Source organism: Leptonotus elevatus, chromosome 3, assembly GCF_054856555.1.
Source record: "Leptonotus elevatus isolate MCC_2025b chromosome 3, RoL_Lele_1.0, whole genome shotgun sequence".
NCBI classification, from domain to species: domain Eukaryota; kingdom Metazoa; phylum Chordata; class Actinopteri; order Syngnathiformes; family Syngnathidae; genus Leptonotus; species Leptonotus elevatus.
In genome coordinates, this window is record NC_141241.1 from 684,399 (window position 1) to 959,304 (window position 274,906).

Here is a 274,906-nt window from a genome sequence, read left to right on the forward strand (position 1 = left end):
TTACTTTCTGGACCTGGTTTTGCCACCTCTGATCCCATACAATCAAAAAAAAAAAAGGAGATAGACGACTGTGAGTGAATCCAGCTCAAAGTAGGAATCTTTTGTTTTTTTTTAACTTTCATAGCATTTATAGTCAACTTTAGCTGAAATAACTCATTCGGGACAAGCAAAAAAAACAAACAAACTTCAAGTTGGTAATGAGATGTAGCGACCTGTACAACTAAGTACATAAGTGTCATAAGCATAACAATAAAAATGGAATGCATCCACATTCCACATTGTAACCAATTATTTATTTTGTTTACAGCCAATAGTAGTGGACGTAAGAGTGACACCTGGGGAATTCCATTACAAATTATTTTCATCTTTCTCTCAAAGTGTCACCTGAAAGAAAAACATTACAGGAAAAAAAAAGAAGTCTTAATTGTAATAGCAAGAATGTTTGAATTTGATCACTTGTTCCTTTGTGGATTACGGAAGCGTGTGGCGGCCATTTTGCATCAAATAAGCGCCACTCAAAAATGAACATTTTCAAAAATAATAAGCACACAAAGACAAACTTTCTTTGTAAAATACATTTAATCCCTTTTATATTTGGGCAAACAAGTCAACAGGAGCAGGCTGGCAGTGGGAGGGGCCTGTGGGCTCGTGGCCGCCAATCAGAGAGCAGCGACTTGAAGCGCACAATCGTGGCCCCACCCACGGCCCCGCCCCTTTGGGGACGTACCAGACAAACGACAAACGAGGCCTCTGCTAATTAGCTGCTAATTAGTAAGTACGTTTGAAGGTAAATACGACAACGACGACAAGAAGAGGAAGAGCCGTCCGATTGGTCGACGGCTCGTTGAAGTGGATGGACTCGTTAGTGGCATTAGCGATGATGGCGCTTAGCACAGGCTATAAAAAAAAATTCCTTCATGGGTCACAAGGCAAGTTGAATGGAAACTTGGAGATCAGGCAGGGGCATCCGAACGGCGTTTCGTAAACATGCTCACGTGCCTCAGCAGTTAGTTGGAAAGTTACATAAAACAAAAAGAACAACATCTGCGTTCAACTCTGTTGTCATCGTAATCCTTCATCGCACATAAAAACATTTAGCCACTTTTGTTAAACACCAACATGTGAGTGAGGCTCGCTAAGCGGTGAAAAAAAATAACAGCGTTGACCTTATCGACAGCAAATATAATTTTACAGCATTCAGCGACGCCATTTTTTTTTTTAAATCGAAACATTTGAGCTTGACTTTCTTCAGTGTAACATATTGACGCAAATGATTTTTTTTTGTCAAACATTTCTTGCCACTTTTTCCCCCCAACAAAGCATGTTGCTGTTTTGTGTTACCGTTAAAAGAAACAATTCTTGACTTTTGCCCTGCTTTGCCTTTTTTAAAGTCAAATATTTCACCACTTTTCCTTGTTAAACATGCTAATGATATGCGCCGCAAGTAATAAATATTTGCTTTCACAATACAGAAAAAAAATATTTATTACTTATTCATCATTCATTTAGTTGATCCTTTTTTTTTTTTATCATTTGGGAATGCGAAGTATTTTCTTTCCACAACCTAACAAACATTCAAATGATCTTTTTTTCGTTAAAACAAAAACCTCAAAACTTTTACCATTTTTTTTATTCAACATGCTGACGTCAGTGAAAATCAGCTAAGTGTGTGTTGTCGTCAAAAGGAAATCTCAAAATGATTTTTCTTTTATCAATGTCATAAATCCCTTTTAAATGCGCGTAGAGCATCTTAATAATCAATTTGAAATACACATTTTTGTCAAACATGCTAAAGTAGTGATGCTAGGCTAAGCGAGTGTTATCATTGAAACAAAAATCATCTCCGAACATTTTTTCTAAAACCTTCATAAACATGCATGGTGTATCTTAAAAAGTATTTCACAAATTTTCAGCTCAATATTTTGCAATTTCGTCATCATGCTAACGTCGGTGACGCTAAACTCTGTGTTATCGTCAAAGCAACATTCAACTTAGAACGTGATGACTTTTCTGGTGGTCTTTTTTATTTTTATTTGAAATATCTCATTGGATGATTAAAAAAAAAACATTTTCATTGAACATAAAGTTTGGCATTATTGTTGACGGAGTAAAAATCTTGTAAATTGACCATTTTTCCTTTGATTTTTATAATCAAACATTTTGCCACTTTTGTGTAAAGCAGAGTTAAATTTAGTCTCGTTTAAAGAAAAATAATTGAGTTACATCTCACATTCAACATTACCTTTTTTTTTTCTTGAATCTTTTTTGGGGGATCCTTCATATATATGCAATAAACACCAAAAAAGGAATTTGGACACCCGTGCCTGACACTTCAACCAATCAACTTCATCTTTTGAGCTTTTTTTTTCCTTCTTTTTTCTTTTTTTCCTTTAACGTACGCGAGCATGCGAACGAGCGCCGGACAGCATCCGGACTTTGGTTCCAGCTTTCCCAAAAAGTGGGACAGGAAGTGAACGAACGTGACGAAGAGCGCAAACGTCTGGCAGTGCGGGATATATCCATGCGCTCAAAAAGCACTGTTAATATATATTTATAGATATTTACACACAGTTTATACATCAAACAGTGAAAAAAAAAAAAAACGTCAACATGTTATGAACCGATGTGCCCTCCTCAAATGTGGCAAAAATGTACGCACGCACAAATCATCATACAGCAAGATTTTTCCAGATTATTGAGAAATGCAAAAAAGAAAACCAATCTTGTTGCTAAGTGTTGTTATTTTGAAAAAAAAAAAAACGGATGAAAAAAGCCTTTGTAAACCACTGCGATGACTAACAGACGCCAGTAGATGGCAGCGTTGCAGCACTTTGCATTTGAGATCTGCTCAAGTTTCCTCACTCATGGCACGTTTCTTAGTTTTGTAATGATGGATTAAAAAAAATAATTGCCAAAAGCAAAACAATTTTAGCACAAAGTCACGCTGCTGTTTTCTTATCACAAAAAAAACCCTTCTCCACTTATTGGTCCCAAATTGGCGTTTTTGGTGAAACCTAAAGAATGGAAAAAATTAAAAACTATTTCCAGGAGCAATTGTAATAAAAGAGTTTGGCGCCTATATTGTAACCAAATCCAGTATTCTGAAGTGCGTTTTGTGCGTGTACATTTTCAACATCTAGAACGAGCACAAAAGTGTCAAACGTGTCAAAAGGCATAAAAGAGTAAACCATTTAAAACATTTACTACAAAAAGGATTTCCGACAAAACGATGGCCAAATGAAAACATTGAAAATCAATGACCTCATAATGTCGGAGGAGGGCACACGGGTTTTCTTCAAAGGAGGATATACTGTTGTGTATCTACACGTGGGTCGGGTGGGCTCCAGCACGGGGAATAAAAGACGGGCGCCACCAAAGCGCCGTCGTACGGGAATCCAGCAAGCTAAATAGGAACGGCGCCAGGGGGGAGGAGCTTCTAGTAGACGGGACTGTTGCGGATTCCGCAGCACAGGACCATGCTGAAGATCATCTCGAAGATCTGAAAAACACAAAAAACAAACAGAAAATAGGGCATTGCAATGGCCCAGCGCGACTGAGCTGGTCGTCACGGCGACGGTGCACTCACCATGATGACGGCGACCACCAGGGCGGCGATGCCGATCAGGTAAATCTTGTCGGAAAACAGCTCGGTGATGCGGTTGTGGCAGCTCTGCGACACATAAATTTAAAAATCATCACAAAACATTCTGCAAAACGTACAGTAAATGTATACTAATTATTTGATACATATATGACTTATTAAAAATAATAATACAAAAACAACAGAAAAAACGAAATTTCAATTAAAAAAAAAGTTGCGTACAAATGTATTTTTTACATATTTACAAAATATGTAAAACATTTGGGAAAAAATACTCTATAGTAAAAATATATTGACGTTAAAATGGAAAAAGTGTGCAAAGGCATGGTGTTAAAATTATGTAAAGATGAATTTAAAAAAAGGCAAAGAAAAATATCAAAATCCATAACATTTAAAAGCTAAAAGGATGAGGGATTGAAAACTAAAATGAACACATGACACAGACTATAAAAATATACAATTAGAATTTTTTTTATAAATAAAATAAGCAAAAACAAAAAAATTGAAATAAACCGTATAACGTATAAAATGCATTAAAAATACACATACAAAAATCCATAAAATATAAAACTTCAAATAAATAATAATAAAATGAGGAAAATATTTACATTTATTAAACAAAAATGTAAAATAAGTTGCAATTAACAAGATGGAAAAAAACCTCGACCTAGAAAAAAACCCGTTTAAAATAAATAAATAAAAGTATTACATGATTTTTTTAGTTAGCTTTTTTTTTATTTTTTAGAAATGAAAAATGTGAACTTGTTTTAAAAATGCAAATACAAGTCAAATAAATACACAAGAACATCACACGAATGTGATAAAAAAGTACTGCATATGTAATCATACTCGCATGCAAAATAATCACGAACAAATTGCAAATCAATTGCGGGAAGTGGCATTAAAACGCTGACGAACACGAAGGAATGAATGACTCATTTTGTTGCTTATTATTATTGCTATTTGCACCGCAGCGGATCGTGAACTTACAACGGCGGTTGCAGAGCTGGGACAGAGGTCGGTGACGCCGAGCAAGTCGGTGAACTGCGTCAGGATGGACGTGCCTTGACCCTTGCCGCAGCAGCTCAGCTAAAAAAACAAAAACAAAACACACATTTTAGGATTGCATTGTTCTCATTGTTATTGCGGTGTCGCTCGTCCATTTTTGTTTTGTTTTGAGTTGCAAACAAGCAACAGTTTGCCAAGTACAATTAGTTCACTAACATGAAACTAAAACAAATTGCACGTTGTTTGCATATTTCATCAAACCACTTAACTTTGTTGTATCAAAGTTTGGTAGCTTATAGATAAGACATATGGGAAAAAACCATAGCTAACAAAAGTAGCATCAACATAGTAATCCTTTTTTTTTTGTATCCTCTGTGAAAAATGACAAATGTTATGGCAGCTGACTTGTCTTCTTTGTGTTCTTATTATAACGTGATCAATTGTTTTAATTTCATGTGATAAAACTCACATTTTGAGAGAGCAGCCGAGTTATGTAGCCATTAGGTTGGATTTTATGGAGGACCAAAAATGCCAACATTTTAAATAAATAAATGAATAAAAGTGAGAAAACTAAGAAAAAAATGGATAGAAAAAATATAATTAAAAAAATAAATACAAAAAAATTAATGGAAATGGGGGGGGGGGGGGAAATCCATAAATATATATATATATATATATATATATATCTATATATATATATATTATATATCTATATATATATATATTATATATTATATATATATATATATATATATATATATATAGTTGATTTAAATTTATATTAATTTTTTGTATTTAATTTTTTTATTATATTTTTTATATCCATTTAGATTTTCACTTTTCTTCATTTATTTATTTATTGTTAATTTTGTCATTTTGGTCCTCCACAGGATTTGTAAGAGAAAAAAAAAGGTTGTTGTCGCAGATGAGCTAAACAGGAAGTGAAAATGATTGCGTTTGTTTAAAGCAGGATTTGCGTTGCGGCTATCGAGACCCGGCGTCGCGTCCGTACCGTCTCGTGGAAGACTTTGAGCACGGAGGCGGCCGCCTTCTTCTTCTCCGTGTCGGCGGTGACGCTCTCGGTCATGGCTTTGTCATAGATGGAGTCGTAGAAGTTGATCATCTCCTTGGAAACCTGACAACAAGAACAAGAAGAATGATTTCATAATGCACCTGAACGCAAACCAAATTGGATCCCGTTATCCCCCATTTGCTTCCTTCTTTCCTTTCTTGCGTAAACTCATGTCAAACACATTAACTCTTACGGTGTCTTTGTGCATGAAGCCCCAGATTCCGGCGGCCACTTCGCAGGCAAACAGGATGACGAGGCAGGCAAAGAACTGAACGAGAGCACAACAAGACAACGTAAACGCGGGCGACGCCGTCGGGCTTATTTTCCAGATTGCAGCGACTGACCGTTCCCAGCAGGCATTGCGACTCCTGGATGGCGCCGTAGCATCCGAGGAAACCCACCACCATCATCACCGCGCCCACCGCGATCAGGATGTGCACGCCTGGGGGACAAAAAATGAAAACCACACATTAACCGTGGGAAAATAAAACCACATAATTATATTTAACGTGTGACGTGTTGTTTGACTTTCAGATTCAATTCTGTCAGTCAGGGTATAAATGTAAAAAAAATATATAAATAAACAACAAGACTCGAAAGGGATTCCCAGTGATGCATGTAATGATCCCTAATGGCCAGCAGAGGGCGCAGCGCTGTTTAGTTAGCAAGCGTGAGTCATATCTCAGTTATGCTCACAGGAAGTCATTTTCGTTCTTTTCATTCCTTTTTTCCTTTCTCTCTCTCTCCACAAGTCATCTGTTGTACAGCATTAAGAGGAAAAGTGAAGACTCATAACATTATTAGCATTCTTATTTAAAAAAAGTGACCCTACACAAGGGCATTCAAGTCCTCCTTACCTGTTGCTATAGACTAGCATAGTAACTGTTAGCATGCTAGTATTCGAGCAGGTCTAATTTGACATAGAGCTACCTGATAATAGCGACATTTTTAAGTCCATATCCATCTTCCTTTTCGCTTTCCATACTCAGGTGGTCGTCATTTATTAGCCATATGTTAGCGTAGCAATTGTTAGCATTATAAGAATTTCCAAAGTTCAGTTGATTTATTTCCAGGACCATGAGTTGCACGTTGACAGCTTTGAAACGTCAGTGGCCATTTATCTATGTGGCGTTGTCATGTCTAGCGTAACGAGAAAAGTACCAAAAAGTCTCAATGACCCATGTCCCAAACGGAACAGGAAGTCGGCCATTTTGGTTTCAAGCTGTATTGTTATGGGGGAAATTCCTGTTTGACAGTCAAATTGAAACCGCAGAATGGAAGAATGCCTTAAAAAGTGTCTCAAGGACCCATGCAAAAGATTGAACAGGAAGTCGGCCATTTTGCATAGAAGCAGCCATCTTGAGCCAATTCCAGGGCTGGCGTTTTGACAAATTAGCGGGAAACACCGCCTCAGTGATTGATGATCATTTGAAGGATTTGCCGCGAAAAAGGGAGCGCGGGGCCCCCCTTCTCCTGAACTCGGCTCGTATCTGCGAAAGACGAGCAACGATGATGTCACTGTGGTTGGAAGCAGAGCCCAGGCCATCATCATCATCCTCACCTTCATCATCATTAGCCGTGCTTGTCAGCTGTAATTCAATTGCGGGCCAGCATCCCCACTCGGTCCACAGAGCCACTCTCACTAATGCTCATTTCAAAATCAATACCTTGGCCAAAAGCCTTGCCGCCATCTTTCACATCCCGCCCCCCCGCCCCCGCCCGCCCTTCACTTGCTGCCATAATTCCATTTTCCTTAAGCGTCCTTTCCTGTCCGTCTTGATTTATCTCATCTGCCGCCCGCTGCTCCTCCGCCATTAAGCGCAACGTCTGCATCCAGCGGTGCGGCGGCGGCTGCTCACCACCTTGTGGAGCGTTCAAATGGAACGCGGCTGCTGATGACCGAGCGCGAGTCTTGGACAACACAAATATTCACAAATGATTTGAGGTTGAATATTTCCCAAGTACAAGCAGTCTTGAATACGTCAGAGCTAACTCTCGCTCGCTAGCTCCAAAGATGGCGCTCGTAGGAAATGTGTCACCATCGGAGAATTTTACACAAATATGTCGTCCAACAAAACAAATGACGAGCTTATCTCAATTGTCATATCATGTTTTTGTTTTACCAGTTTGAGGTGGAATGTGGACAATATTTCAAACAAATATGAACAGTTTTGAACGTCACATGAGCACACAGAAGCTCATTTTGCTCATTTCTACTGCGCCAAAAATGTATCAAACGTGTCGCCAGGCTTGCAGACAAAAAAAGAATCACAAAACAATTTGAGGATGAACCTGTGGAATATTTCCACCATACGCGAGCTAATGTCGCAACATAATGATGGCGATTTGAAACATTTTGTCGACAAAAATGTTCGTCAAGTTGCTATGAGCGGGAAAATGTTTTATGTGTGAGCGTCACAATCTATTGTGGCGTTCTTCCTCTCCACGCCACAGGTGGCGACGCGGCCGAGCCGACACTTAATCTCGTCTCCAGATGTGTTGAGCTAGCCACAATTAGCCACCTATTGTGAAAGGACACAATGAAAGGCCTCTTCGCGTTTCCTGCCACGTCACAGACGTGATTTGAAAAACAAGTTAAAAGTTCACATTTTAGCCTCAGTCATCGTTCCTGGATGAGTTTTTGCCACAGATTGCAGAAATGCTCCGCACAAAAGGAGCATTCCTGCCTTGGTTGGCACAAGAACATGATTATTGTACTTGGATTTCTTTTTTAGGTATCGGTACTTGAACATTTTCAAATGAACTTAACTTGTCAATTATTTGGGTAAGAATTTAAATCACAATGTTACACATTTATTGGTACAAAACAAGAAAATGTTTAAATGTAAAAAATATTAAGACAGATACATTTTTTTGAAGCACTATAATTTATAGAAGTAGTAAATAGTAAATACTTAACAACAACTAATCCTCATTGCTCCAAAAACACTTGCCATAGAACTTTCAAAAAATAAATAAATACATTTCAATAGATTTCTCAACTAGTGCAAATGTTGAACTCAAGTATGCTTACTATAGCATTCGACATTGTAAAATGAATACAACATTAACAACATTGACAAAAGTGCAACCTGTAAAAACATTTTTTTAACTTCATCAGAATAAAAAAACAATTTTTTAACGATTATGCCAATTTTGTGATCGTGACGTGTAATAATTGAATTTCGATGAAGTGTTATTTGTTCCGTGATATCCAAAGATATAATACAATATTTACAAAAACTGCACTTTTGTAAAAAAAACAAAAACATTTTGACTTTTGTACTTATCAGTCAGTCGAGTCAGCGGTTGCACTTTGACCAGCGTTTTTTTTTTCTTTCTTTTTTTCTCCCCCATCTGCGTTTCTACTGTAAGTGCATCCTGTGAGCACTTTTGCAACCTCCGCTCTGCTTACGCTTGCGTCGTTCGTCCCAACAGATTTTGTTTTGGGTTTGCTAATTGCCAGTGTGTCTCGCGCCAGAGCGGCAGCGACGGCTCGCCGCGGTGCATGCAAATGGAAGGCCAACGTCCTGCGACCGCCTTCCCGGGGGACGCGTCTCGCCACTCAGCAAGCAGCCGCGCTGGAAGCGGCGGTTTTTTCGGGGCGTGGCCTTGCCGGAAGCCATTAATCGTTTGTCAGAGACACTAAAAGCCTAAAAACTAAACTAAACTGAACGTAACCACAACATTTTAGCGGATCATGTCGAATTCCTGACAATCTTGCAACGGCAGATGAGACGATGGCATTGATCGCAGCCCGCGAAGGAATGTTGGTGTCATCTGAGGACTTACTGGCGGAGGTCGACGCTAAATTTCCAAGCTGCGCAAATAAGATCAAATGCAAATTAGGTACACTAGAAAGATGGGTGGTGCTAGCTAGCTAGCTAGACCTCATGGTGCTCGTTTACCTGCTAGGGAGGTAGCTAGCTAGCATCAGGGGCTAAAGCCAAACTGTGGCAGGGTTTTTACTTTCTGGACCTGGATTTGCCACCTTTGTTGATATATATATCAGCAAACCCTGATATATATATATATATATATAATATATATATATATATATATATATATATATAATATATATATAATATATATATATAATATATATATATATATAATATATATATAATATATATATATAATATATATAATATATATATATAATATATATAATATATATATATAATATATATAAATATATATAAATATATAATATATATAAATATATAAAATATATATAATATAAAATATATATAATATAAATAATATATATAATATAAATAATATATATATATATATATATATATATATATATATATAAATATATAAATATATATATATATATATATAAATATATATATATATATATAAATATATTATATATATAATATATATATATAAAAAGACCACCTAACTCCATTTAGCTAGCTCCCATGGTGCTCGTTTACCTGCTAGGGAGCTAGCTAGCTAGCTAGCTAGCAGCAGGGGCCACCTCCTTCTGCCCGCGTCGTCTCCGTGTTAGCGGTCCAGCAGAGGTGGCAAATCCGGGTCCAGAAAGTAAAAAACCCTGCCACAGTTTGGCTTTAGCCTCTGAAGCTAGCTAGCACCATGGGAGGTATGGAGCTAGATAGCTAGCTAGCATCAGAGGCTAAAGCCAAACTGTGGCAGGCTTTTTTACTTTCTGGACCCGGATTTGCCACCTCTGCTGGACCGCTAACGCGGAGACGACGCGGGCGGGAGAAGCTTCCATGGTGATCATTTCCAGGCAGCTGGGAGACGGGTGGGGGGGGGGAGGGGGTGTTTGGGTGAAGGTTTGGGGGAGGGAAGGAAGAAAAAAAAAAACAAAGGAGGCGCGAGACGGCGTGACTTGCATGCTAACCAGCAGCAGATGGGGAGGAGAGAGAGGGGCCACAGTGGAAAGAAAGAAGGAGGGAAAGGAGAAAGAGGGATGAAGAGGAGGAAGAGGAGGAGGAGGGGTGCGGCCAGTGAGGAATTTTTTCCGACACCAACGAGGCCTTTTCTCCTCTCCTCGACTTTCTCCAACAGGGGACGACGTCATCGGCGAGGCGTTTCCTTCATCACAAGACGCAAAAAGAAAAAAGGAAAAAAAATCTTTCCACTTTGACTCCGATTTTGATTTGGAAGGTTTTTTCCCTCCGGGCTTCCTTGCCAGTCAATTGGACGCGCTCATAAGAGCAAGCGCGTGAGCGGCGCTCACGGGGCAGCGACGGCAAACATTTCGCACCACTTCGCCATCTTACAAGACAACGACGCCAACAAGCTCATTTTGGAAGCAAGACTTTTCAATCGCAACCGAAGCCATCGCACAAAAACAATGGCACGAACGCAACGACATTTGTAGAGTTCGTGACCAAGCCCCGATGCGACGAATCTCGGCGGCCATGACGGTGGCGCGAGAACGCGACCCATTCCCTGCCGTAGACGAAACAGCGGCGACTTTCTGTACCGATTTCAAGCGATCGCGGATCGCGACTTCCTGCGCGTTCCGAGCGGAAGCAGGCGAGGGATGCGCATGCATGATTGATGGTGCGATACCTTTTAAAGTTGTAAACGCTCACCTTTTATACGAGCGCGTCGATAATGGACGTCACATTTGTCTTCATCAATGAGACCGCAGGAGATTGCGTCCACTTATCGGGCCCATTAATACTTCATGTCAATTTGACGGAGACGCCAAAGCAGCTAAAAGGTGCTTCAAGTCGGCCGCGTGCGCCGACGGCGTCGGTTAGCGCCGACGTTGCTTTAAGGCGCATGGCAGAGGACGCAAACGCAAAATAGAATTCATTAGAAATGAAATGACAGAAATGTCCCTCGAAAACGGCTTATTTAAAATGTTGTTTTTTTTTAACGCCCAATTGGCTGCTCCGGTTTGTATCGACTTTGAATGGTGTACATGCATGTGAAAATAACAATAAAAAGTAATAATAATATTAATTACAATGCATCAGATTTATATTGCGCTTTTCTAAACACATGCAACTCCAACACGACAATTTCAAATCATTTTGAAACTGAATCAAGTTGTAATAGTGAAATTGATTTTAAAATAGTAACAATAATAATAATAATAATAATAATAATAAATGGATAATAACAACAATAATAATAATTTAAAAAACTAAGGAAATAAGAGCAGAAACTCAAGCTTTGCCAACGGGTTTTAATCAGTGTTGTTCCGATACCATTTTTTGGCCCAGATTCAGATTCCGATACTCAGCTTTGCAGTATCAGCCGATGCCCCAACATGAAAAAGCCGCCCTGCCATTGGTTCAGAGCATTCAAGGGCCAATAGGATATCTTGGCTCGGCATGCAGTGAACACGCCACACGTCAGTGGATGTCGTGCATGAGCAAGACACAAGATGCTGCATCCAAAGTCCCATATTAGCGTCGCAAATGGCGGTATCGGCATTTTACTTGTTAGTAAAACACAGTATCGGGGCCTCTCCCCGTCGCCTGTTGTTTTTCTTTTTAGGAACGCTACGAGGCTTACCTTTCTTTCTTTTTTTCCGTTTCACGTTGCTCGCCAGCCGCCATTCGACGTCACTACGCACTCAATGCGTCGCCACGTAAATAACAATGGCAGGCGAACGTCCAAATAAAGTTTCTACAAAATGTATTCAACTGGAAAATATTTTTGAAAAATGAATCTCATAGTTATGTTTGTAACAAGCAAATAAATAATATAGAGCAAACTTGTCGGGGTCCTTTTTAAAATATTTTTATCAATTGTTATTTGGTCATTGCAAATAAAATGAACATAGCGAAAAATGAACAATTTTAGCTACGTGTGTGTGTGCTGTTGATTTGAACAAATATCGGCTACTGTATATAACATACAATTAAAAATACGGGTGAATTATTTCCTGTATTAAACGAAACAAAAATATATGTTGCATGTTTTGTTTTGCTAAAATTATTGAGTTAAAATCTGTGGATTCAGCTCATTTACTGTAAATTAAAACAAGATGAATTTTTACCCATGCATTTATTTGATTAAGTAATAAATAATTGCATTCATGATTCAAAAACGATTTGACATATTTGACATTCAAATTGGAAGCATTTCCCCGTGTATCCATTTTGAAATAAAAGCGGCCTTTGCCCCCATTTTGAAGAGTTCAGCCCGCCCGCGCGTGTGTGTGTGTGTGTGTGTGTGTGTGTGTTCATTTTTCCGCCGGAGAAAGCAGAATGAAATGCGGCGGATGTGGGCGAGTTGCTCAAAGAGTAAAAGAGGAAGCGAGCTCGTACTGATGTAGAAGGTGCTCGGCGCCTGCTGTCCGTCAAAGTTGATCTCCAGCAGGCTGCTCGTCTGCGGGTCGTGTCGCAGCCACAGGGCCACGCCCAGAATTACGCAGCCCGCCAGCTGAAACACAACAAGGGGAACAAAGTCTTACATCGTCGCCGTCGTCATGTGCTCATTCGCTTTAGCGCCTCTATGGCATTTCCCATTAGACGTTAGCATTACGCTAGCGCACGGCCACCAAATGTCAAATGTTTTGTGCGTCACTTTGACAATAAAACACAAGCCGGAGTGACAGCAAGCGCACTTTTCCCCACATTGGAGATCGACGAGTCAGCTTTTGACTTCCTCAAAGTGATGTCATGTGACAGTTTCGTATAGGCGCTAACTGCTAACCGCTACTTTCAGGGTTTTTTTAATAGGTTGAAATGTGTAACGTGTGGCGGGTTCAGAAAGTGAAAACCTTGCCGCAGTTTGGCTTTAGCCACAGGTGCTAGCTAGCTAGCTAGCTAGCTCCCTAGCTAGCTCCCATGGTGCTCTTTTACCTGCTGGTACTGATGAAATGTTTATTGGGATGACTGATGTGAACTTTTGGACGCTGATTCCGATATTTGCCAGACTCAAATTCCCCCAATTTTTTTTGCGGCTGATTAATTAAAATAATGTAATAAATGAAAACAGCCTAACTTCGTTTTTCCACCCTTAACACTTACAACAATAAAGATGTGAATTACAAGCAGGACATTTGACAATTTTACTAGCCCTTTGGTATTTATTTTTTCTTAATCTGTACATATTTGGCACATTTTTATGGGGGATATTTGCATGTCATTATCTTTAACTTAAATTGTAAAAATGCTGATTTAAAAAAAAGCTAATCTCGACCGAGGATTTGACATTTGTCTGATTTGAGTTAGAAGAGCGTTGACGGATCAAATTGATGGACGCGTCGCTTGCGAAACGAGGACTTGATCGTACGAGGCGAGTCGGACCTCGCCGTGACGCCGCCGATGTTGTGTGTGTTGTCGCCGAGACAACGCGTGGCCTCGTCCCCGCTCGGCCCGGCCCCCTCGCCGCTTTGCTGAGCGAGCGCCATTCTAGAGAGGAAGGCTGCTGCCTGGCAACTGTGGCGGCCAACAAACTCAACACACACGCACACACACACACACACACACACACTAGTAACCAAAGCAGGCGCCACCCCCCTCACGGGAGTTACCAGCGAGACAAGTCGGAGGTCTGCAAGAAGCTTCACATGTAAACACACTTGCTGCCTCATAAACTTTGGAAATTTATTTATAGAGCAGAAAACCACAAAAGTGCAACAACTTGGAGGTTGAACAACATTTTCCGGAAAAATACGCCTCTAATCTTTGTCACGCAAGGGCCAAATGTTTGTTTGTTTTTTTAAAGGCCAGCTCGTTCGTAGATAAGATGATAGAAAAAGAAAACTAAAAGTCACAATATGGATGTACACGTTTTTTCCCCATTTTGATGATGAAAATGAAATGATATTTATTTTTTGGTTTTGTTATATGGAGTATTTTTCTGGTTTTCAGATTTTTTTTCAGTTTTTAAATATTTTTCCTGTTTTTTTAAATAATTTTCTGTCATTAAAAAAAACTATTTTTAAATAAATAAATAAAATATAAATCAGAAAAAATGAAAAATTCAGAAAAACACAAAAAAATCCCCCCCCAAACGGATTTTCCTCAAGGGGGGGGGGGGGGGGGGGTCGCAAAACAAAAGCAGGGGAAAAAAGTTTCAGAAAAGCAGAAAAAAATATTCCATGAAAAAAAATATTGAAAAACAGAAAGTAAAAAAAGCACAAAAATGTTTTTTTCCCAAGTGGATGCAAAACACTTCCGTGCATAAGTGATCACTCGGAATGTAAACAATTGGAAGAATTGTATAGAAATAAAGTGTTACACATGGTATGCATCTGTTTAATTGTGAAAAACCATTAACATGATCAGTGTCTTCATAGAAATAAATGTCATTATTACTAATAATGACATTTACTTTTATGATTACTAATAATTGATGAGTAATAACAAGGTTCTGTCACTAATGAGTTGTTAATTAGTCGGGCAATCGCCCCCGCTCCCGTTCCGAGGCAGACATTTTTGAGTCAACCGAATTTTGTGGTCAATTTTCTTTTCCAGTCAAACTGGAATCTCTTCACACTAATCAGTAGCTAAGAAGTAAGTTGGCGACATCCGCTGCGCAGGATCGAGTGACGCGCGAGTGTCGGGCTGACGGTCTTTTTGGATGAAATTTGTATTCTTTTATGCCTGCTGCTGCTGTAAAAGTGGGATTTCCCCACTGCTGGACTAAGAAAGGCCGCTTCTATTCTATTCTATTCGACTTTTTTTTTTTATGCTTTTCTTCCAAACACCCATGCGGCTCATTTGTACGCCAAGTGGCGCCGGACGAAGAAGCTTGTGGAACACGTGCTGATTGGTCCACCATCTGTTGCTGGCACATTCCACAGCGCAGTGGCGGGTTTTTTTGGGGGGGGGGGGGGGCGCTCACATCACGCCTAACGTGTGTTGCAAGACGGGAAAACTCCGCTCAAGACGCGAGCTGGGCCAGTCCCAACCACAAAGTCACGTTGACCAATCAGAGCGCGGCTGCTTCAGTCATGACCAAGCTGGGGTCTATTTCAGGAGAAGGGGGTGACGGTTGAGGGGGGGGGGGGCTAACAGAATGTGGGGCATGTTGGCGGAGGAGTGGGGGTTGGTGTGCGGCCTCCCTCTTCTCATAAGACCTTCTCCCCGGGAGAGGTTTCCCTCCCACTAGTGCCACCCCGAAACCCTCTCAGTGTCCGCTCGGCCGTGATTTATGGAAACAGGAGGTTTGGTAGCGGCTAATAACGCTAAAAGCTCTAAAGTGGGCCAGCTTGTTAAGAAACCAGAAGGGATTGGAGGGGGGGGGGGGGGGTTGTCGGTGTCCATCAATTTAAGAGACCATCAGCCTTACAAAATAACACTTTGCTCTTGCCCACTTCTCAAACATGTATTAGACATGTTTTGGCATCACATTTGTGTCAAGCAAATATAAGCACGAAATTGCGACAACAGCCAAAATGAGTTAGCAAAATGGCGTACTTATGTGTGATGATGTGTATTGCTGCTGGCAACGCTGCGTATTTCTCCACTGTGGGCTAAATAAAGGTGTCTCTTATCTTACCTTACATGCACGCACATACATACATAGAATTTTTAAATGCTATTTTTTTTATAACAATTTGTATTTTTACTTTTATTCATTCATTTATTATATTTGAAATGTTGGCAATCTTGATCCTCCATATGAAGTTGCAGCGAAAGAACGGATAAAGCTCGGAACACTTGTGAGGAAAGAAGCGAGCCAACATTTGCTTTTGGTACGTTCAGAAAACAACATTGTGCGTGTTTTCAGGTAAAATGCTGTCAAACGGCTTCGAAAACGCCAATCAGTAACAATGCTGACATTCTCATTAAACTTGTTGGCTTATCGTTTTCCTGCGAGCGCTCACTTGCAACCGAGGCAATCATTTTGTTTTATGAGGCACGGCAAGACCGGGACAGGAAGTTCTTCTTACGCTCGTGTGCCAGCGGCAATCATGTGACTTCTAACTCGGAGCTTGTCAAAGTTTTCGACTGAGGGTCCAAAATTGCTTCCAAAATGCAAACAAATGGAGGCGTCCGGCATTTCCCGCTCAGACGTACAAAACGGAGCAATAACAGCGAAGAGCGAGGAGATAAGTGCCTAAAAGCCGCATCTTGTCGTTTTTTTCTTTTCGACCGGAGGCACTTAATGCCCCGAACGCGAGGAGCGATTACGGGAAGGGCCGCATCGCCGCCGTCTGTCGCTTTAATTGGAATGCAACAAATGCTATTTAAATTTGCTGCGCCGGCGCGTGGAAATATGTGCCGTTTCGTGGGCTTATTATGATTTGGTGTCAGGAAATGTTGGAACAAACTCACACTTGCTATCTTTATGAGATAGCACACAAACAAACGCAACACGCGCAAGTGCAGCGATGAGTCACTAACTTTAAGGCCGCTTTTATGGATCAAAGTCCGCCCCCGCATTCTTGCTGTTCCATGTTTGCACATTTTGTTTCTTAATTTTTTTCAATAGTTACAAACAAACAAACAATCAATTCTTAGTTAGTGTATTAGGGCTTCGTATGAATAGAGTTTTTTTTAGAGGGCAGGGGCAATGTTTTGAGGGAAAAAACGTGCAAATTTTGCGACTTTTTAAAGGGAAAAAACGGGTAGCGTACTACTTAGATTTCTTTGTGCCAATAATCGTTAAAAAATCTCGCAAATTTGCCACTTCATAAAGTGGGAAAAAATTTAAATTTGCCACTTCATAAAGTGGAAATTTTTTGAAATTTGCCACTTCATAAAGTGGGAAAATATTTAAATTTGCCACTTCATAAAGTGGGAATTTTTTTTAAATTTGCCACTTCATAAAGTGGCAAATTGTGACTTTATAAAGCAGCAAATTTGCGAGTTTTTTTCTCAGAACATTGCCCCCGCCCTCTCAAAAAAATATATTTCTACGTGGCCTTAATACACCGTCGTAGAAACCCCATAATTTGTCAGTGTGCATTTATTAAAGACAAATAACATCCGCTATTCAGCCACTAGATGGTGCACTAACAAAAGAAATAAAGAACAGATCACAGTTGCCATTCAATACTGAAAAAAATAAAGTCTGTGTGTAAAAAACATGGATGGTCCAAACATGGTTCCAGCACCGCTTAGAAGTAGAAAACTTTAGTCAAACTATTTTAAAAGTCGATTTATCCAAATTGCTGGACTTTTTTGCCCAACTCTACGTTCATCAATATTTCAAACTGACGCAGTATAGCGCCAACTACTGCCCAGGAGGACTTGATGTCAGATTTCCTTTATGTATTGTGATTGATATCGGCAGCCTCCATGACAACCCGATACAAAAAAATAACACCGGTATCCGTACTCACCCATAAAATGAAAATACTTTGTCAATGATGTTGAAAGTTCCCGGCTGCAGCATGTTTTTCATTCATGTGAAAAACACGCCCTTCCTGCCCCCTTAATAGTCTGTGTAGATTGTAATATGTAAATGTTCAATTAACTGACTCAGGATATTTACTTTGACTTTTATTTTAGGTTCTAGTGGCTCTCACAGCATTTTTGGGGGAGTTAATGTTTCTCTTTTATGTCTCACATTAAAGGCAGATCTTTGCACTGGCGACCAAAACGCACATACAAACCAAGGGCAAGGATACAACACACACACACACACACACTTGTGGACGTTAACACACACGCGGTAAGAGAATGTGGAAAGAAGGAATCATCGCCGTGATGACTCAGTGGGAAGACCCACAAAATCTCAGTGACGACCAAACATGACTTTTTCAACACACACTCAATGATTCACATGACAACACAACAATAACAGCAACTTCTTACTGGAGGAACCCACGGTAGGAGGCGTGAACGTGCACGCGCACACTAGAGTAATTAACACCCTGCTTCAAAATGGCGCCGTAAGAGGTCAATCGGCATTTGATACCGCCACACAGAAATTTGCAAAACTTCTCCGCACACACACACACACACACACACACACACACACACACACACACACACACACACACACACACACACACACACACACACACACACACACACACACACACACACACACACACACACACACACACACACACACACACACACGTGCACGAAGCAGCAAAGAAAAGACGTTGCCATCCAACATGGTAGAAAAGGGCGTGGCCAGACGCGTGTGACGTCACGGGAAAATCATTTCGCGTTGCATTTTTGTGTGAACCTCAAAAGTGTAATGCCACACTTATAGAACGACAAGAACACACACACACAAAATCACTACAACACAACCCCACACTGAAACGCACGCTCACAATCGAGGCTGATGGAAACCACAAATTCACACACACACCATTTCACTCAAACACCCACGCGCGCATACACACAAAGCATTCGTTGTAAAGTAAAGGTAGGAAGGTGTAAAGGCTTGTGTCACACTTGAAGGCTAAAAACACACCAATCCTGTCAATAGCATCTTGTGCTAAAATCAGAGGAGGGGGTCAAAAGGCTTGTCCCGCACTAGCAGAGAAAAACAACACACACACACACACACGCGCGTCGACGACGACGACGAGTTTTCGTGAAGAATGGTAAATGGGATCATCAAATTGCGACATTTGAAGATCTGCAAGCCCCCAAAACGGGCTCGGTGTGAATCTCCACGCGGAATTTGACGTCCTATTGTCGATTTAGCGTTTATGAATTAGCATAGCGGTAAATCAAAGTCTCGTGTCCCTCAACAGCATTACATGTCTTCTTTCATTTCATCATTCGATTTTTTTTTTTTTTTAGGGGCTCAACGCGCTTCTTGTTTCGGGATTTTCGCGTCCACGCGTTGGCCCGAGCCTCGCGTGCTTTTGCTTTATGGGGCCCCGAACCCAACGAGGCGAACCCGCCAACCCGAAGAAGAAGAAGGAAAAAATGGGGTGGGGGCGAGCCAGCACACACAAGCACAATAAGGCCAGTAAAAAAAAAAAGCATGTTTGGTTGTTAGCTCACCCAGAAGATGAAGTTGAAGAAGAAGAGCAGATACTTGATACATTTGGTGCAGCCTTCGACGCCCATGATGACGGAGATTTTGCAGACGACTTGACTTAACGGGACGGCAGCGAGGCGAACGGCTCCACACTCGAACAAGAAGAAGAAGAAGAAGAAGAAAACACCCACACCCAACACGACCAACTGCTCCGGAGTTCCCACCCCACCCCCGCTCCTCCCACCGAGCCTTCCGCCAATCCAAGGGCGGCCACGCCGGCCTCTTCCGGGCACGCCTCTCCCAATCAAACCGCTCGTGAGTGATGGCTCTTCCGGCCATTTTAGCTTCACAACCTCCTTGTTTTGCCGTCGTTAAATGCATTCTTTGTTTTTCTATGCTGCTTATCGTGTCATCTGGGGTCACTTAGATATGTTTATGACTGTTTTGTGGATATATTTACTATTTAAAAGCCCAAGTCGTGCAACTAGAGCACACATGGTTGATACTACAATTCCCAGATTGCACCACGATAGCCCCTCGCGGCTCAAATGCAGACAAAATATTAATGTTTTGTTTAAATGCAATTATTAGTTTTGTATGAGATTTATGATATAATACACGGGCAGGTATATATGTTTATTATTACTGTCGTGACGTGACGTATTATTTACACCCAAAAACTCTCCAAAACAAGCACGCACTGCTGATACTACGATTCCCAGAATGCACCGTAACTATTGCTGCCCCGTCTTGTCGCTCTCAGCTCCACTACCTTATTTAAATGCATATTGTTCCTTACCCGGGGTAGCATAGATATCTTAATGACTGTAAATTGCCCGAACTACCACATGGCACTGATACCACAACTCGCAGAATTGATACAATTGAACATTGATACTCGCGACTTGCGGCGCAGTCGCGAGTATCAATGTTTTGCACTCTTCAAATAATATGATATATTTGTTTTCTTTGTCGTACAAAACGACTGTTTTAATGTACTGTATTTAGTAGAACCCAAATTGGCTAAGGTGGCGAACACGCAGCTGATACTACAACTCCCAGAGTGCATTGCAACAGTTAGTGCCTCGTCTCTTCTCTTCACGAATATCGGCAAATATCAATGTCGTACAGGGATTCGGTACATTCGTCCTCTTTCTACGCCACTAATGCTGTCATCCAAGGTCGTGGAAAAGCTGAAGTCTATACAAAATGACTGTTTTTATGGTCAAAATGTCAAAGAGCTGATACTACAATTTCCAGGATGCACCTTGCCCCTCGTACAAAACGAGGTTTTTCTCTCGCACATTCGCCAGTTTTTATGCTGCTTATTGTTTTTGTGTATCACAGATGATACTGACTGACAGCATATACAACATGTATTACGACTGGTTTTAAAGGGCGCTCAATTAAAACGAATCTAACGTCACTGGTACTGCAACTCCCAGAATGCATCACCGTATAACTGGTCGCTTTTACTTTTGCGTACAGGGACAGATCAATGTTTTGGATTTATAAAAAAAATACATTGATTTGGTCTTTTTTGTGTAGGCCTAAATTGTGCGTTTTTAATATAAATTATTATGTAAATCAGCCTAATTGTGACGTCACAGTGGAGGCAGAAGGGCTAACTCACATATAATCATAGTATAATATAATATAATATAGTCATATAATCAGAAATAGACAACTAAGACGGACTTGGTTATTTAGTTTAACACTTGATGGGTTAACAGACACACAACTATTTGGATAAACACATTTAAAAGTCTATTTTACTTCCTATGTCCACTTTCAAAGGTGGTAAAGGTGCACGTATTGTGTGTGCTCCCGGGCCAACAGTTTTGCCGTTGACCCGGACTGTGATTGTTCCGTTGGGGAGTGTTCAGGTCGGTACCAGGCGCCGCGGATCGCCGCCGCCGCGGATCGCCGCCGCCCCTCAGGAGAGCAGAAAGGAATTTCTCTGGATTTGGCCGCTCACATCAAAGGTGAGCAGGAAGCCTTTTGGGTCTTTGAAAGAAAAAATAATAATGATGGCTCTGAGTGTGGATAATATTAAGGGATTTAAAAAATAATAATAATAACCTGAGAACAATTTTAGACTCCTGGGAGAATAACACAGAGAGGGCGAGACACACCTCTGCTTCAGAGAAAGTTGCATTTTTTCAGCACGGACACCTGCTTGCGCACGTTCTGGAAATGAAAGCGCCACTGCCACCTACTGTAGTGGATGTGCAATCACGCTTTACAGTAAGCCACCTCCCTATTTCAGAAGTACTGTCTTAAAATCATGTACTTTTTTTTAAAAGACAAATTGACCCGTTCTAAGACGTAATTCATCGTTTGCGGTGGGAGTATTTTCATTTCCTGACATGAGTGACAATAACAACACGAGCGTTCAGTAAGCGAGGAACAACAATTGCGTCGTAAGTGCTGAACTGAACTGATCCGGCTCCATCCATTAGAGCGCCTCGTTGTCCGACAAACAATTTGGTAACATGGCATTTGAATATTTGGGCGTTTATTTCAGATTCATTTTATGTTTATACATGACAACAATTACACTCGGAGAACAAACTAGAAATGACATCATCACATAGCCCAATGTTAGCATAGCATCAGCGATCACACGGAGGCGCTGTGCCTGGTGAGTCTGTTGAGAGCGTCGTCCACCACGTCCAGCTCGTGGCGCAGATCTTGGACGAGGGTTCGGATGCTGCCGCTGTCCTTCAGCACGTCCACGCTCTGCGTGTACGCGTTGTAGCGCACTGAGAACGGACGGCGGATGCACTTGGCAAACTCCCTGCAAGCACGCACAGGTGCAAATGCGCACAAAAAGTCTTCAAAAATCTGATGTGGGGGAAACAATTCAAGTTCTTTCAAGAATAGTTTGTTGAGGAAAAAAACTCGTGTGTGGTCATTTTTTCAAGGAAATGCATGACAGAAGTCTTTCTTTTCTTGCTATAGATATAAAAGTCATAAAAGTTGTATTCTTAATGGAAAATTGTCATCCTACGAAAAAATGTCGAAAGAAATCTGACTTGTGCGAGATTATTATTTCAGGATGACATTTTTTTTTTCAAGAAGTTGTGTTACTCAACTGTTTTTGAAGACAAATTCAGAATGTCCCCCCCCCCCCCCCCCCGAAAACGTTGTAAAACTACAACAATAGTTTTGTATTCTTTTAGTAAGAAAGTCTTATCCTTACAAGAATAACATGTACAAATATCATAATCATATAAGACTAAAAACATCTTAATTTAACGACATTAAAGTCGTACATAATTGTTTTCAATAAGTGTATTCTTAGAAAAAGTCACAATAAACCAGTATTTTTTTTAAAGGAAACTCTCTTTGCTTTGTGAGCACACGAATAATGCAGCCACAGTGAAGCGTCTTTGAGTGTCCCAAAAAGCACTACATAAATCCAATGCATTATTATTATTATTATTATTATTTGCTATAAGGGGGAAAAAAATAAGAAAAACGTCATCTTGAGGGACTAACTTGTACTATTTTGAGACAAGGATGAAGCAACATTTTTTTCATTAAAGTCAACATTACAAGAAAAAAAGACGTAAACTCTTTTTTGAGGAAACATTTGCAATTTAACAAGCTTTTTGTTGTTGTTTTGTTTCTTGCAAGGAATGACAGGAGAGCAGCGTTGTGTGTGTTTTGATGTTTCTTTTTGGCCTGACCTCATCTTGATTTTGGCGTCATCGAAGGTTTCGGCCACGAAGTAAGCGTTCTGGAAGTCGGTGATGACGCAATCCTCGACACACGTCACATGAGGATCGAACGGGCGCACGTCAGCCTTACCCGAGAGGGCGTGCTTACCATAAAACAAGCACACACACATTTTTCAAAACAGAGGCAAAAAATACAGAATTATCTCAACCCACCAAAATCACATTCTGTACGCGCACTTTTGGATTTGGCCGCTAAGGGGCAGCAACATCGCCAAATTGAATATTCCCCACACACACACATGGAGAGTGATCATGTGCAGCCAAGTTCAGGCTCATTTCGAGCAGATATACAATTGGTGATTAATCGTGAGTTAACTAGTGAAGTCATGCGATTTATTAAGTTTAAAAAATATATAATCGCCTGATGCCCCTAATTTTTAATAATCTTTTTTTTTTTAAAGAAAATATTATTAAAAGTTTTTTTTAATTTAAAAAGAAAAGATTATTAAAATTAAAAATTACTTTTTTTTTTTTAAGATTATTAAAAAAATAAAAAATATTTTTTAAAGAAAAGTTAATAATAATAAAATAAAATAAAAATATTACTAAAAAAAATCCATCCATCCATTTTCTTAACTGCTTGTCCTCACAAGGGTCGCTGGAGCCTATCCCAGCTGGCTTCGGGCAGTAGGCGGGCTACACCCTCAACTGGTTGCCAGCCAATCGCAGGGCAAAATATATATATATATATATATATATATAAAAAAAAAAAAAAAATTATTAAAAATTAGGGGCATCAGGCGATTACAATTTTTAATTGTAATTAATCGCATGACTTCACTTGTTAACTCACAATTAATCACAAATTTTATATCTGTTCTAAATTTACAATATATATTTTTTCTAGGTTTTCATACTCTTGTTTTCAAAAGTGGAAAAAAATGTGAACCTAATAGAAATAGTTCCAATGAATTTTTGACGTCTATAGCCGTCAATGGCAGTGAATGAGTTAACAATCAAATTAAACAACATGAAGATATTTTTTCCCCAAAATACAATTTCATAAAAAAAAATGTAGATGAAAATATGAAGGTGAAAGGACGCTTTGAAAAGGGCCGGTGAGCGTTACCTTGAGCTCGCCGGCAGACGAGAGCAGGCCGGCCCCGTAGGCGCGAAGTTTTCCATCCTGCTTGCACAGTCCGAACTCCACCGTGAAGAAGTAACACTGCAAGGCCGCGTCAAAGACTTCCGACAACCGTCTCTGCCTCGGAGCGTTTGCGCGTTTGCGTGCACTTACCGTGGCCAGTTTGCGCACGGCGTCATCGTCGGCCCCCAGCGACGCCAGGCCCATCTCCTGCGAGAACTGCGCGAAGCTCGGCTCGGCCAGCAGGGGGACGTGGCCCAGCAGCTCGTGGCACGTGTCCCTGCGCGTCGCCAACGTCAGCCACAAAACCACAACATCGGACACAAGAACTAGTGACAAAAACCACGACGGAACCAACAGCGAACCTCAAGGATAATTTAATTTTGCAACAAGTTAACCGTCAAAGACAATTTAGAGTCACCAATGAACATAATGTAAAAGTTTTTGTACACAGCAGAGATAATTTAGTCTCCAACTTGTCTTAACTTTTTATTTGTAAACATCAAAGACGATTTAGAGTCAAACTAGCGTAACGTACAGGATTTTGCAAACATCCAAGATTATTTTAAGATACTTAACTTGTCTAATGTGCACGGTTTTTGTGGACATCAATTTTTTTTTTAGTTTCACAGACCCCATTTGTTAGTGTTTAAGACTTCAATGTACACATTTTTGAAAATATCAAAGACCATTAAATGTTGACATCATAGACAGACTGTGTTGACTTACGGTTCAGGTGTGTAGAAGGGGTCTGAGCTGTGTCGGACATACTGAGTGCAGTGGAACACTCGGAAGGCCAAACCTGCCAAGAACATTTGGAATCAATGTGGGTTGAAGGCACCAAAGAGGTAAAAAAAAAAAAAAAAAAAAAGACACGAGAAAGTCACAACCTGCCAGGAAGTCTCGGGGGGACAAATAGCCCGACACTGGACGAATGCTGAAACCTGAGCGCTCTACCACACACAAATCAGTTAGTGGGTCTTTGATGTCAACAAAATGTGTCACTGATGTTCTCAAAAACACGCGTGTTCGGTAGCTGCCAGGTTAGATACCAAATTGTCTTTGATGTTTGAATCAAAGACTAAAACATCAAAGACCAACAGTGTTTGATCTGGTTTGTAAATAACGAGTAATTGGTGCCTTTGAGGAAACGCGAGACGTCCTCCAGCTGGGGGATGTTGTCCTCCTCGTAGTTGCAGTGTTGGGCCAGCAGGGGGAGGTTGTTGAGGAACTCCTTGCAGGCGTGGCTGGGGTAAAGTTTGTTGAGTTCCCGGAAGACCCGAGCCCAGGTTTGGACCTCCTCCGCCGTGTAGTCCACACGGGGGATCGGGTCACCGCTGCGGTTTAGTAGGCCCAAATGATTAGGAACACCGGTCGCCCCCCCCAACCCCAAATATTCCAACTTACTGTTTGTAGCTCCGAGCCAAATCAACAAAGTAGTTCCTTCGTTTGCGGTAAACGCTGTCTTTAAATCCCTACAAAGACACCACATCTCTTTGATTTGCTGTTTTGACAAGGTGACGTTTTTTGTGTTTTTTGCCGAGACCAACCGGATGGTCGGCGTCCAAGTCGGAGCCGTACATCAGAACCTGCTTGCAAAGGTCCAGATCAGAAATCTTCCTGGGGAACCACGGGACGGACCGCTGGTCTGAAACAAACGTTCTTTTGTAAACAACCCCAAGTGTCTTTGATGTTTACAACACGTATGCGCTTCGATCGCCTCAATTTGGTGAAGACGAATTTGTCTGAGATGCTTGAGTAAGAAAACAAAAGATGCTTTAGTTGAAAATTCCAAATTGCCTTTTAATGTTCACAACAAGTTTTTTTCTTATTCTAAATCCTCTTTGGAGTTTTTCCTCAAACACGAAGACTCGTTTGTCTTTGATGTTTACAAAACAGGTACACGGCTCGGCTCAAAGACTCCAAATTGCCATTGATGTTGAAAGAAAAGTTTTTTCTGACGAAACCTCTTTGATGTTCTTCAAAAACACCCGCTCAACTCGTTGAAGACTAATTTGTGTTCATTTTTACAAAACACATACAAGGCTGTGCAATTTTTTTAAATTGCCGTTGGTGTTTACAAAAAAGGGTCATTGAGGCGTTTCTAAATCATCTTTAATGTTTACAAAATCCTCGACATCATTATTAAAGAGGTTGAGTCCAACTGGTGCTCTTAGGCAATGAGGGAACATCCCGCTCGTCTGAAAGCGTAAGTAAGCGTCTTAAGTCATTAGTTTCAGCCAGCACGCGGCAGACGGCCAAAAACACTTTAGGTGATGGACGAACCTCCCCCAAGGCTCATGCGGAACACGAGTGGACCTAAAACCTGTGTCAGGTTCGCTGGAGACTCTAAAAAGTCCCTAATTTGCGATGCCGATGCTCTTTGTTAGCCATTCTATGGGATTTCCAGTTATGCGTTCGCGTTAAGATTTGGATGATGTTTTTCTTATGTTTCGTTTTTGAGTAAACTTCAGCTGGGAATGACAATAAACCGCTTGATGGCCTTTGAGAGATCGCAATCAACCGAGAGGCTCGACTTTTTTTTTTACGGCAGGTTGAAAAAAGGACATTGTGAAAGAAAATGGAAATAAATGACTTATCAAGTGGATAAAGGAACATTTTGCATCACTCGTTCTTATACTTATATGAGGAGACATTTTCTACTTTTATTTCCTGGCAAAGTGAACTTTTATGAACAACTCAAGGCAATAACAAGCCTCCCCTTCTGCTCAGCAACACTCGAGCAACATATGCCGTCAAGTCGGGCCTTCAAAATAAAAGCTCAACAGTATCATAAGCACAATGGATTTGGCCCCGCGGTGGTGTGTTTGTTTATTGAGTGCGACTCGAGCGACTTGAGTGGAAAAGTTTCTCCACTGTTTGCTTTTATTTTGAAGGCCGGAAATTTGACAGGATGTGTCACGCTGATGGTGCCAGAGTGCTGCTGAGATGCTGAAATGTTTTTACAAAATGTACAAAATCCTGACCAAAAAAAAGCATGAAGAAGCAAATCATCAGGTCCAGAAAGCCAAAACTCTGCCACAGTTTGGCTTCGGCCCCGGGTGCGAGCTAGCTAGCGAGCTCCCATGGTGTTCGTTGACCCCCTAGGGAGCTAGCTTGCTAGCATCAGGAGCGAAAGGCAAACTGTGGCGGGGTTTTGGCTTTCTGGACCTGGATTTCAACCTCAGTACGAGAACAAAAGAAAAGTTTGAAAAGCTGCAAAAGTCAACTCAAGTTCAAAACAGCAAAGTCACATGACCTGTCGGGACGTACCCTCTGCAATGTGGTCGTCGGCGGCGGAGTGGGCGTGGCTTTGTGACATAATCTCGACCACGTTGGCGTGCTGCGCCAAAAGCTGCGTCAACTCTCTGAGCTGATGATGATCGCTGTCGCAGTCCACGAAGATCTCAAAATCGGAATTCCTGCGCTTGGACTTGCGGGACTCGATGTGAACCAGGTTGACGTGTTTTTCCTGCGGGCCCACGCCAAACGCTAAAGCTAACGATTTCTCATGTCTCGTCGGGCTGCTTTACCTGGAAAGTCCTGAGAGCCTTGACAAGACCGCCTACTTCGTTCTTGAGGGAGAAGAGGACGGTGGCGCCGTTCGTCCTGGCGCCACCTGCCGTCCCGTTGGAGACGCTTCCAAAAGCCGCGGCCATCTGCGGGAACGATTTTTTTTCTTTACCCAAAGAATTCTTCAAAAATCGCTAATAAACCTCCAATATGCATTTTAAATTAAAACATGGTGTTGTCAACCCATAAGAATCCACAAAAAAATAAAAAAATGAAAGTGAAGCCACGGGTGTCATACCGAAAGTATGCGCAGGTCCACTGTAGTCGAGAAAACGTGTTTATAATTCAAAAAATATCTATTTGGGGGGGGGGGGGGGGCAAAATGACTTGAGGGGTCATGAGAGTGTCGTCGAGTGCGACATGCAGCGTTTACAAATCAAATGACTTGAAAAGCTGAGTCTGATAAATATTTGTAATTATTTTTATTGCGATTTTTTTCCTACTCCAGAGATGACAGAAATGACAACAAGGCCACTTGATTAGGTACACAATGTCACGAAATTGAGCCTTTGCAAAGATTTTTTGTGGTTACAAAAATGCAAGCTTTCTTTTTGGTACTTTAAAAAAAAATCAATCAACAAAAATATCATGAATGCCATTATGATAACATTACTTTTAAATATTTGATCAAAATGAGCTTCACTCAAGTTTAGGATCCAGTGGTCACTTTTATAACATTTTAAAAATGAAAAATGAAAACAAACACAACAACAAAAAAGTCATTTCTTCTACTTACTGTCTTGTTGTTATTGAGCTTGTGGTCAGAAAATGATTGTCATCCACGTCTTTCGCTTCCTCGTGTCGACTGAACCTCTCAAGAATGATCAACAACGCGGCTGTTAAACAGTGATCTCGTCTTCAGCTTTATTTGTGTGTGTGTGTGCGCGTGTGGAGGGGGGGGGGAGGTCATTCATCATTATGACTCAAGGTGTGGCCTATTTATTTAATTGAATGTGTTTAACACATGTGGTCAAACTACATGACTAAAAAAGAAAACACCCAATTGAGGTCCGTTAATTGTGGTTGAAATCGACCGCGCTCCGGTCTTCAAAAAGAAACGAAAGGTAGATGAAAAGTAAAGAAAAAATACCCCAAAAAAATTCCAAAAAGTGACCATAAATGTCAAAAAGGAAGACAAAAAGGCAGAAAATATTTTAAAAAAATGCCCAAAAAGTCAGAAAATGTATTATAAAAAAAGAAAGACAGAAAATTACTATATGTCTATAAAATAGCTGAAAATGTCAGAAATTTGACAGAAAGGCAGGAAAGTCTAAAAATCCCCAAAACTGAAGATGAAAAGTAGAAGAAAATGATTATGAATATCTACATATTAAATGCTGCCTATTTTTTTGTTAACTCTTTGCAATAGACTGCGAACACAAAAGTGTTTCCTTCATCACAATGTTCAAAGTGATTTTTTTGTTATTTATTTGACAGGAAAGGTTGCTGAGCCCTGATCGAATGTAAAAGGCAAAAGCTGAGCAGCGGTCACGTGCTCCAATACTTTTGCTCTAAACCTCCGAATTGGACAAACAGAAGAACGCCACATTTGAGCGTCGTGAATATTGTTCTGCTGCACGCCGTTGACCCGCCCGGAGCCGACAGGAAGTCTCCGTGCCATCCGTCAGGCACCTTAACGACCTCTCAAGCTAAATGCGGACATGATTGAGGACGTGAGCGACGGGCGGCCTGCAATCTGAAGATGAGATCCACCGCGTCGTCTGCTTCACCTTCATGCGATTACGCGCACGCTAATTGAGGCGCGCACGCTGCCTTGATTGCGTTTGCGGAACACAAGGAAACATGGCGGGCGATGATGAGCCTCGGAGCGCATTTAAAAGAGGGCATCGGGTCAGAACGGTGCCCTGGTGCGTAACACATTTAAGTGCACGTCTTCTTCTTCTTTTATTCTTTAGTTTTTGTTTTTTTTACAACTTGCATGCATTTCAATGTGGAAAAATTACATATAAGTGTTATGAGTCACGAAATCAACCACTTCATATGAATTCTACATTGCGTCTGAGCAAAATCCTTCAGGACACTATTGACCAAAAAAAAAAAGAAGGTTAAATTTGACCAATCAAGCTGAATTCAATTCTCGGTTATTTGAACCACTGTTTAACCTCTAACCACCGGTTAAATTCTTAACCCGACGTTAACTAACCGCCCGTTAAATATGCATTGTTCAAAACATGGTTAGTCACGTTGTTTGTTAACCGCACCGTCCAAGTTAACAGTGTCGTTTACGTCACCGGTTAGCACCGATATATCCCACAATTCCTTTTCTTTTTGTTTACTTTTGGGCCGGCGAAGAAATTGACACGACCCAAACGACCCCTGGCGCTCGCGGAATAAAAAAAGCAGGAAGTTTTCTGCTGACGAAGAAAATGTTATTCAATCAATGGTTGAAGCAATTTAGGAGTTTTTGTGAGATCTTTTTTTTTTTTTTTTACAATTCATTTTTTCTACTGTGTGTATTTTCAGTGAATATTTTTGTATTTTTGTAGCATATAATATTGCATGTTTTTGTCTGATTTTGTTTCTCATATGTATGCCTGTTTTTTTGGTCTACCATGTTTGTATTTCTTTGTATTTTTCTTACAATATTTTGATAATATATTGTTTGATATAATTATTATTAATATTTATAATTACTGTTTTAAATTAAAATTAATAAAAAAACTATTTATTATTATTATTATATTTTATTTGAATTCAAATTAATTTAACTGAAATAATTAGCCGCTATTAATTAACAGTGGTGTTGTCTGTTTGATTATTGACGTGAAAGCAAACAAGAAACATTACAGGTAACCTCTCTTTGGAATCACCTCCCACAAAATGTTGGGCAAGCCCCCTTCTGTCCATTTTTAGAACTCGTCTTAAATATATATATATTTTTTTAATTATTTCTCTTTGACTCCGAATGAGACTTGGCTGTGCGTTACTCTTCATCAGAATAATCACCAATGTCAAAGTCAAGCCAAGTTAAGTAAAGAAGACATGAAGGCAGTTGGTGTGAGAGCAGAGGATGCAGAGGATGCAGAGGACAGGGTTAGATGGAGGCAACTGATTGGCTGTGGCGACCCCTGAAGGAAAAAGCCCAAAGGAAAAGAAGAAGAAGACTCTAAATAAAGGTATTTTTCAAAGTGATAAAAAAATTGGAATGTTGAGAATTGCTCTCAAGTTGACTTTAATAAGGTGAACAATTTGAATTTCGAATGGGAACAAGGTTTATGATGCATGCCACTGCTCCTAATACGCGACATATGTAGTTTGTCCAAGTAGAGTTGCCGTCCTTCTTTGCCTAAAATGTACTTCCGCATACGTGTTGCTTAGCTACACGAAATAAAGCTTTCCAAATGAGTACTGAACGGACCTAAGCGTCAACACAGCAAGTCCAACGCGATTTTATTGGACTAAGGAATCATATGTTGAATCTTCGTGTCCGGTTTTAAAAAAATCTTCTCGGCGCACGTTGAAGAAGCTTCTCAGCCTAGCATAGCCTAGCTTGCTAGCCGCTAACTCAAAGAGAGAGAGATGTCTTTGTTAGCAACACACCGCTAGGCAGAGATCAAATGCGAGTGACAATTGTTGTGATTATAGTTTGAAAATGTGTACAAAAAGAGAAAAAGAAGAAGAGTACGACGAGGAAGTTTGTGAAAAGAAAGAGGAGAAGGGGCGACGAGGTCAACTGTTCGACGCGCTTCGCAAGCAGCCTCGAGATGTGTTCCGCAGAGCAGGTCTGGGCACTTGCTTTCTTACGCGTACTTGCTTACTTTATTTTTTTTTTTACGCGCACTTGCTTACTATTTCAGTCCGCATTATTGTATGACATCACACGTCATCAGTCATCGTTGTGAATGAAGTCATCGCCTACGATGCAGGTTGGCGTGGGTTCGCTTCCCCGCCCGGGAGACCATGTTTGTATGTGTGCAATTTTTTTTTTTTTTTACGAGTTCATTCGATTTCTTCGTGTTTCCTAACTTAGCCAAAGTGAGCTTTTGTATGGCCATTCACAAAGTACTTAAAACCATGGCAACAATTTAAAAAGGAAATTACCATGTTTATTATTGTAAAGACTAATTTAAATTATTATAAACCAAATAAATATTGGATGTGTTATTTACTATGTATGCGTAGTAATTATACATATTTGTCTGTTATGCATATTAGAAAATAGATATTTTTTAAAGTGCACAGAGAGGCGTTTTGTTTTGTTTATAATAGTCATAAAATAAGTGATGAATAATAAAGGAAGGGAAAAAGTGTTGAGCATGTTCAGATCTAACATTACTGCTGTTACAAAAAAAGTTATTCATTCATGTGTGAACACAATCTGTCCTACGTTCATCACATCCTCGTTTTAATTTCTTCACCCAAGCCGCATTTTTCAACAGTAAAAGTTGAAGCTTATTCATTCAATTCTGACATTTCACCGATCTGATTGGCTGATAGTTTGCATTTTATTTAAATTGTGTGATAATAATAATAATAATAAGTGACTGCCTGGTTAATCGAATATTACAGGGCTGCCAAATGTTTCAGATGGTCTGTATTTTGGGACGGAAATCACTGAATACTAATTAGTGGAGTAAGAATTGAGCAGACTAATCCACCCGTTTTGATCCAATGAAGGAAGTTGACATTTGATGCAGCGCTGCCACCTGCTGTGGACTGAAATTGTCATCAAAGTGCCCACGGGCTCGTCTTGTGAACGTCATGGCTCAACTGTTTTCTGGGTTTGGTCATGGGACGTTTGCAAGGCGAGCTCATGGGCACTTTGATGTCGGTATCAGTTGACAGCAGGGGGCACTGCTGCGGCTCAAAATACTAATCCATCCGTTCTGAGTCAATACAGTCTCATCGTTACAAGTATGGTCAATAATTACAATACCAAACATTGAAGCCAGAATTTATGAAACGATTGTTTGTTATAAATGGACTCGTCATCTTCCAGTCAGGAGTCCTTAACAGATATATACCAAGTATGATGACTGATAATTGCCCAAAAGTAATAAAATGTTGCTCAAGTGATGTCTTCTTGTGTCCAGCAGAAATCGGCAAAGATCTGGATCCTGATCCGCAGGAGCTGGCGTCTCCCCTCATCAAGGAGGAATCCCATAACGTCAAGAAGGAAGAAGAGGAAGTGCTCCTACACATTAAGGAGGAGGAAGAGGAGGGGCCAGATACTATTTACATTAAGGAGGAAGAGGAGGACATCACCAAGTGGCCATTGAGATTTGTCCCTTTGAAGAGTGAAGACGATGAAGACAATGTTGCAAGCGAGGAGTGCAGAGAGGCGGAGCCTCCAAGCAGCAGCTCAACAGAGGGTGACGGAGGAGCATATGCAGACGGCCTCTTAGCGCCACTGTCAGATAATGATGACATAACGTCACACTCTCCTGACACTGACGATGATGACGAACACTCCCAAAGTGATGCGACTTGTCAAACTGACAACGAAAGCACAAAATGCTCCCAGTGTGGGAAAACATTGAGTTCAAGGTGGAATTTGAAATTACACTTGAGAACTCACGCTGGGGCGAAGCCTTTTGCCTGCTCAATTTGCGGGCAAAGATTCACTCAGAAGGGACAAATAAGAACACACTCAAAAATACATACTGGGGAGAAACCGTATGCCTGCTCAGTTTGTGGTAAAAGCTTCCTTCGAAAGCAAAGTTTAGCAACACACACAAAAGCGCACACTGGAGAGAAACTATTTGCCTGCTCAGTTTGTCCTAAAAAATTCTCTATTAAAGGACATTTAACGAGGCATACGCGAATACACACAGGAGAGAAACCCTTTGCTTGCTCAATTTGTGGTGAAACCTTCTCTCAAACGGAAAGTTTAACAATCCACACAAGAAAACACACTGGAGAGAAATCCTTGGCCTGTTCAGTTTGTGGTAAAATATTCTTTTTAAAGACAAGTTTAAGAGTGCATGAAAAAACACACGCTGGAGATAAACCTTTTCCATGCTCAGTTTGTGGGAAAAGATTCTCAGGAAAGCACATTTTAACAACACACTCAAGAATACACAGTGGAGAGAAACCCTTTGTCTGCTCAGTTTGTGGGAAAAGATTCTCTTTGAAAGGACAGTTAGTGAGTCACACAAAAATACACACGGGAGACAAACCTTTTCCATGCTTAGTTTGTGGGAAAAGATTCTCCAGAAACGGTCGTTTAGTGAGTCACACAAGACAACACACTGGAGAGAAACCATTCAGCTGCAGTGTGTGTAGTAAAAGATTCTTTAATAAGATTGATGTAAAGAGACACAAATGTGCTGGCTAGAGCAGCAGCAGTCAATGAAATGTGGAATGTGACTGAGCAAATTTGCTGTAAACTAGAGCATAGACAAGAGTCCAGAAAAGGCAAGAGTTGGCATCAGAAGGTCAGGCCGAATGGCAGTTGGGAGTGGGACCCCTCAAGGCTGAGTGCTGAGCCCTATTGTGTTCACCGAGAACTGAATCGCCTCTGCTGTCATCAACAGCCATTGTCCTGATCACTGGGTCATCAGTGGAACTCCGGTGGAGAGGGTGAAAACCTAACCCACAAACCTAAAGCAAACACAGTGAAGCAGCATTTAGTTGTTATGCTGCATTGCACATAAATGCAAGAAGCTTCGAACAGAAGGAATGTCAGCCCCGAGTGTGAACGCTTTTGAACACAGATTAAAAACTGCTTTGCCCATTATTGAGATATTTTCAAGCATTTTTATTGCACTGCGTCTTATTTTAATGTTTTTCGTAAGCTTTTATTTCTGTACTTTGTTTTTTTTTAATGTCTTTAGTTTGTTGTTTGTAAACGCTCAAATGCACTTTAAATCATGTAGCACTTTTGAGTTAGTTTGTGTATGAAATAGTGTTGTTCTGGCCACATCACACCCAGCGATGCTGCAATAATATATCAAGCCAACACAATGTGGAAACGTTTCTTTATTTAAAAAGTAAAAATAATTGTTTCTGTCAAGCGTACACTTCCGTCTTGTTGGAGCTTTGCAATGTGTGTGTGTGTTTTTTTTTTGCCTATAAACTCCATTAGGACATTTAAAAATGGCACAAAGTGCACCTGTCGTTTTTTCTCACTTAAGGCTGAAAGTCGTTTAAACGATGCAAGCTTTAAGGTGTGCAGTTGCGCTTATTGAAAATGGGTTCAGTTCTTGAAGCTTCAGTTATAGTGCCGTCTCCTGGCCAAAAGCAGGACTGCACCGCCGAACGGTGGAAAGCCACCAGCGCACTATGGCAACCAACCACTTTCTTCTTTATGTTGCATCCCAGGGTTCATCTTCAAAGATTGTTCTGTTTGATTTAATTGACCTGTATGGTTTATATAGGTTTGAATAATGAATCACTAAAATAAATAAAGGGATGGATAAGAGAGCGCGTCGGCTTAGTTTGTCCAAGTGGGAATGCCGTACTACGTCAGATCTACTTCCGTGTACATGTCGCTTGGCTTTATAAACAATTCTCTAAAGACTTGTTCTAAATGTACTGGAGTCTGAACACATGACGTCTATACTTGTACTTGACTGGACCAAAACACAATTTGTTCAATCTTCGTATTCCGTTGAACTCGCCTCGGCGCACATTAAAGTCATCAAGCGCTTTTAGCTTAGCTTAGCTTTGCACGCTAGCCGCAACTACACGGTAAGTCCGCGTGTGTAAAAAAGCGTCGTGATCGTCCTGTGAAAATGTGCGCAAGAACGACCCCAATTTCCCCAAAGCACTGGGAGGAATTTCGTCGCGCAAAAGAAGAGAGCGAGCGACAACGGCAACTGCTGGACGCGCTTTGCAAGCAGCCTCGTGTCGTCTTACGCAGATCGGGTAAGTTCGCGTCTTGCTCTCAACTTGTTGATCGACTACTTTCTATTTAGAAGGCGTTGAGTGGCGTGTTGGAAGTAACAACTGGCTTCGACTGGTTCGTTGAGAGCGTGGACACGTTTGACTTTTCCGTGTACTTTCCTGTTTAGAGAGAAAGTTGTCGCGAATCAAGAAGCAAATGACATGCACGCCTATTTCATTCTCCATCTTTTTTCAACATGACTGAAATGCTCTCATGCCGCTTTCAATGCACGGCAACTTTCACTCAGTAACATCTTATTTCACCGGCTGTGTTGTGCACTCTGCTAGTGGAAGAGAGCCAGATTTTTATTCCTGCCATTGTACGACACCGGCTTCGATAAATGAACAAACACACGTTATTTGGTGTTTGTGTAGACACACTACCAACATCAGTTTCGCGTTACTGATCTGCATTTCGATGTACAGTGCATTTTTTTGTGTGTAAAAACTGTTTTTTGTAGGGGAGGAGGGGGCTTAATCAGTTTGTTTCATTTCATTGAGGAAATAAATTGATCTGCCATACCAGAGATGTAATGTGACCAAATCATGTGTGTTGGTCTTTTTGTGTCCTGCAGACTTGATTGAAAAATATCTTTGTCACGAGCCAAAATGTCCTCACCTTAAAGAGGGAGAAGAAAAAACAGTCCTTCACATTAAAGAGGAAAATGAAGACGAGCCTCCCCAGATTAAAAAGGAACAAGAGGACGATGTTGCTGAGGTTCCACTGACCTTCGCCCCCTTGAAGAGTGACGCTGATGAGGACAAAGCTGCAAGTGACGACAGCGGAAGGGCAGAACGTCCAAGCAGCTGCTCAAGTCAACATATGACAGCTGAAGGGGACGAAGGAGCACAAGCGGATGGCCTCATAGCTCCACTATCAGATAATGACAGCATAACGTCACACTCTGATGATGATGATGATGATGATGATGATGATGATAAACACTCGAAAAGTGAAAGGACGTCACGCACTGACGACAAACGTTGCACATGTTCTCTTTGTGGGAAAACATTTAGTCGTAAAGGGAGTTTGAACGTACACATGAGAAACCACACCGGGGAGAAACATTTTGCCTGCTCAGATTGCGGTAAACGATTTGCCACAATGTCAAATTTAACAAGACACACAAGAACGCACACTGGCGAGAAACGTTTTGCCTGCTCAGTTTGTTGTAAAAGATTCTCCACAAAAGCGTACTTATCGTCACACACAAGGACACACACGGAAGAGAAACCTTTTGCCTGCTCAGTTTGTGGCAAAATATTCTCTATAAAAATAAACTTGGCAACGCACGCAAGGGTACACACTGGAGAGAAACCTTTTGCCTGCTCAGTTTGTGGTCAAAGATTTTCCAGGAAGCAAGCGTTAACAACGCACACAAGAATACACACGGGAGAAAAACCTTTTCCTTGCTCTGCTTGTGGTCAAAGATTCTCTGAAAAGACGCATTTAGCAAGACACGAAAGAACTCACGGTGAAGATAAACCATTTGCCTGCTCAGTTTGTGGCAAAGGCTTCTCTGCGCAGCCGAGACTAACAACACACAAAGTTACGCACACTGACAAACCACCAAAAAACCAATCTGGAAAAAGATTCAACTTTAGTTCGGTTGCGGCGTGTTTGCAAAAAGATGCTAGCATGGTTGATGCTAAGAGATGCAAATGTGGCGGTGAGAAGAGCAGTCACAGATAAATCTCGAGATCATTCCAAGTAACGCTAAATTCAAAAGCGGTCAAACTGTGAGCGACCATTTTACTGCAATTGGTAGATCATAAAAGTTTGACAGCTGGAACTTTTTTCATTTCGCATTCAGATTTCCTTTTGTTTCGTGATTGTGTTTGGAAGGAATTAATCTTGTGGGATAGAAACACGGACTTTCATATTTATGTAAGGAAATCTTATCTAAGTCCGTGGATAGAAACCTCAGTCAGGATGTTCAAGAAGTTTCCCGTTGTGAACTTTCAGTACGAGTTTTTCCAGCAGAAGATTTCCTTCTTTTTTATTTTGTTATTATCGTTAACTGTGCGATTTGTTTTTATCTTTATGTTGAACATTGTATTCAGCCAATAAAGAGTGAATAACTTCATCATTGACGGAAGGACCTTGACGTTGTGTCATGTTTCCCCGCAGACGTTTGGATACGAGGGCCCGGGCTGGACTGGATGTTGATCACAGCGGGCAGTTGCTTTCTGGGCCGGCGACATATGTGATGCTAATTATTATTGATTGATTTTCCAGGAAACCGACCTAGAAGTGGTCCGTTCACAATTGACAGTAAACTGAAGCGGTCAACGTCTGCTGAACGGTTGAAGGGGCGGCTCGGGGTGGGGTGGGGTTCAGTGAATCACAAACAGCTGATGAAGGCTTTTGAAAGCGCAGGACAGACTGAGTGTGACTGTGGAACTGTGCCAGTAAGCAACTTGTAACATTTTGGGGAAGCCACTTGAAAGTGATGGAGGGAACATTCGCCGGACTTCGTGACATTCCTCGATTGCTCAAATCGTCACGTGCACTTTTAACAGTAAATCTTGCGGTCACAACATCAATCAAGCAGATTTTTGTGGATGAGCAGCAACTGCACATTTTAGGCGTCATTATAACATTGGAGATATTTTCATTATTGTGTGGAATCAATGGCTGCATATTAGTTTGAATTCGCAGCAGCCGTCTAAATGCTAAACGGGCTGAACATAAATAGCGCTATTATGTTTCTGAAAGCACACATAAATGAGAGTTTAAGAGGTTTATTTTTTTCTATTTTTCTGATGGGCGTGTAAAAACAAAAGAAGCAAAAAATGCCAAATCTGGGTTTTTGTTTTGTTTCCCTTCACAATCAGATGAAAGTTGTTTGTGTCTTTTTTGGTGCTTGCGTGTTTCCCAAATATGTTTCTGTGAATGAGAGGCATTATTTTTGCAATTAGCAGATGAATTTTTCACCCCATACTGTATGTTTAATTTGTCATCCTGAATAATAAAAGTATCTTGAAGACAAATCCCCCTTTTTTTTTTGAGACATGGTTCCAGAATGAGATTTTCCTGGTCAATCAATGTACAGCTTCTTTCGCCTTTATGATTTTGTTTTTTTTAATTCGCTATTATGTTCTAGATTTATTGTATAAATGTGCAGACCAAATATTCTCCTTTTACTGTATTCATTTTATCAATAAATAATTTGGTGATAAAGCACCGGCGTCCCACGTTTGACGTCACACGAAAGTGTCCTTGTCACGTGACACGGAGTAGCGCATTACGCCGCCGCGCGCGGGGATGATTCGGCACATAATGGCCGTTGAAACGAGCCATCGGAAACACTTGAAGGTGACGTGTGCGCCCTCGATTCTTATTCAGTCGTTAATATTTTTGGGTTAAAGGAAATACACGCCAACCGACTAGCGTGGGAGATTCTAGAGATGATTCCCATAGGTTGGACATACCCGTGCCCGGGTTGAGGTCCAACTTCCGCTGCTGCTGTACTTGTTACCCAATCTTTTTTGTTTGTTTTTTGTTTCGCTACGTGGCAGACGCTTGACGGTTCGTAATTCTTCTCGAATTATTCTATCTTACGGACTCAAGGAGACGCAGGATGTCCAACAGGACTTTACTGGACTTTGACATCATTCGCGACATTTTCTTGTCCGGAAGAAAACTCGTCACGGTGCACGTTGAAGCTGCTCTGACTTAGCTTAGCTTGCTAGCCGCTAACAAAGAGCCGCTTCCGTGAGCAACACAAAGATCAAGCGCGTGTTGGGATCATCGTGTGAAAATGTTTTCACGAGGCCCAGCGCCGTGCGAGGAGGACGTTTGTGGAGCCAACGAGGAGGAGGAGGAGCAGCGACGAGGTCAACTGCTGGACGCGGTCTGCAAGATGCCCCCCCTTGCGCTCCAAGGAGCAGGTTTGTTATTTTTTTCTTTTTCTTTTTTTTACTCTCATTTAGCAACCGCCTGCGTCTTTTCGCCAAGTTTTCATTTTGTTTTGCTGTTATTATAGCATTATCATCATAACCGTCAAAACACAATTATCAGGCAGTAGGAAACAATTTGCGTCTTTTCAAAGTCAGCAATCGCGTCTTCTACTTCATTAAATGTGCACATTTAAATAACCGTTCACTTGAAACAAAACGGCTCGTTTACAACTCCTGGAAGAAATTGTAAATTGGCAATGTATATTTTGCCGTGACCGGCAACTCTCCTGCTAGCGCTATTTCGCCGTGAACGGCTCTGATCGCTGGATCCAGTCATGCACTTGGCGTGCTTGGCTTCACCTCCTTCTGTGTCTTTACACCAAATGTTCAATTTGTCTCGCCACCGAAGATAGGCCGCTATCTGCATTACCAGAACACAAGAGTGGAGTATTTTCGACCGCGCAGACCTCCGGCAACACAAGGATGTTGTCCTACCCTACATCAAGCACAGTGAACAAGCGTATCCCAAAAAAAGCAACCTACCTACTGGATGACTTCTGTGGCAACGTCACTCCTGAGGGCTAGAAGGGCTCGGCTTCAAGACGGGAGACAGAGCTCAGTACAGCGCAGCAAAGATCTGATCTCAGGAGAGGAATCAGAGCAGCGAAGGTGGAGTACAAGAAGAAGAAGATCGAGTCCCACTTGGAGGACAACAAAGCCCGGCGTGGGATCCACCATGTGACAAGCTACAGGGGCACCTCGCCGGCCGCTGTTGCCCACTCTGATGATCCCTTGCTCGCAGAAGAACACAACCGCTTCTTCACTGGCTTCGAGTCACTTTCTGCTGCTGCCTCAAAGTCCGGCCAACGACCCGTCAGCCCACATGCGAGACGAAAGAAAGCGCAGGTGCCAAAAACGTTCAAATCAACAATTGCCTGACAACAGCATTTATGCTCTGAGAACACCCAGAACAAAGATTTCATGATTGTGGGCGGGCCTTTGTATCCATTTTGAAAGAGGAAGAAATACAGCAAGAGTTGGAACGCATGAAAACAAAGAAACGGTAGAAAAAAATGGCAACACTCGGCTTGACGTTTTGCCAAATTTAAAAAAAGAAACTGAAACACGGCTGGCGGACAGTGAAAGACCACGACGGCGACAAGATGGATGCCAACTACGGCCACTGAGCCGTCAGTCAGCCTTGGACTTGTCACGCCTGAAACTGTACCCGAAGGCGACTTTGGGAATTCTTCAATTTAGTTCATATTTGCCACAGCGTCAAAATATAGATTTTTTTCAATCTCTTAAAAAGCTACTAATAGTTCTTAATTCATTTGGCACAACAACAAAAAAACATTCCCTGAGGTCACAAATCCTGCACACGGTCGGTTGTGATGAGCGTCCGACTGAAACAGACCTTTTTGAGGCCGATGCAAATTTTGGTCAGAAACTAATATATTTGTGTAGATGATAGATGCCCGGCTCTTAATCTATGTGACCGGCACGATTGCTTATGCATCACCCACCAAACTGGCCACTAAGATTTGTTCTCAACGCCTGCCAAAATAAATTTGAACCTGCGTTTGGTGGTTTGGCTGTTAATTTAGAACCCCGTTTGAATGAATTTATTTGTTATGGACTCTGCATTTGAAGTGCTAATTTGAAAAGAAAAAAGTGCTTATTTGATTCGATTTGAAGCCAAGTCACAAAAGAGTCTCAAAGTTGACAAATGTTAACGACATCTCTTGATCGAACCACAAGAGAGCACAGAAAAACTCAGAAACCTTGAGAAGGAACCGCAAATGTGGAAATGGCCAGACTGCAATGGATGCCTAATGGGCAACAATTTACACAGTGTGGGACGCCCCATTTCCACTCTGGGGATAATATGAGAAACAATTCCAAAAACATGCAAAAACAATAACATCCACATCACAATATGAGACTTGACTGAGCAAATCGTGTTTGTCTTCTTGTGTCTTGCAGACGTTCGTCCCGAGCAGCAGGAGATACAATCCATCCACATCAAAGAGGAGGAGGAGGAGGAGGAGCCAGAGCCTCGTCATGTTAAAGAGGAGGAGCAGGAGGATGAAATCACCAAGTTTTCGTTGACTGGCATCATTGTCAAGATTGAAGACGGTGACGGAGAAGAGAGCGAAGGATTGCAAGCAAACGGTAAACTGTCGGAGAGTGGCAACATCACGCCACACTCGTCTGAAGAAGAAGAAGAAGATGAAGATGATGACGACGATGATGATGAACACGCTAAAGGTGACACGAGTCCCACCGACAACAAACGCGTGAAATGTTCTCAGTGTGACAAAACTTTTATCTACGAGTCCAGGTTGAAAAGACACTTCAGGACACACACTGGAGAAAAACCCTTTGCTTGCTCCATTTGTGATAAGCGATTTTCTTTCAAAGCGCATTTGACAACACACATCAAAATACACACTGGAGAAAAACCATTCCTCTGCTCAGTTTGTGGTCAAAGTTTCTCCAGAAAAGCACATTTAACAAGGCATACAAAAAGACATAGTGGGGAGAAACCTTATCCCTGCTCACTTTGCGGTAAAAGATTTGCTGAAAAGACACACCTAAGAATACACACGGGAACACACACTGGAGAAAAACCTTTTGCATGCTCACTTTGTGGTAAAAGCTTTGCTCTGAATTCACTTTTAGCAAGGCACACAAAAACACACACTGAAGAAAAACCCTTTGTCTGCTCCATTTGTGGTAAAAGATTCACTCTCAACGGAGATTTAACAAAACACACCAGAACACACACAACAGAAAAGCTTTTTGTTTGCTCTGTTTGTGGTAAAAGATTCACTCTGAAGGAAGGTCTAACAAAGCACACCAAAACGCACAGTGGAGAGAAACCTTGCACTTGCTCAGTTTGCGGTCAGAGATTCTCTGAGACGGCACGTTTAACAAGACACTTAAGGACACACACTGGAGAAAAACCTTTTGCCTGCTCAGTTTGTGGTCAAAGGTTCTCTGAAAAGGCGTGTTTAACAAGACACACAAGGACACACACTGGAGAAAAACCTTTTGCTTGCTCCATTTGTGGGAAAACCTTCAACAGAAAGACAACTTTAAAGGCGCACACAAGAACCCACAGTGGAGAAAAAGCTTTCGCCTGCTCGCTTTGTGGTCAAAGATTCACAACAAATGGAAATTTAACGAGCCACATGAAAAGACATGACGGTGAGAAGCCTTTTACGTGCTTGTTTTGTGGGAAATCATTCAGTGAGAACGGACTGTTAAAAATACACACAAGAAAACACACTGGAGAGAAGCCATTTGCATGCTCACTTTGTGATAAAAAATTCACTCAGAGGGCCGATTTGACAAAACACGCGAGGACGCACACTGGAGAAAAACCTTTCGCCTGTTCAGTCTGCGGTAAAAGATTCAACGAGAGCGGACACTTAACGAGACACGCGAGGACACACACGGGCGAGAAACCTTTTGTCTGCTCGATTTGCGGCAAAGGATTCACGGAGAACGCACACCTGACGAGACACGCGAGAACACACGCCGACGACAAGAAGCCGTTCACTTGCTGTGCGTGCGATGAAACATTCTGTGGGCAAGATCGGCTGAACGAGCACAAATGCGCCGCTGAGAACAAAAGCAGTCAGTGAAGTTGAAGAAGAAACTCGCGCCGCCTTGGGAATCTTTGACTACAAATATACATGTCTATACTGTACGCATATAAATGTGTGTGTGTACTGTATGAAAATAAGCACTTGCTGTACAGTGACATAAGTCTTTGATAAGCATGTCAAATGTGTATTACTGCCATCTACTGGCCGAATATGAACTACCTTGCAGTACAGTGTCCAGTTGTCCTTTATTGAGGTGACGGAAAAGAAATTTGCCGGCTCGGGTTTGAGTCCGCCACTCCAGTTGCATTGTAATATTTTGGAGTGCTTTTCAACTTCCTGTGCTGATGTTTAGAAATCGAACTTTGTGTGCCAATCAGAAGAACGGTTTCAAGTGTGTTTTGGTTAATGTAGTGCAAACTTGTGACGTCAAACTGTTGATTTGATTGCTATGTCTGTATAAATATGATATTCATCTCCCGCTGTATGTTTTATTCTTTCAGCCTTTGCTTCATTAAAGCTGTAAAACAACATTCAGAGTCTTGATTGGTGTAAAGCGCTTGTCTGTCTTCATCGCGTGCGTAACGTTTACTTAATGTATATGGGGTGAAACCGTACACAACATTTCCTCCTCAATACATATTTTATTGCATTTTTTTCATGATTAGGTTTAAGAATGCTTTGCTGCAGTTGAGCGTCACGTTGGATTCGTGTGAAAGGATGACGGACAAAATAAGTTTCTTGAGCCAAACATAGTATTTTTACTGACGAACTCACAGCGCCCACGCACGCTCCTGCTGCTTTCGATCAAATCTCTCTCAACACGGAAGTGGAAAAAAAAAAGTGTGCGTGGTGATGACGTAGGCACCAGTCTCATATTCGGTGTGCTAGCGCCTCACTGTGGCATAAGCATAACATTGCACATCAACTTGTGACCGTGTTTATTGATGTTATTTTGTACAGACAGCGTGTAATGTAACTACAGGGATGTTGTTCTCATTAGTGTATGAAATGATTGCTACTTTTGCTGTTACATTATTATGACTTTTTCCGACACCCAAAGTAACGTAAGTCGTTAGAGAGAGAGGGAGCAAGAGAGTGTGCGCTGTTCTAAGAAAATCTCAAGAAAAAGCAACTTGAATGGCAAGTGTGTCAACGTGACGTCACACCTGCGTGTAACTGCTCAAGTATCGCTCTCTGCTGGGATAGTGCAGCTAAATGATGACACTTTGGTTCTTGTGTCACTTATTGAATTTATTGGCTTATCCTCTTGACACGATCACGCCTGAACTGTTCAAAATCCAATATGGAATATAAACGTGTATGAAATGTCGAATAAACTCAATTGAAATACTTTTCTGGCCGCTCATAATCAAGATGGAATGAATGCAAAACTACTAAAGATCACAACGGAAAACTTTTTCAATAGCTTCTGTCGCAACTTTAACTTCCTGACCAAAGATCCTCACTTCTTGCACGAGTCACTCTCAAGACTAATTATTTACAAAACACTCAGCCACTAGAGAAATTTGTATCAAAAACTAAACAGGCAAAAATGTTTCTCCCCAGTGTGTGTTGCACACATCAGCATCAGCTCGATTTGATTTCATCTTACGGGCGCCGTGAGGTTCGAGGCTCATTATTAAGCTATAAGCTCAGCCGACGTCCTTTAAGTTAAGTGCCTCTTTGATAAACACTTGTGTAGTTCTGCATCCACGTCGAGTCCTGCTTTGTTTGTGGCCATTCAGCGGCAATCTCAGTACGTTGATACATTTTCCATCTTTAATAGATCCGGCATTCTGCCTCGATCACGTTCACGACTTGACACTTTTCATAATATGTACATTTGACACTTTTTAAACTCTTCACGGTGCAATGTTTACAACTCCGAGTATCTGTTCACAGCCCCGCCCACACCGTTATTCATACGCATTCAAATACTTGCTCTTTTCCAGAACTACTACCTTCCCCCAGGGCGGCCATTTTTTTTTTACGTGGCCGGCCATCTTAAATTTCAAATGGCCCGCGTGTTTTTCCCAACCAATCGAAGCTTGATTACTTCCGTGTTTGGTGCTTGTCACACAAGTTGGAAAAATGTTTCAGTTATCTACACCAACTTTTGACTTGCTGACGATTTGCACGTTTGTGACTTAATATCTGTGCAAAGCTATTGTTAAATAAAAGTAAAAATAAAGTGAACAAACCTGTTCTGTGGAACACATATTGGCGTTGTAGCTCCTTCGATTCACAATCTTCTTCCTCATACTCATCTTCTTTCACTCGTTTTGGCAACATTTTTACACGAAGATCCCAACACTTTATATTCACAATTAATGAGTAAAGTTCCAAATGTCGCCGCTGTCCGTCCGGTACGAATTCGGGAACAACTGGGAAGTGAACCTCGCGTGATCACGTACAAATGAATTAGTAAGCGGAAACGAAGCTCTGCACCGGAAGTTGCAAATGAGGGTGGGCGTGTCGCCTCTGTGCCAAATTTGCATATGCAGACAGGACAGAGAACTCTCTACTCCAAACGACCAATCAGGAGCGGGCGTTCGCACAGTGAAATTTGCACGCGACTCGCCTGGCGTGGAGTTCCTTTCCACAAATATCAATTTTAACTAATAAATAATAGGTTGGTGCATATTTCTTTCGACTGTTCCCGATGTTAACTTTCAAACTTTAAAAATATGTATCCAATTAGGTTTTTGTGTATAAAACACAAAATACTTAGTCTGAATCAATCATCAATGTATGCAGGACAAATTGGTCATTTGTCTTTTTTTTAAGGTTGATGTCATCTGGTGGCGGATCCACAAAGGACACTTTTTCTTCCTTTGACTTTTTATTATTACATCTTTACATGAAGACAGCAGGTGCACATCAACAATCACAATGTAACTTGTACTTGTTGATGATCATTCAAGCAAAAAATAAATAAATGAGCATCAAAGCAACACTTAACTCAATCGAAGTTTACTCCAGTTTGACCGTTGACGCGACGACAGCAAAGTTGGCGATACTAACTAGTCAAGCTATTAGTGGGATCATGACATATGATGTAATGCTGAATATATATATATTATATGTATTTTAATGAAAGTGGCGTGGCTAATGCTACATGCTAACACCAAGAACGTCACCATCACAAACGGGGCGAGCCGACGGGCTTCACGTCCTCCTGAAGCTGGTCAAGATGGCGTCCAGGTTGCCGAACGCTCTGTAGAACTCGCCCTCCGTTTTAGCGCCTGCGAGTCGACACATCGATCAGACAGGAAACCGGAAACGTGGAGCGCGGTCAGCTTTAGCAAGGCCTTCGTTCTCTTTTAATAATCCATTAATAGTCATTATCAAAGCGTTTCTCTTGTCTGAATGAGGATTTTTAATAGCCTGGCATGAAATTTCAGACAGGAGCTTATTTAAAACGGGCTTTAAAAAAAAAAGTATACTATATTTGAGGTTTAAAAAAGGCTTGGCGAATAAGCACTAATACAAGTGAATGACATTTATTACAATTTATATTTGCATCATTCCAATATTTACCTCCAACAACTGAAACATCGACTTTGAATTACTTCAACAGCTTTTAGTACAATCTTTTCAAACTTATTGAGACTCTTGAATTTAAAAAGGAACTTTGAACTGAGGAAGCGATTGTGTTTTTGCTCTGAACACGATTTTCATTATTTTATGATAGTATATTACTCTTCCCACCTATTGGCTTCATACGTCCATGTGTCCCGTGCACTTACCGACCAGTGAGACGGAGCCCGAGGAAAAGATGGACGCCGTCATGCCGGGCCGAAAGTTGTATTGCAGCGCAGGAAACAGCTCCGGCTCGTAACTGAAGAAAGTGGAAGCAACACAAACATTGACACGAATATCGAAACATATTCAAGCAGCAAGCAGCCGATACCCCGAGACGTCGATGCTCATTTGCGTTAGCCTATCTGCAGCGTTACGCATTGCATGTTAGCATGAAGCTAGCTGATTTGTGGTAAGGTTTGGGTGAACATTTTACTGCTTAAATAAGCAATGTTGTCTTTTTTTATGCGTCTGTCTTCAAAGTAATGTTATATGAGGTTTTATCTCCCATTTCTTGACGAGAGTGTAAACTTTTTAAGAAAGCGTTATGAGAACGCACGCTGGTTCACTCTCGACACATTTTTTAGTACAATGGAGAAAAATTGATGAGTTGGTCGGGATGACAAAAGTACGACGGCGCGTTATTAGGGCCATGTGTAATTTTTATTTTTTTTAGAGGGGGGGTAAGTCATATTCTGGAAAAAAAATCATAAATTTGCGACTTTTGTGGCAAATTTGTGAGAGAAAAAACTTGTAAATTTGTGACTTTTTAAAGTGTTCCAAGTTTTTTCTCTCTCACAAATTTGCCACTTGAAGTCGCAAATTTGCTTATTTGAAAACGTGAGCAAAAAGTATCGCCACAAACATCCGAGTAGTACGCTACGTGAAATATTTCTACATGGCCCCAAAACGCCGCCGTCGAAACGGGCCTTCTGTTGAGAACTTGAGCCGACCTGCAGTGATCCTGGTGGGCCAAGAAGAGATCTTCCAGGTTGATAGGGAAGCTCTTGCACGTGCCGCCGATGTTGAGCACTTTGAAGTCCAGGAAGCGCACCGGGTAGCCCAGCTTGAGGATTTTGAAGGCAAACTTCCTGGCGGCCACCCGAGACTCGTCCTCGCTGCCGGACGACAAAAGTCCTGACTCAACTGATCACAGACAGACAGACGGACAAACGGCAGACCTCTTGGCTCCCGTGCAGAAAAGGATTCCGGACTGGAAGATCCTGGCCGTGGTCTGGGGCTTGCGGATCTTCATGACCAGCGACTTGAAGACCTGACGCACAGCAGGAAGTCCAAGTGCAAAGACAGACAAAATGTACCAAGTGGCAAAATTCTACTTTTGCTGTCAAGGGTTGCTGTGGAAGCAGGTGATCTTGGGAGGGGGAAAAAAAAGCCATCCAACCCTCCAAACCTGCAAGCTAACCAGCCTGTCAGCCTTTTTGCAACTTCTTTTATTGTCTCTCGACGTATAAACGCTCGGATTTAAAGATTGACAAATACTCAATTTACTCCGTCTTACAATAACTTCTACACAAATGTCACGAGTTTCTGGCATATCAGAAAAAAAATCAATCCTTTTTTTTGGTAATTTTTTCAGCTAATTTAGCCCATCCCCTTCTCTTCCGCCAACTCCCGTATCATATGCACACTCATGGTAGACAACGAGGCACTCTAAGGCAGCCGGGCCAGCAGGGTATTCGAAGAGGAAGATGATTTTCGGAGTCTCGTTTTTTTTAAACCCTTCATTTTTCATTTACACAAATTTCTGTAACAATACTTAAGTATTGAGTGTTGAGTACGTTCACCACCGCTGGAAGCTAGCTTAGCATGTTGCTAACAAGCCTCCTAATATTGAGCAGGTCTTTATTAACGAGTTTCTTTCGCGGTACCGTTGACAGGTGCTGCACGTTCCACGAGTTCCGAGCGATGAATTCCAGATCCAGATCACAACCCAGCTTCACCGAAGATGTCACGTTCCTGCACAGAACTTGATTCATTTAGTTCAAATTCTACTAGTGCACTGCATCATCCATGCACTAGTGAACTCTTTGTGCTCGCTATATAGTGAGACACAGTGGAAACAACAACACAACTGCATGTTAGTGAGACAATAATTGTACACTAGGCACAACTGAAAGCTACTAGTGGCATTATTAAACTACTAATACTACTAGTATTTCTAGTGAGGGGCAGATGTTAACTAGAGCATCGTTTTCCCACACTAGTAACATGTAACTGCACAGAAATTCCAGACAGTAGTGGAAAGAACGAGCGGGGGGGGGGGGGTGTTACTAGTTCTACTATTTCACTCTAGCTGTCCTACTAGTGTGTTGAATTGGCTTACTAGTAATGGCAAAGAGGTTACTAGTTCATGGACTTTAAGATGGACATCAAGGCTTGGAAGCTGTTTGTACATTGATACACAATCCTTGACATTGGTCAACTGCTGGAAAAAAAAACCCATTACGTACTAGTAAGACACTTGTTCTACTAGTGAGGACTTGGGGACCATATAGTACAACGTAGCGCTCTAATTGCAAATAAATGCTCAAATGGCTTGGGAAGCTATTCACTCTCTCTGATACTAGTGGGGAAAACGTTACGAGTTGTTCTACTAGTGAGTGGAATAATCTTTTTGAGGACAAAATGTACTAGTAAATGCTCACGCAGCTTGAAAGCTATTCATGCAAAAATCCTGATAAGAGGGGAAAAAAGGTTCCTAGTAAGACAGATATGTAAAGAAGTGTAATGAGTCATTCAACTAGTGAGGACAAAAAAGCGCACTAGTGCATGGTCCTTAGAATGATCTTTCATGTGCACAAATCAGGTTTAGAATAACAATAATGTTGTTGTTCGCGTCTTACTGAATCTGCGGGCCGGCGCGCGGCTTGGCGGCCCAGCGGGCGGCGGGCTTGCGCGTGGACGAAGAAGGGGAGGCCCGAGGAAGCGAGGCCGGCCCGGGAGGAAGAGGAGGAGCCAGTTGCTGCGAGGAGTCAAAGACCACCGGCAGGAAGGAGCCCACCGGGTCGGGCGTCCGGCACAGGACCTGCCAAGGATGCGCCGTCAGGGCAGGCAGGAGAGGCAGAGCCCCCCTCTCGCCACCCCTGCAAGTGAAGAGGAAAAAAATAGAAAACAAACATTCAATTATTGTCCATTTTGATCATCTTTTACATTTGTTATTATTTTTTTCAAAATTGTCAATGATGTAATCATTCAACTTCACAAAAAAGAGAAATTTGTGCAGTTCAAATACTTTGATGAGAAGAAAACAGGCAACGAAAGTTCGGTGCCTCCACACATGATTTGTTTTGGCAAAAATCATCACACGTTGACGTTCAACCGTCTGTCCAATAAATATCACGAAGGCGTCTTTCGTGCTTCTCGCGCTGGCCAGAAAAATAACTCAAAAGAGCGAGTCAAGGAAGCACAATGCCTCACTTGAACCCGTGCAGATCGAACCGAATCTCTTCCATTCACTTGTATTCAGGTAACGGTGTTAATTCGTCACATTCTTTACCAATATTTACACGGATTGGTTTGTTACCATCATAAGACATGCAGCTCAGAGCCAATTTCATAATTGGGGCTTTCATAACATAAATGTAAAGGTAAGATTAAATATTTTAATTAAAAAAAAAAACAGCAACTTGAACTTATATGAAATATTTTTGTTTTTCGACTACAGAATTGAGTGAAGCCTTATTAAAAGCTTTGAAATCACATTGAAATATGCACGTACACTATAAGCTTCTATATTTTTGGACTTGGTCTATCTGGATTTTCTATCCGAGCGCAGAGGACTCAAAATGCCTCAAAATGTCTCACCAGTTATTACGATCAGCGCACGTCACTCTGCCGGCCTGCATGGCTAAAACTCTGCGGTCGTTCTCCGACAGCTGCCGGCTTTCCACCGTCACGAACATCCTCAAAACAACAACAACAAAGCAGAACTAACAACGCGAGGGGGACTTTTGGGCGATCCGCGCGGCACGTGAAGAGAGGAAGGAAGGAAGGAAGGAAGAAAGGAAGGTTTGAGAGTCCACGCACGGCGGTCGCAATTGCTATGCGGACTCGTCTGCAGCCCCTCACCCCACGCAACACGGAATAAAGTGCACTGTAACAAAGTCCCTGACGGAACACAAAGACCGACGTTCATGTGTAGGAATAGGGTTTATGACGTCACGCGGTCTTTGAGGACCCCGAAAAAGTCCACCAGCCAACGTCCCAATTTGCTTACGTACATTTGCTTGACAGCAGCTGTCAAGGGTCAGCTGACCTTAAAGCCTTATGCGACACACAAAGAATACAACTTTTGTCAAGACAATTACCATTTTGCTGTATCCACTATATACTGGATTTAAACACCAAAATATTGAACCAGACTAACAAAAGTCTGTTAGCTTCATGCTAACATTAATGTGCAAATCCCATCGACAGGCTAACGGAAATTAGCATTGATATTATGTTAATTAGAAAACTTTCAAACATTGTTCTTAATTATGCTGCATGCCTTCCGGTAGTGCTCAGTGCTGCCAAGCAAGTTGTGGTATAACGTAGTACTACACTGACGGAGCATATCTCCGACATGAGGCTCCTTTTCGGTTTCGTTTTTGCCGAGGAAATTTCCTTTCCTGGTCTATTCAAGCGACACCGGAAGTATTTGGAGGATAGGAGCGTTGGAAATCTACAAATGCTGAGGAAAGTTGCCTGGATGCAAAAGGTGACCAACCTTTACGAAAATATATTACTCATAATTATTTAAAGCAACAGGACACCAACGCTCGAGTTTCATGCTCAAGATTTTTAAAGGGATACTTTGCTTATTTATTCATTTTTAGCAGAGAAAATAAAACTTAAAATTGTTTCACTTGATGTCGACGGGAAATGACATCACCATTTCTCAGAGCTTAGGTAACGACCAATCACGACTCAGCTGTTTTCTGGGTTTGGACATGTGACGTTCGCAAGCTGAGCACGTCAGCGGTCGACGGGCTGGTTCGTGACGTCACTGCGTCGCGTTGCTGCGTGGGTCCACATAACAGACACACTTGAAGGAAAGTCAACCAAAAGTTGATGAAACATGGCAGACATTTGAGTAAATACTTCGTTACTGTACATGAGTAGCTTTCCCAGTACTTTGTACAGTACTTCTTTATCAGCCTGCTTTGTAGCTTTACTTGTTGCATTTTTACACAATAGGGTTGTGACTTTAGTTTTGAGTGTTTTAAAGGATAACTCAACACCAAATCAACTTTTTTTTTTGCTGCTAAACTGTATAAACTGATGTCTACAAGTGCGGTCTACATGTCCTGGTCATTACTGCGACATTTTAGTGCACGTTTGTTGAAAGCTTGAATTTGGGGCAAAAACCGTGTGTTCGGCGCCATCTTCAGGTAACTCACTGGGATCAACTCAATTTGGCCGTTTGTACTCTCATTACACGAGACAATACATACTACGTCACTTGTTCCGCATGACGTGTTCGCCCCCGCCACCCACGTCATTCTCGTACACGCCTCCTTAAATGTCTTCTTAGCGAGTTGCTGCTGTCAATCATAGTCAGACCACGCCCAACCCTCTCCCCCATTCGTAACCCAACGGCCTCCGGGTAACACCCCCCTTTGAGCGCCAATTTCAAATCTTAGGGGTGGAGCAAGAGTCTGACTTCCTGTTGAGTTATCCTTTAACGATTAACCGGAGAAAGAACATGAACGATAAACCCGCTGGTGTGCTGGTCAGCACCAGACAATTTGGTGGGATGAAATCTTCAAGCGGATACATTTTCATGGCTCAAAAAGTTAGTTTGAGAAAGATGCTAGATGATGGGGCATCCATTTTTGAGTGGGGCGTGGTTTCATACATTTAGCGGACACGCCCACAAAATTCAAGAGTGGAGACGATGGCTTGATTTTTCGCCATTTTGAAGCCTCATTTCAAGACGTGCAGGACATTTCTTTTCACTTTACACAAATTAATATTTCAATATTTATCACAGTGACACTGTTACATCAATTGTAAACAAATCAATTCATTAGGAAAAACATGCTGGTTTGGGGCTTACTAAATGAGTGATATCAACTGTATTTGTGAATGAATTAAACTTATTTTTGAAGATGTAGTACAAAAAGATTGAAAATATGTATCAAATCTCCATAATGAAACCTTGTGTGCGCTGACTGTCCTATTGGCCCGAAAAACAGGTCGAAAGATGCAAATCCTTAATGAATTAATTTTTTTATTTATATCAACAAGTGCAATCGGGTTTACGTGCAACATACTGTACATGTTTAACATGGCCATGAGGTGCGGTCCAGTCGGGGTCTGGCACACGCACAAGCCACCGTCCCTCGGCCTGAAAATCAAAGGCTGGGGCCTTATTCAGTCTGTTGTCATGAAATCAGTCATAGGATTTGTTATTTGTGCAGCAAAGATGAATATTTTGTGACATGACATACGTGTGAAAGTAGACAGACTTGTCTCAATGAATCAAGCTGGCCGAGCCCATACCACAGAACCGCTACAAATGGTCACCAGCACATTTGTTTTTCTTAAAATGATGCTCACGAGAGAATTTTTTAGCTTATGCGCACACACGCACGCACAAAGTGCAACTCCATAGTTGTTCCAAGTGTGGGTTCTTAAGTTTCACCTGCCGGGCAGAGAACCTTTTGCCACAAAATGAGCAGGAAAATGTTTACGCCCAGCGTGTGTTCTTGTGTGTGTTGTTAAATTTAACTTAAAAGTGAATCTTTCACCACAAATTGAGCAGGCAAAAGGTTTCTCTCCGGTGTGTGTTCTGGTGTGATTTGTCAAGTGTCCCCTTTGAGAGAATCCTTGACCACAAACTGAGCAGGAAAAAGGTTTCTCTTCAGCGTGTGTTTTTGTGTGCTTTGTTAAATGAGCCTTCCTGGAGAATCCTTTAGTACAAACTGAGCAGACAAATTGTTTATCTCCAGTGTGTCTTCTTGCATGTTTCTCCAAACTTACCTTCAAGGTGAATTTTTTATCACAATCTAAACAGGCAAAACCGTTCGCCCCAGTGTGTGTTGTCTTGTGTGCTGTCAGACTCGTTTTTCTCGAGAATCTTTTCCCACACGCTGAACAGGTAAAAGGTTTCTCTCCAGTGTGTGTTCTTGTGTGTCTTACTAAATCTGTCTTCATCGTGAATTGTCTACTACAAAGTGAACAGGGGAAAGGTTTTTTTCCAGTGTGCGTTTTTGCGTGCCTTATTAAATCTGTCTTCATAGTGAATTGTCTGCCACAAACTGAGCAGGCAAACGGTTTTTCTCCAGTGTGTGTTCTTGTGTGTCTGACTAAGTATGTCTTCAAAGTGAATCGGCTTCCACAAATTGAGCAGGCAAAAGGTTTTTCTCCAGTGTGGGTTCTTGTGTGTCTTATTAAATCTACTTTCAAAGAAAACTGTCTATCACAAACCGAGCAGGCAAAAGGTTTTTCACCTGTGTGTGTTCTTGTGTGCCTTCTTAAATGTCCCTTCTCAATGAATTTTTTCCCACAAAGGGAACAGGCAAAAGGTTTCTCGCCAGTGTGCGTTCTATTGTGTGTTACTAGGGTTGTTTTTCTCGAGAATCTTTTGCAACAAACTGAACAGGCAAAAGGTTTCTCCTCAGTATCATCGTCCTCATCATTGACAGAAGAGTGCAAGGTTATGTCGTCACTGTCAGATAGTGGAGCCAAGAGGCCACCCGATTGCGCTCCTCCACAGTGGCTGCCATTACTTTCCGTTGTCGTGTGTTGACTTAAGCGGTTGCAATGAGGCGCCGCTACTCTATTATCCTCACTTGGACAAATATCTTCATCTTCTTCACTCTTGAAAGTGACAAAGGTCAAATGTAAATTGGTGAGATCCTCTCCGTCCTCCTCTTCCTCTTCAATGGAGGGTGGCTCTTCTTCCTCCTCTTTGACATAGGTGGTCTCCACGTCCTCTTTAATGTGAGAGTGGTCTGGGTTCTCCTCTTTTACACAAAGGAGTGGAGGCCCCTCCTCATCTTTGATTTGGGGGGACGAAGGATCCTGTTGCTCAGAAATGAGAGTTTTTTCACCATTGCCTGCAGGACAAGAAGACAAGCAGACATCGGTCGGGTCAAGGCTCATGTTGTGTGTGATTTTTGATGTTAGTAGTTGGAAAAGTGAGGTGCACACTCATATCTCGCCACTGGAGGGCACTGTCTTCCGACCAAGGTTATTCCAGTTAGGTTATCTAAGGTTTTCCAACTCACACGCTTTTCAAAGTTCTCCTATCTGGCAAACGCTAAAGAAGCGTCACAACCAAAACAACAAGCATCATGCTCACTTGATCATTTACACTGCGCAATAGCCGAAGTGGATATTTTTTGCCATGACGGCAACTCTCCTGCGTTATTTGTTATTGTGCCGTGAATCGCGCGAGAATTGCAAATACAAATACAGTAATGGCCGCCAGTGAACTTGTACCAGCTCGTGGCATAGTGGATAGCACGGCCATCCCGAAAGTGCTGGTTCTTGGATCGAATCCCTCTCTGTTCTTTTTTATTATTATTTTTTATTTTATTTCTTGCAGCCAATCGGTAGTTGTAAACTAGCTGTTTTGTTTCACGTGTTTATTAGTTGTCTTTTCCACATTTCAAGAAGTGGAAGATGCTTGATGCGCCTCTATAACTTTGCTCTGCCGGGTATGGTTAGGGTTAGGCTGGCAATGATGAGAACAGCCTGTTTGTGGTGGCAAAACAAAATGAAAACGTCATGAAAAGACACAGCTAGTTGCTAAATAAGAGTAAAAAGTGAACAAACCTGCTCCGTGGAGCGCAACTGGAGGCAGCTTGCAGGGAGCGTCCAGCAGTTGACCTCGTCGCTCCTTCTCCTCCTTTGCTCCACAAACCTCCTCCGTGCGCGTCGCTGTGCCTCTTGAAGACATTTTCACACGATGATCCCAACACTTGATAATTTGTTAGCGATGTGTTAGCTAACAGAAGCGGCTCTGTGGTAGCGGCTAGCAAGCTAAATTAAGCTAAGCTAGTCAGGGAAGCTTCATCCGGACAAGAAAATGTCGTGAATGATGTCGAAGTCCAGTAAAGTTTGATTGGAGTTCCTGTGTTTACTTCAGTCCGTCAGGTACAAATTCTGGAAGAATTGTGAAGCGTCAAGCGTGTACCACATAGCAAAAAAAAAAAAAATCGGAAACAAGTAACCAGCAGCGGAAGTTGAACCTCAACTCGGACGGTTGTGTCCATCCTGTGGTATTCATCTCTAGAATTTCCCACGTTTGTCGTCTGGTGTGTATTTCGTTTGACAAAAACATAAAAAAATAACGATTGAATAAGATTTGATGGTGCACGCATCACATTCGAGTGTTTTCGACGGCTCGTTTCAACGACTATGTGCCGATACACCCCCATACATAGCAGTATTGCACCGGTCCATGTCACGTGACAAGGACACGTTAGATGTGACGTCACACATGTGATTGCCGTTTACCCCCCAAAATATTTATTGATACATTGGTCATATACAGTAAAAAGAGAACATTAGCGTACAAATTACAATTAAAAAGTATTGAAGACGATGACAAAAAAGATAATATAAGTCAAGCAACATTTATTACTACAAACGGACCTTCGGCCCATTGAAAACAATAAAATCCTTGGAATCTCTGGAATACAGACCTCTACCGATCTAAAAACAAACAAACAAAAGACGTCATAGAAAAGGATCCAGTAGGTGTCGAGTCCTTCTGAGCAAGGAAGAAAACCTTTGTGAGCAGTTCCATTTTAGATGTCACATAACTTCATATGTGGAACAAGGCAAGTGAGTCAATTCTCTTGGTAACACCATATGAGAATTTCCCTTAACAGTCATTAGTTAAGTTGGTTGCATTTATTCTGCAGCTTCACTGCTGCTCTTTTCACCAGTCAAGCCAAATCACCTTTATTTTTAAAGCACATTTCACACACACGAGGCAACTGTGCTTCACACAACCAAAAGCACACCTACATTTTTTTTTTTAGAACAGCTGAAGACATTAAAGGCAAAGCAAATAGAACATTGATTTTATCAATCGCTCATTACAAACAGAACATAGGTAGCTTATTAAAAAACATACATTGACATTTAAAATTAAAATAGTCTCAACTGAGTGGCTTCTCACCAGTGTGTAATCTTGTGTGTCTTGTTAAATTCCTCTTTACAGAGAATCTTTGACTGCAAACTGAGCAGGCGTAAGGTTTTTCTCCAGTGTGTGTTCTTGTGTGTGTTGTTAAATTTGCCTTTATAGAGAATCTTTGACCGCAGACTGAGCACACAAAAGGTTGTTCTCCAGTATGTGTTCTTATATGAGCTATTAAATTTGCCCTCTGAGTGAATCTTTTATCACAAAATGAGCAAGCAAAAGGTCTCCCGCCGGTGTGTGTTCTTATGTGAGCTGTCAAAGTGTTACTTTGTGTAAATCTTCGACCACAAACTGAACAGGCAAAAGGTTTCTCCCCTGTGTGTGTTCTTTGGTGTGTTAGTAAATCTCCTTTCCTGGAGAATGTTTTACCACAATCTGAGCAGACAAAAGGTTTCTCTCCTGTGTGTGTCCTTGTGTGTCGTTTCAATGATGACTTGTAACAAAAACATTTGTCACACTCAGAACATTTTGCATACTTTTTGTCAGTATGAAACGTCATGTCAACATGAGCGTGCTCATCGTCATCTTGTTCATGATCATCATCATCATCACCATCAGTGTCAGAAGAGTGTAATGTTATGTCATCACTGTCTGAGAGTGGAGTGAAGGGGCTGTGCGATTGTGCTCCTCCACAGTGGTCTTCAACACCTTCCGTTGTCGGGTGTTGACGCGAGTTGCTGCTTGAAAGCTCCGCCTCTCTCTTCTCCTCACTCGGATCTTTGTCTTCCTCTTCTTCACTCTTCAGGACGACAGCGGTGAATGGAAACCTGCTGATGTCATCCTCCTGCTCTTCTTCTTTAAAGGGTGGCAACTGTGGATCCTCTTTCTCTTTAATGTGGAATCTTATCGGCTCTTGAAACTCAGGATGGAGACCTTCATCTGCGACGTCTACAGGATACAAGATGTCAAAAACACATGGTTTGCTAAAGTCGTGCTTTGCTCAGTCTCGAAATGGAGTTAATAATGTTTAAAATGAGAGAAGCGATCCTTTAATGACCCCATAAGAGAAATATATAAATACATTTTAGCTTCAAATAACCACTGCTCAGTTTCATTAGGTCAAAAGACTCACATGCAAAGTCATGAAATTAGTGTGCTGAAAGATTTATTTATTTATAGATATGTTTTTTTCTTGGTTTTTAGCGGTCTTGGGAAAAACAGCAAAAATGACAACAACATAAAGTTGACAAAAATGTGCCACACTGATTTGCAATAAAAGCGTCACAAAAATCTTGCATTTTAAACTGGGGTGTGTAGACTTTCTATATCCACTGTAGACGCCATCAACTAATAATCAAACTGAATTTGAAAAGAAAAAAACAATATAAAAATCATCAATAATTAATCCGTAGGCGGTATTGTGACCCGTTTTGGGTTTTTTGATGGTTCTGACCAGGCCATTTCAAAATAAAATACTGTCCACGGGAACGTATTATCATGAGCGATGCACATACAAGTACGCGTCCTTACATATGACTACTTGTGCTCCTCTTTAATTTGTAACCGCTTCAAACAACAATGCGACGCATATGTACGAATGTTGGAAACATAATTGTTTGCTGTATCGTTACGTGTGTGTGCAGTAAAGATTTCAAAGCAAAGATATTTAAAATCCACTGCAGTCTTGCTTTTCACCAGGAGAGGGCACTATTTACTGAAGCTTCACAAACTAAACCCATTTTCGAAGCAATTCATCCAAGTGGTTCGGTGCTTCACAAAAGCCTCATTTGGTCACTCATCACTTGCTGCTAACTAGCAAATCAGTGCATCGTTCTAGAGATACTAGTAGACCATGAGACGTAAAAGCCACGACAAAAAAAATGGCATTATCTTGTAAATTAAGCTCAGCAAAATGTTGCTTTTTACTTTGACTCGTTCCTGCTTGATTATGAGTGTGATGGGCATTCTTCTGGGTGTGTGTGAGGCAGGTTGTGTGTAGTTTATTACACAGTCTGTCATTTGTTTTAGCAATATATGATCTGTTTGTTGATCGTGGAACTAGATGGACGTCATACTACTGCTGCGTAGTACCACTCTGCCAAATGCCACCTTTCACTAAAACGTCACCCTGGTCACCCCTTGAAAAAGTTCTGGCACTATATTAGATTGCTGTATGAAAATAAACAAAATCATAAATAACAGTACAGCATGTCAATGATTATTTCTGATTTAACAAAAAAGTAAAGAAGCGAGAGTAAGAAGAGAGAAAACCTTTTCCGTGGAACACAACTTGAGGCTTTTTGCAACGCGCATCCAGTCGGTGACGTTGTCGCTCGTGCTCTTTTGGCCCACAAAGTTCCTCCTCGAACTCTTCTTTCACAATTTTTGTACACATTGTTGCACGATGAGACTAACTACTCTTGAAACTCACGTTCGTTCTCCAAAAAGCGCCATGATGCTAACAAACGCAGTGTTAGCGACTAGCAAGCGAAGCTGAGGTTGTCTAAAAAGCTTCGACGTGCATCCAGACGAGTTTATCTGGGCACAAAAGTTTAATTGTTATTATTATTAGTTCACTAAACGCTTGGATGCGCTTAGTACTAATCAGGAAGAATTAGTCAATGAAGCGCGTTCGGATTGTTGCAGAAGCAGACAGCAGTAAGACAACTTCTTCTTCTTTGTTTAAGTTACTGGCGGCTCACATCTCCACGGTGTATGCCGCCACCTAGTGTGGAGAGCATAAAGATATCTGTCGTTTAAGAAACGAGAACACACACATTCTTCACATATATAATACATAACTATAGTCTTATTAAACCGGCATAATTCAGAAAAATAAAACCAGAGACCAAGTCCTATCAATACAGAGCCCTTCCTTTGATATACTCTGTATTTGTACGGCAACGCCACTGTTTGTATCTACCATTCAGAAGCTAGCTTTACGTTTTTATAGGAATGGTACAAGCTTAAGACACAGACTGTGATATTCGCCGTATAGACAGAAAATAATGTGAAATCAACGTATTCAAGTTAGGCTGTTATAGCAAGTGGCAACGTAATATGGCCGCCGGTGGCGTTAGTCTCGTGTGTCTGAAAACCGAAGAGAATCGCGGCTGATACGTGTACATAAACTTGCGCATTAAAAAAAATCTTGTGTGACTACTTTGCTTTTTGGAGAAAATGTTCTCCTCGGCTATTTTTGAGGGACTTTTATTTCAAGACTCGATATGTGGTGTGTGCCAGCACCGCCGCTCGATGGCAGCATTGCCTTGGCCATTGTGTTCTACGAGCGGATGTTACCTTGAGAAAACCGGAAGTAAAAAGGCTTTGACGACGCGACTTGAGTGTGTTACGTTACGAGCAGCATAGTTTGGAACGTACTGAAACCTCGACACGGGACATCCATTACTACTCTACGGGATATTTAAATATATAGTGATACATACTGCGAGTATTTTTATTAATATTCCTGTCCAGATAAACTAAGCGCATTGCACGTTGAAACTAGCGTAGCTCGCTAGCCGCTAACAAAGAGAAGCGTTTGTTAGCAACACAGAGAGCAAGTTTGAGAGTAAAGTGTTGTTGATTATCGCGTGAAAATGTGTACAAAGCGTGTAAAGCAAGAAGATTACGAGGAAGACATTTGTGGAACGAAAGCGAGTGAGCTACAACGTCAACAACCGGACGTTGTTTGCAAGAAACCGCGAGTTGTGTACCCCGGAAAAGGTTTCTTCACTTCGCACTCTTACTTGTTTTTTCATTCATTTCTTAACAATGTGTCCGGTTTTCGTGTTTTTAATCACCGTCAATAGCACATTTTTATGATTACATAACATTCTGTACTCCAACTTGTGAGTTTTTAATGACGTCCTCCTGGCAAATGACTTAAAGGACATAATGTGCGCCTTGTGTTGGACCGAAATGCAGAATTTGGACCACAATATTTACACTATTGTTGAATCAATTACACCACCTTGTAGACACGATTTGGATCAGTTAACAGCGTCTGCGCTTTTCTTCTTGTGTCCTGCAGACTTCACGGAAGAACATCTTCATCTTGAGCAGCCAGAAGCCCCTCACTTGACAGAAGTTGAGCAGGAGGACGAAATCATCTCATTTCCACTTACCGGTGTCATCGTCAAAATTGAAGAAGGTGATTGAGCACTCGGTGGAAGGAACAAGCTCACATCCTTTTAGCTTCATGATCACTTAGTGACGACGAAACGTCAATTTGGGGAGAAAAGGTTGAATTGCGGTTTTGAATCGAGTCACGATTTTCTTCTAATCAGGCTTCAGTCGTGCAGTCTTAATAATGTACCGTAACATTTTCAGACATGCTAAATAAAATTGTAATGCGATGATGAAAACTAAGTTGAAATGGCTAACAAATGAATTGATTCACAAAAAACTAAAAGACAGATAAAAGTCTTAACTTTAAAGAAGAACATTAAAAAAAAATCCTATTTTGTCGTTAAAAAGTAAAATAAAAAACAATTACAAGTTTTATTAGTAATAATAACATTCAACAATTGTGTTGTTTTGAAATTGACTAATCAGTAAACTTGTACACTGTAAGATTTGTATGAAAATGTATTTATCTGAAACTTCAGGCTTCTAATTGAGCGACTGTGTCCAGGTTGCAGTCTGTCAGCACTGAAATAAAATATTAAGGCTTAGTGTTCCATTAATATAACATTCTTCCATGCTTAAAGTGTGAACCCTAATCCGAAGCAAGACCTTTTGCTGAATATTTCCATCAAAAATTGATGTTTAAACGTCCGCATATTGAATCAATTCGAGAATTGCGCACCGTAATATCGCGATATATTGCAGAATATATATATATATTTTTAAATAACCCTACCAAAAACCAAGATGGATGGTCACCCAAATGTATGTGCACATCTCTATGCATGCCCACTTCATGTTATGAAAATATTGGAATGATGATCGGGGCAATATTTGTGCTTTTAGGGATGTTGAGAGAGGTTATGAAGAGGCAACGGTTTTACGACGTCTATCAAATAAAACATATCGCGACCGTCGTTCTCATCTTTTTGGACTATGACGTGGGCATACGTGCACATAAATAGTGGTGATGATCCGTTGTTGGACATTAAGCAACGTTGAGTTTCCTTTTGGAAGCTCGGCCGAGGAGAACGTGGAACCTGAAATGGTTTGGATTGCTTTATCTATATTACGCCAAATGGCAAAACTTGGTAATGCCACGTGGCATTTTCATAGCAAAATGGACCAGAAAACAAGTCAATAATGAACAGCAAGCTGTTACAAGGCGCGCTAGTTTGCCGTGACAAGATGGCGCTGCACAGATGATGTCATTATGTTAGATCCACGCAGGGAAACGAACTGGCAGTGGGTGATTGGCAGGTTCCACTTGACCACTTTGTTGTGTTTAGTCCTCGTTTGACAAAATTAGCCTGAAACAAATGACCTCTATTTGTGTTTTTATGCATATCGCCATGCTTTAGAATTTTTGAGTATTTCTCGTAAGTCCTAACGTTGTCCTTTTGCTCATTTGAAGCATCGGAAGCAGAAGATGAGGAGGACAAAGAGGCCCCCCGCCATCAAGAGGAAGAGGAGCTGCCGTTTCCTGGCATGAAAGAGGAAGAGGATGAAGATCCTCTGCATATGAAAGAAGAGGAGGCTTTCACAGAGTGCCCGTTGACCTTTGTCCCTTTGAAGAGTGAAGTTGACGGTCAAAGTTGGGAGAGCGGAGAGGCGGAGCCTCCAAGCAGCAGCATTAGCTCAAGTCGACACACGACAAGGGAAGGCGATGGAGGATCACAAGCAGACGGCCTATTCGCTCCACTATCGGATAGTGATGATGCAACGTCACACACTGAGGATGAGGATGAGGAGGATGAAGCTGATAAGACATTCCACACTGACAGCAAACGCTGTGAATGTTGTCAGTGTGGGAAAAGTTTTGCTGACAAGTGGGTTTTGAAGCGACACATGAGAATACACACTGGTGAGAAACCTTTTGCCTGCTTAGTTTGTGGTCAAAGATTTGCTTACCAAAATCATTTGATGAAACACACAATAACACACACTGGAGAGAAACCTTTCGCCTGCTCAATTTGTGGTGAAAGATTCTCTGTAAAGAGAGAACTGAGAAATCACATGAGAATACACAGCGGGGAGAAACCTTTTGTCTGCTCAGTTTGTGGTCAAAGATTCTCTATGAAGGGAAACTTAACAACACACTTGAGAACACATACTGGAGAGAAACCTTTTGCCTGCTCAGTTTGTAATCAAAGCTTCTCTCATAAAAGTCAATTGACAGTCCACACAAGGGCTCATACCGGTGAGAAACCTTATGCATGCACAATTTGCAGTCAAAGTTTCTCTGAATACAAAGATTTGAGAGAACACTTAAAAACACACACTGGTGAGAAACCTTACGCATGCACCGTTTGTGGTAACAGCTTCTCTTACAAGGGACATTTGACAATACACACCAAAATACACACTAGGGAGAAACCTTTTGGCTGCTCTATTTGTGATCAAAAGTTCACTCAAAGAGAGGATTTGACAAGCCACACAAGAACAACACACATGCGGTAAAGAATGCTTTGACCTGCTCATCTTGTCAGCAATGATGCCGATTGTTGGAAACTTCAATCTCATACTGCTCGCGGTGTCACATATAACATGCAGCAACAGGGAAGACAAGTCTGCACCGCCTGTATGTGAATTGTCAATGTAAAGAGAGTTCTTGCATGTTTTAAGCAGAAAATATGTTATTTAGTTATGATTGAAATATCTTAATAATTTTTTTAATTTTTTTTTTTAATTAGATTATCACTTATTTAAGTGAGTTGTCATTGCATTTTGGTATTGAATGTTTTTGTTTTGCCTTTCATCCGAGCAGGCTGCATCACTTTAGACACCTTGAACCTCGTGCTGTCCTCTCTCGACTGCTTCAATGCCGTGATGATGAAACGATGAACTTGAAAATTCACAGCCGTCGATTTTTAATCTGAAACCTTTTTACTAACTATCTTTTTGCATTCTGTGTACTTTCTTCACGCTTCCTACGGCTTTGTCCAACGTTTTGGGTTGTGCATGTCAAATGAGCGAGACTGACACGATCAACTTGTACTGTATGCAAAATGTGACATTCAAGAGACATAAACATCTGAAAGTGCATTTCTATCACATAGCGCTTCTTGGTCACGTGCCAGGGCGTTGCACTACCTTCATTGCTATGTTTTTGATTGATTGGCTAATGAATATTATCTTTATGTTCTCGTAAATGTTTGCGTGGTTTATGGAGCGATGTCGCACGGTGCGAATATTTCTGTTGACCGCTAGCCTTTTTTTTTCTTTCTCTCTAATCATCATTTGAAAGTCAAATAAACCCCTCAAACTGCAGTAATACGCTTTAAGTGTCCATTTTTGATTTAGCGTGACAGACTGACTATCTTGTATTCTGCTCTCGCAGATCAATTTAGTTTTGATAATCACAAAATATGCTCGATGGCGTCTTTTTTTAAGCAGCAACGCGGACCTGACAGAAAGTTCACCTGTCGGTTATTCTCCCAATATTCTTGGGAATCATCATTTTGCTCCCCCAAAAGTAAGACGAGCAGCGATTCTTGTTTTTGCCTAGATGGGAACTCTGCCATAGAAGCCGTTTTTGTCCCGCAGTCTGTAATTACTTAATGACCTTTAACGAGGTCAACCAGAACTATTTTCTTTGTTCTGGGTTCCTTTCTGACGTCCTCGATGACTTGTCGCTGCTCGTGGAGCCGCTTTTGTTCACCACTGTTGCGTCTTCTCGTGGTTTGCTCGAGTCCACAAGGTTTACGAACAGCTTTGTAAGAACTTATCCAGATTGGATTTCTCATTTCTCCTTCAATGCCTTTTTGTAAGGGATTTTGGCGTTGAGATCTTTTTTTTTTTTTACTTGATTTTGCCGGATAGGTTTTATTGAGGTGATTTGTTGATTGAAAAGGTCTGGAGGTCACCAGGCTTGGGCGTGCTCAGACAAAATACACTCAGCTTTCAAAAAAAACAAACAAAAACAAGATCACCGCAGATTACGAACAAGGGAATTCCTTCACATAGTGCCAGGTAGCTTCACCATTTAAAATAGCGCTTTAATGTTTGTTTACTCGCGCCTAGACAAGAAAGAAATATTTCCCGGAGCTATTTTTAAGCCATCCTTTGTCTGTTTGGGTAACTTGGCACTTACCCGTCGAACAGCAAGCAGGCCAACTCTGCGTCGCTCTTCAACCCAAGTCGCCTCTTCAGAGCTCGCAAGCGAGTAAATGCCAAGCCAAGATCGACTCTGCACGTTTAGTTGTGGTATACTTTATTTTTTTTCCACTCGAGTCACTCAACTCAACATCTCGTCTGCCTACAGTGACGCGCCCCCGTGAATGGAATGAAAATCCTTCCGTGGGCGTTTTTTATCCATCAAAGGGTGCAGCCATTTTGACATTGCACGTCACGTGACCACGCAAGCTCAGAAAGTAGGCGGGCATAGAGCTGAGCGGCCATTTTTCACTTGACTTCCACTTTTAAGTGCCTGGATGTTGAAAAAAGCACTACACGAACTACATCTCACAGTTCTGATTAATATTCGTACAGATGGCACAGTTTGACAAACCAAAATACAAAGACAACACGTTCTTATGTTAAACCACGATTTCCTTTTTTTATTCTGACAATAATACAAATAGGCCTACTAATAACAATACCGTGAGTAGTTTTCACTTTCTTTGGAGGGATTCTCAAAGGGGTCATTTCAGAAAGAAAGAAAACGACGACGATACAGTATCGGTGCTGTATGTGCAACGCATGACACAAATAGTTGCTGTTTATGTTGTGTTTATGATGTTTACCACAACTGATCCTTGCACATCTGTGTGACGGCTACTTGCGAACCGAAAAAAAAAACCCCTGTAAATGGAATGCATGTCATTCAGAACAAGAGATGACACTTTACAGTGTGATAAAGGTCAGCGATTGCCAAGTTTCTTCAGTTTCTTCTCCAGCTTCACTGACTGCTGCTCTTCTCACCAGCACACCTGTGTCGCTTCACCTCACGCTTGACGTAAAAGCTTTTATCACACACGCTACAGTTGAACGGTTTCTCACCAGTGTGTGTTCGTGTGTGTGTGGTCAAATTTTTCTTCTCAGTAAATCTTTTACCACAAACTGAGCAGGCAAAAGGTTTTTCTCCAGTGTGCGTTCTTGTATGCATTGTTAAATCTCCCTTTTGAGTGAATCTTTTCCCGCAAAATGAGCAGGCAAAAGGTTTTTCCCCAGTATGTGTTCTTGTGTGAATTGTCAAATTTGTGTTTTTGGCAAATCTTTTGCCACAAATGAAGCAGGCAAAAGGTTTTTCTCCAGTGTGTGTTCTTATGTGCATTGTTAAATTTGTCTTTAAAGAGAATCTTTTCCCACATAGTGAGCAGGCAAAAGGTTTTTCTCCCGTGTGGGTTCTTGTGTGCCTTATCAACAATGACTTTCTGTCAAAAGTTTTGCCACACTCCGAACATTTCACGTGCTTCTTGTCGGCGAGACTCGACATTTCCCCTTTCGCGTGTTCATTGTCATCCGTGTCTCGAGAGAGTGAGGTTGCGTCGTCGCTATCGGATGATGGCGGCTCGAAGAGGCTGTCTGATTGGGATCCCGCAAGGTGGTCTTCATCGCCTTCCTCACTCTTCACAATGATGGTCAAAGGAAATGCGGTGACATCCTCCTCCTGCTCTTCTTTTTTAATGTCTGCCAACTCCTGCCGCTCGACGTGACGATCTTCTTCATCCAAGTCTGCTGGACACAAGAACGTGCAAGGTCAGCTGAAGTCAAGCGTTGCTCATAAAAGTCTCAAGCTGTGAATTTGATGTTCTCTAATATTGTTTGTACATGATTTGGGAATTTAAATTCAATGAAGTCGCAACGTGTTCAATTCTCAGCCATTTTTTTTGCCTGCCAGATCGTTTGCTATCAATACTGACCATTTGAAAAAAGAGCCCAAATGTTGTTTTCCCAGTGAAATGTTCTATGGCTTCCTTTTTGGAATTGCACGAACAAATGCAGCATAATGTTGCCACATCCACCGTTTCGGTTACGCTGCTGTCCTTTTGCCCCTCCTAGTTTAGCAACGGTCGTATCGAGCTCGCTTCATAAGGAGGCGACATAAACACGGAGTAAACACGAGCGGCAATCGTGTATTCACATCCACCATGTGGTCGTTTTCCAGGTTTATGTTCGACGCTTAGGACACGCGGATGTTCCTTTTTTTCTTGGCAACACGCAAAACACGCCCGAGAAGTAGAAGAAGACCGCAACGTTGACTGCACAAGCCGAGAATGCTGGCGCGTCAGCTTCCGGTACGTCAAATACGTTTCAACGTCTTCATTTTTAGTGGAACACGTGCACGCGCTAAACTAGCTTAAAAAAGTTGCTCGTCAGCCAGAATCTATTTGAGGCTATTTCAACGTAATTTTTGTACTTAGTTGATGAAATCAAGTCTGTAAAATTTGCTTTTGAATCAATCAAAACGTGGAGAGCAGGACGACAGCTGGGGAAATGAATCAGAGCTGCTGATCTTCACCTCGCGGTTGGTTTTGCCAAATTGTTAGGAACTCTCACATTTGAAAACGTTGTTGGGGCAATAAATGGAGGCCACCAAGATGCCACAAGTTGGATTATCTTAATCACGAGCGTTTCCACTCCGTCATCATGCCGGCAATATGTGATGCAGACGGGAAACTTTTGGACATTTTTGTGTTTTGAGGAAAAGCCCCTTGTACAGAACTCAACGTTTCCCTCCTCTTTGGTCACGTCACACAAAAGCCCAGCAACAGTTCAGCCGTTATCATTTCGGAGCGCGCGGCGTCATCGATCGAGCGTTTGCGAAAATGAAGGCAAGATGGAGGTCGATGCGCTTCTGAGCTCTCAAAGCCAAATCCACCTTCGCGCCTCTGCTTTTTGCGCAATGTGTGCATCGACAATGGTGACACGCTAGAGCCTGATGAGGACATTGCCGGAGATGACCTCGACCCTCAGCCTCCGTGGAAACCGGATGACGGCGAACCACACGAGGAAAGGTCAGGCAACGCCACACGGGACATCGCAGCTGCGCTCGTTTCTCTCCACTATGGATAAGGCAAAAATGCTTGGGTGGATTTGACTTGACAGCTAGCTTGAATTGAATTGGACATTTGAAGACGAAACTGTTTTTTTTTTCTTGAACTGCGAAGGGTGTGTTTCCTTTTTAAAGTCATATTTTCAAACTTTTAATGCTAAAATGTCTTTACTGTTTCAGATCTATGGCACATATGTGCAAAAACAGCTTTAAATTGTCTGACAATGCATTGTACTGAATAGCAAATAGGCGGGGTCACAGTGGTCGACTGCTTAGCACATCTGCCTCGCAGGTCAGAGGTCGTGGGTTCAAATCCGGACTCAGGCCGTAGTGTGTGGAATTGACATGTTCTTCTCAGTTCTCTCTCACACACCCCAGAAACAATGTCCGTAGGTGTTAGCTCTCAATGTGGCTGGTGACCATTTTAGGGCGACCCCCCCCCCCCCCCTCCGTCGTAAGGGGGCAAAAACGGTAAAGAATGGATCGCACTTTATTCAGCGTAGACACGCAGTGAATATTTGGCGTACCACCATGTCCGCATTTTATTAATCTATAAAGTTAAGTTATATTATTAAACACACGGAATGAACATAGTCATATTGTAAATGATCAAACTTGTTAGTGAACCAATCAGCGTAACAAGTCAACAAACCTCCTCCATGGAACTCAACTGGAGGCTCCTCGAAAACCACGTCCAGTTGCTGACTTTGTCCTTCGTTCCTCTCTTTAATTCCACCAACTTCTTCCTTGTACTCTTCGTCTTTCACACTTTTGGCACACATTTCCCCGCGAGAACCGCAGCCTTTTACACTCACACAGCACACTTGCTCTCTGTCCTTGTTAGCTGTTAGCAAGCTAAACTAAGCTAGCTCGAGAAGCTTCAACGTGTACCAAGGCGAGTTAATCAAACCGGACTCGAAAACGTAATGTATTAGTCCCGTAGAATCGTGACGGGCGTCCGATGTCGAGGCTTCAGCACGTTCGGTAATAATTTAGGAATAAATCTAAAGGGAAGCGCGTGCGGCAACGTTAAACAAAACAAAAACAGTGAAGTAGCGCCGTCACGTGGTTGGTGATGTACAGCAAGTCCACTTGGACAAACTACGTCTGTTGAGAACTTCAGGGAATACGTCTAAAAATTGCAAAAGAAAAAAACGCCTAGGTACAAGTAATGATATTGATTTTTAAAAATCACTTGTGATACACGTCTGTTCATATATTAAACAATAAACGATTTCGTCTACATATTGTTGTGTGTTGCCATTACCGCTAGATGGCAGTAATGCATCTCAAGAGACAAGGAGATGTGGCTCCGAAATTTTATTTTAAATGTATATGCCCGACAGGAGGCTTCAACGTGCATCCAGACTACTCTATCCGGACACGAAGTTTGAATGTTTTGAGTGTTATTAACTAATGATGGACGACTGTAGCTTACACAAATGCAGACATCAAATACTCATTTTGTCCAAGTGTTGTTGCCGTAGGTTAGCGACCAAAAATTGAAGCATGGCGATATTTAAAATGGAAACCAGACAGTACTTTAATATCATTTTAAGATGGGACATTTGTGTAAAGCCCCCCACGATAAATTACGGTAATACCACTTGAACAAACTTAGTGGTATCGCAAACGAGTGAAGTTTGTGCCAGAGGGGCTGCCGTACAGCCGTAGTTCTTCCTTTTCTTCTGCATACGTTTTTGTAAGTGACCACAGGCGCCTCACGCAATAATTCATTTCTGAATCTGTACTGAACGTAGTAAAGCCCCAACACAGTACGACAATCACTACTTTAGTGGAGGAAAACGTCGTTTTTTGAATCGTTTAGGTGCGGATACACTCGTCTTGGTGAACGTCAAAGCCTTTCAGGCTAGTTTATCCTTAGCTTGAAAGCACCAAACAAAGAGACGCGCTTGTTTGCAACACATCGTGAAGACATCAACTGTGAGTTGAAAGTGTTTTGATTATCATGTGAAAATGTGTGCAACAACGACGTCAGCGTACGCGGAGGAGCTTTGTGGGCCAAAAGAGGAGAACGAGCCGCAATCAATCGCTGTTTTCGAGGAGCCTCCATCAGGTTTGGTCACTTCCTACTCAATGTGTTTTTATTCCAAAGCAGGGGTCACCAATTTTGAAAGTGAGAGCGAAGGCCTTCCTGTCCCTTTGTAATATATTTTTTAGTCCACTTGTGTTCTATACAAAATGGGCATTTTATGAAAGAATTGGGAAAAAATATAATATAATTTGTCATTAATTGAATTCAATTATAAAGAAAATGCTATATTGGGTTAAAAAGGGGAGCAAAAATAAAGCACTATTATTTATTTACAGTTAACCGCTGCTCTTTCCCATGCATTGATTGGGGATCTTTTTTTTTTTGCATTATATATTTTAGTAATGAATCAGCTGAATATTGTTTTCTGCCCCATAAATCTGCATTAGTCCCCCCCAATCCATATAAAGGTTACCTCAGGAAATTGACCTAAATAACATGCAAACTTGTCTGTCATGTCCATCCATGGTCTCGTCTACTGCCACAGCCATAATATTTGCTTCTTTGACGTTTTTTCAGTAGCGTCATCCAAATGTCAAGCCTGCCAAAGTTTGAACGGTTGTTGCTTTGTGAGCAGAACCGGAGACTTGACTGAGCAAAGTTTGACCTCACCAGAATAAGTGTGTGTGTTTTCTCATGTCCTGCATGCATCAAAGAAGATTTTTGTCCTGAGCTGCAAGAGTCAGAATTGTCCATCATCAAAGAGGAGGAGCCAGAAACTCTTCACGTCAAAGAGGAGGAGCTGGAGTTCCCTCCCGTTAAGGACGAAGAGCAGGAGGATGAGATCAACAATGTTCCGTTCATTGCTGTCATTGTGAAAAGTGAAGAAGGTAACAGAGAGCACAGTGGAGGATCCCAATCATGGTGATGACATAACGTCACACTTTTATAACTAATTGTTTCTCAAGCAGGTCTTTTGTCATTCATTCTTCCATTGTATCAATTCTTTGCTTAGATTAAAACGTTTTTTACAATGTGTATGTTGGCAGCAGGCAGGAAAAGTCGAACACTCGCAGGAGCCAATGTTGCCGATTTCCTGATTAAAGACCACTTACTCTAACCTCTTTCAACTCAATTGCAACATTTCTTGAAATATTCCCCGCATGAGACAGTCAGTTGTGGGACCTTGTTGCTATGACAACCGTTATCTGCCGTTACACGCTGGTGGTGGAGAACTTGCTTCTTCTGCCTTTCGTGCAGACAGCGTGGGTTCGATTAATTGCCAGTGCTAATCTAAAACCCGGATGAAAATTTGTTGCTTTGTATCAGGGAAGGGCTTCCGGAGTAAAAAAAAAAAGGGAAAAAAAGCCAAGCAAGTCGTGTGTTGATGCTGATGAGGCGAGCTGAAAGTTGTAGAAACCGTTAACTATTCTAAATATTACGGGCTGCAAAAAAACAGCAGTTATGCACAATGAAATACTTGAGTTTAGTGCTATGGCGTTCATCTTGTCTACGGAGTATAGAGTTTCTTTTCTTCAGACAAAATTTTATTTTTTTCCAGTAAAGATAAACTCCTCCTGTTGCTGACAGTTTTGACTGTCACTTCAGCCTTCGTCAGAGCTGTCAAACATCTTAAAAACACAAAAGGAAGTTTGACAGCTCCGACGAAGGCTGAAGTGACAGTCAAAACTGTCAGCAACAAGAAGAGTTTATCTTTACTGGAAAAAAATAATTTTTGTTTGGAAAAAAACAAAACTCTATAATTAAGACTTGAGTTGACCAAAGTCTTCTTGTGTCCTGCAGACGTCAGTGAAGAAGATCTTCATCCTCAGCAGGAAGAGCCGGCATACCATCATATTAAGGAAGAAAAGGAGTATGATCTCGCCAAGATGCCGCTGACCTTTGTCCCTTTGGCCAGTGAAGAAGGCGAAGATGAATGCCAAAGTGAGGAGAGCAGATGGGCGAAGCATCCAAGCTGCAGCTCAAGCCAGCACATGGCAACTGAAAGTGACGGTGCAGCCCAAGAAGATGGCCTCTTGCCTCCATTCACAGACAGTGACAACATAACGTCACACTCTGATGAGACGGAGAGTGATGATGATTTTGATGATGAGCACTCTAAAGGTGCTGTGACAAGTCACACCGACGACAACCGCTGGAAGTGTTCTCAGTGTGACAAAACTTTTGATGCCAAGTGTCATTTGAAAGTACACATGACAAAGCACACTGGAGAAAAACATTTTGGCTGCTCGGTTTGTAGTGAAAGATTCATTGAAAGAGCCACGTTGGCAAAACACAAAAAAACTCACAGAAAGGAGAAATGTTATGCTTGCTCAGTCTGCCTCCTAAAATTTAAAAAGCATTGCAATTTAAAAGCACACACAAGAACACACACAGGAGAGAAACCTTTTGCCTGCTCAGTTTGTGATAAACGATTTACTGAAAAGGGACATTTAAGAACGCACTCAAGAACACACACTGGGGAGAAACCTTTTGCCTGCACAGTGTGTGATCAAAGATTCTCTGAAAAGGGAAGCTTAAGAAAACACACAAGAACCCACAGTGGAGAGAAACCTTTTCCCTGCTTAGTCTGTGGTAAAACGTTCACCCAGAAGGGACATTTAAGAAGGCACACAAGAACACACACCGGAGAGAAACCATTCAGTTGCAGTCTGTGTGACAAACGATTCTCTAATAAGTATCAGGTTACGATACATAATTGTTCTGGTGAGAAGCGCAGCGCTCAATGAATCTTCAAATAGACTATTAAGAAAATGACTGCACGAAGCTGTACAAGTGAATACAATCAAATTCTTCAAATAGTTCACAGTTGCTTTAAATGTTCTATTCCACATCTTGACACGGTTCTTGAATTTGAACAGAAATATACACGCACTCAACATGGGCATGACTACTGGGTGGTGTCGGTGAGTTCATGTGTGGATGTTTGGGTGTGAGCTGTCGTCACCAGAAGCTCCTGCAGAAGTTTTTATTTTTTTTAAATTTATTTTACTTTTTTGGCATTCAATAAACGACTGAGACTCCGATTTGTTTTCGTGTTTTATTGTCTTTACTGTCTGTTAAACTGTCTTTTTCTAGTCTATGTGTGATTTTTACTTAATGTACAGTAATTTGTATGCATCTGTGGTTGCAAAGTGCTCTATTAATAAAAATCTGAGTTGTCAGTATCATATTGTCTCTTTTTTTGTTGTAAAAGCCCCGATTGTAAAATGACAGATATCTTGTATTATGGCTAAACGTGTGATGTTTTTAACAAAGCAATCCCCGTGTCAACCTCGCTCAAGTATTCGACGAGTTCTAATGATTTTATTGAAGCCAGACATTGAATGGAAGAGATGGCAGCTCGGTCTGCACGGCCTCAACTGGCCATGGTTCTCTTTAGTCGTTATTTGTCTACTCTATTAGATTCCGACTCCGAAGAATAACGAGGTTTTACTAACGTACATTTGCGCAATGCAAGCTTGTTTTATATGAAAACTTAACAGTTTTTTTGTGCCCAAACACTGAAATCAGTCAGTCATCAAATAGGTATATGGGTCACGCAAATAATAAGCTTTAAACATAAACACAAGATGAAGTTTGTCCAATTGGACTTGCCGTACTGCCTTCTACTCGTATCGCGTACTCTGTACACTTTACGCAAGCACACGTTCATCTTCACGAAATGTTTTAGATTAATTTCCGGATCCTTACTTACTTGAACGTACCGACTGTCGATGCAGTACGTCTAAGTGAACTAAAAAAAACAATTTGTTGGAATATGATGTGGGGTTAAACTGCGCACGTTGTCGCTGTTCGGCCTATCTTAGTTTAGCTTAGCTTAACTCGCTAGCCGTTAATAAAGAAGCGAGAGAAGCAACACGTCGCGAAGCAGAGCGCAATGTGAGTGTAAAGTATTGTGGTTATCGCGAGGAAATGTGTGCAAAGAGGATGAAAGAAGAACAGTACGAGGAGGACGTTTGTGGGACAAAAAAAGAGAACTCGCGTCATCTGCTGGACGCCGACGACGAGCAGCCTGCAGTTTTGTTCCATGGAGCGGGTGTGTTCACTTCAAGAGCTTAGGGTCACTTTGTTGTTGTTGTTGTTGCTGTTGTTGTTGTTGCCAATTACAGTATTTGCCGCTCTTAACAATATTCAAGTGTTATGTCATTTGAACCGTCAAAAGCGACGGTTGTCTTGTAGTGAAGTTTCACACTAAGGTTTGGCCTTTAAACGAGTCGTAGGCTTTCAAAATAGGGTTCGCTTTTCAAAGTAGGGTTCTTTGAATTTCTTCAAAATCACCCGACTTCTTGCCAAACCTGCCTGTGGTCCGTAGCACAAAAAAGGCTTTATATTCAGGATTCAACTAGCTTCATGCCACTGCATCTTGATTATATTAAAGTAAAGATCTGTTATTATTATTATTATTTAGTACCTGCTAGCCTGTTACACATTAATGTGACATTTGTAGCTCAATGAAAGATAACGTAAACATTGGCAAAACCCTGCTTAGTACACAACACCGAAGTCACAGCATGAGACTTGACAGAGCAAAGTTGTCTTTACCAAACAATGTGCGTTTTGCCTTCTTGTGTCTTGCAGATGTCAGTGAAGAAGACCTCGGTTGTGAGCAGCTGCCACTGGATTTCCCCCGCGCCAAAGAGGAAGAGGAGCCAGAGCCCCCCCATGTTAAAGAAGAGCTGCTGGATCCTGTTCACATTAAAGAGGCGGAGGAGCCAGAGCTTCCCGCGAAAGAGGAAGAGCAGGAGGATGGAATCACCAAGTTTCCGTTGACTGTCATCGTGAAGACGGAAGAAGGTGATGGAGAGTACGACGGAGGATCACAGACAGCTGACGGCCTCGCAGCTCCACTATCAGATAGTGACGACTTAACGTCGCACTCTTCCAACTATGATAATGATGAGCAACATTCTAAAGGTGATGCGACATTTCACACTGGCAGCAATCGAGTGAAATGTTCTCATTGTGACAAAACATTTAACAAAAAGTCTGTGTTGAAAGCACATATAAGAACGCACGCAGGAGAAAACCCTTACGCCTGCTCAGTTTGTGGTAAAATATTCTCGAGAAAAACACATCTCACAAATCATACGAGAACACACACCGGAGACAAACCATTTGTCTGTTCAGTGTGTAATCAGAGATTCACGACAAAGGCCAATTTAATACGGCATACACGAATGCATGAGGGAGAGAAACCTTTTACCTGCTCGCTTTGTGGTAAAAGATTCACTCAGAATGGAGATTTGAGGATTCATGCAAGAACACACACTGGAGAAAAACCTTTTGCCTGTTCAGTTTGTGGCGCAAGATTCACTGTGAGGAAAAATTTAACAAGACACGTAAGAACACACACTGATGAGAAACCTTTTGCTTGTCCAGTTTGTGGGAAAACATTTAACAGAAAGACTAATTTAAAAACTCACGCAAGAATACATGTTGGAGAGAAACCATTCAGTTGCAGTGCGTGTGATAAACGATTCTTTCGGAAGGATCAGCTGAAGAAGCACAAGTGTGCTGGCGAGAAGAGCAGCAGACAGTGAAGCCGCAAAATCAACTTGACAACATCAGCCTGTGTGTGGAATACAGGATTTGACTCATGGGCTGTTTGTGAAAGACGATACTGGTATTTTTCTGTTGTGAACTTTTACACTGGTCAACAAATTGTTACTACATTTTTCAATCAGAGATGCAAATAAACTGATCTGGATTTTTTTGCCGTGCATTCCAAATCTACTCTTGTTTTTCCTCTAGGAACAGAGATTTAAGAGTACAGTACGCACAAGAACACACACTGGACATAACCTTTTGCTTGATAGATAGAAGCTCTACTATAAAGTGCATGTTGAGTTATTAACATTGTTTTTCAGTTTCAATTTATATTTTAGCCGTTTTGGATTTAGTTATAGCTGTGTAGCTCAATGAATAGAATTGTCTATTGTATTCTTATCTGTCTCTCTCGCCTGAGAAGAGAAGGGAGTGTAGCCTGGTACCGGTCTCAGTCCAAGGACAGGCTGATTTATTATTGTTTAGGTCTAATCTGATTTGTATTCCTGAGAACTTTTTGCCTTTTTGTGAAGGGGAGGAGGCTTTTCGTATTCACCCACTTTTCAATAAATAATTATGTGCAGGAGGAGGAGGGACACACTTTTGAACAGAACACTGCTTGGGTGACTTCAATTGTGTGATCAGAAGCTTCTGACTAATTACTTTTGCAAAGGGACTTCTTCACCAGAATCTCACCATTCAGTTAATTGAACACGCAAAGAGTAGAATACAAATATTGTCTACTCTAACATGCACACATAGTAGACATAGTGAAAATACGTACAGTAAAAATAAAATAGATAGAAAATAAATAAAACCAATACAAAACTACTGTATCCACGATACATATTGCTGGTCTTGTGTAATGCTGGCGGTACCCAGGCAGGTTGGGAGTAAACAGAGACACTGGTTGAAAATAAAGGAATTAAAGATTGAAAGATTCAATGAGTGGACATTTAACAAGACACTAGAGGACACACTGAAGGTCATGGGGATCAAAGGTCATGGGGTAGGAGGAGAGATGAAAGGGTGCTTCCTTAGTAAGATGGGGGGGGGGGGTACTCCTTCAAGGGAATTGGACTCCACAAAAGTGTTCATTGTAGCACGTGTAAGTTCTTGTGTGATGTTGTATCTATTTTTTTTTAACTAGTAACCAGTTGGTATGCTAGCATTATGATGTATTTTTATGTATGTCGTGCTCCCTTTATGATCCTTTTTGTTTTATTTTTTTAGGCGGATGTTTCTGTGAACTTTGCTACTTTGTGTGTCTAGCACATTCGAAGACATTAACAGTCAAGTTAATTGTCTTTAGAGACCGCTTTTGCCCCGCGATCATGCCGCTGTGTAAGAGTTTTGTCCAAGTAACGTTGCCGTAGCTGCTCCTCCGCAAAGCCGCTTGAGGCGTTTGTGTGTGTGTTGTGGCTAAAACGCAAACTACGCCAAATGTTTCTATCCGAAAGTCGACTTGAACGTACGCAAGCGTCGACGCATGACGTCCACCTCGAGGGAACTCGACTAAATCGTTTCGTGCGACGATAAACTCGCTTCGGTGCACGTTGAAACTTTTCGAGTTAGTTTAGCGTAGCTTAGCTTGCTAACAACGAAACGCGAGTGTTAGCTAAGTAGAGATCGAAAGAGAGTGTGAAGTGGTCGTCGTCGTGTGAAAATGTCTGCAATACGCGTGAAAGAAGAGTACGAGGAACTTTATGTGACAAAAGATGAGAACGAGTGTCAACAATTGGATCCAATGTTCAAGTCGGAGCCTCGAGTTGCGTCATGCGCGGAAGGTTTGTTCTCTTCTTCATGTCACTCGTGTGTTTTTCTTAACAAGATTGGTCGCTTTACTGTCAGCCTTTATGTTACACATGTGCAACTTAACATAATTAACGGATTTGTACTTGTCGTTCCCGCGCGATTCACGGCAAATTTGCTAGGTGGCGAGTTGCCGGTTACAATGAAACAAACAAAGAAACACTTCGTTCGTTTATAAAAACGTGTTGTGATCAAGAAGTGATTCGACTTTGATCCGAATTTCAAAATACATCTGGAAATGTTGACAGCCAACAACCAAATGTATTAATGACGTACATATTCACAGTAAGTGCAAAATTATAATTATTTTAAATTAGCGGCAAATGTAATAGTTACCCAGGAAAGTGGCATCAAAAGATGGTCTATTTTGTCCCCAAAGACAGAAAAAGTCAAATGTACTTATATAGCCCTAATTCAGAAGAGTCTCAAATGGCTTTACAAGCCCACAGATCCGAAATATTATTGACATCAATAAAGCAATATACATAAGATTAGCATTAGTATGCACAAACAATTCGAATCTCCAACTGTTAGCACGCATCAACATGTGATCTGACCCAAGTGACAGCTCAAGCACATTTTGGGCTGATAAGAGGTCGTGACCCCAGATCGGGGCCGAGAGGCGATTGCGAGCTCCACCACAAACAAACTCATCATCGTCACTAGCGTTAAATGTAAAAAAATAAAAAGTCTCGTAAACTAAACAGCAATATTTGTGTTTATCGCGTACTTGTTTGTATTTGTGCTAAATTTGGCACATTAATACTTGAATCGCATAACTTTGCTTAATGTGTTTCATGAAGGTGTTTCAAATCAACAGAAAGAAAGAAATGCGATGATATTCAACATCAAAGTCACAAATTGTTACTTGACCGAGGAAAGCGTGACTATTTGTTAGTTTTGTTTGTATTTGTCTTCTTGTGTCCTGCAGGCAGCAGTGACGATTTTCATCCTAAGCAACACGAGTCAAAGCTTCCTCGCCTCACAGAAGAACTGCCGGAGGACGACGTCGCCCGCGTTCCATTGATTGGCGTCGGTGTGACAAGCGAAGAAGATGGTGGCAAACGCACACAAACGGGCGGCAAATTCCTGACCAAGAGCGCCCAACGGCCGTCGGATAGTGACCAAACGTCACACTCGTCTGACTATGATGATGAAGATGATGATGAAGATGATGATGATGATGAAGAACACTCAAAAGGTGGCGTGCCACACTGACGACAAACGCATGAAACACGAGAACACAGAAGAAAAAAGCTTTTGCGTGCTCAGCTTGCGGTAAAAGATTCTTTCAGAACCAACGAGACGCACAAAAACGCACACTGATCATAAAAAATTCATTTGCAGTGCGTGTCATAAAAGTTTGAATGGAAAGTGTCAAGTTAGAAGACGGCAGCAGTCAGTGACGACGTTTACATGCCGTCAACATTCGGGTTGAGGTCAAAGTTCATCTTACTGACGCCGATCAATTGGAATCGAAAGAAACCGCGATGCAAATTGACGTCATTTCCATTGCTTGCTATTTCCTGACAATAAAATAAAAACAAAAAATTCGCATTAACTCCCATTTTAAATCATAATTTCCAATATGGTCTATACCTCGACGGCGTATTAAGGCCACGTATAAATATATTGTTTTCAGAGTTTTTTTCTCGCAAATTTTCTACTTTGCGACTTAATAATGTGGCAAATTTGCGAGTTATTTTCTCTGAATATTGCTTTTGCCCTCTAAAAAATATATTTATACATGGCCCTAATACGCCGTCGTAGCTTTTCCTGTGATTATTGTTGAGAGCGTTTACACCCCTAAACCACCAGGTGGCGCCAGAGTAAGTTTGTTAGTCTTTTAATTGTTTTTTAAAATTTATTTATATTTGTTTAAAATTGTTTCCACTTTTATGTTAACAAGAGTATGAAAACTTATTGTACATTTTTTTGTACATTTTAGAACAGATATAAAATTGTTGATGAAACTATTGAAGTCATGCAATTAAATACGAGTAAACATTTATTTTAGTTAGCTTTGTAAACAAAATGTAGTTTCAATTTTCAATTTTAACTACTTCTTTTCTCACCTTTTTTTTTCCCACACCGCTGTCACTTGCAGCCGTCAAGAGAAAGTTCCGGTCGAAAGCCGGACTGGAAAAAGACTCGCATGCAGCGATCGTCTCCGAATCGTCTTCCGAGACGTCAGACGACGACGACTCGACGTTGCAACATCGCAGCTCGGAAGAGGAGGACGCAGAGGTCGCCAAATGGCGCTCAAAGAACAAACAAACCCTGTGGTCTCCCACAAATGAGGCGGCCGCGCATTTCGCCGCCCCGCCCATTCCCAAGTGCGGCCCAACCATGTACGCGAGCGCCCGCTTCAGCAGCCCCGAGACCGCATTTGACCTTTTCTTCAACAAGGACATTGTGAAGGGCATACAAGAGCTGAGCGACCTGCAAGGCTGCAAGTCGGTGGTTGGTTGGAGCACGTTGGAGGAGGAGGAGCTGCGGGTCTATTTGGGGCTGCTGATCCTGGTCGGGATCTACAAATCCAAACACGAGCCGACCCAGAACCTGTGGGGGAAGCAAACCGGACGGCCCGTCTTGATGGCAGCGATGTCCCACGGACGATTTTGCCAACTGAGCCGCGCCCTCCACTTCGATGAGCGACTCTCCGAGCCGACGCGGCGTCGCAAAGCGTCGCCCGTCATGGACATCTGGAACACGTGGAACAAACTCCCGGCCAGAATGTTCAACCCGGGGAGAGACGTATGCGTGGGTGGGCAGCGGCTCTCCTTGAGGGGCCGCTGCCCACTCAGACAAGCCCCGCCTTCAAAATCAGCAAAGTCCAGCATCAAAATATGGACACTTTGCGATGTCGCCACGTGCTACGCCTGGAAAATGCAGTTGGATGGCGGAGAAGCTGCCGGAGCGCAGACGGAGAAGAAGCAGGACGTGAACGTGGTTTTGGATCTGTGCGACACGCTGGCGGGCCACACGGTGACCACGAACCGTCGGCTCGCCTCCTTCGCTCTGGCCGCACAATTGCGAAAGAAAAAGATGGCTTTTGTGGGAGCTGTGAAGAAGAACAAGGCGGAACTTCCTCGGCAGCTGCTTCGAATCGGCGACAGGCAGACCCTCTCCAGCCTTTTTGCCTTCACCTCCAATCGGACCTTGGTCTCCTACGTGCCCAAAAAGGGGAAGAACGTCCTGGTCTTGAGCACCAGGCACCAGAAAAAGGAGGTGGCGAAAACGGCGAAGAAGAAGCCCACAATGGTTTTGGACTACAACAGATGCAAAGGCGCTGTTGACCTCCTGGACAAGGTAAGCACAACTTCCGCATCTCAAGGCTTCGTCTTGCTCAAAGCGCTCTCATGTTTTCTTTTCTTTTAGGGATAGAGCGATTAAAAAAAAAAAAAAAAAAAATCCATTCTCATTTAGTACGATTCAAAATCGATGTTAAATGTCCCCAAAAATAGATTTTATTTCCTTTTCTTTTTTTTACTGTCTTGCCCTTGTTCAAGTATGTGTGTCTTTATTGGGAGCGCTGTTCATGTTGTATACAATTTGGCCAGTTAGGGGCAGTGTGGGTCCGCGTGCTTTGATGCACTGTTAAGTTGTAGCCACATTAGAGAGAAGAAGTCACCATCAAGTTTTTCCAATAAAAAGGTTTTCTTTGCAGCGCAGGAAGAGCAAGCGCCGGCCGGCGTGTCATGTTAGCATGCGACCCTGACAACCCTGACCAAAACCCCAAAATGAGCTCCATTCGCATGCATTTGTCGCTCCCGTGAGATGCAGGGAACTTTTCATTGATGGATTTATTTACCGTAAATTTCCACTTCATAAAAATAACGTTGACCCTGGGAAGTTAGAAAACGTTATTTTCAGTAGAAAACTTTGGGGAACTATTTACATGCTGATGATCCTGGAAGCTTTTTATATATTTTTAAGATGTCAATTCTTTCTATGTTTGAAATTAACAGATTTTTATTTTGACGCTAATATTTTCTCTTTTACTGCAAACGAATATCGATCATCGGACATTGTCGACTACTAATCGGTATCAGTATCGGCCTTGATGGGTTGTCTTTTGTGTTCTTGCAGCTTCTTGGCACTTATTCCTGCCGCCGGCGCTCGCCGCGGTGGCCCGTGTGCCTTTTCTTGCACATGCTGGACATATCGTGCCATAACGCATTTGTGTTGTTCACCGGCATGAACCCGACTTGGAACCAGCAAAAGGTGTACAAGCGACGGCTCTTCCTGGAGGAGATCGGCAATGCTCTCGTTTGGCCGGCGCTGCAAAAACGAAGACATCCTGACAAGGTCTTCTTGCGCCAGGCAAATGAAGAGCGGCAGCATGAGGACGACCGGACCCGCGCGGAACCCGCCGGCAAGCGACAACAATGCAGCTTCTGCCCGATCAAGCGCAAGGCTTCTAATAGATGCGCCAAATGTGGCAAGCCCGTATGCAAAAAACACATCAAGCGCATTTGCCCGAGTTGTTTCTGTTACATGTGACAACAACGCAAGGGGTTCGTTCAGTGTGTTGTTTTACATTCTGACATTTTTATTGGGTCAAAATCAATGTGACCTCACTGATCTTTTCAAGGTTCTATTATATAACATGTCACACTTGTTTGCAGCAGTTTTCTTCTGTATGCATTGCAATATTTGTTTTACAAATGTTCACGCAAATGTAATGTTCACGTTGCTACGCTTCACTAAAACTGTTCTTAAATTTGTGTTGCTGCTATAAAGGATTGCGGGTGAAATGCAAAATGGTTTTTGTTTTTGTCTTGTTTTTTTTTAAAAATACAATTGATGTTTGTGCGTCAACTAGTGTAAATTAAAATGTCTTTTTTTGCAATACAAATTTTACAGATCAATTTTCATCCATCTCAGGACTGTCATGTTGGCAATATCGCCCTCTGGTGTCAACTGAAATTAACGTCATGCTAACATCACGTGACCACATATCGTCACCCTCTTAAAATTGCCCAAGTCTTTTTTTGTGTGCAAAAATTGCCTCGTGATGCAAATGGTTCATTTTTTTGTGAAAAATCCCCTGCATGAATTTCTCCAAACAATCCAATTTATTTGTTTTCATTTCTCCGCCCTCTTTGTTATGACGTTTGCTGCCACTCACGCAAATGAGGCAAGACGTGTTTCGAGCGTGGCAGTTTGCAACAGGTGCAATTCATCAACATACATGACTTCGTGCTTTGCTAAATGTGTATTTCTCACAATTCCCGTCGATGCATGAATTAGCAACCTGCTCGACGCACTTTTTGACAAATGAGGCTCCCGATTTGGCAAGAGTTCTTTCCGCTCTTAAAGGGAAGCAAGATTTCAGAGCATCCACGACGAATTTCCAACAGGTGAGTCACATTTGAGTCATTTCGAAGCAAACCTTTACTATTGATTCATTGGCTGACCCAATCATTGTTTTTGAAGAAAGAAAAACAACTCTTTTCTGCAATTGATTGAAAAATAATTATTCAAAATCGTGGACGTTCATTACAACAAACCTTTTCCCATCCGTAGTATTTTTCTATCTGAAATGAAAAAGCAGCAATAACGAATGTTGTTATTTACAAATAGAGATTGCTGCATATGTAAAACAAGACGAGATAATCCTTCCACTTTTTTCTTTTATTATTATTATACAGTCACTTATATATTCAAAGGTGTTAAATGGCAACCAGAATATTGTCAATAGTCCAAAACATGAAATGTGCAGAACAAAACGGTTCACTTTTAAACATCTTCTCAATTTTGTTACAGCAAAAGTTTCACTTAAGTATGACAATGCACTTGTATTTATTCATTATTTTTTACATAATATATATTGCAACATAGTTACAAACATTAGGTTTAAGCTTGATAAAAAAAAACGAAAAAAAAAAATTAAAGGGCGTGTAAAAAAAAAAAAAACTTTTTGTATATGTAATTTCCCAAAGAGTAATATTAGATTTACTACATAGCTAAGCGATATATTTTCAGATGAAAAATCAGATCTGATATCCTTGAAATCAATCACGACAAAACAAACAAATTGTGGTTTGATCAAATCCTTCCGCCATCGTCAGTTGCTACACAAACGGTGATGTCGTCTTTAGTCACCATCCGATGACAACATGGAGGAGCGATCGTCTCGTGACCTCCAACGTGGAAAGGAAGCACCTTTTCATCTCTGCTTGACCCCATGACCTTTTCCAACAAAGGTTAAGGGGCAAACTGATTCGCTGAGCTTCTTCCCTTTCTTGTGCAGCATCATTGACTCTTGTCATCAGCGCACTTGTGTGTCTTAAGCTGATCCTTACGAGAGAAGCTTCTCTCGCACGCGCCGCAACTGAATCGTTCACCTTCACTGTGCGTTTTAGTGTGTCTTGTTAAGTTTGAGTTCTGAGAGAATCGCTTACCACAAAGTGAGCAGGCGAAAGGTTTTTCCCCCGTGTGTATTCTTACGTGTGTTATTAGATCTTTCTGGTAAATGAAACCTTTACCACAAACTGAGCAAGCTAAAGGTTTCTCTCTCGTGTGTGTTCTTGTGTGTGTTGTTAAATGTGACTTTGAAGGGAATCGTTTATCGCAAAGTGAGCAAGCAAAAGGTTTTTCTCCAGTGTGTTTTCTCGTGTGGATTCTTAAATCGATATTTCGAAAGAATTTTTTACCACAAACTGAACAAGGAAAAGGTTTATCGCCATCATGTCTTCTTGTGTGCCTTGTTAAAGTTACTTTATGGCCGAAACTTTGACCACAAATTGAGCATAGGAAAGGTTTTTCTCCAGTGTGTGTTCTTGTGTGTTTTGTTAGATCTCCCTTCTCATTGAATCTTTTATCACACACTGAGCAAGAAAAGGGTTTCTCTCCATTGTGTGTACTTGTGTGCCTTTTAAAATGTTCCTTCTTAGAGAATATTTTCCCACAAACTGCACAGGTAAAACATTTCCCTCCATCATGCGTACTTGTGTGTCTTGTCAAATTTACTTTCTGAGAGAATCTTTTTCCACAAACTGAGCACACAAAAGGTTTCTCCCCAGTGTGTATTCTTTTGTGTATTACTAAATCTCCGTTTCTAAAAAATCGTTTACCACAAATTGAACAGGTAAAAGGTTTATCTCCATCATGTCTTCTTGTGTGTCTTGTTAAATTGACCTTATAGCGAAATGTTTGACCACATACTGAGCAGGCAAAAGGTCTTTCTCCAGTATGTGTTCTTGTATGTACTTTCAACACAGACTTGCTGTAAAACGTTTTGTCACAATGCGAACATTTCACCCGTTTGTTGTTTGTAGGGCATCTCGTGTTACCTGGAGAGTTTTTATCATCACTATCATCATCATAGTCAGAAGAGTGAGATGTCACGTTGTCAATATCTGATACTGGAGCCAAGAGGCTGCCAGATTGGGATCCTCCATCACTTTCTTCACTCTTCACAATGACAGTCAAGGGAAACTTGGTGATTTCAGTCTCCTCCTCTTCCTCTTTGAAGACGGAGGGCTCTGGCTCCTCCTCCTCCTCCTCCTCCTCCTTCATGGAGTGGGGCTCTGGCTCACGCCGCTCAGGACAAACATCTTCACTGATGTCTGCAGGACACAGGAAGACACATTTGTATCCATCTATCTCAAAGGACACAAAACAGGCTGGATAGGGGCTCTTGAAGACCGGACTTTGGCATCACTGGTGTACACTACATAGCGCCCCCCCCTCTAAAGGAAACTCCACCAGCCACCAATGATTCTGGTTCTGGCCGTTGCCAACCTTTTTGTTGTTGTTGCAAAATACGTTGAAATGGACAATTCCGAGGTTACGTCACAAAGTCAAAATGGCAGTCAACTCGGTGAAAGGAAGCTCTCCGCTCATTGAAAAGCTTTGGATGGTTGTAGTTTGATTTGTGAGGATTATTTTGATTTCAAAATGTGATGAAATGTCGTTTGACTACTATAACAATTTGCCTGGTTTGTATGATAGTCACTGGCAAAAGCAATACAATGCGCCGTTTGTTTTTACCGTCTAAATGAAGTATTTGCATTGCGGAAATATCAGAAATGTCGGTTGTCTGGGAGATCCCCGTGACCAGCATTACGTGTTTATGCCTCAGTGAGTGTTCGTTTTCCATCGGGGTGGTCAACAATAGGGTGTTGTTGCACCGTTGCTACTGAAATCCAGAAATCTTGTGTGGGGGAGAAATCAGGGAGAAAGAAGTGAACAAACCTGCTGTGCGAAACACAACTCCAGGTTCCATCTTGCTACTCGGGTTCAGTAGTTGACTCTCATTCTCGTCTTTCGTTCCACAAAGTTCCTCCTCGTACTCTTCTTTTACGCTTCTTGCACAGATTTTCCACTTCTTCTTCTTTTTTAAAATATATATTTCACATTTTCACAAGATGACCATAGATCACAACACTTTACTAGAGTCGTGACTCGCGTTACTGGTGCATGTTAGCTAGCTAAGCTAAGCTAGCTTGAGAAGCTTCAACGTGCACCGAGACGGCTTTACCCAGACATGACGATTAAACAAATGCTGTTTGAGTCCAGTTAAGTATAAACGAACGGACCGCGTCATCGCTTCGGTGGTTCAAATCATCCTGAAAGAAAGATTCCGTGAAACTCGCGTGGCTGCGGTAAGCGCACGGCGGAAGCAGAAGTAGTACGTACGGCAACCTCACTTGGACAAAGTAAATGTTTTATTTATTATTTATTTATTTCAGTCTTGTTCTGTAAACTATGCTCTGTTAGATTTAAAAAAAAAAATTGCGATTTGACCACAATCCAGAGTCAAATTTGAGATTTGTCTCAAAATTATTCGCACAAATCTATCTGCCGTTTGCACGTGCTTTTAAATGGCGTGTGTGTCATGGCTTATCTTTGGCAAATATACATTTCTGTTAGTGAATTGTTGAAGGCATGTTTGTGGATCAGCGGACACACGCGTTTATTTTTTTCGACATACATCACAGTGTTTAAGCTATTCACACACACAAACACTCTTGATCATCAGCGTTATCTCTTTGAAATCTTAGCTGCAAACCTTTAAGTACAGTTATGGTATCCGCCGATTAATGAGGTATCTACTGTTATGATAGTTATTGTATTGTATAGTTAAAATACAAGCTTCACTCATAAACAAACTGTATGTTTATATACCACCACATCAGCAAGAGGCAACATGGTTTGGTAAATAGTCCTAAAGCCAGTTGGGCTTAATAAGTGAAATACTTATCAAAATATATTTTGTTTGTTTAAAAAAAAAACACCAACGCTGCAGCAAATTTCATTACGGTTTGATGCACTGATTTAACATTTATTCACGCTTCAATGTACAGCATACAAGAATTGATATTAAATAAGATCAGATCTTCATATATGTGCAATGAAGCATCTGAAAAGTGTATTGAGGAGCAGTTTAATGAAATATAAAAACTACATTCAGGCAGACAAGTCAAATTTTGCTCGGCTATAATTGGACCTCACTTGGATTTATTCACATTATTTGACATTAAACAATTCAGTAAATCATCCTTCAGCATCATTATTTAACACTTTAAAAAAACAAACATATTTGTGTCATTGACATTTAGAACAAAATGCTGCATTCTATATCGGGATGACCAAACTACGGCCCGCAATCTATTTTACAGAATATTCTAAAAATAACTTTGGACACCGTTGCAAGGCCAGTTTTTTTTTTTTTAAGTGGAGGGTGATGGAAAAAAAAGTTCCACTACTATTAATGAATTGTTTTTAATACTTAGAGCCTTTCTATATATGCAAAGATAGGAATCAAAGCGGCTCTTGCAACCTTCCATTTTTTTATATGTGGACCTCAAGTGAAAGTTTGGACACCGTTGGTCGCTATTAAAGGTAGAGTCCAAAGTTTTGACCGTTTCTGTTTGTAAACAAACAATTCAAAACAGACTCCTCCCACGGCTCAACCCATACTAGCTCTGAAACAAAACATTGCCTTTCTGCCCAGAAACGTCCCTCTTATGGCAAAACACAACAAAATGGCAAAATACAGGCGGGAGGGGGGGGGGGGGGGCTGGTTGATGACAAAATCCCCACCACACATCAACAGAGGCCCAGAGGTGTTGATTGGGAAGGAATTCAAGTGTATACATCCAGTGTTTATTTTTGAATGAAATCAATAACATTACCTTTAACATAAATACAAAAACTATTGAGCAAGCATTTGACACGTACTCAGCCAACAAAAGACATTTTGTGCAGGGAAGTGATGAGGCATGCGTGCGTCCCGTCGTTTGGAGATGAGTTCAAAGGAAACAGCTCATGTCGATGAAATAATTGTTTATTCCAACAATAACATACAATTATTTGTTGCATGATGTGAGCGATTAGTGATCTACTTCATGACCAGAGAACATTATGAAGACAAATGATTGACTTGATGAAAATGCTGTTTGATCACAATAGATTTTTTTTTCCTCTAATCGAGCAGGCGAGGTTCTCAAAGTCTGTTATGACGTCATCTGAGTTGGAATTTCTCTGACCCCATTCTCCGAAACGGGTTGATCGCTTCCTCCACGTCATCACAAAACCTGCTTGTTGAAACACTCCTCAGTTCTTCTCACCCGCACACTTGTGTCTCTTAAGCTGATCCTTTCGAAAGAATCTTTTGTCACACACGTTGCAACTGAATGCTTTCTCTCTAGTGTGAGTTATTGCGTGCTTTGTCAAATTGGACTTGGAAGTGAATCTTTTGCCACAAACTGAGCAAGGGTAGGGCTTCTCCACAGTGTGCGTTCTTGTGTGCAATTTCAAATCTCCATTTCGAGAGAAGCTTTTACCACAAAATGTGCATGCAAAAGGTTTCTCACCTGTGTGTGTTACTGTGTGTCTTGTTAAATTTGAGTTTTGAGCAAATCTCTTGCCACAAACTGAGCAGGAATAGGGCTTCTCCCCAGTGTGTGTTCTTGTGTGTCTTGTTAAATGAGTCTTTGAAAAGAATCTTTTACCACAAACCGAGCAGGTGAAAGGTTTCTCACCAGTGTGTGTTCTTGTGTGCATTTGCAAATCGCCATTGTGAGTGAATCTTTTTCCACAGATTAAGCAGCCAAAGTGTTTTTCTCCTGTGTGTGTTCTTGTGTGCGTTGTTAAACTTGACTTCCTAGGATATCTTTTACCGCAAACGGAGCACGCAAAAGGTTTTTCTCCCGTGTGTTTTCTAGTGTGTATTTTTAAAGCTCCGTTTTGAGTGAATCTTTGACCACAAATTGAGCAGGTAAAAGGTTTTTCTCCGTCGTGTCTGCTGATCGTGTGCCTTGTTAAATTATTCTTAATGGAGAATCTTTGACCACAGAGTGAGCACGCAAAAGGTTTCTCTCCAGTGTGTGTTCTTGTGTGTGATATTAAAGCTCCCTTCTCAATGAATCGTTTGCCACAAAAAGAGCAGGCAAAAGGTTTTTCTCCTGAGTGTGTTCGTGCGTGTATTGTTAAAACCGCCTTTAAAGAGAATCTTTTACCACAAACGGAGCAGTCAAAATGTTTTGGTTTAGTATGAGTTCTTGTGTGTGCTTTCAACGCTGACCTGTGGCAAAAAAAATTGTCGCAGAGAGAACATTTCACACGTTTTTTGTCAGTGGGGCATGTCATATCACCTGTGGAGTGCTTATCATCGTCATCTTCATTATCATCATCATCATCATCAGTGTCAGAAGAGCGTGATGTTTTGTTGTCACACTTTGTCAGCGGCGGCAAGAGGCCATCTGATTGTGGTCCTCCGAAGTCGTCTTCATCACCTTCTTCACTCTTCACAATGACAGTCAATGGAACCTTGGAGATTTCATCCTCCTCCTCTTCCTCCTTGATGTAGGGGGGCTCCGGCTCCTCCTCCTCTTTGATGGAGATGGATTCTGGCTCAGGATCTTCACTGACATCTGCAGGACAAAGGAAGATAAAAAAACACACGACATGGTTTGGTAGTCAAACTTTGCTCAGTCAAGTCCCATGTTTTGATGATGATGTCTATGATTGCATTTCTTTCTTTGATGGTCTACAATACACGTGTTGTTGGGGTTTCACAACTGCGACGCCTGCAGACGGCCAGTTTGGGAAAAAGTATTCCAGGTAGCAAAAGAGCAAACTTGTTTTGTTATGTTTTTGCCGTATCAGCTGTTAAAAAAGGTCCGAATTGGTTCAAATTTTGTGTGTCAGGACACTCCAGCATTTTCCGACTGAAGACCACGGTCTCAACTTTGGAGGTGCTGATTGTCACCCCAACCACCCAAGATTCATCTGGAATCAGCTCTGGCTCCCCGTATCTCAATTTTAAGCGTGAAATCTCTCTTTGTGTGCCCTGGTGGGTGTGTCTCCTCTCCTGGTTGGCCAACAAGGGGGTGCTGCTGTTGTCCGGTGTGGTTAGTGAAAGCCCGGTGAAAGAAATGTAATTATAGTGAGAATAAGAAGTGACCACACCTGCTTCGTGTAACAAAACTTGAGGCTCCAACTTGCAAAGCGCGTCTAGTTGTTGACTTTGTGGCTCCTTCTCCTCTTTCGTTCCACCAAGTTTCTCTTCGCACTGCGCTGTCCCTCTTGCATACATTTTCACACGATGATCACAACACTTGACACTCACCCTCGATCCCGTGCTCTTAGCGATGTTGCTGACGAAGAATTGAATGAATCTCTTTGTTTGCGGTTAGCAAGCTACGATAAGCTAAGCTAACTCTAGAAGCGTCACCGTGCACGAAAATTAAACAAATCGCGTTTCATTTTATTTAGGTAGAAATGGGTGGACTGCAGTGACGCTTGTGTACGTTCAAGTATTCTTTCAGCAAAAATCATTTCGTCAGGTTGCATGAAACGTAAACGCAAAAGACAGAGTAGCACTAGCAGCCTCTTCTTCCTCTTTTATTTGATTTCTGACAGACTAAGCACTTTTAGTGCAGTGCAGCCCCCTACTGGTTGAGTGATGAACACCTAAAACCGAGTCAAATAAAAAGAGTGGCGCGAGACTAGATTATGTTCTAATTTGACTCATTTATTGACGAATGCTGCCAACGTTGTAATTGTATTCATGTAACGTGGTGCAGGCAGATTTTCACAAATGTGGATATGACCAACATAACGTGTTGTTTTTCAATTGTGTCGTGTCTCTTCACTATAAACATTCAAATAATGTGTTTTGAAAGCCCCGAGTAGAAAATTACCCGAGTGCTTTATATAAATGCATGTCTGATGTTTCTTCCAAACCAGTAAAGAATTAAACAATCCATCATTTATTTGAGGCAAGTGAATGCAATAAATGGCCGGGGGAGTTCAAGATGGCAAATAAGGCTCCCTCTAATCTAGTGGTTATTTCTATGACGCTCAGAGACCATTATGGAATTTAGAGAAATTCATTATTATAAAAAAAGGGGGGGTAGATGTTTTTATAATAGCTCCAATAATTGTATATGATTACACTCTTAAAGGTTGTTAAAACTATACACATTGCGCATACGTATTTTTATCATTAGGCACCAGTTAACAGTAGCTAATTATGTAGTTTGTCCAAATGGCGTTGCCGTATAAAGTCCGCTCTCGTCTCCTCTTGACGCAACCAAACGAGTTTTACAATTCTTCCTGAATTAGGATTGAAAAGATGGAATCCTCGACACTGTTATTTCGACGTGAATCTACAAGACTAAAATGCATTCGTTAAATCTTCTTGTCTGGATAAACCGGTCAGGGTGCAACGTTGAAGCGTCTCGAGCGAGTTAGCTTAGCTTAGCTCGCGAGATGCTAACCAAGCTTTGTTGGCTTTACGTACATAGCAAAGCGCAAAAAAAGGTGTGAGTGAAGTATTGTGTTTATCGTGTGAAAATGAGCACACAAGACGTGAAAGAAGAAGAGTACGAGGAAGAGATTTCTCGACCAAAAGCGACCGAACGTCAAAAAGTGGACGCTGTTTCCAAGATGCAAAGTCCAGTTGTGAAAGCAGGTTTGTTCACTTCTTGCTCTCACTTTTTTTTTTTTTAACTGCTTTCGTTTTGTGGTCATTTGATGGTTTTCATCATTGTCACTGACATACAATCACACAATTAACTTCGTGCTACTTTGACCTACAAGTTTAATTAGTTCCGTCCCAAGTTTAAATGTAACTCAAAATGTGCATGTATTTCAAAATACCCCCCTCTTCCCCCAAATGAAAATAAATGCCACAAACTCTGAAAAACAACATTGTTTTTGTCATCTTGTGACTTGCAGACATCAGTGAAGACGTCCATCCTGATCAGCAGGAGCCAGAGAACTCTTACATTAAAGAGGAAGAGCCGAACCTTCTTCATATTAAAACAGAAGGAGAGCCTGAATCTCCACACATTAAAGAAGAAGAGCAGAGCAATGAAGTCATCAAGTTTCACTTGACTGGTGTCAGTGTGAAGAGCGAAGAAGATGATGGAGACCACTCTGGAGGATCCCAATCAGACAACCTCTTAGCGCCACTATTAGATAACAGCGACGTTACATCACACACTTCGGAATATGATGATGACGATGCTCAACACGCTAAAGGTGATGTGACATGTGACACTGCCAACAAATGCAGCCAATGTTCTGATTGTGACAAAACATTTGACAAAAAGTCATTGCTTAAAGCACAAACAAGAACACACGCTGGAGATAAATCTTTTGCCTGTCTACGTTGTGGCAAAAGATTCTCTAGAAAGGCAACTTTAACCAGACACTTGATAACACACACCGGTGAAAAACCTTTTACTTGCTCAGTTTGTGGTAAGAGATGCTTACAGAATGTAGACTTAAGAATACACATAAGAACACACACCGGAGAAAAACCTTTTGCCTGCTCAGTTTGCGGCAAAAGATTCTCTTCAAAGACGCATTTAACGAAGCATGTGAGAACACACACTGGAGAAAAACCTTTTGCCTGCTCACTTTGTGGTAAAAGATTCTCCGTAAAGACAAATTTAACAAGGCACGCAAGAACACACACGGGTGAAAAACCTTTTGTCTGCCTAATTTGTGGTAAAAGATTCACTCAGAATGTCGATTTAAGAGTACACACAAGAACACACACTGGAGACAAACCATTTGCCTGCTCGGTTTGTGGCAAAAGATTCGCGCAGAAGGGAGATTTGACAAGACACACAAGGACACACACTGGGGAAAAACCATTTTCTTGCTCAGTTTGTGGTCAAAAGTTCTCTGTGCATGGACAATTAATAACACACAAAAGAACGCATACTGGAGAGAAACTTTTTTCCTGCTCATTTTGTGGTAAAGAATTCACTCAAAGGCGCTCTTTGACAGCACACACAAGAACACACACTGGTGAGAAGCCATTCAGTTGCAATGTGTGTAAAAGAAGATTCCATGCCAAGTACGAGATAAAAAGACACAAGTGTGCTGGTAAGAAGAGCAGCGCGCAATGAAGCTGCAAAATAAACGGAAGAAATTGAAACTGTGTTAACAATCACTGACTGATTCCCTAAAATGTTGTCACCATGCATACAAACAAAAATCTGCCAAGAACATTTTTCCTTGGTTTTGGCACTTTTCGTTTGCAAAAGCTTTAGGAAGTCTTTCAGAAGGAGTTTCGTGTTTGTATTATTGTCAGGAAAGAAAAGTGCAACGTGTGAGAGCATGGGACAACTGCTGACAAGAAATTCAGCAAGTTGAAGTTGAGAACTACAACGAGACAAACGAGGCCGGCTTCAGTTGACTCTCAAGCTCGTTACAGGCAAGAAGTGGCCTGTCTGGAGTTAGTCCCTTGCTGTCAACATGTGCAGTTAGAACTAAATGGCAACAGATGGCGTTGTTTGACCATTTTAGCAGGCTTGAACGAACCTTTAGAAAAACAAACTTTATTACACTGTACTGAGCAAAAATCACTCATTTGCATTTTGAAAAAAAAAAGTTTAGTCAAATAATATACATTAGGACTATTATAGAGACAGTACTCCACAAATTTGAAAATCGCTGCCTGACGATCGTGTTCGGAGGCTGAGTCTGTGTTTTCAGAATAAAAAGTATTTATATTCATATTTTGTGTTTACAACTAGTTTTGTCTGTATGGATAGTTAGGTTTGTTTTGCAATTATTGAGGTAATATTTTAATGTGCTCAGCACTGTTCACTAAACTGTTTTTTGATGCATTTTTGTTTATGTATACTATTCTGTACTATCTTTTAAATAAAAAGTAAAAATATTTGTAAATCCCCAGTATAAAACTGGAGCGTCTTTGAGGCACGGACTTGCATACATGGACGTAAATATGAATTATTATGCAAGTCCGTGCTCCTTTCCGTGTAACCTTCCCTCCAAGTACTTCCGGGTCGTCGCTCTTGGCAGTGGAAAGTTCCTCACCAATAACGAGAATATGTAGAGAAACGTAACTTTTTCCCCCGAAATGAACACTTTAACGTAACGAAGCGGCGATGCAGTAAATCATTTTTTAATTATCTGGACCAAAACAGAAACAGTCTTTGTTGAATTCTCAAATCCGGTGCGCATGGAAGCTTCTCGAGCTAGCATAGCCTAGATTAGCCGCGAACAATGAGACCCGTTTGTTAACATAAACTAAGCAGAAATCAAGTATGACTGTCGAGTGAAAATGTGGACACAAAGCGTGAAAGAAGAGCACGAGGAGGAAGTTTGTGGACCAAAAGAAGAGAACAAACTTCTGGACGTCGTTTGCAAGTTGGAACCTCAAGATGTGTTCGTCGTACCAGGTTTGTTCACTTCTTTCGATCACGTGCTCTCAAACAATGTACAACTCAAACAACAATATATTTCACTGATTCTAATTGGAAATGTAATATCTAACTATGAAGTATCTATATACAAAAAAAAAAAGCATCATAGCTTTGCTTAGCGTTCCTTACACTGGGTTCGGCCATTGCAGTCATTGGGTAAATTAAACACGTGACTTGGCTGGTTTCCCCCAGGTTAAGGTAGTATGAACAAGGATACACAACATCAAAGCATATGTGTTTGTCTTTTGATGTCCAGTAGACTTCAGTGAAGACTTCAGTGAAGGGTCACCCCACATCAAAGAGGAGGAAGAGCACCACCACATCAAGGAGGACGAGGATTTTACCAAGCGGTCGTTGACTTTTGTCCCTTGGAAGAGTGAAGATGATGACGACAAATTAGAAAGCGATGAGAGCGGAGGGGCGGAGTCTCCAAGCAGCAGCTCAAGTCGACTCATGGCAACGGAAGGTGATGGAGCATCACAAGCAGACGGTCTCTTTGCTCCATTATCAGAGAGCGACGACATAACGTCACATTCTTCCGACACTGATGTCGACGGTGGTCATGATGACGAAGAAGAAGGCGATAGAGGCCACGGTGGACACACTGGCAGCCGCAAAAGGCTTTTGGCCAGCTCCGTTTGTGATGAAGGATTCCCCGATGAAGAACAATTAACAAACCACGTAAGAACGCACACTCGCAAGAAGCCTTTTGCCTGCTCAGATTGTGCCAAAAGATTCTGTCACAAGTCACATGAGAACTCATACTGGGGGAAAAAACTTTTGTATGTTCAGTTTGTGGCAAAAGTTTCAGTCAAAACTCACATCTTAACAATGCACACGAGAACCACACACTGGTGGGAAACCTTTTCCCTGCTCAATTTATGGCATCAAATTCTCTACCAAGCGAAATGTAACAATGCACAAAAGAACCACACACTGGAGAGAAGCTTTTGGCCTGGATTTCCTGACGAAAGAAATTTAACAAGGCATAGAAACAGAACACACACTGGCGAAAAACCTTTTGCCTGCTCATTTTGTGGTAAAACCTTCTCTAAGAAAGGATACTTAACAAACCACACGAGAACTCATACTGGCGAGGAACTCTTTGACTGCTCAGTTTGTGGCCGAAGCTTCTCTTTAAGGAAGAATTTAAAAACACACACAAGAACGCACAACGGGTAGTGCATAAGATGAACAATGCACGAGTAATTTCCTCAAGAAACAAAAGTGTGCTGGCGAGAGCAGCAGTAAATCATTTTATTAAATTATATGTCAAATGAGATCAATAAAAAATAAAGGGTTTATGGCCGTAATTGTAAAGAAGGAGGAGGAAGTACAAATATTGGAACATCAAGAAACAACTAAGGAGTAATATAATTGTTCAAATATCACAGATCTTGTTACTTGAGGAAATTGTGCATCGCCAGCTTTATTTTCTCTTGCTCCAACTTTGTTGTTTTGGCTGCAACAATCTAGTTTGCATTATAGCCATATTTGATGAATTGTATTCCTCGTATAAGAGTAATGAATGATCCTTGTCCTTATGTTTCGTAGCGGTCACGTGCGGAGCACGCGAGCAAAGGCTGCACGACGGCGGCTCGTATCCCATCAAGTGAGGATGACGTCAGCGGCGGCGATGAACGCTTACCGGAAAAAAGAGAATTGGCGGATGGCAGCAGTAGTGACGGTGAAGATGAAGAAGACGAGTACGTCCCGCCTGACAACGCTCAAGAAGACAAAAAAAGCAGACATGTCTGGAAAAGCAAAGACAATGAGTTTGCGGGACAGCTGCCTCCCTTTTTAGGAGAGTGCAAAGTGAATATTGAGGGAACGGACCCAATAGATTTCTTCCTGCATCTGTTTCCCGAAGATCTGATTGATGAAATTGTGCTCCGATCGAACCTCTACGCTCTGCGGAAAGGAAAAGAAAATCTGGCCATTACAAATGGCGAAATGAAGCAATTCCTAGGCATTAATTTGGTCATGTCATACCTCAAATATCCAAGATCAAGAATGTACTGGTCATCGGAGAAAGGGCTGCGCTTCGATTTGATCGCAAACGCCATGTCGCTCAAAAGGTTTGAGCAGATTCTGCGCTACATTCACTTTGTTGATCATTCGTCACAGGAGCCGGCAAATGTTGATAAGCTCTTCAGAATCAGGCCGGTGTTGGATACGCTGCAAAAAACCTTCCGCTCGGCAGTGGACCCGGAAGAATTCCAATCCATTGCTGCGCAGATCATCCCGCTCAGGGGGCATTCGTCTCTCAAGCAGCACAACCCGAGGAAAGCCAAAGCCTGGGGTGTGAAAGTGTGGGTTCGAGCAGGGAGCTCTGGATACGTGCACAGATTCGAAGTGTGTCAGCGGTCGGAAACGGCCGCCGACGTCGTCATGCGCCTCTGCGACGACATCCGGCACAAGAACCACAAGGTGTTTTTTGACCATTTCTTTTGCACCATTCCACTTCTTGGGGCGTTGAAACAACGAGGCATCTATGCCACGGGCGCCTGTCGCTGCAGCCGGCTGCAGGGAGCGAAGCTCAAGCTGAAAAGTGAAAAGAAACTCCGAGAGGAAGGAAGAGGATCTTGCTCTGTGGTCACCAACGGCGAAAACATCAGCGTCACGCGCTGGCTGGATCGCTCGCTCAATCACGTGGCTTCGTCCTGTGTTGGCCGCTGCCCGCCGGATTTGGCCAGCAGATGGAGCAAGAGAGAAAAAAAGATGCTCAACATCCAGAGGCCATTTTCTGTCAAGTTGCTAAATCGGCACCTGGGGGGGGCAGATCTGACGGATCAATGCGTGGCCATGAACACGCACAGACGCAAAAACAAACAATGGTACGTCCGAGTCTTCTTCCACTTCTTGGACGTGACCGCTGTGAACGCTTGGCTCATCTACAGAATGTGCGCGTTGGAAAAGAAGCATCTTCTGCATTTCAAGGCCTCTGTAGCTCGTGCGCTCATTCATGCAGCTTCCATCCCCGCACCGAGAACGGGGAGACCCGGTGCCGGCCCACCTCCTTTGAAGCGCAGAGTCGTGTCCAAGCCCACCCCTGAGATCAAGTTTGGTCCCGGAGAACATTGGCCCCAACTCAGCGCAGCAAAAAATGCAAACAGATGCCAAGACTCGGCCTGTACCCGAAAAACTAAATACATCTGTATGCAGTGTCTTGTGGCTTTGTGCCCCGGGTGCTTCGCCAATTTCCATACAAGATAACATTTTCCGCTGAAGACACGCTGGACTGATGCACATTTGGAAGAAAGAAAGTGTGCCGGAGCAGTCGGATGATATGTAGTAGTTGGGTTATTCAAGTTTATTGTTCCTTGGCGAAATGTTTTTGCATACATTCGGCACTTTTTAAAAATGTTAAAAGTGAACACAATGCTGAAGATCAAACAAAAAACATATTTACAATGTTTACAGTATTTGTTGTTTTCTTACTAAAATATTTCATCAGTTGTTGAAATGCACACTGTCCACCCGAGTGGACATGTCAGCAACTCCTTGAAAAATGCATGCAAAAAAAAAATCAAGGTCATTTTTTTCATGGCATAAAAACAAAACAAAAATCCTGTTATCAGAATTTGTGCATGAGAGGTAGGTTGCACTACTCTTGTACTTGAAAGAAGCATTTCCCAACCAATTGAGCCAAAGCATATATTTCACATTTTAAAAAATCTCATGCCTCACAATTTAGCAAAATGTGGAGACGCAGGTTCTTTTTTTTTTTTTTTTACCTTTTGTCAAGAATAGCATTTGATTGTTCTGCCTGTTCTTTTATTTACGTGCTTGGCGTTGATCAAGCTTTTTGAATTACGAGCTACTTCATGTCTATGGTTTAAGTTAAGGGCCGGCAGTTTGATACACACTTCTGAAATAAATTTACTGAAATCGGCAATTGCCTTTATGCTATTAATAATTCATTATATATATATTAGTGGGAAGACACATATTACGTAAATATTTTTGTTTCAATAATTGCGAAACAGATAAATATGAGTAAACGACGCTTAATTTCAATATTCTTTACCTTTTTCAAATGATTACTTGTAGGCCTACAATATTCCGAGAAGGATGTTCCATCGCTGGTGAGCTCGTTTTGGAACAAGTTACTCATGCGGTGAGCTCTTTTAAATTAAAATACGATTCTTATTACTAATATTGTATATGTTTACAATCCCGAGTGTGAAACTCACCGGCACGGCATCCATCAAAGCACCTTTTTAAAGCGTGGTTCCAACGACCTTTCCTCCAAGTACTTCCGGGTCATCCCCATTTAGCACAAAAACCGAATTATTATGTAAACGCGTCGATGCAGTCGATCCGAGTCTCATTTATTATCTGGACTAAATGAGCGTTCGTTGAATCCTCGTGTCTGAACGAAGTCGCCTCGATGCACGAGGAATTTTCGCGACTTCTGAGATAGTTTATCTTAGCTTGCTAGTTGCTAACAAATAGACACGTTTGTTCGCGTACTCGTCGCTGAGTAGAGATCAAGTGTTGCGACCATCGCGTGAAAATGTCTACAAAAACAGTGAAAGAAGAAGAGTGCGAGGAGGAAGTTTGTGGCCCAAAAGAAGAGAACGAATGTCAACTTCTGGCCGCCGTTTTCAAGTTGGAACCGCAAGATGTGTTGCTCAGAGCAGGTTTGTTCACTTCTTACGATCACTTGTTGACTAACTTGTGGCATGTCATGAGAAACCAGCTCTCTTTTCTTTTCTTTTTTTTATTGGACGTAAATTGTGTGTTGCCATGAAAATAAAGGATATGCATTCAAAAAATATATAATTCAAACTAAAAAATAAAACGTCTGTGGGATATAAATGATAACATTGACTACGACAACAACAACAAAACTGGAGCACCTTTGAATGAGGCCCCTTTAAACCTTTTCCAACAAGTCGTCGTCTTCTTTAAACAGGCATTTAAACTTTCAACATTAGGAACAAATACTGAACAAGAAGAATATTTAGAGCCTTAATTGCAGTTTGACTTTTCATCAGCACATCTGATCTTGAATGGGACGCGGGACAGGCTGTTGTGGTTTTATATCCACGTTTCCACGTACTCCTGGTTAGGAAATACAGTCATATGAAGGTGGGGCTTCAGGGGCTTCACATGTTAGCGATCAAAAAGCAACATATAACATTTGAATGCAAGTATGCCATTTGTAGAGCCACACCACGGAATTTGGCTTTACCAAACTGTGTGCGTTTGTCTTTTTGTGTTCTGCAGACTTGAGTGAAGACCATCTCAGACCACCTGCCCTTCTCACTAAAAAGGAAGCAGAGGCCAATAAATTCATTGAAGAGGACGAGAAGGGGAAAGTGTCTTCCCTTGTCAAAGAGGAGGAGGAGGAGGATTTTACCAAGCGACTGTTGACCTTTGGCCCTTTGAAGAGTGAAGATGATGAAGACAATGTTGGAAGTGAAGAGGGCAGAGGGGTGGAGCCTCCGAGCAGCAGCTCAAGTCGACACGTGACTGCGGAAGGTGACGGAGGAGCACAAAGCGACGGGCTCCTCGCTCCGCTATCAGACAGTGACAGCGTCACGTCACGCTCTTCTGACACTGACGTTGACGTTGCTGGCGATGATGATGATGATGATGATGATGATGATCACTCGCAAGGTAATAGGACATATCACATTGGCAACAGATGCTGGAAGTGTTCGCAGTGTGGGAAAACGTTTCGGTCAAAGTGGGGTTGGAGATTGCACACGCAAATCCGTACTGGAGAGAAACCTTTTGCCTGTTTAGTTTGTGGAAAGACAGTCTGTACAAAGACACAGTTAGCAAAGCACACAAAAACACACACTGAAGAAAAACCTTTTGCCTGCTCAGCTTGTGGTAAAAGATTCCATACAAATGGAACATTAGCAAGTCATACGAGAATACATACTGGGGAGAAACCTTTTGTCTGTTCAATTTGTGGCAAAAGATTCTCTGTCAAGAGATATTTAACAATGCACACAAGAACACACACTGGAGCACAAACATTCCGTTGCAGTGTGTGTTCGAAAAAATTCTCGAGTAAGAACTATGTGAAGATACACAAGTGCACTGGTAAAACTGCTCTCGAAGAATCAGAGTCAGTTTGTAGTAAAGGTTTCTCTCCAAAGTCAACTTTAACATCACACACACGAACAGACACCGGAAAGAAACATTTTTCCTGCACAGTTTGTGATAAAAGTTTCTCTAAAAAGTCAACGTTAACAGTACACACAAGGACACACAGTGGAATTAAACCCTTCTCTTGCTCAGTTTGTGGTGAAAGTTTCACTCAAAACGCAAATCTAACAAGACACACAAGAATACACACCGGAGATAAACCATTTGCTTGCTTAGTTTGTGGCAAAAGATTCACTCGGAAGGAAGATTTCACAAAACACACAAGACGACACACTGGCGAGAGGCTTTTGTCCTGCTCTGTCTGTGGGAAAAGATTTCCCGATGAAAGAAGTTTCACAAACCACGTAAGAACACACACCGGTGAGAAACCGTATGCCTGCTCAGCTTGTGGCAAAAGGTTCACGCAAAATGCAAATTTAACAAGACACGTAAGAAGACACACTGAAGATAAATCATTTGCTTGCTCAATTTGTGGTCAAAGTTTCTTTAAAAAGTCAACTTTAACAGTACACACAAGAACACACACTGGAGCTAAACCATTTGTTTGCTCAATTTGTGGCAAAAGATTCATTCAGGAAGACGATTTAACAAAACACGCAAGAAGACACACTGGCGGGAAACCTTTTTCCTGCTCATTTTGTGGCAAAGGATTCCAGAAAAAGGAAAACTTAACAAGCCACATGGAAACTCATACTGGGGAGAAACCTTTTGTTTGCTTAATTTGTGGTCAAAGCTTTTCTGTAAAGCGACATTTAAAAACGCATGCAAAAGCGCACAGCGTGGAGAAACCTTTTGCCTGCCCGGTTTGTGGCCAACGCTTCTCTTTGAGGGAAAATTTAACAACACATGCAAGGACACACATTGGCAAAGAACCATTCCGTTGTAGTGTGTGAACAGAAACATTCTCTACTAAGCAACTGAGTGAAAGCTTATTTCCCATCAGCCAAGAAAACAAACTTTTCTCAATACCACTGATAATATCAGATAGTTCCACCTCTATAGTTCCACAACGTATAGTTATACCGCAAGTTGTTTGTATCGGGTATTTATTTTTATTCTTTATTTTCTTTTTTGGCAATCTGTATGGAATTTATGGCCTGTTGGTGGAATTTTCTCCCTCATTCTGAAGTTTTACTGGAAACTGGACAGTTTGTCATATTGAGATGAGAAAACTTGAAAAAAATCATCTTTTACTTTTCAATTTCTCTTTCTTCATTAAACATTTTTCAGTTCTGAATTTGCCATTTGGTGTCCCTTATTCTGTTTTTAACTGTCATATTTGTGTTTCTATTTTACACTGGATGAGCTCAAAGTGCCGGAAAGAAGAATTTTATGAAGGAAATAAACAATATACATTCACATACAACATCTCACTAAAAGAAGAATCTAAGACGACATTTAGCAGAATGCATCTTAGTGATTTCTCACGATAATTAGGAAACAGATCAAGTTAAATGTGCAACACTTTATTTTCATATAACTCTTGTAAGTGTTTACATTTCGAAATAATCACTAATACAACATTCCTACAAAATAATAATGTTCTATATGTGGTGAGACATTTTTGGAACAGGCCCGCGGGCTCCTCAGGAAGTCCTCGGGGGTTTGCTGGTTTCTATAGGCAGAACGTTGGTGACCCCCTGATTGACTGACGTTGCAGTAATCATTACAGGTCAGTAGGTGGCAAACTACTCTCAAATCTACAAGCATTTTGACCAAGTGCTGTTGCCGTACTTTTGGAGCGCTGGTCTGCGTGCGCACACAACCACGCTAGTTTTACTAAAATATTGTTTGTGAATTACTACTTATGGATGCAGTACGCCCATCTCTACTGAACTGGACACAAAGAACATTTGTTCAGTCTTCATGGCAGATAAACTCGTCTCCGTGCACGTTGAAGCTTCTCAGCCTAGCTTAGCTTATTTTAGCTTAGCTTGCTAGTTGCTAACAAAGAAGAGACGCCTTGTGTGCACGACACATCGCTAAGCTGAGGTTAAATGTGAGTTGGGAAGTCTTCGTGTCAAAATGTGTGCAAGAACGACAGCACAGTATATGGAGGAACTCTGTCGAACAAAAGAGGAGAAGGAGCGAAAACGTCAATTACTGATCGCCATTTGCAAGCAGCCTCGACTCGTATTGCACAGAATAGGTTTGTTCGTTTTTCTTTCTCGCTTGTTTAATCACAACGTTCATTTCTTATCAACGAGTTCTTTGTTCATTTAGTGTTTATTTTTTTTGTTATCAGGCACATGCATTTACAAAAAAAAACATTTTTTCGCAGTGGTTCTATTTCGCCACCTAGCGTTAATTTGCTGTGAATCGCACGAGAAATTGTTCAAGAGAGCGGTGATCAACGCCATTTTTGCCACATTAGATCGTGAATGCTTTGGGGGAGGGGGGGGGGGGGGTTGTATAAACATCGTGGCATTGAACACAGGTCGATACAACCAAAGTGCGGTTCACAGGGCACTGGAAAAAATATCACAAAAAACAACGCACATACGCACACGCGCGATATGGTCTTCAAATATGTGTGAGTCTTCGTGACAACATTTGTGAGTCTTCATTCTTCAGGGATAGGGCATTTTTACATGTTTCAGAGCTTTACATAGTTGACTTGCATCTGTCTCTTCGAGCTGTGAATATTGGCTTTACCTTTGACCGTGAATGCTGCCGTGATGGAGTCCGATTCGGTCTGAGTCGCTGATTACCTTTCTCTGAGGGTTATGGTTAAGGTTAGGCCGGTAATGCCACGAATAGCCTATTTTCAGTGACAAAGCAAAAAGTTCATGGAAAGAGACAGAAAAGGCGAAGCAAGGTAAGCACCACGCACGCTGTGACAAAGTGAGCTGCACTTGCGCTGGTTCATCTTGGCCTCCTATGGAGCACCCGCAAAGCGTCATTGTAGGCCACCTCCAGCCTTTGCAAAACTTCCTTTCTTGTAATTGGACCAAAGGTGAGTGGTGTGCAGTATGATTGAAACAACGCAATCTTCACCTCGTCCGTTCAGGAACCAAACACACCCAACATGGACGAATGGAGGTTGCAATTAATTCAAGTTTCCTTGTTGAATGTTGAAGAGGGAGAGGCGCTTCGTACATTTTTAGCCTTCCTTTCCTTCCTTCCTTCTCATTTGACTTCTGATCATAGCTCACATTATTGCTGGAAAATGATTTGAAATTGCATATCTTGGTCTCGTTTTCTTTTTACGCAAACTGGCATTTGAACAATTTTATGATCGGGACTGTATCTTCATTTTCTAAAAAGGGGTGTATCATCACCGTTATCAATCTTCTTCCTATTATTACCTCAGCAAACCATGTGTTTGTCTTATTTTGTCCTGCAGACGTTAATGAATATCTTCGTCCTGAGCAGCAACAGCCGTCAGAGTACCCCCACATCAAAGAAGAGGCGAAGGAGCCAGATTTCCCTCAGATTAAAAAGGAGGAGGAGCAAGAGCACCCTCACATTAAGGAAGAAGAGCAGGAAAATGAAATCAACATTCAAGTGGCTGGTGTCATGGTGAAGAGTGAAGAAGGTGATGGAGACCACTTTGGAGAGTCGCAGTCAGACGACGGTGACGTAACCTCACACTCTTCAAACTACGATGAAGATGATGATGAAGTACAACAGGCCAAATTTCATGACAAATGGCACAGATACAAACATCGTTATACTTGTTCTCACTGTGACAGAATTTTCCCCTCAAAGTCATCGTTGGCAACACACGCAAGATCACACAGTGGAGAAAAACCTTTTGCCTGCTCAGTTTGTGGGAGATGTTTCTCTCTGAAGCCAAATTTAACAAGACACAAAATCTCACATATTGACGATAAACAATTTTCTTGCTCAGTTTGTGGCAGTACATTCACTCAAAAGGAAGCTTTAAAGAAGCACTCCATGGTGCACAAAGGAGAAAGACCTTTCGTCTGCTCAGTTTGTAGCAAAAGATTCAGGCGAAGTGGAGATTTGAAAATACACACAACAACACACACTGGAGAAAAACCCTTTTCCTGCTTACTCTGTGGCAAAAGATTTTCTTTAAAAAGACTCTTAAAAATGCACACAAGAACACACACGGGAGAAAAGCCTTATCCCTGTGAGGTTTGTGGCAAGAGATTCAGTAACACGGGACATTTATTAAGGCACACAAGAACCCACACTGGTGAAAAACCTTTTCCCTGCTCAATTTGTGGTGAAAATTTCTCTATAAAGGCAAATTTAAGAAGGCACATAAGAAGACATAATGGTGAGAAACCGTTTGCCTGCTCAATTTGTGGTAAACGATTCTGCCAGGATGGTCTTAAAATGCACCTGAGAGCACACACAGGAGAAAAACCTTACTGCTGCTCCGATTGTGGTAAAAGATTCTCTTCAAAGACACATTTAATAAGACACACAAGATTACACACTGGAGATAAACCATATGCTTGCTCAGTTTGCGCTAGAAGATTTACTCGGAAGGAAGATTTAACGGCACACACAAGAACGCACACTGGTGAGAAACCATTTGCCTGTTCAGTTTGTGGTAAAAGATTCTCTATTAACAAGTCTTTAGCCGTACACACAAGAATACACACGGGCAAGAATGTTTTTCCATGCTCAGATTGTGGGAAGATTTTTATCAAAAAGTCCAATTTAAAAAAACACACAATGATACACACTGGTGAGAAACCGTACAGCTGCAGTGTGTGTGACAAAAGATTCAATCAGCAGAGTCTTGTTAGCAAACACAAGTGTCGTGGGCTGAAGAGCGGCAGACAATGAAGTGGCAAAATAAACCGTTCCCGCTTCGTTGGGAATCATTCTCTACTACCAAATTTTCAACTCTAGTCTGTATAGTTGACTCAATTTGGAGAATTGGTGAAAGTATTGATAGATGGAAAGTTGCTGATCATCTATTAGGATGAAAAAGCTACGAAGCTTGAAAAAGCCCTTTTAGAGGGAAAAGAGATGGTTCACTGAATTTGGTGACATCGTTTTGCATGGATTAGGGTTAGTCAACTCAAATTGAAAAATGTCCAGATTGAGAACATTTCTGGAAGCAAAGGTCCGAAAAATCATTTAGTGTGTGTTTATTGTGATATGTATGATATCGAAGTAACCTTGTTGTATTTGCATCTGCATGGAATCAATCGGTCAAATTGGTGGACTCCGGGAAGAATAGTGATGGTTTCTGGACAAGCTAATAGAGGTCTCAAATAAGTCACATGGGGAAAAAACTGCTGCTATGTACAGTTGTTTTTTATTTAAAAAAGATGACTGAATGATGACCATCGCAATATTTTCTTGTTTTGTAGAATTTGTTGATAGTTTTTTCTGAAATGCTTTGTACTTTCATTTGAATTGTATTGAAATGAACATGGAATGTGTTTTGCATGACCTTTCATGTTTTCTTAAAAAAAAAAAAAGTTCACGTTACAAATTCTGCCTGTGTAATCAAACGTGTGAGTAAAACTGTGTATTGTTCTCTTCTCTCATTTGGTAAATTAAAGTTAAGCTGCGTAATAAAAAAAAAAGATTAAAAAAATGAGCAAGTCAGCAAAATGTGAAAAACGTATGTAGCCTATGTGTTGAAATAAAGTGATCTTCAAAAGAAATAAAGTTTGAGATTCTCCCTATTTGTTTAACATATTGGCACAACAATCAAGTCTCAAATAATTTGATCTATTTCAATTGAACAAATGTTGACAATTGAACATTTTGATTTGATTGACTTTTGTATTTTGTTTTATATAAAACGGAACCATTTTTGAAACGTTAGCCACTGCAGTCAATAATCATTACAGACCGATAGGTGGCGCAGTCGGAAAATAGAAGAAGGAGACCACGACGAAGAAGAAACGGCTACTATTGACATTTTACGCGACCAAGCGAGCATCGCTAAGTCATTCTTTCCGAATTACTTCTGTAAGGTACCGAAGAGTCGATGCGGTACGTCGATGACGTCAGACATAATTTGTTCAATTGTACGTCTGAACAAATGAAGACAACGAGCGTAAAGACGCCATTGGCGAGAAGCCTCGAGCTGCAGGTTTGTTCACGCCCACTCTGGTTTCAACAGTGACCATTTTGTGTCGCGTGTGTTTTAGGTACATTAGCACTATTGCCCAAATGATTAGAGTTATCGAAAGTAAATATCCCATTTGTGTAGTCCTCCATGAAAGTGGAAGGATTATTTTTGTGTTGAATTAAATGAAAACATTTGCTTTGACTTTGGAAAGCAATTAGGCTACAACATACCCCCTACCCCGAGAAAAAAAAACAGTATCCGAAGCATAATTAATTTAGGCTTGTCAATTTTCTGCATTGTTAATTTGAAATAATGTCGTGTTTTTCAATAAATTAAAACATATTTAAAATAATCATCATCATCAAGAAAGTAATAAACAGAATGATTAAACTGTTATAAAAAAAAGAAGAAGTCATATTTGTGCACACGGGTCGAAATGACGCGATGAAACACATTTTTGTAGCCTAAAAATGTGCAGAACAGTACAAAATAATTGTAAATAGATATTTTTAGAAAACTTGAAGCTGTTTATGAGCGACGATGTCATCCCTTCTTTTTTCACCTCTGTAACGATGATATGTCATATACAAGTGCTGTACCGAAACTAACATGCTCGAAAGAGGAATACATGATTAGCGCCTGAGTTAAAAGAAAAAGAAAAGAAAAAAGACTTAGATATGAATAGGTGGGTATGACCTGCTCCTCTTAGGGCGTCCATGCTTTCAGGTATTGTACAAACTTTGATGGGACAGTGCCCCCCCCCCCCCCCCGCTAATATGGCCGCCATGCACAGTATGTCCATGCATTGCATTGAATGGACACAACAGCACCACTGTCAACATTCCTGCTCCTGCCAAACCTTCACATTCTTGTTTTGCCGAGGAACTTTCCTTTCCTATTGTTGCACGATAATGGGGATTTATTGCATAAGAATAAGTATTCTCATCAAAAGTTGGTTTGCTACAAATATTGACATACTGAGTCAATTCTGACATTATCCTGCCAACTTTTTCATCCATCCCCGGCGATTGCTTTTGTTTGCGTAGACTTGCTTCTGTCAAGTGCTGTGAACAGCCCTTGCGGGTAAATCCGTTTTTCATCCTTTCGTAAGAATTATAACCAAGCCATCCATTCAAACGTTCCACAGTGAGTTTAGACAAAAGACTATTATTGCTGTTCAGGTCTCCTTTAAAAGTAAACACCAAACTGTCCTGCAAAAGTGTTTCATAACAAATGCACAGCTGATCACTCTTCCTGAAACGGTATCCTCTCTCTTCTGTCATTGTGAGTTAACTGTGATAACCTTAACGATGTTTGAAGAGGATTCCATTTTTGGTTTCTTTCATTCCTTTATTTAACCATGTAAGGAACTAAATGACACTCTGCTTTTTCTGTATTTTACAAGGACTTTGAATTAAATGTATTTAGATCGGATCTTATACTTTTTAAAATATATATAAATAAATAAAAATAACTATAATAATAATAATGATGATGATGACGACAACATCGCGGCCTGTGTCCAAATTCACAAGGCTGAGTCCTCGTAAGGCCGAACGTGTCGGTTGCATGACGTCACTCGCCCAAGTGACAATTGCCGAACTACTTCCGCTAAGATCTACTTCCGTGCACTTTTAACGTAACTACACGGGTTCACGAAATACTTTTCTCGAATTGTGCGGAACGTACTAAAACGTCTTCAAGACTCCCGTTCCTACTTTACTGGACCAAAGCATTTTTCATCAAATTTTCGTGTCCTGGTGAACTCGTCACGCTACTCAAGCGTGTTTATCTTAGCTTAGCTTAGGTTAGCTTACTTTAGCTTAGCCGAGCTACGTTTTGTTTGCTCTCAGCACTTCGCTCAGCAGAGATCCAGTGTGATTTAAAATGTTGTTGATTCTCGTGCGAAAACGCGCACAACAAGCATGAAAAGAGAAGAGTACGAGGAGGAAATTTGTCGGACGAAAGAGACCAAGTTGCAACGTCGTCAAGGGCAGGACGCGATTTGCAAGCAGCCTCGAGTTGTGCTCCGCCGATCAGGTTCGTTCTCTTCTGACTTTCTCTTGGTTATTAACTAGCGCAAATATCCATGTTTATTTTGTCGTTTTGGTCAATGTAACTAACTTCCATACTTTGAAACGACTTTTTTTTTTTTTTAATACAATTGTATGGTTCCTTGATTTGCGAGTTTTATTCGTTCCGTATCCAAGCTCGTAACAAAAAAAAAAGTTTACCCAGTTTAGATTAAATGAAATGTCATTCATCTGTTCGAAGGGCTACACTTCTGGGCGTCAGGTTCAACTACATGTCACTTACTCGTTATTCTGACTAGGACTGCAATTAACCATTATTGTAGAAATTGATTAAATTGGTGATTGTTTTCTCCATAACTTGATGATTATTACTTGTAAAGGAACCTTATTGTAAAAAATACCCTTTTAATTTTCTAGGTTCCACACGTGTTCGTTTTCGTGAAAGGACATAATAACAACGACCAGTTCCAAGCCAACCAAATTATTCCTGACAGAGGAGTCTATTCATACAGAGCTGTGGTCTTAGATGATGTAGACTGACACAAACTAGCTGTCCCTTGACCCTTTTCATACAATTGTTCAAAGCAAAAGTGAGGCAGTTGTCAAGCCGCTTCGAAGGTGGGTGGAGGTGCAGTCATCGTGAAACTCGGGGTCGAGTCTTCGTCTGAAACGGTCCATTGTCGCGGAATCGTCGTCTTTATCCTCCTTCTGCAGATGTTTCCTGTTGTGATGACTGCTTTGCACGTCTACGTCCAATTACGCAAGAAGCTTTGATTCGTTTCAATGTTAGCTCTTTTTAAATGTTACACTGGTTAAATGATTTCTTCCCATTACTGGTTTGGTCCTAACATTGCTGAAATGATCATGTTGATCGACCGTGGTTCTCGAAGCAGGTGTTTGCAAATGTCTTATTTTGATTCAACACAAAGATGATCAGTCTGCTTTCTTGAAGGACTACAGAAATCAGAGTGCTTTTGTGTGTGAAAGGCTGAAATCAGAGATTTGGACAATTTTAAGATAAACGCTGACTTGAGAAAGATTTTTTTCGATTATCAAGTTAGTTCTTCATTAATATTAGTGCTAATTTACCAGAACTGTTACATATTGTCCATATTTTGTTAGTGAAATCACTCAATTGTGCTTTTACGGATATTTTAAACATTTTAAAGTCATGAATAATCACATTACTCAAACAGGTTGAAAGAGCTTAGCTTTTAATAAATGCAATTATGTCTCAATAATATAGGGTCAACATAAAAAAAAGAAGAAGAATGAAATACAACCTTTAATTTAAGTGAATTTATTCAGTGGGTGGGAAAAAAGTTTGGACTTTATTAAGCTATGTTTTTGTCTTGTGTCCTGCAGACATCATTGATGAAGTTCTTCGTCCCGGGCAGCAGGAGCAGGAGTTTCCTCACCTTCAAGAGAAAGAGCAAAAGGATCAAATCAGCGAGTTCCCATTAAGTGGCGTCACTGTGAAGATTGAAGAAGGTGATGGAGAAGACGACTGTGGAGGATCACAGACGGACGGCCTCATGGCGCCACTTTCAGATGGTGACAACATCATGTCACACTCCTCCTCCTCCTCCGATGATGATGATGACGATTATGAAGACTCGAAAGGTGATAGGACATGTCACGCGGACAGCAAATGTTTGAAATGTCCTTACTGTGGCAAAACTTTTTATAGGAAGTATTTGTTGAAATCCCACGCAAGAACACACACTGGAGAGAAACCTTATCGCTGCTCAGTTTGCGGTAAAAGCTTCTCTCTTAAGACAAATTTATTAACACACACAAGAATACATACAGGAGAAAAACCTTATCTCTGCTCCTTTTGTGGTAGAAGCTTCTCTCTAAAGTCCAATTTAACAAGGCACACAAGAACGCACACAGGGGAGAAACGTTTTGCCTGCTCTGTTTGTGGGAAAAGATTTACTGATAAGAGAAATTTAACATCACACACTAGAGCACACACCGGAGAGAAACCTTTTGTCTGTTCAATTTGTGGCAAAAGCTTTTCTGTAAAGGCAAATTTAACAAGGCACACAATTGAACACACGGGGGAGAAACTTTTTGCCTGCCCAGTTTGTGGGGAAAGTTTTTTTACAAAGAACAAATTAATATTGCACACAAAAACACACACAGGGAAGAATTCCTTTGCTTGCTCTGTTTGTGGGAAAAAGTTAAATCGACAGATAGATTTAACAATGCATGCAAGAACACACACAGGAGAAAAACCTTATCTCTGCTCAGTTTGTGGTAAAAGCTTCTCTGTAAAGTCAAATTTAACGAGGCACGCGCTAAGACACACAACACACACTCTGGAGAAACGTTTTGCCTGCTCAGTTTGTGGGAAAAGATTTGCTGAAAAGAAACGCTTAACAATGCACACAAGAACACACACTGGAGAAAAACCTTTTGCCTGCTCGGTCTGTGGTAAAAGCTTCGCCATAAAGTCAAATTTAACAAGGCACACATTGAGCCACACTGGGAAGAAACTTTATGATTGCTCTGTTTGTGGTAAAAGATTTGCTGAAAAGAGAAGTTTAACATCACACACAAGCACACACACTGGAGAAAAAGCATTTGCATGCTCAGTTTGTGGTAAGAGATTAACTCAGAAGGCAAGTTTGATACCACACATGCGCAGACACACTGGGGAGAAACCGTTCCGTTGCTGTGTGTGCGATCAAACCTTCACTCATAAATACCAGATGAAGAAGCATGTTTGCGCTGGCGACAAGACTGACGACGACGGTGAAGATCAAACTGAAGCAAGTGAGGCTGTGACGTAGGGCTTAATTTGACTCAACACGGGAAACCTCGCCCGGACCCGGACAGGATTGACCGCTCTTTCCGGATTCCGTGGGTGGTGGTGCATGGCCGTTCTTAGTTGGTGGAGCGATATGTTTGGTTAATTCCGATAACGTACGAGACTCCGGCATGCTAACTAGCTACGCGGCCCCCGAGCGGTCGGCGTACAGCGAGATTGAGCAATAACAGGTCTGTGATGCCCTTAGATGTCTGCACGCAAAAAAAAAAAAAGAAGTTGATCAACTTGTTTGTCTCAACCACAAAAATTGGTGGACACGAAAATGTATGCGTTCAAATAAAATGACGGACTGACGATGATGGACCAGCAAAATCCTGTAAATTGCCCACCTGGATATTTTGTTAAGCAATGTAATATGTCCTCTCATTGCGTGTTAGAATGCTTAGCTTAGCATAGCATAGTGTGCTCCAGCGGAGTAGCCATTAATGGCCGTGAGAGCCAACAACACCCAAACCTGCTTTATACGAAAAGCAATATTCAAATGTTGTTTATTCTGAAGTTAGTCTCATGTTCAAACATCAATTTGGCAAACTCAAGTGTTGTGTGTTGAGGCGTCTGTATCAACTGTATTAGTTTAAAAAAAAAGAAGAAGAAGTAACGAGCAGTAGTGAAGGGATTCCCTGTGTAATCGATAGCATAATTGATAGGATCAGATTTGTTGGTGATTGTCTTACTGTCATGTAATTCTTGACTCATTCCCAACATCGCTATCCAGTGGAATCTGAATTTACAAATGATCAGATTTATGAAGAATTCCCCTTTGCATGGTAACATTGGAAAGAAAGAAATGGCTTGGGTTTTGCCACTGTTTTGCATTGATATATATAATATTTGGTCCGGACATGCGGAAGGATCACTTGTGCGTTTCCTGGCACGTCGTAAACCTCATTAACTCGCCCAACTGTCTCCGATATTCGTCATCTGTGCACGCTTTGTGTCTTTTGTACTTTTTCCAACAATAAATATAACTTGAATAGCTTTTTGTGTGTGTGGATGCGTTTAGGCGAAGACTACATTGATCTCTCGTATTCGAATTTCCACACCAGCGGGAACGAGAGCAGCAGCTTCATGTTGGGCGGCACCGCCAAAAGGTTCTGTCTGAAAAGAAACAGACGACAACTGTGCACCCATGAGAACTTTTTCTTCTCACAATCGGTTCACTTTACAACAACTGGGTGGTAATATTTGTCACTGTGAACACGTTTGACCCAAAATAAAATAAAACAAAAGCACAAATGGGGGGGGGGGGGGTATTTATTTATTTTGCCTGCCTACATTACAGTATTGCATCAGCAAGACCTGCTGGTTTGTTGACAAAAGTCATAATTACTACGATAAGACAATAAAATGAGTTGCGTTCTTATTTTTATTATTGTTAGAGTTTAAAATTAGGATTTTCAACGGGTTAGGACAAACTCGGTTCTCGAGGGACGAGGTCCTGCATGTTTTGGCTGTTTCCCAGCTCCAACGCACCCGTGGACCTAAAGGGTGGCCGGTGTTTTTATTTTTTACCTTCTGGATGTGGGTTTGACACATCTGCCGGGACTCCAAAGTGCATTGTAGGTTTTTGTCGTGTGGTGCGCGTCACATTTAGTTTGTCCAAGTGGACTTTCCGTACTGCTTAGCTCTTCGGCCTGCGTACGCAACCACAACAACACGAATCTCACAAATAATTATTCCTGAATTAAGACTGGACGTACAGAATCCGCGTCCCAATACGTTCATCATGACGTCACTGTACTAAATCATTCTTTGCTAAGTATTTGTGTCCGTATCAAATCGTTTTGGTGCACTTTGAAGCTGCTCGGTCCAGTTTAGCTTCGCTTAGCAATGCCTGCTAGCCGCTAATCAAGAGCGCGACGCCAGAACTTAAATGCAAAGTGTTGTGATTATCGTGTGAAAATGTGTGTAAAAAGCGTGAAGGAAGAAGAGTACGAGGAGGAACTTTGTTGGACCAAAGAGGAGAAGCAGCCAACACTGGAGGAAGCAGCAGGTTGGTGCACTTCTTAGTTCTTACTCTCACTACTTTCCGCAAAGTATATTGTCTAAAAACACAAAACCAAATAAAGTGTAACAAATTGACTCGTTAAATGCAGATAAAGGTAAGATCAATTGTATTAGTCCCTCAATGGGCAATTTCGCCATCACTGTACGTACCTTGTTGGAAGTGTACCTTTCTAAGGGGCGTGTTCTAATTTTGTAGTTTTTATTATTATTATTATTAGATCTTACATTTTATTATATGGGTCAATTATTGTATTTTCATCATCGTCATTATGATTAATATTATTGTTGCTATTATTAAAATAATAATAATAATGCTGCACTACCTGATTCTCTCCTCCTCGGCATGATGTTCTTTTTCTGTCTTCAGATGTAACAAGACGCACAGCTTTATAAACGTCGAAAAATCTTGGGAATACTTCAGATTGTTTTTCTTTTTTTGGGTGCAAAAGTAAGACAAGCCTTTAGTTCTTATGGTCGATGGAACTGTGCCATGAATGCAGTTTCTTCTTCAGTGTTAAATCATGAACACGGACCTTGACTGAGGCGAGCGCTTTCCGAGATGTTGCTGTGCTCTTGCGCTCGTGACGCAGACTTAATGAGACGCAACTTAAGAGTCGCACCGCGACACTCGACTTGAGCAAAGCTTGACCCCACCAAACCATTTGTGTGCGTCTACTTGTGTCCTGCAGATGTCCCAGAAGAGGATTTTCGTCCAGAGCAGCAGGAGCTTGAGCGGCTCCTCATGAAAGAAGAAGAGCAGGAGCACGAAATCAGCACGTTTCCATTGACTGCCGTCTTTGTGAAGAGCGAAGACGGGGACGAAGACCACCGTGGAGAGTCAGACGGCCTCTTCGCTCCACCATCAGATAGTGACAACTTAGCGTCACAGTCTCCCGACGCTGAAGACCAAGGCGATATGAAAGGTCACACTGACAACAAATGTGTGAAATGTTCGGAGTGTGACAAAACTTTTTACAACAAGTCATTGTTGAAAATACACACAAGAACGCACACTGGAGAAAAACCTTTTAAATGCTCAGTTTGTGGGAAAAAATTCTCTCGTAAGGAAAATTTGAACATACACGCAAGAACGCACACTGGAGAGAAACCTTTTGTTTGCTCGGATTGTGGGAAAACATTTTCTGTAAAGACAAGTTTAACAACGCACACAAGAACGCACACTGGTGAGAAACCTTTTGTCTGCACAGTTTGTGGTAAGAGATTCGCTCAAAGAGGCACGTTGACAGCTCACACAAGAACACACACAGGAGAAAAACCTTTTGCCTGTTCAATTTGTGGTAAAAGATTCTCCAAAAACACAAATTTAACAGCGCACAGCAGAACACACACTGGTGGAAAACCTTTTGCGTGCTCAGTTTGTGGGCAAAGATTTTCTTTAAAGACAAATTTAATAATGCACACAAGAACACACACTGGGGAAAAACATTTTGCATGCTCAGTTTGTAGTAAACGATTCTCGAGAAAGGGAGCTGTAAGAAAACACAAAAGAACGCACACTGGTGAGAAAACCTTTGTGTGCTCAGTTTGCAGCTTCAGTTTTCTTGATCGTTCAGGTTTGATGAAACACATGGAAACGAATCACTTACCCTTAAACAAAGACTGAAGTACATGAAATTAGCCGCTAAGCTCAAATCATGTATCCTTGTTAATCTATCTGCCAGTGACATATAGGCGGTATTCTGGACCCATTTGCTTTTTTATGACTTTTTTTATTGGCTCAATAAAGGTCGGAAAAGACCAAATGTATTTTACTTTTCAATTTTGGGGTCATCATTCAGGATGTATTTGACTTCTCCACACTTTATTTCTTCGTCAATCTCCACATCCTGTAACTCCTGCTACCCTCATTTCTCTAGGTTTAGAGCGCCCCCTGCAGGTATTCACGTTCCAGCCGGTGAGCGCTGGTCACGTGAGGCGCTAGACCAATCGCAATGCTGTTATAGTGATAATGATATAAGATGCCGGTGTGTTCCCGGAAAGGACACGGTGGAGAAAATAATAAGAATAAGAGCGAGTTGGATGCGCCGTAAACCCGCACTTTGAATATGTGAACTAAGGAGCAAGGAGGACTAATAAACCTGGGACCTGACGAACCACCAACTTCACTCAACGCCTTCTACTGGCCTGGTAGGAGACCGTGATAGCCTTTTTTTTTTAACACATTTTCATTTGTTCGCACACTTATTTGCCCCCCAAAAAAACACGCAAAAACACTCGCACGCGCTGCGTTGGACTGTCGTCATTCATTCCGGTTGAAGTGAACTGAGAACTGAGAACTGAACTGCCCGTGAAACCAAGTCGAGCTGTGCAAAAAGTGAATATTTGTGGAACTTGAGTTGTGGGATACGTTGGTTGCCTGTCATATTTTTTCACCCCTCATGGATAAATGCTATGAAAACATGCCAAGGGAGTATTTAAGATGCGTATGTTTTTGTTACGGTTTTCACTTACTGCTGAGGAGGTCCGGAATGTAACTGGCGTTGTGTGTGTGTGTGTGTGGGGGGGGGGGGGTAATGTGTTGATAATAAATGTATGCTCATGCTCACTATATGTTCAGAATATATATCATCTTTGGCCAATTCTTATTTTTAAAAGTCACTGAAGATGTACAGTATGTTCCAATTCCAATTATTTCCCCAGGAAAAAAGAACAATTAAAAAAATCACCAAAAGAGAAACAATAATGTAAAATGTCATGTTGCATGTAAACATCTGTAATGACTCAAGTATCAAACCCTCCCATGGATGCAGGAAACGGCACCATGCTTCTTTTGCCTCTCATCAATTTATTGAACGTCTTTACATCATCAAATTCTCAGTTGTTGTTTTGTCACGATCACACATGCAATTTTCCAGCTTCCCGCGGAGTCACTTTCTTCCGTCTGCTTCAGACTTCATTAAATTCTGCTCTTCTCCCCAAAACACTTGTGTCTCGTGACATGATGCTTATTCGAGAATCTTCTATCGCACACACTGCAACTGAATGGCTTCTCTCCCGTGTGTGTTCTTGTGTGCCTTGTTAAATTGGTTTTCATAGAGAATCTTTTGTCACAAACCGAGCAGACAAAAGGTTTCTCCCCAGTGTGTGTTCTTTTGTGTGTTGTTAAATTTGTCTTCATAGCAAACCTTTGACCGCAAACTGGGCAGGCAAAAGGTTTCTCTTCAGAGTGAATTACTGTGTGTGCTGTTAAATTTCTTTTCAAAGTGAATCTTTGATCACAGACTGAGCAGACAAAAGGTTTTTCTCCAGTGTGGATTTTTGTATGTGCTACTAGACTTGCCCTGAGACTGAATCTTTCATTACAAACTGAGCAGGCAAAAGGTTTTTCTCCAGTGTGTGTTCGTGTGTGTCTTGTTAACTCTGTCTTTAACGTGAATCTTTTTTCACAAACTGAACAGACAAAATGTTTCTCTCCAGTGTGCCTTTGTGTATGTGTTGTTAAATTTTTCTTTAAAGTGAAACTTTTCTCACAAACTGGGCAGGCAAATGGTTTTTCACCAGTGTGTGTTCTTGTGTGTGTTGTTAAATTTTTCTTCAAAGCAAATTTTTTCTCGCAAAGCGAGCAGGCAAATGGTTTTTCGCCAGTGTGTGTTCTTGTGTGTTTTCTTAAGTTTCCCATTTGAGAGAATCGTTGATCACAAACCGAGCAGACAAAAGGTTTCTCACCAGTGTGTGTTCGTGTGTGTGTTATTAAGTCTCTCTTCAAAGTGAAACTTTTTCCACAAACTGAGCAGGTAAAAGGTTTTTCCCCAGCGTGGATTCTCATGTGTGTCTTCAAACTGCCCTTATGACTAAATGTTTTTCCACAAAGAGAACATTTTGCACGTTTGTTGTCAGTGCAACATGACACATCGCCTTCAGCCTGTTTATGTTCCTCATCATCATCATCATCATCATCGTCAGTGTCAGTAGTGTGTGATGTTATGTCGTTACTATCAGCTAGTGGAGCTACAAATCCGTCTGCTTGTGAACCTTCATCACCTTGTGATGCTGTCATGTGTCGATTTGAGCTGCTGCGTGGAGGCTCCGCCCCTCTGCTATCCTCGCGTCCAACTTTGACTTCATCATCTTCACTCTTCAAAGGGGAAAAGGCCAACGGCAACATGATGAACTCTTCTTCCTCTTCCTCTTTAACATCGGGGTACTCTGGCTCTTCTACTTCTTCAATGTGAAGGAACTTTTCCTCATCTTCCTCTTTAAAATAAAGGTGCTCAGGCTGCACTTTCACTTCAATGAAGGGGGGGTCTTCCTCTTCTTCCTCTTCTTCCTCGTGGTTGTGGGAGTACTCGGGTTCCTGTTGCTCAAGATCAAGATCTTCACTGACATCTGCAGGACACAAGAAAGCAAGTTCACATTTGCTTTGGTTGAGCCAAAACTCTTGGTGTGATTTATTTTTTATCTGCAAGTCAAAAACATGCAAGTCCCAAGCCGAGGGGAGGCCAGGGTGCGTTAAAATGTCATTCATGTTAAAGTCTGATTTTAATTATTTCACAGACTTTGAATGTTTTTGTATGTTGTTAATTAACAGCACATTTTGTGCAAAAATCTCCTACGTGCTTAAATATATTTCAACATTTAGACTCCGATTGAAATTCATTCTTTATGAAACAAATTATTTGGCATAATTTTTGGATACCCGGAGGTATCTTTGGCCACCCCCCATTTATAAAAGTCTGGCTCCGCCAGCGGTTCCAAGTTACTATGGAGGGAAGACAATATCAAGCAAGTCAAGTTGAGTCACCACCAAATTTACAGCAACTCGAATCAAGTCATTACTTGGTTCAAGAAAATCCTAAATCAAGTCATCAAATCTTGCTCAGTCGCGCGCACGCACGAACGCGCACAAAAGACTTACTCCTACCGCTGTAAAGAAACTGTACAAGTACACGTGAGAGTAAGAAATGAACAAACCTGCTGTATGTAACACAAGCGAAGGCTGCTTGCAAACAGCGTCCAGTACGCGACGTAGCCGTTCGTTCCTTCCACAAACTTCCTCTTCGTAGCCTTCTTCTTTCACACTTCTTGTGCACATTTCCACACGACGATCACGACACTCTCACTTGATGACCTGTTGCAAACAAACGCGCCTCCTTTGTTAGCGGCTAGCGAGCTAAGCTATCCGGCGCGACCACAACGTGCACTGAGACCAAATGATGCGGACACGAAGATTGAACGAATTATGTTTTAGTGCATTAACGCTGTGGTGGACGTGCTGTGTTGAGTCTTCCGTACAATAAGTTCAGTACTGTAACCTGAATGTAACGATACGAATATTATCACACCGAATTCGTCAGGACGCTTTTACTTCCTGTTTCTTGCCGCGTAACGTCCGGTCATGGAATGTCATGCCATAAGCAAGACTGCCATCTAGTGGCAATGAAAGCACACAATAGATACTGAACACACAAGAACGCACACTGTGGAGAAACCCTACCACTGCTCAGTTTGTGGCAAAAGATTCACTTCCAAGTCCAATTTAACAAAGCACGCAATAATTCACACTAGTGAGAAAACATTCAGTTGCAACGTGTGTGAGAAAATTCTTTCGAAAGGATCATCTTAAGAGACACAAGTGTGCGGGTGAGAATAACTAAGGGGCGTTTCAACAAGCAGGTCGGTCGGTCGGTCGGTCCGTCTGTCTAATTTATCTAATCTATCTCAATATAGCGAGTCCTGCATTTGCAAAACCTGATGAGAAGGGCAGTGGTCATTATCTAGTTTTGTCACAACAGTACACGTACGATACTGCAGTTGAATTATTACAGGTGTGGTCCAAAGCTTACATTCAAGCTCATCGTGGCTCATGGCCATGAAAGCAACACTGGTCTGTGTTGTGGCAAGGTTTTTACTTTCTGGACCTACTTCTAGCAGTAAGTTGGATTTGTTTACCGTGTGAGTTGTACTCCACAAAGGCTGTCCGTTGTCACCAACTCTGTTCATAACATTTGTACCGAATTCTTCCGTGCAGCCTGGTCACTGAACGGGACGCACATCTAATTTTTTGCAGATGATGTGGTTCAAGGAACTCCTTTTTTCTGAGACTGAAGAGGCAGCATCTCCAAGCATTATCCTCAGTCGGAAAATGGTAGACTGCCGGGGATTGAACCCACAACCTCCCAGTCTCAGGGTGGACACTCTCCCACTAGCCCATCGAGCTGGTAGCGAGGCCAATGGATATCAGTCATCATGACTTTTCTGTTTATTATGTTCTATTGGACTGAAATGGAAACAATAGTGTAAAGAAATAAAACTGAGGAAGAAAAATCTCAAATGGTTTAACAACATCATTGGCAAACAACAATCATTTTTGCTTTACTGCATTCAAGTTCCTGCAGTTATAAATAATGAACACAATCCCAGATTGATGACTTATATTTTATTCCGGCTCACATATATATATATATATACTTTTACAGCTTCTTTAGCTACATTTTATTTACAGCTTCAGTGACTACTGCTCTTTTCGCCAGCACACTTGTGTCTCTTAACCTGATCCTTACGAGAGAACCTTTTCTTACACACATTGCAATTGAACGGTTTCTCACCAGTGTGTATTCTTGTGTGTGTTGTCAAACTGCAGCTTCGAGCAAATCTTTTACTACAAACTGAGCAGGAAAATTCTTTCTCCCCAGTGTGTGTTTTCATATGTTTAAACAATCCCGAATAAGCACTGAAACTAAAATTGCAGACTGAGCAGATAAAAGGTTTCTCTCCAGTGTGCGTTCTTGTGTGCGTTATTATACTTGCCTTCAAAGAGAATGTTTTACCACACACCAAACAAGCAAAAGGTTTCTCCCCAGTGTGTATCCGAGTATGTGTTCTTAATTGTCCCTTGACATAGAACTTTTTTCCACAAATTGAGCAGGCAAAAGGTTTCTCACCTGTGTGTGTTCTCATGTGAGTTGTTAAAATACTCTTTTGAGTTACTCTAAGACCACAGATTGAGCAGCCAAACGGCTTCTCCCCAGTGTGTGTTCTCATGTGTCTTTTCAATGATGACTTGTTGAAAAAAGTATTGCCACACTGAGAGCATTTCACACGTTTGTTGTCGGTGCGAGACGTCAAATCGCCTTTGGCGTGTTGGTCATCGTGAATGTCACGAGAGTGTGATGACGTGTCATCACTATCTGATAGAGGAGCTAAGAGGTTGTCTGCTCGTGATCCTCCGCAGTGGTCTTCCCCTTCATCTTCACTCTTTACAATGACAGTCAATGGAAATTCAGTGATATCAGGTTCTTCCTCTTCCTCTTTGATGTGATGGGGCTCGTGCTCTTCTTCCTCTTTAATGCGTGTGTGCACCTGCTGCTCGGGATGAAGGTCTTCTTCACTGATATCTGTAGGACATAAGAAGACAAACACCTGGTATGTTGTGACTTGGATACACGGAACATGTGTCAGGCCAAGATTTGAGAGAGAGTTGTGGGGCCCACCCGTCCATGTGGGGCCATTTTGCTGGGCCCCACAAGTTTAGACCTCTTTTTGAGGGTCAAGACTTGGTTTTAGAGTTTAGGTTTGAATTGTGTTATGGTTGAGATTAGGGTAAGGAATAGGCAATATTTTTTTTATGATTGGGGTTAGGGGAAGGAGCTAGGAAATGCATTATGTCAACGAGATGGCCCAACTAAGATAGTAAAACAAACTCTGTGTGTGTGTGTGCGGGTGCAAGCACAATATCCAGGCCGGAGTCCGGTTAAGAAAGATGTCACCCAAAATGGGAATATTGCTTAAAAGAGAAAGCAGCAACCGAAAAGATAGAAAAAGTGAACAAACCTGAACCGTGTAACACATTGTGGCGCTTCTTAAAAACAGACTCCAATAATTGACGTTGTCGTTGTTCCGTTGCACAACGTTTCTCCCCGTACTCTTCTTTAACCATTTTTGCACACATTTTACGCGTAAATCGCAACACTTTGCACTCGCGCATGGGCGCTGCTGAGCGACGTGTTGATAATAAACGCGCCTCTTTGTTCACGGCTAGCAAGCTGTGCTAAGCTAAACGAGCTGAGAAGCTTCAAAGTGCACTGAGACGAGTATATCCACTCACGGCGTTTTATTCCGCGACGTTATAGTACTAATGGATTTACTGCGTCGAGGCTAGTATGCTAAGCAAGAATTATTTAATGAAGCGCGTGTGGTTACAAACACGTACACGGAAGTAGATCTGCAGCGAAACCAGTACGGCAAGTCCACTTGGTCAAAGTACGTGTCCCTTTTGTGAACACGACAACAAGTTAACACTCAAACTAATCGAAATTTATGTTTTGCTTATAGATTTAATTAAAAAAAAATATTGATTAATTTTCGTTTATAGTACCGGGACACTTACACTGGTAGTGAATGTATTTCATGTCTCAGGGGTTCGTGACTGTAGCATGTTTGTTTAAGCAGAGTTGCCGTACTACTTTCAATCGAGGCTTCCGCATACCTTTTTTGTTTGTTTTTGGCGATGGTACTCAATGAGCGTCACTAAAATCTTTCCAAATTACGACTGTACGTACTGCGGCCTCGATTTATGACATCCAGCCCTACTTTACTGAAATAAAACAACACTAGTTAAGTATTTGTTTCTGGGCAAACTCGTTTTGTTGCACGTTAATGCTTCTCGGCCTAGCTTAGCCTATTTTAGCTAAGCCTGCTAGCCGCTAATAAAGGGGAGCGTTTGTTAGTAACACATCACGCAGCAGATCGCGTTGTGATCGTCGTGTGGAAATGTGCGCAACAAGTGTGGAAGAAGAAGAGTACGAGGGGGAACTTTATCGGTCAAAAGAATTGGACAAAGATTGGACGCTGTTTTCAAAACAGCCTCATAATGTTTTGCACAGAGCAGGTTTGCGCACTTACTCTCACTTGTTTGGTAATAAATTGCAAAGGTGGTTAAGTCATACCTATAAGTGTTTTCTCGGATATTCCTGAAAAAAATGGTCAGAATCAATTACATACTTAGCTTTACACAAATTACTTTTTACACATTTAGTATATTGTGTACTACATCGCATGTAGAGTGTCATTGAAATTAATCGATAAACTGATCTTCAAATTAATGGATGACTATTTTCATAAAATAATCTAAATCCTCTAATTTCAGGATCACAAAAGTAAATATAATTTGATTTATAGGCTATAGTGCTTCATGAAAGCAGATAGATTATCTTTGTGTTTAATTAAAATAAGACATTTGCTAATGTCTAATTTACTTTGGCGAACAATGACAACAATTTTTATTTTATTTTACTTTTTGTGACATGTTACAGACCAAACCAGTCACATCTGTGACTTGTCTGTGAGTTGAGCATGTTGCAGCCTTTTCTTCTGCCGGTCTGCTTGTCTTCTGCTGCATTGATCAGTTTCTCCTCTCCTGACATCATTTGTTTAGTCAGCGTCCTTCTCCACCCACAACTTTCAGTTGCGAGATTCTCCCAGTCGTAGTAGAACTGCTAACCGGGGCCTACAGTATATGGGGCACTATCTTCAAGTCTTAACACGATACTTGACTGAACAAAGCTAAAGGTTACCAAGCCATATGTTTTTGTTGTGTGTTTTGCAGACACCAGCAAATATCTTCGTCCTGAGCAGCAGCAGCAATCCCACCAAATCAAGGAGGAAGAGGCAAATTCATCTCACATTAGAAAGGAAGAAGTGCCAGAGCTGGACCACAATAAAGAAGAAGAACGGGAGGGTGAATTCGCCAAGTTCCCATTGACTGGTGTCCTTGTGAAGAGTGACGAAGGTGATAGAGACCACTGTGAAGGATCACAATTAAATCGCCTCTTAGCTTCACTATCAGAAGGTGATGACGTAAGGTCACACTCATATGATGATGATGATGATGATGATGACGAACACTCTAAAGGTGAAATGACACATCACACTGACAAGAATTTTATGTTCAAATGTTCTCACTGTGGCAAAACATTTTCCAACAAATTCTCATTGACTCGACACACACAAACACACACTGGAGAGAAACCATTTGTCTGCTCAGTTTGTGGTGAAAGGTTCTCTTTAAAGGCAGGTTTAACGACGCACACAAGAAGCAGACACAATGGAGAAAAAACTTTTGCCTGCTTAGTTTGTGGCAAAAGATTCTTTTTAAAGTCAGGTTTAACAAGACACACTAGAACACACACCGGAGAAAAACCTTTTGCTTGCTTGGTTTGTGGCAAAAGATTCTATTTAAAAGCAAACTTAACAACTCACACAAGAAGCAGACATGATGGAGAAAAACCTTTTGCCTGTTTAGTTTGTGGTAAAAGATTCTTTTTAAAGACGGGTTTAACAACGCACATAAGAACACACACAGGGGAGAAACCTTTTGTATGCTCAGTTTGTAGTAAAAGATTCAGTCAGAATGGAGATTTAAACATACACACAAGAACACATACGGGAGAGAAACCTTTTACTTGCTCAGTTTGTGGTGCAAGTTTCTCGTTAAAGGCAAATTTAACAACACACACAAGAAGACACAATGGAGAAAAACCTTTTGCCTGCTCAGTTTGTGGCAAACGATACATTGACAGGGGTGAGTTAATAATACACACAAGAACACACACAAGAGAAAAGTCTTTTGCTTGTTCATTATGTGGTAAAATATTCTCTAAAAAGGCGAGCTTGATAATGCACACAAGAACACACACTGGTGAGAAACCTTGCTTCTGCACAATTTGCAATTCAAGTTTCAGTGCACGTTCAAATTTGACTCAACACATGAAAACGCACACTGGGGAGAAGCCTTATCCCTGCTTAGTTTGTCTTAAAAGATTCTCTCGAAGGTCAACCTTAACAACGCACTCAAGAGCACATGCTGAAGAAACAGAAAAGTGGGCAGCTAAGAAGAGCAGCAAAAACTGAGGCTGTGTTGGGAATCATTGACTCATTTTGCCTCATAATCACGACACAGCGGCTCCTCGGTCTACAAATGACCCGATTTACGACCAATACCAATTTTAAAAAACAACCTGTTTTTTCTAACAATTATTGGCTTGCAAATAGGATCAGTTGAGCTTTTTCTTGCACAGTGTAAGCATCATCGCATTAATATATGTAACTTTGCTTTTAATATAACCAAAGAAGTGTTGTTAGAATGCCTAATTGTATTACTATTGAAATAAAGGAAATAATGGTCAAATATGATAAACGTGTTCTCCTTATCTGCAGGTTGATTTGTCAAATTCTATTGTTTCCTTTTGAAATCATACATTTTAATTGCTTTGATCTGATTTGGGGTCACTATAATCAATATTCAACTATGTGAAGACAATGATCATGTTAATGATGGCGGCATCTCAGTATGCAACTTTATTTCTATAAAGGGTTACATTTCCAAATGATCACTTCTGCAACATTCCTAGGAAATCACAATGTCCCATCACTCTAAAACTTAACAATTTAATGAATTGATGGAGTTTAACCGCCTTAAATAATGTATAAAGCCCATCATGATTTTTTACCAATTAACATGCAAATCAAATTTTAAAAAACTAAAAAAAAAAAAAAAAAAGGGTAAGTGAGTACAACTTAAGTGGAACGGATATTTTTTCCAAACCTAAAATATTCAACAAAAAGAACGATGTATTCAACTCAATGTCATGTTTGGGTTCTGTTTTCCTTGTGTGTCTTGTTAAATGTAATCCCGCCCTTCCTCGTGTGAACCAATCAGTGCCCTCAGCCACTTGTGTCTTGCCCCAGGTGTGTCTTGTTGTGTCATTAGGGTCTGTGTATTTAGTCTCATTTCATTTAATTGTTACACGGAAAGCGTCTTGACTGCTTGCTGTCATTTATTTTGTGTTGATCTTTTATTTGTGTGTTGATCCGGGGCAGATATAAATTTTACTTCTTTCTGTCCCCTTTCGTTTCTTTTTTTAAAGAATGAAATAATTTTTTTGAATTGAATGTGGTCCCTGGGGGTCTTTCTCGTACCTGGTGGGCACCATGTTGTTTTTTGGTGCAGTGAAAAAAACGAATTCAAAACTTGGCTCTGCAAAACTTGTGACGAGTTCCAGCTTCTGCGAGGTTTCGTAATCGAAGAATATTTGACTGTGCAACTCGCACAAACTCGCTCAAACTCGCACACATCGACCGGAACGTGCAGCCAATGGGTACAAGGGCATTAGCACAAGCAGCTGGAAGTCCCGCCTCCTCCGTGGCATACAATACAACAGCCGAAAAGAAACGGTTCCTCCAAAAATATATTATAAAGCCCACACAAATATGAAGTTGTATTTACTTTCCTACTTGTGGCGTGTCCAATAGTTCTATAAGTGACCACATTCCAGCACAGTAGGTGGCGGTAATGCGCCATCTACTTGCCAATAAACAAGCCCGTGAGCAAATGTGACGTAACACGTTGCGTGTCTGGCAGACATTTTGAAGAAGGCCATCACGCACGCCGCAATTTGAAGAAGGCAACCGTTGCAAGGAGCCGTTTTTCCGGGTTACGTGCTAACATGTCCACCGAACATTTTCAAGCCCAGTACGCCTCCTTTATGGATGTTCTGGTGAAGAGTACTGTCGCGGGAACAACCAAGCTTTTTGAAACGGTGGTGGACGACTTAAAGGTTGAAATATCGAAGCTGAAGGCGGAGAACGAGACCCTCAAAACTACATGCAGACTAAATGCGGATGCGAGAAGCGGTTTGATGAGTGATTCCGGCCAAAGTCGCATGTCGACGAAGCGGGATTCAGCCATACAATGTGGTGAGTTTAGATACTTTTATCCTTATAAAAAATGTTACATAATTGTATTTGATTCTACAACTCAAAATTATGCACGAAATATCATTTCGTTCGACGCACGTTGTCTTCCAAATTCAAGGGTATTTTATGAAGCAACCAGGATATCCCAACTATGTTTAACTTGGTCCTGATTAGTGAATGGACATCCGGACCTTGACGTCACGCATCCCAAAATGGCCGCTAGCGCAACCATTTTGGCAGCATAGAAATCACGTCTGCCACTTAGCGTAAATGGCAAGCGTCACACTTTGACAATGATTGACAGCTGTTGTGGTCTGGACCAGCTGCCAAATTGAGAAGAGGCAAAAAAAAAAAGGGGGGGATTGAGCCTTTTAGCATCTGCTAAGATGCTAACGTACATAAATAACATGGCAACACTTGAGTGAAACTGCTAACTTGGATGGTATTTTAACCACACTTACAGGGGAAATAATTCCAGTTATCATTTTTAAGTATGTTGGTTGCCAAAGTAAAAACAGATTGCTAAGAAATAAATAAAAGCAAGTTGCTTACAGAGTACCAATACCACCTCAGTATTTTTTTCATTTTATATCCTACTGTTGTGCCAAATAATGCGAATCATATTGCATGTTAAATGCTGTGAATCATATTGTTTTCTAATCAAACTTGATGGTATTGTGATTTTAGTCATCTGTATTACAAATACTGAATGGATTGTTTTGCTGGCAGTGGATCAAGATACCTTCTCTCAGTGATGGAGATGCACGACAGTGCATACATATAATAAGCATGCTTAGTTAAAGCTAATTCGAGTTTGTGTAAATGTTTGCAGACCTTGGTCAGCTTTTCCTGCTCGTGCAACCAGTGGGGCAAATCACAAATGAACAAGGCAAGCAATCTAATGAAGAGGAAATGGTGTACATCATGCTAAACAACGTTGACGCTCCAAAAGAAGGAAATTCAAACCTAGCAGGTCCACTTCTAAACCGTGAGGTGCGTACGTCTCTTGTGGCAAAAAAAGTCTACAACTTGTTCAAATGTTGTGTTGATCTGTATACACACCAACCGGTTGAAGGTTGTGTGCCCTGCGATTGGCTGACAACCAGTTGAGGGTGTACCCCGCCGACTGCCCGAAGACGGCTGGGATAGGCTCCAGCATCCCCGCAACCCTTGTGAGGAATAAGCCGTTAGGAAAATGGATGGATGGAAAATAGTATTTGATTGGTAGTGTTTTCATACTTTCAGTAGCAAAAATAAACGAAATCATTTGAAGAATATATCCGACGCCCCAAACACAATACTGCGTTGTGATTGGTCTGTACAAAAAGTGTATGGATCGGTGAAAATCAGCGGGCTCTGTGCAAGATGGTTCTCTGGTCCACGAGTATTTAGTGGTTAGTGGTAAATTCGTTTTAATGAGGCTTGAGTTGTTTAGGTTTGCTTCGCCTTCTGTCTTGTGTTACGGATTGGCGCTATATAAATAAAATGGGCTTTGTCTATAAAAATATGTTATGTTTTTCTCTTGTTTATTTGAAAGAATTCTGCACCCACCGAGGTCAGCAGAAACGTATCGTGTGCAGCTGCAGGTGAGAAGTTAAATTTGATTGGCAATATTGAGGCACATTTTGAAATCATACTTCAAAAGGTTTACAAACTCATAATGTCTTATCTGTCTTGTTTCCCTTTTACATTTCTTAGATCCAGCATCTGCACGTGGAAATGAAACCGAAAGTTTACATGCGACACAGACGGAGTCAATAGAGGCAGTAAACGATCGTAAATTACTTGCTGCAAGAAGTGACAACATGGAAGCGGCATCGAATGCTGGTCAAACCTTGGCTGAATTGGGGTCGAAAGAGTTGGAGACGTCACAGGTTCAAATTAAGGTCCCATCATTTGGGGAAACGGCAGCACATAAACACGATGAGGAACACAGCGTTCAACCAACAATGCCGGACGAACCGCAACGAGAACAAATAAAATGTGGCTTGATGGAAAATAAAAGCAAGTGTGAAAAAGTAGTGCAAGTAAACAAAAACAGACAGAAAAGAAAACAGCCCTCAGAAAAAGTCAAACACCTGCCAAAGCCCCCAAAGGGAAACACCTTTGTTGCCTTCAACTCTTGCTTGAAGTGAAGAAGAATTCATCTCTTAATGTTAACGGCTTCATCGCCGCAAGTGCCATCGCATGCGCTTTGGGCGACACAAGCTCTGTAATGCTCCAGGATGCTCTGCGAGTCGTTGAAGTTACCTGCCCAAGCGTTGGCATCACAGTCGCAACAAGACAAGTCAACAAATGAGACACTTTGTGACACTTATACAACAAAACCCACAAATTGCCGGCCCCTCGGAGTTGCGAAAGCGCCCCAACCAAAACACTGTGTTGGTTCTTCTGACATGACACCCTCATCATTGTTGACCGCTACAGCAAGCAAATCACTTGAACAGTGCACTCCTAATCCTCCAAATATATTGACAGAACCAATCCAGACAACGGTCAGCGCAGACTCCGCCCCCCCCCAAAAAATCTTTGTTTTTTCCAAATCGCCAGCCACGCATTCCGCAAGGTGCAATTTCCCGACTGTCCCACAATCAGATGTTCGCTGTCGTGTCAACAGTTGCTTGCTTCCCAAAATAAGCGTACGTCTCCAGCATCTTTATCCGCAGGACTTTCTCAAAGAAAAAAAAGGCTCAGGTTTGCCTAAGAAATAAAGCTTGTGCTACACAAACCCTCCTTGCTGTGATGACCGGAAAGCCGAGCACGGCTGAAGATGAGGATAGCCCAAACGGGTTGGAAACCTCAAGTGCGTGTCTCCAGTCGAGTACAACCAAAGATACCATCACCACGCTCAAGACAATATTCCCGGCTGGGAGATGTAAGAGGTCTCTCTCTCTCCAAAAAAAAAATCCTCATGTTAAAAAGACACTTTCAAATTGTCCTCAAGACCTGCTGCCCATAAAAAGACTTCTTCTCTTTCAAGTACAGAATTAGCTAGCAATGACACCAGCCCCCAAAAGTCCCATTTGCCTTCCGTCAGTCAGACTGATTCCAGTCTATTTAAAAAATGTTCACACACCTAAACCTTCCAATTGTGACTCTCTCAGAAATTGCAACTTCTCTAAAGAAGAACAAACCGCAAAACGAGAATCCAGTTCGTTACTGGAGAAAACTGCAAGTGCAAAAGTGGCGGAAAATGGGGCCAGTTCAGGTAAGACCGGAGAAAATATTGCTAAGAAGGCTCCTGTTGAAGAAGATCATGGAAAAGTTCATAATGCAAAGAAATTAGCCAAAGCAGCAAAAGCTAACGATGTAGGAAAAGATGCACAGAAAACTTAAGCAGGAAATGAACCATCATGGCAGCGATAAAACTGGAAACAAATCCACCTCTCAAACTCCTCCTAAAGCGCGAGCCATTAAAAAGTGACGCAAGTTGAAACTCCAGCTGCTGAAGCACCCGTGCGGTCTCCATCTGTCACTGGTAAGAAGCCGCTTGAGAGCCAGTGTGCGGAATGTGGTCGTGTTCTTAGCGGCAAGTATGCCCTTGGGAGCCATGTCCGCCTCCACACCGGTCTTAAAAGACCATTCTCTTGCACAAACTGCCGAAAGAGCTTTACTGGCGCCAGCGGCATCTCCGAGTGCATCGCAATGGCAGGCTCCGTGTTTGCCAGCAGCGTGGGAAAGGTTTTGTCTACTCTGTGGCTTTGGCCTCGACAAACATCTCCAGATGGTACGTGGGAAAATTAGGCCCTTCGTCTGCCAGCTGTGCAACAAAGGATTCTTCACAAAACGAGATGTGGAGATCCACACACGAACCCACGCAGGGGAGAAACCATTCCGCTGCCGTTTATGTGAAAAGAAGTTTCGAAGGAGCATCGAACTCAATGCGCATCTGAGGTGGCGTCGGGGTGAGAAAAGACACCGGCGCCCATATTGGGGCAAAGGATTTTTCGACCAGAACAACCTGAAGAGACACAAGTATATCCAAACAGGAGAGAAACCATTCTCTTGCCCACATTGCCCCAAACACTTTACACAGTCTGCACACTTGAAGAAGCATGTCAAAAATGTGCATAAAGTACTACGAGAGGCAGTATTTGGTTGAGTTTTTTTCATATTTATTTTCCGTACAAATGTCTCATGATATATTTTGTATTATAACAATTGTTGTAGTTGATATTAAACATAAAGAAAAGGAGTTTTCTTATTTTTTATTTATAGTATATATGTTATTGACAGAATCTATTAAATAAGAAATAAGATGAGTTACGTTTTCTGTCTCGTTCATTGTAAACATTAGTGTCTAAAATATTCTCAAATTGGTGCATAATTATGTGATCAATTGTACTGAATGTGAAACAAAAACAAACTAATCAACAAATGTTTACTAAAGTATGCTGATAGGAAGTTTATGGTCGAAGGTGGTTTTAAAAGTTGCTGGTGTGAAGAAAAGAGGCCGGAACCCGTGTCATGTATCTGATGGTGATTTTGCGTATATGTTCAACTTGAACCTTTCTATGCATTTATTAGCGAATGAACTGACTGAAAATGTATAACACGTAATGATGTGAAGATACAAATAGAAACAAGTGACGTAGGATATGTATCACGTGAATAAACTGAGAAACGATGTCATTGTCGTGTCATTTTATGGGAAAAGCACTATATTGATATCTGCCTATGAAATGACCTGCATCGCAAGTTCTAGTCCTTTTTATTTTTTATTTTTGTGCTACAAGTACAAACAGAATGTTTACTTTGTTTTGCAAAATTATATTTCTGTTGTGAAAACATTCTCTCCACAGCTTTGCAATCTGATCGTTTTCCTTTTTTCTATGTTGTGTGTACGACTGCTCCGTGTCATTTTTCTTTTGATTGACTCGAGTTCTGGTTTGAAGCAAAAGATTGGTTTTGCAGGAAGAGTAGGGTTTTGTCGATGTCGTTTGAAATGTTGGATTTGTGCTTAAGGTTTGGAGGAAATCGGTGGTTTCTAGAAATGCATTTAGCAATCGTGAAAGGCAGAAATGCTTTCTTGAAAAGTGATGATTTCTAAATGCAGTATGAGGATTCCACTTCATGGCAACAAGGGCTTTATTTAACCTGTCCCATTTCTTTTTGATTAGTTTATCAGATTCCTAATCAGATTGATGTAGACTTATACGGGAATAACATTTCAAAAGAACACTGGAATTCAAAGAAAATGTAATGGTTAATATTGGGTTTTGGTACAGGATTTGTGTGTGCGTGTGTTGTGGCCCTCATTTTGTAATACAGTACTATCAGGAGGAAAATGAGGGCCACCGGACCCCAAAACAAAGGGCTGACAGCACGCATCAATAAAGTCTGGGCTTCCAGGACTCCTCGGCAATGCCACGGCGCATTAAGGCAAAGGGAATCCAACCAACTACTGAAGATCGACATCGTTTTGAAAACACTATCCATCCATCCTCATGCAAAACACTGGGAAGTATGCATGGGGATTTTTTCACATTATTAAATTTTTTTTGACATGCTGTTTTCATGGGTTTTATGAGCTGGAGGCCCAAATAATGTAAAAGTAAACAAATACTTGAATTCACTTAAATTGTGGGCCCTGAATATATTTTTTTGACGACAACCTGTGTGTTTGTGTATATGTGTGTGTGCGTATATATATGTATATATATATATATATGTGTATATATATATAGATGTGTATATATATATGTGTATATATATGTGTATGTATATATATATGTGTATATATATATATATATATATGTATATATATATGTGTGTATATATATATGTGTATATATATATATATATATATGTATATATATATGTATGTATATATATATATATATGTGTATATATATATATGTATATACATATATATATATATATATGTGTATATATATATATATATATGTGTATATATATGTATATATATATGTATATATATATATATGTATATTTTTTAAATAGCAAGCTTCTTCTCAGTAGAAAAAAAAGTGTAACGTGTGTTTTGAGTAGAGCGATAACATCCACATTCAGGCCTACTAATGTCGACTATTTTAAACAACAATAAGGGCTTTGTTTTAGAGGTTCAACATTTTTGAAAGTTGGTTTTTCAAATCAGAAAAAAATACAAAATTACAGTACGTTCATTGTGGGAAGTCAACACCGGCTTCGTGTCGTAAAGACGCGCAAAGAATTCTGGGACATTTGGTGTGTCCAAGGGAAGTTGCTGTACTCCTTATGCGAAACCACAAACGAATCAGTTACTGAACGCACTGAAGACTTAACACAGGACTCTGCCACTACTGGACTTAAAGCTAATTTTTGTTAAATAAAATCTTCGTTCCCGGATAACCTCGTCTCGTCGCACGTCCAAGCCTCTCGAGCTAGCTTAGCTTGCTAGCCGCTAACAAAGAGACGCGTTTGTTGGCAAAACATCGCCAACCGGAGATCAAGTGTGAGTTCAGTAAGCGTTTGTTATCGTGTAGAAATGTACACAAGAAAGACAGCTGAGTACAAAGAAGAACTTTCTGGAGCGGAAGAGGTCCAAGAGCCGCAACGTCTCCAAGTGCACTCCGTTTGCCAGCATCCTCGAGATGAGTCTCCCAGAGCAGGTTTGTTCCTTTTATTTTAGACTAACATGGCATATTCACATGCCGATACGCTAATCAGAAGCCGAAATTTGAAAATGAAGTCAAACAATGTATGAGAACTATTGGACAATGCAGAAATGTGAAAGCACATAAAACTATGTGTGTGTAATGAGTTACCTGAATGTATTTGACTATTATCCCGACCTGTGCTGGACTTGGCAGCTACAGTTAGATTTTACGAGGTGGTACATTGAAAACTTGGTGCTGGTAATTAAAATGAATAAATAAAACATATAGATATTTGGGCATTCGTGTGGCCTGAATTATTACTAGATAATATAAAATTCCTTTCAAGAAACTGCACTATATCACGGTATACAATTTTATTATCTGTGCAAGCAATTTATTCAGAATTGCTCTATCATTGTCTTATTGTCTTTCTATCATTCTATCAGTTGAAGTCATCTTTGCTCGTCTGTAAAGAGTGGCCTCTTGCCAGACGAGTTTCTGTTCGCTCATGCACGAGCATCATGGAGGCTGCATTTACACTTTAGTCCAGAGGTGGCAGTCGTGTGTAAAAAAAAGTTTCAAACTCATTAATGCAGCTTTTAATGTATTGTCCTTCATTGTTGTTTTTCTGTGGGCAGTAAGCGACTGGCAAACTGGCTTAATGATGCATTAGCACCACCAGTGCTGCCCTTTTACTGCAAAGAAGCCATTGTCAATTGATGGCGGCTGGTTGTGGTATGTATCTAGGGGAGGGTGTCTCAAGTGCAGTCTTATCTCAAATTTTGCTCGTTTGTCAAGACAAATACATTGGACAAGTGACGACTCATGTCACTCAAAATGTGTATGTCTAGGCACTCGTAAAGCTCACTGCATTTATAATGCTATTTTTTCAAACATTAAAAACCTAACCCCCCCCCCCCCCCTCTATCAGGCGAATAGCATTTCAATGGGGAACATTTAATTGACATAAATGTAATTTGAACTATAAGCTCAGTCACAGACCAAATATGTTTGTCTGTCAAGGTACCACCAAATGAACAATAATACACAACATACAAGTCACAGCTTGAGATTTGACTTCACCAAACCATGTGTGTTTTGTCTAATTACGTCCTGCAGACGTGATTGAAGATATTCGTCCAGAGTACTTCCACATTAAAGAGGAAGAAGAGGAAGAGCCCCTCTTTGTTAAAGAGGAAGAAGAGCCCAACTACAGTAAAGACGAAGAGGAGCCAGAGAGCCCCCACATCAAGGAAGAAGAGGATTTGCCATTGACTGTTGTCTATTTGGAGAGTCATGATGAGGATGATGAAGGTCAAAGTGAGCAGAACAGAGGGGTGGAGCTTCGAAGCAGCAGCTCAAGGCAACACATGACAGCCGAAGGTGACAGGAACCGCCGGAGAGGATCACAAGCTGACAGCCTCTTTGCTCCACTATCAGATAGTGACGACATACCGTCACGCTCTTCTGATAATGACGACGACGACGACGATGATGACGACGATGATGATGACGATGATGATGACTATGAAAATGAGGATGATGACGATGACGATGAGGAGGATGATGATTACATAAAAGATGATATGACATGCCACACTGACAAAAAACACTGGAAATGTTCGGAGTGCGGGAAAACATTAAGTTCCAAGCGGGTTTTGAAAGAACACATGAGAATACACACTGGAGAGAAACCTTTTGCATGCTCAATTTGCGCTCAACGGTTCTCTTTTAGGGAAAATTTAAAAATACACACACGAACACACACCGATGAGAAACCTTTTGAGTGTTCCATTTGTGGTAAACGATTTTCACAAAAGACAAATTTAAAAAAACACACAAGAACCCATACAGAGGAGAAACCCTTTGCCTGCTCGGTGTGTGGTAAAAGATTTACTCAGAAGACAAATTTAACAACACACACAAGAACGCACACCGGAGAAAAACCTTTTGCCTGCTTGCTTTGTGGTCTAAGATTTTCTGTAAGGGGAAACTTAAGAAGACACACAAGAACACACACCGGAGAGAAACCTTTTGTCTGCTCGGTTTGTGATCTAAGTTTCTCTACAAAACCAAATTTAACAAGACACACAAGAACACACAAGGAAGAAAAACCTTTTGCCTGCTCATTTTGTGATGAAAGATTCAATTTACAGACCAGTTTAATTACACACACCAAAATGCACACTGGACAAAAAACATTTGCCTGTTTAGTTTGCGATAAAAGATTCTCTGTAAGGGGAAACTTAACAAGACATGCAAGAACACATACTGGTGAGAAACCGTTTGCCTGCTCAGTTTGTGGTAAAAGAATGTCTACAAAGGCAAATTTAACAACGCACATGAGAAAACACACGGGGGAGAAACCATTCAGTTGCAGGGTATGTGCTAAAAGTTTCTTTAGTAAGGCTTATGTTACGAGACACAAGTGTACGGGTGAGAACAGCAGTGAGAAGTGAAGCTATTAATAGACTGAAAGGATTGACTGTTTGGTGAGCTGCAAAGTGTATATGCGATCCTGGATTAAATGTGACTATTTGATGATGTAAAAATGGTCAATCATTCAAATCAATGACAAAAGACCCATGGTGTGGTGTACTGTAAAGCTCTCCAACATTAAATGAAATACAATGAAAATGAGAATTATATCACCAAGTTACCATTGACTATTGTCATTGTGAAGAGGGAAGATGATAAAAAAAATTGTCAAGTCATGTTCATGTTAGCATTTTCATTTTTACACACAAATGTGAGGAATAAGCGGTTCAAGATATGGATACAGTGAGCTAGTGCTGAGTCCCTCTGCTGGGTGAATTAAGCACTACAATGGCAAACAAAGCTTCCACGGCGAGTTCCGTCGTCAAATAGGCAGCACAAACACAAATGATAACATTTATCACGAAAGTACATTCCTAAAATACTGGATTGTCTTTTTTCTTTTTTAAAGTGTGTGTGTGTTACACCTCAGTAGGGCCGCCGTTTGGCTTTTTGTTTATTTATTTATTTATTTTTTATTCCCATTTTTTTAAAATCTGTGGGCATTTCTAGGGAAAAAGGTCGATTTTTGTTTAGGCAGGCGAAGCACCACATTAACAAATATTTATAAATTTACGATCGCAACTTGCTTTTCTTGAGGAAATATATTAGTCTCACGTATTTTGTCCCAGTGGACTCGCCATACGACGTCTACTACTCGGATTTTTTACTTTCACGCGCTTCACTAACCCTTTCTCATATTTCTTCTCGAATTAGTCCTGCTTCGGTACGGTACTGAAGATTCGACATAGTACGACCAGCTCCAAATTCCTACAGTGACACATTTATTACATTTCCGTGTCCGAATAAAGTCGCGTCGGTGCACGTTGATGCTTCCAGGCTAGCTTAGCCTGTTTGCCGCTAACAAAGATGAGGAGTTTGTTGTCGTGACGTAAGCAAAGCCCAAGTCGTGTGAAAATGTAAGGAAAGTGTGAAAGAAGAGTACGAGGAGACATTTTGTGGAGCGAACGAGCGACAAGAACAACTACTGGAGGATGTTTTCAAGAAGCCTCGCGGTGTGTTTCACAGAGCAGGTTTGTTCACTTTCTACTCGTTTGCTACTCCAGTACTTTCCACTTGACACAATGTTTGTGTGTGTTTATTTCCTCTTAAAAAATATATATATATTTTATGCTAGAAAGTGGGTGATACAATTGCTTCGCATAAGTGCCTTTCAAAGCCGAATTTAATTCAATTCAATTTAAACATTTTAAAGTTAACGTTTTAACGTCAAAATAAACTAATTATCGCAGCTGCTGTCATGTATAACTTTTCTGTTTTTTAAGGGAAATATTTTTGCCACAAAAAGCAGACATGTGAACTGAATATTACTCATTTCTTATTTTTTTAATTAATTAACACTGGGCAACAGCAAATTTGAATCCGAGCTCACTTTGTGTGTCCCTAAACGTATTTTTGACCCTGATTTAAAAATGTGTTTACATTTCTTTTTGCACATCAGGTTTTTGAGATATTTTCATTTATGGTTGCTTCCCCAAGCTGGCCACTAGTACACATTTCATGAATAGATATGTTGAAATCAACACATTCTTTCTTTTTTAATATCTAACATATTTTTAAAAAAAAATAGTTTAATCCATTTAAAATGTTCAATCGACTTTACTCTTTTAAACTTTGTTGTGCACCTTCAATCGTCCCCATTCAAGGACGCGTTGTGTGAAATGCACTCGTGTGCATTTTGGCCATTCGGAATTTTGTTAAGTATGGTTTAAAATCTGGGCCAGTGGCAGAACCCAGCACTGTCGGGCCACCACACAAAAAGTGCATATACAGTAGGGCTGTCAGCCTGTCACTATCGATTAGTTTTAGAATCAATTATTCTATCTATTATTCTATTGATTAATCGAAAGGAATAAAATGTTATTTTGCATTAAAGTGCATTACAAAACCTTTTCCCCCCTAATTACTGTTTGTTACTCAATTATTGTTTTATTAGTGTTTTTTTTAGTGATAAAAACCGACAAAACATCAATTGAGCAATATTAATGAGAGGAATTTATGTTGTACTCACCGACCTTTTTGAAGCGACTTCGGTCGCTGGTCTGGTCATTGTTTTTCAACGCAAAAGTAAATGTTTGCAAATGTCAAAATTTTGATTCAATACAAAATATAATCAGTCAACTCTGATGAACGACTACAGAAATCAGAGAAAAAATAAAGTTGAGATTAATTTAGACAGCTCTAATATACAGTATCACAGTCGTAACATGAAGCTTAATTTAGGGCAGTGCAAATAACCGAAATTCTATTACAATTTCAATTATTACACTCCACAATTACAAAACCAGCATAATTGTAAAAAAAAAAAAAAGATTATTATTACTAAATTTGAGTTGTTTGAGTTGTTTAAAGTGATACATTTGCACTTAAAAAATAATAATAACTAAATTAATATAAATGTTTCATCACCAAATAATAAATATTTGTCTTAATAATTTTTACGTTTAAACATTTTCTTGTTTTGTACCAAAAAATAAATGAGCGTCCTTATTGTGATGAATATTTTCTTCATAATCAAGCGGCCCTAGCTTGATTGGTCAATTTTGACCTTGCCAAGTAATGTTTGTCGCCTTTTGTCCTGCCGACGTCAGTGATGACCTTCACCCTTTGACCTTTGAGCAGCAGCGTGTGGTAAAAGATCAACTCACTGGAGAAAAAAACTGCCTGTTCATTTTGTTTGAATAAATTCACTCATAAGTCTTACTAGACTCAACATATAAGAACGGAAAGTGGACATAAACCTTTTACCTGCTCAGTTTCGGTATTCACGCGGAAGGCACATTTGCAACAACATAAAAATACACTTGGGAGAAAAACCTTTCGTCTGCACATTCTGCATCTAAGTTTTTGTGTGTGTTCGGGATTAGTTCAACATGTAAAAAAACAAAACAAAAAAAACTTCAATTCCTGCTCACTGTACTTCGAAATGAAAGCCAAAGTGACGTCAGTCACACAAGTGTGCTCGAGATCGTTCGAGAAATGAATTATTTCTGAGACTTTGGAAACAACACATCTGACACATTTTCACAAAAGTCTTAAATCTCACTTTAGCTCAAGGTCGAAACAGAACACAGGTCTTACAGTAGCTCTTTGTAGCTTAGCTTCTTTGGCAAGTAGAACAACGTTTTGTAATTTGTGTTATAAATCAAAATTGAAAAAAAGTTTTTGTCCTGATTTCATGTTCATTTGTACCTTCTGCAAATAACGTGGTCAACATAAAAAACAAAAATGATCAAGATGTCGCTTTGCAATTATGGCACCTTGAAATGATGTCACTGCAGCGGTCGTCGTCGGCGTTGGCTTTTTGGAGTGATGTCGTCGTGCTCAAGCTTCAAATGCAATGTTAGGTTAAACAATTGCATGTGCCGATGGAAGGTGAGCTTTTCATGTGTTTGCTGCCATTTTTATTGTCCGTTTTTTATCTCTGCAAATAACTTGATGTTGTTTTTGTAATTTATGAAAAGTGCTGTACAAATCAAATGTCATTTGAAACATGAGCTTTCTGTAGTTGCCGGCTTCCGCAAAATTGTCAGTAACAGCGTGACAGGCTAAACTCGTGCATGTGCGCGTGCACATACTGTCAGTTGTCCTTGATACACCTGCAAAATTGAAATAAAAGCCTGACAACGGACAGGCTGGACTTGTGTTTTTATTGCGACAGAACAATTTTTAAGCGTTTGAAGTACTCTCACCATCTTTATGGATCCGTATTTGTTCATTTGAAACATGAACAAACTTCACATGTGCTTTGAATTAAAAGTCCAATTAGTCACCCAGCATGCTTGCTTCAAGTTGTTTGCCATAAATGCAAAACTGACATAAAACAAAAGAAAATGAAGTGTTGCGTAATAAAATGCTAAACCAGGCAACGTGTTAACAAAAGTCCGCTAGCGTTATGCTAACATATAACAATAGATGACTTTATGTAAATGAGCATTGATGTTACAGTTCTTATAAACCTTTAAGGAACTGCTTTTTAACAAAAAACAGCGCAGTATCTTACACACGCAAGATCTTTTTTTTTTTAACTACTAAAATACAGTACACAGCCGAAAGTCATACGGTATATTCTTATTAGTTACATAGTCTGCTTTACATCGTGATTACTAGATCACTCCTAAACATTGTTATCAGTCATCAGTGGTTAAAGTTGAAACAGCAACAATTTGATGGGACTCGATTCAAACAAAATCAAATTTTTTTGCCGTCTTGTATTTCCATCAGGATCACGTCTCCACTTTTACATCTTACCACAATTCCGCCGTCTTTCTCCAAACGTTAAAACGTTGCAGCTTCATTGACCACTGCTCTTCGGCCAGCGCACACGTGTTTGTTCATCTGGTACTTGTAAAAGAATCGTTCATCACAAACACTGCATCCAAATGTTTTCTCCCCGGTGTGTGTTCTCCTGTGTCTTATCATATTGAGACTTACAGAGAAACCTTGCCCGCAAACGGTGCAGGAGTAAGGTTTCTCCCCAGTGTGCGTTCTCATGTGTGGACCCAAGGACGCCCGTTGACTGAACGTTAAGTTGCAGACGGAGCAGGCAAAGGGTCTCTCTCCCGTGTGGACCCGCATGTGTGCTCTTAAATGTATCTTCTGAGCGAAGCCTTTGCCACAAACTGGACAGTCGAAAGGTTTCTCCCCGTTGTGTGTACTCGCGTGTCTTTTTAATGTTGACTTGTACTTAAAGGTTTTGTTACACTGCGGGCACTGCCAGCGTTTGTCGTCAGACCGACGCATCAGATCACCTTTCAAGTGTTTCTCATCGGCAGTGTGAGGAGAATGTGACGCTCTGTCGTCACTATTTAACAGTGAAACTGGCAGGCTGTCTGCTGGGGATCCTCCACGGCGGTCTCCATCACCTTCTGTTATCGTGGATTGACTTGAGCTGCTGCTTGGAGACTCCGCCCCTCTGGTGTCCTCACCTTGAGCTTGATCTCGATTTTTCCACGGCACAAAGGTCAAAGGCCATTTAGTGACATCGGCCTCCCGCTCTTCCTCTTTTATGTGAAAGCCCTCCAGGTCCGTTTCTTCTTTCGTTTGAGGAGGCTCTGGCGCCCGCTGCTCAGGATGACAATCTTCGTCAGCAACGTCTGCAGGACACCGAAAGGAAAAACGCGTGGTTAAGAACGCTAACCGTAGTTTGACACTCCAATTTGTAACCCTAAACCTGGTTTGAAAACCTCATTCTAAACCCTAACCCTAATTTAAAACCCTACTTTGAAATGCTAACAATAGTTTGAAAATCTATTTATAAATATATAAATACAAAAGAAATACTTGTACACACGCTTCTCAGGTATCAAGCTTTTTTTTTTTTTATGTAGAAAAAGTAAAGTAAAATTAGAAAAAAGCACCGTACTTGTCATGTTTGGGTTCTGTTTTCCTTGTGTGTCTTCCTTGGTCTTGTTAAGTGTGTAATCCCGCCCTTCCTCGTGTCAACCAATCAGTGCCCTCAGCCACTTGTGTCTTGCCCCAGGTGTGTCTTGTTGTGTCATTAGCGTCTGTGTATTTAGTCTGCTGTCTCCTCTCTGTCTGGGTCGGTTCGTTGTCTTTCCTCGTGTCATGCTGCCCGTTTTTGCCTTGTTGTTTTCACCATGTTTTGGTTGACCTGGTCGTCATTTGGAAGCTCGCTTTTGTTTTATAGAAATTAAAATCCCTTTTTGTTTCATCAACTGCATCCTTGCCTGGCTATTTTTCCTCCCTGCATTTTGGCTCCTCCACCAAATCGCACCCGTCGTGACAGAATGAAAGACACAAGTGGCCGAGGGCACTGATTGGATCACACGAGGAAGGGCGGGATCACACTTAACAAGACACACAAGGAAAACAGAATCCAAACATGACAGCACTGAAGAAAAGGTAAAACAAACACTTGTATTATTTTTTTTGTTTTTATGTAACCTTTATTTATCCAAAGTGTTCCACTTTACTTCACTAGTATGAACAATTGAAAAGCATTCAATTGGTCAACAAAATCAAAATAAGGTATGCACTCTGAAAATGAAAAAAAAAAAAGGCCTTAAAGGTTAGAAATAACTTCTTTAAGAAAGAAAGAAAAACACATGATTGTAACATAATGCAGCATATTGTAACTGGTTTATGGATGTATGCTCTTATTTGAGTTTTTAAAAACCTGAATAAGGCTTACCCCTTTCTGAATCGGAATTCTTGTTCATATAAACGTATTTGGAATGTGGCATTAGTTTGTTGGCCTTGAGCGTATTCTCCATTCTCCTTCCTCACTTAGTTCTATTTGCAAGGGATCTTCATCTTTGTGATACAACATCGACTTGCATGCGGCGCCGTCCCACTCCCCAAACGAGCCTCACTTGAATACATTGATTTCCCGGCGACGTTTTTACATTATTTTCTGTCTATGTGGCGAAAATGACCGTGTGTAGCTATACAAACATCTATCCGAGTATAGAAGTCCAGACTTCTGGTGTGCAAACATTGGAAATAATACAGCAAAGAAGCGCACTTTTGGCGCGAGGAGGAAACAAGACTACTTTATTCGCCATGGTGAGCGACATAAATATGTTTTTTATTGAACGTAGAACATGAATCTATTCGCGGAATAAAGTCTGTGTGTTGTGCTTTCAAACGGGTTTTCCAAGTGAGCACAATGAGCAAGTATACGAGAGTCACTCTTTCCGCTCATGCAAGTAAACGAACTATGCCGATGTTTCAGAAACCGGACTTTTGAACCTAACCCAAATATTGGCTGCATGTAAACGTAGTCAGTGTCATCATGTCTTGCCGTTGGGTGTAAAAGCGAGAGAGCGAGAGATATTCACAACAGCAATCCAGTGTGTGCTCCGTTGTAAAAAAAATAAAATAAATAAAAGTGCGCGTACTGTCTAACGTCTCCCATAAACCTGCGAATATGTTACAATGTATTGATTTCAAAACATCGATTATAGCCAGGCGCGTAGCTGCGACGCAAAGATTCATTGCCAACTGCAGGGGTGGCAATGGAGGAGAGGCAAGGGATTTGGTGAAGGTGGCAGCTACCACCCTTTGCCACCCTGTAAAAGCGCCTATAGGCCATGTAGCTGGGCAGCAATGAGTTAAACTGCAAGATATGCAGGAGAAGGAGAAGAATAAAATACGTGTGCAATTGCGCGTGGCAAAGCCTGGGTCAAGTAAACATATCTTTTTTTTTCATGACAAGAAGAGAAAAATGACACTAACTTTGATGGAGAATTTCTTCAGATCAGAGTATTTAAAAAAACGTACGACATTATTTATTACTCAAATGTTTCAGTATTAAGAACACTACTGACTCTGGCGGTTCGCCGATGAAAATGCCTTTAAAAATATATAAAGACTTTTAAGGGCAAAAAGCCGACAAACCTGCACTGTGTGGTCCATCTCGATGCCAGAAAAGAGAATCCAGGAGCTGACGTTGTCTCTCGTTCTCTTCTTTTGTTCGACCAAGTTCCTCCTCGTACTCTTCTATCGTTCTTTGAAACACAACGCAGATTTCTTCCACGGCCGCGCCTAATCGCGCATTCAGAAACGCTTTTATCATTTCCATTTTACACATTTTCACACAATCCCAATTTAGGCCCACACTTGTCGTATACTTTACGATCGTGTTGCTAACAAACGCGTTGTTCGCAGCTAGCGAGCTAAAGCTCAACGGTTCTTCATCTTTTTCTTCTCTTGGTGTTTAATGGCAGTTGGCAAATAACGTTTAGTCGTATTAGCGCCACCTGCTGGTGTGCAGTGCGTGGGTTATATCTATGTCTATTAAATTTGCAGTGTGATAAATGTTTGTGTTGAGGTGTAGAGACTGACTCACTCGTTTGTATGTTTCGAGATACGTCGCCAAGTAATGCTGTGTTATCGTAAGAAGGTAAACGAACACATCATTTAGTCACGTTTGAAGTTCATTAGATGTCCACAAGATGTTGTCATTTTTACGACGGATTTAAATATTTAAGTCCGTGTGGTGACCCAAAATCATCCATGTATCCCTCTCCCTGGTTTAACATGGTTCTTAGTGCCTTTTGTGCTGATTAGAAATCATTTAGTTCAGTACACGACCCACTGTCTGAAAAAGACGCAACGGCAAATTGAACAATGAAAGTGCCAAGTTAAATAAAAGGCTTCAGGAAAACACGTTAATTGTTTTCTTTAGTTTTGTTTAAAAACATTAAACCTTCCTTATGAGTATAATTTTTTAGGATTATTGGTACAGTGAGTATACAGCAATGTAGCCAAGCAGGTTTTAAATGACATATCATGCAATCTTCGAAATAGTGTCAGACAGCAGGGGGAGACAAACACCCGAGGAAAGCGTCACAGCAACATCACGTGACTCTCTGAAGACGCAACAGCACGTTGATCAGGCAAAATAAAACCTTTCTTATCCTGTCGTACAATTTGGAAACCTAAATTGTGACTCTCAAAACACTTAACCAACGAAAGTAAATCCAATTTAGCTTTAGTGAACCCTCATAATAGCGTAGGATACGTTCCAAGACACTTCCAAAAATCTTTTAAAATGAACAATAAAACATTAAAACACATTTGAACTTATTAAAGAACACTTTTTAAAGTATTCCTTAGGGCCTGCTCGCTCACAGTTGCCCCCCCCCAAAAAAAAAAGATGCAACTGGTGCTTGTTTTAAGCTCTTTAGTTGCTACTCCCAGTTAACAAAATGACATGCAAAACAAAACAGAATTCAATATTTGATATTTACAAAACAAAATTGTTCAACTATAATATTTAATTTCAGTTGACCAAAGTGCACCAGATTAATGCTAACATATAATAAAAACACCACAAAAGTTAGCATACATATTACGGTAACCTAATCATTCAAACAAACTGCTGGTTTAACACACAGAACATCAAAAAAAAAAAAAAACGGTTGACAAAATTCAAGGACATTCTCTCACTGCTCGGTGGGAATGACGACTATTACTGGAGTTTACTGTAGTTGAGTTCTTAAAATTAATTGCCTCATCTCCAGCAGTTGATACACTGCATCAACATCTGTAGAGTTTGGTGCTTGTCAAAATGCATTTCTTCCAAATCAGTGTTGATTTTTTGAATTGTTTGCTTAACAAAAGGGTACCAGAAATGTTGCCTGTGCAAGTTGTACAAAGAAAACACTGTGCCAAAGTTTGAAACCTGCATCAGGCTCAGTTATGTTCTGGGGCTGCTTTGCTAAATCAGGCACATGGTGTCATAAGCCTGTGCTGGGTGCAAACAAACCTTAAGACTATTAAGGCATTCTCAAGCATCATAATAATATTTTCCTAATGTGGATATTCCCGTGATCTGGTTTGATGCATCATGTGACCACCCCAATGCCAATAAAAGCCCTCTCAAGCTCCTCCCACTTTCTACCAGGCCTGGCAGCACCCATGACAAGAAAATAGAAACACACAGAAAATATTATAATTAAAGATTTGTACTTTATTTACTATTTAGCATCACATTTACACATCTCCATCTTGCTTCAGTGAAAATGTCTTTCTATTTTTTTCTTCAAGCTTCATTTGCCACTGTTTTTCTCGCCAGCACACTTGTGTCTCTTAATCCGATCCTTTCGAGAGAATCTTTTATCGCACAAATTGCAACTGAATGGTTTTTCACCAGTGTGTATTCTTACGTGTTTGTCCAATATGCATCTCTGCGTGAAACTTTTACCACAAACTGAGCATGAAAACAGTTTCTCCCCAGTGTGCGTTCTTGTGTGTCGAACCAATGCAGTCCGATCAATGAAAGCTAAGTTGCAGACAGTGCAAGCAAAAGGTTTCTCTCCAGTGTGTGTTCTAGTGTGCCTTATCAAACATGTTTTCACATGGAATCTTTTACCACAATCTGAACAGGCAAAAGGTTTCTCCCCAACGTGTGTTCTTGTGTGCCTTATTAAACATGTTTTCACAGTGAAACTTTTACCACAAACTGAGCAGACAAAAGGTTTCTCCCCAGTGTGTGTTCTTGTGTGTATTCTTAAACTTCCCTTCAAAGAGAAACTTTTACCACAAACTGAACAAGCGAAAGGTTTTTCACCAGTATGTGTTCTTGTGTGTGTCTTTAAATCTGCCTTTATACAGAATCTTTTATCACAAACTGAACAGGAAAAGGGTTTCTCACCAGTGTGTATTCGTGTGTGTTTTATCAAATACGAACGTCTCCCAAAACTTAAGTTGCAGACTGAGCAGACAAAGGGTTTCTCTCCCGTGTGAATTCTCATGTGATTTGTTAAGCTACTCTTATGAGTGACTTTAAGGCCACAAAGTGAGCAGGAAAAAGGTTTCTCTTTAGTGTGCATCCGCATGTGTCTGTTCAAATGTCCCTTATGAGCAAATGTTTTACCACAAACTGAGCAGGCAAACAGTTTCTCTTGCTTGTGCGTTCTCAAATGTCTTTTCAACGCTGACTTGTTGAAAAAAGTTTTGTCACATTGAGAACATTTCAATTGTTTGTTATCAGCGTGACATGCCACGTCACTTGTAGTGTATTCATCACCATCATCATCAGTGTCAGGAGAGTGCGACGTATCGTCATGATCTGATAGCGGAGCCAAGAGGCTGTCTTCTTGGGATTCTCCACAGTCATCAATATCACCTTTTCCATCTTCATCGTCATCTTCATCGTCATCGTCATCGTCATCGTCATCATCTTCACACTTCACAATGACCGTCAATGGAAACTCTGTGATATCCAACTCCAGCTCCTCCTCTTTAATCTGGGAGGACTCTGGCTCCGCTTCCTCTTTTGAATGAAGAGTCCCCAGCTCCTCTTCCTCTTTAATGTGGGCGGGCCCTTCCGCCGCCTCCTCTTTAATGGAAATGAGCTCTGGCTCCTGCTGCTCTGAATGAAGCGCTTCTTCATCTGCAAGACACAAGAAGACAAACACAATTTTAGCATGTTCTTTTGGCATTGTAAAGTGATGTCATAAGACATGAGTGTAACCATATTTTCTCTTCAGACATGTCCTCGCTGTTATTGTTGTTAGCAGATAACTAGACACATAGCTTCCAGAGATGACTGATCAGAAATGGAATCAGCCACAACAAGTCTTTTTTAGATGCAGATACTATATGCGAGTACCAAGTAATGTAACTGGTCAAACCCTCTCCAGTCTCCAGTGTCTGTTTTGCACTTTCTGAAGTCACTGATAAGTTATTTTGTTTTGTTTTTAGTTCTTGTGCATTTTAATGATGTTTATTTGTCGAGCACCACTTGAGCAATTCCCAAATCTCATGCTTGTACAGAGCCTTATCCCCTCTTGATTTGAGTCGACTGCTGTATAGTATTGTCCACAAATTTTATGTTAGATTTTGTTGCGCGGACAGTATCGGGCTCAGCATGCAGCCTTGTTTGTTGTATAAGAACAGTATTTTCTTTTCTTTTGCTTTTCCTACTCTGCGATCGCAGCCAGGTTGGCATTGCAAATGTGTATTTTTTTGTCAATCGTCTCGCCTGGTATAAAAGGTGAATAAATAAAATCTTATATAAAAAAAAATTGTCACGAGGGGACACCATCAGACCCAAACAGTACAAATTTCAGATGTTACCAATGTAACAATTAAGTAAACATGCAAATGTGGCACATCTGTCTCAAATATTAAACATAAAATTCCCACAGCTGACAATAATGTCTGCCTCCAACACAAGACGGATTTTCGAGAATTCAGAAATAAACAGTTATCCTGTTCAGAAATGAAACGAGTTAGTAAACAAATTAGAATAAGAAGAAAACAAACCTGTTCCATCGTGAGGCTTCTTGAAATCGGCATCCAATCGTTGACGCGCATTCTCCTCTTTTGTTCCACCAAGTTCCACCTCGAATTCCTCTTTCACAAATTTCGTAGACATTCTCCTACGATAATCACGACACTTAACAACCCACTGAACTACTTGATCTCTGCTTAGTTATATGTAAACGGTAAGCGCGACTCTGACTTTGTATGGTTAGCAAACAAAGCTAAGCTAACCAGAGAAGCTTTACCGCGCACCGAAAAACGTCTTTTCGGACACTAAGATTTAATGAATGATATTTTACTCCACTTAAGTAATGATGCACGTACTATGTCGAAACTTCAGTACGTCCAGTGCAAATTCAGGAGAGTTATATAGTGAAGAGCGTTTGGTCTCCAAAGACGTATACGGAAGTAAAGATACAGAAGACGTTGGACGGCAACCTCACTTGGACAAACGTTCTAAAAGCGCTAGAAAAATATGTTTTGGGAGAAAAAGAAACACACCAGCAGAAGCATATGTATGAATCATTTAGGTAGGAGTTAGGAATGAAATATACTTCGTCTATTTTGAAGTACAACCCCCTCCACCCACATTTGCTGTTATGTTGTAATGTGTCAACTCGGCTTTAGTTCCCGCCCCGGTTCATCATCATCATCTTGTTTAATCATAAGCTTGATTGTCTACCTCGCTCGAGTCGATTGTCTCCTCTCCACTCTCCACCAGTGTCGAATTTCCTCGTGAAAAATCGAAAGTCCGAGTCCAAGTCTTGTCTTCTGTCACTTCTCGAACACCATGCGCTTTCTGTAGTATTAGTCACTAGTCTTTATCGTTCCCATAGGCAGGCCTATTTTAAAAAGAAAGTGGGAAACCTGGAAACGGTTCGCTACAAAATGTACCTGTGAGGAAGGAAACACAGGGAACGGCAGACAAAATCATCACCAAACACTTGTGAAGGACTGATCACGGCGAGTTTGCAGTTCTGCCAAAAAATGTCCAGTAGGTGGCAGCAACACACCTAGAAATTGTGTGGCCAGAGGCCAAACCACACGCGCGCGCGCACACACACAGTTTCATGGTATTGACTTCTATGTACATTAGTGATTAGTTTGTGTTTTCATTAAGTATAATTTTATTAGTTTTTTTTTTAACTCCAACACGTATCAAAGAGGAGTAAAGGTATTGAAATATATTTTTCATATTATCCAAGCTTTTTACGAATTCGTACCACTGGCATTACGTAGATATTTTGTCCCCGTGTGCCGTAGGTTAGCGAGCTAAGATGGCCGACCTGCCGTGCAATTGCGCCCGGATGGTGCTTTCATTTATCTGGATAACTGATCGCCCATAGATGCCTGTGCTAGCCGTTGAAGCCACAGGGCGCCCATTTTACCACTCCCATCTCGCGAGCAGACTACAGGTTAGCTCGTAGGCTCGAGCCAGGGGGCGGGGTGGTCACTATTTTTTAACAAATGGACGGTATGTGCTGCTTTTAAGACCCCCTTTTTCTTCTATCAGTCTTTTCATATTGAGATATTTTTCTTTTTTTTTACAGTTTCAAAACTTGTAATTCTTTCTTTTTTTTTTTTTTTTGAGTTTCAGACTTTTGACCCTGAATTTTACATGGGGGCACGGTGGCAACTGAGAGGGGCGTGGAATCATGAGTGACAGCTGCGCAAAAGTGCTTTGGAACCTCCCCCAGTGACAATGCCTTCTTAAGATCAAGTGTCGTGTCGTGTGTAGAAATGCAGAAAATAAAATAAATCTAACTCACACTTACATTATTTACACCATATTCATGTGATTGTCAGAATAAGATTTTTTTTTCCGGCCATTCGTATGGATATTGCCGTGACCGGTAACTCGTCAGTGCTGCCGTGAATGGTGTGAGAGCGAAAAGGACAAATTCTGTCCAATTGAATGTCTTCTTATTCGTGGTAAAGTAGTTAAGACGTAAGTGTAACATCACGGGTTTGGTTCCCGTCTCTGTGTGTGTGCTTTTTTTATTTTATTTTTATTCTTACATTACTAAAATTTCTTTAACAGCCTGTATGTTTTGAGGGTAATGGGTAGGGTTCGGGATAACTGCCTATCTTTGATGACAAAACAAATCATTTTGCATTTTTGTTGTCTTTTTTTAGCTAACTCTGGCGAGGAAAGCACTATGTACGTGAAACTCATCCTGCTTTTATTTTCTGTCACATTAAATCTAACGTATCCTGTTTTAACAATTTTGGGTCTATTATTTATGGTGTGGAGTGGCGCCATGTACGAGCCACATAGGCTGCAGTTACATGTTAGGCCAAAGGTGGCAGTAGCGAGTAAAAAAGCGATCAACTCCACAATGACCCATTAAGTCAAAAAAGGCTCTGCTGCGCACTATTTTGGCTGCGCAGATTCTCCCATCGGCGTACATTGTACACAATAAAACCCTTTGTAAACTAGCATTTTTGTCATACATCTGGTTAGGAAGTGTGCCGCCTTTACATCAATGACAACGCAATCATGGCTTTATTTCATTCAAAATCACATTAACACTTTCCCAGTTTATCACAAAGTGACAGTTTTTCTTTACAGTCCATTTAAAGCTTCACTGACCACTGCTCTTCTCAGCACACAAATGTGTTTTTTTCTACCACAAACTGAGCATACAAAAGGTTATTCCCCAGTGTGTGTTCCTGTGTGCTTTGTTAAATACCTCTTTAGGGAGAATCTTTTACAACAAACTGAGCAGGTAAAAGGTTTCTCCCCTGTGTGTGTTCTTGTGTGCCTTAATAAATCTGTCTTTAAAATAAATCCTTTAGCACAAACTGAACACGTGAAAGGTTTCTCTCCAGTGTGAGTTTTAGTGTGCCTTGTTAAATCTGTCTTCATAGTGAATCTTGTACTACAAACTGAGCAGGCAAAAGGTTTTTCACCAGTGTGAGTTCTTGTGTGTCTTAATAAATCTGTCTTCATACTAAATCTTTGGACACAAATTGAGCACGCAAAGGGTTTCTCTCCAGTATGTGTTCTTGTGTGTGTTTTCAAACTGCATCTTTGAGTGAAATTTTTACCACAAATTGAGCATAAAAACGGTTTCTCACCAGTGTGTATTCTTGTGTGCCTTATCAAATCTGTATTCAGAGCGAATCTTTTACTACAAACTGAGCAGGGAAAATGTTTCTCTCCAGTGTGGGTTTTTGTGTGCGTTCTTAAATGTCCCTTCAGAGAGAAGCTTTTGTCACAAACTGAGCATGAAAATGGTTTCTCGCCAGTGTGCGTTCTTGTGTGCCTGATCAAATCTGCCATCCGAGTGAATCGTTTACAACAAACTGAGCAGGTAAAAGGTTTGTCTCCAGTGTGAGTTTGTGTGTGCGTTCTTAAACTGCACTTCTCAGGGAATGTTTGACCACAAATTGTACAGGCAAAAAGTTTCTCTCCAGTGTGAGTTACTGCATGCCTTCTTAAATTTTTCTTTTCAGAGAATCTTTGACCACAAACTGAACAAGCAAATGGTTTCTCTCCAGTGTGGCTAATGATGTGCTTGGTTAAATTTCCTTTTTCAGAAAATGTTTGACCACAAACTGAGCAGGCAAAAGGTTTCTCCCCCGTGTGTGTTCTTGTGTGCCGAATTAAACTTTTCTTTACAGAGAAGCTTTTACTACAAACTGAGCAGGCAAAAGGTTTTTCCCCAGTGTGTGTTCTTGTATGCCTTATTAAATCAGTCTTTAGAGTAAACCCTTTACCACAAACTAAGCAAGTAAAAAGCTTTTCCCCAGTGTGTGTTCTTGTGTGTACCTTCAAACCCCATTTTGAACAAAATGTTCTCTCACATTTCAAGCATTTCCAGTGTCCCTTGTCAGTGCGACATTTCATGTCACTTTTAGACTGCTGGTCATCAGTATCAGGAGATTGTGACGTTATGTCGTCACTATCTGAAAGTGGAGCTATGAGGCTGTCTGCTTGTGGTCCTCCACAGTGGTCTCCATCACATTCTGTTGCCATGCATTGACTTGAGCTGCTGCTTGGAGGCTCCGCCCCTCTGTTCTCCTCACTTGGACCTTCATCATCATCACTCTTTAAATGAACAACAGTCAAATGAAGCTTGGTGCTATCACCCCACTTCTCTTCCTCCTTAAAATGGGACAGCTTTGGCTCCTCTGTTACGCGGAGGTGATCTGGCTCCTCTTCCCCTTCAATGTGAGGCGGCACTGGCTCCTCCTCTTCCTCTTTAATGAGTGGAGACTCTTCGTCATCTTTCTCTGTATAATAAGTGAACTCTCGCCTCTGTTGCTCAGGACAATGAGATTTTTCATTGATGTCTGCAGAATACCAGAATACAAACACACATTCGTTGGTAAAGTTAAATCTCATGCTGTGACTTTTTGAATCCAACGTCTATATTACTCAAATGTCTCATTGTTCTAAACAAGTACAAACCTGCTCCTCTTAACGCATCTTTAGGCTGCTTGAAAACCGCATGCAGTCGTTGACTTTCTCGCTCGTTCTCTTCTTTTGTTCCAAGAAGTTCCTCCGTGTACTCTTCTTCTTTCATTGTTTTGCAAACATTTTCACACGATGATCATAACATTTAAGATTTGCTTGGCATGTTGCGGTAAACAAAGGCGTACGCTTGTTAGCGGCTAGCAAGCTAAATTAAGCTAACTCCGGAAGCTTCAAGTGCACCGAGACGAATTTATCCTGACACGAAGATTAATGAATGGCGTTTTTGTCCGTAAAGTAGTGATAGACGTACCGTGTCGAGGATTCATACATTCAACCCTAATTCGGGAAAATTACTTCGTAAGGCTCGACTCGACTGCTTATGCAAAACGTCCATCTATCTGTTTTGGATCTTGTACGGCAACGCCATTTGGACACATTACGTATGTGGCTAAACGCGTCATGTCACAGTTCTAGGTGCATGGTTTAATTACGAAAAATGTATAAATACTGTAATGGTGATTGTTTATTTGATAAAGTAAAAACACACATAAATACCTAGTCAATATAGGTGAAGAAAATGTTGAATTGTGTCTGCATTCTGCAAAATAGAAGGTTTATTTTCATGTACTAAAAATCCTGCACATTTTTATTTTTAATTGATTCAGTCAAGAAATTGTAATTTTGTAGCGTCTGCTTGGAATTGCCCGCCACTGAATACATAATATATCAAAGGACAAAAAATCCAATGTGACCCGAGAGGGCAAAATTAAATTGGAGCGCCCCGGTGTGTTTCAAAGGCTGCGGATTAAGATTAGTTTGACCAAGTGGAGTTTCCGTACAATTTTTGATGCAGCTCCGTGTTGGATAATAAAACAAATCTCCTTGGATTAGTAGTGAACAATCAGAATCTTCGACGCAGTACGTTACTGAAGCAAAACATCATTCAGCAATTCTTCGTATCTTGAATAACTCTCGGTCGGTGCACGTTAGAGCTTCTCATGCTATTTTAGCTTACTTAGCTTGCTAGCCGCTAACAAAGAGCCGCGTTTGACGCATCGTTTAACATCAAGTGTGGGTGTAAATTGTGGTAATTATCATGTGAAAATGTGCACAAGAATAAAGGCAGAACACGTGTGGGAACTTTCTGGAGCAAAAGAGGACAACGAGCTGCAACGACGGGACGCTGTTTTGAAGAGTCATTCAGTTACATTGTACAGAGCGGGTTTGTTCACTTTTTACTTTTATTATATTATTATTAAAATATGTATGTGACCAGGTAGCAAAATTAGTCCTCCCTCTGTACATTAGTCGTGCAGTTTTTAAGTCTCCAAGATCGTGGGATTTTAGGGTTGTGGATGGTTAACCCGAACCCAAAAACATATTTGATGTGATCTCTATTCTCCCGAAACCATCATCTCTGATCTGTTACCTACATATCACAGAATTATTAAGTAATGTAGGTTTAGTTGATGTGTGTTTAATTATAGAGATAGTAATACACTTTATAATAAATATATATGAGCATACACAATGCAAAGTATTAAAGTCACAACATAATATAACTTGACCAAACCATGTTTGTCTTTTTGTGTCCTGCAGGCTTCAGTGAGGAATATCTTCATCCTGAGGAGCAGAAGCCAGAACACTCGCACATAAAAGAGGAAATGGAGGAAGAAGTTTCCTTCCATGTTAAAAAGGAAGAGCAGCCCGAGACAGCCAACATTAAAGTGGAAGACGAGTCTTGGGCGAACCATATTAAATGGGAAGAGGAGCCAGGGCCCTCCTTCATTAAAGATGAAGAGGAGGAGGCCGATATCACCGATTTCCCATTGACTGTCATCGTCAAGAGTGAAGTTGATGATGAAAAAGAAGGTGATGAAGACCACTGTGGAGGATCACAATCGGGCAGCCTCTCAGCTGCACCATTAGAGAGTGACACAACGTCACACTCTACTGACACTGATGATGACGATGATGATGATGAACACTCTAAAGGTGATATCATGACAGGTCACACTGACAACAAGTGCTGGAAATGCTCCGAGTGCGGGAAAACCTATATTTCAAAGTCCAATTTGAAAGTACACATGAGAATACACAGTGAGGAGAAACGCTTTGCCTGCTCCGTTTGTGGCAGAAGATTCCATATGAAGACAGATTTAATAGGGCACATAAGAACACACACTGGAGAGAAACCGTTTGTCTGCTTAGTTTGCGGTCAAAGATTCTCTTTCACCGGAAGTTTAGTAAGACACAAAAGAATACACACTGGGGAAAAACCTTTTTCTTGCTCAAATTGCGGTCAAAGATTCACTCTGAAGGCAGATTCCATAAGGCACGCGAGAATACACACTGGGGAGAAAGAGTTCTTGTGCTCGGTTTGTGGTAAAAGATTTGCCCAGATGGCCGATTTAGGAAGACACGCCAGAACACACACCGGTGAAAAACCATTCAGTTGCAGTGTGTGTGATAAAAGATTCTCTCGTAAAGATAATGTGAAGAAGCACAAGTGTGCCAGTGAGGCGAGCAACACTGAATGACGATTTTGAGGGATAGTCAGTTTGATTAAACCCTTTGTTCTCAAAAGGTTAGTGATGTATACTGTACATGATCTCTGAACCTATTGATGGTTATGGTAAAGGAGGTTTGAACAGGAACACAAGTAAACATACCAGACAGAAACCCTTTACGGCTTCATTCTGCAACTTCACTTCGGAATTGGAAGCTCTTTGTCCTAAGAAGCAGATGAGATCGCCAGAGTGGAGCAGTGGCAGCCAGAGACCCCAAAACTTAAAATGAAAAAAGAACCAGAGTACCTTAACATCAAAGAGGAAGAACTGGAGACTGGGTTCACCAAGTTTCCAATAGCGAGTGTCATTGTGAAGAGTGAAGATGAGGACCAATGTCAACGTTCACTGTTTCATCACAGTCAAAGTGAGCAGATCGGAGTTGTGGAGCCGCCAGGCAGTCGCTCATGTCAACCTACGATGACAACAACACAAGATGATGGAGAACGTTGTGGAGGATCAGCAGACAGCTTGTTAGCTTCACTATCAAATAGTGATGACTCAACGGCACCCTCTCCTGACACTGATGATGATGAACATTGTAAAGACAACAAGACTGGGCTGGCAATGTTCTCAGTGTGAGAAAACATTTACTGCCAAGTATAATTTGAATGTACACGTGAGAACACACACTGGTGAGAAACCTTTTGCATGCTCATTTTGTAGTAAGAGGTTCTATCATAAAGGGCATTTTAGAAGACACACAAAAACACACTGGAGAAAAACCTGCTCAGTTTGTGGCAAAAGATTCTTTATAAAGGGGAATTTAAACACACACTGGGGAGAAACCTTTTGTCTGCTCAATGTGTGGTAAAGCGTTCTATATAAAAGGCAAGGCAGGCAAAAATACACTCTGGAGAGAAAACTTTTGCATGTTCAATTTGTGATAAAAGAAAATCTTCAAAGGCACATCTAAAAACACACACAAAAACTCTCACTGGGGAAAAAGCTTTAGCTCGCTTAGCCTGTGGTAAAACATTCTTGAGAACAGAACAATTAAGGGCACATACAAGAGATCACACTGGGGAGAAAGCTTTTGCATGTGCAGATAGTGGTAAAAGGTTCATGAATAAAGAATTGAATAAATCATTTTGCTTCTTAGACATGAGTTGAATGAATTAGCTGTCTATTGGAGTATCCAAAGTGGCATCAGTTGTCAATGATATATCCATCTATCATCTTTTTCATTTAGCAGGACAATTTGAAAGTGTGGCGCAGCATCACTTACTTGTTTTGTCCTAGTGTAGTTGCCGTTGTGGTGGGTTAGCGAGCAAAGATGGCGGACCTGCTGCGCATGCGCACGGAAACCGTCCTCCAGCGTCACTTCTTCGTCAATCTGGTGACGTCATCGATGTTGTCTCACGGCTCCCACGGGACGCGCTAACATGTAAACAGAAGAACGAGGGCGTAGGATGTTGCAAATAAATGGATGAAATGAGCCCAGTCCTTTTATGAAGCCTCTTGTCGCATTCTGAACTTGCTAATGGTATTTTCTTACATCTGGTTTGCTGTCAACTGGCGCTGTGAGCGCGTCACTTTTTAAGCTCCTGGCAGGAACGCTGATTTTAAATGTTCCTGTTTGCTTATTTAATTGGTATGTTGATGTTGTGTTTTGTATTTTGTCTTCTCTCATTTCCTGATAATATAATCATTAATCCTGTCTTGGAGGCCCTTGAGGTTAAAACGACATGCCAACACTCAGTGGATGTAAACCGACCACAAGTTTAATGACTCAATTATCATGTAATGCTGTAACAAACATGGAAACAGAAAACAGAAAGATACTGAACACTTTCGCTCCTTGACACCTTTTTCAAGATCACAAGTGTACTTTTCTATCTTACCACAAAAAGTCAGTTTCTTCATAATGTATTTAAAGCTCTAAAGCATTTGGAAACATTTGTTCCTCTTAATGTGATCATCAACAGAGAATATTTTCATCTGACACACTACAAAGACAATTTTTGAGAGAATATTTTACAACGAGTTGAGAATATCCTGTCAGTGAATATTTTTCCAACAAAATGATCAGGCAAAAGCTTTGTCTCCAGTATGGGTTCTTGTGTGTCTTTTTAAATTTCCCTGGTCAGAAAATTTCTTCCTGCAAACTGAGCATTCAAAAGGTTTCTCTCCAGTGTGGGTTCTTGTGTGTCTTCTTAAATGTCCCTTGTGAGAGAATCTTTTACCACAAACTGTGCAGGCAATAGGTTTCTCTCCAGTATGAGTTCTTGTGTGTAACATCAAATTTCCCCTTTCAGAGAATCTTTTACCACAAACCGAGCAGTCAAAAGGTTTTTCGCCAGTGTGTGTTCTTGTGTGTAACATTAAATTTCCCCTTTCAGAGAATCTTTTTCCACAAAAAGAGCAGTCAAAAGGCTTTTCTCCAGTGTGGGTTCTGGTGTGTTTTCTTAAATCTCCCCTGAGAGAGAATCTTTTACCACAATCTGAGCAGGCAAAAGGTTTTTCTCCACTGTGTGCTCTTATGTGTAACATTAAATATCCCTTCTGGGTGAATCTTTTACTGCATACTGGACATTCAAAAGGTTTCTCTCCAGTGTGTGTTAGTATGTGGTTTGTTAGACTTTTCTTTATAAAAAAGCTTTTACCGCAAACTGTGCATTCAAAGGGTTTTTCTCCAGTGTGTGTTCTTGTGTGTGTTTTCAAATGTCGCTTTTCAGTGAATCCTTTCCCACAAATTGAGCAGGAAAAAGGTTTTTCTCCAGTATGTATTCTTGTGTGTGTTGTCATAGCTTGTCTACGAGAGAACTTTTTACCACAAACTGAGCAGACAAAAGGTTTCTCACCGGTATGGATTCTTGTGTGTGTTGTCATATTTTGTCTACGAGAGAATCTTTTACCGCAAACTGAGCAGACAAATGGTTTCTCTCCAGTGTGGATCATCATATGAATCTTTAAAACGGACTTGAAAACAAACGTTCTGTCACATTGAGAACATTTCCAGTGTTTGTTCTTCTTGCGACATGCCCTTTCACCTTTAGTGTGTTCGTCATCATCATCATCATCATCAGTGTCAGAGGAGTGCGACGTTATGCCGTCACTATCTGATAGTGGAGCTAAGAGACTGTCAGCTTGTGATGCTCCGCAGTGTTCTCCATCACTTTCGAATGTCACGTGTTGACTTGAGCTGCCGTTTGGAGACTCCGCCCCTGCGTTCTCCTCACGTTGGCCTTTGTCTTCATCATTTTCACTCTTGAAAAGGACAGAGGTCAATGGCAACTGGGTGATATCAGCCTCCTGCTCTTCCTCTTTGATGTGGGCGCGCGGAGACCCCTCGTCTTCCTCTTTGACGTCAGCATTCTCAGGCTCGTGATGCTCAAGACAAAGATGTTTTTCACTGACATCTGCTGGACACAAGAAGACAAACACATTGCTTGGTGTCATTTTAACAAGTCATACCACACTGCTCTTGTCTCAGTTGTCTGTGTCCATATTTGATATAGATCAGTAAACACTGTGTATCAGATTGGCCAATATATTGGATACAATATTTTGTTGCTGTTTACTAGCTGGTTATTTTCAGACAAGAAACAGTAGCCACTTTCTTGCCAGAATTTGCGCTCACTGATTTGAGTATTTATTAGTGTTGTTCCGATAACGTTTTTGGGCCCTCGATTTCGATTTTGATACCCAGCTTTCCAGTATCGGCCGATGGCGATACCATACCGATACAAAAGTTTTATTTTTCTCAACATGAAAAAGCTGTCCTGCCATTGGTTCAGAGCATTCAAAGACCAATAGGATATCATAGCTCGGCATGCAGTGAACATGTCACACATCAGTGGATGTCGTGCATGAGCAAGACACAAGATGCTGCATCCAAAGTCCTATATTAGCGTCACAATTAATGGTATTGACATCTTACTTGTTAGTACTCACCGATACCACTCCTTTAATGCAGTATCGGGGCCTCTGACGATACCAGTAGCGGTATCGGAACAACACTAGTATTTATGGATTTATTTTATTTTATTTATATATTTGTTAATTATTTGTCTTCATTTCATGTTGATCAGATTTTGTGATTCAGGGTTTTGGTGAGCCTCAGTAGGTTTTCAAATTTCAAACTGGGCCCTGGCACTCTTTGTGTTTGAAAAGACTGGGTTAACTTTTAATTCAAAATGTGATTAAAATAGGAAAAAAGTGTTGACATGAATATTTTGTTTCGTTAAACTCAGATCAAATAACAAAACAATTTGACCTTTTGACTTTGACGAAATTGTTTTTTTTTGGCTCATTCGTCCGATAAGAAAATGGATGAAAGCTTTTTCACTCTATGTCAATTTTGTATGAAATGAATTTGCTGGCCAGAACTATGTAGTATTGCATTTTTTTAGTCCAGCGTTGCCATTGGGCATTTATTATCTGGTTGCATCTATTGAGACACTGTTGACACACTGACACTTTGAAAACTATGAAGGAGAGAAGTTGAATGTGATATCAGTTGGTCGCCTACTTAACAATTTGTCCCCTACTTCCGGGGCCCACATCATCAACATGATGTCCTCAGATTCACCAAGTACAGATTCTTGATAAATGTAAATACTGTTATATTCAATGTTACCGGCTCATACATAGCCCGAATGTTCGACTTCACAAACAAGGAACACATTTAAAAAAAATCATCATGAGATTTTTTAAATAGAAAGTAATTAGGAAACAAGTGAAGGTAAGAGGAGACCAAACCTGCTCTGTGTGCATTTTGAGACCTCATGAAAACAACGTCCGGTGGTTGTTGTCGCTCGTTCTCTTTTGTTCCATAAAGTTCCGCCTCGCAATCTTCTTCTTTTACATGACTTGCACACATTTTCAATAATCGCAACACTTTGCACTCACTCTTGATCTCTACTTTGCGATATGTTGATGACAAACGCGACCCTTTGTTAGCGGCTAGCAAGCTAAACCAAGCTAGCTAGCTAAGATTGAGATACTTCAACGAGCACCATGACGTGTTTATCCCGATAGGAAGATTGAACTAACGATGTTTTATTCCAGTAGAGAAGCGATTAGACGTAGTGTGTCGACGATTCAGTACGTTCAGTTCTAATTCAGGAAGAATTATTTACAGAAGCTGGGTTGTTCTTCTTTTCTATTTCGCAGCGTAATCGCGATTGAGCGTATTACTGCCCTTCTCAGATACCACGCTTAAACTACAATAATAATAATAATAAAAAATACACTCAACCGATTCCGATAGATCCAGGGTGTCAAAAACACTTCAGAATGTAGAGTACAGCTAATACACAGTAACAACGCTTTTAGGTTTTTCTTCACCAGGAAAATTGACGCGTTACTGTATTTCTTTCGTGATTCGCATGTGGATGACGCGGGGACTTAATTTGTCCTAGCAGGGTTGCCGTAGAACTTCCGTATACGTGTTGCGTAGGCACAGGCGCTTGACTAAATAATTATAATATTACATGCTCCCGAAAGTATTAAAGCCTCCACGCAGTACGTCCCATCAGTGTTTTACTGGAGGAAAACAAATACAGTTAGATTTGGGTCCGGGTAAAGTCGACCCTGTGCACATTGAAGCTTAGCAAGCAGGTTTAGCGTTTCTTATGTTTAGCTTAGCTTAATTGCTATTAACAAAGAGACGCGTTTGTTATGAACACATAAGCATTGATTAGTCTTGTGATTAGTATGAAATGTGTGCAAAAAGTGTGAACGAAGAGCACGAGGAGGAACTTTCTCGCACAAAAGAGGAGAACGAGCGACAATGTAATCTACTGGACACTCAAGATATGTTGCACAGAGCAGGTTTGTTCTAAAGCTCCCTTGTTATCTGCTTTCGTCGCTTATTTCTTGATACTCATTTGTGAAGTTGAACACCTTGGTACTTCGTGTATGACGGCGCTTCAATTTCTGTTGTTTTTGTTTGAATGTCAAATACATAATAGTACCCTCGACTCTACAGTGCATCTTAATTAAAAAGTAGTGAACGTGCAGCCGGCGGTGGCTGGAAAATAAATGTTTCTCATGATGGTATCATGAAATATTGCTTTTCTGTTTCATGATACAGAAAAATCATTTTCTAATTCCGGGGTGCTGCTTGATTTTCTACATGTGACAGATTCATAACTTTGAGCGCAAAAATATCTTTAAAAAGCAAATCACCGCAATACAGGTGGACATCAAGTGCTTTCTTTTCTCAGCTTCAAAAAGGATCAGTGTGAGCAGTAGGTCAAGTACTTTCATTTCATTGTTGAGAATTTCAGAAGCGTTTAAAAATGCGGCGACCCACAAAGAGTCACCAGGAAGTCATCATGAAGCTTTGAGCCAAGGGAGGAAAGCGAGAGGCCGTGTTTCTGGGCTAAAGGGATGATAGACTTGAAAGAGTTGAAGGAGTGTAGCCTGCTGCTTGTTCTGTAAGCAATTCGTTTTGTTGTGGAGAGTAAAGACACTTGAATCGCTTTCATCTTATGATACATAAGTAAAAAAAAAAAAAAGACCATAACACCAACCCCAGATTAATAAATAAAGACCTATCTATACCAATATAGCATCTTCCTTACAGTTGCATGAAAACATTTTTTTTTTAAGATATTAATGTAGGCAATTGTAAACAATTGGGGGGCATCGATTATGTTGTTTGAGCACAAAAAGGTGATTAGGTTAGATTAATATACAACATCAAAGTCATAACATGAGACTCGACTGCAAAGCTTGACTTAACCAAAACGTGTGTTTGTCTTTTTGTGTCTTGCAGACGTCAGTGAAGAATATCTTCGTCCTGAACAGCAGGAGCCCGAACCCACTCCCATTAATGAGGAAGATAAGGCACATCCCCACTATGTGAAAGAGGAAGCGGAGGAGACGGATATTACCAACTTTGCTCTGACTGTCATTGTGAAGAGTGAAGAAGATGATGATGATGATGATGATGACGATGAAGAAAAAGGTGACCCATGTGGAGGATCCAAATCTGGCAGCGTTTTAGCTCCAAAATCAGATTGTGACAACTTAACGTCACACTTTATTGACACTGACAATGTTGAACATTCACAAGGGAACATGACAAGTCAGGCGGCCACCAAACGCTGGCAATGTTCTCAATGTGACAAATCTTTTGTCTTTGAGTCTCTCCTGAAAAAGCACATGATTAGCCACACAAGAAAAAAAGCTTTCAGTTGCTCAGATTGTGGCAAAAGATTCACTCGCCAGGGGCATTTGAACACTCACATTAGAACACACACGGGGGAAAAACCTTTTTGTTGCTCAGTGTGTGGTCTTAGATTAACCCAAAAGAGTAGTTTAACAAATCACGTGAGAACACACACTGAAGATAAACCTTTTGCCTGCTCACTTTGTGGTAAAACATTCTCTGTAAAGAGGTATTTAATCGCACATGCAAGCACACACAATGGAGAGAAACCTTTTGCTTGCACAGTGTGCAGTAAAAGCTTCTCTGTAAAGAGACATTTAATAGAACACACAAAAACACACACCGGAGAGAAACCTTTTGCCTGCATGCTTTGTGGGAAAAGATTCACTCAGAAGGGACATTTAAGGAAACACTCAAGAATTCACAATGGCTGAGAAAGCGTTCAGTTGCAACGTGAGAAACTGCTGTCAAGAGAAACAAGTATGGTGAGAAAGGCAGCAGCAAATGACACTTCAGCTAAATTTGAAAGTGACTTTCACTGTGATATGCTGTGACGTGTACAATATATATATATGCTCCTGAATACATGATAAAAGCCTTTAGGCTGTGCTAACACATGAGCAAGGCTCCAGTTAGGAACAGAGTGCAATTTGCCTTCAACTGATGTAAAAGTCAACTTGGCTTCCCTGATTGAAAAATATTGTATAGTATGTGTCATCCTTCTATTAAGCATCACAAGCAAAGAAACGTTAGGGCCAGAGAAAAGCAAAGCGTCACACAAACATGTTCGAACCAATTCGTAAGCAGAGTAAGGTAAGGACATCTTTGAATCTCCAACACAAAAGTATTTGTAAGATTTTCATGCACAGGATGGACTCCTCTTAAAAAGATACAACTGCATTTGTTGCAATCGTACTATTCAAATTCACATGATCACCTATCTTCTTCTTCTCTTTTTTTTTTCGGGAGGGGGCTTTTACGGTCCTCTACTGCACCCCCCCCCCCCCCCCCCCCAAGTCAATGTGTCCACACGCAGTCAGTCTGTTGAACAGATGACCTCCGTTAATAGTTTAGTTTTCACACATTGTCAGGATCCTTTTCTCTGAGAGATCATTTAGTGAACCACTCATGATTACAAACATCATGCGGAAGTGGATTTGCAATTTACGTTGTACGATGTGTTCCATTAAAGCATAATTATGGAGTTTAAACCGGTCATGTTAAGACGATTCCGAGAAATTTTGTTTTGGTTAACATTGTGATTCCAAGCGAACAATAGTTTTATTACAATCGCGGCCTTATATTGATTGATCTTTTTATTTAGGAAAAAATGCAGCAAAAGATGTGAAAAATGCTCGAAACTTTGTAGAATACGTCATCAGGTCTTGGTGAAACGTGAGTATTGACGTTGCATGGATGCCCTCTACAGTCCATTAGTGGGATTACAGTTAAGGAGGTTAAATACTGTAATGGAAAACAAACATTTTGGAAGCAATACAAATTTAAGTTGATGCTTAAAGGATGGCTTTGAGGAAAAAAGGTAACTTTTATCCAAAACTGATAGTTTATCTTGGTTAATGTATCCACTGGGCCTTCTCTTTACCCGTTTTGAATAAAATGATAAAGGCAATTACTTAAAATTCATGTGGAGGAATAGATGTCAGGAAAGTGGATGTGGTTAAACGCCATAAAGAAGAAGTAAATGCTATTGATTTCAAAAGAATGAACGGTGTTTTGAAATTCAAGTGGCGGATTCTGGACAGTATTTTTGGAATATTGTCCCCTATATGATTGTTCATTCAAAAAATAAAAGGGGGGGGGGGGGTTAGGTTAGAATGTTGAGATGTGATTTTGTCAACAGCTCTTTACCAATAAAGTTGCCTGATTTTCATCAGCATGTTCTCCTCTATGAAGTTTTCAAACATGACTTCACTCCACATAAAACTCCAGTATGGATTACTCGCCAGTATAGTTTGTGGAGTACAAAATCAGTTTACATAGAAGAAAGGACGACGAGTGGGATCGGGGCGGTTGCTGACTTTTTGATGATCGTGGGAATCTATTAGTATAAAGATTTCTGAGGATAAATAGATGTATAAGGTTCAATGTTCTGTTTAACATTATAAAAAATTTAAAAGCTATTCAATTTTTGAATAGCTCCCCTGGACTAGGACAAGTTTGAACATTCAAGGTGTTAATTTGTGCGATGATAAAGTTACTGATCAGGTCATCAGGACTATTTTAATACAATAATTTTTTTTTAACTTGAAATCACTTAAATTGTGGGCCCGGAATTACGAAACTATTCAACTTTTCGAGGATATTCTAATTTTTGACAAGCACCTGTAGCCTATATAACCTATCATGTTGATTTATTGGGGTATTTGTTTAAAACATAAATATAATCGCCATTTAAAACATGCATTGTAGGTTTTCCTCGGTTCATATTTACTGTATATATTTATTTGACGTCCTTAAAAGTTAAATTTCAGGTCCTAAAATTGGTGCTTTGACGCAACATCAATAGCTTAAAGAAAACAACTACAATGTCGCTATACCGAATTCAGGCTCCCACCATTGTTACTGAACACCATCAGAGTTTGATAACATTGATTTTATTTAGGATCACATCCACACTTTTAACAGCTTTGCAAAGACTTTTTTTTCACAATTGACTTAAATCTTCATGACCGCTGCTCTTCTCAACAGAACACTTATGTCTTTTAACCTGATCCTTACGGGAGAATTGTTTTTCACACACATTGCAACTGAACGGTTTCTCACCAGTGTGTCTTTTCCTGTGTCGAACCAACGCTGAACTATCACTGAAACTGAAGTTGCACACTGGGCAGACGAAAGGTTTCTCACCAGTGTGCGTTCTTGCGTGTGTTCTTAAATGTGCATTCTGAGTGAATTTTTTACCACAAACTGAGCAAATAAAAGGTTTCTCTCCCGTGTGTGTTCTCATGTGAGCTATTAAATGGGTCACTTGAATTACTCGATGACCACACACTGAACAGGCAAAAGGTTTGTCCCCGGTGTGCGTTCTTGTGTGTCTCATTAGACTTCTCTTGATAGAGAACCGTTTCCCACAAACTGAGCAGACAAAAGGCTTCTCTCCAGTGTGCATTCTCACATGTGATTTCAAACCCCATTTTGAACCAAAAGTTTTGCCACACTGAGCACATTTCACATCTTTGTTGTCGTCGACGTGACATATCTTATCACCTTCCGAATGTTCATCATCATCGGTGATGGACGAGTGTGCCGTTAAGTCACCATCTGATAGTGGAGCAAAGATGTTCTCTGCTTGTGATCCCCCACAGCGTTCTCCATTTCCTTCTGTGGTCCTATGTTGACTTGAGCTGCAGCTTGGAGGCTCCGCCCTTCTATTCTCCTCACTTGCGTCCGATTCATCGTCTTCACTCTTCAAATCGACAACTATCACTGGCAAATCGGTGATATCAGTCTCGTGCGCTTCCTCTTTAATGTGGGAAGACTCTGCCTCCTCTTCCTCTTTAATGTAAGGAAGAATCGACTTCTCTTCCATTTTTAGTCTGGTGGGGGTTGGGCTTCTGCTGCTCATGAAAAAGATACACTTCACTGATGCCTGCAGGACATGAGAAGACAAAGTCAAATGTTTTCGTAAAGCCAAACTTTGCTCAGTCAAGTACATATTGGGACTATGTTACTGTGTATTGTTTTTGCATGTTAGGTTTTTACTGCCCAAAGCCAGCTGGGATAGACTCCAGCGCCCCCTGCGAGAACTAAGCGGTTAAGAAAATGGATGGGGTTTATTTTGTGGCTGTTTTAGATTTTCAAGGCACAAGATGCTCATGAATGGGTTGGTCGACGGCGTGTGGAAAGGCCTTCAAAGTCGACACAAACATTGAAGACTCAATAAACACATACCAGTGGCGTCTCCGATCGTCTTCGCTGTAGCTCGAATCTAGCTCAGTCGTCCGTCTTTCAAACTGAGCATTTGTATCTAAACAACATTTAAAAGAATAATTAGCTGTTTTATCCTATGCATTGCTGACCTGTCATGACTGACAAACGTTAAATAATTCGTCATTCATCGCAACAGATCGTTGGGAACGAACCTATTTTGTCTTTTTTTTTAAGCAAGCTAAGCTCAACTAGCGTCAACGTGCACCAAGTCGAGTTTCCTCGGACTGGAAGAATTAATTAACGATATTTCACTCTACTTAAGTTAAGTAGTGGTGAAACTTACTGTTTGCCGCCAATCTACAGTAATGTAAAGTACTGTACTTGTTGTGAATGTCTATTTTCTGCTTTGTTTTGCTTTTCGTCATCCTCCATTGCTGCTTCTTCTTCTTCTACGGTGCTACCCTCTTGTACTGCCTCCCGCGAGAACGCCTCCTTCAGGCCGCCCCTGTAATTAACAGTACCATAGGGTGTAATGTCGTAAACTAAGGCTCGATGAAGCTTCTAGAACTTGAAGACTTGAATGTTTTTGATTCAGTTGGTTCACAAAAGGTTAATTTCTCAAGGCGCGCGCGCACACACACACACACGAACACACAGCTGGCCACAAACATTTTGATCCAACCAATCACACCCTGCGCCGAACAAATGCCCCCACCCCATTCGAATCCTAGAATGGCCCCTGGTTAACGAAATGTCACTAATTTAACTAACTAATGCAAATTTGAAGCGCCTCCCTAATCACGAGTTGGTTCGAAAGCACGTGCACACTGAGTCAAATTATAACGTCAGTGGAGCATCAAAAAATTGGGGCATATTAGATAATAATTTAAAAAAATACTCAAATATTTACCCAGACATAGGAAAAGCAGAGAAACTGATTACATTACATAACTATTCCACGTCTACTCAGGATTAGGATATTTTGGTAGTTTGTCCTACTGACAGTTCCGTACAACAACGGCTACACCTACGAGGGTTTGTTACTGTCAACAAACGCGCTTCGCGAAATGTTCTTACCAAATATGTGCTGAACGGATTGAAGAGGCGACACAGTTCATACCATCACTACTTTACTGGATTAAAACATCATTCGCTGAGTTTCGTATTCTGATAAATTCGCGTCGGTGAACGCAAATGCTTTGTTCAGCGTTTCATAGCTTAAATTGCTAGCCGCCAACAAAGAGAAGTGTTTGTTGTCGACACATCGCTCAATAGAGATCAAGCGTGAGTGTTAATTGTTGTGATCATCGCGTAAAATGTGTACAAAGAGTGTGAAAGAAGAGTATAAGGGGGAACTTTCTGGAACAAAAGAGGAGAACGAACGACAATATAAACTGACAGCAGGTTTGTTCACTTCCAACTTTTGCTTGCTTCTTTATTGTCATTTCTGAATATATATATATATATATATATATATATATATATTTATTTATTTATTTTTTTCACTTTTACGCTCCGTGGTACTTTAGTTTTTTTTATTTGATCATTTTGTCTCGTTTTTGGTAGGGGAAAATATTGCTAAACACCAGGAATTTTTTTTGGTCCCAACCTTCACCTGTTTTTATTTATTTAGTTTTCAGGTGTTCCTGGTTATAAAGCTGCACACAAACCAAGAATTGGAAACACTCGGTTAACATATTTTATACTGTATAACAGTGAACATGCAGGTATTCTGAAAATAGCGGAAGTGATGTGTACACGAGTGACTTGTGCTTGTTTATTGCACAACACAAGATGTTTGTGGAACCTCAGTCATGTCATTTTGGGGGGTAATTTTCACCACAATATAGATACTGTATAGCATGCATACAAAACGTTCATTTCATGGCTACAAAGGCATTCTGAAAAAGAAGACTTTTGCAGGCCATTGCTGAGAATAGAAGAAAAAAGACAAGTACACCAGTCACTGCCGTTTCTATTTGCTTACCCACAAATGTGTGTGCACATATCTATATTGTGGCCACATATACAAAATAAATCCATCCCAGTCCATGGCTGCAGGTCCGTAGAAATTCATGAATACCTGGAGCTTCTTTTCATTTCTACTCAGTGAAATGCAAAATTGAAAAAATCTTGATGTTCGAAAATGGTCCACCTAACTTTGTCCATTAACGTCATAGCATTTCTTCTTCTTGTCAGAGAAAGTGGATGGACTGCCTCAAGATTGCAGTGTGTTTGCCATTATTGATAACTGAGCAAAACTTGTTGTTTGTCCCCCTGTGTCCTACAGATGTCAGTAAAGATCTTCATCCTGAGCAGGAGACACCCAACATGAAAGAGGAAGAGGAGGAAACCAATATCACAAAGTTTCCTACGGCTGTCATTGTGAAGAGTGAAAATGATCATGATGATGAAAGTAAAGAAGAAATCTGTGGACGACCACAAGCAGACAGCCTGCTGGCTCCGCTTTCAGTTAGGGACGACGTATTATCACACTCTTCTGACAATGATGAACACTCCGAAGGTGATCTGACATGTCTCACTGGCAGCAAACACCTGAAATATTCTCAGTGTGACAAAACTTTTGTCAAAAAGTCATCGTTGAACAGACACATGAGAAAACACCCTGGGGTAAAAGCTTTTGCCTGCTCAGCCTGCAACTTGAGTTTTGATGAACATTCAGAGATGGTTCTACATATGAGATCACACACTGGAGAGAAACAGTTTGCATGCAAGATTTGTGGTAACAGATTTTCTTTAAAGGAACATTTTATCGCACACACAAGAACACACACTGGGGAGAAACCTTTTGTATGTTCAGTTTGTGGTAAAAAATTCACAGAGAAGGGACAACTGGGAACACATGCAAGAACGCACACCGGAGAGAAACCTTTTGCCTGCTCAGTTTGTGGTAAAAGATTCACTCAGAAGGGACATTTTGAAACACACACGAGGATCCACACTGGAGAGAAGCCTTTTGCTTGCTCAGTCTGCACGTTAACTTTCAGTGACGGCTCAGTCTTGGTTAGACACATGAGAATGCACACTGGGGAAAACCCGTTTTCATGCTCAGTTTGTGGTAAAAGATTCACTCAGAGATCTTATTTATCAACGCACACGAGAACACACACTGGTGAGAAACCATTCACTTGCAGTGTTTGTGCTAAAAAATTCCATGCCAAGCTTCAGCTTAAGAGACACAAGTGTTCTGGTGAGAAGATCAGCAGTAAAGAAGCTCTAACTAAATTGTAAAAAAATATTAAAAAAAAAAAAAGTTACTCTTTGTGAAATTGTGTATGTGTTCCTAAATAAAACACAGGTTTTCAAACATTGATAGCATTCAGTATCTTGTAGGAGCCTAGACAGTGTCACGGTAAGTGCACAAACTAGGCAGCTTACGACTTTTCAAGTACAAAGATCAAATATTATAGCAACAGACAAAATATGGGGAGCAAGTTACTTAAACAAGTTCATCTCATGTCGGCTTTCTAAGCAGGAGTCCGGCTGTGACAATAAATAATAAACATCTGCTTGTGGACCTTCCATGATAAATAAAAACAATTCGCTTTTTTCCCCCCTTCACCCATCAGTTTATCCACACTCGGGTTGCAGCTGATGTTCTTCAGCTCATCCCAGGTGACTTTAGGCAAGAGGTGGGGCACACCCTAGAATGGTTAGAAAGACAAAACCATTCGCACTCACATACATTACCTAAGGACAATTTAGTGCCCAATTGACCAAACATACATTAAAAAAAAAATGTTTTGCAAATACAAACAGCACTTTCTGTTCATCAGTATGTTGCTTGACATATATTTCAAATTTATTCATGCGTAAAAAAAAAGAGTATTTATTATAGTGCAGCAGAGCATCACAACACCAAGCCTTTCATCATTTGAGTAATGAGTAAACTGTTAGTTTACTACTGTAAATAAAAGCGATGGCAAATGAGCGAATGAGCTAAACATATTTTGTCCAAGAGTTTATGCCGTACTTCTTCTTCCGTGTTCTGTTTACCGTGAGTGCACGACTATCGCGATAGGATACATTAAATAATTCTTCACGATTCGTACTAACCCTAAATGCAGTGAAGCCACATCATCATCATCATCATCATCATCATCATCATCATCATCATCATCATCAAAACATCATTTGTTAAGTTTTCGTGTCGGATGAAGTCGTCTGGGTGCACAATGAAGCTTCTCGAGCTAGCCTAGCTTAGCTTGTTAGCTACTAAAAGAAGACGCTTTTTGTGATCAATACATCGCGAAGCGGGGATCGAGTGTAAAGTGTTGTGAATATTGTGTGGAAATGTCTGCAAAGAGTGTGAAAGAAGAAGACGAGGGGGAACTTCGTCAAACAAAAGAAGAGAAGGAGCAGCGTCCACTACTGCACCCAATTTTCAAGGAGCCTCGAGTTGTGTTAAACAGAGCAGGTTTGCTCACTTCTTTTTTTTACCTAGTTTGATTTCGTAGCAATATTTATATGGGTATTATTATGAAAATATTTGGGTAATTAATTACATAATTGATTGGGTCGGTGAATTAAGACATTTCTCATCGCTCACAAAATTTGCATGAAATACACATTTCGGCTGTTTCAATATAGCCAATAAAATGGAAAATCTAAATTTATCATGTCCAATATTGCAGAAAGCAACGGTGGTTAAACATCAATTGCATTGTCTCTTTGAAACTACCTTGCAGGCATAATATTTTACAGGTATTATTGTGTGTTTATGTCAGAAGGAAGCCACAATCTGTTATAAAAATGTTCCCATAATAAGCATTTAATTTATTTTAAGTAAAATGTGACCCACTCTGACTAAAGAGTCCATATGATGATGTCGCAATGGTTAGTTTCAAGTAATGGACAAAAATAGATCGGATGGTCTAAAATTCAGATTTTAAGATTTCTCCAAAAATTTCCTTCCTGAAGGTCTTTATTTTCATGTGTTTGACATGAAATTTCATGAACAGCCACAGCACAAAGCAAACTGATGCTCTGGACCAGACACTGTAGGGATTTGACTAAGTAGCAAATGTGATGTGTATAAACAATAAGACACAACATGAAACTTGACTGAGAAAATCTTGACTTTAACAAAATGATTGTATTTCTCTTCTTGTGTCCTCCAGATGTCAGTGAAGAATATCTTCATCCTGAGCAGGAGCCAGAACCCGCTCATATTAAAGAGGAGGAGGAGCCTGAGCCCGCCAACATTAAAGAGGAACCGAAGCCTCCCCGCGTTAAAGAGGACCCAGAAGCGCCTCACGTTAAAGACAAAGAGGAGCCACAGACCTTCCACATTAAAGATGAAAAATCACCACAACCTCCCCACCTTAAAGAGGAAGAGCAGGAGGTTAACATCCCTTGTGTCATTGTGAAGATTGACGATGATGATGATGAAGAAGATGATGGAGATCCGAGCGCCAGTTGGGCACCAGGCGCCATCACGGCTAACGTCAAGCGTAAGGCAAGAGACGATAGTGGCACTGCTAAGAAGCGGCATGCAATCTCATTGGAAACAAAGGTTGCCATAATTACAAGGTTAGATAACGGAGAAAAGGTGGTGAATGTGTCACGTTTGTACAAGAGGAATACGTCAACTATTTGTACCATTTACAAGAACAAGAACCGGATTATGGCGGAATTTAAGAGTTCCGAGTCCGGCAAGTCCAGTTCTATAAGCAGCGAGCAAACAGAGAAGCTGATTGGGGAGATGGAAAAACTTCTGAGTGCATGGATTGAACAGCGGAGGCAAACACAGGCACGGCTTTGCCTCAAGCTCATAAGAGAGAAGGCAAAAAACATTTTGGAGGATTTAAAGGTGAAGGCTGGGGAAGATGCTGTTCATCAGACCTTTTCAGTGAGTTCTGGCTGGTTTGATCAGTTCAAGAAAAGTGCCAACTTGCACCGTCGTGTGGCAGTTCGTGGCAAGGCAGCGAATGCCCGCAGAAATGCAACAAGTAAACTCCCGGACACGCCTCCGGAAATAAAAGATAAGGACGGCGACGCTGAGAACAGATGCAACTGTTCTCATTGTGACAAAACGTTTGTCAATAAGTATGGTTTGAAAAAGCACATGATCCTCCACACGGGTGAGAAACGTTTCAGATGCTCAGATTGCGGTAAAAGATTCACTTGGAAAGTACATTTAATAACACACGCAAGAACACACACTGGAGAGAAACCTTTTGCCTGTTCAGTTTGTGGTAAAACATTTGCTCAGAAGGGACATGTAAGAACACACATGAAAATACACACGGGAGAGAAACCCTTTGCCTGCTCAGTCTGCAACTTCAGTTTTGGTGGACGTTCAGGATTGGCGAAACACATGAAAACACACACTGGCGACAAGCACTTTTCGTGCTCAGTTTGTGATAAAAAATTCCTTCATGGCTGGGCTTTAAAAACGCACGCAAGAATACACACTGGAGAAAAACCGTTTGCGTGTTCAGTTTGTGACAAAAGGTTCTCTGCAAAGACCAATTTAACAAGGCACACAAAAATACACAATGGGAAAAAACCTCTTATGTGTTCAGTTTGTGGTAAAATTTTCTCTACAAAGACAAATTTGATCATGCACACAAGAACACACACTGGGGAGAAAGAACGACATACGTTATTTTGGGTGCCTGTCTTGTTCTCAAGTACACAAACGTAATATATTTTGGACAGTTTGACCACAATTTGTTACTTTCGTTGTTTCAACTGAGTGTTGCATTTTCAGTTCTTGTTTTGTCTGTCATGCAAAAATCTACTTTTGTGAGCATATAGCTAATAAATGTATTTTACCAATGAATGACATTTGTGTTGGTAGGGTCAGTTTTGATTCGGTCATTTGTTATCGTATGACACGTACGGCTGTACCCATCAGTGGTGTCCAAAGTGGACGGCCTTCTAAAATATCAACAAGACCCACAAGACAAATGATAATTCAGGCGAAAGCCAACCTGTGCATCACATGGAGGGATTTGCAGACCTCTTTTGCTGCATCGGGGACACGTGCATGCTTCAACAATCAAGAAAAGTTCATCAACAAGGCTTTCACGGAAGGCTTGCTAGGTAGAAGCCTCTGCTCGCAAAAAAAGATCAAAGCTGCCCTTCTCAACTTTGCCAGCGAAGACCTGGACAAACCTGAAGCTTTTTGGAAGTCCCTTCTGTGGACACATGAGTGAACTGTTTGGTCACAACTCAAAACAGTCATGTTTGGTGAAAAGTCAACACTGCATACCAGCAAAAGAACCTTCACCCTCGAGTGAAGCATGGGGGTGAGAATGTTAAGTTGTGGGCTGGCTTTTCATCTTCAGGACCTGGACAACTCCACTTAGTCCAGGGAATCGTGAATTCAGAGGAATGTTGTGAAATCATGGAAAATAACCTGCAGCCGTTGTTTGTGAAGTTACAGCCTGGTAGACGATGGATCCTGCAACATGACAATAATCCAAAGCATTCCAGCAATACAACCAAGGAATGACTGAAGAAGAACAAGATTCGTGTTCTGGATGTGCCCAGTCAGAATCCTGACTGGTTGTGAAAAAGGCAAGTTGCAACTCAATATAAATGTCCATGCATGGGCTTTTAGGGGATCGTGGCCCCTGCCAACATGGCCGCCACGTAGGCACGTCGGTTATACCGCGCCATCTTGACTCTGATGCAACTAACAATGCACAAAATCAAAATGGCGGAATAAGTGCAGTCATAGAGTACCCGGATGTCCGACTACACTCAAGGGGATTACAATAAAAAAAATAAACAAACACAGGAATATTGTTAAAATCCGAACGTTGTTATTTTATAAACAAATGTAAGACGTGAACAAACGTTCTTTGTGTAACACAACTTGATGCTTCTTGAAAGGAGCGCTCAGTACGCGTGTGGATTTTTTTTTTTCTCCACACACACAAACATGCACAAAGACAAACATGGTCTCTCAGGCCGGGAAGCGAGCACCCTGCATTGAAGGCAAGTGACGGTTCCACTCTGCCACCTGGAGCCCAGTACGCTTGTGGATATTCTATATTCTGTTCAGTAGGTGACGTCATAATACAGTAGTGAAGGTGGTGCGTACTTAAAGGCATCGTGGTAATCTTTAAATTAATACTACTGAATCGCAAATTTAGGCTACACCGTTTAGCTTCAATCGTCACCGATGAAGCTTGAAGCTTCGCCCTGTTCGTTGCTTCTTCTTTTTTTTTTTGCGCCTTTGACGCATTTACGTTTTGGCTAAAGACTTTGTTTGTCTAAGTGAAGATGCCGTACTTCCAGATTCGTATCTACTTCCGTGTAGGCTTCGCACAATCAAAATGGTTTCACTAAAGAACTCTTCCTAAATTACCGAACCCACTACAGAACCTTCGACACCTTACCGGCATCACTACTTTAAAGAAGTGCTACATCATTATTAACACGTCCGGGTTATCTTGCCTCGGCGCTCGTTGAAACTTCCATAGCTTTCTTAGCTTCGCTTTGGAGTTTCTAACAAAGAGACACGCGAGATTAAGCGTTATCGTGTTAACATGTGTACAAAAAGCGTGAAAAAAGAAGAATACGAGGAGGAACTTTGCGGAACAAACGAGAGGAATGAACAACGTCGAGATCTGGACGCTGTTTTCAAGCAACAATGTAGACCAGGTTTGTTCACTTCTTACTCTCACTTTTTCTCACTTTAGTAACTGAACTCTTAACCTTTTCCTGTTTATTTATTTTCATACTGGAATTGTCGTTGCAAGGTTGTACGGCGCTTTTCTAGTACCTTCGTTGTTATTGTCAAATGTCTTTGTTTTCGGTTGCGACGTTCTATTTAACGAATCTTTAATAAATGAAAGACTCTCCTACTAGCGTTATTTTACCTTGAATGGCTATTGGCCTGGCGCGAACGGCTATTTTAGCGTGATGTGTAGGCTGCTGGGAATTGGTTATTTTGCCGTGAATCGTGCACTGTGCGTGGTTCCTGCCTAATTTTAACCTCTTTGCTCTGCTCAAAATACAAAAACCTCAGAATAACTGGTCAATTCTTCAATAAACATTGTTAGAGTAGATCTATTTAGTATTCTACTCTTTGCGTGTTCAATTAACTGAATGGTGAGATTCTGGTGAAAAAGTCCCTTTGCAAAGGTAATTAGTCAGAAGCTTCTGATCACACAATTGAAGTCACTCAAACAGTGTTCTGTTCAAAAGTGTGCTCCTCCTCCTCCTGCACATCATTATTTATTGAAAAGTGGGTGAATACGAAAAGTCTCCTCCCATCAGCAAGTTCAGCAAGTTCCCATAGGTATAAATCAGATTAGAGAAAAACATTAATACATCAGCCTGTCCTTGGATTCTTCAACCGACTGAGACCGGTACTAGACTACACTCCCTTCTAGATAACAGTGGAAGAGAAACCCGTTGCCCTTTTCTTCTCAGGCGAAAGAGACAGATAAGAATACAATAGACAATTCTATTCATTGAGCTACACTGAGTTAACTAAATCCAAAACGGCTAAAATATAAATTGAAACTGAAAAACAATGTTAATAACTCAACAACATTTAACACAAAATGGAACTTCCCGGCAGGCTGCAATAAATTGTAGTTAAAATTTATAATAAAACAAAACAATGCTGTTGCAGACTTGCAGTGCAGTTTAGTAAAAACATGCAACACAGTTGAGCTTTTATTTACCTAACCAAACTTTGTTTACTTGTACTGCATGCGTAGGCGAAGATCGCCATCTTGAGCAGCATGAGCCCGTGTCCCCTCACATTAAGGAGGAAGAGGAGCCAGAGCCATCTCACATCAAAGAGGAAGAAGAGGAGCTGGATACACAACATATTAAAGAGGAGAAGGAGCCTGAGCCAATATACAGTAGGGTAAGGAAAAGTTAAAAAAAATGTTTTTTTATTGAAACATGAATCTGAATAGTTACTGTATTGACACATGAAATGACCACATTTAAAAAAAAAAAAATGTGCATATCAAATAAGGAACATTTTTACGTGCAGATGAAGCACGTTTGGAGCATTACCGGCGGCACGTTTCCGTAATATAGTCAATGCGGTTTCCGCAGTCGGGTGCGGTTGCATGCCGGACGGTGCGTTTTGGAGCGTTTCAGGCGAGAATTTTGCTTCTTCGAAGCGTTTCGTCGGCTGAAATGAATCTTTTGGCGCAGTCGCATCGCCGCCAACCACTCGGCATCGTCGTGAATCGAGGCGTAATGGAGGAGAAATTGATCATCGCCGTTTGCAGATACCCGGAGCTGTACGACACGGCAAGCTACGTGTACCAGGTCCAAGTCAAAAGGAAAATGGCTTGGAGGAAGATAAGCAAGGAGGTTGGATTGTCTGGTGGGTGAGTTTGTTTGTTTTTGTTCAATTGTTGAAATTCGAACCAAGCTAGCAATAGCACGACAAAATCAGCACCACCAACCGAACACCCGATAGACGACACGGAAACAAAATGCAGTACACGTTATTTAAATGTGTTCAACTGCGATTGGCTAGCAACCAGTTGAGGGTGTTCCCCGCCTACTGCCTGAAGGTGACTGGGATGGGCTCCAGCAGCCCGCGACCCTTGTGGGGAATAAGCGGTTCGGAAAATGGATGGCTTAATGTGATAAACTAACACATCTCATTTGGTTATTTTCGAAGAAGGTTGAGGCGAGCGGGACGTCACGCTGTCACATTTGATTCATATGCAACTTTTGATATACACGTGCAAAGTAAATACAAATGTGCAGCAACGTTCGTTCACACTTTTTTTTTTTCCCCTTAGAGGACATGTGCAGAAAAAGGTGGAAAGGACTGCGAGACACTTATTTAAAGGAGAAGAAAAGGGAGCAGCGAGATGAAAAAAGTGGCTACGCAGAATTTCCCAGGAAGAAGTGGAAATACTCTGCCGCTCTTTCCTTTCTCGACCCGTTTGTGTGCCCGTGGGAAACGAGCGGGAACGCGGGCGGGGGGCTTGAGCAAGACACGGGGCACCACAACGATGGTACGGAAGCCAAAGTAGCACAGCCATGTACCTCATCGGCATCTGGCAGAGGTTGGTGTCAATCTGTCTCGACCTCACACGCATTCTCTCTCTCTCTTTATTTCATAGATATTTCTGTTTGCAGAATATGCCAAGGATGAGTCGGAATACGAGCGTCAGGGAGGACAGCTGGCTGACGCCGCCCCCAAAGTAGGACCCTCGTGGGGTACGTACATCATAAAGTAGTGTCATACTCATACAGCATCTTCCGGATGTGGCTTATTACACACGACACGTGGAACTCTGAGTCGCTCCGCTACGTGCGCTTGCGATGTGCTCGTTGTCACCGTGACGACAGTCACACTGTTAAATGCTGTTTTGTGTCTCCAATGGTGTGCGTCGTCTCGTGAATATGCTGATACGTGCTAAATCATTATTTTCCGTAACATGAACAAATTCCATTCACAGAAGAACAGTTCTTTTCCAACCAAGTCGCATATTTCACAATGGGGAAAAATGCCAAGGCACACTTGAGCCCTCGGGTGTCAAACTCGCATCAGCTCAGGGGCAGCGTGCAGGAAAATATATTAGCAAGTGGGCCGGATCGGTAAAATAATGGTATATAACTTTTAAACAATTGTTGCCAATCACACGCAGATTTTCGCTATTTGTTGGCCATCCCTAAATTACGGAGCTCAACTGTAATCGTGTTGTTCTAAAAATAACACCAATGCAAATGGAACGCGACAACACTTAGCCCGTATGAGATCCGGACGTGTTACCTGTTTTGCAACTATATTGTTCCCAGAATGCATTGTGTGGCGCAGTTAACGATGCTATTAAGGATGTTAATCCTTGTCATATGTATTTGTGTTACCAGTGATTGAATTTGTGTCGTATTTAAACATGTCTGTCAGTTCATTTAGATATTTTTTTAAACAAACCGTAACTTTTAAGTTGTGTGTAAAATAATGACATCCGGGATGATTCCATTGTACGAGTTGCATTGCTCATCTGAGGACTGCTTGTGAAATTACGAATTTATAGGTTTTGGTTGTGGCATGCAGATTAATTGGTCGGACGTTACAAATTTTTATTTTTTTTTACTTTTTAAAGAAATTCCAAAAAACTTGTATTTTAAAAAATAAAAATAAAAAATTACAAAATAAAATTCCTATCCAAATAATTGGCATTGGGCACTAAAAGTTGCATTATTTTTTTTATGTGAATGATGACATAAAAAGATTGTGTTTAACAATAAAATAAAAATAAAAAGGTTGGCTCCTGCTGCATGTCATATTTTTCAATGTTTTTTTAACGTTTTTTAGGCTCTGATCTGATTTCAATATTTCTCGAAAAAAAAAAGCTCCACGCTTTTTTGTGCCACTAAATGTGTTGTTTCAATTTCATACAGGAAAGACAAGCGCTCCAGAGAGAGCGAGACAAACAAGTCAAGAAGTCGATGACAATCTTCTGCTGCTCGGAAAGCGGCAATTGGACTCTTCGCCGATTAGCGACGAGAAATACGCCTTCAAATGCATCCTTTCGATTGTCATGACAATGCCGCCGCCGCAAAGGGACGAGGTCATACGTCATATTCTGAACTATGTTGTTGAGGCCAAGAAGAAGTCTTAATCGTTGGATGAGCAGAAGAAGATATTGCACCCTGTAAATAAACTTTGTTTACTACACGACCTTGTCACTTTTACATTATACATAACAACAAGACACCGGGAGTCTTCAAGTGGAAGTCAACCATAAACGTGTCTTGACAATAATATGTTATTTGTGACCTCACTAGTCTAAACAGGACATTCCGATTAATATGACATTTGTGGAATATGAGTTATGAAGCAAAATCCAGCCATTTTGACGCTTGCCGTCGACTGAAGATGACATCAGTGTTGCTCTTCCAACAGTACTTTGCCACCAACGAGTCCAATAAAGTCAGATCATCATCTCCGCTGAATTATCACCTTCTCGTCAGGTGGCAAATAAAAGGCCCCCAAAAAAGGGCAAGGGACGGCGGTGATGATTTGGAAATTGGAAAAGGTTACAATTCTAAAGCGTCTCTCACAAAAACTGCTCTGAGCCATTGACGATGTTGGCCAAACATTCGGCAGACCGGTCGCCACATTCGGCAGACAGGTCGCCACATTCGGCAGACTGGTCGCCACATTCGGCAGACTGGTCGCCACATTCGGCAGACAGGTCGCCACATTCGGCAGACAGGTCGCCACATTCGGCAGACTGGTCGCCACATTCGGCAGACAGGTCGCCACATTCGGCAGACAGGTCGCCTCTGAAACGAAGGAAATAAAAGATCCATTAACCAAGATGAGACTTTGTCGAAAGATGCTTAGCATGATCTACGATGCAAAAGAAACGGAACGGAACACGTCATTGTTGTAAACACCGCGCCCCAAAACGCCGCGTAATATTCAGACGTTGCGCTATGACGGTTTGCGTGGCCGCATGCCAACAACGGCTGCTCCATGAAGCAACTACGAGAAAACAAATGACCGGGAACGAGACAACACCGAGAATTCAATTCTTTCTTCCGTGCCGCTATTATACGTTGATGTGTTCAAATGTTACAATCAAATAACAGCCAGGCTAAGCTTGCGAACTATTAAAAGATGCCATGCAGTATTTGCCAAGTTTGCAGTAGTGACCGTTTTATCATTTTAGGTTTTTTTTTTTTATGCCTCTTAATGCTCATGTTTGTAGCAATTTCGTTTTTAAGGAGGAAAAAACATACTGTTGATTTCATTCATGCCAAAGAAGCAGGAACTTGGGATGAGTGACATTTAATGTCAAACCCCTTTACATAAAAAAATATGATTTTTTTTCTACTGTAAATGTTGTGTGTTGTATTTTTAGGACTGACAAGAAAATTCAGACAAAATGTAGAACGAAGTTTACATATAAACAATGCAAAAATCTCTGGTCATCTCTTTTAACACATGAAAGCACAATTCATCATAGATGACTAGAGAACACCAGAAGTCATGCTGGTAACTAAATCCGATTTTTTTTAATGAATCTAAATACTGTACTGTATACACACTCGGGAAGAAACAATCATGGCAATATCACGATATTCAAACTGCCACAATATCGTCGTCATCCTGTCACGATCTGTTACAAAAGTCAGGGTGATTTCCATTTGTGCAGTTTTAGCACCCTCTGGTGGCTAGTTTATTAGTGCAGTTACATTTTTACAAGGCATGTTTTGGCTCAAGCCATTTTAGAATTTTTCAAAATGTTCAATACCCACATGATATTATGTTCCAGAATTATTCATAAACTGAATCTGCCGAATGACAGAATCGACTCTCCTTTTTGCCTCGTCCCGTTCTTTTGTGGCGACCGTGTCGTTCAGTATCCAGAAGGTCGGCTGTTCGATCCCCGCTCTCCCCAAGTCATGTGTCGTGTGGTCGTGTCCTTGGGCAAGGCACTTCACACGCATTGCCTCCAGTGCTACTCACGCTGGTGCATGGAAGGTGCGAATGTTTGGAGAATCATACGTTCTCATGAATTTTGTGTGTGTGTTTTTTTTTTTAGATGACAAAAAAACGCAAGATTGAAGATGCGTTGAACATAATAACGGATGGAAGTTCAAGTGACATAGAGCAGCTTGGGGAAGACGACGAGGGCGAGGAGGAATGGACTGCTGCAAGTTTTGAGGAAAGCACCGATAATAACGAGGATGAGGGCGATCCGGAAGAGGCCGCGGCAAAATCGGAAGACGCAAGACAAAAGCAGTCGGGAAGGTGCAAAGCAAAAAAGCAGTACCAGTGGATAAGAAAACAGTTTGAACCTCCAGCCGTTGACTTTGTGGAATGCGTCGAGGAAGACTCGAAGGAGAGGCTTGACTGGACCCCGTATATGTATTTCAAAGATTTTGTGACTGAGGAAATGCTTGAGGAAATTGCAATACAAACCAACATCTACAGTGTTGAAAAAGATGGAAAGTTGGTGAACACCAACGTCAAAGAAATTGAGCAGGTTCTGGGAATGTACATGCACATGGGCCTGGTCCAGATGCCCAACCAACGGGCCTACTGGGAAATGGAGACCAAGTACCCCGTCGTCTGTCACGTCATGTCGCGGGAACGATTCCACCACTTGCTGGCGCTGATCCACTTCCGCGACAACCACAACGTGTCTGAGGACGCAAAGCAAGATAAATTGTGGAAACTGAGGCCCTGGTTGGAGAAGCTGCGGCAGCGCTTCCTGTCGATGGCGCCCGAGGAATGTCACGCCGTGGGCGAAATGGTCGTGCCTTTCAACGGCAAATCCAATCTCCGCTGCTACATGCCCGGCAAGCTCCACAAGTGGGGCTTCAAGATGTGGGGGCGCGCCGGGCAAAGTGGCTTTCTTTACGATTTTGACGTGTGCCAAGGGGCCGAAAATCGCCACAAGGAGAAATCTGACGTCGGTCCTGCCGGAGACGTTGTCCTGAAAATGACCTCGACTCTCCCACCGGGGAGAAACCACAAAGTTTTTGCGGGCGATGTTTTTACATCGGTTCCGTTGCTGGAGCACTTGAAACAACGAGGAATCTACTTCATCGGCGCCGTCCCGGTCAACAAAGTCAAGAGCTGCCAACTGATGGATGAGAAAGAATTCAAGTCCAAGGGACGAGGCTGCGTGGATTTCCGAGTCAACCAGGACCACAACGTCATTGTCAGATGGTACGACAACAAAGCCGTCAACCTGCTGTCCTCGTTCGTCGGCGTCGAACCCCTGCGCAACGTCAAGCGCTGGGACCCCAAAGGCAAGCGGCACGTCGCCGTTCCCACGCCGGCCATCGTCGACGCGTACAACAAGTTCACGCGAGGCCTCGTCCTGTTCGATATGTTGTCCGCGCTCTACAAGTACGCCGTCCGATCTCGAAGGTGGTACTTGTACATTTGGTGGCACACCGTCAACGTGGCCGTCGTCAATTCGTGGATCCGCTACCGGAGAGACCTGAAGAGACTCAACCCCAACCAAAAACCGCTCCCGCTGCGGAAGTTCCAAGCTTCTGTGGGAACGTCTCTCGCGAGGGCGGGAAAGGTCAACGAGTTTGACAGAGCGCTGTCGTCCCTGGACGAAATGTCGAGCCCTCCGCGCAAGAGGAAAGCCACCAGGGTGCCGCCCGACGTCCGCAAAGACGGCCTCCACCATTTCCCCACCTGGGAACCCCGACAGAGGTGCAAGTTCTGCACGGGGCACTTCTCACATGTCTACTGTGAGAAGTGCAGAGTTCACCTTTGCCTGAACAAGGAACGAAACTGTTTTCAGGCCTTCCACCATGCAAAATAATAAGAATTGGGGGAAAGAAAACCCTCATCTGCTCCTATTATACTGTAGGATAAACAGTGCTCAGCATGAATGAGCACATCCCAAAAGTATGGGCCATTGATTGCAAACAAGATTTGTTCATTAGTAAGCACAAAAAAAAGTAGCGTCCTTAAGAAATCTATTAAAGAACATTTTGCACAAATAAGTAGACCCAGAGAAGAAATTCTGACAACTTCTTAAAGCAAAACATTTCGTTGATTATGGTGGCACCATATGGACAAAAGTGGTATTGTTTTCCCTTGAATGAAAACCACATTTCCCATGAGGACGAGCGCATGTCGTGAAATCCAAATGTCACAGACTGAATTACGTTTTGGTGGCTAGTTTCTTTTTTTTTTTTCTTTATACAGCACTGTAACGTTTCTCAAGTATGTGAACAGCAGACGGTGGTTGTGATCTTACCTTCACAAACGCTGCCCCCACTAACCCCCCCCCCCCCCCCTTTCCCGCGATGCATTTACAAGCAGCGCACAACTTTTGAGTGTTGCGTGGCTGCTCGGCTCAGTGTGGAAGAGCGAACTATCGAGCTAATGGCTATTTATTGCTACCACACAATTTTCCCATAGCTAACATTAGCTACCTACTAAAAAGAGCCGAGTGCCCGCAAAGGCAGCGTCGGTTGGAAATCCCCCGACTTTGACCCGACGCCAGCGATCGAAATCCTGTACTGTGCTTTTATCCACATCCAGGTCGGCTTTTTATCATCATTATTATTATTGTCGCCTCAGGCAAAAATCTTTGTTTCTTGGCGTGTTTCGCGGCTTCCCCATGACAACGGTAATCACGCGTAGACGTTCGACCCGACTTCCGTCTGGAATGGCTGCCGACGTGCGCCGTAAAGCACCTTGTCGTTTTTTCGTGAGCGGCGGAGTTCACACCGTCCACCTCAAAGTTGTTTCGTGCCAGTAAAAACGATACAGGCCGTGAGAAAAGGTTTCATTCATCGAGCTGTAAGTCAATGTTTCATCAGCAGAATTATGAAAATATGAATTGAAGGTTCGAAAAGCATTTAGTGTTGCTTTAATACAAGGCCGAGCAGACATGTTGCTCTCCATAAAAGTCATGGAGGTCGTAGAAAATACTAGATGTCGGCATTTTTGTTGTGGGATGCATTCATTTTTCACATGAGTTAATTTGATTAAACTGATTAGATTTTGTAATTATGCATTCTATTATCAACCTTACTTTATTTAATGTTGTGAGTTAAGTGCATATTCTACAGAAAGCATTTTGTCAAAATTTGGGAAATTGTTCTTATGATCATTGAGATATTAAATAAAATCTACATTTTTCCAAGGGGTGAATTCATATACTCTGTATAAGGAAAAAATACGAATAATGTAGTTAATGGAGAATTTCTCTTATGTTTTTGAAATTATCATAGTTAGATATGTGTATTAGTGTGTTTTTGTTTTCTTCACACACACACAAAAAAAAAAGAATATTTGAGCATTGGTTGTAAATGTTATTTTATTTTTTTCCCTCAGCACAACCAATAAAAAGGCTCTGGTTTCATGTGATTTAAATTTCCTCTCATGCTTTACAAGATTATTATTATTATTAAAAAAAATATATTCCAGCCAGTAAAAATACTGTTAAGAAGTCTCGTTCCACCAGGAGATTCTTTTGTTTTTGTTTTACAGTTTGATGAGACGTTTTTGTCATGCAAACATGACATCAAAGTCACATTCGAAAGTTGATTTTCCGACATTATTGTCGACTTCTGCAAAGCTTTTGTCTTGCTTCCTTTCAACTGTAGCGTACGTGCTGCATGTGCGTGAACTTCAAAAGAAGGCGGCAGTCAACGCCAAAACTAGTACATGGAAATGAATACGAATCTTATTGTCTTTAAAACGAACAAAAAAAGGGGGGGAGGGGGGGGGAATCATTGACTGACTTTAATCAGCATAACAGTCTACCTCGAACAGACATCCCCCCCCCCCCCCCCCCCCAAGTGCAACCTGTGAGGGGGAGGCCAGTGACGACTACCTTTTACGTCACTGGTGGTGCAGTTCATTTGCCTGACATTAGTGCCGGCACAATGTGGTCAATCCCACAATGTGACCGTGTGAATATACGAGCATGAAAGATGATTTCTTTGTGTGCCCGGTAACTGACTTTGAACCCGTTCAGGGTGTCGTCAGCCTTTTGGATGGAAAATACTTTTGAATGGCCCACCGTCTCTTCAGCCCATTCCTGTTAGGAGCTTCTTCTTTTTTTTTTTTGACAGTTTTATTAATTTTATTTCCACTTCTCTTTCATCGACGTATGAGGACCTGCTAAACTTTACAAGTAACTCATACTGAGTACTCGTGCTGTGTGATATGGACAGCATTTTAACAGCCTGATTTATATCATTTCAAATCATGGCGGTGGTATGAATTTCCATTTTCTCCCATTTATTTATAAAACACAGAACAACCACCAAACTGATAAATAGATCAATACAAATTGAGTTCAATCCAACTATTAGGCTAATGTCTAGAGTGAGGCTGAAGGATGTCGTAATAAGATGACTTGTTTTTGTCTGATGCTTTATTAGTGCAAAAAAAGAGCGCAACATTTGACACACATCAAACTAACGATATAAACGATGTACGGTAGACATTTTCATATTGTGCAACAATATGAATATTATATCGCACATCTCGACTTTGTATACAAATGACTTCCATGTGACAGGACGTAATGTGTAAAGAGTGTACTAATGATTTGTAAAGCCAGCGAGGACCAATCATCCGCATGTTCCTGATTGAATTATAATCTCAGGTTCTGCTCAAGTTAATTGAATTCCAAATGATGATGATGATGTTTGTAGGATTCATTACTTAATTTATCTTTAGGCCTCCATAATAGATATTGAACACGATCACCGTTTGCAGACTTTTTCACATAAATGCGTTTACAGTTTTACCACAAAGAGTTCACAAGTATTTTCAATTCATTGAGCGCTGCTCTTCTCACCGGCGCACTTGTGTTTCTTCACCTGATCCTTACGGGAGAATGTTTTCTCGCAGACGTCACAACAGTATGGTTTCTCACCAGTGTGTGTTCTTGTGTGTATTGTCAAAGTGCATCTTTGAGAGAAACTTTTGCCACAAAAGGAGCATGAATACAGTTTCTCTCCAGTGTGCGTTCTCATGTGTTTAACTAATCCTGAACGATCACTGAAACTTACGGTGCAGACTGAGCAGACAAAAGGTTTCTCACCAGTGTGTATTCTTGTGTGTGTCATCAACTGTCCCTTTATGGAGAATTTCTTCCCGCAAAATGAGCACTCGTAAGGTTTCTCCCCAGTGTGTATTGTCATGTGATTAGTTAAACTAATCTTTTGAGTTAATCGAAGACCACACACTGTGCAGGAAAAAGGTCTCTCCCCAGTATGCGTTCTGGTGTGCGCTACTAAATGTCCCTTTATGGAGAATCTTTTACCACACATTGAGCACGGATACGGCTTCTCTCCAGTGTGTGTCCTTGTGTGTGTTCTTAAATGTCCCTTTAGAGAGAATGTTTGACCGCAAACTGAGCAGGCAAAAGGCTTCTCTCCCGTGTGCGTTCTTGTATGTAATTTTAAATGTCCCTTCACAGAGAATCTTTTACCACAAAGCGAGCATGCAAACGGCTTCTCGCCAGTGTGTATTCTCATGTGATTTGTCAAATTAACCTTTTGACTCAATACAAGACCACAGACTGTACAGGGGAAAGGTTTCTCTCCAGTGTGTGTTCTTGTGTGTGCTCGTAAATGTCCTTTCTGAGTGAATCTTTTACCACAAATTGAGCAGGCAAAAGGTTTCTCGCCGGTGTGTGTTCTCATGTGTATTTTCAAGCCCCACTTTGAACTAAATACTTTCCCACACGGCGAGCATTTCCAGTATGTGTCCGTATCACCTACAGAATGTTCATCATCAGTGTCGGGGGAGTCTGACAGTGGAGCTAAGAGATTGTCTTTTTGCAATCCTCCACAGTGCTCTCCATTACTTTCTTCTTCGTCATCGCCTTCAATCTTCACAATGACGCTAGTCAATGGAAGTTCTGTGATATCAGTCAGCTGCTCTTCCTTTTTAATCTCCTGCTGCTCAGGACAAAGACCTCCTTCAGCGACGTCTGCAGGACACAAGAAGACAAATACTTGTGGTTTGATCAACTCACTTAGTCACGTCTCATGTTGTGATTTTGATGATTCTCATCACTTTGACTAGGATGAAGCAGTGACCACTCATCTTGCGCATCATCATCTTCACTCTTCACAATGACAGCAGGAAATGGGAACTGGGTGACGTCAGCCTCATCTTCTTCCTCTTTAATGAGGCGGGACTCTGACTCCTTCTGCTCCATCCTGAGGCTCCACTCGTGCTGCTCAGGATGAGGATATTCTTCACTGACATCTGCAGCACACAAGCAGACAAACACATGGTTTGGTTAAGTCAAGGTTTGCTCAGTCAAGTCTCATAAATGTTTGGGAACATTAGTAGATTCTGAGAACTTGTTGCAGCGCGGATGTGGGTGGAAAGCATCAGTGGCGTGATGATGTTAGCTGAATGCTGGAAATCTCCTACTTACGAAATACTCAAATACAAGTTAAAGGTACTAACAATTCTGTTGTTTTGTTTTTTACGTAGCAACCACTGTTAAACCTCAAAGAAGAATAACTGGATGGGGCTGATAATGAGTTGACAGGCGTGGAGCCACCAAAACACCGACAATACTAGAAAGCGCAGAATTGTCGTGTAACGAAGATTCCATTTGGAAAAATAAACACAATTTGTGTTAAGGAAAAATCATTAAGCGAACAGACCTGCTCTGTTTTCGCGAGGTGTCTTGACAGCTTCCAGTCGTTGACGTCGCTCGCTTTTCTCTTTTTTCCCCAAAAGTTCCTCCACGTAATCTCCTTTCACACTTTTTGCACACATTTCTCACGATAATGACAACACTTTACAATCACACGCAACCTTTTCTCAGTGGTAGATAACAAAGGCGTCTCTTTGTTAGATGTTAGCAAGCTATGCTATGTCGAGAAATTTCGAAGCTCACTGATGCGAGTTTATTTTATTTAACGAATTAAGTTTTACTTCAGTAAAAGTATTGATGGGATGTACTAATAGTATTAGCATTTCACTAAGAATTCGGGGAGAATTTGGAAATGAAGCGCGTTTGGTTCCTGTTAAACCATACACGGAAGTCAAGCTGCAACAAATTGTTGTACGGCAGCGTCACTTGGACAAACTGCGACGGTCTCGCAAGTTACTGCGGTGCGCAGCGCATCCGCCATAGTTGATGTGGCAGAACTACGTGTAAAATGGTGCAAGTAAATAGGCTGATCTTCTTGAAACGGCGAAAGTGAACAAACTTAATGCATTTGTTTTATTTAAGCGACGAATTAACGAGGCTTACTCGTCCGAAGCTCTACATTACCACAGCTAACGCGGCGGCGAGGTTTTGTCCATGTGTGATTGCCGTACTACTTCAGCTACTTTCTGCTTCTCTGTACGTTTTGTACCGTCCGAGCTGTATCAAATATTCCTTCCCCGGCATACGTGCTGAAGCTGCGACACAATTTCTACAACAGAGCTGTAATGGTCTACAGCATCATTACTTGAGCCTTCATGTACGGTTAAGCATGAAGCTTCTCGGGCTAGCTTCGCCTAGCTTAGTTTAGCTTATTTTACTAGTCGCTAACAAAGCGCGTTTATTATCGACAGATCGCCCACCAGAGATCAAGTGTGAGTGAAAAAGTGTCGTTATTATCGTCTGTAAATGTGTACTAAAAGTGCCAAAGAAAAGGACGGAACAGAAGATTGGAACGACTACAGGTATGTACACTTCCCATTCGTCAAACAATGGACTGGTGATAATCAAGATTATTTATTTTTTTAAGCTACTTTTTAAAAACCTTTCCAGGTGTATGCATGTTTATATAGCGAATCCTGACCTTAACCCTAATGAGATGCTGTGGAAAGAGCTTGAGAAAGCTTTTCACACCACACATACCAGGAATCTTGCAGAACTGCAAGAGTTTTATAAAGAGGAATGCTCCAAAATTCTTCCTGATCGTTGTTCAGGTCTGACCTACAACTACAGGAAACGTTGGCTTGAGGTAATTGCTGCCAAACAACTTGAGACCAGTTATTAAATCCAACAGTTCACTAACGTTTTCCTCCCTCTGCTGTAAATGTTTACATCATGCGCTACCAAAATACAACGACATGTAACTGTTTGTGTGGTATCAATTTAAGTGACTCTCTTTGGTTGTGATTTAGATCGATACCAGGCTACATTTGATGGCCAATTTATGTAGAAATTAAGAAATTACAATGTCTTCTCATACTTTGTCCTTCCATTACGTACACTCTGTACTTGAGTAAAGAAAGTGAAAATGACAAGAGACAGAAAACCGCCTCCACAAGAATGATAGGATTCCATACAAATACTAGTTTATTCAAGCTGCAACTCATTAAGGCAGGTTGCACAGCACTTGTGTGTTCATATGTGAACCAAACAAAGGAGACTGCACTTTACCGGTCACTTAGCATTACAGAGTGAATTGATTGACAAAAAAAAAAAGAGGAGTTACTTTAGCAAGTGTGCCCATCAACTGGCGGAGAGAAGACTTAAACAACTATTCTTTATTCTTAAATTTATTTCAATTCATCTAAAAAATTCAACAAAATTATTTCATCCTTTAAAAGAAAAATAAATGAAAGGGGACAGAAAGAAGAAAAAAATGTGATATCTGCCCCTAATCAACTCACGCACACACACGAAAGCTCAACACAAAATAGATGACAGCAAAATAAATGACTTTAGATGTTACTTGTAGGAATGAGTAACGAAGATGATGAGGGAAAATGTATTAGAGTAAAAGTGTATAATATTATATGAAGACAATGTAAAAAATGTAAAATGAAAGTTGCCAAAAATATAAATTAAGAAGTACAGATAAGTGAAAATTCTAAGTACAGGAACAAAGAATTTATGTAGGATTACTTAAGTCTTTAAAGGTTAAAAAGTCTGTATCTGTTTCAAAGTAAAACTGGAAAATAATCAAGTAAATCAAATAAATCTGACCATTTTTTAAAAAGACAATGATGAAGTACCTAAAATTCATTATGAAACGCTGCTGATAAAGATGACCAAAAACATTAATAAACAATAATACACAACATCATAGTCAGAACATGAGACTTGATTGAGCCAAGCTTGACTTGACCGAACCGTGTGCGTTTGTTTTTCTTGTGTCCTGCAGACATGAGTAAAAACCATCTTGGTCCTGAGCAGCAGAAGCCGGAGTCCTCCCACATTAAGGAGGAAGAGCAGGAGGCTGACATCACCACAATTCCATTGACCATCATTAAGAGTGAAGATGATGATGATGATGATGAAGGTGTCGCAGCGCCACGAACTGAGAGCGACGACACAACGTCACACTCGCCTGAGGCTGATGAGGATGAACAGTCGAAAGGTGATCGGATGTGTCACAATGACGACAAACGCTGGCAATGTTCTCAGTGTGGGAAAACTTTTAGTTCCAAGTGGAATTTGAAAGTCCACATGCGAAGTCACGAAGGAGAAAAACCTTTCAGCTGTTCAGACTGTGGTAAACGATTTGCGGAGAAGGGACATTTGAACAGACACGGAAGGACACACACTGGGGAAAAACCTTTTTCTTGCTCAGTGTGTGGCGTTAAATTAGCTCAAAAGATTAATTTAACAACACACATGAGAACGCACACTGGTGAGAAACCTTTTGCCTGCCCATTTTGCCGTAAACGATTCACTATCAAGGGACATTTAAAAACGCACACAAGAATACACACGGGTGAGAAACCGTTTTCTTGCTCAGTCTGCAATTTTTGTTTCAGTGAACGTTCAAAATTGGTGAAACACACGAGAACACACACCGGGGAGAAACGCTTTACCTGCTCAGTATGTCGTAAAAAATTTGCTCAAAGATGCACTTTGAAAACGCACACAAGAATACACACCGGCGAGAAACCATTCAATTGCAATGTGTGTGACAAAAGATTCTCTCGAAAGGATCAGATTAAGAGACACAAGTGTCCTGGTGAGAAGAGTAGCAAATAATGACGTTTTCAATAAATAGCCAAGAAACAAACTGTCTACAGAATCAAATATAAAGTCTTCAAGCAGTGAGAGTGTTCACAATCTACTGTAATCCATTGTCTCAACGCATTTTGTTTTCTTAGGTTGGAAGTTTTGTTTACATACTACATAGATTCTTTACAGGCATCAATGTCACAGGACCAGATCTTGATCTCTACTGGGTTCTGTCAAGAAGACATGTTCAGGACATGTGTTTTGGTTCTCAACGTGGAGATGAGATTCAGCTACTCTGTGGAGCGGCGGACCTCTTCAAGTGGGAAACCCAAAACCTAACTTTTGACTTATCAACTTTGACAGAAAGCCTTGACGTAGCAGTTAAAAAAATTAATTAAAAAAACGACATTATATGAAACATGTATAATTGCTTGTTTGATTGTTGTTGTTTTTTAACTGTTTCGTAAGGTAGTTAAAAAAAGCAAACAAATATTTTAAGAGAACAAAATGGACATCCCGGTTTTATTGTACACAACATGCAACACTGCCAATAAACGTATTTGGTTGTCATTTGTTAAATTTACAAATAGTCAGGACATGGCTGCCCTTATTTTTTTTACATCCCCCCAAAATCCTAATGAGACATTTACCACAACAGTTCCGTTTTCTCTAAACGAGGAAAAGTGGAAACGGAAATAGTTTACATACAGTATTCTCCTCAGTGAACAAATTTGAGTCTGACAAATGTTTGTCGACCTTTTTTTTGGTGAAGGCTCCTCGAAATAGTGGGCGGAGTGAGATGGAAATGTCATATGTGACGTCACTTAGAGAAAAAAAAACTGCTCGCCGCCTTGTCTCGCGCTTGACGAATTCTTCCTGAACTTGTACCGAAAATATTAAAATCCTCTTCGAGTACGTACGTCCTTTGCTACTCTCCTGGACCAAAATATATTTTCTTAAATCGTCGTGTCTTGATAGACTCATTTTGGTTGAAGCATCGCAGGCTAGTTTAGCTTAGCTTAGCTTAGCGTAGTTTAGCTCAACTCGGCTTGCTAGCCGCTCGCAGAGGGACGCGTTTGTTCTTGAAAGCAGCCTGAGATCAAGCGAGTGTCAAGTGTTGTGGTCACCGCGTGAAAATGGGTACAAGTAAAAGTGCGAAAGAAGAGTACAACGAGCAACTTTGTGCAACAAAAGAGGACAATAAGCCACAACGTCAAGCACTGGACGCTGTTTTTAAGAAGCTTCAAAATGAATATCGCAGAGGAGGTTTGTTCACTTTTGTTCACTTCTTCTTACTTGTTTAGGAACAGTTCTATATTTTTAACTATATTCCCAGATTTATTTCCAGTTTTTTTCCCCCCGAGATGACCCCAGCTGAACTGTTTGGATGATGAGTTGACACAAACTAAATTTAGGAAATGCAGGACAGCTGACTCCCAGTTGACGTTTAATGTCAAACTAAACAAAATGAGGAGAAACACATGCCATGTATTTAAAACAACCTCATAGTTTAGCTTTCTGTCCGCTAGCTAAAACATAATAGCATAGATATGCATGTATAACCCTTTGCGCAACTGGTTTTGGAACACAAACAGTGAGACAATGCATTTTTACATTCAGTATAACAATAGTTAATAATTTCTTGGTTCCCCGAGGGGAGCTTCGATGAGCTGTAAAGACGCCCATCGTCTTATACTGCCCCCATGTGGCCAAATGAGGAGCAGCAGCATAATCGTATATCAAGAAATTGTCATGAACGCACATGCACATTAAACATTTCCCATCACAGTTGTGGACACAGCAAACACACGTTTAGTTGTAGTTACTGAAACGCTCAAATGCAGAACCGTGATTGTCAAACCTCACAGTTAAACATGTTTCTCAAAAGCAGGTACGAAAAATAATAACATGTAAGGCACAACATGAGACTTTCACTTCACTAAACCATGCGTGTTTTTCTTCATGCGCCCTGTAGACATCTGTGAAGAATATCTCGGTTCTGAGCAACTGGAGCCAGAGCCGCCTCAAAAGAAAAAGGAAGAGGAGCCCTGGCACATCAAAGAGGAAGAGCAGGAGGCTGAAATCACCAAGTTTCCGTTGACTGTCAAAAAGCGTGACGATGACAAAGAAGGAGGTGATGGGCGGTTCTGTGGGGGTTCCCAATCAGACAGCCTCTTAGCTCCACTCTCTGAAGGCGATGGCTTAACGTCACACTCTTCTAACACTGACCATGGACACTCCAAAGGTGATGTGATATGTTCTTATTGTGACAAAACTTTTGTCAACAGGTCATTGTTGAAAAGACACACAAGAACACACACAGGTGAGAAACCTTTTGCATGTGCAGTTTGTAACAAAAGGTTCTCGATGAAGGGACATTTAAGAACGCACACAAGAACGCACACTGGAGAGAAACCTTTTTCCTGCTCTGTTTGTGGTAAACGATTCACTCAGAAGGGACATTTAATATCACACACAAAAACACATACTGGGGAAAACACTTTTGTCTGCTCAGTGTGTGGTCTGATATTAACTCAAAGGGTTAGTTTAACAAATCACATGAGAACACACACTGGGGAGAAACCGTTTGCCTGTCCAGTGTGCGACCTTAGACTAACTCAAAGAGTTCATTTAACAACTCACATGAGAATACACAAAGTAGAGAAACATTTTGCCTGTACAGTTTGTGATAAAAGATTCTCTGTAAAGGGAAGCTTAATTCGGCACACAAGAACACACACTGGAGAGAAACCTTATGCTTGCTTAGTGTGTGGTAAACAATTCTCAATGAAGGGGCACGTAATAACACACACGCGAATACACACTGGAGAGAAACCCTTTGCCTGTTCAGTCTGCAACTTCAGTTTTGGTGATAATTCGGCTTTGGTTCGACACTTGCGAACACACACGGGTGAGAAAGCGTTCAGTTGCAGTGTGTGTAATAAACGGTTTGCCTATAAGTATCAGATGAACAAGCACGAGTGTGCTGGTGAGAAGAGCAGCACCAAATGAAGCTTGAAATAGATTGCAAAGAAACGTTGACGCTTCCTGGCAAGCTGATATGTGATACCAAATAAAACAATTCTTCAAACGGCGATCGTGTTCAGTTTCTATTGTTGGAGCCGAAATGTAATACGGCGTACATTGCTTGAGTTACGCTTCAGGTAAAAATGTGTAATGGAGAGACAATACATAAAACATTTTTTAATATAATTTCGACCTTAAAATGTCTTCCCCCACACTTTAAACTCATTTAGATTTATTAGAAGAGGGATGGGCAACTTAAATGCTGGAGGGGGCCACAATTTTTCATCAGTGCATCTTGAGGATCCACATAGACTGCAACACTTCCGAACCAGATGTATGACAAAAATGCCATTTTGAATATGTGCTCTTAATATATTTCATTTTTCACAATACATTTCTCAATTCATGTACAAACGATCAACTATCCTAAACCAACAATTAAGGGTTTGAAGCAAACTACAAAATAACCACATAGTGTTAATTTTTCCCCCAGTGCAAAGGACTTTCTTGTAAAAAAACCACACATTTTTGTCACAAAATTAGTGTTCTCTAAATTTTAATATTATTGAGGTACTATGTTTGTCCTGCATATCCTTCCAAATTCGCAAAGAAATGATTAGGCAGCCTTACTCACGTTGTAGCATAGCGCAGTATCAGATCCGGTGGAAGTGTAACTAAGCCATGTCTGCCATCTAGTGGTGAAGGCTGATATAACAACTTAAAACTACAGTCAACCCCTGCATACTCGCGGTTCAGCATATATTTATTTATATTTCAGGTATTTTCCAGTTTTTCCAGGATGCAAGATTTAAAAAAAAATTTTTTTTAATTGAGCCTTGGAATGTAAAAATCAATCAAAGTTGTATGCTTTCCATGAGAATAAAAAGGAATTCATGAAAATAAAGACGATTAAAGCAATCATTTACATAATGGAAGGTATTTCAGGAAAATCCTGACTAAAACAAGATGTCAACTAGATGACAGTGATGCCTTGACGTACGATTGCTCCAATTTATACGTTTTTTTCCACCCGACTTGTATGGTTTGGTTGATTCATTTCTTTTTTTGTGTTTGTGTAACAAGCCAACATTTTAGGTGTAGGCCAGCTTCCGATATGCCGCCACTCAAAGTGGGGGGAAAAAAGGTTCAATGAAGGAACTGTAATTCTGTGGTGTGGGAAGGAGAGCTATCTATTTTTAATTTGTCTGCTTAAGCCAAAGCCAAATCTAAATATTTATATTTATACTTGAAAGACACCTTTAATAGCCTTGGGAAGATTCCAATTTGGAATATTTCCAAGATTCTACCAATTTACTTCCCATGGTAATTTAGTGCAAATTTGCCAGAAATTGCCAACTATTTGCAATTGTGAATTGTATGCGATCAAGTACTTTGTGAGCAACTATTATAGTGCAATAAATAACATTGACAAGGGCAGAGCGTACTTTCAAAATAAATTTATTATTATTTTAAAATAAATTAAATTCTCCACAAACGCTTTACAAGACCCACCAATGAGAACAGGACATTGGAGAGCGTAAACCAACACTTGAAAAGTGGGCGGGGCCAGGTGTTGCAAAAGAAAGATTGTTTTTATTAATAGTTCAGTAACCTTCTAGTTATATATGATCATGATGAAACTGCTAAAACAAATATTATGGTGGCCCAAGACTTTTGCACAGTACAACACACAGCAGATACGTTGTAACCATTTGAAGACTCGTATTTTATTCAGTATCACATATACACTTTTAACAGCTTAGCACAGAATCAACATTTCTTTACAATTGTTCTTAAGCTTCATTAACTGCTGCTCTTGTCACCAGCACACTTGTGTTTGTTCAACTGATAATTAAAACCGAATCGTTCATCACACACGCTACAACCGAATGGTTTCTCACCAGTGTGCGTTCTCATGTGTTTATTTAATCCAGAACGATCAATGAAAGTTAAAGTACACACTGAGCATGCAAAAGGTTTCTCTCCCGTGTGCGTCCTTGAGTGAGTTTTTAAGTTTCTTTTTTCAGCGAATCCTTTGGCACAAACTGAACAGGTAAAAGGTTTCTCCCCGGTGTGTGTTCTCGTGTGTGTTCTTAAATGTCCCCTGTCAGAGAATCGTTGGCCACAAACCAAACAAGGAAAAGGTTTCTCTCCAGTGTGCGTTCTTGTGTGCCTAATTAAGCTTCCCTTTTCTGCAAATCTTTTATTGCAAATTAAGCAGGCAAAAGGTTTCTCTCCAGTGTGTATTCTCATATGAGTTGTTAAATGAATCTTTTGAGTTACTCGGAGACCACAGACTGAGCAGCCAAAAGTTTTCTCCCCAGTGTGTGTCCTTGTGTGTGTTACTAAATGTCCCTTTTGAGTGAATTTTTTACCACAAACTGAGCAGACAAAAGGTTTCTCACCAGTGTGGTTTCTTAAGTGATTTGTTAGCCCGACCTTTACGGCAAATCTTTCATCACAAACTGAGCAAGCAAAAGGCTTCTCTCCAGTGTGTGTTCTTGTGTGCCTAATCAAACTTCCCTTTTCGGAGAATTTTCTACCACAAACTGAGCAATCGAAAGGTTTATCTCCTGTGTGTGTTCTTGTGTGGACTCTTAAATGTCCCCTTTCAGAGAATGTTTTACCACAAACCGAGCAGACAAAAGGTTTCTCCCCGGTGTGTGTTCTTGTGTGTCCTATTAACTGTCCCTTCTGAGTGAATCTTTTACCACAGAGTGAGCAGGCAAAAGGTTTCTCACCAGTGTGTGTTCTTGTGTGTATTTTTAACAAATACTCTTTGGCAAAAGTTTTGTCACAATGAGAACATTTCAAGCGTTTGTCATCAGTGTGACAAGTCACATCACCTTTAGAGAGTTCCTCATTATCAGTGACAGAAGAGCGTGACGTCGTGTCGTCACCATCGGAAAGCGGAGCCAAGAGGCTGTCGGCTTGGGAGCCTCCACAGTGGGCTTCATCACCTTCATCATCATCATCATCATCACTCTTCACAATGACAGTCAACGGAAACTTGGTAATATCAGCCTCGTGCTCTTCATCTTTGATGTGGGGGGGCTCTTCCTCCTCTTCCTCTTTTAATTGAGGTGACTGCGGCTCCTGCTGCACAGGATGAAGATTTTCTTCTCTGGTCTCTGCAGGACACAAGAAAATAGACGCATCGTTTGGCAGAGTCGAGGTTTTCTCAGTCAAGTCTCCTGTTGACCGACCACAAGGAGTGACGTTCTTGATCAATTACATTCTTCGTGTTTAGGTAAGCTCGCTTTTTGGTATTGTTTGTTGTTAGTATATTAGGACTGAAGTCTTCTACATGAAGTCGGCTACGTTGCATTGTGGTCAGTGGATAACTAATGTTTAAAAAAAAAAAAAAAGAGGCGTAATTCCTGTGTTAAGTCGTTATTTTATTTAAAAGGAAATGATTCCGTTGCACATTCCATTTTGTTACAGATATTAAATTGTTACCAAGCAGTGATGCATTTTACTTGAAAAGTAATATTGCTAAGGGCCAAAGAAACAACGCCATGCCTAAGTGGCCACCGTACTGCGACCGATACACAATGCAAACATCTCTCACTGCGTAAGTGTGTGCAAATACAAGTGAATGTTTATTTTTTTTTTACTTAATGACTCAGACTAGCTATAGCTAACATGAGCTAAAACAGCATTTGCATCATGGCTAGCATGGTGGGAGTCGGCAGAATCTTACATCTATGAGGTGTATTTATTTTAACATAATACCTCGGCAACAATCGAACATTGTCCAATGTAATGTCATATCTGTTATTATTTCTAAGAGTACTGAACTAAAATATAAACTTATAACATGGAGATACATATGTATAGCAAATAACGTTTTGTAACGCTGTTAAGCATCAAAGCTTACCTTCAACGAAGTGAAAAAAGCTCTGCTGATTAGCCAAAGACACAATTTCCATCTCATCCTTGACAACTGCTCGGATTTCTCGTCCTGTGAAATTGATGTCGGGAAAAAGTGAAATTAGACTCTCTTTTTTTTTCAAACAACTTGTATTGTTTCTGCCCCAAATCGCAAAGTAATTCACAACTTTTTGGCAATGCCATTGGGTATTAAATGTATCTGTTCATACACACAAAGCAAGCTGTTGACGTGTCGAATGGCGGCCGTATGCAGTGCGTGACGTCACGTGAAAACGAAACGAACATGTTAATTTCTAACTATCTTTTTTGTTGCTGTGCTTCGAGAGTACTTTTGCGACCGCTGTGAATTTTGTTTAAAAAAAACACAAACATCGTGCCCTGCACAACGAACAAGTGAGTGCAAGAAGTGAACAAACCTTTTCCGTGCGGTTCTTCATCTCGAGGCTTCTTGAAAACTGCGGCCAGTCGTTGAAGTTGGGGCTCGTTGTCCTCTTTTGTTGCACAAAGTTCCGCCTCGTAGTCTTCTTTTAGAGTTTTTGCGCACATTTTCACACGATAATCAATTAAGACTTGACCATTGGGCTCAGTTTAGCGATGGGTTTGAAAGTACAAACAAAGGCATCTCTTTGTTAGCGGTTGCAATGCTAAACTAAACGAAGCTAGTCCGATAGCCCGAGAAGCTTCAACGCGCGCAGAAACCAGTTCATCTCAACACGAAGGTTTAATGAATGATGTTTTTCTCCTGTCAAGTAGTGACAAGCGTGCAGCGTCGAAGCTTCAGTACGTTCGGTGCGAATTCAGGAAGAATTATTTCACAAAGCGCGAGTCGAGGCTTATTTTGTTTTAGCTAAGTGATGTTGCCGATGACGTCGATACTTTTCTCCGCCTGCTGCTCACGTGGTCCTTCACTATTGGATGACGCGCGTCAGTGTCTTGTTCTCATTGGCTGGTTGATACACAAGTCAGGATTGGTGCGTTCTCCTTTGTGGTAAATCTTCCAAACATTCAGTAACTTGCCTGGATGTGATGCACAAATCTGTAGTTCAATTTTTCCAAAAAAAAAAAAAAAGTATATATCAGATAACTGGTAAATATTTCAAATGTTAATAACATACCCTTGCTTGTGTGAACTGCTTTGAAAATGGGTTCGGTTCTTAAAGCTTGTTATAGTGACCTCTTCTGGCGAAACGCTAGACTGTAGTGAATTTGAAAACCAAAATATCAAGTATAATACAAACTTTTTCTTTTTTTAATGAATAAAGAATGGTTGAATGTATGTATTGTTTTAATGATTAGAGAGTTGTGGAAAAATATGTCAAATTTTGGGTGTGCCTATATAACTATGGCCAACTATTTTGTGGAATGGGCAGCATTTAAATTAGGCACATCTTTTTGGCCAGCACGACTGATTGTGGAGGGCCTGGAAAGGTGAGATTGACACGACACACGGAGGCTAAAAAGTGACAACACAAACAGGACTGCCATTGACATACGTTCAGCCAAGAGAAATCAATTGAGTTGTCTAACTTGTAGGTTGTTGTGATCTTCATCCACAAGTTTGTCTTTTGTTGTATGCAGGACTTTTCTGACGGAACGGATCCTTCTCTGCTGAACTTCCTCCATGGTGAGAACCCGTGGGCTGCTGGATGGGTTTCTCCATTGACTCTTCCAATTCAACGTCAGCTGAGCAAAGGTTTGTCCCACTTTCAGAGTACGGAAATCACCCGGAATATTTTTCCGAAACATTTAAAATGGAACTTGAGAAGTCAAACTAAGCTTTTACACTTTTAAGATCCTAAACTGAAAGTCAAAGAACCGTGCACTTATACTTTATACTTAAATGAAAAAAAGCACTTTATTTACAACTTCTTTAATGCATGTAATCTCCTTGAATAATTACTCAGCACTCTCACCGTTTAAGACTTTGGAACTGCAGATTTTATTCCGGATCACGTGCACACTTCAAGAAGTTTCTTTACAATTTATTGAAAGCTTCACTGACTACTGCTCTTCTCACCAACACAATTGTGTCTCCCATCTGATAGCAATGAGAAAATATTTCATTACACACACACACACACACACACACTGCAACTGAAGGGTTTCTCACCGTCAAACTGCGGCGTTGAGAGAAACTTTTGTTACAAACTGTTTTGCCCCAGTGTGTAATTTCATGTGTTTATTCAATCCCGAATGAGCACTGAAAGCAGAAGTGCACACCGGGCAGGCAAAAGGTTTTTCACCGGTGTGCGTTCGCATGTGAATGGTCGAATCTGCCTTTGTCGAGAATCTTTTATCGCAAAATGAACAGGGAAAGGGTTTCTCTCCGGTGTGAATTCTTGTGTGCGTGTTGAGATTTCCCTTTGTGGAGAATGCTTTTTGACAAACTGAGCAGGTAAAAGGTTTTTCTCCAGTGTGCGTCCGCGTGTGATTTTTTAGGCTAATTTTCTGAGAGAATCCCAGTCCACATTCTGAGCATATGTACGGTTTGTCTCCAGTGTGTGTTCGAGTGTGTGCTATTAACGATCCCCTCACAGAGAATGTTTTGCTACAAACTGAGCATGCAAAGGGTTTCTCTCCAGTGTGTGTTCTCATGTGATTAGTTAATGTGCCCTTTTGACTGAAACTGAGACTACATACTGTGCATGCAAACGGTCTCTCCCCAGTGTGTGTTCTTGTGTGTGCTTTGAAATACTCTTTGTGAGAAAAACTTTTTCTACAAACTGAGCAGGAAAAGGGTTTCTCTCCGGTGTGTATTCTTGTGTGTACTTTCAACAAATAGCTGTTGAGAAACGTTTTGTCGCAGTGGGAACATACGACGTGTGTGTTGTCAGTGCGAGGCAAAATGTCAATCTTGTAGTGTTCGTCGTCATTAGTGTCAGGACAGTCTGACGTGATGTCTTCACTATCTGACAGCGGCGCGAAGAGGCCGTCCAAATGTGATTCTTCTGAATGCTCTCCATTAACATCAGTCAATGGAAAATCTGTGATTTCAAATTCCTCCTCTTCGTCTTTAATGGAAGTTAACTCTGGCTCCTGCTGCTCAGAATGAAGACATTCTTCTCTGATATCTGCAGGGCACAAGAAGACACACGCGTCGTTTGTTGATGTCAAACTTTGCTCGGCCAAGTGTCAACATTGTGACATTGATGTTGAGAGGAAGTGCACGTGACGCCATCCCACGTGTTTACCCACAAGATGATTAGAATGAAACTCTGAACTCTGAAACTCAAATTGGCAGCAGGGGTTTGGGAGCTAGCATTATCATGGATATTATTGCGATTGTTAGTTTTTTAGGTACGTTAACATTTTCAACATCTAATGAAAAAATTACATGTTTTCGTTGGCAAAAATAAGCAAGCTCAATGTATTCTTAGTTGTAATTGATCTAATGTTCAACTATTGGATGGTGAAGCACATTTAAGTTTGCGTCCGACTGCTCAAATTCAGATAGAAGCATACAATCCCATATGAAACTTATTGCATCGATATTGATATTTTTCAATGTATTTCGCAGCCCTGGCTGACCGCATTTTAATCTGGTGTTGAGCTTCTTGTTTCTTGTGTGTTCAAGCAATGCTCCTACGTAACAACATGTCCACTGAGCAAAACAACACATTTGAAGGGTGAGATCATCTAAAATTGAATGTATATTTTACAAACCCAATTTCAAAAAAGTTGAGACACGATACAAATTGTGAATAAAAACTGAATGCAATGATGTGGAAGTGCAAAATTTTAATATTTTATTCAGAATAGAACATAGAGAACAGGTCAAAAGTTTAAAGTGAGAAAATGTATCATTTGATGGGGAAACTATGTTGATTTTAAATTCCATGTGTCAGCAAATCTCCAAAATATTGGGACAAGGTCATTTTCATTGTAACTGGTCTTCCAGCTGTTGTTTTTTTTTACAAGTGCAATTGATTTTCCCAGCCTCTCGTTGCTACCTGTCCCAATTTTTCTTAAGATTTGTTGGCAATGATGACGATACAATTTCTCAGTTTAAACTTGTGACCTGTCATATATGTTCTATTCTGACCAAAATATTGAAATTTGGCACTTCCACATCATTGCATTTAGTTTTCATTCACAATTTGTAGTGTCCCAACTTTTTGGGAATTGGGTTTGTACATGGATAACAAAATGAGATGTTAAATAGACAAACATTTGTAGTGTTTACTGTTTTTATGTTATTGCTTTATTGTTTCAACTGTCTTTGTTGTTGTATGACTATTTTTTTGCTCCACGAAAAGCACATTGTATGCACAGGCCGATTGCTTTAATAACGTGTTCTATAAATAAAGTCGAGTTATTCAAATACTTTTTCTAAATAAAAACACTGAATTAAAAGTTACGGATTGTCTTTTTGTGGAACAAAAAATGACCAAGAACAGCTGTAATTGAACTAAGATTGAGCAACGCTTTGTCTTAGGAAGAAAAAGAGAAATCCTGCTCCTAAACCAGTGAGCCAAAGAATTGAACCAACCTCGTCTGCGTAACACAACACGTGGTTGCATCGAAACAGCGTCCCGTGGTTGTCGTTCTCGCTCGTTCTCCTCGTTTCTTCCGCAAAGTTCCTCCTCGTACTCGTCAAGTTGTGCACACATTTTCCCTGGACAATCACAACACTTTACGGCCACACTCGATTTCTGCTGAGCGATATGTTGTCGTCGTCAAAGGACGCGTCTCTTAGTTAGCGGCTAGCAAGCTAACCTAAGCTAAGCTAAGGTAGCGCGAGAAACTTCAAAGTACACCGGGAAGGCTTTACCCGGACATGAAGATTTAATTGATGCTTTACTTCAACAAGTAGTGATGGGCGTCCTGTGTCGAGGCTTCAGCAAATTCAGCAAAAAAATCGGTAAGAATTATTTCACGATGCGAGCGGCGAGTTGGAGACGCGACATCGTTCTTCTTCTTTGTTTTTGGCAATGTGACGTCATAGGGCACCGCCGCCCTCTCCTGTGTTGGAGTGCGAGTTACCAAGGTTAGCGTATGTCACAACTACATACGATTTGTGTTTTGTTATTACATTATTATTAAGTTACAAAATGTAAACGTTGCGATTCTGTATTTTTAGATGGTAAGCACTTTGCTAGTACTCTGTGAGAAGTGATATATAAGTAAAATGTACTTAGTTACACTCAAGTTTAGAGACTATTTGCTAATAAGACTTGTGATCCTTCGCATTCATCATTAATTGTTAAATTTGTATCCACAGTTAATCATTCTCCAACACAAAATCTTCAAGCCCAACAAAATCAAAACGAGGCATCAGAGCGCGTTGTCCAATAGGAAACCATCATGTCAGGGAGTGGGCGGGACAAGATGTCGGAAGTCAATGACAACATCTGTTAGCTAAAAATAGCCTCTACTCGTTTTTTCTTGAATTAGTAACGATCGTACAGAAGCGTCGACAAGCCACGTCCCTCCACTATTTTACTCGAGTATAAAACGTTCATTAAAATCAGCATGCCTCGATAAATTCGTCTCGGTGCACGTAGAAGCGTCTCGGACTAGCTTCTTTTTTTGCTAGCTGCTAATAAAGAGACGGGCTTGTTTATCAACGAATCGCTCGGCAGAGAGCAACCCTAAGCGCAAAGTGTTGTGTGAAGTGTGTGATTATCGTGGGAAATGTGTGCAAGAAGTGTCAAAGAAGAGTACGAAGAGGAACTTTGCGCAACAGAAGAGGAGAACGAGGGACAACGTCAACCGCCGGACTCTGCTTTCGAGAAGGCTCACAGAGCAGGTTCCTTCACTTCTTACACATTTGTTAGCAACTATAAGTACTGCTGGTACTGAATAGTAATTACACTAACAATGTTTTGGTGCAGCCAGCTAGACAAAAAAAAAATAAGAAGATAATACAATCTAAAACATGCAATAATAATATCTAAAAATCAATTCTTAATTAAATATGAGTGGTATATATTAGTTGTACTTCCATCAATCAGCCACTGATGGCGATCAGCCAATTTCTGTGGAAAATTATAAATAAATAAAAACATATCACCTGCAACCCACGAGAGAGATCAGCATGTGTGCAGTGTTAGCATCCGCTCCCACTTTCCTTAACGCTGCAAGGGCCGTACAAACATGCATGCGGTTACGTTGTGGTGGGATGAGGACCCGGGTGCGTGGAAACGCGGTGAGGAGGCAGAGGTGCAGTAAAAAAAAAAAAAAAAAAAGCGATTTAATTCAACAAAAACAAGGATCTGGCAGACAAACAAACTTGGGGGAATTACAGGGCAAAAAAAACGGCAATGCGGCAGGAAGAAAACGACTCAGATAAAGGAGACACAAGAGACTAAGGCTAAGTTCGCCAAGACGAACGCCGAATAAGAATTGCTGCATGTCGGCGGCCATGCAACTGACAAGTGAGCATGACGAAGCAACGCCTGACTTGACGGCGACTTGTCTCTCTCCATCCCACAGACATCGGTGATGCAGACCTTCTTCCTCTTGAGCAGCCAGAGCGCCGCCGCGTAAAAGAGGAAGAGCAGGACGCAGACGTCGCAGAAACGTTCGGTGTCATTGTGAAGAGTGAAGAAAGTGATGGAGACCACTGCGGAGGTTCGGGCAGCCTCGCAGCTCCGCTTTCAGACGCTGACGCGAGCGACATAACCTCGCGCTCGTCCGACGCTGATGATGGCGAAGGCCCGAAAGGTGGTAGGACATGTCGTGCTCGTAAGAAACGCTCAGAATGTTCGCAGTGTGGGAAAACTTTTGGCTCCAAGTGGGGTTTGAAAATACACATGAGGACACATACTGACGAGAAACCGTTTGTCTGCTCAGTGTGTGGTAAACGTTTTGTTGTCAAGGATAGTTTAACACGTCACTCGAGAACGCACACTGGAGAGAAACCTTTCAGCTGCTCAGTTTGTGGTAAGAAATATTCCGAAAAGGGGCATTTAAGAACACACGCAAGAAAACACACTGGCGAGAAACCTTTTGTCTGCTCAGTTTGTGGGAAAAGCTTCCCTGTCAACGGTAGTTTGTCAAGGCACACAAGAACACACACCGGCGAGAAACCTTACGCCTGCTTAGTTTGTGGGAAAAAATTCTCGGTGAAGGGGAATTTAACAGCACACATGAGAAGATACATCGGAAAGGAACATTCTGAAAGTTCGCTTTGACGATGTTGCGACACGTAAGAACACACCCTGGCGATAAAAGCATTGAAATCTCTTGTGCTTGTCAGATAAACAAGAGCAGCAGCAAATTCGCTTAGAAACGGAAAGAAACTTGAACTCTTCTTGTTACGCATCTGTGATCCTAAATAAAAGAAGTCTTCACAGTGGTTTGTGTTCTAAATGCAGTACAGGAATTCTGGAAGTTCTGTTCATCAAGACCCACCTGCGATAGGGGGAAAGTCTGATGACGTGAACCCTGCCTATTCGTGGGTCGCCATTCACCTTTTTGCTGGACTGGCGCGCCGCCATTATTAGTTGAACAAATCACAAACTCGCTGTTGTTGTTCTTATGTTGCTGCATTGACAGCTCAGTGGACCAACACATACTTTAGCACCCTTTTTCCTATTCGCTGATTTTTTTTTTTTTTAATCATTTCTTTGTACCGGGGTGGGGGAGTCTCAAATTTTGTGTGTGTGTGTGTGTGTGTTTTCTTTCAAATGTATTTATAATGCCGTGAATCATACGCAGATTTTCACTATTCCCAGTTCTGGTCCTTATCACCTGCGAATCTTGTATTACTTTGCTGTCACCTTGAAGTGTGTATTCACATTTACTTAACTCAACTTTATTTTTAAAGCACTTCAAAAAATAGCCATACCTGCACACAAGGTGCTGTGCTCAAAGTAAAATTGATGGAAATGTGAAATGAAAATGAGAAGTAGACTTGTTAAATAAAAAGACTCAGGAATTAAAAATGACTTCATTTGGATTACAAAGATTTGCCAAGACCGATGACATATTCCAAACAATTCTGCATATCACCCCCCCCCCCCCTTCTCTCTCTAATTTTGTAGAGTTGAATTTTAATGTTTATAAACAAACCTCCCCATGATGACAGCAAAACAGTTCAAATGCATGGTTTCCATCAACAGTTAAAAAAAAAAGTTTACCGAAATTCAAAACGATTTAAATCAAAAACATCTTAACAGTTCAAATTACAGTGTACAATTTCTTTGCCTGTTGTCATAATTAATTTCCATGAGCTCTTTAATTACGATTCATAAAAGTCGACGACTTGTAAACGTGGAACGCGCCAATCATGACTTCGCTAACAGCGCACCAATGAGAAGAAGACTTTCGATCGCGTCATCCAATCACATCACTGAGCTAAAACTATTGGCGTCGAGTCTTCATTTCAGAAGGTGGCGGTAGACACCAAAACTGGTTTGCCATCTGCCAAAAAAAAAGAGCGGAATGGGAAGAAGAAGAAGAAGAAAAAGCCTCCAATGCATTCGCAATCTTGCGTCACTCGGCTAAATCTTCGAGTCGTGTTCGACGAAATAACGGTTCCAGAATTCGTACGGAACTTACTGAAACTTCAGCAGCGAAGTTCCGTCCTGACCGAATCGCGTAAACTCTCGTTACAACTTCGTGTACGGATAAATTCGAATCGGTGAACCTTGACGCTTCTCAGGCGAATTTAGCTCATCTTATTTTAGCTAGCTTAGCTTGCTAGCCGCTAACAAAGGGACACGCTTGTTGGCAACACATCGCTGAGCAGAGATCAAGTGTGAGTGTAAATTGTTGTGATTATCGTGTGAGAATGTGTACAAAAATTGTGAAAGACGAGTACGAAGCGGAAGATTGTCGACCAAAAGAGGACAACGTGGGATTACATCTACTCCTGGAAGCTATTTTGAAACAGTCTCAAGACGTGTTACACAACGGAACAGGTTTGTTCACTTCGTCCTCTCACTTGTTAAGTAACATGACTATTATTGGTAACAAACTAGAGGCGTCATGCCCTGTTCGATTTTGCGGACCTTTCATTTGAAAGATTTGTTTTGATGTTCTCATTTTGCCACGTTTGCATGACGGGAAGGGGGGGGGTCGTCTTGGCAAGGTGGTCAGGAAGTGTGTGCCACTGATGCATTGGTGGGGAGAAAGGTGGACACTGTAGGGCAGGGATAGGCAAGTTGGGTCCCAGAGAGCCGCAGCCCTGCATGTTTTCCGTGTCTCCTGCCTCCAAACAGGTGTTTCAAGTCATCAGCTCATCATTACGTTCTGCAGGAACCGCTCAGCTGTGTACGAGGAGGGAGACCTCACAAACATGCAGGACTGAGGCTCTCTCGGGCCCAACTTGTCTAACTCTGCTGTAGGGGAACTGGCAGTGATGGCCAAATGAAGCTTTTTCCGAACCACTTGGACGAATTGCTTCGAAAATGTTCAGTTCTTGAAGCTTCCGTAATAGTGCCCTCTGCTGGCGAAAAACAAGACTGCACTGGATTTTAAACAGTTTTGCTTTGAAATCTTTGATTCGCATGCAGCCACTAAAACGCAATAATAGAATCGAAATACATTTTGAGTGGTGAACGCAATTGTGTTAGTGATTTGACAGTTCTGGGGACATATCTCATAGATTGGCTGTGTCTGTGTAACTATGGTCGTGATGTGGGAACATTTGAATCAAGAGGCACATTTTTCCCCACTTTCTGAATTTTGCCGGCGTCTTCCTCTTTTTTTATTTTTGTTTCCTCACAATTCACTAATAATCCATATCAGTAAAATCGCCCACATCACAAGGAACAAATGATGCTGTTGGGCATGAGACCAGTGAGCAGAGGTGGGTAGAGTAGCCAAAAATTATACTCAAGTAAGAGTAGCGTTACTTCAAAATAATATTACTCAAGTAACAGTAAAAAAAAAAATCGCTCAATTACAAGTAAAAAAGTATTCGCTGAAAAGAATATTCAAGTACTGAGTAACTGCTTGAATATGAAGTCTGATTACTTTTTTAAAAACGTCATCAGACAAAAATGTAAAATCATGTGCAAATGCTGACATCTTCAAATCATAATATAATTTAAACAAATAATTTCTTAAGCTCGAACAACAGTGCAAGCACACACGGTTAGCGCAAGCGTGCACAATCCATTCACAAATTGTGGCGTAACTCGCTTGGCGCTGCCTCCCAGTGCAAAAGCACCAAGACGTCATCTTAGTTGCCTCTTTTGGGTTCTCATCATGCCTGCCAGTCTTCAACCAGGGCCGCAGTTCCGGTATATATGCGCATGTCCTGTCCGCGGAAATGCTCCCGCACAGTCAGTCAAGTAGCTTACGTGAAAATATGGCCAAGCTAATCATGTATAAATGGGACGGCGGGTAACATGTAGCCCAATATAGCGGAGTAAGAGTAACGTTACTTCTTCACACATCTACTCAAGTAAAAGTAACAATTATGGTGTGGTAAAAACTACTCTTAGAAGCAATTTTGTTTTTCAAAAAGTTACTCCAGTAAATGTAACAGAGTAAAAATAACTCGTTACTACCCTCCTCTGCCAGTGAGGATATGCAGTTCAAAGAATAGCCACATCTAATATCGGGCTTGAAGGAACTGAGCGATAAAATAAAAATAGCGTCACATACCGTCCACGTGTTAAAAAAATAGTGACAAGGTAATGAAGTAATTGCTTCACTTCGTACGTCATAAGTCACATGATTTGAAGCCACATCATCATTTCCATCACGCATGCTCCACCAATGCCCAAATGAGTGCAAAGAATCCTGACTTTTGATCTTCCCTTCAGCGTGGAGTGATTGGGGTGAACACTCCATATTTTGTTGGGAGTGGCGAGGGTTGGAGCGCTGGAGGGTGACGTCATGCTCGTCCACGCGGACCTGTTTTCTGTGTTTGGTCAGCAAGGGGGGAAATGCCTCAAAATTCAAATGAATCTGATTAATCGAGTGAATAATCGATTGATTAATCGAGTGAATAATCGATTGATTAATCGAGTGAATAATCGATAGATTAATCGATCCTAAAATATTTGATCGTGACAGCACTAATGCAAACTACGCTGCAGGCTTGTCACTCTTCCACTATGCTGCTATTACATTTTCATGAATAACTTAAGACAGCGGTTATTTGACAACATGAAAAATGCTTATTTATATTTCATTTTTTCTCTGGACTTCCGAAGCGCCACCAAAAGGCTTGTCATTAATTATGCGTGTTGCCATTATGTTTCAATCATAACATGCAGCATGAAAAAGTCTTCTTCTTGGTCTTGTGTCCTGTAGACGCGAGTGGAGAAGACCTTCATCCTCAGCAGCAGGAGCCGCGGCCTCCGAACAGTGACGAGAACGCAGAGGAGGCGGAGCTCACAAACTCTCCGGAGATTGTCATCACACTTAAAGATGATGAAGGTGATGAAGGCGATGGCGAGCGCTCTGGAGGCTCACAAGCGGACAGCCTCTCAGCTCCACCGTCAGATAGTGACTCTATGACGTCACACTCTCCCGATGAGACGGAAGATGATGATTTTGATGATGATGATTATGAACTGCCTAAAGGTGACAAAACATGTCGTCACTCTGGCAAAAAACATGCAAAATGTACTGTGTGTGACAAAACGTTTGATAGGAAGTCATCGTTAAAAAGACACACAAGAATGCACACCGGAGAAAAACCTTATTCCTGTCAAGTTTGCAGTAAAAGATTCTCTATAAAATGCCATTTAATAACACACACGAGAACCCACACTGGGGAGAAACCTTTTGCCTGTTCAGTTTGTGATAAAAGATTCCCAACTATGGGACATGTAAGAACACACACAAGAACACACACTGGAGAGAAAAGATTTGCCTGCCCAGTTTGTAATCTTGGAGTCACTCAAAAGGTTCACTTAATAACTCACATGCGAATCCACACAGGAGAGAAACCTTTTGCCTGTTCAGTTTGTGGTAAAAGATTCTCCGTAAAGGGAAGTTTAATTCGGCACACAAGAACACACACTGGTGAGAAACCTTTTGCCTGCTCACTCTGCAGTGCGCGTTTCGGTGATCGCTCAGCATTGGTCACGCACATGAAAATACACAACAGGGTGAATAATTTTACCTGCAAGATATGTGGTCTTCGATTCCTTCAAAAGATTAGCTTAACAAATCACACGAGTACTCACAATGGGTATAAACCTTTTGTCTGTTCACTTTGTGATAAAAGATTTTCTAGAAAGGGAGAGTTGATCATACACACAAGAATGCACACTGGGGAGAAACCTTTTAAATGCACTGCATGTGGTCTTGGTTTCGCTCAAAGTAATCGTTTAAAAAATCACACGAGAACACACACGGGGGAGAGACCGTTTGTCTGCTCATTTTGTAGTAAAAACTTCACGACAAAGGATCATTTGAAAACACACACAAGAACGCACACAGGAGAGAAACCTTTCGCCTGTTCAGTTTGTGATAAAAGATTCTCTGTGAAGGGACATTTAAGCACACACATGAGAACGCACACTGGTGAGAAACCTTTTGCATGCTCAGTGTGTCCTTCCACATTCAGCGATCGCTCAGGGTTGAATCATCACTTGAGAAGACATGCCGGGGAGAAACTGTTTCCATGCTCTGATTGTGACAAAAGCTTTACTTTGAGAGGCGCTTTGACAACACACATGAAAAAGCACACTGGTGAGAAACCATTTCGTTGCAGTGCGTGTGATAAGCAATACCCCCATCGCTATTTGCTTAAGAAACACAAGTGTGCTGGTGAGAAGAGCAGCAGCCAGTGAAGCTCAAATCGAATGTAAACCAACTTGACTCTTTGTGACAAGCTGTGCAAGATGTGATCCGAAATAAAAAGTCATCAAACAGTGAACTTGTTGTTGGGAGTCGTTCCAGGTGAATTATTCAAGTTCAGCCAATTATTTGTGTATGAACTTTTTGTTTCAATTACGGTTGTTAGCGATTGAATACATATTGCAAATTGAGATGGGGTTTCTAAAAACAGGCAATTATTCATTCTGATCAAATTGATCTGATATGGAAGAAAAATATATTGCAAAATTGCACCCTGATGATTTTTGTAAAAAAAATTACAAGTTGCATGCAAAGATGATTCTTTGTTGTTGCTGCTGTATTGAAACGTGAATGAACCAATTCAAACTGCCTGATGTTATATTAGCTTAAAGAAAAAATCCAGTGCAATCTTTTTAGGTGCAGTTGTCTTTACCTTTTAACTACAATCCATCTCCGCTTTATAAAGTAAATGTTTTCAAACATTTATTAAGGTACAATTTTAATTGGAATTACATTTGATGAGGAGTCATTGAATCACCAAGTTGACCGTTAGATGTCACTATTGCTATTGTCACTGTCGTGTTCGCCAACCTTTTGAAGCAGGAAGTGGGACGACTCATTAGTTTGCAGGTGTGTAATTAGATACCATTGATGGCGCATTCTATTTTTTTTTGTCCGCCGTGAGTACGCGGCGTCGTGTGTTTATTATTTTCGAGAGTTTCGGGGGGAGCAAAACGTTTTTTTTTTTTTAGGTGGAATTGTGGTAAAAGTTTGAGAGCGCCGGACTCGAAGCTTGGAACTCCAATCAAACTTTCTTGAGCTTCCAAACGCGACCGTCGCTGCATTTGTTTTCCGAGGAACAACAACAACATGGCAGCCGCGTTGTGCAGATGTAAGTCAAATAGTTTGGATTTTCTTATTTCTACCTTCGATGTGCCTTTAGTTAAGTCTTTTGGTGGCGGTGGGGGTCAGAATAGGTTGTTTTGTGCCGGCTGCAGTAGCACTCTAATTTTTAATATTACATTTGTGGAATAAGAAACAGAATAATTCGTAACTCTAACAGGGGTCGCCATGTTGGACGAAATCGTCCTCTGCTGCAGTCCACAAGTGACGTCACAAGAAGGTTTCTGCCTACGACTACAGCACATTTGGGTCAAGCTGGTTTGTTGTCAAGTCGTCAGCATCAAAGCCAAGGTACGTGAGCACAATCATTTTGGTCTTTAAGTGGAGTTTGCTTGGCTCAAAGGAGGAATCAAACTCACGGTGATCCGTATGATTTTTTTGTGTTATGACTCAAGAGTACATTTACAATTTGCATAAAAAGTGTTTAAATACATTTAGATGTGTTAAGATCATATGGGGGAGGCTTTAACGACTTGTACAATAAAATGTTTGTTTTTTAAAAACCAACCAAACAAAAAAGCTCTGAACTGCATGTCGGCTCTCACAAATACTCAACAGGTTTCAAGATCGGATCACAAACATAAAAATAAAAAATCATAACTTTATTTCATTTGCTCCTACTCTTCTAATCAGTATACTTGTTTGGTCATCTGATAATTAACATATTTAATTCAACATTAACGTGCTAATCCCTTTTTGTGGAATATTTTGAGAAATGTTCTGCACTGCAATAATTCAGTCTCTCATTTGACCCCTGACCCAATGGTTGGGGACCTCCTGAGTTAAAGCATCAAACTAAGATTTTACATTTTGAGTCCTTAAGTTTGGAGTCTAAGAAATATGTTATTTTTCTTTTTTTTTTGATAACTGAACCTCACATAATCATCATCAAAAAAGAAAACCTAAACGTAGCTTTATTGCATTTCGGCTCTCTACAACAGTTACCGGACACCATCACAGTTTGAAATATTTTATTCAGAAACACATTTACATTTCTTTTTCCACACGTTACCAAGAAGAGTCCAACTTTCCTTTCCGATTTGTTGAAGCTTCATTTGGCGCCGCTCGTCTCAACCGCACACTTGTGTGACTTCAACAGCTGCTTGCGTGGGAATTGTTTACGGCAAACACCGCAACTGAATGGTTTCTCACCAGTGTGCGTTCGTATGTGTATTGTCAAAGTGCCACTTTGGTTGAATCTTTTGCCACATGTGGAGCAAGAAAATGGTTTCTCCCCAGTGTGTGTTCTCATGTGATGACTCAAACCTGAACGATCACTGAAAGTTAAGTTGCAGACTGAGCAGGCGAAGGGTTTCTCGCCCGTGTGTGTTCTTGTGTGTCTCTTTAAATCTCCCTTCCTGGAGAATTTTTTACTGCAAACTAAACAAGCAAAAGGTTTCTTGCCTGTGTGTGTTTTCATGTGTTGCACCATCACTGTACGATCTCTGAAAGATAAGTTGCAGACTGAGCAGGAAAACGGTTTTTCGCCAGTATGTGTTCTTGTGTGCGTTGCAAATTGTCCTTTCCGAAAGAATCTCTTGCCACAAACGGAACATGCAAAAGGTTTCTCTCCTGTGTGTGTTCTCGTGTGTACTCGTAAATGTCCCCTTTCGACAAAAGTTTTTCCACATACTGAACAGGCAAAAAGATTCTCTCCGGTGTGTGTTCTTGTGTGATTCGTTAAACTTCCCTTTGTAATGAATCTTTTATCGCAAAGTAAGCAAGAAAAAGGTTTCTCGCCAGTGTGTGTTCTTATGTGATAGGTTAAACTTTCCTTTACCGAGAATCTTTTATCACAAACTGAGCAGACAAAAGGTTTCTCTCCGGTGTGTATTCTTGTGTGTCTCTTCAATGATGACTTGTTGACAAAAGTTTTGTCACACTGAGAACATTTCCAGCGTTGGTGGTCAGTTTCACATGTCGGACCGCCTTTGGTTTGCTCATCATCATCATCATCATCATCATCATCATCATCAGTGTCAGAAGAGTGTGACGTTACGTCGTCACAATCTGAAAGTGGAGCTGAGAGGCTGCCTGATTGTGATCCTTCACAGCGGTCTCCGTCAATGTCTTCTTTGTCATCATCTTCGCTCTTCACAATCACATTTAATGGAAAGTTGCCGATGTCAGCCTCCTGCTCTTCCTCTTTCACGTGGGAAGGCTCCTGCTCCTCTTCCTCTTTAATATCAGGGTGCTGTGGCTCTTGCTGTTCGGGATGAAGGTCAACTTTACTGACATCTGCACGACACAGGAAGACAAAGTCAGACTCAATCAAGTCTTATGTTGTGCAATTCATGTTTTTTGACAATGTTTATCAGCAACATACAATTGTGAGGGCTTGATGATTAAATCATGTTTCTTTCAGTGGCGTGTGGTAGCTTTCAAATATAAATTAAGCATTTTTAAGGGAAGCAATTCATTGATGTGTGATAATTGTACCTGCAAGCAAAAAAGAAAAACTCAAACATCAACCTGAATTCTCATGTCTAGAATGTTTCATTAAATGTAAAGTCATTCATAGATGAGGGATTAACTCGTCTGCCTCACACTTCTGAGGTCTGGAAAAAAAAATGCTCAGATGCCGTTTTTGTATTTGTTTTCACTTTTATTGGTTGTTTTCAATTATTAATACGAGTGTACAGTTGTAAATATTGCCGTTAATGTAAAAAAAAAAAATAATAAAATAAGAACCTAAAACTAAATCATTATGTTAGACTTCCGTCAAAAACTGATTTCAGTTACTTTAAGCAGTAAAAGCAGGAAAAAAATTTCCGTACAGTCACAAAAATTGACACCCGAACAAGACCCGAGGCTCAAGACATAAAAAGAGGAATATAATTCCAAATGTCTTAAACTGCGGATAGGAAGACGTGAACAAACCTGCTCCGTCTTGAGTCTTCTTGAAAACAGCATCCAGGCGTTGACGTTGTCCTTCGTGGTCCTCTTTTGTCCGACAAAGTTCGTCCTCGTATTCTTCTTCTTCTTTCACACGTTTTGCACACATTTTCCCCACGAAGAACCACAACACTTTACATGCAACGCGTCTCTTTGTTAGCTAGCGGCTAGCAAGCCAATAAGCTAGGCTAAGAAAAACTAGATCGAAGAAGCTCCAACGTGCGCCAAGACAAGCTGATCCGGACATGAAGTTTCAATGAATAATGTTTTACTCAAGTAAAGTCGTGACTGACGCGTTGTGTTCAGTATGAATTCGGGAAGAATTTTCCTTTAGAGGCGGAGCCGAGGTTTGTGTTGCGTTAATTTTGCGGGGTCAAATTCCATCGTCGATGACGTAACAACATCTACTTCCGCCCACTGCATCGCGTTCAATCAAACCATAAGATTTAACAGCTACGCTGGATTTACGTGTCACAGATCTGTAATCCAATTTGTATTGCTGCCACAAAAAGTTCAACAACACGTTGTAAAAATATTTTCACGCTGAAAGGATAGCTTTAACTTCCGGTTCAGGTCACTGGCAGTGTCCTCTGTTCTAAATCAAGAATTAGCGACATAAATGCGCAGCTCTTCTTTAATACTGTAAAAAATGAAGGCTGAGTAAAAAATATTAAAATAAAATATGTAGAACCTCCACTCCAACCAGAAGGAACTGCTTTGTTTTGCCAAATACAGAAGTCGGCTCATAATTGTTTTTGCATGACAACTTTTCACATTAAAACATAAAACTTGTCACGTTATAACGTGTAACTTAACACGCCATAACGTGAAACGTATCACGTTCTGCGTGATATAGAACTTTTTCTCTCTCCCTGGTTATCGAAAAGGAACATGTGGATATATTTTTTTGGTGTGAATTAAACAAATATATTAAACTGTATTAATGACCAGTCAGAATCACATTGAATCTTAAAATTGAGTTAACAATATTTATTATTGCGTGGCAGATATTTGCATGTGAATATAGTATATCTACAGCTGCAGCACCGACAAACCCCACACATGAATTGCAAAAGTGTCAAAAAGTCATTTGCCTTAAGGCAGAAAGATGTTGCTGATACCCAAAATGTTCTTTTTTCTTCTTCTTTTTTTTACACGGCAAAACTGAATTAGATGTCTGGAACTGAATTTAGTTGTACAGTCAACTCCAATAAGGTGTCATTAAAAGGCTTCAAGCTGGGTCGGGACGGCAGAATAACGCACCGTAACTGCTTGCAGCTTGCTACGCAACACTTTCACAATCTCGCACCACTGCACATTCTTTGTTTTTCTTCGATTCAAACATTTTAAAAACCAAGAGAAGCCAAAATCGAAATCACGACGAGTTGATTCTTTGCCCAACGTGTAAAGCAGCGGGCGGGAGGCCCCGTGTCGAATGGGGCATCCGTGTACTGCATTAAGGCAATGACAACAAACACTGAACTCTATCAGTTTGACAAGTTTTATTTCGAAACACGTTTGCGCTTTTCCAGCTTGCTATCAAGCGTCAAGTTTAATCTTTCCAAAGTGCTTCTAGCTTTTGTTTCCTGCTGCTTTTCTCACAGTTACGTTTGTGTTTCTTCAGCAGCTGCTTGCGGGGGGAATTGTTTATCACACGCACTGCAACCGAAGGGTTTCTCACCCGTGTGCGTTCTCGTGTGTGTTGTCAACGTCCCTTTTTGAGCGAATGTTTTGCCACAAACGGAGCATAAAAACTGTTCCTTCCCGTTGTGCTTTCTCATGTGATGACTCAACGCTGAACGATCGCTGAAGGATGAGCTGCAGACTGAACAGGCGCAAGGTTTCTCCCCTGTGTGTGTTCTCGCGTGTCTTTGCAGCACTTCCTTTCTCGAGAATCGTTTACTGCAAACAACGCAAGCAAAAGGTTTCTTGCCTGTGTGCGTTTTCACGTGTTGCATCATCACCGTACGATCTCTAAAAGATAAGTTGCAGACCGAGCAGGGAAACGGTTTTTCGCCAGTGTGCGTCCTTGCGTGTGTTTCAAGTTGTCCTTTGCGAAAGAACCTTTGGCCGCAAACTGAGCAGGCAAAAGGTTTCTCTCCTGTGTGTGTTCTCGTGTGACTTGTTAAACTTCCCTTTGTAATGAACGTTTTACGACAAACTGAGCAGCAAAAAGGTCTCTCCCCGGTGTGCGTCCTCGTGTGATTCGTTAAACTGTCCTTTACTGCGAATCTTCGGTCACAAACTGAACAGACGAAAGGTTTCTCTCCAGTGTGTATCCTTGTGTGTCTTTTCAGCGACGACTTGTTGAAAAAAGTTTTGTCACACTGAGAGCATTTCCAGTTTCGGTGGTCGGTGCGACATGTCGCATCCCTTCTGGAGTGTTCGTCATCAGCCGTGTCTGTGTCAGAAGAATGCGAAGTGATGTTGACGTCGCCACCATCTGAGAGTGGAGTTAAGGATCTGTCTGCGTGTGATCCTCCACGGCGGTCTCCATCACCTTCTACTTCTTCCTCATCATCATCATCATCATCATCTTCACTCTTTACAATCTTCACGGTTATTGGAAAGTTGGTGATATCAGCCTCCTGCTCTTCATCTTTAATGTGGTGAGGTTCCTCTTCCTCTTTATCTCGAAGGCGGTCTGGCTCCTGCTGCTCGGGACGAAAGTCAACTTTGCTGACATCTGCACGACAAAGGAAGACAAACGTGCAAAATTGGGTTAAGTCAAATGCGGCTCAGTCAAGTCTTGTGACGTTTTTATTTTTTTCTTTCTTTTTTTTTTAAACAACGTTCATCAGGGCCATACAATTATGAAAGCTCAAAAGTTCCTTTCAGTGGCACTTGGGAACTTGATGTGGAATACAAAATAAGCATTTTCAGGATAGCAAATAATTGATGTGTGATCAGGAGGGGGGGGGGGGGGGTTAGCTCGCCTGCCTCACGCTCCCGACGTTTGGGTTTGAATTTCCTTTCTGATTATATTATTACACTTAAATCTGACCTCCTACCAAATGCCGAGAGGAAGAAGCAGCGAGGGTAAGAAGTGAAGTTGCCTTTTGTGCGTGCTTCGTCTTGAGGCTTCTTGAAAACGGCGTCCAGCGGTTGACGTTGTCCTTCGTGATCCTCTTTTGTTTGACAAACTTCCTCCTCGTACTTTTCTTCTTCTTTCACGCCCTTTGCGTACATTTTCACACGAAAATCACCACACTTTGATACTCGCGCTCGATCTTCTTAAGCGTCGTGTCGATATTACAAAGTCGTTTCTTTGTTAGCGGATAGCAAGCTAAGCTAAGCTAAATGAAATCAAAGAAGCTTCAGCCGGCACCGGGACGAGTTTAACCATACGAGAAGGGTTAATGGATGATGTTTTACTCCCAGCCAAGTCCCGGCGGACGTGTTGTGCTCAGTCCGAATTCGAGAAGAATTATTCGGTGAAGCGCGAGTCTCGGTTGTATTATTTTCTGTCTGCTTACGTCATCGACGACGTTCAACGCCAACTCCGCCCACCGAAAGCAACGCTGGATGTGACGCAATATTTTTGGGATCCAATTTGGCTTCGTCAAAAAGAACATTTTGGAAAGATATCCGTAACTATATCTTCATGTCCGCAATTATTATTTCATATATCTACAATTCGATTGAAGGGACCTGCAGATATCTTGAATAGACGTGATTTGCAGATTTTTATTGATCACGGGTGAAGCTGAAAAGTAACTCCAGTAATGAATGGGATATCCACGAACTGCATTAAGCTCACACCATCGCGGTTTGGTGACTTTTATTTGGAGTCACATTTTCACTTTGACTTTGAGTCAGAGTTTGTTCACAACTCAACTTTAGCACACTTGTGTTTCTTCACTTGATACTTAGGGGGGAATTGTTTGTCACAATTGTTTGTGATCTTTTTTTTTACAGAATCACGTTTTTTTCCCCAATTTTTGTTTTTACACGTTACCAAGAAGAGTCCAACTTTCCTTTCAGATTTGTTGAAGCTTCTTTTAGCGCTGCTCTTCTCAACCGCCCACTTGTGTGACTTCACCAGCTGCTTGCGGGGGAATTGTTTATGGCAAACACCGCAACTGAATGGTTTCTCGCCGGCGTGTGTTCTTGCACGTGTTGCCAAAGTGTCTTTTTTGGGAGAATCTTTTGCCACAAATGGAACACGAAAACTGTTTCTCGCCAGCGTGTGTTCTCGTTTTGTTGAACCAGTCCTGAGCGATCGCTGACGGTTAAGGTGCAGTCTGAGCAGGCAAAAGGTTTCTCGTCAGTGTGTATTCTTGCGTGCGTTAGTAAATCTCCCTTTCTCGAGAATCTTTTACCACAAACTGAACATGCAAAATGTCTCTCTCTCCACTGTGTGTTATCATGTGTGAGTTCAAATGAACAAATCTTTTCCCGCAATCTGAGCATCTGAAATTTTTCTCACCTGCATGGCAGACAAAAGGTTTCTCTCCAGTGTGTTTTTGCATGTGATTTGTTAAATATTTTTATTTTATTTTATTTACTCTAAGGCCACAATCCAGTGTGTGTTCTTGTGTGTGCTCATAAATGTCCCTTTCCAGACCATCTTTTCCCACAAAGTGAGCAAGCAAAGGGTTTTTCTTTAGCGTGTGTTCTTGTGTGTCTTTTCAAGGACGACTTGTTGACTTTCTTGTTGAAAGCTTTGTCACACTGGGAACATTTGATGTTTTTATTGCCTTCTTCGTCTTCACTTTTGACAATTACAGCCAATGGAAACTTGGCGATAGCAATCTCCTGCTCTTCCTCTTTAAAATGGGTCATCTCCAGCTCTTTCGTGTCTTCTGATGCTGTCTGCAGAATACAAAAGACAAACATTAAAACCTACATGCAGTACATGACACTCCAAGTACATATCAGCTAGGTTGCCTAGTTATGTAAAAATAAAAAATAGAATGGCAAGAAAAAAATCGCCTGTCTATTAAGCCTGTTGTTACAATACAGTACGTCGAATGAACAATAGTACAGATGGTGTGTAGTTTATTTCAACAGCTGCTTATTACAAAAGGATGCTTTGCAATATATAAACAGATTAAATCAATGCATGTTTTATTTTAGAGCAGACACGTGTCTACAATCTTGCTAAGACTCTCGTGGTCATGCTTTTGACAGTGAGTGCATCATTCATTTTCAATAGGAATTTGCATCACCATGGTAATGCATGATAATAATAATAATAATAATAATACAAATAAAAGAGCTTCTGATACCTTTTGATTTGTAGGGGTACATTTAACATCACTACCAAGTACCCACAGAAGCTTGTCCTAGTATTTATTGAACATGTCACATAATTTTTTCTTGCGCCACATTTGCAACGCAACTGCTTAAATAACAGCATTGCTGCTCATGTTTATAGTTTTGTCATTGTTTACTGTCAACATATTTTTCATACTCTTCACTGCCATTCATAAACACACACTGAACTTTCACTTTGCGTTACACACGGAACTATATTTTATTGTCTCTGTGGTTGCAACAGTAACATTCAAGCTAATCACATATCATTTTGTCTGAGAAAAAATGGCAGAATAATGACAAAACGATATCATTTATGAGCTATACTAGATGAGCTGCCGTGCGCCACGACGCACGGCCTCCTTTGCTGTGCAACGTTCAATAAAGCCAAAATAGATATCATATTTGTTAAAAGTCAGAAAGAAGTAAACAAACACATTGCGCAACGCATTTTGCGGCTTCTTGAGAACAGCGTCCAGATGTTGACGTTGTCGCTCCTCCTTCTCGTTTGTGCGACAAAGTTCCCCCTCGTACTCTCCTTTCCTTCTTTTTTTGCATTTATTGTCACACGATAATTAAAACACTTTACGCACACATTCGATCGCCCCCGATACATATGTCGCTAATGATGAGTCATTAACATTGTTTTTCAGTTTCAATTTATATTTTAGCCGTTTTGGATTTAGTTAACTCAGTATGGCTCAATGAATAGAATTGTATTCTTATCTGTGTTACTTTCATGAGAGGAGAAGGGGCAACGGGTTTTTACATTTGCTATCTAAAAGGGAGTTTTAGTCTGGGGCCGGTCTCTGCCGGTCGGAAGAAGGGAGTCACAGGCTTATTATTATTGTTTTTCTCTAATCTGATTTATACCCATGGGAACAGATTTTCTTGTATTCACTGAGTTGTAACCAAATGTACTGTGGGCTGATGGGTGGAGACTTTTCGTATTCACCGACTTTTCAATAAATAAGGATGTGCCGGAGAGCCTGACACACAACCTGATGGAACACGGTTTCAGTGTCGTCAGCCTTTTGTCATCAGAAGCTTCTGATAATTATTTACCTTTGCAAAGGGACTTCTTCACCAGGATCTCACCATTCAGTTAATTGAACACGCAAAGAGTACAATACTTAATATTGTCTACTCTAACACTAACAAACACGATTCTCTGATAGCAGCTCGAAAGCTAAAATAAGATAAGCCAAGCTAAGCTAAACTAGCTCGAGAAGATTTACGTGCAGCGGCCACGAGTACATCCAGACACGAAAATCAAAGTAGGCCTAGTGATATTTTTGTCCTGTAAAGTAGCGATGCTTTGGTACATCCAGTATTAATTCAAGAAGATTTGTTTTGTAAAGTTCGTTTAGTTACAAACAAACAAAATGTACACGGAAGGGAGAAGGTCGAACAGTTGTTTGGGATTTGTAGTTTCCTCCCGGCCCAATCTGTCAGTGTCAGCTCGAAATGACATCATAAGACGCAGCCAAGATGGCTGACAACCCCCCCCCCCCCCAAACCACCACAGCCCCCCCCCCCTCTTTGGAACGTGTAAATGTGTGATGTTTCAAAATATGAGCTACTGTACACATGTTTTCAAAGGCTCTTTTTGAACAGTTAATGATTTTAGTGTTCTTCATTTGTAAAAGTGAGTCGCAACAAGGGTTTTTAATAGTTTAGGATTTTTCATTATAGTTCATTTCCCTTTCATTTAGACTTTTTTTTTTTTTAATTCAGTTATTTTTTTCATTTATTTTTAGAAAAGGGTGTTTTTTTTAATGCTTCGTTTTAGTTTAGTTAATTAATCTTCATATGAGTTTTAGTTTTTAAAGTAAGACATTTTTATACGGAGCATTATTTGTTGCGTAAAAGATAAATATCATGTAATGATGCAAAGTTGGATTGTGAGCTCATATGAGGTTTTTTTGTCCGTTGCCACTTCCTCTTCGGGTGTTGCAATGACATTTGCATTTTTTTCTTCCCATTTCTAATGCGGTTGTGTTCTCGTCGTCCTCGCGTGCGGATCTCGGGATTCCTCTTGAAGGTCAGAAAAATCTCATTTGAGGCCCGCGGTCCGCGCAGCATGTTGTTTTCAATGTTGGAATTTGCCTTCATGACGCCGATGCGCTTCAATCGTCAGGATGAAGTGGCGGCTTCTTGTTTGGCTGCTGCCGCTTTTGGCTCGTTGTGATAGAGTTCCTCGACACCATGGAGGGCTCAAGGGGATCGAGGATCGAGGTCTGAGTCCGGGTCGAGGGGACACCCCAAATGATTATGCGGGCTGGGATTCAGAGCACTGCGCGAACACAGATTGCAAAAATAAAAGCATACACGAGAGTTGTAAGGTTTTGGACCGCAAACGAGGTGCGTAATTGATTATTTTTCATCATTGTGTACATTTTGTATGTCAAAAATGGGTCAAAAGTATACACAGTAGGTTGACTAGAGTACAATCCCGCAAATAGGTGAGTTTTTCAACATGGCTGGGAATTGGGAAAAAACTGTGAATATGTAAAATTAGGTTATGAAAATCGGGTTTCAAGTCAGGTTTTCAAAACTGTGTAGAAAAGCAGGGTTAGGGTTTAGAGCTTAGGGTCAGGTTTGTCGTTGGAGTTTCAAATTATGGTTGCAAACAAGGTTTATGATTTCATAGGTAGGAGTTATAACAGTATTTAAGGTTTCAAGACAAGGATCTGATTTCTTTCCGGACCCGTGTTTCAAAATAGGGCTTCTCACGGAAGGGTTGAAAGTCATGTTTCAAGCTCAGGTTCAAGTTTTAAAGTAGGGTTTCAAGCCAGGGTTAGGTTTTGAAGAAGGCTTAAGGTGTGATCATATGGTTTTAATGTAAATATTGGGGGTTCGTGAAAAGTTGGGATTTTCAAAGTAAGATTTCAAAAATAAGATTTCAAGCCAGGGTTACGGGTTTGAGCCGGGGTTACTGTTTCAAAGTAGGTTGGCTTTAAAGATAGAGTTAGTGTTTCAAACCAGGATGAATGTTTTGAGTCCGTTTTTGTAGTTTGGGTTTCATATATTCCAAGCAAGGGCTGGTCTTTGAAAAGAGGTTAAGATTTCAAATGAAGTTTCCGAGTAAAAACAAAACAAAACCCTGTGCTGCATATTTATTGACAAGTTAAAAGAACAAGAAGAACAACAAGGTGCGTTTTCAACAGGCCTTGCAGATGCCGAGCGTTGCATGACGCAAGTCAATGCAATCTTGGAAAGCGGAAAGCCCGACATCCTCTTTGAGTGAGTATTTTCACGCAATGGCCGCCAGCCAATGGCAGGGCACATACGGACGGGCCGACGAGCATACATTTCAGAGTGAGGGATGGAAAACCAAAATGCTGGAGGGGGCCACAATTTGTCATCAATGCGGCGTGGGGGGGCCACACAAGACCACTCGCTTCCTAACCACGTGGATGAGAAAATGCAATTTTAAACATGGACCAAACCTGATGTTAATGTATTCAATTTTTCATAATACACTTCTCATCGCATGTACAAAAGATCCGCACTCCAAATTCAACAACAAAGGGGTATGGAGCAAACAACAAAATAGGCTAAGGATGTAACGATAACAGCAATATCATGATATCGCGATATTAAAATTGCCACGATGTCGTTGTCGTCATGTCACGATATCAAAAGCAGCACATTTGTTAAAAACGTGTGAGTGTATTCCAGTTCTAGCGCCCTCTGGTGGTTACTTTATTAGTGCAGTTTAATTTTAAATTAGGAATGTTTTGGCCACTACCGCAGTTACCGATCATAGAAAGCAGTCATACCAGCAAATATATTTATTTGTTTATTTTTGGCAAAATTGTAGGTTTTACACTGTATCGTTTAAAAAAATATATATCACCAACCTCCCCACAATATCGTGATAATCGTATCATGAGGTTCATATTGTAATATTTATCATATAATAATGTTTGGATATCGTTACATCCCAACACATAACATGCCTCGAAGTGCATAGACCTGGAGTAAGCACAACTAATCCATGTCTGCCATCTAGAGGCGAATGGTGACATTACAACTTAAAAGTATAGTCCAATCCTCACCGTTCGGCACCTGTTGATTTACAAATTTGCAGATGTTTTTTCTTCCCCCCTCCAATTTTTTTGTTTTTGTTTTCTTCATTTTTTTGTACTTTCTGTGATTTTGCTAACCCTTCATCATCATCATCATCAGCAGCATTTTTTGAAGAATTATTTGGTCATTTTGTTTTTAAAAAGCGTGTGAAAATGCGACTCCTTGTCATGGCCGGGGAAGTAAATACAGAAAATCCTCATTCTCTTCGGCCCTCGTGCAATTTCACACGAGGACACGCAAGCGCGTCGCGTGCTTTGATTTTGCTTTTTGTCTGAAGAGCAATCAAGCGTCTGGAAAAGTCTCTGCAGCAGATCAACGTGAACGAGACGACGTCCATGTTTGTGGGCCGCCTGCTCGCCCTCCTGTTCAAACCCAAAGGACGCGTGGCCAGCCTGCACATTTCCGCCAGCGAGCGCGAGGTCAGCGTCCCGACACCGAATGGCGAGACGTCCTTTCCAATCTCGCCGTCCTCGATGCGACTGCCGTGTCGCAACGCGGCGCTCGTGCGTTGCAAAATGTCTCACTCAAGTTCTCTTCCTGTTTATCGCAGGCCGGCGCGGGCGCGACGGTCAACGACAGCCGAGTCAACGTGCGGCTGCCCGGAGATTTGCTCTCGGGCTTGGACGACACCGTCCTGTTCTGCATGGTCACCTGGCCTCCGTCCGTTTGGGTACGAGCGAGGAGAAAGTCGAGGGGAAGGACTTTTGTGAACGCAAAACTCTTTTTCTCATCGCAAATCATTTCAAGGAAGCAATAAAAGGAGACGAAAGTAAGACGTAAAGTCTGCGGCAGTTGAGATGTTGAGTGATCACGATTTTGGGGACGTCGGCAAAATGGACATCGAGATGTCAAAAAGTTGGCCAAAAAATAGATCATTTTATGTTTGTACTTTTTTTCAAGTTAAGAACAGAGTGCGAGCACTTTTGCCACCTCTGCACGGAACAGATTTGAAATCAGACTTGCATTTGTGGTTTCACACGCACAAACACGACGTCCCCAAAAAAAGAGGAAGACATGTCGCTTGCGTGTCAAATGCAGTGACACCATATTTATTTACTGTAATGCAGTTTGTGGAATGCCGGCAGAACATTTAAACACAATGTGCACGCTCGCACACAAACTGCTGTGGGCCACAGACCACATCCGGACGCTCACATGCAGACAAAACCCAACTAGGCCCCGCCTCTTAAGGCCTAGATACACCAATCCGACGTCAGCACAAACCCCGACTATTACGTACCTTCAGCGCATGCGCGAGAAGTAATTCCCCTCCATACCATCGGCGGCGGTAGTGGTTATTTGTAAAGGCAACCAGAAACCTCTTACGGGGGCGGGATACAAAAACCTAAACCATGCATGCTGGTTTATTTTTACTGATTACAAACAGTTGCTGTACTTCTCAAGTATAAAAGTAAATCGTACCCGTGTCATGCCGTCGTTCGGCTTTCATACCTTTGCCGGCATACCGCTTAACGGAAATGTCGTCTAATTCTGGTCTCTCGTGAAGCAAAGAGACAAAAGTCATCTTCCGATCTCCGTCCAGACGGACATTGCGCGTTCAAATGCGGTGACGATGCGCAGAATGAAAAAGGTCCCGGCTTTCCATCACGACTGTTTTATCCGCGTCCGTCACTTCCTCTTCTTGCCCCGTGCGCTGATTCGCCAGCTCACAGCCAATCACAGTGATCCGACGGGATTGTCGAGACTAATTCATTTTTTTTCCTGATGATGGTTTTCTCTACATTGTGCACTTTTGTTGTCCGTGATTGCAGAACGTCACCTCGGAGAAACTCTACCAAAATAGGCTGCTGGGCTTGAGCGTGCGCGGGAAAACGATTTCAGGACTGCGGGAACGAGTGAACATCACCGTCAACGCGTTTAGCGCCAATGTAGGTCAAAGGGTGAAAATACATTTCGTACTGTCCAAAACATGCGCCGTGTGTGGAAAACGTCAATGTGGTCAACAGGAAAGCCAGCGTCCCAGATGCGTCTTCTTGGATTTCTCCACCAACGGTCAGTCGTTTTCGAATCAATTAACATTTAAAGGCATGCGCTGATTTGGGGAAATCCTGGTATAAAAAATATGAAATCACGTCAACGTCATCTCACGTGTGCTATCGTAATGTCAACATGCAGGATGTCTCATGAGCATGTAAGCAACATTGTGCGTTGTTTGTGTGGAGGCAGCGTTCAGCAGCAGCGGTTGTCGGACCATCTGGCAACGCGGCCAGAGTCACGTGACCTGCTCCTGCGACCACCTGACCTACTTTGGCGTTCTCATGGTCAGCACTTCTTTCACTTTCACTTTTTTGAGCACGACAAACACCACGTTGGGCCGAATTTTCGCGGCCGGAGCAAATCTCGCGCTCGCTGCCGTCTCATTGTGTGCATGGGTGGAGTTTTCTTTCCTTTGATATTTGCCCAGATGTGCAGGTGCACGTGCAGATGTGCAGGTGCACGTGCAGATGTGCAGGTGCACGTGCAGATGTGCACGTGAAGGTGGCCTACCTTCCAACCCGACACGGCCAAATCCACCAAACTTGCATTCTACCGCCTGCGCCACAACTTAGACCTGCTTTCAGCTGGTCTAAAGTTTCCTCTACTTTCCGTCACCGAACCCCCCCTCGATCCACCGGGATCGTCCTCCGGCCCAAACGCGCCAAACTATATTGCACGGCACGAAAACCGAGCCCAATGTGTCCTATTTGACTGAAGGACGGAACCAATGGAAGCGCAAACAACACGCGCAAAACAATCAAGCGGAAACTCGCGCTTGTTTTGCGCTCCGACCTTCCTCCAGTTTCTTCACTTCATTCTTTTCCATCGGTGTGCAATGAAAGCTCGTCACTCCTGTTGCTGTTTTTCCATCGCAGGTGTCCGCTCCTCTCTCGGACACAAATGAGGCGGTGCTGTCGTACCTCTCTCTGATTGGCTGCAGCCTCTCGCTCGTCGCCCTCGTCATCACGCTGCTGCTCTTCGTCACCAATAGGTGGGAAAAAAAAAAAATAAGTCTTTCACTTCCTTGCCCAATATGCAATTTTTATTTGATAAGATTACCGTTTTAGTCCTGCTTCTGGAAAGTAAGTTTGTTTGTTTGTTTTGTTTTTATTTTACTTTCATCTCGCGTCACATCAGACGTTTAAAAAAAAAAAAGGTTCAAATTTGATCACAGACTTTTTATATAAAATATCTTGGAATTTTCACCCCCGCCCTCCCCCCACATGTCCAACTTAAATCTTCTAAAATTATGAATTATTCATCAAACGTTTGCAACTTTAAATTAAACTTGTAAAATTTAGATTTTTCTTGAAAATATATCACTTTTATATTTTTTCTTGACTACTTCCGAAGACATTTTCTGACAAATATAATTTTGTAAAATTCTGACTGTATTACAATTTGCACTTCCCCCCCCCCCAACATATATTTTATAACAAAATCACTGCCTATTTTTTTCTAGAAATATTCTTTTTTTCTTCCCTAAAGAATCTGTGTTAAAAAAAAAAAAAAAACTCAGTTTGTTCTCCTCAAAACGTCAGAGATTAATCTTGTAAAATATTGCCTTTTTTCTAAAATAAGCAAACGTATTTTTCAACTTTTTTCTGAAAAGTAAATTGCCTTCATCTGAGTGCCGTTAACCTTGTCTTGTGTGCGTATATTCAACCTGAAGCCTAATTGGCGTAAAAGCGCTAAACCCCTTTTGTGTGTGCCTAATAAAATGATGTGTATAAATATATATTTTGCGTTTGCGTCTGGCAGGAAGCTGCGCGAGGACGTGTCCATGAAGGTGCACGCCAACCTGGCCGTGGCGCTGATCCTGCTCAACGCGCACTTCCTGTCCAGCCGGGCGGCGGCGCTGTCGTCCGACGGGCTCTGTTTTTACGTGGCCCTGGCGCTGCACTACTCCCTGCTGGCCACCTTCAGCTGGATGGCGCTGGAGAGCTTCCACCTCTACCTGCTCCTCGTGCGCGTCTTTAACATCTACATCCGCAGATACATGCTCAAGCTCGGCCTGGCGGGATGGAGTGAGTCCGAATGTAGTACCCGTTCTGACCTGTGAGAGGCAGCAATGAGCCAACGATGACCGTAAGTTATTTTCCTTGCGCGCAGGTTTTCCCGCCGCCATCGTGATCGTGGCGGTCTTCATCGAACCCGACGCTTACGGGCGCGTGGCCCTGGACGTCGCCGATTCCAACAGCACTGAAATGTAAGCAGGCAGGATTTGACTTCCGTTCGGATCTCGGGTGGGCAATGCAGTGCTTCACGTGACCCGATGGTGCGGCGTGCGCGCAGATGCTACCTGGTGGACGGCACGGTGAAGATGGTGAGCACGCTGGGCGTGTTCAGTGTGGTGTTTGCCTTCAACCTCGTCATGCTCGTGGTGACCGTCCACCGTTTGATCGGCCTCCCGCACAGGAAACGGGTACACATAGTCCAGTATTTTTCAGGAATTTCACCAGAATAATACTTTTTTGTGTGTGTGTGCAAATTTCCCTTGTAGTCTAATTCATGTGAGTTGGACTTCTCATAAAATGAAGATTTTATTCTCGTAAAATCTTTACTATTTTCTCGGGGTGTCAAAATGAGTGCGTTCATTTTGAGTCAATTTAAAGTTCCTTTAACGCCACCAATTTTTTAAATGCGCCATTAATGACCGCCCCTTACTTGGAAAGAGTGTAATGAGGGGATTCCAATCGCAACGAAGAGGCAGCGTTGTCACAGTCTTAAACTTGTAATTATGCCATCTAGTGGCAGAAAAATGAGCTCACCACAAATCAATATCACACTACAGTACAGTACATATTTTTAATTGTAATTCAAATTTATGAATTATTATGAAATTACTGTACAATAACTAAAAGATGCAGCCAAATTTCTAGTAGTTTAAAAAAAATCCACTTTTCTTTAATAAGAGTATGAAAACTTAAAAAAAATGTATTGTACATTTTATTGTATATTTAGAACAGATATAAAAGTTGCGATTAATCACGGATTAACTGTTAAAGTCATGTGATTCACTCCCAGCCATTTTCACTGAAGCAACCCCCTTCGCTCCCGGCTGGCTTACTGGATTTTGAATGATTTTGCAAGGCCCACAGAATATTGTGTTCTATTGCTATAAAAACATGAAAGATTAGAGTTTCTTCTTTCATCAGGAGAAAAAAGTATATTTCTATCTGTTTCCGTTTTGCAGTAATTAGCATTAGAATATAGCTAAGTTCCACCATTATTCACAAATTTATCTAGAATTGTGAGTAAATTAGCTTTTTTTTCAACATGGCTCTGGTTGATCTCTTATACTTTGCTGCCACCTGCTGGCCGTTTATGTCTTAACTACCATTGCTTTAAGCTTTCTCTTCAGTTCAGAGGCAACATCAAAGCCTTCTGTGTCCTCAAGCATTAAAACAAACAAACATAAAAAATGCATAAATACGTCTTTGGGACGCTTAAAACATTACAATAAAACTTATATACGTTTTTGGGAGCAAATTAGTTCATTAGGATTAAAAATTTAAATCGCCTGACACCCCTACAGTTAAAAAAAAATAAAAAAATAAACGTTTTTAACTCTAAAAAAAAAAAGACTACATTTTTGATTTTTTTTTAATTAAGAATTTTTTTTTTGCATATATATTTTTTAAAACGTATAAAAATAACATAAAAAAAAAGATAGTACCGATGGCTAGATAGACAGACAGACTTTCTCATAACCTGTATCTTGCGCCTGTGTTTGCGCACGGCGGCCATTGCGCCGCTCAGTTCGGGCAGGGTGAGCGAGGGCGAGCCAAGCAGAACATCAGCACGCTGCTGGGTGTGAGCACCCTGCTGGGCATCACCTGGGGTCTCATCTTCTTCTCTTTTGGCTACCTGAGCACGGCGGGCCTCTACCTCTTCTGCATCCTCAACTCGTTGCAAGGTGCGCCCAACATCCTCCTCGCCGGCCTTCCGTCGGCTTCTCACCGGCCGCGTTTCGTCCTCAGGTTTCTTCCTCTTCTTGTGGTTCGTCTTGTCTTGGAGAAAGTCGGGGCCGTCGACGACCAGCAGCAAAACGCCAAGCGCCAGCAGCTGAGCCGGGGAGACCGTCGTTGACTAATAAATCCAATTCTCACTCTTTTTACAATTCTGTTTAGTGGAAGCACGTTCATTTTGGGGGTCGGGGTCATCGCAACTCTTCCTCTGAGGTCTCTGGTTCTTGTTTGGCTTTAATTAGACAGGCTCGAGTTCCTCTTCGTCTTTAATTCGGGGGCTCAGGCTCTTCTGCCTTTAACATGCGGGGTGCAGGGGGGGGGGGGCTCCTCACCTCTGTCAAGTAAGTCCTCCTCAACACTAGTTGGCGCTATATTGCGGCAGTTTAACACATCAGCGAATCATCATCTGTAGCTGGATTTACATGGAGCCTTGTGTTCGGATTAGAGTCAAACAGAATGAAAATGCTCCAAATAAACACCTCAATTTGGGGGGAAAAATGCCAAATGAGGCGGTATATGCCTTTTGCCAATCCAAACAAGCGTGAAACTTAACACATCGGACCAGCGAGGCTACATCCGGTCTGCGCATGTTCTACCTTGACGTAAATGCGTAGTGATCAGTGGTGACATGAATGAATGACAGAATTACTAAATGACTTTGACGATTGTATTGCAGACACATGACATACATTTTTCTACCACAACACAACCACGAAAGCTTTCTGAGCTTGTACGCCGTTTCTTCATCCTTTACTAAAAGTTGTGCAGCTTCATTGGCTGCTGCTTTTCTCACCAGCACACTTTTGTGTTTGGTCATCTGATACTTAGAAGAAAATTGCTCATCACACGCACTGCAAGTGAATGGTTTCTCACCGGCGTGTCTTCGTCTGTGTCTTGTCAAATTGCGACTCAGAGAGAAACTTTCGCCACAAACTAAGCAGGAATACGGTTTCTCTCCAGTGTGCGTTCTCATGTGGAGAACCAATCCTGGGCGTTCACTGAAGCTTAAACTGCAGACTGAGCAGGCAACAGGTTTCTCTCCAGTGTGTATATTTTCATGTGTTTGTTCAAATGTGCCTTCCGGGTGACATTTTTGAGACAAACAACAGGAAAAAGGTTTCTCGCCAGTGTGCATTTCCATGTGGAAGGTCAAATGTCCCTTATGAGTAAACGTTGTACACTGAGCAGATAAAAGGTTTTTCTCCAGTGTGTGTTCTCGTGTGTATGTTCAACTTTTGCCACAAACTGAGCAAATGAAAGGTTTCTCTCTTTTGTGACTTCCATAGTGCACTTTCAAATCCCACTTTGCGAAGTAACAACGCCATCGAGCTCGAGAAGCTTAATGTGCACTATCACAATTTTATCCGGACTGGAATATTTAACTAATGTCGGTTTACTCCAGTAAAGTAGTGATTTGACGCCCCGTTGGAGGCTTCAGTTTGTTCAGTTATAATTCAGGAACAATCATTTCGTGACGCTGAGGCGGTTTTGCGTAAAACGTATGCGGAAGTACAGCTGCAGCCGAAGTAGTACGGCAACTCCACTTGGACATATTAGAACCACAAAATACATACCAGCGTGTGCACTGCAGCCGCCAGTCTCTGTTGTGACGCTTTACCTTTTTGCTTTATTAGAGAATCCATTCTCAGACTGCCATTGTCAGCAAGCAACGGACTTGCGAACAAATTGAGTGAAAGCGTGTCCTTTATTGCGCTTGAGGTTTGTGTTGGAAATATTGTCACATTCGCTTACTTCTAATTTCTCATTTGTGTGTGTACAAACGTTTCTTCTTGATTTTTTTGTTTGTTGTTTTTGCCCCTCCAAAGTGTCACATTTTTTATTTTGCCCATTAGAAGTGATGCTACAGAATTTCAGGTGGGTATAATGCTTCAGTATTTACATGCTGTATTTGTAGAATTGCTCTCCATTTTCCGACTAAAGGATGTACTCGAAGGCATCCGGTATTGGTTTGCTTGCAAGTTTTTACCATGTGGGGGCAGTGTCGGATTAAAATATATACTAGAGATTCACCATTCAATTTTTACATACAAATGTAAAAAACAACATGCTCATGCATGCATTCATGCATGTTCCCGCTTGCCTTTGCCAAATTTGACTGACGAGGACAACGTAAATAAGAAATAAATAAAAATCAACTTCTCATCCATCACTGGAGAATTGTAGTTTATGGATTTGGGATGCTTAGTGATTGGATACATTTCCATTTTTGACCGCAACTCTGTGCTAATCCTCATTTGTAGTTTGATACATGAAGCCATTTTCGTGTAAAGGATTTTTTTTTTTAACTTGCAGCCTCAGTGCACATATTTTATTTAAGTCACTAGTTTATGGCTGAATAATGATGTCTACTTTTGTTACGCTGGCATGTCTTCATGTGTCCCATTGGTGCTTCATCCGTCATCCTATTCAATGTTTCATAGAGTTGTATTTATTGTTTTGGGGTTTGGTCTTTGTAGGCACTCTAATGGGAAAAGATTGTCCAGTGTTCCCTGCTTTACATGTTGCCTAAAAATAGTTTGTTGTCAGAGACAGATGCGTTTGCCAGTAAAATTAAACGGCTCAAATCATACGGCATGAGATCCAATTTGAGTTGTTATAGATTGCAGTGTCATCTTGATCAAATTGGTTCCAAAATGTTGTCATAAAACCGATATGTCACCTTAATAACCACTCTGACATTCAAAGTATTCATTTTTGTGTTCCATCTCATCAGACGTGCGTACCTAACAAAGTTTCTGGTGACGATCAGAACAATGTGGTAGCTTGACTCACGAGTGACCCAACTTAAAAGTTATTTTAGGTGCTCGGAAGTTTTGTTGTTGTTGTTGTTGTTGTCTTGACTTGCGAGTAAAATTATGCGTTATTACTTCCATGCATTTCTTACGTATGTTTTAACCTCTTGGTGGCTGAGGCCTGGAGACCAGAAGGAGCATAATCGTCATTAAAGCATGAACACATAATGCCCAAATTATTGGAATTAAGATATTGATGTACAGTAAACCCTCCATTTCTATTTTGTGGAATTTGTACACTATAGTTAACTCTATTTTGTTCGAGTTTGAGTTGGTATTGGGTGTATTTCCACTCTCGGTCACTAGATGGCGGCAAACTGTTGTTTGACCGTGTAAGTTTAAAAGAAGAAGAATGAAAACTCTAACAATTCTAAGCACAGAACTAGTTTTTGGAGAAGAAAATCCTCTTTAATCCTGCTTTTTATGGCCACAGATAACAATGGTTATAGGGTCATTTCATAATGGCGGTGATTCGTGATGTATTATTGTCAAAAAGTTTGTTAGTTTGGAAAAAGCGGGGTTGAACTAGTTACTCCTGACATAGAAGGAAGGTGAAAATATTTTTGTGTTATCCGTTGATCTCAATATATTAAAAATGGTGCCGTAAATACTCAAAAAAGATGCCCAGGGACTTTTGAAAATAGGTCATCTGAGTGAGATTTGCGGCGTGTTGCTGTCAGCGTTGTTTTTTGCTGAATTGTCTGCTTGCAGGTGGCGTGGCGGGTTGGCCTCGGGGCTCGGAGCCGACCTGCTATGAACATCCACGTCGCTCACCTGCTTGGAAAGCGCCTGCAGAGACGCACGCCGACGAGCAGCTGCTGCTGTGTGACAAGAAAAGCGTACGTTTCTCCGACTGTAAATGTGCTTTCTTTTCACGTGTCAGCAGAAAAGCGCCTCAACGCTACAATTGGGAATTTCCAAACGTCATTTAGGCTTAATGACTCCTGTTTTCTGCTGTTTCGTGTCAGTGAGCATCCAAAGGATTAGCATTGGCACATTTTACTTTTTGGCTTTTTTTTAAGGATGCATCCACAAAATGGTGCCTCACTTGATGTCAAACATGCAACCATCTCTTTTTTATTTTTATTTTTTAATAGCGCTTATCCTCACTATAGAAGGAATCTGCTCCACCTGAGCTGGGAAAGGACAGTTAATCAGCCAATTGACCAATGAAATGGCACATAGGCTAAATACTGTTGTAATTGAGTAGTCAAGTTGTTTTGTGCTGTGCCCCCCCCCCCCCCCCCCCCCCGACTCATAGACTCAACTTACAAGTTACACACATTGCATGTTTTTTTTTCAGTCTACTTAAAAAGATTTCAGATGTAGATAGTTTAATTCCGGAACAAATCTTGTTGAACTTTTCTTTTGGTGTGTTTTTTTGTGTGTGTGCGCTTATTTTGAAAAGGACACAATCTTTGTGCGTGTTGAGTGGACCTCATCCTTTCTCATCTCCCCCAGAGGCTTAAGAGACCTCTAAGCTGCCCCGCACAAAAACAAAAACGGAGCAAACGTTTGGCCAATAACATTTAAATGTGGCAATTATGGTGGCAGCTCACTCCTGGGGGGGTTTAGATCAAGTCGCTAGATAAAGATGCGATTATATCGACATGTCTTTCCTCTCACAGCCAGAGGAAATGAGAGCGACCGTATCAGGAAGTATAAGGCCCCTTTTTCACGTCTTCTGCAGAGTGGACCACCACATCACAGAGATTACTTCTCACATTCATGCTGTAGGAGAAAGTCATATTTTGCTCTTCACCCGACAAGCAAGCTGCAAGGTAGTCTCGTGAAAACGAATTGAGTCGCACATTATGGAGCTTTTAAAATCCCATTTGGCTTATCAGCGCTTTCCAGTCCTATTTGAAGCCTCGCCTTAGTTGTGTGTGCGTGTTTCCATTACTGCCGCCACCTCCCTCCACAAAAGGTTGTTGTCAGCCCCCCACTCAGTCCATCACAAAGCCGTCTTTCAAAATAAAAGAGAATTGTATGTGTATTCTCAGTACATTCATGACCAGGGTGTTTTTTTTCCTAAATGGAAGATGTGCAAACTGTAAGAAGCTACTTGTGACAGTGAACAATAATCAGCTGCTGCACCCATTAAGGTACAAAGACTTCAGAGGAACTGTTAAATTCCTCATGAAAAGTGAAGATAATGTTTAATATGTACAGTACATGATGTGATGTATTTATATTTGAAATCTAAAGAAATACTCATAACATGTCATATGATTTTGTTTCATAGCCTAATATTTAACATTATGGACTAATATGATAATTCATGGCGTATTTTTTTTAATGTATGTATATATTTTTTATGTTTTTCTTTTCTTTTCATTATTTCAAGTCATTTCAATACTAAGTGCAGTACTGTCGTTGGCATTTTATTTTGCACCGTATACTTTAGCGGAAGTCACTTTTGTTTTGCCAGCTCCCGCCCCCCGCCTCGCACAACTCGTTTCCGGTTGGTCACGGGTTTTTTTGCGCGCTTGACATGGACACGCTCACGCGTAGCTCATCAGTCGCGTACTTGCTATCCCGCTCGTCCTGCTGGAGCTTCTGACCGCGGACCCTCAGCCGAGTGTTGGCCCGCGCGAGTTCCCCCCCAGCCCCCCCAGCCCCCCTCCCACACGTGGCAACGACTACAAAAAGTGGATTTTAAGGGCGACAAAACGCTACGTTGCAAATTGGGCGCTCAGGTGCGGTGGAGTTTCTCACTTTTGCTTTCTGAAGCTGCAAATCGTCAGGAACGAACTCGTTGAAAGTGTACTTTTGTTGCCGTCGTTGCAAGGTTGCTCTGCCTACTTGGACCCACTTGTGAGAAACACTTGACACCCGCGCCCGCCATGGAGGCTCAGCCCGTCTCCGCCCGCTAACATGGAGCTCCTTCCCGGCATGCAAGTCGAGCTCTAGTCGGCTCGCTTTTCTTTCATCTCCAAAGAAGACCCCCGAGCCATTGCCGTTGTTCTCACCGTCAACAACGACCAGCGGACCATGGCCGGCTCTTCCCCCCGGTTGCTGTGGAGACGGGGCTTCCTCCTGGCGGTGTGCGTGTGCGCGCTCGGAGCGCGTGGAGCGGAGGAGGACGGCGGCGGCGGCGGCGGCGGCGGCGGCGGCGGCGGCGGCGGCGGCGGCGGCGGCGGCGGCGGCGGCGGCGGCGGCGGCGGCGGCTTCAGCTCGGAGGTAAGAACACCTTCACGCGGAGGCCTGCTGGCCAAGTTGCTGTCCTGCAGGCATGTTCAGGTTTCGACCAACATAATCCAACAAATGTGGTAGACCACTGCAATGCATTCTCCAAAATGGTTCATGGGTTATCTTGTTAATTTTTGAAGAGGAATGAGGAAAATTTGTCCTAACTTCATAGAAGTAAGCAAGCGCTCACATATTTTTATTTGGATCCATTTATGCTGCTATTTTTGTCCTTTTTTAAAAAATATTTGAGTCAATAAAAACGGCTCTATCTTTCATATTATATTTGTAAACATAATTTATAATATTTGGTAAATGGTAAATTAAGAAACGTGTACCATGATAAATCTTAAAAAAAAAATTATTTTCATTCTTCTAAGCAAGTCAGTCTCCCATCACTGGTGAGCTTCTTGTTTTATTTTTTATTTTTTATTTTTTTAACAGACCACATCCTGACTTTGATGGGCGACTCCCGATAACAGGTGTACCGCGTATCCAGTGTAAGACTGGTATCAATGCCGATACCAGTCTTATTTTAAGATATTGGTACTCGCGGCGCTGGCCAATATACTTATTGTCCGCCCTCCGGCAGCCATTTTACGATTAGGAACTAAAAATGAGAAATTATATGAATAGAAAGTTGCCATTAATTTCATGCACTTTTAAGGAAAAATAATATATTGGGATAAATAGTTCGTTCTTTCAAATCATCTGTCATTTTTTTTGTGGGGAATTTTATGTACAAGCGGTATCGGTATTTTGGTATCAGTATCGGTGACAACCCAAGAGTTGAGTATCGATCGGGAAAAAAAGTGGTATCGAACATCCCTAATCCTGACTCGCTTTCATTTTTGACAGGCAACATACTTTAAGTTCTAATGAGAATATGACTTATTATATCATGTTAAAGCAATCATGCTTTGACGAGAAAATGGTTTGACCCGCCTCAGCCCCTCCCACCTCTTGCTGTTGCGTACAAGCGGCGCACGCATGATCGTCCTCCAGCGCGACCTCGTCTGTTTTTGTCTACTTTTTGCTGCTCAGTCATGCTACTTGGTAGGTAGTTAGCTGAAGACGCAGCCACGGTTGCTCCGTGATCTGTTTCTTCTTCCGTTGCTGCTTCAGGTGTTTTCCGGTGCACTGCTGCTGATATAGCGCCTCCATAATGGCACAACGCCGCAACTGCATTTCAAATACGTTGCTGCCGTGCTGAGCGGTATGAATCGCTCCGGCTGGAGGCGGCCGCCTCTGAATTTTGAACGCAGGGAAAAGCCTGCATGTCTGTGTAGTGCAAACAGATGGCGGGTCGACAACAGCAGTCAATCTCATCTATCCAGCATGTGACGCGCGCACACGGTGCAGATGCATGCTGGGTAGTGACGGGAGGCATCCCAAGCAACACAATGGCTCCTCTTGTTCCAACTCACAAACGAGTGCGAGAGCAAACTTGAGGGAAGAAAACCGAGAGGAAGAACGCGATAAGCGCTTGCGAGTTGCTCAAATTAATTCAAATGAGTCGCTGTGCTGTTTTGATGACGCGGACGCGGACAAGCGTCCACATTTGGGCCGTGGATTGAGCACAAAGGGCTGAAAGAAATGTTCTGTATTTTGGGGTACGCATTAGTGTTCATTTGATCAGACATTTTTAAAGTCAGTTTAAGTCCAGTTTCAATCACACTTGTTGGTTTTTATCATAGTTAGTCAACCTCATCCCCTTTTTATTTAGTCCACTATAAATTTAGCATTTTAGTCCAAGAAAACATTTTATTCATCTAATTTTAGTCAACAACAACTGTCAGCGTTTTAGTCAGGACAATCATTTTGTCCGCAGATAATGTCGAACATTTTGGATCTAAAACAATTTCACATAAAACATTTCTCTCATCTTTTTGATGACAACCAACTTGACCTAATTTCAGTATATCAACAAGTAGCTAATATGGCTCTATGCTACGAGCTAAAAAGTTAACTATCACTAGTTAGCGGTCGGGTTAACATTATTGTTGGAACGTTCTCGCCGTTGAATTCATGTTGCATTATAACTTTAATTGACTTCTTTTTTTCTGTCCCATGTGTGTTGTGCATGTTGCACTTGCTATCTAGCTAGCTGCAGTTTTGAAAGGGCGTGTCACATGACAGTGTCACATGACAGATTAGCAGAGACAGGATTTGACAAAATGGCGTCATTTTCGTCTCATTTTTGTCCATGAACTAAAATGTCCATCGATTTTAGTCCAGTTTTTATGAAGTGAAGTACATTTTCGTCTCGTCTTCATTAGTCAACAAAAATGCATTCTGATTTCTCCCTGTTATTGTTTATTAATGAGGGTTTTAGTCCAGCCTGGTTTTAGTCCAATGAAAAATGTGTGTTGACGGAAATATTTTTGTTTAGAGTTGGTTAACAAAATGAACTCTCGCTCCGTGTCACTCGACTGTTGTCCGATTCCCCCCCCCCGTGCTGGCCGTCTCCTGAGGATTTTCGTTTATTATTCCAGTCCAGTTCGGTCTGCCCTTGGGACAACTTTTTTTGGATCCATCTGCAGCCGGCAAATTGACTTGAGTGTTACGGATGACGTTGTGTTTGACTTTAAAAATGCTCCACTTGATGGATGCTTTCCAAGGCCGAGCCATTTACAAATGGCGTTGTTTTCAAACGTGCTGTCGCTTCAGCTGCGAGAAAAGAAAACACCGCAGCAGTCAATGTTGAGCGCTGGAACTTTAGCACGCTAATAGCAGCGGTCCGTTAAAAACGTTTCCCTGTTAAATAGAAACACTTTTTTTTTTGTGGCTAAAATCGCCAAGTGCAAGAGTTAATGTAAAGAAATTTGAACATGTTTTTACCTCTGTGATCTTTTAATACTACCAGGAAAATGATGCTGTAATGGTTCAGTAACCATGGAAACGGCAGACTCAATTCTTTTCTCCTCTCCAATGCCGTATAGAATGTCAGAAAGACGCGTGTACACAAAGTTAGAATTAAGTCAACAGTAGCTGTGGAGAAAATAAAGTTGCTATTGTTTTTTTGTAAAAACAAAACAAAAAAATGGGGGAAAAAAGTCGCTAATCATAGCGACCAAATGGCTAAGTTGCCTTTTCAACTCGCTGCTCCGTGCAAGCACATCAGCTAGCGACGATTGATAGATTTGGAATTTGAATACGCGCTCGATGGCAGCAGCGGACGTCAAGATGTGAAAATTAACAAGTTGTGTGTTTAACCAAGCCACATAACATACAAACGTCGGTTAGCTTCATTGTACTGCAAAAGGTCAATATAACGCTAACAAAACGATAGCAGCAGCGATACCATTTAAGAACCAATATTTGAAAACAACGCATGTCGACAATATAACAATACTCGCATGCATAGATTCTTTATCCTCAACTGCAGTTAAGACCATCAGCGTCACGTATTATGCAACGCACACCAAACTGAAGTATAAAATCACGACGGCCAAACTGTTGAATTCTTTACATTGTGTGTGTGCGTATCGCATTTGCGACGCGCTCTCGCTACCTGGTGGCAGTAAGAAGCGGAGTTGCAACAAGTTTGCGAAGCTGCAAACATTCCGACTCGCTGCAGCGTCTCTCATCTCTCCACTTCGCCTCCTCTTGGGACTTTTGGAGGGTAAGTTGGTGTGCTGGGCGCGCTGGCTGTGGCTTGAAAAGATGGCAGCCGACCAAACCTCAAAATAAAAGCTGCCTTCGTATCTTGGCTGACATTGTAGTGGACACGCACATAAATACACACACTTAAGCACACACACTCCGGCTTTTTACAACTCCCGGTATATTGCCGGCTTTGGCAGGTACGATCAAGGACTTTCTCAAAGAACATTTAATAGATGGGGCCTCACACACACACAAACGCACACGCACACGCACACACACACACACTGGCTCTGTTGTTTTGTATTCTGATGAGGGAAGATGAGCGTCCAGACTTGATGCTTTTAGACGAGGCTTAAAGTGCGTGCGTGCTATTTGGTGGTCGCGCGCCACCATCGCTCGCGCGCCGGTTTGCGAGCCGCCGCCGCCGACTCTACGACGCGTCGTCCCGTTCCGGCGGCTTTTTTACGTCTGCATTTACATCGATGCATCTCAAATGTATTCGATTTACATTCCGTTGGTTAATGTACCTCGTTTGCATATAGCTTGTTTAGCCGACATTCTTTTTTGCCGACGCAGCAATAATGGATGAGGGTCCGCCCAAGAATAGTGAAAATGTGCATGTCATTGAAACCAAGCATTTTTTTTTTGTATTGGAAAAACAATGGAAAGAAAATATGCGAGTATGCATTTGCCACTGCGCTTCTAATGAACCATATCTATATCAAAATGTGTCAACACTTCTTATGTACCATATTTAGCTTATATGTAATCTTCAATACAACTCTGGTCTAATGTCACACATCATTTTTTTAGGTGTCAAATCCGGGTCCAGAAAGTAAAAAGCCTGCCACAGTTTGGCTTTAGCCATTGATGCTAACTAGCTAGCTCGCTAGCCAGCTCCCCGGGTGCTCGGTTACCTGCTAGGCGCTAGCTAGCTAGCTAGCTAGCTAGCGCAAGGTGCTAAAGGCCACTTCTGCCACTTCTGCACACATTTACATCATATTTGTTTTATACACCACAATTTTTACGTCTTATTTAATGTTTTTCAGTCGCTGAATTGTAAATTGAGAACAAAAAGCCAAGTGTCTGTCTGACCAGCTGTCACATATATTTTGTTGTTGTTTCTAGATGACATTATTTTGCGAACTCTGGGGAGAAACGGGGCAGAGAAAGTAAGACTTGTTTTATTTCTGCTCATTCTCATTCGACTTCCAGGAATGTTTGTTTTATGTTCTAATGTCTTTGTTCTTTTACACACGAATGAAAGAAGCAAATGAAATGTATACCGCTAATGTCACATAGTTAGCATATTTACGCCATCGTTAACGAATGTACCTCGATGGTTCCGTATTGATTATTATTATTTATTTTTTTTCTTTAATTTTTTTTTCTTTAATGGTTCCGTATTGATGTCATTTCGATGTTGTTTTGGAGTCACAAACTCGCGTGTTTGTACTTTGCGCTTGCCACTCCTACCCGAGAAATGAAAAATGCGCTCGACCTCAAAAGCAAGAAGTCTTAACTTGCCTTCCGTTGAAATTCTTTCGAATCGATTTTGTCAACATTGAAGTTTTCTGCGGCGGATGAGTTCAGTTGGCGTGGAAAGGTTTGAATGGGTTTGACCTCATTGTTGTCATTTTTTGCAAGCGGACAGTAGCGCTTCTCTTTTCCCACCAACTCGAGTCGTGTAAGTGAAACGCTACAAGTCGCTTGCTTCTTTCTCCCACGGGGCCGTGTTGGGAATCACGAGCAGCTGCTGCACAGCGTCACCGCCAAAGGCCTTTTTTTTTTGCTCTGCTCCGTTCCCAGACGGGCCAGATGAAATATGGACCGTAGCAAGACCGCTCCTGGTCAATTTAAAGAGAATTAGCGTTATCTGCTTTGAAGTGTCCTTCACTTGTTCAGAGGTCAAGTCCTGAATGACGCTGGCAGAAATCAAGATGGGATTCCCACTAAATTGCAATCAAAGTCCGGTCTAGTCTAGATTAAGCGAGTCATAAATGATGAAGTCACACGAACTCGCTTGGTCACAACATGTACTCGCATATTCGCCACACGAGGCGACCTATTTGCGTTAGTTAGTACTATCGCTGCAAATCGTTTCTTTTATTTTATTATTATTATTATTTATTATTATTATTATTATTTTTTTTTTTAAGAGCTCAGTATTGTTCATTCGGAAATGTCATCATCATTGCTCTTTTATTTTTATTTATTTTAATTTTTTTGTGTGTGCGTGCGTGCGTGCGTGCGTGTATTTGTTAGCTCACCAGAGAACCTATTAGAAAAAATCTCATACCGTTCACCTAAACCGAACACCAGGAGACCCGAGGGGACCGAAGAAAACCAAGGAAGGTGAAATCCAGCACCGACCAGACACCCCCCACCAGAACTCCTCCCCAGCCCAAGAAACATCCAGACCCCAACAAATCCAAAAAACATCAAATCAGGGATCGTTTCTTTAAAGCGTCGAGCCACATTGTCGTATGTATTTATATTCTCTGCGGACAACCGATATGAAGCTTAGTTCATTTTTGACGAGCTATCGTTGATCTCAACTCTGAAGTTAACATAGTTTACCTGTCTGTTGGTTTTAATAACAGATCAAGTTCGTTTGTTGTACTCGTGTCCGATTTTCTCAAAAACGCAACCAAGGGTTAGCGTTAACAATGACCCTTTCCGACACAAAACGAATCATTTGGAGATTTCAAACGTAAACAAACTTGTCAGGTCATTCAGTTCAAGTCAAGTCGAGCCGTTCGTTCATTTTTAGCCAAACAAAAGGCCCAAGTCTGACTCAAAGTCAAGTTATGAAACTCAAGTCCTGCATCGTACTACTTTCCTATTAGACAGGCGGCATTTTGTGAATCTTGGGTCTGTACATGTAGTAAAGTCTCGTCTCATCTAATTTCTAATTTGTGTGTTTCTTGCACTTCACGTTAGCTTTTTTTTGTGTGTGCAATTTCACACGGTGCGCAGCTCTCTTATCTGGAAGCGCAGGTGGGTCAGGGTCACGCTCAGTTCAACTTTCTGTACGCCTCTTCCTGCTCTCGTACACTCACGCACGCACTTTTTGCTGGATGGATTATTATTATTATTTTTTTTAAAGCACAGATGTTAAGTGGTGACATTTCTCCTCCATTTGTTGAGGAAAGTCAAGTGATGACACGTAACACGAGGAGGTTTTGTGGATGGCGGATGATGACAAAAATTCAGCCCTCACTAGAAAGAAAGTCCTGGGAACGAAGGACTTCAAGGTTCTGCTGTGCCAGAATCATGAAGAAGTTGAGCAATTTCAAGTGCAGTTTCTACTTGGTCAACGCTTTTGGATTTGCCAATTTTCATATGATTCTTCTCTTTTTGAAAGTGAGTCACTTCTCGGGTAGTGAGTGCTGCATTTCTTGGCTTCGGGTTCGAATGCATGTCAATTACAGATTTGTCATTTCTATGACAGTGAGTAACCATTATTTTGTAATTGATTCGGATGACTGTGGTTTATTCCCATCAATTCATTATGATTCATTTACTTACGGATTTGGTCGCATGTCAGTCGGGAAACGTGTTGATCATTGTTGTCCAAAGTGTAAGCAGATGTTTACAAATGTCTTACAGTATTTGGATTAAGCACAAAGAATCAGTCTGCTGCTTTCATCAGGTCCAACAAAAAGCAGAGAATATTTACTTTTGAGAGGCTGAAATGAGAATATTTGCACAATTTTAAGATAAACGACGACTCAACGACAAACCATCCATCCCCGCTTGTCCTCACAAGGGTTGCTGGAGCCTATCCCAGCTGGCTTCGGGGCAGTAGGCGGGGTTACACCCTGAACTGATTGCCAGCCAATCGCAGGGCACGCCGAGACCAACAACCGTCCACACTCACAATCCCACCTCGGGACAATTTGGAGTGTTCAATGAACCCGCCATGCATATGTTTTGGAATGTGGGCGGAAAACGCACGCAAGAACATGCAAACTCCGCCCAGGAAGGCCGAAGCCCGGACTCGATCTCACGTCCTCTGCACGGGGAGGCGGACGTGCTAACGAGTCAGCCACCGTGCCGCCCTCAACGGCAAACCAATGATCAAAATAGTTGTCTATGAATTTGATGAATCGAAAAATGTTTACACCGAGTTGAGACTGATCGGAAAAACCACTTCCTGGTCAACTTTGTCCTCTGCAATGATGACATTAACCTAAAGCAAAGATTAAGAAAAGGAAGACTCGAGTTAATGTTTTATACGATGGCAGGGAGTGGCTGTGTCAACACGGGGCTTTATCAGCAACACTTTGCATTGTGCACGTGGGCGTGAGCGGCAGGAGTGCGGACATATCCAGTATCTCAAACCTGTGTGTGCGTGTGCGTGTGCGTGTGTGTGGGTGCAATATTAAGTTTCTACACAACAGCTGGGTGTATCATCTGTGGCTCAAATATGAGATGTTCTCCTTCCAATCTGTCTTGAGGCCACAAACCCCCCCCCCCCCCCCCCCACAGCTCACTCATTCACCGCCTTCTCCCATCCACGTGAATGCACCCGTTCACAATCGTTTGACATCTTTTGACAATAATGCGGTTGATGTAATATAGTCCATCGTTGAGTCCCATTCAGTCCATCCATCCGTTTTCTATTGCGTTTGTCCTCATTCGGGGTGTGGATGGACACTTTCGACGGATGGCCAACTAATCGACACGAGTCCTCGACTAATTTGAGTAGCTTGATTGGAACACATTTTGGTTTGGCTTTAGTTTATTTTATGTTATTGTAAATCCAAATACCTCGTTTGCCTTTTCGCTAAATTAATAACGTTTTCGCCTGCTGCCCTATGTTTGTTTGGGTTGTTCCAGGCACGGCATGCCAGCTAATAATTTGACTTACAATACTTTCCCCGACTGGAGGCTGGATAGTTGGAGGCCAGTTATATTGCCATCACAAACTGTTGCCACCAACATCATCATACTTGCGACCTGAGTTGCTCGACAACAAGTCATCGTGACGGTGGACAAGATAGTCGTCCATTTCTGGAGCTCTCCATGCAAGCCGGCGAGACTTAAATAAATGTGAGAGCAGAGCATTTTTATTTAACTGCTTGACATTTAATTATATATATTTATTTTTGTATTTATTTCCAAATTTATTTGTATGTTTTTGTGTTTTTTATTTTTATTTTTTACTTTTATTTATTTATTTAGGGATATATATTTATTCATTTATTTCCATTTATAATTATTTTTTGTATTTAGTTTTTGATTATTATTTTTTTTTATTCATTTATTTATTGATTTAGTCATTTATTTATTTTTAATTTTGGCAGTTTTGGTCCTCTCAGGGAAATCATGTTTAATCGCTAATCAAGGACACACTTTTTTTCTTTTTATTACGCTGACATTGTGTAATAGCGACAATAGTGGCTAGCAGCTAGCAACTAAGCAAGAGCCCGATATAGGCTGGCAAGAGCTATTTGGTTGTTAATGATGAAGCAAAACGTGTTCATAATTGTTTTTTTTAATTGCCTCGCATGTTTGGCTCACAATCGAAAGGTTGCGGGTTGAAAACTCAGGCCTTTGCATCCTCTCCACATAAAACGTGTCTTTGGCTTCAAGAAAAGGGAGTGTAGAAGAAATGGAGGTTCACTTGAAGGTGTTGCGTTCATCGTGATCTTAAGCGGCTTTGTGTCGTGTGCGCAGGCTTGGCTGAGGATGTACGGCTACCTGCCTCAGGCCAGCGGGCAGATGTCCACCATGCGCTCCACGCAGATCCTGGCCAACGCCATCGGCGACATGCAGCGCTTCTACGGCCTGGAAGTCACCGGACACTTGGACCCGCAAACCATCAGGCAAGCAAGCGCATCTTTTCAACTGTCACTTTGCGGCGTGGCGCCATTCAAAGTCTACAATAGGGGAGTCATTTTTCCAAGGAGCCCGTCTTAATCCCAATTCCAAATACGTGTACACCCAAATGCTTTTGTAATAAAAAAAAAAGAAAATAAAAAAGGGGTCCTATTTTTGAGACAAAAGCGCCCAATGTTATGATAACAAACAAGGTTAAATTGTCATATCAAATTGATTTATTTCAGCGATTTGTCGTGTGCCAGCCTAAAAACCGCAAGCTTCTCGTCTACATGTAATGTAAAAAGGAAAAAAAACACATAAACAAAAAAGTGTATTTTTCCAGCTAATACACTAATAATTAAACTTTTTTGATGCATATTTCATCACGTTAGCAAAGCAGTAAGAACACTTTTTTAAGTCGCCTATCTAATCATGAAGAAATTAATCGATGATGTTTTAGCACATAAAAGCAGTCTGCAAACTTTTTTGCCAGTTACACATAAAGCTCTGCTTCTCATTTATTTATTAGTTTTATTTTTTTCCCTCCAGGAAGAAGAAAATATCATTATAATAATGATTCAGTTCAATATGCCTTTTATTAAACTTTTTTTTTTTAAATCACTTTTTTTTTCTCTCAATACAACCTTATCCACACAACCTTATCCACGTATGGCATAATATTTATGTGATGACGTCACAATTATATCCAAGCTTTTAACGGCAAAGTGTCTTGCGGAACCCCGGGTTACGGCTTGGGGAGCCCACTTTGAGAATCAGCGGTACAGAAACATTAACAAATGTTCCGTTTGCCTCCGCAGCGCCATGAAGAGGCCCCGCTGTGGCGTGGCCGACAAGTTTGGAGGCCAGATCAAAACCAACGTGAGGCGGAGGCGCTACGCCCTCACCGGACACAGGTGGAACAAGATTCATCTCACGTACAGGTGACAACATCATCAAGCAACGACTGCTGATTCATTTCATTTCGTCTCGATCGTCTTGACCAAAACAAAAAAAAGATTGTCAGCAGCGGGGGGACTGGCCATCGGGATTTTCGGCGTTTCCTTAACAACCGGTCCATTTTTATAACAAAGTGCAACTAGAAAAATTTCCGCGGAAATTTTGAATGGGCCTGCTGACTCTTTTCAATGAGCTGAACAGTTTAAAATTTCAACCATTGAAATCGCTCAAGAAATGTAAAAGTTAACCATAATCAAGATCAAATAAAGTATCTTACTGTCCCTTTAAGAAATATGCACATTCACGCACACACATTTGATTTTAACCAACATTTCAATGAGCTGAACAGTTTAAAATTCAAACCATTGAAATCGCTCAAGAAATGTAAAAGTTAACCATAATCAACAGTATGTTACTGTCCCTTTAAGAAACATGCACATTCACGCACACACATTTGATTTTAACCAACATTTCAATGAGCTGAACAGTTTAAAATTTCAACCATTGAAATGTAAAAGTTAACCATAATCAACAGTATGTTACTGCCCCTTTAAGAAACATGCACATTCACGCACACACATTTGATTTTAACCAACATTTCAATGAGCTGAACAGTTTAAAATTCAAACCATTGAAATCGCTCAAGAAATGTAAAAGTTAACCATAATCTACTAAAAGTATTACTGCCCCTTTAAGAAACATGCACATTCACGCACACACATTTGATTTTAACCAACATTTCAATGAGCTGAACAGTTTAAAAATTTCAACCATTGAAATCGCTCAAGAAATGTAAAAGTTAACCATAATCAACAGTATGTTACTGCCCCTTTAAGAAACATGCACATTCACGCACACACATTTGATTTTAACCAACATTTCAATGAGCTGAACAGTTTAAAATTTCAACCATTGAAATCGCTCAACAAATGTAAAAGTTAACCATAATCAAGATCAAATAAAGTATCTTACTGCCCCTTTAAGAAATATGCACATTCACGCACACACATTTGATTTTAACCAACATTTCAATGAGCTGAACAGTTTAAAATTTCAACCATTGAAATCGCTCAAGAAATGTAAAAGTTAACCATAATCAACAGTATGTTACTGCCCCTTTAAGAAACATGCACATTCACGCACACACATTTGATTTTAAGTAACATTTCAATGAGCTGAACAGTTTAAAATTTAAACCATTGAAATCGCTCAAGAAATGTAAAAGTTAACCATAATCAACAGTATGTTACTGCCCCTTTAAAAAACATGCACATTCACGCACACACATTTGATTTTAAGTAACATTTCAATGAGCTGAACAGTTTAAAATTTCAACCATTGAAATCGCTCAAGAAATGTAAAAGTTAACCATAATCAACAGTATGTTACTGCCCCTTTAAGAAACATGCACATTCACGCACACACATTTGATTTTAACCAACATTTCAATGAGCTGAACAGTTTAAAATTTCAACCATTGAAATCGCTCAACAAATGTAAAAGTTAACCATAATCAAGATCAAATAAAGTATCTTACTGCCCCTTTAAGAAATATGCACATTCACGCACACACATTTGATTTTAACCAACATTTCAATGAGCTGAACAGTTTAAAATTTCAACCATTGAAATCGCTCAAGAAATGTAAAAGTTAACCATAATCAACAGTATGTTACTGCCCCTTTAAGAAACATGCACATTCACGCACACACATTTGATTTTAAGTAACATTTCAATGAGCTGAACAGTTTAAAATTTCAACCATTGAAATCGCTCAAGAAATGTAAAAGTTAACCATAATCAACAGTATGTTACTGCCCCTTTAAGAAACATGCACATTCACGCACACACATTTGATTTTAACCAACATTTCAATGAGCTGAACAGTTTAAAATTTCAACCATTGAAATCGCTCAACAAATGTAAAAGTTAACCATAATCAAGATCAAATAAAGTATCTTACTGCCCCTTTAAGAAATATGCACATTCACGCACACACATTTGATTTTAACCAACATTTCAATGAGCTGAACAGTTTAAAATTTCAACCATTGAAATCGCTCAACAAATGTAAAAGTTAACCATAATCAAGATCAAATAAAGTATCTTACTGCCCCTTTAAGAAATATGCACATTCACGCACACACATTTGATTTTAACCAACATTTCAATGAGCTGAACAGTTTAAAATTTCAACCATTGAAATCGCTCAAGAAATGTAAAAGTTAACCATAATCAACAGTATGTTACTGCCCCTTTAAGAAACATGCACATTCACGCACACACATTTGATTTTAAGTAACATTTCAATGAGCTGAACAGTTTAAAATTTCAACCATTGAAATCGCTCAAGAAATGTAAAAGTTAACCATAATCAACAGTATGTTACTGCCCCTTTAAGAAACATGCACATTCACGCACACACATTTGATTTTAACCAACATTTCAATGAGCTGAACAGTTTAAAATTTCAACCATTGAAATCGCTCAAGAAATGTAAAAGTTAACCATAATCAACAGTATGTTACTGCCCCTTTAAGAAACATGCACATTCACGCACACACATTTGATTTTAACCAACATTTCAATGAGCTGAACAGTTTAAAATTTCAACCATTGAAATCGCTCAACAAATGTAAAAGTTAACCATAATCAAGATCAAATAAAGTATCTTACTGCCCCTTTAAGAAATATGCACATTCACGCACACACATTTGATTTTAAGTAACATTTCAATGAGCTGAACAGTTTAAAATTTCAACCATTGAAATCGCTCAAGAAATGTAAAAGTTAACCATAATCAACAGTATGTTACTGCCCCTTTAAGAAACATGCACATTCACGCACACACATTTTAAGTAACATTTCAATGAGCTGAACAGTTTAAAATTTCAACCATTGAAATCGCTCAAGAAATGTAAAAGTTAACCATAATCAACAGTATGTTACTGCCCCTTTAAGAAACATGCACATTCACGCACACACATTTGATTTTAACCAACATTTCAATGAGCTGAACAGTTTAAAATTTCAACCATTGAAATCGCTCAAGAAATGTAAAAGTTAACCATAATCAACAGTATGTTACTGCCCCTTTAAGAAACATGCACATTCACGCACACACATTTGATTTTAACCAACATTTCAATGAGCTGAACAGTTTAAAATTTCAACCATTGAAATCGCTCAACAAATGTAAAAGTTAACCATAATCAAGATCAAATAAAGTATCTTACTGCCCCTTTAAGAAACATGCACATTCACGCACACACATTTGATTTTAAGTAACATTTCAATGAGCTGAACAGTTTAAAATTTCAACCATTGAAATCGCTCAAGAAATGTAAAAGTTAACCATAATCAACAGTATGTTACTGCCCCTTTAAGAAACATGCACATTCACGCACACACATTTGATTTTAAGTAACATTTCAATGAGCTGAACAGTTTAAAATTTCAACCATTGAAATCGCTCAAGAAATGTAAAAGTTAACCATAATCAACAGTATGTTACTGCCCCTTTAAGAAACATGCACATTCACGCACACACATTTGATTTTAACCAACATTTCAATGAGCTGAACAGTTTAAAATTTCAACCATTGAAATCGCTCAACAAATGTAAAAGTTAACCATAATCAACAGTATGTTACTGCCCCTTTAAGAAACATGCACATTCACGCACACACATTTGATTTTAAGTAACATTTCAATGAGCTGAACAGTTTAAAATTTCAACCATTGAAATCGCTCAAGAAATGTAAAAGTTAACCATAATCAACAGTATGTTACTGCCCCTTTAAGAAACATGCACATTCACGCACACACATTTGATTTTAACCAACATTTCAATGAGCTGAACAGTTTAAAATTTCAACCATTGAAATCGCTCAAGAAATGTAAAAGTTAACCATAATCAACAGTATGTTACTGCCCCTTTAAGAAACATGCACATTCACGCACACACATTTGATTTTAACCAACATTTCAATGAGCTGAACAGTTTAAAATTTCAACCATTGAAATCGCTCAACAAATGTAAAAGTTAACCATAATCAAGATCAAATAAAGTATCTTACTGCCCCTTTAAGAAATATGCACATTCACGCACACACATTTGATTTTAAGTAACATTTCAATGAGCTGAACAGTTTAAAATTTCAACCATTGAAATCGCTCAAGAAATGTAAAAGTTAACCATAATCAACAGTATGTTACTGCCCCTTTAAGAAACATGCACATTCACGCACACACATTTGATTTTAAGTAACATTTCAATGAGCTGAACAGTTTAAAATTTCAACCATTGAAATCGCTCAAGAAATGTAAAAGTTAACCATAATCAACAGTATGTTACTGCCCCTTTAAGAAACATGCACATTCACGCACACACATTTTAAGTAACATTTCAATGAGCTGAACAGTTTAAAATTTCAACCATTGAAATCGCTCAAGAAATGTAAAAGTTAACCATAATCAACAGTATGTTACTGCCCCTTTAAGAAACATGCACATTCACGCACACACATTTGATTTTAACCAACATTTCAATGAGCTGAACAGTTTAAAATTTCAACCATTGAAATCGCTCAAGAAATGTAAAAGTTAACCATAATCAACAGTATGTTACTGCCCCTTTAAGAAACATGCACATTCACGCACACACATTTGATTTTAACCAACATTTCAATGAGCTGAACAGTTTAAAATTTCAACCATTGAAATCGCTCAACAAATGTAAAAGTTAACCATAATCAAGATCAAATAAAGTATCTTACTGCCCCTTTAAGAAACATGCACATTCACGCACACACATTTGATTTTAAGTAACATTTCAATGAGCTGAACAGTTTAAAATTTCAACCATTGAAATCGCTCAAGAAATGTAAAAGTTAACCATAATCAACAGTATGTTACTGCCCCTTTAAGAAACATGCACATTCACGCACACACATTTGATTTTAAGTAACATTTCAATGAGCTGAACAGTTTAAAATTTCAACCATTGAAATCGCTCAAGAAATGTAAAAGTTAACCATAATCAACAGTATGTTACTGCCCCTTTAAGAAACATGCACATTCACGCACACACATTTGATTTTAACCAACATTTCAATGAGCTGAACAGTTTAAAATTTCAACCATTGAAATCGCTCAACAAATGTAAAAGTTAACCATAATCAACAGTATGTTACTGCCCCTTTAAGAAACATGCACATTCACGCACACACATTTGATTTTAAGTAACATTTCAATGAGCTGAACAGTTTAAAATTTCAACCATTGAAATCGCTCAAGAAATGTAAAAGTTAACCATAATCAACAGTATGTTACTGCCCCTTTAAGAAACATGCACATTCACGCACACACATTTGATTTTAACCAACATTTCAATGAGCTGAACAGTTTAAAATTTCAACCATTGAAATCGCTCAAGAAATGTAAAAGTTAACCATAATCAACAGTATGTTACTGCCCCTTTAAGAAACATGCACATTCACGCACACACATTTGATTTTAACCAACATTTCAATGAGCTGAACAGTTTAAAATTTCAACCATTGAAATCGCTCAACAAATGTAAAAGTTAACCATAATCAAGATCAAATAAAGTATCTTACTGCCCCTTTAAGAAATATGCACATTCACGCACACACATTTGATTTTAAGTAACATTTCAATGAGCTGAACAGTTTAAAATTTCAACCATTGAAATCGCTCAAGAAATGTAAAAGTTAACCATAATCAACAGTATGTTACTGCCCCTTTAAGAAACATGCACATTCACGCACACACATTTGATTTTAAGTAACATTTCAATGAGCTGAACAGTTTAAAATTTCAACCATTGAAATCGCTCAAGAAATGTAAAAGTTAACCATAATCAACAGTATGTTACTGCCCCTTTAAGAAACATGCACATTCACGCACACACATTTGATTTTAACCAACATTTCAATGAGCTGAACAGTTTAAAATTTCAACCATTGAAATCGCTCAACAAATGTAAAAGTTAACCATAATCAAGATCAAATAAAGTATCTTACTGCCCCTTTAAGAAATATGCACATTCACGCACACACATTTGATTTTAACCAACATTTCAATGAGCTGAACAGTTTAAAATTTCAACCATTGAAATCGCTCAAGAAATGTAAAAGTTAACCATAATCAACAGTATGTTACTGCCCCTTTAAGAAACATGCACATTCACGCACACACATTTGATTTTAAGTAACATTTCAATGAGCTGAACAGTTTAAAATTTCAACCATTGAAATCGCTCAACAAATGTAAAAGTTAACCATAATCAAGATCAAATAAAGTATCTTACTGCCCCTTTAAGAAATATGCACATTCACGCACACACATTTGATTTTAAGTAACATTTCAATGAGCTGAACAGTTTAAAATTTCAACCATTGAAATCGCTCAAGAAATGTAAAAGTTAACCATAATCAACAGTATGTTACTGCCCCTTTAAGAAACATGCACATTCACGCACACACATTTGATTTTAACCAACATTTCATTGAGCTGAACAGTTTAAAATTTCAACCATTGAAATCGCTCAAGAAATGTAAAAGTTAACCATAATCAACAGTATGTTACTGCCCCTTTAAGAAACATGCACATTCACGCACACACATTTGATTTTAACCAACATTTCAATGAGCTGAACAGTTTAAAATTTCAACCATTGAAATCGCTCAACAAATGTAAAAGTTAACCATAATCAACAGTATGTTACTGCCCCTTTAAGAAACATGCACATTCACGCACACACATTTGATTTTAAGTAACATTTCAATGAGCTGAACAGTTTAAAATTTCAACCATTGAAATCGCTCAAGAAATGTAAAAGTTAACCATAATCAACAGTATGTTACTGCCCCTTTAAGAAACATGCACATTCACGCACACACATTTGATTTTAACCAACATTTCAATGAGCTGAACAGTTTAAAATTTCAACCATTGAAATCGCTCAACAAATGTAAAAGTTAACCATAATCAACAGTATGTTACTGCCCCTTTAAGAAACATGCACATTCACGCACACACATTTGATTTTAAGTAACATTTCAATGAGCTGAACAGTTTAAAATTTCAACCATTGAAATCGCTCAAGAAATGTAAAAGTTAACCATAATCAACAGTATGTTACTGCCCCTTTAAGAAACATGCACATTCACGCACACACATTTGATTTTAACCAACATTTCAATGAGCTGAACAGTTTAAAATTTCAACCATTGAAAGTGCAATTACAGCAATAAGATTTGAATCCCGTTTGACTTGAGCTGCCATTATTCCCGAGACGATTTCAAAAGCGGTCAGATGGGAAATGCGTACCCCAAATCCAACACGCCTGCTTCCTTCTGGCGGCCCCTCAGCATCCAGAACTACACCCCCAAGATCGGCGAGTACAACTCCTTCACCGCCATCCGGCAGGCCTTCAAAGTGTGGGAGAGCGTCACGCCGCTGACGTTCGACGAGATCCCGTACCAGGAGATCAAGTACGGCCGGCGGAAGGAGCCCGATATCATGCTCTTCTTCGCGTCGGGCTACCACGGCGACAGCTCGCCGTTTGACGGCGAGGGCGGTTTCCTGGCCCACGCTTACTTCCCCGGGCCCGGCATGGGCGGCGACACGCACTTCGACTCGGACGAGCCGTGGACCATCGGAAACCAGAACGTGCAAGGTGCGAGCGCGGGCTGGGGAAGTGCAGTGGGCGGGAGGTGAGCTCGCTCGATGCTAACGTTGCCGTTCGAGCTAACGGAACGCGCGTCGACGGCGCGGGGATATTTTGAAGGCAATGCAACAACAAATGTTGAGGGGCTACTGAGCTCAGTTTAGCTCCTCCCATTTTCTGTGTCAGAAAATGGGAGGAGTTACCGTATGTTAAGCAACACCTTGCTAGTTTGTGCTAGCTTTCTACAAATTGTGATCGTAGAGCGAGAAGAGATGAAAGGCATTATTTCAATGGGGAAAGATGATTTGCGTTATTAGTTACAAGTGTGGTCACGGAACGGATTCAAGTCTTGTCGGACGGAAACATTGTACGTTTTCACACTTTGTACTTTTCTACTTGAGCACAAGAGTTGAATGAGTACATTTGATTTGAACAGTCCTTTTTTAGCACAAGTTATTTGCTCTTGTGCTCTTGTGAGTACTTTTGCCACCTCTGGCATTGAGAAAAATCAAAACTGGCGAATCAATAGCAACAACCACACATCAACACTTTTGTCAAAGAGAGAAAGAGCAAGAGTGTGTGTGTGTGTGTGTGTGTGTGTGTGTGTGTGTGTGTGTGTGTGTGTGTGTGTGTGTCCGAGTGTGTATGGTTGCTTGAATTTCAGGTTCAAAGTCTTCTATTGTTCGCGGGTTCGTACGGCCACACCCATATATAGTCCACATCTATATTTTCCCATATGGATGTGTAGCCTATCTACTTTTTTTATTTCATAGGATTAATCACTAGTTTTATAGGTTGTCTGTACGGTAACATTTTAGCTCTTGAGTCCCCGAATGCCGCTTCTCGATGTTTACTCAGCGAGAAGCCGAGCAAGACGGCGCGTTCAAAGACCGCCAGACGGCTCCGTCTTAAAGGTTGCTCCTTTGGCTCCACTTTGAGGCCTTAATCAGTCGAGTGCGGCGACAAAGAGGGCCGTCTGCGCAGTTGAGCACACGCCCACTTAGTTAGGGTGCTACGCACACGCGCACACGCACACACGCACGCACACACACACGCGCACACACACCACGGGCTGGCTCAGCTCAGCCGCCCTGTCCTTTGTGTGTTTGGAGATAAGAGGACAAAAAAGACCACTGTCACTAAAAAGGTGGTGGGCACGGAGGGGGGGGGGGGTTGCTGTTAAACGTTGGACAACAATAGGACGTCCTTCACTTCCGCAGGATACACAAAAGTTAGTTAGCAAGAAAGGCAGCTTTATTTATATAGCATGTTTTATATACAAGGTGTTTCGCATCAGGACCAATACAACATTTGAAAACATTTGAAAACAAAAGACATTTCAAAACAAGGAAATACATAAAAAAGGAGCTTATTGAAAAAAAAAAAAAAGAGAGATTTGGAAAATGTTTAAAAAGACTACAATTTTACGTATAGCATAATTTTTAACCTGGATTTAAAAGCATTCACTTCACTTCTGTTGGGAGCTCATTCCATTTGTGTGCAGCATAACTGCTAAATGCTTCACCATGTTTGCTTTGAACTCTGGACTCTACTCGTTGAGCCGAGTCTGCCGACCTCAGACTAAAGAGTGTTTTAACCGTTTGGCAGAAATACACGGAAAATCACAAATCGATATCGATGAAAATCCAAAGCAACCCAAAACATTGGACCAGTGAACTTGTGTTGCACAAAATTTTCCAGATTAATATTTCGAATGCATCATGTGACCATTTTCAAACTGAAATATGAGCACAAATGTATTCCCATAAAATCTGATGCATGAAAGGGAAGTGAAATTTCGTCTCATGGGGAGATTAGCAACACGATACGATGAAATACGCGATACGGCATCAAGGTGACTTCGCCGATTATTGACGTCAATCCACTTGAGAATTGACGCTTGCTGCTGGAGGTCAGCTGCTGCGACCAATCACAAGTGCGTGCATGAAGACAGCAGAGACAAACCCACATTCAGAATTTCAACATCATTTTTTCCCCTCCAAATTTCCAAAATGGGTGTCAATTAAAGACTTAAGTCGTATTTCCCAGTTAAAGTCGATATTTACATCAACATACTTAGTGCAGTAATAAAAAAATATATATAAAAAAATATATATAAAAAAATATATATTTGCGCAAAGAGCCGGAACCAATATTTCGTGTTTCCGCACGGACGTTCATCGCTGACGACGCCAGAGCGGAGCTGATTTAAGTTTAAACACGGAAATATGACGCGCCTGATGGCGTCCATTGCTGGAACGGAGGTAACAACAACACAACTTTAAATAACTTTAAAATGGCGCGATTACTGTGGGGAAATTAACGAAAAAGATGGCGGCACGGGCGCCGTAAAATCGAAACACACGTGCGACGTAACTTGAGAAATCCCTTTTCAAAATTTTGCTATACAGGAAGAGTTCGCAGTCCTCTGATGATGAAAACTTGTGGCAAACAAAAGCGCGAGTGTCCAAAAACTTTATTGGACGTGTCATGTGACGCAACCTGCTGACGCACCTTAAGCAGCAGAAGAAGAAAAAAGGAGAACTTCTCCAGCCGTAAAAAAAGGTCACCAAGTTTTTGTGCGTCTTGTGTGAGTCAGCATTGCGGGCGCCGAACGGAACCCAGCGCGGCAACACAAAACAAAACAATGACGGCTGAAGACGGGCACCGCCAAGGCTGAACTTTTTTTGTGAGACACGGCGAGCCCAAGCCGGCGAGGCGTCGCCACGGGAACCGCACAAAAGGTTTCTTTATCTGGCCTCTTCGTTAGCGCTCGGCTCGATGCGCAGTGACTCCCAAATTATGCATGTCTGAGTCTGGGATTTTGATCCTGACCAATCAGCAACATTTAGAGTCAAAAAGTCAAAATTCTTCAGGTCGAACACTTCCCATAGAAAATAAAAATTTGACCCAAATGTTTTCGCAGAAATTCGTGTAAGAGCACAAAAAGTTGAAGGAAAAGCAGAACAAATCCATTATTGTTGATTGACATGACGTAAAAACCTCCCAAATTTGAAGTCAACCTCCAAATTGTTGACCCTTGACAAGTAACAGAGTCCGGCAGTTAGCTCAGTTCATAGTTCAGCGTTGACCCAAATGATAAATGACGGGCCCCCACATCACTCACGGGGTCAACGTCGTTGCTTTTTCTCATCCGGCGGCGTGCCGAACAAGCGCGGCCCTTGACGGCCGGCGGAATGCGCGATGCGTATCGGCCGCCGGCGCCGCTCGCGTTGCGGGTCCTCTCATTAACCGTTGACATCATCGCTGAGGAAACGGCGAACAGGCGGCGTCCTGCGCTCGCCGCGCGCTCGCTCCTCTGCGATGTTTGTCGAGCGCTGGAATGCAAGCCGGCTCATCAGGTCGGATTGTTTCCAGATTCTCTCTTCATCTTTTGTAGAATCAAAGCACATGTTCATTATCACGTCGAATAAAATGTCATGATCAACATTTCCCTCATTTGGGCAAAAAAAATCTCAATAGATGGAAGTTTATCCGCCATTTTTAAATGCAGTCTCAGTTTCAATCACGCTTTTTTATCGTAGTCAACCTCGTCCCATTTTTATTTGGTCACCTTTGAGTCGACTACAAGTCGAGCATTTTAATCGTTATTTTAGGCCAAGAAAACACAATTTTATTCATCTAATTTTAGTCAACAGAAACTGTCAACATTTCAAACTCATCTAAAATGAATTGACATTAAATGTTCTCATCTCTTTTTGATTTAAAACGACTTCACACACAATTACGGTATATCAACAAGTGGCTATTATGACTAGTAAGTTAGTAAGTTAGATAGCATTAGTTAGTGGTTGGATTAACATTGTTTGAACGTTAGCCTGCAGCTGTTGCATTATTGTTTATTAATGGAGGTTTTCGTCTATTCTAGTCTAGTTTTCAAAAAAGTCAAAAAATGGTGTATTTTTATTTAGTTAGTGCCAGAACTGCACAAATGGAAACCAACTTGACTTCTTTTTTTTTTAGATGTCCCGCTTTTAATATTGTGACATGACGACGACGATATGTTGCGTCAGTTTTAATATCGCGATATCGCGATATCACGATATCACGATATTGCCATTATCGTTACATCCCTATTAATTATATTATATTATTTCATTTATCTCAATATAAACACATGTAACCATGTGTCCGGAAAAAGGTGCAAATGGAGTGAAGTAACTTCTAACAAAGCAAATGAAAACAGACACTTTGCACCTTTTTACCAGTTTTAGTGAGTACGTGCCTAAAATCAGTTAAAAATGTCAACTTGTGTTGCTGCGAAAAGGGTTCAAGAAGTTGAAGTGAATCGCTTTTTTCCTCGCCATGCGGCACGCAGGCAACGACCTGTTCCTCGTGGCCATCCACGAGCTGGGCCACGCGTTGGGCCTGGAACACTCCAACAACCCGCTGGCCATCATGGCGCCGTTCTACCAGTGGATGGAGACGGACAACTTCCGGCTGCCCGACGACGACCTCCGAGGCATTCAGCAGATCTACGGTGAGGGAGGCGTGCGAACTCTCACCCGCTGCCGCATTTCAAAAGCAGACAAATGTGCTTCTTCTTCCTTTGCCGTCGTCCCCCCGCCAGTTTTTTGTGTCACGGTTAGCTTGTTGTGTTTTGCGCAGGTACGCAAAACAACAAGCCCACTCAGGCCTTGCCCACCGTGACGCCGGACCACCCGGACCCCCGCCCGCCTCACAATCCTCCTCCGCGCCAGCCGGACCGGCCCAGGACCACCGACAGACCGGACCACTACGGACCCGACATTTGCGAGGGCAACTTTGACACGGTGGCCATGTTGCGCGGGGAAATGTTCGTCTTTAAGGTGAGATTGAACTTGACGTTCTTTGCCATCAAAACTTGCACAAGACAAATCCACACATTTAAAAATCATCCGAAAAGTCACACACTCAAATGGCCTGAGATGCTTTATTACTACCGGGCGACACGCGTTGATGCGAACCAAAGAAACCAAAGCACCACACGCTCTTAAAAGAAAAAAAAAAAAAAAAGAAAGAAACCAAAGCACTACCCGGGAATCGAACCCAGATCACGAGAATGGCAATCTTGTATGCTAGCGCCGCACCAACGGCGTGACAAATGTTTTCTTCTTTTTCACTTGTTCTCTCGTGTCTGCTATTTACATTTGCAAATTCGTGAATTAAATGGGAAATAAGTAAAATAGTAATGAATAATATTAATAATATAATATATATATATATATATAATAATAAATAAATATATGAATACATAAATCCTTATTAATATAATGCATATGTAGTATGAAAAACATATTTTAAAATGTCTATAAATGACAACTCAAATCCAAATATATTATAATAAAATAAAATAAAAACAAAACATGAATAAATGTTGCCAACAAAGGAGGCACACTTGTTCTGACCACCACAAAGTCATCCTGGAGTCCGAGCCAGATCCTTTCAGTACCGCCGATATTTATAAAACACAAATCAAATGTAACTCGATAAAGCAAAATAAAATGATGATAGTAAATAGTTATATTTGATATTAAAGATACAAAACATGTCTAATTCAAGTGGCAGGAAACATAATAAAAGCCATGAAATGAAATTCAAACCGATGCTCGTTTGCCACCCATGACCCGAAAGTCGTCATCCCGATCAGCGCAATTCCTCCCCTCGCCCGCGTTTGCCATTTAAACGAACCCAAATGGCAGGTGCGCTCGCCGGCCGCAGCGGGCCTGTTTCCTATCATGTCGCCGGAGATCGTAAAACGACAGGCGGCCTCGTTTCACGAGAAGGCGCGGCAATAAAGAGCCGACGTGTGGTCTGGCGTTTGGCCTCAAAGAGCCTCCGGATGCACGCAAACGTGAAGACGTTCGCTTTCCGCCAACTTTTACCTTCGCCGGCTGGCATTTGGGACAGATGTTTTCCACCAGGCACGACTGCATACCTGGACTTGCATGACATCTTGGCCAGGTGCATTCACGTTTACGCCTTGCTCAAAGGCTGCATTCCGTCTGTATGTAGGACTTGTTGTTATTGTCGTATTTCTGTCAAGCAGCTCTTGTGAAAGCGATATATCAATAAAAATGAATAGATTTGTTTCATTGTGGCAAATTTGAACAACATTTTTGAACGGGTAATGCAGGTAAACTTTTCCAGATGTTTTTTTTTGTTTTGTTTTTGGACTGATTCCGAATGGGCCCTCATTTTTCGTCTATTACATTAGCTTTTCATAATATTCCTGATAATAATATAATAATGTGAATTGCCTCGTAGCTTGCGATTCGATCTGCATCGCGATTCATGGGTCACGATTCGATACCGATTAATGCCGATACGAATCTATAAGTCAATTATTGTGATTTTTTTTTTTTTTTTTTACTGACATTTTGAAAATGCTAATCAATAAATTTGTACATGTACACTGTAAGATTTGTATGAAAATGTACTTCAGGCTTATAAACTGTGGTCCACCGTATTTAACAAACAAACAAATCACATTTTAAGGCTTAATGTTCCATTAATATAACATTCTTCTTCCATGTTAAGTGTGAACCCTAACTCTAATTCAGACATTTTGTTGAATATTTCCATCAAAAATGGATCTTTAAAAAATCGATTTGGCGTTCCTGTATTGTGTGAAAAACATTAAAAATGGATTCAAATGATAGAACTCTAACAATATATGTGAGCTCGTCATAGCCCGGGTTTCCTTGTATTTATACCGGTTGTCACTTCCATGCGTCACAACGTGTTCCAGTTTCCAGTTGCTTTTGTGTCTTCCGTTGACGATAGCAAGAGTCGTTAGGTCGAGCGGCTGTCTATCTCACGTCCGTCCGTCCTTCCGAAGCGTGTCTGATTGTCTCCTATCTTCGCCGTGAGTGTGCGTGACGCTCACCATGCGTCCTTTGTGTTCCCCACAATGAACGCAGGGTCGCACTTTTAGCACTTGAATACACTCAAGAGTACAAAAGTCTTCTTTGTTACTGTCAATTGGGTGTCTTTGATGTTTTAATGCTGTTTGTCTCCAAATTGCTCGTGAGTGTATCTTTGAAATGGAACATTTAGCATTTTTCTGTGCGCTGAATGGCCGTCATGCTTTCTATTTCTTGGTGGTAGTAATAGCATCAAATGTATATTAGAGAAGCTTGTGCCAAACATTTTAAGCGAGTTGGCGCGCCACCTCGCGCCCCTGCTCGCGTCCTCCCTAAAAAAAAAAGAAGAAGTCCAAAGCCAAATGTTCATGATCAAAACATCATTATGTTAAAAAAAAAAAAAAAAAAAGAGCACAGGATCAAACTTTTTAAGCCACGCGCTGCCTTCATCCCAACATGATTGCACATAAACAACAAATGTCAAAACTAACCATTTATAGCCAATAAAAATACTTCATGCTTCAAACAATGTGATCAAATGAAAGAAAACAAATGCTGCCATGTACTTGAATTAAGCTGAATCAGCACATGAGAGCTCTGTTAACAAGTCAAAGATGGCCGACATGATGCGCTGAAGCAAGCAAACTGCGGCGACTCTTTTCTTTTTTTTATTTTATTTTTTTATTTTTATTTTTTTATTTTAAGAGCTCAGTATTGTTCATTCGGAAATGTCATCATCATTGCTCTTTTTTTTTTTTTTTTTTAATATATATATATATATATATATATATATATATATATTTTTTTTTTTTTTTTTTTGTGTGTGTGGGTGAGTATGTGTATGTGCGTGCGTGCGTGCGTGCGTGCGTGTATTTGTTAGCTCACCAGAAAACCTATTAGAAAAAATCTCATACCGTTCACCTAAACCGAACACCGACTCTTTTCCGACTGCGCGCCTGTCCCGCCGTTGCAGAATAAGAAATGGGACGTGGCTTCTTTTTTTCGCCCGCATCAGCTGTTTGGACATGAAGACATTGATCTGATTTCAATGGCGAACATCATCGATCCGCTCGTTTCCCGCCTCACCCTGACGGCAAAATGGCGGACGGCACACATCTTTATCCGCCCTCCTCGCTCGCTCGCCCTTGAATCTCGGGACGCTTGCCAAGACCAAGTCGCTTTGAGCATCTTGCCGTTACTTCATCCCCGGACGGTCACGGCGACTGACTTACCGTCTTATAAATGGACGTGCTGAGTGTAAATCTGTCCACCATCGCGAGGTTCACCGCCTTCTTACTTTGCTGCTTTTATTAGCCCGCCCCGATATCAGTCAGTGGAACGTTCCGTGTTACAAAATAAGAGCGGTGATGATCGTTTTGTGCTGCAAAGCAAATAATAATGGAAGCGTCTCGTTTGTCTCCAAATAGGGCCGTTGGTTCTGGAGGGTGCGCAGGAACAGGGTGCTGGACAACTACCCCATGCCCATCGGACATTTCTGGCGAGGTCTACCGGGAGACATCGACGCCGCCTACGAGAGACACGACGGCCGCTTCGTCTTCTTCAAAGGTGCGTTGGAGGCACGCACGCACGCACGCACGCACGCACGCACGCACGCACGCACGCACAGACAGACCGGAATTGAATCAGGTAACAACCAATCACAGCGCAGCTTCAAGAAAACAGGTGAGCTCTGATTGGTTGTTGCCTGAGCTCTGAGTAACATTGATGTCATCTTCAGTCAATAGCAAGTGGCAAAATGGCCGCCCGCTGAGATAGACGAAAAATGGCTGGATTTGACTTCATAACTCGTATTCGGAAAATGTCACATTAATCAGAATGCCATGTTTAGACTAGTGAGGTCGCATAGAACATGTTATTGTCAAGAAATGTTGAAGGTTAACTTGCACGTGAAATGTTTGACGCTCAATCCACACGAAATGGCGAATGCAAAAAGCTTGGCAACTTCCCATGAAAGGTTTTCGGACGTTTTCGTTTCAAACCAAAACGGTTGAATTCCTTTTCAATTTCAGGGCTTGGGTCCTTGACACTTTTCCATGGGTCCTGTTGCGACATACATGTCCACCCAATTTTGTGTTGAAACCGGAACCAGGGGCGAATTGTTCTTTCTAAAAAAAATACTCAAAGTGGTCATCATGTTTGATGCCATGTCCCGCCAAAAATAGACGCCATGGGAAAACATTCAACTAAACTAAGGTAAGGGGGAGGAGTCATTGGCACCTCTTTAACATAATCATTTATTGCAAATTATTTTTGCGGACCCCAATCTTATTTCTTCGCGGACGCCATTTTGTGAACCACTCATGCTCTGTCCTATGATATGGAACACATGCAGGAAGATCACCGAAATCGCCAGATGGCCAGACACAATATATACATCTACATACCTGTATAATACAGGTACATGAAATGTATAACAGATTGTGGATCTTGAAGACATAAGGACCACGCCCCCCCCCCCGCCACATGTAATGCATTCGTCATAAATCTGCCTGAGTGCGGCTCGTTATTTATACGGCGAGTCCCCGAGAGCAGCTTGTCTTTTTACAGCCCTGCAGCCAGTTTGTCCGAGCGGGAGGCTTTGATGCAGCTCAAGTTTGGACCGTGGGGGAGAAGGAAGAGGGGGGGGGGGGGGTGATGTCATAGGCAAACCTCCCAGTGTGACACTCGGACGCACGCCAAAGCTGGCAGAGCTTGAGAATGAGTATTAAAAAAAAAAAAAGTATCGTAGTACTTCAAGTGGAACCTTAAACATTTGTTGACAATACTATGACTTCACTAGTCTAAACACGACATTCTGATTCATATGGCATTTGTGGAATATGAATTATGCAGAAAAATCCAGCTGTTTTTGTCCATCTCAAGGGTCGGCCATTTTGCCGCTGTCGACTGAAGATGACATCACAGTTGGTCAGGGCTCAGGCAACGAGCAATCACAGTTCACCTGTTTTTTTTTGAAGCTGAGCTGTGATTGGTTGTTATCTGAGACCTGAGCAACATTGATGTCATCTTCAGTCGACAGCAAGCGGCAAAATGGCCGACCTCTGAGATGGATAAAAAAAACGGTTGGATTTTCCCCATTAAATAAATGTTTTCTCTTGATTAGCTCTCAGAATATTTCACAAAGTGGAGTCTGTCTGTTGCTTAAAAACGACGGACTGGATATTTGGACTGCCATTCTCTCGTTGTGTACAATAGCACTAACTTGGCTTATTTGTAGCTCCGCCCCCCCCAGTGAATGACCTAAAGAGGTCAAGTTATCCACCAGGGAGAAATCAAGCCATTTGCTCAGTGAACGTGACCGCGTTTTGGGATCTCACCTCCACAACCACGACATCAAGCTCAAGTTGCGTCCAGATGCCGAGTGTTGGGCTTCGACTTCGAAAGGGGAGGGAGTGAGGGGGGGGGACGTAATTGTGCCAAGCGGAATGGGGGGGAATCCCCCGTCTCAGAAACAATAAAGCAGTGAGAGCTGACGTCAGACGCGCTAATTGCAATGCGGCGATGCCAATCATATCCTTTACACGCGTGTGGTCAGAATCATGTGTAATTGTCATGACGTTACATACGTGCGAGTCACGAGTGCGTCTCAGCTAATAACGGTCACAATTACAAGCAAGTCCAAAATGCTTGTGGCAGAACGTCAAACGAGTCAAGTTGAGTCCGCACGAAATTTCAAGCAGGTTGCGTTATTTTTAATGGTGGCAAACCAGCCTCTTGATTGTCTATTTTATCTTTGCAAATAAACTGTCATAATGTACGCGACTGGCGGAAGGATGGTGGTCCCAAATGCGGGGAAGCAAGTGCAAGAAGAGGAACTTTAATAACACATAGTGGGAAAGGTGAGCAGACAAAAAATGACTGGGCGGGACGAGAGCAGACTGGCTGAACGAGGACGATGACGGTGTTTTGGCGCTGAAGACGAAGAAGACTTGGCTGATACAAAGACGAGACACTAGATTTTTTCTAATAGGTTTTCTGGTGAGCTAACAAATACACGCACGCACGCACGCACGCACGCACGCACGCACGCACGCACGCACGCACGCACATACGCATACTCACCCACACACACACACACACAAAAAAAAATAAAAAAATAAAAAATAAAAGAGCAATGATGATGACCTTTCCGAATGAACAATACTGAGCTCTTAGAAGAAGAAAAAAAAATAAAAATAAAAATAAAAAAAATAAAAATAAAAATAATAAAAGACGAGACGCACGAACTTCCACATGTAACATAGGACATGCTCCCGTACTGACAGCACAAACGCAACCGAACTAAATACATCAACACTAACGAGACACACCTGGGGCAACACTGATTGGTCGCACACAGGTGGACGTGGTTAGACATAACGAGACATGGGAAGAAACCAGGAACACAAGACAAAAGCAACAACAACAACAGACAAAAACACCCATAATTAACAACCTTCACGAAACCCAAACATGACAAACTTGTAACTGACATGACATGCAGTTGACTTTTGACCAGCTATTGGCGAGCTAAAGTGTAAATAAATGTCGGTTACGTGGTGCAGCATATTTGACTGAAAATTCGTATTTTCAACTACACTGGCAACACTTCTCAAGTCAGGTTTCACGAATGCCAATTCAAAGTCAAGTCGAGTCTTTTTTAGCCAAGTCCCAAGCGCTGCTATGGGCGGCGCTAACTCGAGTCAAGTCATGTGACTCGAGCCTCCCTCCCTCATATTGCGAAGGCTCAATGCGGCTCTTCTTCTTGTCGTTCCTCCAGAAAACCGATTCTGGCTGTTCCGGGAGGCCAACCTGGAGCAAGGTTACCCCCTGGAGTTGGGGCACTACGGCCACGACGTTCCCTACGACCGCATCGACGCGGCCATCTGGTGGGAGCCCTCCGGATACACGTACCTCTTTCAGGGAGACTGGTAATACAACGGAACCCTTTCTACGCTAATACGCATAATTAGTGGACTCAAAAGTCATTGGACATTTTCCAGCTCTTTAAAGTAACGCCTTATGTTCCTATAACTGCAAGGAGTCAAGAATGTATTGTACAAAAAAAAAAAAACGGAACTTTTGAGCGTACTGATAAGAAACAGTAGTATTTTGTCCTTTTATGGAAATGGAGTCACTGTTTAAAAAAACAATACACATGCTTGCTTCATGCTAAGCTTTGTAGCATTGGGCTTGAAGGATCCGGGATTTGAAGTCACACGGTTCAGTTGGGACGAGGCCACGCGGAAGTTTTGCCGTAGAAAAAAAACAAGAGACTATTAAGACACATTTGTCCTAAAAATAAGTATTTATTAAGATGAAGATTTTTGAGCTTGAAGTTTTTTGCTCCCTAAATTCAAAGCATCAGCGTTGCTGTCGAGTTTGAATTTCATAGCCGTTTTTTTGTGTGACTTTTGAGGCATATTTGGGGATTTGGATTTTAAGCTTTTACTTGCGGATTATAATGCAATGAAAGTCGCCATTTTGTATGCGGCTTACGACTCTGATGTGGCAATTTTTGCAGGATCTCGCTGCGAAAAAAGGCTAAAGCGTTGAAACAAAAAAGGAACGAATGAAGGCTTGACTCTAAATAAGGACTTCTTGTCGCGGCTGGCAGGTATTGGCGTTTCAACGAACAGTCGCGGTCGGCGGACAGAGGCTACCCGAAGCCCGTCAGCGTGTGGGGGTCTTCCGTACCCTCCGCTCCCAAGGGGGCCTTCCTCAGTGACGATGGAGGTGAGTGCAGATTAGCACAGACGAGGAAAAGACGAGCAGAGTGGAAGTGAGATTGATGTGATTGAAAGGTAGGCGGAGCTGAAACAAAGAATGTGGGCGTGGCTTAAAAAAGAATGTGGGCGTGGCCGCTCAATTGTCAGAAGGGAATGGGAATTTTCAAATCCACACACACTGCTGCGAACCAAAAAAGTCAAGCCAATTGTTCAGTGTTTGGTACTATTTTCCTTTTCTAACAAGAGTTAAAGCGCAGAAAAAAAACAACAGATGTATAATACAGGTTTCTGTAAAACTGAGTAAGAAAGGTCAGCGTTAAATATCGTTAAAGTCAGCTCATTAAATTCGGCCTTGATTGTCCGCCGTGCTCCAAACATTGCTTTCTTTACTCAAGTTTGTCGACAACAGGTAAAGCAAAGCAATATCGACAAGCTGAAAGTCACGTCCCCAACTTTATTGTCAAACATGCTCAAGACATTATGTCAACATAAAGTTTGTCGACAACCGCATAATTAAAAACAAAGTTATGGTGATAAGCAAGGCTGGACTGGCCATCTGGCGTTCAGGGCAGATGCCCGATGGGATGGCCTCTTTTGGGGCCGATCCAGTGCTTTTAAATTATTATTTTCCTACATTTTACCCAACGAGACTAGCCCACAATTTAGAGGGACCGGTTAATTCATAAATTTCTAATATAGTTAGCAAATTGAAACGTCACCAATGAACATCAGCGGCAGAACTACATGTTAGGCAAGAGTCGGGCTGGGCCGAGCTGGCAGGGATAAGTCAAAATGCTAGGGCCGATTTTTTTTTTTTGTGCTAAGCCAGCCTTGGCGATAAGCTTTTTAAAATTTTAAATGTCGTTGAAGCCATGTCACAAAATTAGGTCTTTATCGTCAGAAGTGGCAAATCCAGGTCCAAAAAGTAAAAACCCTGCCACAGTTTGTCTTTAGCCCCAGGTGCTAGCTAGCTAGCTTCCATGGTGCTTGTTTATCTGCTAGGGAGCTAGCATCAGGGGCTAAAGCCAAACTTTATTTTCTTTCTTTTTTTGGGCTTTTTTTTTGGATTCTGGACTACCTTTGTTTATGGTCCAAGATGCTCAAAGCATTACTATCATTATCCAACAATGTTTACACTTTATTAGCTAATTAAGGCAAAGTCACAGCAACAACAACAAAAAAGTTTTAACATTCTCAAATTTTTGCCTTTGTTATTACTCATTATGTTTATTATCCAAGTCTGTTGACAAGTGGTTAATTAAAATAAGTAAGCTTCAAGCTAAGCTAAGCTAATCAGAAAAATCATAACACTGTGGTCTTATTCCGTGTCTTGTCCCCGCCAGCGTACACGTACTTCTACAAGGGCTCCAAATACTGGAAGTTTGACAACCACCGCATGAAGAGCGAGCCGGGCTACCCCAAGTCCATCTTGCGCGACTTCATGGGCTGCAGCGTGGACCTGGACCCCCCCGAGACCGACCCCAACGACAAATACCCCAACGTCAACCAGCCGCCGCTCAGCCCGGACGGCGGGGGCGACGACAACGAAGTGGACGGCAAGGACGAGGAGGGCCGAGGCGGCGACGGCGGGACGGACGGGGACACGGGTGCCGAGGAGGACGAGCGCGAGACTCGCGAGGAGGACGCCAACGAGGTGGACGTGGTTCTGAAGGTGGACGACAGCCAGGAGAGGACCATGAACATCCTGATGGTGACCATCCCCCTGGTTCTGGTGCTGTGCATCCTGGGCCTAATCTACGCCATCATCAACACCCTTCAGAGCAAGGGGACGCCGAGGCTTCTGGTGCATTGCAAGCGCTCGCTGCAGGATTGGGTTTGAAGCCCCAACTCCACGTGGGGGACGCTGAACCCGGGACAGACCCTCAGCAGAGCCTCCCGCAAGTCATTGAAACAGCTGGTAACAGATCCTAAAAAGAAGAGGGGAAAAAAATGGTGGTAACCGATCCATGCGGGATGGACATTGCAATCAGCTGATGGATCGCGTCAGATTGATTGTCGATTCCTCGCAATCGGCGTCAAACTCATTTTCCTGGGCAACATCATAATTGTGTTTTTTCCCTCAGAGGGCCTTTAAGACTGGAAAGACGTCTTCTACACATACCGAATGTGAATAGTGAAAACCCCATTTAGCAAGAAACACGATGTTGCCTCCGTCGGCCATATAAGTGATAGTTTGACATCCATTTCACCGATTGATCGATCCATCAAGGAAAACTCGTCGAGTGCCCTCCCCTAGCCCCGCCCCCACGGTGCATCAACTGTAGTCTATTTATACCAGACAAGTTTGCACATTGTTTGTGTTCACTGGGTGTGACTTTGTTGTTTTTCTTTTCTTTTCTTTAATTATTGATTGATTGATTTCGAAACCAGGAAGCCCGCTCTCGTCCTGGCTGTCCAAGCCATCTTCTTGCCTCTCACCACGGTACACTCACTTTACATTCAGAGGCAGCCTGGCAGCATCTTTGCTTTAAAAGTCTCCCCCCCCCCCCCTTCTTTCATCTGAAATAAACTCAACAGAGTTGTCAAATCCTGGTCCAGAAAGTAAAAACCCTGCCACAGTTTGGCTTTAGCCCCTTGTGCTAGCTGGCTAGCTAGCGAGCTCCCCGGGTGCTTGGTTACCTGCTAGGGAGCTAGCTAGCTAGCTAGCACAAGGGGCTAAAGCCAAACTGTGGCAGGGTTTTTACTTTCTGGACCTGGATTTGACAACTCTGTCAACAAAAATATAAACGCAACACTTTTGTTTTTGCTCCCATATTTTTTTTTTTTTTATGAATTTATTCCACATACACAATATCACCATTTCTCTCAAATATTGTTCACAAACCAGTGTACATCTGTGATAGTGAGCACTTCTCCTTTGCCGAGATAATCCATCCCTTCCATATGATATGGCACACCTGTGAAGTGGGATGGATTATCTCGGCAAAGGAGAAGTGCTCACTATCGCAGATGTACACTGGTTTGTGAACAATATTTGAGAGAAATGGTGTGAAAGAACTTTTAGATCTTTGAGTTCATCTCATAAAAAAAAATGAGAGTAATAACAAGTGTTATTTTTGCGTTTATATTTTTGTTGCGTTACATGTCTACGGTGAGCAGACCCGCGCAAAGTCTCAAGAAGCCATACCTGAAAAGAGACGGGGTCGTTTTGGCTCAAAGTGCGTTTGGGCAAAATAAGAACCAAATTCTCAACGATCCGCTTCTTTCCCGCCCGCCGCCTTCCACGTCTTTTCTTTGCCTTCTTTGGTGGACGTCAAAACGCGTCTGTGAACACTCTCGAAAAGGAAGCGCCGGTCTCAACTTTTATGCGTCTCTCCCTCTCAGACACAACGGAGAGTTGGAAAGTCACGCAGGAAGACCACCCGTCGCCTCCACTGGGGGGGTCAAAGGTCGTTCGGCTCTTTGGGTTTAAAACAGGACGTACTGAAACAAGTGCAACTCGGTTAATGTAGCGTTCGGCCTCTAATGGACGTTTTGCAGCAGGCGCTTATTTGAAAAGGTGGCGCGGCGGCTGCGAGGCGGTCCGGGGTGGGCCGGCCGGATCTCATGTGAACGGCAGCTAATCCGCTTCATTAAAAAGCAGCAGGTGTGTGCGCGCACGCCACCAGACCCCCGCTTGACCCGAGACCTTGGATGCTGAGAACCCCAAACACGCTTTTATGTGTCAAGAACAAAAGACAAAAATGTCTTCTTTCGTCCCTCAAACCGTGTTTCGTTGACGCAGGCTCATATTGTACTTTTGGCTCAGCAGCAACTCCCGGAACCCTTTCAACAATCCTCCCCTGAAACCAGTTCCACTTGGAACGTCAAATTTGGTAGGCATGAAGGTCTGAAAAGACACAGGAAGTCAGCCATTTTGGTTCAAAGCAGGAATTTGGATTTTAAGAGGTCGGTTTTGGTTATTTATATATTTGAACTTTTGGTATCTGTAAAGTTGGTCACATTTCATTGTGAGATCCATCAAATGTGTTCTGATTTTGAATCATAGAAAGTCATCTAAATTGAATTCATGTCAAAAACATAACTGATGCGGTTCCGTTTCGGGTTGCGTTGTTGTCGTCGCGTTTTATCCCATTGCCGTCCCTGTTAATTAATTGTTGCCAAAAGAAAAAGTAAAACTCACTTGTGGAATTACTGCTTTGCCAAAATTTTCTGGAAGTTCAAAATCCAAACTCTTGTGAGTCTTCTTAGCGCTTCCTCTTGCCATGCTATCAGCGTAGTTAGCGTTAGCACTCACCACAAGTGGTCGTTCATTGCCACTACAGGTACGAAAGGTGCAGCAGAACGGTGCTCGTTAGCACTTTTGTACTGACAGAATGACCACCTTACGATGTGTGTGTGTGTGTGTGTGTTTCAGTTCCACGTGAAGCTACACGCTAACATAGAACATAACTTCAATGGGGGAAGTTTGATCGGAGTGGCTTAGCTTAGCTTAACTTAGCTTAGCAGCTCAGGTTACACATGCATGGAGAGAACAAATTTCCTGCCTTTTGAGACAAGGAAAGAAGGAAGGGGGGGCAAACACAGTTTGTAGATCTCAGGCAAGGAGGCTAGTGGGAAAGGGGGGGGGGGGGGGGGGGGGCAAACTGGCAACGCGCCACATGACCCAAATTCCCCCGTGTAGCCAAGCAGCAGCTGGCTGCGGAGGAAACCTGAGCTTTCAGTGGAAACACTTTTTGTGTTTACCAACTTGAAAGGCTTCAGTATGAGCACTGACGGACGACCCCCCCGCTCGACCCCCTGCTTATTAGCTTCTCAAGCTAACGTCCCCGGATCATCCGGGATCGGTGTGTTGACAAAAGAAAAAAACAATTATTCCTCCCTACCTTTTCTTTTGGCCAATTAAAAGCTCTGATATGCTTGTGCCGTATTATCACATACATGAGAGATGCTAGCAGTCGGAGCGCTAACAGGACACGTTGCTGCGTTGGCAGGAAGCAGTCAATGACGGTTGCCGAGAAACGGTGTCATCTGTCCGTCTTCAACGCTGGGGGGGGGGGGGGGCGCCCCCGCCCAGTGGCAGCTAATCAGCGCTAAAAGCAGACCCCCGTCCTCCCGCCCCAGCGTCTCTTCTTTCCTGCTTTTCACCTCCAGACATGATCAGTCGACGCCAGATGAGCAGAGTGACTCAGCAAAGTCTGCCAGGTGACCTTGATCTACTTGTCCCGTATAGCGAACTGAAATCCATCTGACTGGAATGCTCGTTCAGCTGTCTCCGCTTTGCCAGTCATAGCGCAAATACACTCGAAATCTAGTCCCAGGTCCACCTCGTGGTTCAGTTTGGATTGGCAGAATGCGGCTTTGGGTCTGGTGCATCCAGATCAGGCTTGTGCTAGCACTGTGGGATGTGTTAGCATGACATCGTAGCATAGCAGTAAGGCAGGGTGTCATTTGTCGTAGCGAATCACTGAGTCCAAGATCCATCAAAAATGGTTGTGTTTTAGCCATAACGGAACCCTTCGGGCTGTCCCGCAAGGTTGCGCAACCGCGCGTAGTCCACTAAGCAGTACGGTTTAGTTTAGCACGGTTTGAGTCGGGTAGACCCTGATCCCGGCTTGCGTTTTCACCCATCATAACAGGAAGTAATTCAAACATGGCGCACCACTGAAACCATACCGAACTGAACTCAACTGTGCGGCTTGATGGGAACCCCCCCAAAAAAAAAGCCTTGTAAGAATCACACATCTCGCAAAAATGGATTCGCCAAACCCTGAACAGAAAATCCAAACTTGCTTTTTGCACAGTCGCACTGTGATTTCCTCTCATTTCCACCAGGCGGGACATTTTGGTCCGCCAAGGTACGCCCATCAGGCAAGATATCATTCGCACCATTGAAACCAAATCGAACCCAACCAAACCGCTACGTGGAAACGTGACGTCCGATCATCTTTTTGTTACAAGATTGAGTCTTGTTTGGTTTGCTTCGTGTGTCTGGTGTGACATCTAAATCATCTAAATCATACTTCACAACTGCCACAGAATAGAAATCAGGACTAAAATCCCTCTGGAACCGCAGCAAACTGAACCCAACAGTGCTGCTTGGTTATTACAAAGATGTCCCACAAATTTCTGCCTCAGCAAAAAAGAGATCTCGCCGCAAGCGTGTGTGCGTTTGATCTGGAATTTGAGTCCTTATGATTAGCGATTAGCAGGCTGCTTGTGATGGCGTGATTGTGACTGTCAATGCCGGAAAGCCACGAGAACAAATTCCGCCGTAACGCCAACATCAAAACCACTTCCTGGTTCAGTCCCAGGTCCTGAAATCGTCCCGCGACCGCACTGTGTTGAACGCAGCTGTCCTCCGAGCAAAATGGTTGGCGCAACTTTTTTTGGGGGGGGGGGGGGGGACGCATTATGCTAGCCGCCCGCTCAGGAGATCCTCGATGGTTGTCAGCATCTCACCTCTTGTGACCGCCGGGACCCGATTCAATCGTCTGTGTCTTATTTGGTTTTTGTGTGTGTATGTTAATAACATTCCAATTAGTTGATTAATTGTTTTGAAGATTTTATACATTAGTGTTGTGTGTGATGTTCACCTCTAGTTGAGTGTTTTAACAAATTCATGCTGGACATGTACACGATAATAAAAACAAAAAACACTCTTCAGAGGTTTTTGAGTCATGCTTGTGAGAATCACGCGCAAAACATTACAGGGACAACGTTTTTGTGTCGAAATGCCCAAAAATTCAGTTGTATCTACATTCAACTTTTTTTACATTTCCGAACAATTTATTACAATTCAGTAGATTGGCAATTCCAGGTCCAGAAAGTAAAACCCCTGCCACAGTTTGGCTTTAGCCATCGATGCTAACTAGCTAGCTAGCGCCCTAGCAGGTAAACGAGCACCATGGGAGCTCGCTAGCTAGCTAGCTAGCTAGCTAGCTAGCACCTGGAGCTGAAGCCAAACTGTGGCAGGGGTTTTACTTTCTGGACCAGCATTTGCCGCCGCTATTTGAGTACATATTTCACTATATTTCTGTACATTTTGGTAAATAATAGTAACTTTTTACTTCACATTTGATTGCACAAGATAGTCTCGTTTAAACAGCTTATATCATTTGAGCACAAAGTGTTGTACATTTCAGAACAATTTAGTTCAGTTTTAGTGCATTTTAGCACACGTGTACAATTTAGTGCTATTGACTACATTTGAGGGTAATTTCATTTGTTTTAGTACACTTGTGTAAAACATACCACAATTTAGTACACTTGATTGCAATGAAGTCCCATCGTATTGTACAAATCAATCAATTCTAGTCCCTTTTATGGCATATTTGACATTTGTGCAATTTAGTGCTGAATTGGCACATTTGGGACTCAATCTCACTGTCATTATATTTGTCAGTTTTAAGCACTTTGATTTTGATTTCTTACATTACATCAAGCCGACAACCCACCCCACCCCCCCACCTACTCCCCCCCCCCCCCCCCGGACCTGGTCCAACTTCCTGCGCTGAGGTCACGCTCCATAGGGCCTGACTTCCTGTCTCACACGGGACGCCAGGGCCTTGTGTGCCACCGAGAGGAAGCTGAATCAGCACTTAAAGCCTGGAAGACACAAAGCAGGCAAAACAGCGAGACCGCATTGACAGGAAGGACATTGTCCACAGTGGCAGATCTTTTTTTTTTTCTCTCTCTCTGCTCTCTGTAATGTTGTTTCCCAAAATAGTTGACAGTAGTCCAAATCAAATCAAATCTTAAACACCAAACAGAAATGTAAACATACCCAAATCGACATCCGTGCGTAATAATACAATTATTTGTAATACGTATGTAGTGCAATTTTTTCAAATGTGGTTGTCTTTGGTCCATTTTATTGCTATGAGTTCATCTTGAAGGCAAACAACTGCAGCATTGTCTGTCCCTCATTGTTGACTTATTGTCGTCTGAGCAGCCAAGACCCCCAAATCCATTCATTTAATACGGCACTCGTTGTTTTTAAAAAACGTGGCCTGTGATTGGCTGGCGACCAATCCACAGTTTTACCCAAAGTCAACTGGGACAGGCACCAACCACCTCATCCAAAAGTGATCCTCATGAGAGCAAGCGATTGAGAAGATGAAAGGATGACGTCACAGTCAATGTCATGCTCGTTGACAACGAAATGCCAGCGACCACAACGCCAAACAGGAAGTCAATCATTAACACACACACTGAAAGTCAAACAAGTGGATCAATAAGCCAGTGTGTGTGCGTGCACGTACGCACGTGCGCAGCAGGACACACTCAATCTGTTCCAGGATGCTCCCGTTTGGATTTTTTCCGAAAGGAAATGATGGAAGTCGATGTGACCTCTCCCAAGGTCAAAGTGCGGCCATCGCACTTGAAGATCTCTTATTAAGAGAATTGATCTTTGTTTCATTTTAAATGTTGTTTGTTCTGTCTTCTAATTGTTGACATGTGAAGGCATGTCTGGTTTTCATTAAGGCTCGCTGATCCACCTGTGACCCATAAAACACACACACACACACACACACACACGCACACACACGCACACACATTCCACCTGTCTCATTGCAACCTGTCATCAACAACAACAAATGTTGAGACAGCTCATAAATTTATGGAATGCAGTAAAGATAATGAGGACAACATCACAGGCACACATGGTGAATTTGTGTGCGTGTGCGTGTGCGCGCGCGTAAGACCATCAAGAAACTAAAACAAGACCAATTTATAAATAATTTGACTTCTCTTTACTTTTGATCTAAATGCCTTACAGTAAAAATAAAAACACACTTGGACCATAATTCATGTATGTTTAGGATGACATTTTTTTTTTCATTTTCCAAAAGAAACTCATACAAAAATTTGCAAAATGTATTTTTTTTATTCTAAATAAATTGTTATTGTATTTTTTGAAATGTATATTTTCTTAATTATTATTATGTCTTATTTATTAATTATTTTGCTATTTGTATCGCTTTTTTTTAAAACTTAATTTTATAAACATTTAAGTTTTGGCTTTTGTTTTACAATGTATTAAATATTTACTTATTTTTAATGCATTCTTTTTTTAGTTCATTTTATGAATTCGTTACATAGTCACTTTTTTAATTCATTAAAAATTGGACTCATTTAAAAACATATATTTAACATATTCGAAGCTTCATTTTGAAAAAATTTAGTAAAAGAATGTATGAAAAATGTTTTAAACAAAAATATCAAATGTTGTAACTTCATTTTTCAAAATGGATGTTTCCACGACAAGTGTAATGTGCATGCCATGCCACTGGTTGGCAATATCACTTTTTTGTTTTGCTTCTGAAACCACAACCATCCGGGACTTTTTTTTACTGGTTCTACTTCGACCCGTGCAGGTGCAGCGAATGTTTGGGTCCAATACAACGTACACGCCGTCATCTGGAGAGGAGGCGGGGACATCTGGATCCGGGCGAGAGGCTTCCTTCGCGGGCCGCAAGGTGGGCGGCAGGCCCCCCCGGTGCTCGGGTCGTGCGTGCATGTGAGGAAACGAGACATCTCAGCACAAAAAGGTGTGCTTAACGTGGCCAATGTTGATTTATAGTTGATTTATTCTTTGTATAGAACATCCCCGTTTTTGTGTTGTTTAGTTTCAGCTCAGAGTAAAAACAAAGATGTTATTTAAAGTACAATTTTACTTCATTATCGTACATTGCAGTACAATTTGAGCACAATGGAGATGGAATGATCAAATTTAGGATCATTGTAAGCAACAAAGTTCACTTAACAATCAGAAGACATATTAAAAAAAATAATAATAATAAAAAATAAAAAAAAATAAAAATAAAAAAGAAGACATATTAAAATGGCTTTTCCCAATTTGACCAATTATGACTCAAACATCTTCAAACGAGTCCATTAACACCATCGTTGTTCACAATGGATGCTCCGGATTTCAGATTTCAGGCTGGATTCAGGTGCGAAGTTCCCGCCCTCTGTCTGCGGATGCGACGTCATGTGTGCATCGTGTACATGAAGGGTGTGTGCAGTTTCATTTTTCGGCCACAGGTGGCAGTAGTGATTCGAAATAGAATTGTCTGCATTCAGCAGCTTTAAAAAAGAAATTGAAAAAAAGAGCAGCTTAAAAAAAAAAAGACCAAAAGAAGGAGACCGAATGGAGAAAAAAGATAAAAAAAAGAAGGCTGAGGGAAAACCAATTTTGTAAAATGTTATAAAGCCTTTTATATGAGCCCATTTGAGTTCTTTTGGTACAGTTTTATACATTTTGATACCATTTACAATCCAATTCTGTAGATTTGCATACATACTCATGTTT

At 41.2% G+C, this 274,906-nt stretch overlaps 37 protein-coding genes and 7 pseudogenes across 69 annotated transcripts; 24 read left to right on the forward strand and 20 right to left on the reverse strand.

The window, feature by feature from the left end:
• Window positions 1-560: 560 nt before the first annotated feature.
• LOC147176544 (CD81 protein-like) lies at window positions 561-19,750 on the reverse strand. Its single transcript, XM_086071257.1, has 8 exons — window positions 19,556-19,750; window positions 12,950-13,064; window positions 6,026-6,123; window positions 5,875-5,949; window positions 5,622-5,744; window positions 4,592-4,690; window positions 3,587-3,670; window positions 561-3,499 (listed from the first exon to the last, which is right to left on the reverse strand). Exons 1-8 carry the CDS (start codon window positions 19,619-19,621, stop codon window positions 3,437-3,439), a joined length of 723 nt encoding a protein of 240 aa, XP_085927383.1. The 5' UTR covers window positions 19,622-19,750; the 3' UTR covers window positions 561-3,436.
• A 2,354-nt stretch (window positions 19,751-22,104) lies between these two features.
• On the reverse strand, window positions 22,105-45,711 carry LOC147176545 (tryptophan 5-hydroxylase 1-like). Of its 3 annotated transcripts, XM_086071197.1 has the most exons (13): window positions 31,746-31,837; window positions 28,672-28,746; window positions 27,896-28,021; window positions 27,636-27,834; window positions 25,913-26,010; window positions 25,770-25,837; window positions 25,503-25,699; window positions 25,253-25,315; window positions 25,092-25,164; window positions 24,516-24,642; window positions 24,348-24,443; window positions 23,228-23,361; window positions 22,105-22,332 (listed from the first exon to the last, which is right to left on the reverse strand). In XM_086071197.1, the coding sequence occupies exons 3-13, from the start codon at window positions 28,019-28,021 to the stop codon at window positions 22,155-22,157; spliced, it is 1,359 nt and encodes a 452-aa protein (XP_085927323.1). In that variant the 5' UTR covers window positions 28,672-28,746; window positions 31,746-31,837; the 3' UTR covers window positions 22,105-22,154. The 3 variants fall into 3 exon arrangements, with proteins under 3 accessions (XP_085927323.1, XP_085927321.1, XP_085927322.1); XM_086071195.1 differs by lacking the exons at window positions 28,672-28,746; window positions 31,746-31,837 and adding an exon at window positions 45,505-45,711; XM_086071196.1 differs by lacking the exon at window positions 31,746-31,837 and having other exon boundaries at window positions 28,672-28,792.
• Window positions 31,251-35,213, forward strand: LOC147176546 (uncharacterized). Its single transcript, XM_086071201.1, has 2 exons — window positions 31,251-31,678; window positions 32,990-35,213. Exons 1-2 carry the CDS (start codon window positions 31,549-31,551, stop codon window positions 34,231-34,233), a joined length of 1,374 nt encoding a protein of 457 aa, XP_085927327.1. The 5' UTR covers window positions 31,251-31,548; the 3' UTR covers window positions 34,234-35,213.
• Window positions 35,379-38,032, forward strand: LOC147176547 (uncharacterized). Its single transcript, XM_086071205.1, has 2 exons — window positions 35,379-35,765; window positions 36,359-38,032. The coding sequence occupies exons 1-2, from the start codon at window positions 35,633-35,635 to the stop codon at window positions 37,474-37,476; spliced, it is 1,251 nt and encodes a 416-aa protein (XP_085927331.1). The 5' UTR covers window positions 35,379-35,632; the 3' UTR covers window positions 37,477-38,032.
• On the forward strand, window positions 39,064-43,833 carry LOC147176548 (uncharacterized). The gene is made up of 2 exons (XM_086071174.1): window positions 39,064-39,677; window positions 41,673-43,833. The coding sequence occupies exons 1-2, from the start codon at window positions 39,548-39,550 to the stop codon at window positions 43,337-43,339; spliced, it is 1,797 nt and encodes a 598-aa protein (XP_085927300.1). The 5' UTR covers window positions 39,064-39,547; the 3' UTR covers window positions 43,340-43,833.
• A 422-nt stretch (window positions 45,712-46,133) lies between the features above and the next one.
• On the reverse strand, window positions 46,134-51,030 carry LOC147176549 (uncharacterized). Its single transcript, XM_086071250.1, has 7 exons — window positions 50,711-51,030; window positions 49,750-49,989; window positions 48,775-48,862; window positions 48,067-48,158; window positions 47,839-48,003; window positions 47,053-47,144; window positions 46,134-46,548 (listed from the first exon to the last, which is right to left on the reverse strand). The coding sequence occupies exons 1-7, from the start codon at window positions 50,806-50,808 to the stop codon at window positions 46,472-46,474; spliced, it is 852 nt and encodes a 283-aa protein (XP_085927376.1). The 5' UTR covers window positions 50,809-51,030; the 3' UTR covers window positions 46,134-46,471.
• A 2,431-nt stretch (window positions 51,031-53,461) lies between these two features.
• On the reverse strand, window positions 53,462-56,049 carry LOC147176550 (uncharacterized; annotated as a pseudogene). Its single transcript, XR_015094357.1, has 2 exons — window positions 55,673-56,049; window positions 53,462-54,951 (listed from the first exon to the last, which is right to left on the reverse strand). The product of XR_015094357.1 is annotated as an uncharacterized LOC147176550 (transcript).
• Window positions 56,050-56,461: 412 nt separating this feature from the next.
• Window positions 56,462-59,659, reverse strand: LOC147176551 (uncharacterized; annotated as a pseudogene). The gene is made up of 2 exons (XR_015094362.1): window positions 59,259-59,659; window positions 56,462-57,935 (listed from the first exon to the last, which is right to left on the reverse strand). The product of XR_015094362.1 is annotated as an uncharacterized LOC147176551 (transcript).
• A 653-nt stretch (window positions 59,660-60,312) lies between these two features.
• On the forward strand, window positions 60,313-64,385 carry LOC147176552 (uncharacterized). The gene is made up of 3 exons (XM_086071204.1): window positions 60,313-60,713; window positions 61,021-61,140; window positions 62,530-64,385. Exons 1-3 carry the CDS (start codon window positions 60,587-60,589, stop codon window positions 63,573-63,575), a joined length of 1,293 nt encoding a protein of 430 aa, XP_085927330.1. The 5' UTR covers window positions 60,313-60,586; the 3' UTR covers window positions 63,576-64,385.
• Window positions 64,386-65,482: 1,097 nt separating this feature from the next.
• LOC147176553 (uncharacterized) lies at window positions 65,483-69,196 on the reverse strand. 2 transcript variants are annotated; one of them, XM_086071247.1, is made up of 2 exons: window positions 68,765-69,196; window positions 65,483-66,794 (listed from the first exon to the last, which is right to left on the reverse strand). In XM_086071247.1, exons 1-2 carry the CDS (start codon window positions 68,892-68,894, stop codon window positions 66,016-66,018), a joined length of 909 nt encoding a protein of 302 aa, XP_085927373.1. In that variant the 5' UTR covers window positions 68,895-69,196; the 3' UTR covers window positions 65,483-66,015. The 2 variants fall into 2 exon arrangements, with proteins under 2 accessions (XP_085927373.1, XP_085927374.1); XM_086071248.1 differs by having other exon boundaries at window positions 65,495-66,791.
• A 279-nt stretch (window positions 69,197-69,475) lies between these two features.
• LOC147176554 (uncharacterized) lies at window positions 69,476-73,152 on the forward strand. 2 transcript variants are annotated; one of them, XM_086071206.1, is made up of 3 exons: window positions 69,476-70,189; window positions 70,822-70,995; window positions 71,909-73,152. In XM_086071206.1, the coding sequence occupies exons 1-3, from the start codon at window positions 70,090-70,092 to the stop codon at window positions 72,853-72,855; spliced, it is 1,221 nt and encodes a 406-aa protein (XP_085927332.1). In that variant the 5' UTR covers window positions 69,476-70,089; the 3' UTR covers window positions 72,856-73,152. The 2 variants fall into 2 exon arrangements, with proteins under 2 accessions (XP_085927332.1, XP_085927333.1); XM_086071207.1 differs by having other exon boundaries at window positions 70,825-70,995.
• A 583-nt stretch (window positions 73,153-73,735) lies between these two features.
• Window positions 73,736-75,839, forward strand: LOC147176555 (uncharacterized). The gene is made up of 2 exons (XM_086071226.1): window positions 73,736-74,165; window positions 74,708-75,839. Exons 1-2 carry the CDS (start codon window positions 74,042-74,044, stop codon window positions 75,667-75,669), a joined length of 1,086 nt encoding a protein of 361 aa, XP_085927352.1. The 5' UTR covers window positions 73,736-74,041; the 3' UTR covers window positions 75,670-75,839.
• Window positions 75,840-83,110: 7,271 nt separating this feature from the next.
• LOC147176556 (uncharacterized) lies at window positions 83,111-86,124 on the reverse strand. Its single transcript, XM_086071202.1, has 2 exons — window positions 85,691-86,124; window positions 83,111-85,062 (listed from the first exon to the last, which is right to left on the reverse strand). Exons 1-2 carry the CDS (start codon window positions 85,719-85,721, stop codon window positions 83,747-83,749), a joined length of 1,347 nt encoding a protein of 448 aa, XP_085927328.1. The 5' UTR covers window positions 85,722-86,124; the 3' UTR covers window positions 83,111-83,746.
• Window positions 86,125-87,769: 1,645 nt separating this feature from the next.
• Window positions 87,770-90,336, reverse strand: LOC147176557 (uncharacterized). The gene is made up of 2 exons (XM_086071194.1): window positions 89,912-90,336; window positions 87,770-89,373 (listed from the first exon to the last, which is right to left on the reverse strand). The coding sequence occupies exons 1-2, from the start codon at window positions 90,036-90,038 to the stop codon at window positions 88,055-88,057; spliced, it is 1,446 nt and encodes a 481-aa protein (XP_085927320.1). The 5' UTR covers window positions 90,039-90,336; the 3' UTR covers window positions 87,770-88,054.
• A 595-nt stretch (window positions 90,337-90,931) lies between these two features.
• Window positions 90,932-101,557, forward strand: LOC147176558 (uncharacterized). 3 transcript variants are annotated; one of them, XM_086071172.1, is made up of 3 exons: window positions 90,932-91,418; window positions 91,685-91,990; window positions 93,054-93,652. In XM_086071172.1, the coding sequence occupies exons 1-3, from the start codon at window positions 91,301-91,303 to the stop codon at window positions 93,113-93,115; spliced, it is 486 nt and encodes a 161-aa protein (XP_085927298.1). In that variant the 5' UTR covers window positions 90,932-91,300; the 3' UTR covers window positions 93,116-93,652. The 3 variants fall into 3 exon arrangements, with proteins under 3 accessions (XP_085927298.1, XP_085927297.1, XP_085927296.1); XM_086071171.1 differs by having other exon boundaries at window positions 90,934-91,418; window positions 91,685-93,652; XM_086071170.1 differs by lacking the exons at window positions 90,932-91,418; window positions 91,685-91,990; window positions 93,054-93,652 and adding exons at window positions 98,469-98,837; window positions 99,427-101,557.
• Window positions 101,558-102,045: 488 nt separating this feature from the next.
• On the forward strand, window positions 102,046-105,903 carry LOC147176559 (uncharacterized). The gene is made up of 2 exons (XM_086071183.1): window positions 102,046-102,469; window positions 103,667-105,903. The coding sequence occupies exons 1-2, from the start codon at window positions 102,346-102,348 to the stop codon at window positions 105,085-105,087; spliced, it is 1,545 nt and encodes a 514-aa protein (XP_085927309.1). The 5' UTR covers window positions 102,046-102,345; the 3' UTR covers window positions 105,088-105,903.
• A 260-nt stretch (window positions 105,904-106,163) lies between these two features.
• On the forward strand, window positions 106,164-112,181 carry LOC147176560 (uncharacterized). 3 transcript variants are annotated; one of them, XM_086071182.1, is made up of 3 exons: window positions 107,928-108,373; window positions 108,784-108,984; window positions 109,732-112,181. In XM_086071182.1, exon 3 carries the CDS (start codon window positions 109,902-109,904, stop codon window positions 111,162-111,164), a length of 1,263 nt encoding a protein of 420 aa, XP_085927308.1. In that variant the 5' UTR covers window positions 107,928-108,373; window positions 108,784-108,984; window positions 109,732-109,901; the 3' UTR covers window positions 111,165-112,181. The 3 variants fall into 3 exon arrangements, with proteins under 3 accessions (XP_085927307.1, XP_085927308.1, XP_085927306.1); XM_086071181.1 differs by lacking the exons at window positions 107,928-108,373; window positions 108,784-108,984 and adding an exon at window positions 106,164-106,354; XM_086071180.1 differs by lacking the exon at window positions 108,784-108,984.
• Window positions 112,182-112,712: 531 nt separating this feature from the next.
• LOC147176561 (uncharacterized) lies at window positions 112,713-115,699 on the forward strand. The gene is made up of 2 exons (XM_086071236.1): window positions 112,713-113,195; window positions 113,899-115,699. The coding sequence occupies exons 1-2, from the start codon at window positions 113,105-113,107 to the stop codon at window positions 114,831-114,833; spliced, it is 1,026 nt and encodes a 341-aa protein (XP_085927362.1). The 5' UTR covers window positions 112,713-113,104; the 3' UTR covers window positions 114,834-115,699.
• Window positions 115,700-116,000: 301 nt separating this feature from the next.
• Window positions 116,001-118,557, reverse strand: LOC147176562 (uncharacterized; annotated as a pseudogene). Its single transcript, XR_015094356.1, has 2 exons — window positions 118,142-118,557; window positions 116,001-117,556 (listed from the first exon to the last, which is right to left on the reverse strand). The product of XR_015094356.1 is annotated as an uncharacterized LOC147176562 (transcript).
• A 1,034-nt stretch (window positions 118,558-119,591) lies between these two features.
• LOC147176563 (uncharacterized) lies at window positions 119,592-121,391 on the reverse strand. Its single transcript, XM_086071234.1, has 2 exons — window positions 121,001-121,391; window positions 119,592-120,564 (listed from the first exon to the last, which is right to left on the reverse strand). Exons 1-2 carry the CDS (start codon window positions 121,152-121,154, stop codon window positions 119,675-119,677), a joined length of 1,044 nt encoding a protein of 347 aa, XP_085927360.1. The 5' UTR covers window positions 121,155-121,391; the 3' UTR covers window positions 119,592-119,674.
• Window positions 121,392-121,632: 241 nt separating this feature from the next.
• LOC147176564 (uncharacterized) lies at window positions 121,633-124,334 on the forward strand. Of its 2 annotated transcripts, none has more exons than XM_086071199.1 (2): window positions 121,633-121,720; window positions 122,775-124,334. In XM_086071199.1, exons 1-2 carry the CDS (start codon window positions 121,687-121,689, stop codon window positions 124,076-124,078), a joined length of 1,338 nt encoding a protein of 445 aa, XP_085927325.1. In that variant the 5' UTR covers window positions 121,633-121,686; the 3' UTR covers window positions 124,079-124,334. The 2 variants fall into 2 exon arrangements, with proteins under 2 accessions (XP_085927325.1, XP_085927324.1); XM_086071198.1 differs by having other exon boundaries at window positions 121,637-122,057.
• Window positions 124,335-125,597: 1,263 nt separating this feature from the next.
• LOC147176565 (uncharacterized) lies at window positions 125,598-128,201 on the forward strand. Its single transcript, XM_086071249.1, has 4 exons — window positions 125,598-125,923; window positions 126,756-126,916; window positions 127,461-127,509; window positions 127,622-128,201. The coding sequence occupies exons 1-4, from the start codon at window positions 125,674-125,676 to the stop codon at window positions 128,056-128,058; spliced, it is 897 nt and encodes a 298-aa protein (XP_085927375.1). The 5' UTR covers window positions 125,598-125,673; the 3' UTR covers window positions 128,059-128,201.
• Window positions 128,202-128,665: 464 nt separating this feature from the next.
• Window positions 128,666-130,185, forward strand: LOC147176566 (uncharacterized; annotated as a pseudogene).
• A 1,940-nt stretch (window positions 130,186-132,125) lies between these two features.
• Window positions 132,126-135,236, forward strand: LOC147176567 (uncharacterized). Its single transcript, XM_086071191.1, has 2 exons — window positions 132,126-132,534; window positions 133,642-135,236. Exons 1-2 carry the CDS (start codon window positions 132,411-132,413, stop codon window positions 134,979-134,981), a joined length of 1,464 nt encoding a protein of 487 aa, XP_085927317.1. The 5' UTR covers window positions 132,126-132,410; the 3' UTR covers window positions 134,982-135,236.
• A 3,473-nt stretch (window positions 135,237-138,709) lies between these two features.
• On the reverse strand, window positions 138,710-142,756 carry LOC147176568 (uncharacterized). Its single transcript, XM_086071239.1, has 2 exons — window positions 142,441-142,756; window positions 138,710-140,174 (listed from the first exon to the last, which is right to left on the reverse strand). The coding sequence occupies exons 1-2, from the start codon at window positions 142,631-142,633 to the stop codon at window positions 139,357-139,359; spliced, it is 1,011 nt and encodes a 336-aa protein (XP_085927365.1). The 5' UTR covers window positions 142,634-142,756; the 3' UTR covers window positions 138,710-139,356.
• A 1,746-nt stretch (window positions 142,757-144,502) lies between these two features.
• On the reverse strand, window positions 144,503-147,245 carry LOC147176569 (uncharacterized). The gene is made up of 2 exons (XM_086071193.1): window positions 146,818-147,245; window positions 144,503-145,942 (listed from the first exon to the last, which is right to left on the reverse strand). Exons 1-2 carry the CDS (start codon window positions 146,927-146,929, stop codon window positions 144,597-144,599), a joined length of 1,458 nt encoding a protein of 485 aa, XP_085927319.1. The 5' UTR covers window positions 146,930-147,245; the 3' UTR covers window positions 144,503-144,596.
• Window positions 147,246-149,294: 2,049 nt separating this feature from the next.
• On the reverse strand, window positions 149,295-151,669 carry LOC147176570 (uncharacterized). The gene is made up of 2 exons (XM_086071175.1): window positions 151,235-151,669; window positions 149,295-151,116 (listed from the first exon to the last, which is right to left on the reverse strand). The coding sequence occupies exons 1-2, from the start codon at window positions 151,347-151,349 to the stop codon at window positions 149,471-149,473; spliced, it is 1,761 nt and encodes a 586-aa protein (XP_085927301.1). The 5' UTR covers window positions 151,350-151,669; the 3' UTR covers window positions 149,295-149,470.
• Window positions 151,670-152,043: 374 nt separating this feature from the next.
• On the forward strand, window positions 152,044-153,780 carry LOC147176571 (uncharacterized). Its single transcript, XM_086071232.1, has 2 exons — window positions 152,044-152,462; window positions 152,840-153,780. The coding sequence occupies exons 1-2, from the start codon at window positions 152,345-152,347 to the stop codon at window positions 153,778-153,780; spliced, it is 1,059 nt and encodes a 352-aa protein (XP_085927358.1). The 5' UTR covers window positions 152,044-152,344.
• A 67-nt stretch (window positions 153,781-153,847) lies between these two features.
• LOC147176572 (uncharacterized) lies at window positions 153,848-158,042 on the forward strand (annotated as a pseudogene).
• Window positions 156,083-158,997, reverse strand: LOC147176573 (uncharacterized; annotated as a pseudogene). The gene is made up of 2 exons (XR_015094361.1): window positions 158,512-158,997; window positions 156,083-157,172 (listed from the first exon to the last, which is right to left on the reverse strand). The product of XR_015094361.1 is annotated as an uncharacterized LOC147176573 (transcript).
• A 179-nt stretch (window positions 158,998-159,176) lies between these two features.
• Window positions 159,177-161,849, forward strand: LOC147176574 (uncharacterized). The gene is made up of 2 exons (XM_086071243.1): window positions 159,177-159,585; window positions 160,535-161,849. The coding sequence occupies exons 1-2, from the start codon at window positions 159,474-159,476 to the stop codon at window positions 161,362-161,364; spliced, it is 942 nt and encodes a 313-aa protein (XP_085927369.1). The 5' UTR covers window positions 159,177-159,473; the 3' UTR covers window positions 161,365-161,849.
• A 904-nt stretch (window positions 161,850-162,753) lies between these two features.
• On the forward strand, window positions 162,754-168,125 carry LOC147176575 (uncharacterized). The gene is made up of 2 exons (XM_086071233.1): window positions 162,754-166,225; window positions 167,112-168,125. Exons 1-2 carry the CDS (start codon window positions 166,138-166,140, stop codon window positions 168,071-168,073), a joined length of 1,050 nt encoding a protein of 349 aa, XP_085927359.1. The 5' UTR covers window positions 162,754-166,137; the 3' UTR covers window positions 168,074-168,125.
• On the reverse strand, window positions 163,530-165,792 carry LOC147176576 (uncharacterized). Of its 3 annotated transcripts, XM_086071245.1 has the most exons (4): window positions 165,732-165,792; window positions 165,165-165,326; window positions 164,843-164,918; window positions 163,530-164,540 (listed from the first exon to the last, which is right to left on the reverse strand). In XM_086071245.1, exon 4 carries the CDS (start codon window positions 164,514-164,516, stop codon window positions 163,596-163,598), a length of 921 nt encoding a protein of 306 aa, XP_085927371.1. In that variant the 5' UTR covers window positions 164,517-164,540; window positions 164,843-164,918; window positions 165,165-165,326; window positions 165,732-165,792; the 3' UTR covers window positions 163,530-163,595. The 3 variants fall into 3 exon arrangements, with proteins under 3 accessions (XP_085927371.1, XP_085927370.1, XP_085927372.1); XM_086071244.1 differs by having other exon boundaries at window positions 165,165-165,786; XM_086071246.1 differs by lacking the exon at window positions 164,843-164,918 and having other exon boundaries at window positions 165,165-165,786.
• Window positions 168,126-168,830: 705 nt separating the features above from the next.
• Window positions 168,831-171,632, forward strand: LOC147176577 (uncharacterized). The gene is made up of 2 exons (XM_086071178.1): window positions 168,831-169,259; window positions 169,963-171,632. Exons 1-2 carry the CDS (start codon window positions 169,136-169,138, stop codon window positions 171,489-171,491), a joined length of 1,653 nt encoding a protein of 550 aa, XP_085927304.1. The 5' UTR covers window positions 168,831-169,135; the 3' UTR covers window positions 171,492-171,632.
• Window positions 171,633-183,505: 11,873 nt separating this feature from the next.
• LOC147176578 (uncharacterized) lies at window positions 183,506-186,352 on the reverse strand. Its single transcript, XM_086071190.1, has 3 exons — window positions 185,927-186,352; window positions 185,322-185,516; window positions 183,506-185,235 (listed from the first exon to the last, which is right to left on the reverse strand). The coding sequence occupies exons 1-3, from the start codon at window positions 186,039-186,041 to the stop codon at window positions 184,073-184,075; spliced, it is 1,473 nt and encodes a 490-aa protein (XP_085927316.1). The 5' UTR covers window positions 186,042-186,352; the 3' UTR covers window positions 183,506-184,072.
• On the forward strand, window positions 184,863-189,796 carry LOC147176579 (uncharacterized). 4 transcript variants are annotated; one of them, XM_086071255.1, is made up of 4 exons: window positions 184,863-185,560; window positions 186,831-186,941; window positions 187,030-187,225; window positions 188,375-189,796. In XM_086071255.1, exon 4 carries the CDS (start codon window positions 188,377-188,379, stop codon window positions 189,211-189,213), a length of 837 nt encoding a protein of 278 aa, XP_085927381.1. In that variant the 5' UTR covers window positions 184,863-185,560; window positions 186,831-186,941; window positions 187,030-187,225; window positions 188,375-188,376; the 3' UTR covers window positions 189,214-189,796. The 4 variants fall into 4 exon arrangements, with proteins under 4 accessions (XP_085927381.1, XP_085927380.1, XP_085927379.1 ...); XM_086071254.1 differs by lacking the exon at window positions 187,030-187,225; XM_086071253.1 differs by lacking the exons at window positions 184,863-185,560; window positions 187,030-187,225 and adding an exon at window positions 186,012-186,736.
• A 93-nt stretch (window positions 189,797-189,889) lies between these two features.
• Window positions 189,890-207,351, forward strand: LOC147176580 (uncharacterized). 10 transcript variants are annotated; one of them, XM_086071213.1, is made up of 6 exons: window positions 189,890-190,452; window positions 191,162-195,226; window positions 195,351-195,463; window positions 197,686-197,800; window positions 199,682-199,733; window positions 202,543-202,689. In XM_086071213.1, exons 1-2 carry the CDS (start codon window positions 190,323-190,325, stop codon window positions 192,196-192,198), a joined length of 1,167 nt encoding a protein of 388 aa, XP_085927339.1. In that variant the 5' UTR covers window positions 189,890-190,322; the 3' UTR covers window positions 192,199-195,226; window positions 195,351-195,463; window positions 197,686-197,800; window positions 199,682-199,733; window positions 202,543-202,689. The 10 variants fall into 10 exon arrangements, with proteins under 10 accessions (XP_085927339.1, XP_085927335.1, XP_085927334.1 ...); XM_086071216.1 differs by having other exon boundaries at window positions 189,928-190,452; window positions 191,162-191,431; window positions 199,185-199,733; XM_086071215.1 differs by having other exon boundaries at window positions 189,929-190,452; window positions 191,162-191,431.
• LOC147176581 (uncharacterized) lies at window positions 193,801-196,975 on the reverse strand. Its single transcript, XM_086071184.1, has 3 exons — window positions 196,524-196,975; window positions 196,094-196,177; window positions 193,801-195,344 (listed from the first exon to the last, which is right to left on the reverse strand). Exons 1-3 carry the CDS (start codon window positions 196,651-196,653, stop codon window positions 194,017-194,019), a joined length of 1,542 nt encoding a protein of 513 aa, XP_085927310.1. The 5' UTR covers window positions 196,654-196,975; the 3' UTR covers window positions 193,801-194,016.
• Window positions 197,997-201,108, reverse strand: LOC147176582 (uncharacterized). 3 transcript variants are annotated; one of them, XM_086071230.1, is made up of 3 exons: window positions 200,909-201,108; window positions 200,597-200,722; window positions 197,997-199,178 (listed from the first exon to the last, which is right to left on the reverse strand). In XM_086071230.1, exons 2-3 carry the CDS (start codon window positions 200,715-200,717, stop codon window positions 198,220-198,222), a joined length of 1,080 nt encoding a protein of 359 aa, XP_085927356.1. In that variant the 5' UTR covers window positions 200,718-200,722; window positions 200,909-201,108; the 3' UTR covers window positions 197,997-198,219. The 3 variants fall into 3 exon arrangements, with proteins under 3 accessions (XP_085927356.1, XP_085927354.1, XP_085927353.1); XM_086071228.1 differs by having other exon boundaries at window positions 200,879-201,106; XM_086071227.1 differs by having other exon boundaries at window positions 197,998-199,178; window positions 200,597-201,105.
• LOC147176583 (uncharacterized) lies at window positions 204,437-208,897 on the forward strand. Its single transcript, XM_086071179.1, has 2 exons — window positions 204,437-204,974; window positions 207,322-208,897. Exons 1-2 carry the CDS (start codon window positions 204,845-204,847, stop codon window positions 208,809-208,811), a joined length of 1,620 nt encoding a protein of 539 aa, XP_085927305.1. The 5' UTR covers window positions 204,437-204,844; the 3' UTR covers window positions 208,812-208,897.
• A 384-nt stretch (window positions 208,898-209,281) lies between these two features.
• Window positions 209,282-228,091, forward strand: LOC147176584 (adhesion G protein-coupled receptor G5-like). Of its 2 annotated transcripts, none has more exons than XM_086071177.1 (14): window positions 209,282-209,710; window positions 209,882-210,012; window positions 221,046-221,121; window positions 222,248-222,389; window positions 222,521-222,640; window positions 223,743-223,859; window positions 223,938-223,983; window positions 224,158-224,252; window positions 224,844-224,959; window positions 225,730-225,995; window positions 226,081-226,177; window positions 226,264-226,393; window positions 227,731-227,887; window positions 227,952-228,091. In XM_086071177.1, coding segments are annotated over exons 1-14 (1,584 nt in total). In that variant the 5' UTR covers window positions 209,282-209,708; the 3' UTR covers window positions 228,041-228,091. The 2 variants fall into 2 exon arrangements, with proteins under 2 accessions (XP_085927303.1, XP_085927302.1); XM_086071176.1 differs by lacking the exons at window positions 209,282-209,710; window positions 209,882-210,012 and adding exons at window positions 219,858-219,919; window positions 220,016-220,239.
• LOC147176585 (uncharacterized) lies at window positions 210,678-213,141 on the reverse strand. Its single transcript, XM_086071203.1, has 2 exons — window positions 212,602-213,141; window positions 210,678-211,959 (listed from the first exon to the last, which is right to left on the reverse strand). The coding sequence occupies exons 1-2, from the start codon at window positions 212,723-212,725 to the stop codon at window positions 210,773-210,775; spliced, it is 1,311 nt and encodes a 436-aa protein (XP_085927329.1). The 5' UTR covers window positions 212,726-213,141; the 3' UTR covers window positions 210,678-210,772.
• Window positions 213,684-216,096, reverse strand: LOC147176586 (uncharacterized; annotated as a pseudogene). Its single transcript, XR_015094359.1, has 2 exons — window positions 215,628-216,096; window positions 213,684-215,302 (listed from the first exon to the last, which is right to left on the reverse strand). The product of XR_015094359.1 is annotated as an uncharacterized LOC147176586 (transcript).
• Window positions 228,092-233,234: 5,143 nt separating the features above from the next.
• LOC147176587 (matrix metalloproteinase-15-like) lies at window positions 233,235-267,178 on the forward strand. Of its 2 annotated transcripts, XM_086070882.1 has the most exons (11): window positions 233,235-233,451; window positions 233,544-233,935; window positions 243,236-243,384; window positions 244,198-244,320; window positions 251,734-252,041; window positions 256,372-256,533; window positions 256,662-256,861; window positions 260,326-260,464; window positions 263,679-263,829; window positions 264,516-264,634; window positions 265,971-267,178. In XM_086070882.1, the coding sequence occupies exons 2-11, from the start codon at window positions 233,747-233,749 to the stop codon at window positions 266,465-266,467; spliced, it is 2,037 nt and encodes a 678-aa protein (XP_085927008.1). In that variant the 5' UTR covers window positions 233,235-233,451; window positions 233,544-233,746; the 3' UTR covers window positions 266,468-267,178. The 2 variants fall into 2 exon arrangements, with proteins under 2 accessions (XP_085927008.1, XP_085927007.1); XM_086070881.1 differs by having other exon boundaries at window positions 233,235-233,935.
• Window positions 267,179-274,906: the final 7,728 nt, after the last annotated feature.

Excerpts from the sequence above, each read along its gene's own strand:
- LOC147176544 (XM_086071257.1), bottom strand. The coding sequence starts at position 19,621 with ATGGGCGTCGAAGGCTGCACCAAATGTATCAAGTATCTGCTCTTCTTC. Across the intron at positions 13,065-19,555 it reads TCTTCAACTTCATCTTCTGG|CTGGCGGGCTGCGTAATTCT; the intron begins GTGAGCTAACAA and ends GTTGTGTTTCAG. Across the intron at positions 5,950-6,025 it reads CGCAATGCCTGCTGGGAACG|TTCTTTGCCTGCCTCGTCAT; the intron begins GTCAGTCGCTGC and ends GCTCTCGTTCAG.
- LOC147176546 (XM_086071201.1), top strand. The coding sequence starts at position 31,549 with ATGTGTACAAAAAGAGAAAAAGAAGAAGAGTACGACGAGGAAGTTTGT. Across the intron at positions 31,679-32,989 it reads AGATGTGTTCCGCAGAGCAG|CAGAAATCGGCAAAGATCTG; the intron begins GTCTGGGCACTT and ends TCTTGTGTCCAG.
- LOC147176547 (XM_086071205.1), top strand. The coding sequence starts at position 35,633 with ATGTGCGCAAGAACGACCCCAATTTCCCCAAAGCACTGGGAGGAATTT. Across the intron at positions 35,766-36,358 it reads TGTCGTCTTACGCAGATCGG|ACTTGATTGAAAAATATCTT; the intron begins GTAAGTTCGCGT and ends TGTGTCCTGCAG.
- LOC147176548 (XM_086071174.1), top strand. The coding sequence starts at position 39,548 with ATGTTTTCACGAGGCCCAGCGCCGTGCGAGGAGGACGTTTGTGGAGCC. Across the intron at positions 39,678-41,672 it reads CCTTGCGCTCCAAGGAGCAG|ACGTTCGTCCCGAGCAGCAG; the intron begins GTTTGTTATTTT and ends TGTGTCTTGCAG.
- LOC147176545 (XM_086071195.1), bottom strand. The coding sequence starts at position 45,570 with ATGAGTATGAGGAAGAAGATTGTGAATCGAAGGAGCTACAACGCCAAT. Across the intron at positions 25,838-25,912 it reads ACTTGGACGCCGACCATCCG|GGATTTAAAGACAGCGTTTA; the intron begins GTTGGTCTCGGC and ends GTGTCTTTGTAG. Across the intron at positions 23,362-24,347 it reads CGTCTGCCGGCGAGCTCAAG|CACGCCCTCTCGGGTAAGGC; the intron begins GTAACGCTCACC and ends TTTTATGGTAAG.
- LOC147176549 (XM_086071250.1), bottom strand. The coding sequence starts at position 50,808 with ATGTTCGTGACGGTGGAAAGCCGGCAGCTGTCGGAGAACGACCGCAGA. Across the intron at positions 48,863-49,749 it reads CGCGCCGGCCCGCAGATTCA|GAACGTGACATCTTCGGTGA; the intron begins GTAAGACGCGAA and ends AGTTCTGTGCAG. Across the intron at positions 46,549-47,052 it reads GGGCTCCGTCTCACTGGTCG|GCGCTAAAACGGAGGGCGAG; the intron begins GTAAGTGCACGG and ends GTCGACTCGCAG.
- LOC147176552 (XM_086071204.1), top strand. The coding sequence starts at position 60,587 with ATGTGTACAAAGCGTGTAAAGCAAGAAGATTACGAGGAAGACATTTGT. Across the intron at positions 60,714-61,020 it reads AGTTGTGTACCCCGGAAAAG|ACTTCACGGAAGAACATCTT; the intron begins GTTTCTTCACTT and ends TGTGTCCTGCAG. Across the intron at positions 61,141-62,529 it reads CATCGTCAAAATTGAAGAAG|CATCGGAAGCAGAAGATGAG; the intron begins GTGATTGAGCAC and ends GCTCATTTGAAG.
- LOC147176553 (XM_086071247.1), bottom strand. The coding sequence starts at position 68,894 with ATGTGTGCCAAAAGTGTGAAAGACGAAGAGTACAAGGAAGAAGTTGGT. Across the intron at positions 66,795-68,764 it reads AGTTGAGTTCCATGGAGGAG|CAGACTTGGATGAAGAAGAT; the intron begins GTTTGTTGACTT and ends TCTTGTGTCCAG.
- LOC147176554 (XM_086071206.1), top strand. The coding sequence starts at position 70,090 with ATGTGTGCAACAACGACGTCAGCGTACGCGGAGGAGCTTTGTGGGCCA. Across the intron at positions 70,190-70,821 it reads TTTCGAGGAGCCTCCATCAG|AAGATTTTTGTCCTGAGCTG; the intron begins GTTTGGTCACTT and ends CATGCATCAAAG. Across the intron at positions 70,996-71,908 it reads CATTGTGAAAAGTGAAGAAG|ACGTCAGTGAAGAAGATCTT; the intron begins GTAACAGAGAGC and ends TGTGTCCTGCAG.
- LOC147176555 (XM_086071226.1), top strand. The coding sequence starts at position 74,042 with ATGTGTGCAAAGAGGATGAAAGAAGAACAGTACGAGGAGGACGTTTGT. Across the intron at positions 74,166-74,707 it reads AGTTTTGTTCCATGGAGCGG|ATGTCAGTGAAGAAGACCTC; the intron begins GTGTGTTCACTT and ends TGTGTCTTGCAG.
- LOC147176556 (XM_086071202.1), bottom strand. The coding sequence starts at position 85,721 with ATGGAACCTGGAGTTGTGTTTCGCACAGCAG. Across the intron at positions 85,063-85,690 it reads AGTTGTGTTTCGCACAGCAG|ACATCAGTGAAGATGTTTGT; the intron begins GTTTGTTCACTT and ends TGTGTCCTGCAG.
- LOC147176557 (XM_086071194.1), bottom strand. The coding sequence starts at position 90,038 with ATGTATGCAAGAGGGACAGCGCAGTGCGAAGAGAAACTTGGTGGAACG. Across the intron at positions 89,374-89,911 it reads AGTTTTGTTACACGAAGCAG|ATGTCAGTGAAGATCCTGAG; the intron begins GTGTGGTCACTT and ends TTTGTCCTGCAG.
- LOC147176558 (XM_086071170.1), top strand. The coding sequence starts at position 98,711 with ATGTCTACAAAAACAGTGAAAGAAGAAGAGTGCGAGGAGGAAGTTTGT. Across the intron at positions 98,838-99,426 it reads AGATGTGTTGCTCAGAGCAG|ACTTGAGTGAAGACCATCTC; the intron begins GTTTGTTCACTT and ends TGTGTTCTGCAG.
- LOC147176559 (XM_086071183.1), top strand. The coding sequence starts at position 102,346 with ATGTGTGCAAGAACGACAGCACAGTATATGGAGGAACTCTGTCGAACA. Across the intron at positions 102,470-103,666 it reads ACTCGTATTGCACAGAATAG|ACGTTAATGAATATCTTCGT; the intron begins GTTTGTTCGTTT and ends TTTGTCCTGCAG.
- LOC147176560 (XM_086071180.1), top strand. The coding sequence starts at position 108,259 with ATGAAAAGAGAAGAGTACGAGGAGGAAATTTGTCGGACGAAAGAGACC. Across the intron at positions 108,374-109,731 it reads AGTTGTGCTCCGCCGATCAG|ACATCATTGATGAAGTTCTT; the intron begins GTTCGTTCTCTT and ends TGTGTCCTGCAG.
- LOC147176561 (XM_086071236.1), top strand. The coding sequence starts at position 113,105 with ATGTGTGTAAAAAGCGTGAAGGAAGAAGAGTACGAGGAGGAACTTTGT. Across the intron at positions 113,196-113,898 it reads AACACTGGAGGAAGCAGCAG|ATGTCCCAGAAGAGGATTTT; the intron begins GTTGGTGCACTT and ends TGTGTCCTGCAG.
- LOC147176563 (XM_086071234.1), bottom strand. The coding sequence starts at position 121,154 with ATGCGCGAGTGCAAAGTGTTGCGATTTACGCGTAAAATGTGTGCAAAA. Across the intron at positions 120,565-121,000 it reads CAATGTGTTACACGGTTCAG|ATATCAGTGAAGAAGACCTT; the intron begins GTTTGTTCACTT and ends TATGTCCTACAG.
- LOC147176564 (XM_086071198.1), top strand. The coding sequence starts at position 121,940 with ATGTGCGCAACAAGTGTGGAAGAAGAAGAGTACGAGGGGGAACTTTAT. Across the intron at positions 122,058-122,774 it reads TAATGTTTTGCACAGAGCAG|ACACCAGCAAATATCTTCGT; the intron begins GTTTGCGCACTT and ends TGTGTTTTGCAG.
- LOC147176565 (XM_086071249.1), top strand. The coding sequence starts at position 125,674 with ATGTCCACCGAACATTTTCAAGCCCAGTACGCCTCCTTTATGGATGTT. Across the intron at positions 125,924-126,755 it reads GGATTCAGCCATACAATGTG|ACCTTGGTCAGCTTTTCCTG; the intron begins GTGAGTTTAGAT and ends AAATGTTTGCAG. Across the intron at positions 126,917-127,460 it reads GTCCACTTCTAAACCGTGAG|AATTCTGCACCCACCGAGGT; the intron begins GTGCGTACGTCT and ends TTTATTTGAAAG.
- LOC147176567 (XM_086071191.1), top strand. The coding sequence starts at position 132,411 with ATGTACACAAGAAAGACAGCTGAGTACAAAGAAGAACTTTCTGGAGCG. Across the intron at positions 132,535-133,641 it reads AGATGAGTCTCCCAGAGCAG|ACGTGATTGAAGATATTCGT; the intron begins GTTTGTTCCTTT and ends TACGTCCTGCAG.
- LOC147176568 (XM_086071239.1), bottom strand. The coding sequence starts at position 142,633 with ATGTGTAAAATGGAAATGATAAAAGCGTTTCTGAATGCGCGATTAGGC. Across the intron at positions 140,175-142,440 it reads AGATGGACCACACAGTGCAG|ACGTTGCTGACGAAGATTGT; the intron begins GTTTGTCGGCTT and ends GGTGTCCTGCAG.
- LOC147176569 (XM_086071193.1), bottom strand. The coding sequence starts at position 146,929 with ATGTCTACGAAATTTGTGAAAGAGGAATTCGAGGTGGAACTTGGTGGA. Across the intron at positions 145,943-146,817 it reads GAAGCCTCACGATGGAACAG|ATGAAGAAGCGCTTCATTCA; the intron begins GTTTGTTTTCTT and ends TGTGTCTTGCAG.
- LOC147176570 (XM_086071175.1), bottom strand. The coding sequence starts at position 151,349 with ATGAAAGAAGAAGAGTACACGGAGGAACTTCTTGGAACAAAAGAAGAG. Across the intron at positions 151,117-151,234 it reads AGATGCGTTAAGAGGAGCAG|ACATCAATGAAAAATCTCAT; the intron begins GTTTGTACTTGT and ends GGTATTCTGCAG.
- LOC147176571 (XM_086071232.1), top strand. The coding sequence starts at position 152,345 with ATGTGCACAAGAATAAAGGCAGAACACGTGTGGGAACTTTCTGGAGCA. Across the intron at positions 152,463-152,839 it reads AGTTACATTGTACAGAGCGG|GCTTCAGTGAGGAATATCTT; the intron begins GTTTGTTCACTT and ends TGTGTCCTGCAG.
- LOC147176574 (XM_086071243.1), top strand. The coding sequence starts at position 159,474 with ATGTGTGCAAAAAGTGTGAACGAAGAGCACGAGGAGGAACTTTCTCGC. Across the intron at positions 159,586-160,534 it reads AGATATGTTGCACAGAGCAG|ACGTCAGTGAAGAATATCTT; the intron begins GTTTGTTCTAAA and ends TGTGTCTTGCAG.
- LOC147176576 (XM_086071245.1), bottom strand. The coding sequence starts at position 164,516 with ATGAGCAGCAGAAGCCCAACCCCCACCAGACTAAAAATGGAAGAGAAG.
- LOC147176575 (XM_086071233.1), top strand. The coding sequence starts at position 166,138 with ATGTGTACAAAGAGTGTGAAAGAAGAGTATAAGGGGGAACTTTCTGGA. Across the intron at positions 166,226-167,111 it reads ACAATATAAACTGACAGCAG|ATGTCAGTAAAGATCTTCAT; the intron begins GTTTGTTCACTT and ends TGTGTCCTACAG.
- LOC147176577 (XM_086071178.1), top strand. The coding sequence starts at position 169,136 with ATGTCTGCAAAGAGTGTGAAAGAAGAAGACGAGGGGGAACTTCGTCAA. Across the intron at positions 169,260-169,962 it reads AGTTGTGTTAAACAGAGCAG|ATGTCAGTGAAGAATATCTT; the intron begins GTTTGCTCACTT and ends TGTGTCCTCCAG.
- LOC147176578 (XM_086071190.1), bottom strand. The coding sequence starts at position 186,041 with ATGTGTGCAAAAAGTGTGAAAGGAGATTACGTGGAGGAACTTTTGGGG. Across the intron at positions 185,517-185,926 it reads ACCTCGCGAAAACAGAGCAG|ATGTCAGTGAAGAATATCCT; the intron begins GTCTGTTCGCTT and ends TGTGTGCTGCAG. Across the intron at positions 185,236-185,321 it reads ACTGCTTCATCCTAGTCAAA|ACGTCGCTGAAGGAGGTCTT; the intron begins GTGATGAGAATC and ends TGTGTCCTGCAG.
- LOC147176579 (XM_086071255.1), top strand. The coding sequence starts at position 188,377 with ATGAGTAAAAACCATCTTGGTCCTGAGCAGCAGAAGCCGGAGTCCTCC.
- LOC147176580 (XM_086071212.1), top strand. The coding sequence starts at position 190,323 with ATGGGTACAAGTAAAAGTGCGAAAGAAGAGTACAACGAGCAACTTTGT. Across the intron at positions 190,453-191,161 it reads AAATGAATATCGCAGAGGAG|ACATCTGTGAAGAATATCTC; the intron begins GTTTGTTCACTT and ends TGCGCCCTGTAG.
- LOC147176581 (XM_086071184.1), bottom strand. The coding sequence starts at position 196,653 with ATGTGCGCAAAAACTCTAAAAGAAGACTACGAGGCGGAACTTTGTGCA. Across the intron at positions 196,178-196,523 it reads TGAAGAACCGCACGGAAAAG|GACGAGAAATCCGAGCAGTT; the intron begins GTTTGTTCACTT and ends TCAATTTCACAG. Across the intron at positions 195,345-196,093 it reads CTTTTTTCACTTCGTTGAAG|AGACCAGAGAAGAAAATCTT; the intron begins GTAAGCTTTGAT and ends TGTGTCCTGCAG.
- LOC147176582 (XM_086071230.1), bottom strand. The coding sequence starts at position 200,717 with ATGTGTGCACAACTTGACGAGTACGAGGAGGAACTTTGCGGAAGAAAC. Across the intron at positions 199,179-200,596 it reads TGTTGTGTTACGCAGACGAG|ATATCAGAGAAGAATGTCTT; the intron begins GTTGGTTCAATT and ends TGTGCCCTGCAG.
- LOC147176583 (XM_086071179.1), top strand. The coding sequence starts at position 204,845 with ATGTGTACAAAAATTGTGAAAGACGAGTACGAAGCGGAAGATTGTCGA. Across the intron at positions 204,975-207,321 it reads CGTGTTACACAACGGAACAG|ACGCGAGTGGAGAAGACCTT; the intron begins GTTTGTTCACTT and ends TGTGTCCTGTAG.
- LOC147176585 (XM_086071203.1), bottom strand. The coding sequence starts at position 212,725 with ATGTGTGCAAAACGTGTGAAAGAAGAAGAAGAATACGAGGACGAACTT. Across the intron at positions 211,960-212,601 it reads GAAGACTCAAGACGGAGCAG|ATGTCAGTAAAGTTGACCTT; the intron begins GTTTGTTCACGT and ends TGTGTCGTGCAG.
- LOC147176584 (XM_086071176.1), top strand. The coding sequence starts at position 220,017 with ATGAAGTGGCGGCTTCTTGTTTGGCTGCTGCCGCTTTTGGCTCGTTGT. Across the intron at positions 222,641-223,742 it reads CCTGGCCTCCGTCCGTTTGG|AACGTCACCTCGGAGAAACT; the intron begins GTACGAGCGAGG and ends CCGTGATTGCAG. Across the intron at positions 227,888-227,951 it reads CATCCTCAACTCGTTGCAAG|GTTTCTTCCTCTTCTTGTGG; the intron begins GTGCGCCCAACA and ends TTTCGTCCTCAG.
- LOC147176587 (XM_086070881.1), top strand. The coding sequence starts at position 233,747 with ATGGCCGGCTCTTCCCCCCGGTTGCTGTGGAGACGGGGCTTCCTCCTG. Across the intron at positions 233,936-243,235 it reads GCGGCGGCTTCAGCTCGGAG|GCTTGGCTGAGGATGTACGG; the intron begins GTAAGAACACCT and ends TCGTGTGCGCAG. Across the intron at positions 244,321-251,733 it reads AAGATTCATCTCACGTACAG|CATCCAGAACTACACCCCCA; the intron begins GTGACAACATCA and ends GCGGCCCCTCAG.